This window comes from Fringilla coelebs (genome assembly GCF_963513975.1).
Source record: "Fringilla coelebs genome assembly, chromosome: 6".
NCBI lineage: Eukaryota > Metazoa > Chordata > Aves > Passeriformes > Fringillidae > Fringilla > Fringilla coelebs.
This window is the reverse complement of record NC_140034.1, coordinates 61,256,523-61,544,001: the sequence shown is the minus strand read 5'-3', so window position 1 is coordinate 61,544,001 and position 287,479 is coordinate 61,256,523. Positions and strand designations below refer to the sequence as shown.

Genomic DNA, 287,479 nt, shown 5'->3' with positions numbered 1-287,479 from the left:
TGAAATACTGAGGGCACTTTGGAACATATGGTTTGGACTTCCTCTGTTCCAAGAGGATCACGGGAATTCCATAGGAATCAAACCTAAATTAAATCAGATTCAAAAACTTCATTTCTGGAAATCTAGAGATGTCTATTTTATACGTGCAGGGTTTGATTCCTAATTACTTTCTCTCTTCTAATTATCAACTTTGACACAAATTCTGCTGCTGCTTGAGGCACTAAGAAGCAGATAACGTGAATCTTGCCTTGCTAGGTTATCTACACCCTGTTCTTCAAAAATCACCTGTATGAATGGTGGGGGGGGAGAAACAGCAGGGAGAGGAAGAGCAGTGGTCACTAGGTCCATGAACAGCTAGTGGCAGAGCAGACAAAAAAATCTAGCACAAAAGGTAGAGCACAAGAACAGACTAAGCTCTTTTAACATTCACTGCTAGTGCAGCTAAGATAATATTTTCAGGCACTTTACACTATTTTTGAAGTTCATTAATTGACTAGTATTTTGCTCTTCATTCTGGCTCACGTTATTTAGTTTAAAATGCCAACAAGTCTTACTACAAAGGACAGAACAAACCTTTTCATGTTTGGGAGACTCATAACGCTGAAATTTAAGGCCATACAGTGTTGTTCATCCCAGGGAAATTTGCATATTAATCCAAAATGTTCCACCTCTTCTCCCTTAGCTTCAAGGATACTGATTTCCCTGCAGCACCTGTATGGAGCTGCTGTGGTCAGTCAGGTGCCTGCTCCTGATTAAGGACTTTTGTCTCCTAGTCTGATAGGCACCAACCCAAAGCCAAGAGAAGAAAAGAAAGGAAAACATTATCCATAAAGAAAAGATGGATTTGAGCCTGCATGCAGGTGTTATTGCTCATCTGGTAGCTCTTCACCAATACTTTGTTTGTTAAAAAAACCCCATAACCAACCCCAAAACAAGCAGCCATATCTAAGAGCCAGGTTTCAAACTCTGACCAAACCAAAGGCTGATTTATTAAGCATCTTGGCCAGTTGTCACAATTTTATAGAAAAAAAGCAGAACTGTGATCTGTTGATGAACATCTAAGGGGGTGCATGACATGGCTGGTTTTATTTGTAGTTGACTCAAGGCTCTTAAATGATGTATCAAGGGATCATTTTTTTAACCATGCCCCATTTGTTTCACTGCTCTGTCAAGGATTCTACAAGGAAAACGAGTGCTCTGCAGTATCTCTGCAATTCTTTTTTGGTTGTTTGTTTCCAAAGCTTGCTTGTCTAATTAGTAAGGCCAGTGACGTGCAGAATAAAAGAGGAGTGTCACATTAGTTCTTTGAACAGTTAAAGATCTTCCTGTCTCAGTGATTTTTTTCTCTATTTTTCTTTTAATTTTAATTTTTTTAGCAATAATTTCCTAATTTACACTGCTGCCATGTGACCTATTGGGAAAAAAGCTCCTTCATTCCCACTTGACCAAGATCAAAACCCAATTACAATCTGATTCTTTGATCCATTTAAGCACATAAATCAGGAATAATTCGTAATTGCCCAATTTCAGTATCTCTCTGAATTGTCACACTCATGTTTTTTAAACCTAAAAAGAGGTTTTAGGTGTCTATCAATATGGCAGTGGTGGAAGATGAAAAGACTGTCTTGCCAACTAAAGTCCAGCTCCATAGAACAAGAGAAGCTGTATTGCTCAAGACAAAGCCACAATTAAAGAATATATCTGCTGTAGCATGTCACAATTATAATACCATGGTGACTGCCAACAGCTGTGAAATACCTTTCAAGGTGGTTTTGTTTTTGTTTTTTTTTCAACCTGCCATTCATCCTTCCATTAGGAATTAAATAGAACCTGTTAAAAGTATTGAGGTAGCATAAATGAACATACCTACCTATACATTGTAACTCTTGATTTCACTGATAGGATAAAGACCAAACAGTGGTTGTAAGGTAAATTGCATGAATAATTTACAGGAGTACAAACAGCATGTTGTCTGCTACAGAATAACAGTTCATCAAGAGCATTACCAGAGATCAGCAGCTCAGCTAGGAAAGATTTTCATCTTTTCTAGAAGGAAAACTTACAAGCAAGTTGAATACAGGGCACAGCTGTGGGTCAATAAACCTTAGTCTCAAATCATGAAAGGTTTGAGATCTAAAAGCACCCCAATAAAATTTTTATTTTTCTTTAATAAATACTCATTTTTCACCTGAAAAAAAAAATGGGGAAAACTCGATTTTACCTTAAAAAAATTTTGCAAATTCTCCAGCCCATGCATGAAGGATAGCATGAGCTGGAAGCTCTTAATTGATGGTTCTGAGCTGTAATTAGTCAGTGGCACATGCCAAAATCTGAGCTGTAATTAGTCAAATGCCAAATGTGCCTGTGATGTCATACTGGGTTTGCAGATGCTCTGTCTTGAAACGTGGCATGTCCTTGATGCAACACCACTCCAGCATTCTGGGGCTTTGTTTATTTTCATTGCAGCACTTTTCAGCTGGGGTCAGGCTCAGTTGGTGTCTGCCCTGTCAGGTGCTTTTCCTCCTCAGCCCCTGGCTGGAGCAGCCCAGCCTCCCCTCCCAACATGTGCCTCAAACAGCTGCCAAGAGAAGGTGCCTTCAGGAGAGCAGGAGCACACCCCCGGCATTCCCCTCGTTTTAACTCCATGATTTTCCCAGTAACTACAGTCCTTGTGGAGCTGCAGTGACTTTCTCACAGAGAGCAGATGACAGGTTTCCTTCAGAGCAGAGATTGTAAGAGCTGGCACTGCCTTCAGCACAAAGCAGAGCAAGGAGCTGTCAGCACCCAACCATCTGCTGAGAGACAAGACAATTCAAAAGAAGCAGCCAAGAAAAGCAGGTGCCACACAAGCTACTGCCTGGCCATTTAGCCTCATAAAGCCAACTTTTAAGGACCCTGACTCTTCAGATTTGGCAGTGGAATCTGCCCGTTTGGCAGTGATGCTGGTGCACAGAGCACGAGTGCTGCCCTTGATTCTGTTTGCTGGTGAGATCCAGCACGGAGTGTTCCTGGGATTGATAACAGGAAATGTTATTTTGGCCTAGCTCCGTGGTAAACAACCAGGACTTTGCTGCTAAACTATTCATTTTATGGACTACAATGGCCAAGAAGGCAGGGTTTATTCCTCTAAGGATCAGTAAAGTCTGAATCTCTGCTTTTGAGGAGTTTTTGTGAGTGAGTCAGCAGCAGGATTGTCTCTCAGGGCTGAAAACTTCTTTCCCAAACACTTGGATTACAATAAGGGATCATACAAATAATAAACCTGCGTCACCAAGACCTGTTTTCCTCTCTTGAGTCTACACACTCATCTGGAGACCTGATGAAGGAAGCTGTGGGAACAAGATTTGAGATGTGAACTGTGCAGCTTCTCCTTTCCTGTGCTAGGAATGATTCTTGCTATTCATCTGCTGTTGCTTTCATAACCTGTGAGCTGGAGGGAGCTGTACTAACAGGTTGTGCTTCTGAATGTTTCCTCCTGTACATCCAAGAGACCCCCATTTCTCTGTGCGCCTCCATTCATTTAGAAATGAGGAGGAAGCAAAAAAACGTCTGTGTGTGTGCCAGTGTCTAAGAAACTTCACATCTAAAGGGTTTTCAGGTGCCTACCTTCAGCCTAAGAAATTAAGTTCCTCTTTCCATCTTCCACATCCAAATCTCCTCCACCCTCATCACAGACCTTGGGTGTTAATCTGCTCTACACTGCCTAGGATGATTTAATTTTTCACAGCCAGCATATCAGCAAGGGATTCTTAGTTACCAAATCCTGATGCACAACCTTAGAAAGGCACGACCCAAGTTGCAGAAATTATATCATAGTCCTGCCTCCCAAGGCAGCCTGGAACTCACTTCTCCTCCAAACATGCCCAGCTCATTGTGCTTGATTTGAAAATGCTTCGCTCAGGGTGGAGTTTATGCCTGACACAGACCAGATAAACTCCCGTCAGCGCCTCACAATACTTTTTTTTTTTTAAATTTAATCTTTAAAAGGACAGGCTGCTGGTTAACTGAGAGTCCCCTGTTTGATTGACAGTATCTGTCAGAGGCAATGAACTCCACTTGAACATTGCCTTTATGTTCCTGTGTAAAGTTGTTCAACTGTGACCCTTCCATCTGTTCCAGCTAATCTGAAAGTCATTTAGGCCCGCTTCTCCATTCATCCCAAACACAGCACATTCTCCTGTTAACACACATATGCAAAGTTGTCAGGCTGTCAGCTACGTAGGGGCTTTTTTTCCCCTCTTTTTTTTTTTTTCCAGACTCCCACAACATCTGTGTATACATTTCCTTGTCATGATTATAATTACCAAAAAAAAAAAAAAATCAGAAACTGGCTGAAATCTTGCTAATTACTTTAATGAACATAACAGTAAATCTCCCAGCAGCACTTCAGAAAATATTCAGAGGGGTTCTTTAAGGAAAGGTCATCAGGTAGCTGACTCCAGTGCTCCAATGTGCATGTACAAACTTCCATATTTTAAACATCAAAACAGGTTATTGTCTTGAAGGTGTAAGATCTTTACCAAATATGTGTTTTAAGATTTTCAGACTGCTACTCATAAACAGCTGTTCAAACCTACTTCAAATACCTAAGTTTGTCATATCCTATTCAATATGCAGTTTTAAAATGCATATGAACTTACGAAAAAATGTCTGGAAATTCTTAACAACGTGGTACTCTCAGTTAATTTACTCTTTAAAATTCATCTTACGCCAGTACGAAACTATTCCGCTAACAATGTCAGCACAGTTAGTATTTATCTTGAGAACAACTAATACATCACCTGTTCCTTGCACATAAAGTTAATGCTGACACTATAGTTGGCTTTAAATTCAGGAGAGTAAGTATTCATTATGGTCCTGCTCAGATATTGCTGCAAAACTATGAAATACATCCAACAGAACTAAGAAAAACCCAAGAGGCAATTTCTGATGTGTCCAAGGAAATACAAAAGGAAGGTTCTCACCCAATCAATTTGTTATTGCCACAGAAGAAAATATTGTTATGGATTTCATCATTCATTATTCATTTCTGGTACATGTACACACCAAAGTCTTTACAAAAGATCAGTGTTTTTACAGAAAAAGAAGAAAAAAAAGCATAACACCAGCTATCGTAAACTACTTCCAGAATAAGGAGGAGAAAAGCGCTACAATTTATGGAATAAAAACAAAATAACAATCAGAGGGGGAAAAAACAATATAGGAATTATTATGGGGTTTGTTGTGCCTCTCAAAAGGACCATGACTGGGTGCTGTACACACCCACACTACGCCTGGAGTATTTATTATATGGAATGTAGCTGCTTGACTTCTTGGTAAATGTTAGCACAAAATGAGCGACACTGGAAGCAAACCTTTGTTCTCGTGGCTGATTTCTCTGACAGAAGTTATAGAGAAGAATAGAATCAGGAAAAAGAAGAAAAAAAAACCAACAGAAAAAAAAGCCCCAAATCTCCCCAGCCTACTGTTCAGCTCTGTCATAGAGAAGTAAAGAAACTAGACCTCCTATTCATGTATTACCCACTCTGGTTGTCATGCAAGCTTTTGGGCCATTCTCATTGTACTTGAATGGTGGTAAAGTAATAAAGGCAATGGGATGAACTACTCTCTTTTTTTTTCCTTTCTTTTTTTTTTTGTTTTTTTTTTTTTTTCACTCTCCAGAAAAAAGTGTTCCGGGTTCCTGTTATGATGTGATGGAGGCTCAGCAGTGACAGTGAAAGTCTGCCAGCCTCACATTAAAGACTCAATAGTACAAGGGTGCCATTGGTGCTGTGATTTACTTTAATTCTTTTAAATAGTGTGCATTGAGCTTACATGAATTATCAACAATAAACTGAAGTAATCCTTATGTGCCCACATGCTTTCCTGCTGTATTTCTAGGAATACTGCTTGTAAAACCTGATCTAACAAAGTCCATCAAAGTTGCAGGGTTAATTGCAAAATGCTCAGAGATTACTCAAAAAGGCTTGTGTGTCTTTTCATGCATATTGTCTGCTTAAAATATAGAACATCTTTACCTATCTTCATCAGCAAAGACTTTAGGATGAAATTCACCTGCTGTCTTTTGAGGTTTGCAGAACAGCCAGAAAATCTGAACTGGTCTGGTCTGCAGAAAAATGTCTCCTCCTGAAGTGTTGAAATGGCAGCTTGTGCTGATGAGTCACACCTTTGAGATGTGTTTATTTCTCTTACTATGAAGTCCTTGAGGCAGCCAGCCTGGACACCTGCTCTGGTGGGGCTTTGACTGCAGAGTGCAGTCTTTATTTGCCACAAGTACCATCAATGGAGAAGCTTTGCCTTTATTCACCATCAATACCATAAATGAGGAAGCTGTGACAGTGCTCCCCAACACTTCTGGCCCTAAAAACTTGCTGTAGAGACCAACCTGGTGTAGAGACACTCCTGCTTGCTGTGGCACTGCTCTTCAGAGCTTCTTGCATTGCTGATGGTCAAATTAATGTCTTAAGGGTCTAACAATGAAGGTTTTCTAATTAACTCAGGAAAGTGTCATTAAAAATTAATAGTAAATAGCTGCCTGGTATCTACCTCCCTTGCTTCACATGAAAATCATGCTGGACTTCAGGGATGGGTTCTGAGTACTGCCTGATATGTAGTGAGCTTTTACCACCTGGGGATCACTGGTTTGCTTTCCTTTCATTTAGGAAAAGGGAAAAGTAAAATGAGTTTGCCAAAACACACGGCATTAATTTCAAGAGAGATGATGTCACACAAAGGAATTAAATTTCCTTAGAGATGGAATTGAAGGTGGATTTTCATGAGTAAGGGATCGATGCATATAAAAAAGTCCTCTAGGGAGAATCAGGTCTTTGTGTGTTTTCCCAAAATCTCAGAACAGTAAAAAACTACTACAGCACAGTGAGAGAGAGGTTATAACAAAAGTGATACTGGAAGTCCAAAAGGCTGCAAAGAACAAGAAGTATCTAAGATTCACTGAAATCTATGGCTCATGCCAAGTTTGAATTTTTTGAGTACTCATACTGGTTGTTTTTCCAAACATCAACACTTTGTAGGAATATGTTATAAATTGTTACTATGTTGAGTCTGAAAGAAAAATTCATGGATTTACAGTCCCAAGGAAGAGGCCCTGAAGGGGAGTTCATGGGGAAAGAAAAAAGAGAAAAGGTAGAGGTTCCAGCTGATAATAAATCTCATTTGTAGACAGACATATGTTTTGCTCTGACAGCAGCACTCCTGGCTTTTCTAGGATCTGGTTATTTCTCTGTATCAGAAGATGAGTACTGAACATGCAAGGGGCAAATTACCCTGTGGCTCTTTACCCTGTCTAGTTTGTATCAAATCTTTGCCCAGTCCTCACTGTGGAAAAAAAAGATGATTTTATTTAACCCTTTAGTTTATAATACTACATTTATCTGAACACACATGATAAAATTATAAGAAAATCTGTTTGTAAACATTACTATGTTATCTACTCTGTACACTCGATGAAAATTAGAAACTCCCTTCAAAAATAGACCTTTTTTTAAAAAAAATAGAAGTTCTTATTATTTGCCTTTTGATCTTTGCACCTAGAAAAACACCTTCAATAAATCTTTCAAGATTTATTTCACAATCCAAAGACCCAAAAGCATACTTTTAAATGAAAAAAGAAAGAAGGCAGCAACTTCTTTGTAACTCGATGACTCCAAGAGCTGGGAACTAGAAAAAGAATAATAAAAAAATACAGAATAATAAAAAAATTTCTGAGCTGAGACTGGGGAGCTTGAAAGCCAATTAGTCCATTCCCTTCCCTCAATACAGCCACTAATGGGAGGGGATAAAATCATATAGCTCTTTGTATGAGCCTGTCATACCCACAACAGGAAAGATTTTTCAGTGGACCAATGTCTGTCTTTAAAAACCAACTCTACATGACAGAAGTTTTAGAAATAGAAACCTGATATGGTCATCAACTGAAAAGGAGAAACCAGAAAGTGAATTCTTCAACTTTCATAGGTAGTTCTTGCAATTTTTGAAAGTGTAGTGACATTGCAGAAGTATTACCTGTGGCCCACAGAAAATGATGAAAACCTGCTGACATTTTCCCATGCCCAGATTTAGGTGTTTAATCTTTGCACTCTGAATTGCCACTGACACTCATTTTTGAGCTGATCATCTCAGGAATTTCTTGCATCTCATCTGAATATAACAAACACATCCTTAGTAAGGAACAGTTCTGTATCTCTGTTTGTCTGCTCTGGTGCTTAATTTTTAATTTTTTTTTTTTTTTAAGAAATTGGTTTGATCCAAAAGAGAACTGGAAATAAAGAAGGTACATATATTGCCCAGGTTTGCCTGCATATTTACAAAAATCAACATTTTCAACTACAATGCTATTTTTGCATTGTATAAACTGAGCTCCAGGAGACTCCCTGAATCTTTAAACAGCAAGGTGAAGTAGTTTTTCTTATTATTCATTATCAGCTCAAAATTAGAAAACATGGAAAACAAAATTTGTTACAGTTTCAATGTGATCACTTCACAATAAGAACTACAATGTACATCTGACAGACATTTTAAGGCACAAAGAAAACTCTTTAGTAAAGACAGTGGAAATAATTATCCTATTAAAAAAAGTTTAATCTAAAATCCCAAATTCAGTTTGGTTAAAACCCTGTATGTGTCACTTGAGGATGGCTGAGCTGCAAAAGAAATGTGGATGGGAGGGAATAATCTGTAGTGCAAGCAGACCCAATTGAAGGATGTTAAAACAGTACTAAAAGCCAAGGAAGATGAAATAATGACAGAAATGGGATGTAGGAATATCAGTCATGTTAACTCCACCATGGCCAGTCAATACCATCATCAATGTCCTTCCTGTTTCAACACTTATTATTGTTCTGGCATGTGACAAGTTACTTGCAATGACTTTAAGGTATTTGAGAACTTGGCAAAACAGATGCTAGGTGAAGTCCAAGCAGGAATTAATTACTGCAAAACTTCAAATATCACACAGCAATCCCTTTACTTTACATCTTCTTTAAACCTACAGTGGATATTTTATTTTACTTTCAAAATAAATGCTTTCTAGTATATTTAAGCCATTTTTAATATTTTCTCTTGACTTCCAGTGATTTGTTTTTTTTTAATGAAAGCTGATATCCTTACACAGTGATTTGACTCCAGGAGCTGTGGCTCTGACAAAAAGCACCACTTTGAAGAAATTATCCAATCCATGAGAACAGTTGGTTACACTGGGTAATAACTAGTAACATGATCTGTCTTGCTGAATACCTTTGAACACAAGTATTTTTTAGCTCTAAAGGATGGTTTTAAAACCTAAATATAAGTTACAGAGACAGAAGTCGGTTTAATACATAAAATTTAATAGAGGAAATAGGAAAAACACTAAAGACATGAGGCAAATAGCCATAGTGCTTTACTCACTCTTGAGCTTTACTCACAGGAGTATTTGCTGCAGCTCCTGTGAGAACCATTCACTCATTGCCTGTCTGTTCATCAACCCCACTCCCTTTCTCCCAGCACAGTGCACAATCCCTCTGGGAAGCACACCCTGTTAATTTAAATGTCCCTTATCCACACCAAACCACAGCAGCCAGACTCATTTCTGGAGCTGGAACAGGCTGAAGGGCAGAACTGGCAGAGCAGCAAAAGTGCTCTGGAGGGAAATTTGGTAGAAAACCCAGGTTTCAATAAAGGAAGATCTTAATGAAAATATGTCCAGACATTTCTTCCTCAGAAGCATCCCCACTGGAGCCATCAAATGGGTCTGGGGAGCCTGTTCAATGGGTCTCAGCCCTCTTCTGAAGAGAAGCCTCTGCACTTGTCAGACCTCAGTTTTCCAGGGATTTACCTGGACATGCTCTGTTCTTTCACACATGTCAAATAATGAATTCTCCCACTAATCTTTTGACATTGTTACATAGTTTTGTTGCTATCCTTTCACCAGTCAAGCTGCCAGAGTGTCTCAGAGCCTTTGCTGAAGTCACAGCATGAGCCAGAGGCACTGGGAGGGAGCATCCTGGTGCTGCAGCAGGGCCAGCATCCAGCACAAGTCACAGCAAGAGTCACAGCTGGGCCCATCAGACTGAACAGTGAACACAAGCACAGCCTCATCCCACCCAACTGAAATAGCCCAGCCTCCTAAACATACACAGAAAATCATTTTAGAACAATGTAGCATAAAAAAATAAACTCATGTCCAGGAACACACAGTTCCAACTCAATTTTAGCACAGCCCTTCCTCCAACACGCAGGAAAACAAAACCTCAGAAATTTTGGTTTCATATTACCAAAAATTGTTAGGTCTTTGAATCTGTTTTCCTGAGCTAACCAGAGATGGAGTGAGTTCTCCAAACCCTTCACCCAGAGGCAGAGCAGATTTGTATCTCCATGGAGTCCCTCTGCCCCACAGATATGTTGTGGTCACTCGAAGATTCTGCTTTGCCTGCCCTGTCTGCAGTTCCCTGCAATCATTCCTCCTCTGCTGTCTGAAGTTACATGCTGTGGTAGAACATCTGAGCAAGTGACTAAATCCTTCTGGTACTTCTTTTTGTAAGTTGATGAATTGATTTGGGGAGCACTTTTGCCCAAGAAACTCAACAAGGTTCATTTTGCCAAATATTACAACCAGTTTAGAGCTGCTCAGTATCTGGTGCTATTCAGAAACTGCAGAGTTGGTGATTTTTATATTATTTATCCAATTACTGCAATGAGATGAGGTCTAACAATCTCACATAAATGACTGCTCAACATAAAAAAGCCTAAATTCAAAGGAAAATGCAACAGAGGACTATTTGGGGGGGAAAAACCTCAACCAACCACAAGTTTTGTTTGCATCCCTCACTTTAGATTCATCATGCCACATCCAGAAGTAGCAGGTATCTGTAGTACACAGGCACAGCAGCAGCAGGGCTGTCTCTGAATCACAGCCCAGCCCCAGAATTTATGTTTTGAGCTAAGCTTTCTCCTCTAAGAATTTTTCATTTAAAAAAAAAAGGTGCAGATTGCCCAGCCCACCCCCCTCCTCCCCCACCTAGTTTGCAAAGCTCCATTTAATATATTTCCTTAAAGCTGTGTAGGGGTTTCAAGGGCTTCTGCAGGGGGAAGCAGCCAGGCAGGTTCTGTGACAGCGGTGCTGGGTGGCAGCAGCACAGGCAGGCACCGGGGTGGGAAACATTGAACTTCATCCTCAACAAGTATCAAAAGGAGACTTCATTAAAGCCAAAGATTTTTTGCAGTGAGGTAACAGCTTATAGTGTATTGCAAAGAGATATGAGAAAGGGCAGATTTTTCTTATCTTTTGTTATTGGAATTGACCCTCAGGGTCCTTAGGCCTTGGTGAGAGCTTAAGCAAGCTTAGATCAAGGAAGGATTTTGAAATTGAATTTATTCAGATTAGCAAAACCTTCCATGAGAGGATTTACTCTCAACAAGCTGTTGCCAACTCAGAGCTTAGAAAGCCCAGCACATTTTACTGATTTACAATCAACTTCTTTTTTTTTAAAACCCAAGGCTAGCCTCATTAAAATGTTTGCCATCAACATTCACACAGTAGCAAGGACTCCCTGCCAAATGTTTATTTATGGGTATTTTCCTTGCCTGTTCAGATAATTTTCATTCAGATGACGTTTCGAGGTTTTAGGAAAAAGATATTGTAAATAATGATGCAGGGGGAGGTATGAGGGGAGGAATGCAGTAATGAAAAAGTGCTCTATTCAAATGAAAGCCACTTCTCAGTCGCTGCTTCATTTCACAATAAAAACATATCCAGACTGCACATAAAAAACTCCGCTCTTGCACTTGATGTATTGATTTCAATGTTTCTCGCTCTAAAAAAGTGAATTATGTGTTCCCATTCCTGCCCTGTGACATGCATGGAGCTCTCTCTCAGTCCCAGCTGGTTTATTTCAGCAGGGAGCAGTCTCAGGAGCTCCAAGAGAAACCCAAGCTGAGCTCAAACCACTCAGCATTTCCCCATCCACTTTGCAGGGACAGGATTTTATCTCACAGCTCCCAAGCCAAATTTGCACGGTTGGAATTCATTATGTGCTTGCCCTGGGAAATCTCTCCCTGCCTTCAGGCAGGGGAAGGAGGTGCAGCAGGACTCTCCTGGATGGCTTTGCCAGGTACCAGACCTGTGTTCTGCAGGAATGCCAGCTGTGGCAGAGGTTTGTGCCCTGTGAGCTCCTGGAGTGTCAGGGACCTGCTCCAGGGCTCTGAGTGCCACAGGTACTTTATACAAACCCCACCTTGCCCAGCCTGCTGGGAAATGAACAACCCTGGCAGCTGCCACCAGGAGGAAAGGGGGAGGGCTTGAGGACACCAATGCAGGAACTCACCTGTTGGTTCAGCATTGTTTTAGTGCCTCAGACAACAGCTGAACTGCAACAGCCCAGCTCAGCCAATTTCTGTCCTACACAGTCTAAACAGCACTTCTCTTTTTCAATTAAAAAGTTAAAGCCAGAGCAATGCTGAACTGTTTGTTGCAGCTCCTCAGTCCTATGACTTCTTTCTTGGTTGAACCCCAGAAATGTATTTTGCATTTCAATGCCAGCTGTGAAAATCTATCAGGGAAAAAATAACAGTATATTAATACTCAAATTGTGTATTTATATATAAGGTGAAATGGTGCAAGGAGCCAAACACTGCAGCACTTGCTGAGAGTTCTTACACTGTCAATGCAGGAATATTTTCCACAGCTTTCAGTTCCTCAGCAAATTTCTTTGCATGTATCAGTGCTTATTTAATTTCTCCAGCTAAACCTGTTTTCCTTGACTTACAGCTTTATAGTTTTTTTAGCACAAAAAGAAAAATAAACTCTACGCACCTTATAGTGGAAGATTTTTCATTGTATTTATGCCAAATGATATCTGTTTAGAGAAACAAACAAGCACAATTTTATAAAGCCTCCTCAGAAAAATCTTCCATTATCACTCCATAAAATGTTTTCACACCTCTAATGTGTTTTGGGGTTTTTTAACCCGAAAAATGTGAGAAAAGTATATTTAACAAGGAACACTTCTACATAAACAAAGCTCAAAACTTGTAGATTATTTAGTAACTACCGGGTTTTATTTAATAATCCATTTTTTTCATGTATTTCTGATTCTGATTGAATTTTGTTCCTTGGAAATGAAAGAATTAAATTTTATCAAATAAAGACCCAGAAAGCCTTTTTTAAAAAAAATGGAAGCTTTTAAGAGAAACTACTACAAATGACTTTGAAGTAAAATCTTACATACAGCTCCCTTAAAGATGGACTGGTAAAGGCACTTGTGAACTAGAACAATTAAGGAGATCTCAGCCTTTGCACCTCTGGTGTCTGCAACAGTCCTCTTGCCAAAGAGCTTTATTTCTTCTTGTGATTAAAAAGCAAGTAAATGTTCCATGAAAAATGCACATACATTTCTTTTGCATTACTGAAAAACTGTAAATTTTTAATTAACAGAATTTAATTTTTCCTGCAGACAAATGGGATTTTCTTTTTCAGTGTGCATATATTTTGGGCTAACAGCAATTTCTGAAAAATCATCTTCCCTGTTGCACGGTGTGTGCTGAGAATATGCTTGAGGTACATGGGATTCCCCTTTGCCCTCTGCCAAAGTGTGCACATGCATATGTTATGGGAGCCAGGTTTGGTAACTCCTGCAAATTCTAATTTTGTGTACTTGCCTAGCCCTGAGCCCATTGTGCACAGCATTAGGCCCGTTTCTTGTCAGAAAGATTACTGTTGTATGTATACTATCTTAAATGGTCTTTTTGTGACCTTGCTCTGTGCCCTGAAACAAATGAAGCAGGTTTCTGGTGGAGGTTTTTGGTTTTTCTTCCCTCCTGATGGGCACACTAGGAGCGGGGGGAGAAGGGAAAAAAAAAAATCATCATTACACATGCGGTGCACCAAGGCACACAGACTTCCTTGTGAGCCCACTGAGAGAAGCAGGCACAAAGAAATAGTCATTGCAGCTACAATGGGCGAGATCTAGTATGCATTTCCAAGGAATCACTTTTTGGGGAGAATTACAGAATAATTACACATATGCTTAGATCATGAGCATTCAATGAAGCGGACAATATTTTGAGGATTTAAGATGTTGGTGTTGTGGTCGTCTCTAAGAAACCAGGATAATTCAGACATTCAAATGCAAAAATGCACCATTTGGAGAGTGTAATGCGCTCTGTTCTGCTCAGTGTTACAAATTCGGAAAGGATTCCCCGGCTGCAGACATCAGCCACTTAATACTTAAATCTGTTTCCAAATGTAAAGCGTACAACAAAAGTCTTTTGCATTAATGAAACGGATCCTAACACCAGTGGAGTGACACATTTCATTAACGTGTCGCATTACAGATGTAAAATATAATTACAGCAGATATGCCTGTCCTACAGCTTGATAAAACCCGTGGATGAAATATTGTTTAACTGATTATGCAATAAACCTCCTCCTCTGTCCCGTCATTTTCTGGCTGTAGACTGAGCTAATTTCATGCCAACATACTGAATTTCTCAGCCTTGCAGCTACACTTAGGGGTGGCTTGGCCACACCAATTTGATTTCTGCTGGTACAACAGAAATATTATGCTATAATTGTCCTAATATTTCAAAATTAATTGTCAACTGCTAATTAATTGTCAGGAAGTGCCAGCAAATGAGGGCAAATATATTTTGGGTTTCCCTACCAGCATCACAACACAAGCCATTGCCACTTAGGCTGGTTGTGCTTTTAAATATAGAGAAATGCTACTACATGGAAGTTTCAAAAACTTCACATTGTTTTCTCTCGTACTTCATAAAAGCAGAGCCACTGAGACACTGAGCACAGCAGAGAACCAGCATCTAACTCTGTTTCTTTTCATCTTCTACCTTCTTCAAGTCTATTTCAATACTCTTTAAAACATGGGACAGGTTTTGATCTTCTACTTCCTTCAAGCATATTTCAATACTGCTTCAAATATGGAGCAGGTTTTGCTACTCTGCATCTGGTCTCATTATAACTGAGAGCAAAAGAGCAGCATAATCAGTATGCAAACAAGTATTATAGCATCACTCATGTGAGCCAGGGTGTTCTGCAGTCACCAAAGGAAGAATAAATGTATTGTTATTATTGTTATTGCTATTACTATATCTAAGATATGCTACAGCCTTTGCAAACCAGTACAACCATGGCTGTAGTCTGAAATCTTGTCCTTGGATGAGCACGCTGCAGAATTTATGGGGCTGTTGGTGTGATGAGAGCCTGTTTTGAAACGACGAAGTCTGGGAGACCATATGTACTTGTGGCTTCTGCTAACATTTACTCTGGGAAATGCTGATATAGGGCTAGTTATGGCAAGAACAGCCTGCAGACTGAGGCACAGGAGGGCTGGAAACCCAAGAGGTGATTTTCCACATGGATCCCCCGCTCTGGGGTTACCCTCACAGAGACAGCACAAAGTCGAGTCAGTGTTTGAAGGCTGAGCCACCCCAAAATGCAGCCTGAGCAGAATAGTGACACCCCTTCAGAGCTTCTGTCCTGGCAATACAATGAATCTGAGACAATTCCTCTAGTGCTTCTCCCAAATCCCACCACCAATGTAAAACAATAAGGGCTTTTCCAAGAAATTAGGATAGATTTCCTTTCATTTATACTGTGGCTCAATTAGCCTCTCTGATCCCCTTTGATTGTGGGCCTTAGCACTTCTCTCATTGCATTAGCATTGAGGCTTAAAACTTTTGCTTCAAGTTAATCTAATCAAATTAATGAAAGCAAATTAAATTCAACTTACTAAATGTACTAAACAAAAATTATCCACTGAACTGTCTTGCAAGTCACAGGATTTTAGAACCTGAAGAACCTGCTAAAAATCCCCTGTTTGGATCATTCTAGCCTTGAGGGGTTTTAATACTTTTCAGTGGACTTTTTATATCCTTGCGTTTCTTGGCAGAAGGAATTAACAGACCTCATAAAACTCTTTAAAAAACAACAAAGAACCAAACACACAAACAAAACAACAAAAAAGAGAACCCAAAGCCACGCTTGATGTTTCTCTGACACTGCTGATGTAATTCTGCCTATCATAGGAGATAAAGTCACTTGGCAGCAGTGCAGCATCTTTTTTGAAAGTTTGGATTTTTTATGAAGCACAGGCATTATGTGTACATGAAGTACTCAAAAAGAAAGGAAAAGATGGCGAAGCTGGTAATCAGCAACAGGTCTCTACTGTGTGCAAGAGTATGGAACTGTCAACATGTAAAGTTTTTTTAAAACCCTGTTTTTGTTTCAAACTGCCAAAATAAGTAAACAATAATTAGAATCAGGAATAATAAAATAATAATTTTAAAATTCAGGAGACCCTTAGAACCATCAGGTTCATATGAGCTATGAAATTCAAATGAAGGTCACAAAATACAAGTGTGTGAGTAATATACAGAAAGGTTAGCAATTCCCTTGATGGTTTAGCTGCAAAAATTGTAAACGCCCTTGACAAAATAAACAATTATCTTTCTATAACAGAACATAGAGAAAAACGTGGTCTAGTATACATTCAGTCCTTGCTACAACAAAAAGGAAATAAAAAGAGAGGAATATACTAAATAAAATAAAAAAAATGAACTTCATAACTAAAAGAAATTTATAAACATAAGGTTACATCTGTAGCATTCTGTTACACAAGGATATAAAGCAGGCAGAATTCACTTGACAGAAATGTTTGGATTGAAAAAGCTGAGGCTTTGAACATAGGAAGTGGAACAGGCGTTCGCAGCAGCAAAGAGCAACTTGTCAGCGCTGTGATTCCCCACTGATCAGATTGTGCCAAGACCTGAGTGATGCACCCTCCTAATGGATGGACTCATTTGCCGCAAGAATCCTCAAGTTGCTCTCCAAAATGTAAAACCCAAGGGCTTTTCTCAATACATACGTGTTTCATTTGGTTATCTTTGCTGGCAGCACCCCTTCACATGCGTGTTGATTTAGACTACAACCGTGCTGCTTAAGTCTCTTTATGTTTCTGTTTATTATTAACCACAAGTCATGAAAGAATTATGAGTTAATTACTTTTAAAAGAATATTTGTATTTCCTTGTAGTCATATCACGCTTTCATCCACCATAGTTTAATTGCATACTTTTTATGTACTTTACTGTGTTACAGTGACTTTGAAGCAGCACCGTGCATACTTCCTTAGATGTTACCAGAGCTGAGAAAGATCAATAAAAATCTTCATTACTGGGACCTTAGTCTGGGGAGACCTCGTGAGAGTCTCTCTGAAATTTCCCTCATCTGCCTCACAATTGTCATTGGGGGACCATTGAAGGAAAGACCCCCCGTCTAAAATCTCTGTCTCTGTAGGAGAAGAGTTACATGCTGAAGGCCCTGAGACCTGAGAGCTCTTGTTTTCACAGGTGTGTTTACTGCATGCTACAATGAGCTCAATGAGAAGAAAGAAGGACATTCTGAACTTTTTGTAAAAATAGCTCTGGGATTTTTCCCCACTTCTTGGCCTGGCTGGACTTCTCCTGAGTTTTGGGGCTGGTCCCCCAAAGAAGACCCCTCTCGCTCGTTTGCACCCACCGTGACAGACAAACTGAGATGTAGGAAGCCTCTTCACCAGAGAAAAGCCAAGACATGAAATCCCTATATGAGAAGGTCCCTCTCACACTTTCCAAGGACTGGGACTGAAGCCCCCAGCCCGGGGGAGGTGTGCAGGGGGAGGTGAGCTGACCAAAGCAGACAGATGCTGCAGGTGTGAGCAGTGGGCCAAGAAGACAATGGCTCTCACCCACCACTGAGGACATAGACTGTGTGCACCCATTCTTTCCCCCAAAGATACAATAGAGTACCTTTGATTTGGTTTCAAAATCATTCCCCTTCCCCCATCAAAAAACAGCATAATTACAGTCCCTGTGAACTGCATCCCTGAGATCTCCCCAGACATGAACTGGTGAATTCTATCAGCTGGACGCCAAAGGACTTTGCCATTCTGTGTTTGGCAGCTATATACCCTTTTGGTTTTCCTTCCTCTCTTCCTTATTTTTCCCCTTTTCCCCAATTCCTCCCTGTCATCTTAGCACGACTTCTAGGGTCATTATAGCACAAGGGATTTTATATCTCCAGGGCCTCATACCTCCTTGAAGTTATCTCACAACACAGCTCCTCTATGTGCTGTCTGTGCCTGGTCCTTGCAGCAGTCATCTGACTCCTCTTCCTCACAGCCAACATGACCGTCTCACTTCACAGTGCAGCCAACAAATTGCAGCTCTCCTCAAAGCTAGCCAACCTGCTCTTTTATAGCACTTGCCCTTATTGGATACAGGTATGGCTTGTTAAGAGCTGGGCCTGTTTCTAATCTTTAGTAATTGGCTCTGCAGCAACTCCTCAGGTGTGAGACTACCTGCTGCACTATTTTCTTACATTCCATCTCTCCACACCTCCCCAAAACATTTTTGCTGTGGTTATTTCAATAAAAGTGCATTTGTTTTGATTATCACTGCAAACCCCTTGTACCGTGTCGGTTCTTTTTGCACTCTGAGATCACGAACCATCACAAAACCCATTGGTAAGGACAGCTCATGACAGACCTGAGGCAAGTTTTTTAAGCCATCTATTATCAATTCAAGCTCCCCTGTTTCAGCAATGACTGAACAGACTTCTCACCTCCTTTGTGTTTGTGGAGTCACATCTCAGCCACTGTCCTTCCAGCCCAAAATGCAGCAGGGGGTGAATCCCCACCTTACTGCTCTCAGTGTGGTGGAAGGATGAGAAAGATGATGGGGGGCAAGGGAAAGGTGGAGGGTCATCCTCCATTCCCACCGTGCAGTGCCTGGAGCTCTTTGTGCCAGCACATTCCATTCCCAAAGGGCAGAGCCATGCCATTCCCAAGCAGCCAGTGTTCCTGGTGCTCATACCAGACGTGGTACGTAACAAACAGTCATGGGTTTATAGGGAGCATTTACAAAACACTCCTAGGAGTGTTCCCCCCTCTTGGGCCTAGACATCTTTGCCCCCACTAGGTCCAACAAGAATCAATTCCAAGGAAATGTACAAGACAGAGGTAAATCTGATCATAAATGAAATAGCAGCCACTTATTCTGATGAGATAGTATTAAATCCTTCCTGTGGTAACTATAGACTTTGAAGCAAAAGCTCCACAAGTAGTGGAGATCTGTACAGTCATCTGTAAAACCTCACTCTTCCTGCTGTCCCTAACAATATTTTGGTAGTATTATCCTTAGCACAGCACTGGAGTAGATGTCTGAGCAGTTTATGTTTGCCATTAGCATTGTTTTTTGCACTGTGCTGAAAGACTATGGAAAGGGAAGAAACAGGACATCAATCAAGGCTCAGCTGTCAGGCAAGAGGAATGAATGTGGGAGTCTGATTTAATTTCATTTTCACAGAGAGTAAAACTGCTATGCAGTTTTGTAGCTCAAGTCTTCCCACAGGAGTTATTTGTTAGGCCCTGCAATGCTTTTGCTTAGTCCAGCTTTATGTTTTAGGAGCTGCTGACCTGAGTAAGGTTTCCCCTCATGCCCACCAGCACAGCAGCATAGGCAGCCAAGTCCAACCCTTCCAGTCTCAACTGGAAGGGCTCCATGGAAAGAGATGCACAGCTATCTACAGCAAAGAGAGCAGTGGTCTCTGTCTCACACTTGCTGGGTCTCTGCTGTTGCCTCAGAAAAGCCAGATCCAGTTTTTCCTCTTACTCAGACATTCCTTCTGATTAACAGCTAAAAGAATTTCCCTGTTCAATCATGAACTGATTAACTAAATAAAACTTCTGCTAGAAATGCAGAAGAACACCAGAAACTCAACATCCTCAGAGTTAGCAAACAAGAAGTGTAACATACTCTAAAAAGGATTTATTGAGGTCTTAATGTGTCTTGGCTGTTCTTTGACACAAAAATGTCTGGTGGCTTGGGAAAGCATATTTGCATTATCACATCCCCACTGGCAAACAAGACTCCATAGGCTCTACTGTGGCTTCCCCATTCTCCATAAAAATAGCCAGGAAAGCTCTCCCAGCATGGCTCAGTTCACTCTGTGTGTCAGCCAGTCAGGATACATATTCCACCAAGCACAAAAGCAATGTTGTGTACTCCCTCCATGGAGTCACAGGAAAATGCAAGGGCAACTCTGACAGAATCATTGTCACCTCTGTGTCAGAGATCAGCAAAGAAGAAATCATGAAACTCGGGCTCCAAGAAGTCTGAATTTTTCTAAGGTCACTCAGAAACATCCTGTTCATTGTTACAGGTCCTGTTCATTATTATGGGTTCAGGCAAAGGCCAGATCTGCCTGGCACACACAAGATCCACATGGTAAAGTACAGAATGTGACATCCATCCAAACCCACCTGCCTGTTTGTTAGGATGCTCTTTGCAGATGGTCCCTGTAATGTACTGGACAAATCTGTGACCTAGAAATATTTGGAGTTACGTCTCTGCCTAGCACTAACCAACACTAACACGTGTTTATTCAGATTGCCTGAGGGTAGAATCATGGAATGGTTTGGGTTGGAAAGCACATTTAAACATCCTCTAGTCCTACCTCCAAAATGAGCAAGATCTAGCCTTGCAAATATTTGTGTGCCTTCCAAAGCCCTAAACACTGCATTCATGTTAAATCTGCGACGTTTAATCACGTTTACTCTGAGATCTAATAAACCACCCCTCAGATGCAAACCAGCAAACAGTTGAAGTAGAAAAGCTCTGTGTGACTTCTGGTGTGTTCTGAATGTGTAACTGATGACCAACCCAAAACATACAATACAAATTTCTCCACAACACCATCTTGCTGTGGAACAAAGGACACTGCAGCGCTCTGCAATTTGGCTGGCTTTTCACGCTCTCCCTATTCTTCCAGGGAAATCTTAAGCCATGAAATTTCTTTTTTGTTAACGCAAAGACATGGTAATGTCAAGCATTCATGACCATAAGCATGGAAAATTGATGAAATTACAGTGTGTTCAGGAAAATAATGCAGTGATGACAGAAAGAATCTCCGCTTGTATCTGTGTCCTGGTGGCAGCTTTTTGAACAGGTGAACATTTTTTCCTCCCTCTGTGCAAAACATCTCTTTGCATGAATACATCAAATAGATGCCCAGGGAGAAAGGTCAAAGGGAAATACTCACACAAATAATTAAGATATGAAGAGAGAGTGTATAAGATTCAATAATGCTTTCCACTGTCTTACTCAGCTGAGGTGCACCTTTCAACATGACACAGGAGACTGCCTGCAAGGCTCTATAAAAATGGGAAACAACCGAGCTGGGCTTCTTGCTGCCACAAAACCAGGACAGGCAGAGTGAGGATAAACAGGGTATCCCTCTTCCAGAGGTCCTCACAACCTAGCAAGGGCCATCTGGTACTCCTGGTTTGGTCCTGCAGCTGCAGTGGGATCTTCACACGCCTTGCTCCCACAGAGTGGCCAGGTGAATGAATAAATGAATGAACACATCAGGCCCACAGTCACACATGACACTATCCTGGGCAGTTCTTGAAGGAGTCAAGAACTGGTTGAAACATTAATTACCTTAAGAATTCCATCAGTGCCATTAAAGGCTAAATTTAAAACCAGAAGGCTGGGGGAAAAAAAAGAGTTAAATGAAACATTAAGGAAAACTAGAGAGAATGAATACAGGTGAACACTTTCCTGTAAGAGCCTGCCAGGATCCCCTGAGACTGGGGAGAGCACTTGGCTATGTCCCCAGTCCAGCCCTCCCATCAATGGGAGCTCCTCCCCACAAAGAGTGCTCCCCTAATTTGTATGTCAGTGTGCTCTGCTTGGGGCCAGAGTCTTCTCTGCTGAAGAGCAAAGCTCACAAGCCCTTCTGACCAGCACCAAGCTTTCATCATAGAGGAGCCATGTGGAGAACTTGGCCATAAATAGGAATACCACTCCCTCAAGGATGGGACTGCTTTGCTGGGAAGATATCCAACACAGTAACTTCAGACACTCACACAGACAGGATCTCCTCCTTTCAGGGTACCTCAGGAAAATGCTTTCTCTCCTGTTTTCTTTCCTTTATTATTCTTTCCCTTGAGGCCACACCCTGATTTTGAAAGAATGGTTGCAAAGAATCACAATGACCACGCTGAAAGCATAAAATTAATCTAATATTAACACAGTTTCTTCTAACTCAAATTTATCAGGGCAGGAAATACTTCCAGGTATTTCTTTGAAATCCTAGCAGTAAGATGGAGTTTCTTACAATTTTTCAGTCTTACATGAATATCTAGATTTCAGATTTCCCACAAAGGTTCCTTTTCCCCAGGCAGACAGGACACACTCCTGTTTATGTGCCTTTTCTGTCCAGCAGGTGCACAAGTACTTAGGAAGGGGTCACACAGTCACAGACTCTCTCTCTGCCCTGGACAGCTCAGCCTCAGCTACTGAAACGCAGTCTGAGGCAAACCTGCCACCATTTGCCTCCTCTTCGGGTTCAAACAGGAGACTTCATGTCTCAGAAGCTCATGCCCATATTCATTAAGGGCAAAATAAATGCATGGCCAAACTTCCCCATGGTTCAGTAGCTGCAGGCTGACACAAACCTAAGCTTTGGCTTTAAGGCAGCTCTTCATTTGCCACAAATTTGCTTCTCCTTCAGTCTCTGGGCAGGGACCCTACAGTAAAATCAGTAAAATCAGGGCAACCCCGACGAGGGGGAGAGAAAGTGATGCAGCTGACTCCAAGGATATCAGAATGCTAATTGATTACTTTGTTATACTCTGTTATCCTGTATTATATTACACTACAGAGTCTGCACAAGCAGCCAACTGCACACACTGCCCAGAATCTCGTGACTGTCACCAGACAGCCCCACACACACACACACACAGAGCTGGCCCTGGCAGGCCAAGGACACCAAACCCCATCACTGTGGGTACACAATCTCCACACTGCATTCCACTGGGGCACAAACACAGGCACAGCAAGTGAGATAAGAATTGCCTTGACCGTTCTTTTCTCTGCTTCTCTCAGGTTCAGAGAATGGGAATCCCACAGGAGGACGCTGCAACAAAAGCTGCATTTCCCTGGCCCAGGTTCCATCTGCTCTCCGGAACCAGCCACCCAAGTCTGATGCATCCCAAGGTTTCCCTGCTAAGGATATTTTCCTGAGCTTCTTAACCAAGCCAACATAGGGCTGATTTTCAGGCAGTTGCCATCATACTACTACTCTTTTAAAATCATAAATCCTTCTTGTTGTCTTTTTAGTTGAAATCACCTCTAAATGATTTTCTGCACATGTCTGAGGAGCAGGACTATTTTCTTAAACTCTGAAATTCATTTATAATCAGAAGGCTCCAGAGGTGTATCTCACACCTAAAGCTCTGCTATAAATGGGAGAGAAGCAGCCCCACAGCTCCAGATCCCAAAGCTTACACAATATTTGGAGAAACAGGAGTGACACACTGCCATGTTACACAGCCGTGCTTTACCTCCTTTAAGCAGCTTCCCGAAGCACAGGGCAAATGCCAAGAGGGAGAAGTCCTGTCCTTAGCCCAGCTCAGGAGCTAAGGGCAAGGCAGGCTGCACAGGTGCTGCTGCACAGGTGCTGCAGAGCGGCAGGCTGTGCTTTGCATCCCCATTCCTCCCTGACCATCCCTCTCTGTTGTGCTCATGCTCGTGTTGCCCTCTCGTGGCTGCTGGCACGAAGAAGCGAGCCCTACCTCAACCTCCTTAGCACTGAGCTGAGATTAGAGATGTATTTTTGGGAGTTTAAGACCAGCTTTTTATCCCTAAGAGAAATCCATGATAGCAAGAATTTGTTATGCTGGGGATTCTGCAAACATCCTCACGTGTTTCATAAGACCACAGAAGGTTCTGTGGGGTTGGAAGGGACCTTAAAGCACACGTACCTCCCCTGCCAAACTACACCACTTAGTCCAGAGCACCAGCCAGCCTGGCCTTGGATCCTTCCAGGGATGGGGCAGCTTCTCTGGGCAGCCTGTGCCAGGACCTCACCACCCTCACAGGGAATATCTCCAAATATCTCATTTTTTCTGAATATCTCATCTAAATCCACCCTCCTTCCCCTTAAAGCCACTTCCCCCATCCTGTCACTCCACGTCCTTGTCCAAAGCCCCTCTTCCTCTGCCCATCCCAGCCCCCATCTGCTCCCACACACACCCACACACAGCACCATCACCTTTGTGTTACACAGCACATCGAGCACATTGATTTTGATTTATCATGATTTATCCCAGCACGAAAATTCAAAGGCTTCTTCTGTCCCTGACACAAATGAGTTCCTTAGATCAAGTGCAAGCAAGGGAAGGCCCACAAGTTCTCAGCTGAGGTTCCTCTGTCTGTGCAAGGGAAGCCACTGTCACACCCTGCAGGAGTAAGAGCTGGTCTGTAAGGGCACCACCAGCGAGCAGCACCCAGGGCCCCAGGATTTTCTGCCACTCTCCCTTCTCCCAGAAGCCATTCAAGCTCTCCAAGCCCTACAGCTTCCTCTACTCCCCACTGATTTCACCCACAATTAGCTGGCTTACCAAATACTCTAGAGATGAGCCTTAATCTCCTGGTGGGTCAGTGATTGAGGAAGAAAGTGTGAATAAGCCCTTATAACCAGAAAGTGTTGTGAAAGAGGACACAATATACATGAGGCATAGATACTGTATGCAAAATAAACTTTGTCTCAGCAACAAAAAGAGCATCAGGATGTGGCGCTCAGGCGAGAAAAGAGAAGCAGTTTCATTTCTGAGAGGTTTTAGTCCTTACTAAAAGCATTCTAAGTTAATTCAGGAAGACAGATAATTGCTATAGATGGACAGAGTACCAGAAGAAACTTGATCCAAAAAATGACAAAACTGTCAGAATAGACAAGACCCAGTATTCATCAATTTTGAGGCCTGAGAATACACTGAAATTATTTTCCCCAAAATATTTCTATAGCAGATGCTGTTGCATCTCTCTCTGTAAACACAAAGAAAATAAATAAATAAATAATGTTTACAAATAAGCACAAACCTTTAATAAAAACAGGGCTGTGTGACACTGACCAAGGAAAAAAAATGCACATAAAACACAAGTATGAAAGCACATTAATTTATATCCCCACAAAAAACTAATAGTGGAGAGAACTTTCATATATTTGCTAAGACAATATTAAGACAATATAAAGACAATAAAGCCACTAAGTAGGCATCGTTTACAATTTGATTCTACCACTACTTAAAAGACTCAAGAAGTTAACTTGAAGAGTTTCCACTTCAAAATTGCTTTTTAAGTATTTCTCCCTGTAAGGTTTGACATTTCTTACAGCTCTTGCTTCTGCAAATGTATGGGACAGCCCAGAGCAGACACCTGGGACAGTAAATGGAATGAAGTCTCTTTGGTCTAGAAGGATGGAAGAGGAGTTAGAAAATGGCTCAATTCTTCCCAGTTTGTTTCAAAACAGCTGACAAATTTTTGTGGGGGAGAAAATTAATCTTGTTATTTGGCAAGGCATGACATATTCAAATGTTCAGAATTACAAGTTTTTATCCAAACTCACTGTGACATAAAAGAGAACCTGTAACCAATCCCAAGCCTTCCTTTTGGATACTGGGCTGATACTCTGTGAACCCACAGATGTTTTTCTTCATAGATTACTAATTAAAACTTGAACTAAATCTGCTCCAAGAGTGACAGTTTGGGGGAGGAGTGTATTACAGAACCAAGGGCCACCAGCTGCAAGAAAGCCCCCACAAACATGGAGTGCCTTGGTGAGCTCTTGGGTCACCACAGGCTGATAACTCTACCCTAATAAACCACTCCAAGTAGAGTCCTCTTCCCTTTTCTTAAGCATGAGGAGAAAATTGGTGAGTTTAGAGTGAGCAGGCGGTTGCCCTTTAATATTTCATGGCACAGTCGTCATCATTATGATAGCATTATTTTCTCCCCCCCTGCCAAAACATATGAAATTTGATCTCAGTCTGAAACAGTCAGTGGTGGATGAAACACTGGAGTGCTCATAAAGTACACAGGCCAGCTCTCAAACAATGCATTTCATTGATAGAAGTGGACGTGAGGTTTTGTTTCAGAAGCCAAATCCTCCCCCACAAGAGGAAACATTCCTTTCTTACATGTTCTGGCAAAAATTACTGCGCAGAACTGCTGAGAAGCTGGGCAGTCTGTAGATTCATGAGGACTGGGAACCACCTTGAGACTTTTTGTCCCTCTGCATTAAGTTGTCTGGGGTTGACACAACTTTGCAGCACTCGCTTTGATTTTGATTTAAAGCTGTCCTCAAAAAACCATTTAAAGTTAGTTATGAGCAAACCTCTGCAGCACTTCAGCTGAACTATAGCAGAAACAATTCGTCACAGCAACAGCTGGAACAAGATGTGTCAGCAAGATGAATGTCTTGTTCATGCACACTGCAATGCTGATAAGCACCAGAGGGAAAAAACCAGTCTGGTTCCAGCATGTTTTAGGCAAGAAGAAATAGTAGTGAAACATTTTATTTCAGTAAAGATGGATAAATGTCTGTATCTTATTAGATTTCTTAAAATAATCCCAGGCTAAGTAGAGCAGAAAGCTCCTGAACCAAGTCAAGTCTATTCATTTGTGTTCTCAAGACCATCAAATGATGATCAGGCAGATGTTACCCAAACATCCAAACATCTCCCCTGGGGGGCTACCTCTTTCTGACAGAAGTAAGTAGAGGAATTGGACTTCTCAAAGTGCTCACTCTGAGTTCATTTTTTAGATTTTGTATTTATTTTCTGGCAGTTATTTAGCGCCTATTTTAATTGCCAACTACTATCCCTACATAGTCTTAAAATTTGCCCGGGTCTTTATTGCCAGATGAGATTGTTCTCAGCCTGTGTGGCAGGCTTTAGAACTGAAATTTCACACACCATGCTAAAGTAACTATGGCTCTACAGAAGCAGAGCACAGAGCATATCTTTGACTTTCTGGAAGTTAACATACACCTCTATCTGTCTCCAGGCATTAGGTAAGTCCAGTCCCTGCAGCTTTTGGCTCTGTGCACTCAAAATGCACTCCCTGAATTCCAGAAAAAGAAGAAAAACCCCAACATTTTTGGACCTGTGCCAAACATCTTGTGGCCAAATGTGATTGAAAGCAAATTTTGCCTGGCTTTAAGTTTTGTTTTGAAACATTTTGTCTGGTTCTGAAATCCCTAAATTTTCTGTTTATTCCCAGCAATTACCACCCTTTGCTAGCAGCATTGTTACTGTTTTTTTCTTCTCCTAACTTACTTACCCTTTACTAATTAAACTTACTATTTATGTATATTCACCTTTCTTACCTCACTCCTCCCCTGAGTGCATCTCTGTTCCTGTCCAGCACAAACCCAAGGCTGGCCCAGGGCATTATTTTCAGATGAGTTTCAAATCACGTAAAATTTGAACTTGACTGATACGGGAAGTGGATAAGAAATATTTCTGTTTGGGAAATAACAGAGAAGGCAGAGATGTCCCATTTGACTTTTGCCATGACTGGAAGATGAAACCATTGCAACTTCTTGCCCTTGGCTCTGATGTGCAGGACAAGCAGAGGAAGAGAGGAAGACACCTCCTTTTACATTTAGATTTGTTATTACTTCTAGATTAATTTATTCAAGTAGGATCCTCTTCATCTCCTTCATGTTCCTTCTGCCTTTCTCTCCATTCCTTTGCAACTCTCAAATACCCCAAACATTAAAAAGCCAATATTACCATGAACAAGTCACTCAAGTTTGATCAATAATTCTTAGACCTAAGAGATATAGATAGAGATATGCAGATTTCTCTATCCCATATAAATGTCTGAAAAGAGTCGTGTATTGTGAAGCTACAATTCTATTTTTTTAGCAGCATACAAAATCAATATTAAATGCCTTTCTGCTAGCTTTCCTGACTCACAGGTATCACAGCTCAAGATTTTTTTCCCCTAGAATTTTAATGCTCCATCCTGCACCATGGATTTAGAAGGAGACAAGATAACCAGGGCAGCTGCCTTCACACTTCACGTGCTTCAGCGTGGTACCATCACCAAAACTGTAAAATCAGTGCAAACACACACAGGCAGGCTTGCTCACTTTTTGCCTTCTAAAACTTCATGAGGAAGTTTTGCAAGGTTTCTGCAGAATGTAAATTATCCCACATTCAGTCCACCCTTCCTGCTCTGCTGCTGCTCCTCTAATCAGCTTTGCATCCATGCAGGAAGAATCCTCATTCCCTGCAGCTCACCACCCCCAGTGCCCCAAGCTGGAAATGACAGGGTGGGAGTGTGCCACCTCAGATTGTCTCAGTGGTAAAGATTTGTGGGAAGTAATCGGGATCAAAAGGCATTTGCTTAAATTAGCTGCATTATTATGACATAGAGCCCCAGAAACCTTCACAAGGCAGAAAGTTTTCCTTGAAACTTTCAGCTTTAGGGTATTCAGGCCCTAAAAATTTCCAAAATTCTCCTCGTAACTGGTTTCAATGTACATATGTCATTAAAAATCCTCCCCAGTGTACTTGTCCAAAATTTAAAAAAAAAAAAAAATTAGAAAATTCCAACTTTTTGCCCTTCCTAACAGAAATCATTCCATTTTGACCACCTGATGGGCCCTTGGGGTTAATTAGAAAATCCCCATCAAGAGCTCAGAGGCCAATATCAGCTGTCAAAATCCCACATTCCCCTCTTTCACCTCTTTCAAGTGCAAAACAACCTGTGTCTGAAGATGTGCCAGAGAATAAAAGGGCACACCACAACCACTGTGGGCTCTGACTTAGACCTATTCATGGCCCCACTACTATGAATACAGCAAAATCTCAAATGAAAGTTTTAATCTCCCCACTGCATTCAATCCAAAGAGAAAAGGGCTTCCCTTTTAACAATTTCCCCCTTAAATCTTTTGTGTTGCCGTGCTCCTGAAAAAGCTGAGATTTTGCTCAGCCCCAGCGAGGGCTTTTGCCACAGAAAGCACTGCACCTAACCCCTTTGTGCTGACATAAGAGTAAAGGTCTGCTTAGACCAAAAGTAACTCATGCAAAAGGCCTTCAGAGGGTCTAAATACAAACTGAACAAGATCAGAGTTAAAAGTGCAGGCATCTGATCTCACCCAGTTTGCCTTCCATGCTCCTTTCCCTTGTTTCCAAAGGTGTGTGGTAAATACAAAGATGAGTGGGGAAAAACAAATATTGGCAAAAAAAAAAAAAAAAAAATTCAGATGTTCTAATGTTGGAGGGTGAAAAGTCCTGTTATTCTGTGTCCTCTGCATCTGTGTCCAGATGAGATGAGATCTCTCTCAGATGTTCAGGTGAGCACACCACAGCAGAAAAGTGCCGGCTTGTCGTTATCCCAGCCATCCCCAGCTGCTTTCCTCTCCCTGCAAGCAGACCCCACTTACAGGAAAGTCAGCAATAACTTCATTTTGCACTCAATTTTATGAGTGAAGGAAAACAGCAAAGGCTATGATTTCATTAATGTCTCAGCCACATTAATGGCCTGAATTGAAAACCAGAACAAGCCCTGAGGATCTTCAGATGCGCTATTCCATCTTTTGGGGTTTGGGGAGCTTTTCTGCCATTTTACCACAAGACACACTTTTCATCCCATTCCACTCAGAGCAGAACACTCTTCCTCAGTGCCCCCTGGCTCAGAGAGCAGCACCAGCCTCGCTGGTTGTGCCCAGCCCCTCTCACCCACGGAGGCGAGGAGCTTTTCTGTCCCTGCTCGCCCCCCTGCCCAGGACTCCTTCTCCCCCCTTCAAGGGATTCTTGTTTTGTGTTTTTCTCCTCATGAGCAGCAACACCTACATTGTATGGGCAGAGGCAGGGAGCATTCATAGCCCTCAGAAAGCCATTCACTGCAGGGCAGCTGGAGAGGCTCAGGGCTCGCCTTGCCCTCTTCACTCTTGGATGAGTTTTGTGCAAAGCTCGGGCTCGGGGTCCTTTCCATCCCAGAGCCAAGCAATTAGTGAGAGCTGGAAAAAGGAGAGAAAATGTCTTTCTGCACAGTTTGTTCTTTTTATGTTTGTTTGTGGCTAAATTATGTTATCTGGTTGCAAGGATATAAAAGCATACTTGGGGAAGGAAAAGGAAATGATGCTTGATTAATAACTATGTCCTTGGGCTTTTGGCTTTTATACTAAAGGCTTGGAAATAGCACTTCCTATTCATGGAGCAGTGAGTGGAACTGATGCTAGAAGAGAGACCATTGGCCAAGCAAGATCAGGGGTGTTTTAATTTAGCATTGCCCTACTTCAGATAGTGGCTCACCTCTTTTCAGAGAATGTTTTTGCAGATCAGAGTTCTAAAGATCCTAACAGGCTGCTAACAACTTTTGTCCCCTGAGATTTGTGCTGTACTGACCAGGATCACATTCTAAAGCAGCACTAGGGACCTTTACACAATAAAACCTATGAAAAAAACTGAGAAAAAAAGTTTCAAAAATATCCCCTCCTCACAGCTTTGCCCACCATCCCATCTCCTCTCTACTTTATTTGCTGTTGATGCAAAACCCTTGGATTTCCAATTGCACGTTATCATCATGCTTTATTTCTATTATAGATGCAGCACACACCTCCCACCCCCTCAAAATTACATGGGCCACCCTTCACTAGGAAGTTTAAATTTTTGTGTTCTGTTAAGTGAACAAGATCCTACAAAAATGGAATAAACAGTGTGGTTTGTTTCTGATGAGCCAAGCACTAAGATCAATGAATTGGTTTTGTTAGTTTGTTAGTGATATAATTTATCATTTGTTTTTAGGAAAATACTAAAGTAATGTAAAAATATCCATCATTGGTGCAAAATGAAACGTACACCAGGCATGAATTGCATTCTTGGGTTTTCCTCTGGAGAAGCTGACTGTGTAAAGTCACTGAAATAGCACAGAGCAATCACATTGTGATGAATCCACTGAGGGAGGATCATTTAATGTGCCACGGTGCAGCCACTTCCTCCTGGTGGCCAAGGCAATGTGCCTCACACCCAAATACAATCACTGCAAAATAATTTTTCTAGAAAACTGATCAATAGAAAATGCTGTTGCGTTCCATATGACAGCAACATTTTTTTGTCTTCCAGTTGCCTTTACTAACACTAAAATAATGAAATATAATTAAATAATTATATCTTTAAGACTAAATAAATAATGTCATTACCACAGAAAACAATTTTGTCCTGTTGCTTTCCATAATAACCCAGTATTTTGCCATTCAAACCTAAAAATAAAAGTAAGTAATGGCAGATGTTTCTGGATGATTTAGAAGGCTGTGCAGCCTTGTCCTGGTTGACGCTGGACAGGAATCAGGAACACCCCTGTCAATCCAGAGTAAGACTCCAACAGTCAGTAAAATACAAAACTCCAGAGAGTTAAACGCTCCCTTCATTCCCATTGCACAGACAAATGGGGGAAAGAAGGAAGGAGGGGCCTGGAGGCCTCACTCAGATGATGGTTCACTGTTGGCAGGTGCCAATAAATACAGAGCACATGGGAGTCTTTCTTCATAGCTGTGTAAACAAACAGAAAGTCTCTCAGTTCAGTTTGAAGGCATGAGTTCAGCTTTTTCCATCCTCTCTCCTTCCTAGATCCTGAATTTATCAGACACCATTAAAAATCAACAATTACAGCTGGTATAAGCAGGCTTTAAGGGGGATAGATATAAATAAGCTGCTGAGTTGTTTTTTGTGATCCTGTTTGTGACATGATGGTAAAGGACAGCAAATGGAAGCAGAGACTCATTGACCTGGATATACAGAAACACCTTCAGTGTTTATTCTCAAGGAGTGTTTCAGGTGTTCCTTGCACAATTAAGCTGACAATTAATTGACACAGGCAGTCTCTTGGTGATCCTCCAGCTAGCCCTTGTCAGAACCCAGGCCATCCCTCTGGCTGCCCTGGAGGACTTGAGACCCTGGCACAGAGTCACAGACACCTGAGCCTTTGATTTTAGCCCATGGAAACAATTCCCAACTTTGTGTGAGGATTTACAAGCCACAAGAGTTTGAGTAGAATGACAGTGAGTTTATCACAGGGTGAAAAAGTAGAATTTGGGGGATTTAGAGTGGGGATTTAGGAGGCAAGAGGGAGGAATCTGGGTGTGTCCTGTCCTTCTCCTTCTTCTTGTCCTCCATCTTCTGCTGTGATGGTGACACTGCTGGATTGGTTTAGAGCAGAGACAGACTAACACAGGTGATGGGTATTGGGAAATTACTGTAAATAAAGTACAGGTAGTTCTTAGTATAAAAAGCCAACACCACCCCAAGGGCAGGGACTGTGCCACAACCCGACCTGCTGGACAGAGCTCAGCAGCTCAGAGAAGGAATGGAATAGATAAGGGAAAATAAACAACCTTGAGAACCAGAGCCAAGGATTCTTGACTTCTTCTTCAGTCATGAGGCTGGGAAAAAAGACTCTTTAATAATTTGGGAGCCATTTCAGCAACACAAAACCTGAGAGGCGCTCACCTCCTGGCCCCTGCCAAGCGTGGCTGCCCCCATCCGCCCCTCGGGCCAGTCTGGGTGGCAGCAGAGTGTGGCATTTCCTTTGAGCAGACCATTTAAATGAAATGTAACACCACAGTGAGCAGGAATGCCCAACTCCCCATGGCAGCAAAGATGGGAATCCTGATTTGAGGAAGCCAGAACCAAGGAGATGAGAGGAGCCACCTGTGAAAGTTCTCAAGAGGGTTTAACCTCCAGGACGAATGACAGCTCCAACAGGGTAACAGCAACTTAAAAACAGCGGAGGGTACTGGGGGAGGATTTGAATCTTAACCAAGAGTGGAACAGCGGGGGAGGAACAGAGGCGGGGATCAGGTTCTAGGTAACCAATAGGGTTATCTAGAACATGGGAGGGGATCAGGCTTGGCACACCAATGGAACTTCGAGGGAAGGGTGATGGACAGGGAAGGTTCTAGAGAAAGGGGTGGGGTTACATCTGATGGACAGGGGAAGCAGGCAGTACTTTCAGGATTGGCAGGGAAGGGTCTGGAAATAAGGGAGGTGCAGGGGAGATTGACATGAGGGCTGACATAAGATTAGGTGGGAAATAGTAGTGAACGACTCCAGAGCAAAACCATTGGGGGAAACCGAACGGGGTATATGGAACAAACCACTATAAACTCACAATAAGGAGCACCTTAAGATTACAACTGAAAAACAATCTACCATAGTTAATGATTTGGGAGATATGACAGAAACAGAGTTGTGATCAGCCTCTGGTCACTACAGCAAAGTCAAAATCTAGACTTGCATTCAGGTCTTGGGAGCCCTGGGAGGAAAGGCATAGTATCAGCAGAGTGGGATTTGTTGGGATATGCCCTAGCAAAGGAATTGCTGTGGCCAAAGTTACAACTCACTTGGCCCTACAGTAGGATTTTAACAGATACTGTACCTTAAAAATAACCCTTTCATCCTGTTCAAAAAAAAAGCTCTATTTTACCTGATTTCAATAAATAATTGAGATCTCAGTGAAAGGCACAAAACCATAAAATTTTATTGCAGATTTTATCCAATTACTTTTGGCCTCTAAAAAACTTGAATTACTCTTCTAGTATGACACAAAGATTAAATTTGGCAGTAATATTCTTAATATTACTCCTGTAAGTCCTTTTTCCTAAAACTTTTTGAGAATCTGTCATCTCAAAAAAAAAAAAAAAAGGTGGATCTTCTCTCAGAATTGAGTTTGATGAGCTCTGACTATTGTGCTGAAGGGAGATAGATAATCAAGAGTACCTTTGGCTTGGATCCTTTACTGGACCTGTAACCAAGTCAATAATCTGCTGCCCTGACTTTGGCCTTCCATTTAGGCACCATTTGAATATCACTGCCAAAACTTCCTCTCTGGATGTGATCAGAGCAACCCTTCCACTCTGCTGTAGTTTCTACAACCTTGAAGTGGTGAATGGCACTTGGTGGTTTTGTGCATGCAAAATGTTTTAGGTAAGCTAGTGCCACAGATGTGGCACAAACTGCACTCCCTCCAAGAGAGATTCTCTGTCAAATAAAGACAATTTAGTGAAAAGTCTAAACTCTCTGTATCAGTCACAGTATAAAAACAGTAGATAAAGATAAACTGAGCAATGTGGCAGAGAATTGCCAGGGGATCTGCCTGTTTGCAAAAGGTCTCCTGTGTGCATGTGAGCCCTGCTGAGAAGCCAGAGCCCTTGCTTAGGACTGGTTTAATTTATACGCCCTCAGAATGAGGTCATATCCATATCATGCATGATCTCTATTAGCTTTACAGATGCCTTAACCTGAGAAGGTTCAAGCTCTTCAAGAGCTATTCACACTTGGCAGATTGATATAGTAACTGACAATTCACTGCCATCCAAGTGTATCTGGGAACACAAAGCTCACATAAATATTGTCGAGCATATCCCATTGTCAGTCATTCACTTCTGCCCTTCAGCTTCCTGCAGCCCTGAGAGGAAGATCATTTCTCTCCGTGTCATATGTCTGACTGACCCAGCAGACACAAAGTGGTTTCCTTTTAACCAGCAATGGACTGTGTTCAGAATGTCAGACACAGGTTTGTTTGACCAATAAACAACGTGAGACATCTGAGTCAGGGTGGACAGAGACTGGTGAGAAAGCCTGCAACAACTCCTAGTGGTGTTCCAACGCTGGAAAACCTCCAGGAGGAAGCATGAAGGACCAATTGATGTTTTTTCTTCTGCAGTTTCATAGCTGACCTGCTTACTCAGCCTAAGCCCTTACCAAAAACAACTATGAGCAGACAACAGGGTTTTCATGCTGCACTCGTGGCTTTCCAGCCCAGAATTCCCACTTGGTCCTTTGCTCTGGATTTACCACTCCCACCTGAGCCCCCCTCTCTCTGTCACAGCTCTCAGATAAGAAGGCATGAAAATAATAATAAAGGATGAGAAAAAAAGGAGAAATAAGTGTGCAGAACTCATGGCTTTTAAGCTTAGCCTGGACCAAAGTTTTTGACTGATAAGTCTGGTTGAAGAAAGTCAGATGTGCTCCATTCCAAATTTGATGAGTAGTCTTTCTTTTAATTGCCTGACATGCATCTCTCTCACACAGTAATTTAGCCTGAAAAGAGTAATCAAATTAAATTGATATATGCTCTTAGCTGCACTAATTCCTTTTATTCAGTCATAAGCCCCTGTTTTTAAAAAATTGCTTTCTTTTTCCCTTGATGAACTTCCAGTTGCGTTAATGAATGAAACTTGTTCACAAAGAAGGCAAATAAGTGGCAGAACTGCCACAAGTGAAACCACGGACTCACGTGGTCCAAACAGGAGTGTAATTCCACCTTCCAGCACTGCAAGCTGCTGGCAAAGCTCAGCCTCTTTATCTAAGCATCACCTTCATCTTCTGCTGGGCAGCCTGGACAGACTGGTTTATTGGAAGCACACGAAACAAGCTGGGCACGTCAGCAGTGCCCATGCAACATTTTATCTTTTCCTCCTAATTATTGTCACATGTACTGTTATTTGACAATTTTGACACGGAAGACACAAAAAAAAAAAAAAAAAAGCCTCTTTTCTGCTGCTCCCCTCTAATGCAATGGGAGTTACTGGAAGTAAAATCAGCTAATATCTAAACTGCAAAAATTGTATTCTGAGTACCAAATGCACTAGGGAGAAACAAGAAATCCCAAACTGAAGCTTTCTTTAAAGGTGTAAACACAAGTAATTTAATGTCTGTTTCCTTCACTGTCAAAAAACCTTCTTGATTTAAGTCCTATGAGCACTATAGCCAAACCTGACCAATGGTGTTTCAGGAGGGTAAGGGATCCAATTTGATCTGATTTGATCTGCTTTCAAAAAAAATTTTTCTCCCTAATTTTTGTGTTTCTCATTATGAACATGAAGATAACATCAAAGCAAAACAATATGTAACGTAACAATAAACTTACACTAAGTAAAAATATATCAGATAATAGATACAATGAGTAGCATGTGAAAAATAGAATGATGATTTAAAACACTGCTTTATCAATTTCTTTAATAATGTACTATTACTTAGAGTCTGTAGTAATTGGCAAGCTTTATTTTTTAAAGTGAGGGCTTGGAAAATCATTCTCAGGTAAGATTTCTAGGTTCACTTTAAAAGGAGGTTTAGCTATTATAGGTCCAAATTTGATAAGTCAGAATTACTTGAGTATTATTTTGGTGCAGAAAATTTTCTCTACTAGTTAAGGCCAGGACTTAGCCAGCATCTAGGCTTTTAACTGGAAGAGTCTTTTTAATATATTTTAGAAACTTCTTAGTAATAGTAGTTAGAAAAATAATATATGTCTTATAAATAGCTATATAGCAATAAGTGAAGGTTTGTAAAGTACCTGGCTTTCTCATTTATCGTTAGTTAGTCAATGGTACCATAGACAGATAGCAAATGAATCCGGTAATGCTTGTTATAAAAAGTGAATTTACATCATTAAATTAACAGCATAATCAGGGTTACTTAATATATCAGTATAAATTGTCTTAAGAAATTGAGACATATATGATATTAAAGGAAATTATATGACATATATGATATTAGACATATATGATATTAAAGGAAAAAAGTAAAGTATTAAATAACTCATAACTAATTACAGTCATAACATGGAGACTCATTCTTCAATACTACTTATAAAAAATAAAATAGCAACAACTGTTCTTATTTCTATAGCGAAATAGCATTATCTTGTAATTTAAATGAGCAAATTTTGACAAAAATTCATTCCGACTTTATGTCATTCACTTGTATAACAAAGGAATTATATCTTTTAACTCAAAGTGGTATACTTCAACAAAACTTAAAATCAACTTCAGTAAAACTTTAGTAAAGTATCTCTAAAAGGATTTAACATCACTGAGACTAAACAAAAATCAATCTTAACAAGAATTAACTTATTTAAAACTCTGTTGTTACAAAAGTTACTGAAAATTTGTCATATAACAGTTAAACATCAGAGTAAACAACATGCAAGTAAACAACTGTACTGAAATCTTTACAATAAAATTACCTTGTTAGAACTATGGAGTAAAAAGCAAGTACTTAATAAAGCTGACAGTGGAGTTAGGTCTCAAAAAATCAGTACAGATAAAGTTTCAAGGTTTGTCGTGAATGTGAGCTAAAGAATCTTGAAATTCAAACTTATCTAATTCCTCTTAGTGAACTATGTGTTTTTGCTATGTTACTAATACGTAAAAAGACACTACTTCTATACTAATACCTTTGAATTTTTTAGTAACAATCTTCTCACAAATCACAAATTGGAAGGTGAATCTCAACACTGGCTGGTGTCAGGCAGGCGGGGCTGCACTTCCTGCAGCAGCTTTAAAGAGTACTTGTAGGATAGATTTAAGTTTGGCTTAGTAAGAGTAATGGCATATAAACATTGAAGGCTAAACTAAAAAGAGATGTAGTTATATAGTACTAAATAGCTGTACCAAAAAAATTACAACAAATGGAAATACAACAAAATAGACAGTTTAAAAAAAATGCAAGTAGCTGGAAATTTGACTAGGGCTAGGTGTCCCTCAGGGCTTTAGATCTGTATGAACTGTGGCTTTTGATAGCAGGGCTGCTTCCTCTAATGCTTCAAAGTGCCTGGGTCACTTCAGCTAGGGACTATTGTGGGGGTGTCGAGTGTCCCAAATGATTCTTTTGGAAAATCTGAATGCATAAAAATTCTTCACTGTGTCAACAAATTCCTCTCTCACAAAACTAGGGGGGACAGAGAGCACAAAAAGTTTAACTGCAGTGATTTGCTTATTAGGCCCTGTTATTTGCACTGAGTGTTGGCTTTGCAGGCTTTCCCTCCTTCCACCCATGCAGGAGAGTCCCTGGGTTGTCAATGGCCACTCCTTGAGCTGTTGGCTCCTTAAGTCAGGTAGGCTCCTGTGTCAGCGAGTCCTGTTAGGAGTGTCTCTGTCCTTCAGAGTCACTTTGCATTGGCATGTTGGACACTCAGATGTAATATGTTGTGTCTATAAAATCTGTGGGATCTCTGTGGAACCGAAAATCCTCCTCCCTCTGTTCAGTTATTGGAGGTGCAGATAGGGGTGCTGCTAGACAAAGTATGAGTTAGGATCTATGGCTCATGGCCGGGACTACACAGGGGAGTCCAAGCCATGATCTTTATTTTCCCAAGGGAATCAGACAGAGTCTGTAGCCCCAGGGAGAACAAACCAACAAAGTATGCATAGGCTGTCCAGGTGGTCTGAAAATTCCTGTGGGAATCAGATGAACAGATGAATGAAGCAAGGTCATTGCGTTGGAGGTTGCCAGCTCCATCCCTGCGCGGGAGTGCAGGGGTCGGTGAGGTCGGTGACCAGCCAGGGCTGCTGTGGTCGGGTGAAGGCTGCTTGGGGAGCCTGGGCTGAGGCTTGCAGCAGTCCCTCTTGTTATGAATAACAAGCTTGACTAGGCCAATATTCAAGCAACAATCAATTTATTAATTAATTATGGCAAAGTATGAGCAAAACAGCGCTGGGTACAGTGGAGGCAGTTTTCCCTCCGACTGCACACCGATATTTGGGCTTACAGGTATTTATAGGGGTACTCAGAAGCTCTCTCAGCAGTTTCTATTTCTCCTTGTTTACATCACAATTCTGTACACTGTTGTGATTTAGTTTTTCTCAGGATGTGTCCCAAAAAGGAGGATCCCCAGATGGTGGTGGCAGCCTCCGAGACGTTGGTCCAGTTTCCACAAGGACAATGAGGAATCCCATCTGGTGAAGTCCAGCTCCCCAGATGTGGGTCCCCCTTGTTATCACAAGGACTATCAGTGATGTCCAGCTCCCCAGATGTGGGTCCCCCTTGTTATCACAAGGACTATCAGTGATGTCCAGCTCCCCAGATGTGGGTCCCCCTTGTTATCACAAGGACTATCAGTGATGTCCAGCTCCCCAGATGTGGGTCCCCCTTGTTATCACAAGGACTGTCAGTGATGTCCAGCTTCCCTTGGTGGAGTTGTAAATCCTTGAGAGGATGTCCATCTTCCTTTCTCAAGCTGTTTTTCTCAGTTTTGTTAAGGAGTGAGATAAGCATATTTCCTTTCTATATATTCCAAAGCTACAATTTCAAGGCTACAAGCAATATTTTAAAATTATACTTTAAAAGGTTATTATTGCCCATGGGCCCTCACGGCAGAGAGGGCCCATGGGCTTATGCAGAAACCAGAAACAAGGCCCAAGATGGGGATGAGGCAAGAAGAACCCCATTTTCCATCTTTGCACACACTTCCAAGTGATCTACAAATTATAATATTCCTGCCTAGAATCCAAACTCTTCTTACAGTGTCATTTGCCTTAGCATAATTATAATCTGTAACATCAACTTGATTCCCTCAAGTATCTGGATTCAGAGGTTTCATCAGGAATAGCCCCTGTGAGCTTCCTCAACTCCTAGCTGAAGGAGGTAGGTGACACATCTCCTATCCTCACTGTCTGTGATGGAAATCTTTATATTTTAGCAGGAGCAACTGAACTCAGAGTGAAAACCTTGGTATTCTGCAGTGGGGGCAGGTTCACCACAAAACCCTGACATCTTTAATCTCGGTGGATGCTTTAAAACTCAAGTGAATTCAAGTAACAGCCCAGCTTTCCTGCAAACACTCAACTGACTCTGGCAAATGTGCACCTGGAGGTTTCCTTTCACTCTTCCTGCGGACTCTGCTCCGCTGTAACTCCATCCTGACATCCTCACTGGAAGTTTTATATCTTGCTTGATTGGGGCATGTGTTTTTCTTGTCTGTAGACAAAATGTCTACAGACTTCAATAAGAGCAAGGTTTGGAGTATTTTTTGAAGCTTCTCCCTACGGTGTCTTGTGAATTTTACACGCTTCTGTCCTCAGAGGTCACGAGTCACAACCAGTCTCGGTATCTGTGCACAAACATAACATTCTTTGCCAGTCAAGCACTACAGGTGTGTGGATAGTAAAAGAAAAAAATAATCAAAACCAAACCTTACACTGCATTTTATACATGCAGTGGAGATGCACAGTATTTAGGGAAAGATGGAAGAACATTGATGTGACCACGCATGTGTGGGTGCACCTGCCCATATACTGTCCTCTACAGGGGTGTGCCTCAGGTGTCATCTCTAAAAGTGGAATGGAGAGGCTTGGTGGGAGGGGAAGCAAATAAAAAAAAGCTTTTTTCCTCTTTGAGCTTCTGCTTGTTGCCAGCACTGATGTCAGCACAGTGAAGTGCATGTGGCCAGCAGGACTGGGATCTTTCATTCCCATGTGTCTCACAGGATAACCAGGCTTTCACACGAACAGCACTTACATTTCAAGGGCATTTGTCTCTCCTAGTTCTTTATCTCTCCACAGAGCTCCACTGCAGTCCAACATTTACTCCACCTACACATGCTGCAGTTTTGTTTGGGCTTCATTTTTATTAAATATCAAAAACTATAAAGGATGCCATTGTTATAATTACAATGAGAGCAACATCAAACACAACAATGTAAGTGGAGCTAGACATCAGAACGCAGGTTTTTTTCAGGAGGGTGTCAGACTCCCCAGTGAACAAGTTTAGCTTTCAGTTTTGCACATCAGGGTTGGGGGGAAAATGGCTTCAGGAGCCCTATAGAGGTGCTTTTGCTTCCCTGACTTCTCACACAATATTCTTTCAAATGAATTTAAGGCTTTTCTTGTCCAAATCCCCGCAAAAGTAACCACACTGCAGTTTTTCTACTATTATGCAAATAGATTAATCAGCCAACGCTCCAGTGAGAATTAATTTATATTTGAATCAAATGAGGCCTTAGATTCTTTATAACCCAACCCCCAGGCCGAGGCCTGGGCTAGGTAGCAACCTCATATTATTCATTTGACGAAATGTGAACTGACATAAATACCATGGCTAACTTTCAATCCGATTACCCCGTTACCTCACATCAATGCTCTCCCAGCCATCAGCCTCCAGCGTCCCTCCTTTCAGCAGCGCAGCCAACAACTGACAACTCCTCCCTGATAAACAAGCACCCACGCTGCCACCTCAGACCCCCACTCTTAACCCATCATTCCTGCTCAATGGCCCTTATTCAACAAGGTACTTTATTTTGTTTGTAGGCATCAGGGCACTAAACAACACAAAAATACTGTTTTGCTGGGGCTGTGATTCAAAGCTGCCCTTTCAGAGCTGCTGAGCACTTGAGGCACGAACAATAAACATCCAAAAAAAAAAATATGGGAGCATCGTGTCCAGCCATAAGTAGATATTTATAACAGTCATGCACACAATTTAATACAGTCACTGACATCTGTTATCTTTCATACTCTCCTTAACCCTTAAAAAAAAATTAAAACAATGTTTGGGGCTACTATGTCCAAAGGTCAATGTAAAGTGAACCCACATTTTAGACAGCACCCTTATACTAAACTCATGTTGACAACCACTAAATTCTTTCTATTGCCTTGCACAGGAACTTGTTTTTTAAAAAGGCTTCCCTCCCCCCCACTTTAAAACTGTAAGCATTTAAAAAGCTTGGCTAAACAATCCACCAGGTGTGAGAAAAGCCTTTTCTCTGCAAGCAGCTCTGTGTCAGAAACCTACACTTTGTAATTAGATTAGCAAGCAAGGACTGAATAGCTCTGATCAAAACATCCCCCCTCTGCATATTGTTTATAGTGCATAACTGATAACTAAGCTTCTCTAGTCATGGTTAAAATCTACTTAAAATCAGGAGTCCTGTGCACTCTGGAATTTAAATGAAGAGGAAAAGAAAACAAAGTGCACATTCTTAAAAAGCTATATGTAATTACTTGCCTTTCTTGCTTAAATGCAGCTTGATTTGAAAATATGTCATAAAACAAACCCCATGATTTAACAGCAGTTCCTCATGAAAACATTACTTAAAACACAGCTAAGAAAGTTAGAGATGTGGGTTTTTACCTTAGAAACATTTTTCATTTGGGAAGAGAAGGAAGAAAAACCTCTTGGCCACATGGCCCCAGCACTGAGGGACATCCCAGATCCCTGTCAGCAGAGCCAAAAATCTCCTCAGCCCAGGAGGATGACTTGACTTCTCTGTCTTTGTGGATTTTTTCCATGTGGACAGACAATCTACTTGTGGACTGGAGTCAGTTTCCCAACGTAAAGAGCAAGTTTGAATGTGCTGATGTCTGGAACACACTAAAAGTGGGATGAAAAACAGTTGCAGTAGGTTAGAGCACAGCATCCCTCCTGTTCCTTCAGAGCAGATGCCTACACTCACCTGGATATGATGCTAAATGGAAAATAAGGCCCTCCCTAAACCTTTCATACAAAGTTTATATATTTTTCTTGGAAATAGTGGGACTGTTTCACAGTCCTATTTCATCTGTCCAGAGTGCAAATATCCCAGTTATGAATTTTGAGCTCAGCCAGTCCAGTCTGACATCAGTCCCCTTTGGCACTGTGGGGCCTGGGGCCAGGTGCAAGTCCTTGTGTGCACCAGTCTCTCCAAAGAGAGACCTCTGATTACTGGTGCTTCCTGCTAAGGTCAGTACACCTCATACATCCCATGGTTACTCCATTCTTCCTAAAGCAATCTTTTAAATATTAGGGCTGGACAACCACAACTGAGACCAAAAAGCTGCCTTTTCTTTGGCTGGCAGATGCTGTGGAAATAGCAGGTGAGAACAAGAAGACCTTCTCTGTTTTTCCTCTCACAGATCTGGAGAGAGTTACAGTATACATAGCAGTGGATGGAAAATTTTCCATGCTGCTCCTGCTGCTCCTGCTTCTGCTTTAAGTGCAGAAGCAGGGAAAAGGCCCCCACATTAATTGTCCTGGCACAGAAGTCCAGCCTCATTGCTTGAATTCTCCTGAGAGAGAGGACCTGATCACAGTCAGCAGTGTAGTCCTGTCTCTACACATTCCCCCCTGCTGATTTATTTATCTGTAAGAGCAGGAGATTTTTTGTATAGTACCATTAGGGAAAGGTAGGGAAACGTTTATAGGTGAGGGACTAAATTTCAATTTAAGACCTAAGGCAGAACAATTTAAAAGACACCAGAGAAATTCCCCTTATCTCAGGACATTCATGAATCAGGAGGCTGCAAATGTAGCTTAAAGCTACAGTTATTTCTTCTCTCCTGATTGTTCTAGGTTTGACAAGTCACAGCCAGAAACGGGTCCTCAAAAAGAGCCCTGTCCTGTGCCAGGACAACACGGCCTTACCAGATTTCATCAAGTCAAACTTTAAATCTTCTAAATCTCACCTGATGTCCCTAAAGATCTTACTAGAGACATATAATTTTATGTTCTCCACCCTCTTACATTTTTAATGGACAAGGAAAAACAGAGGGAAAAAAAGATAAAAATCTTGACATGATGGGAGCCAAAAATGTGAATGCAACCATTGAAACATTGTTTTTTGTAAAGTAATCTCATTGCTACAGGTATGACAAGAAACCTGAGAAAAGCTGTTTTATCTTATGAAAATCCTCTTCAAACATCCTGGCTGTCTCATTCTAAACTTCAGTTGTCTTTGATATTTCCCCCTGCAGTACCAAAACACTCCTGACAAAGTCCTGAAAGGAGACAAGTACATTCAAATTCTTCTAGGGCTTAACCCCACCGCATTGAAATTACCATGAGTTTTGCCCCTGACTTCAGCCCTGACAGAACAAGCAACATTCCCAGGCCAAAGGCATGGGGAAAAGCTTTTCTACAACTCTGTTTGCATGCTCACACTCTCCTTAGTCCCAGAGGTTTCTGTTTGCTTTCAGAGAGCTGAAGGCACAAGTGAGCAACACACTTCAGTGTGTATCTGTCCGATCTCAGGGCTGCTGCCAGAAAGAAATATGATTCTCTGAGAGGGGATGCACTTTCTGCAGGTTGGGAAAACTCCCAGGAGAGAGGCCTTGACTATTTCAAGAAAGATTCTCAAGGACCTCATCAGCTTTTCTGGGTGATGAAATGGAAGAGTCCTTCATCTCTGGACATCGGGAAGCTGCACTGCCTGCAAAGCCAAACCCAGAAGAAGGGTGGTCCTGTTCTAGTCTCCAGGATGAGCCAAGTGTTTTCTGAAGAGAACAACTCTTTCTCACAAGATCCAGTGGAAAATCTCCCGGCTCTGCAGGAATCCAGTCATCCTGAATTTAGATACCTACCCTTAAGAATCCTGAAGAGATGTCCATGATGCCTGAAACTATGAAGCTGTTAACTCCTTGGGCATTGATGCTTCTTGGTTTTCTCTACCTGAAGCAGCTTACTTGGTAAAGCAGCCCCAAGGGACAACAGAAATACAGCAATTTTCATTCATCTCACTTCCCATTTTACACAAAGGAACTGGGAGCAGAGCACACGGACCCCATGGACCAGGGCTCGCTAATTGGCTGTGCATCTGTGAAGGTGAAATATGAGGGGTAGTTTGTCATTCTTCTGTCAAGCTGCAGAGGTCAAACACACTCCACATCTACAAGAGCAGCTTAGTATTTCTGGAAACCAAGTGTTCTGTCTTTATTAAAGAGGCCCACACAGTTGCTCTCATCATCTATGGATGCAGCTCCTTGTAGACATGGACATGGCTGTGGTCAGGGCTGGGTCTGTAACTGAACCATTTAACTGCAAACCCAGCACCTTAATGGACAAGGTCACAAATGCAATGGCAATTAGTGTTTTCTACTTACAAGAAGAAAGCACCAATTTCCCAGGATATATGATGATCAAAAAACCTTGGAAATCACTTTTTTTTTTTAAGATATTCCCCCATTCTGTTGTGAGAGCATTAGAGTATCCCAACGTCCCCCTAAACCAACAAGGAAATTTTGCACTTGTGTTTACTAAAGAACTATTACACAGTGTTTGAGTTTCCTTTCCTTCCTTATTACACAGCTTTGGGTCCCACCACGGGTTAATCCCTGTTAAAGGACCTCTCAGCACCTTCACATAGGACTCAGAAAGAAAAACACTCACACCACAACAGCTGTTTTCCCCACTAAATCATGATGTCTGAAGGTATTTTCACCTAGAAGGAGCAAAGTGAGCCTCCCAGCCTATCACCATCCTCTGGCTACCTGCACACAGCTTGGGGAGGGCTTTCCATTGGGAAAAGGGCTTACAGGTACCGGGGCTCTCATCAGCATCTCTCTTCTGAGTGTCCCGCTCAAACCTTCCCAGAGAGACTTAAGCCCAAAGGAAGTGAAGCATCAGCTGGCTGGCATGGAAGAATTCAAGGGGCTGAGGGTTGATGCCCTTTTAAGAAAAGGTGTACAAGCAAGAGAAGGTTCTGGTTTTATCCTACAGGTAGTCAAATAGTAAATCTGTTCTTTCTCTGAGAGACAGAGCTCCTTGTGTGATGTTCCATCAGACAAAGGGGTAGAGAGCAGCCTTTAAATCCATTGTTGTGGCAGGCATCAAGGGAGTGTGTGGGCTCAAGGATGCTCAGTTCAAGGTGAGAGCAAACTCTCAGATTTTGTAAAATCCACCCCAGGACATACTCATTCTCCTGCTGAATTGTTCTGGGAGTCCTGTCCTCCAAAGAAAGTTGTCCTTCCTGTCGTAACCTGGACAGTGAGGAACAGAGCTGGGTCTTAGAGGAAAAGTTTCAAGTCACAGTACTTAAAAGTGACCACTGCAAAGGGATTTCAGTGGATCATTCAGCAGAGAAATTTGCCGCTGCCATAAGCAAAGGATCGCAATTCAGTTTGCAGTGAGGAGACAGAACTACTCTTAAGAAATTATTTGAAAGACAAAAGGATTTTTTAGTCTTCTGACCTTCTTGAGCAACATGAGAGAAACAGGTTTTTGAGAAAATAAATGGGCAAGTTTTGTGTTCTGTCATCCTCCTCCACATTTCATCTGTACAATCTAATTTGGAAATCCTTGGGGCAGAAACTGCAACTGAAACGAGCAGGACCCTGTCCACCAACATCTGAAATCCAAACTGTCTCTGGCCAATTCCCAGAAAGGTTCTACTGGGCCAAGAAATCGTGAAATTGAGGCAGCAAATAACCCCTCATGTTGTGTTTTGTAAATCTTAGCTCTCCAAAATGGGCCAATCTTAACTGGTGAAAGGAGTTGTTTTTAAGGAAGTTGTGTGGCTGTTTATTAGACAGATCAATGGAGAAGAAAGAAGAGGGATTGTTCAACCCCAGATTATATTTTTAAAACAAAGGTGGAGGTCGGGGAAAGGATAAAAGGGCACAGTGGACAAAAATAATCAAATTTGGAAGAAAGGAAGCAAATTAAACGGGCTTGGAAGGAGTTAGTAAAGCGCGAGCAAGACGCAGAGACTAAACTAAAGTTAATTACTTTTGACACGATCAGATCATCTGGTTGCATTTCAGGCTGTGTGCGCTCTGGGCTAGCCAGCATGAATGGCGAGGGAAAAGAAAGTAACTCTCCCCTCGAGGTCCCTTTGCCAAGTCTGGGCTGTGCGCTCTGTCCGAGATCCCTCTTTCTTTGCGCAGAGAGAGAGAGGGGGAGAGGAGAGAGAAACACAGTTAACCACCTGTCAGGGCTGAGGACACAATAAGGCAGCCCCCAAAAGAGCTTTTCATGCATGCGTAATATATTTGTTCAGCTATTCACTTAATGAAGCTGATAAATGTGATGCAAAACAATAGTCAAGTTAATCTATTTAGTAAAATGTTTTGAGACTCTCAGGCGATGTTAAGGAGGGTAGTGTGCTCGGGGACATTTTCATTTCAATACGCTCATCTCTCCCCTCTTAGGGGGGTTTCAAGCAACCTATGTGAATATAATTTCTTATAAATGTGTCTTTAATGGGTTTAATTCATCCTTGCCAGCTGTTTTTTTAGCTATTTTGTAAGAGCAAAACAAACGTGCCAGGCTTGGAAAGCTAGTTAAAATTAGTTTCGGTCACTGGGGCCAAGCTATATTTCCTGCAAACCATCTGCTTGATTGGCACAATAGAAGGATTTTCAAGAAAAGGGGGGATCTAGAAGAGCTTTGAACGAACCAACAGTTACTGTTCCTTGTGCTTGAATTCTAAAGGTGAAGACTTAGGTGTCTTAATACAGCCTCGCCCCCGCAGCCTCCATTCAAGCTGCCGGCGTGGTCGATGAGCATCGTTAGGGGGCTGAGACGCAGCAGGGAAGGAGCATCCCTCCCCCTCTCCGGCGGAAAAAAAGAGAAAAAAGGAGAAAAAGGGAAAAAAAAAAAAAAAAGGGGGGGGGGTAAGAAAACAAAAAGGCGCGCCCCCACGTTTGCACGGCAGCTTTCGGGAGGAAGGAGCGGCACCGTGGGCCCGGGCAGCCCTGGGGGTGCGCGGAGCGGCTCCCGGCCTGGGGAGGGAGCGCCGAGAAGTTCGGCTCCCACCTGGCTGCGGGAAGCGGCCCGACAGGGACAGGGACAGACACAGGGACAGACACAGGGACAGGGGCAGGGGCTGTCCCGCCGAGGGTGTCCCGCGTGGGGCCGCGCCGTGGCCGTGATTGAGACGTCCGTCCCCGGGGCCGGGGATGCGGGAGAGCCGCGGGGCTCCGAGCGCGGCTCCAGCCGCAGGGGGGGCGCCGGCCGGCCCTGCCCAGCCCTTTGGTCTCCGGATTTGAAGTGCTGGCTCTCCCAATTTCATGCGGATTACCGGCCTCGGACCGGGACACACGCAGCTTCAGCCCTTAGCTCCCCCTCCCTACCCCACCCGCCGGCAGTTTTGAGTTTGGGCTCTTTTCCTATTTTTTTTTTTTTTTCCGTGACAAAGAAAATGAGTGACTTTTAAGAAATAAATTTGAAGATAACGACATTAAAATGAATGGCAGGAAACACAAAACTGCCCGAGCATAGGTCAAACGGCATTAGTCACAGGTTTTATCCTGAGACATTAGAATTCCCTTTCTCTTAAATGATCACTGCCTTTGAAAAGAAACTTCCAAAGGAGATCTCTTAAAATAAGATCCTTTCGTCTGATTTCTTGGTTTCTTATGGCCTATCTTCCCTTTCAATAGATGTCTAGTCCCTTTTGCCGTGGTGCTTAAGGAATTCTTTATGAGTGTGCTCAGACGCATCACAAGGAACCGGGTCCACGCGTGCCCCAGCATGCGTTTGACCCAACCTTCCAGAAAATGTCAGCCCCTCTTTTTTAAAACCAGAGAAATTAGCAGCAGTTGGTCTATAGTGAGACAAAATGCCCCCAATGTATATGTAAAGAAAGGAGTAAATCATCTCAAAAGAAACGTATAATGACTGTAAAAAACGAAGTGTTCTCGGAACAGCCCGGGCGGAGCTCATTTGAGAAACGGAGGGATCGGGGGGCGGCTGCGAGAGGGACAGGGAGCAGGGGACAGCGATGGGGCCGGGAGCTGGCGGGGTGCCAGGGAATTATTTTATTGGGAAAACCCCGTTTGCATTTTCCTTTCGCTACCGTCCCGCTCGCTCGCTAAGAAGCACCCCGAGATCAGCGCTGAGCAGAACCGGGGTTCGAGATAAGCCCGGAGCCCTGGCCGGGGCGCGGGCGAGCTGAGCCCGGGCAGGGCGGGGCGGCTCCCCCGGCTCCCCCGGCACGGCGGAGCCGCAACGGGGCCAGGGGCAGGTGCCGCGGCTCGTCCAAGCCCCCTGCGCTCTGCCCACGCCTTCCTGCCCCTTTTTCTGTACCTGCTAAGCATCAAGACCGACAAAACTGGGGAGCGGGGGGAAATCTCCGGCGAGGTTTTATTTCAAAGTGATGCTTTCAGACGGCGGACCTTCCAAGTCAGGTCTGCAGGTGCTCGTCTGCTGGGGGCCGGCGAACAGCACCGGGAAAGCTTGTCAGGATCATAAGAGTTTCCAGGGCTGATTCCGTCCTCTCCAATAAATAACTTTTTGATTTGAATCAAGGGAGAGGTTTAACAGACTTTCTTTCTTCCCTAATGTGATATAAATCGCAGATGCACTTTTATTGAATGGTTAAAGCATCGACATGGAGATCATCAACACAAAACGTCCGGACAAAAACCATCGAGAGAAATAAAGCTGGTTAATAAGATTTTTGAGACAGCTTTGTGTTAAAAAGTAAAAAGGGAAAACAGCTGAAGGTGACAGTTAGTTCATGGTTAATAGGATAAAGGCTGCATGGTTGAGCTGCACACTTCTGCTTGCAAAGGTTCAGGCACACCAAAGGGCTGAATAGGGTGCTTTTAAAACATAGGACATTTAACACATCTGTTATCGTCTTTAACAGAGAAATCAGGTAAAACCACTCTCAATAGTCGCTTTCATCACGCACCTCCAAAGGAAACTAACTACACTTGCGCCTATTTCCGTATTTGCCACCACAAACAAAACCTCTCTGCCAGAAAAATCCCTATTTACTACTTTCCCGTTAGACGATGCCGTTTGTCCCTCGCACCAAAGTCAGGGGACTCGGGGCTCTGTCGCAGAGACACCTTCCTTCTGAGCTATACACCTCCCGAAATCCCGCACACACGCGCCGATAAAAAGCGGTGTCGGGGGAATTTGGCTGCTCGAGCCATGGACACCAACACAGCCCTGAGTAGCTTGGACAACTTCAGCCAAAAGGATCCAAATGCTCCAGGGTTGTCTTCAGTTTCACAGCTGGAGGGCAGCGATTCCCGCTGTTTTGAACGCAGAGAAGCTACAGAGGAGCAGCAGACTGCGAACCCCGGAGGAGTTGTTCTGGTCCCACAAAGGTGCCCAGAGCTCTCCTGTGTGCAATACTCAGATTTTGTGGGAGCAGAGTTCTCACCGACCACACCAAGGCTCACATTTCTGCCTGAGCACAATGACAGGAGACTTTTACGAAGCTCGGATCTTGAAAGGAGAGGCTGACACCGCGAATATGCCTTATTCCGGACCTTTGATGTGCAGATAGAAAACCAACCCCATCTACACGCACTAATTCTGCCTCGTACTCATAGCAGGAGCAGAATATGTTCAAACTACGGTGGGACGCACTCTCCAAATGTGTTTCTCCCTCAACAGAGCTTAGTTCCACGTTTTCTAATTTGTACTTTCAAATCCACAAAACCCGTGCTTTTCTGAGAGTCCGCAGATAAGTTTCTATGAATATTTATTGATTTATTTCCTAAACTCAGCAGGGGAGCGGCAAATAAATTTAGTGCTTTCTTTAAATAATTCCCTTTCTACGAGGCAAGATGTCATTTGAAACTTTTAAATAGGCATTTAATTAGCCTGTGTGTGTTGCCTCTGAACAAAACCCTGCTGGGAGCCTTTGGAGCGCTGTATTCCAAAGAGGCGGTCAATATGCAAAATTGATGACTACACTTTCTTTGTGGCGGGGCCATTGTGCCCCGGTTGCTTATGAAGTCTAATCCAATCATAAATTGCAGCCCCGGACCAATGGAGAAGCCGGGAGCTCGCCCTGAATGAAGCTCAAGTGGAGAACTTTGTTGAACCCCATTGTTGGGGCTGTCACTTTTGAAAGAGCCTCAGCGGGGCTGACCACTATAAAACCCATGGTCCATGAGGAAGGGGCAGAGAGAACTCCGCCGGACTCGCTGGCTGGATCTTTACCAACCCAGGTTCGCAAAGCAGAAAACAAAAGCAAACAAACAAACAAGCAGGCGAGCGGCCCCAGCCCGGCTCCGCGGACGGCCCCTGCGATGATGTTCCCCAGCCTCATCGCCCCTCCAGCCGTCTACCCCAGCCTCCTGCGGCCGACCCCCACCCTCACCTTGCCTCAGTCGCTGCAGTCGGCTTTTTCCAGCCATTCCAGCTTCCTGGTGGAAGATTTGATCCGGATCAGCAGGCCCACCGGCTACCTGCCCAGGACTGCCCCCCCGCCCAGCATGTCCCCCCCGACCTCGGCGGCCAGGACGGACTCGGGGACGCCGGAGCTCCCCAGCTCCACCACCGCCGCCTCCAGGAGGATCTGTTCGCCGCAGACTTCCAGCAGCGACTCCACTTTCCTGAAGTTTGGAGTCAACGCCATCCTGTCCTCCACGCCCCGAGCCGGTAAGCGGGGGCAGCCCGAGCGCCGCCGCCGCGGCTCCGGGGACACAGATCCGCAGGAGGGGGTGGCGGCCGAGGGGAGCGCAGGGACCCGCTTTGGGACAGGGCGGCAGGAGCCGGTGCCGAGCTGCAGAGCCCTCCGGCATCGCTCGGGTTGCACGGGCGAGGGGCAGCGCTGCCGGCGGCCGGGACGGACGGGAGGAGCAGGCGGAGGGAGGGGTCCCAGAGACGAGGGGTCCCCCGGCCGTGTCTTCTGGCCGACCCTGTCCTCACTTTGTGTTGGTGCCGCTTTGCTGGCAAAACCAGCAAAAGCGCCTCTTTCCCTCGGCCCTTCCAAGTTCGGTCTGACACCTTTATTTTTTCTAAAAGTACCACAGCGTTGGTCTCAGACCGAGGACAGAACACCGCCTCGCCGTCGGTCGAATCCAACTGGCGGTTATCCTCCGATTAATTTGATTTTATTTATTTACTAGAAACCTCCCCTGCGTTGCTTCAGAGCGTCCCGCCAAAGACTTTCTCCTTTCCGTACTTTGAAGGATCCTTCCAGCCCTTTCTCAGATCTTCCTATTTCCCAGGTGGGTGTTGGAAATGTCCCTGTGTGCGGGCACAGCCCGCTGATTTCCCCCCGTCCCTGCGTTCCCCCCGGCGGGGTTATGCTGCAGTTCAGAGGTTGGAGGGAGTACAACATTCAAGCATCAGTCGCGCCAATTTGCTGCCCGATTTAGCACAGGCAGTGACTGCCTGACATTCCCTGCCCGCTCCCCCCGCTGATCCGCAAATTAGCCGGGATTGTCACGGTCCCGAGGCGAGGCGGGTCCCCGCTCCCTCTCTCCCTCCCTCTCTCCCTCCCTTCCTCGCTCGCTCCCGCCCGGCCCGGGGATGTTTCAGCACCACGAGTTGCGGTCAGCTCCGCCGCCCGCGCAGGGAGGGAGAGAGGGAGAGAGGGATGGAGGGAGAGAGAGGGAGAGAGAGAGGGAGAGAGGGAGAGAGGGAGAGAGAGAAGGAGGGAGAGAGGGAGGGAGCCTCTCGGCGTCCCCCAAACCTCTCCGCGTTCCTGCGGGCGCGGTGTGACTGCCCTGCTCCACCTCCGCCCCGTCCTCACCCTCTGCTCCATCACCTCCGCCGCCCACGAACCCTTCCGTTCTCCGCCTTCCCGGTTACACCGTCAGACAACGCGGGGAAGGAGAGAAGGCAGGCCACGGGGCTGTGATTGCTACAGCACCGAAATATTATGATGCTGAGAGAACAATTAAAAAAAAAAAAAACACCACTGAAATATAATTACACAAACAAGCTATGAATTTAAAAAGAAAACAGGGAAAGGGAGAGAGCAAAAAAAAAAAAAAAAAAAAAAACCAAGCTCTTCTATTCATTCTCTGGATAATGGAATTTGCTTCCTTTCTCCAGCATGTGAATAGCCTAACAAAAACAACTTGAGCTTTATAAATAGCTTTTCATGTCCATTTAATGAAAATGATTTGGGGAAAGAGACGATTGTGCCATCAGTATTCTCCCGAGGAGCCTGGCATGCCGTTGTGTTTAGTTTGAAAGTGTAAATCTCTTTTGTTCCAATAATATATGGCGTTAGCTGCTTGTCCTCAGTCTTTTTCTGTTAGTTCATTACTACACAATTACCATTCACGCTTCATTAGCATCTCTGTCTCTCTTGGGGAGGTTCCCCCCTCCTTTTTTTTAAGGCGAAACTCTGCCCTTTTTTATCATACTAATGCCATTGGGAACCAGGCAGTGTGCTAATTAGCTGCAACTTTTCATGTCTTCGAATTGAATTCTCCAACTTTGGAGCAGGGGGGAGGGAGAGAGAAGAGATTATTATAAAAAGATGAATACTGATTGATCAAAACTGCATCTGAAGAGGAGCGGTTTTGTTCGGAATCAGAAAAGTCCTCATTTTCATCTCCGGCATAATAAAGCATCTGGAATGATAAAAGCATCTGAAAAAAAAAAAAAAAATCAAATGCTTCTGAGTGGGAGGGAGAGCTTTTTTATTTTACCTCTATCTCAGCCGGTACGCCTCGCTTTGCCTTTTCAGGCCGGGGACCTTTGAATCTCCCAACAAAACCGGCCACCACTGACCCATTTTCTCCATGTGAGTTGGTAGATCTAATCCCGGCGATCACTGCCTGAAAGGGGACGCTCGGTTAAGCCCAAAGCTCCTTTTCGCGGCCCCAGGTCGATGAGCGCCCGCCCCAAGGGCAGGGAGCGGTGGCGGGGGGCCGGTCCCGCTCGCTCAGCGCCCCGTGTCCGTGTGTCCCTCCCACAGCTGCCTCCGCCGTGGTGCCCATCCCTGGCACCTTCTCCTGGCCGCTGGCTGCCCGCGGCAAGCCCCGCCGGGGGATGCTGCGCCGCGCCGTCTTCTCGGACGTGCAGCGCAAGGCGCTGGAGAAGATGTTCCAGAAGCAGAAGTACATCAGCAAACCCGACAGAAAGAAGCTGGCGGCCAAGCTGGGCCTCAAGGACTCACAGGTGAGAGGGGCCCCAGGTGGGGGAGGGCAGGGGGTGTCTGGGGAGCCAAGATCCCGGGGCCGGCTTGAGAGAAGCAGGGGGGAAGGGGAAGGGAGCAGGGAGAACACCCAAAGCGAGTCAGAGCCAAAAATGTCACGATTCCCAGCCTGATTGCCCCTGAGCTTTCTCCTAGGCTCCTCCAAAGATCAGATTCTGTGGCTCCTGTTAGCATGTGCAGGGTTTTGAGAGTGCAGCCAAAAGCACCTTTTCTGGTCCTCGTTTCACTGAACCATTTCACTTCTTTGTTGCTTTGTCCCCTAGGTGAAGATCTGGTTCCAGAACAGGAGGATGAAGTGGAGGAACTCCAAAGAAAGAGAGCTCCTCTCCTCTGGTGGCTGCAGAGAACAGACCCTACCCACCAAGTTCAACCCTCACCCAGACCTCAGTGATGTAGGCAAGAAATGCTCAGGAGAGGAGGAGGAGGAGGAGGAGGAAGTTCCCCCTGTGTGCCCGCCCAGCCCCCAGCATCCCCTCACCTACCACCAGTCCCCAGAACATCTGCACCTGAGGGACAGACTGGACTCCCAGATGTCTCCTTCTCCATCCCATTCTAGCAGCCCCAGCAAACCTTCAGACTTCTCAGACTCAGAGGAAGAGGATGATGAAGGGGAAGAAGAAGAGGAGGAGATAACAGTATCTTAGATTACTTGCCTGCCCCTACCATCACACGAGGACACTGCAAAGATGTAAATAAACCAGAGTGCTATAAATTGAAGAGGTGCTGTCCCACCCCAATGTCCACATGCTTCTTCAGTTCAGGTTCTTTGTCACAATAGCTGCGAGACTTCCTTCTCACTGGTATTCCTCACTTGTAGAGGTTTTCATGCTCATAATATCTGCCCAGCTTTTCATAACTCCCTCTGCTTCAGCAATCAATAGTTGCTCAGTTAGCTACCTTCCAAAAAACAGACAACAGGCAGCTCCTGGCTGTACAGTAGGGAGGAAAGGGAAATTTCCATGTAGGAAAGGAAACTTCTTCCCCCAGATAAAAAAAAAATCAAAAATACAATATAGACGGCATGACAATTTCTATTAGCTTTCAAGTGAATTTCCAGCTACTATATTACTTCAGCTGCTGCTGAAGACTTGTCTGATCTAGCAACACTTTCTTCCAAAATAAATAACCTTGAGGGACCCAGAGCAAGCTCTGCCTCCCTCCTCACCCCAAAAAAGGCACCATGCTTGTGCAACAAATCCATCCAAATCCCTGGAATGACTTTAAAGGTATAATGCAAGCATGCCCTGTGTCATGGAGATCTTATATATTTATGGTTTTTTTTCTTAATTTATTCATCAATATTGTGTTCAAAGCAGTGTCTAACCCACCTTCTTGCCTATGTTTGTGCTTATTTTCCACTTTGCTTCTCCTATCCATGGTGTGGACAGAGGAAAGTGGATACATCTCTTTGATTTTTAACTGAACTTTGCTGTCTTTGCACAGCTTATATGAACTGTACACTATTTTGTACACTTACTCTGTATGGGTGTTTTATACCAAGGTTATTGTCAATGATTATAACAGTGGCTCAACAATGCTTCTCTCTTTTTTTAATTAAATGACAGCTAAACTACAGGGGAATGCAGCTGTGTAATTGTGTAACTTATAAAGAAACAGTTTTATTTTGTATTTTACCATGTACAGACTCTAAATATGTATATATATTAAAGTGGATGATTGTCAAATAAAAAAAAAGTAGATTTCCAAATTTGATCATTTAGTAGTATGTGGTTCTAGATAACAGGTTTTAGTTTGTGTCTGGGAGAGGAATCTACCTTATTAGTGATTCAATAAGAATTTATCAGTTTCTAATTAAGTGACTTTACAGGAATATCTACCTGCCTTTTAGCTAGGGAGCAACTCTTCACACACCACTAGGATACTACAGTTTATAGACTGCGAGCAGGTAATTAATGAATTAATTCTTACAGGGTAGAGAAACAGAATGGAAGAGATAAACTTAACTCTTCAGCCTCAAGTCTAGCCAAGGATCATTCCAATAACACCAGGCAACTCCATACCCACCCAGCTGCTCTGTGTTTTCACATTTCTGTGACACACTACAGAAATGTCAGTGGGTTTTGCCTTGCATACAGGTAGCAGAGGTTTTCTGAAACAGAGATTTCACTACAAAATTGCATTTATTTTCTCCTCTTAATGCCCACCATTCATGACACACCAAAACAAAAGAAATAAATGCATCAGATGTCCCCTGGATCCAGATCTCCCTCTGTGAGAGGAGAGCTGTTTCTCTCTCCACTGCCACAGCCACAAGGGAAGGTGTGAAAAGGAGAAGAGACCTACAAAAATCACCTAGTGCAGCTTCAAGCTGGCCAAAAATTAGAAGTGTTCTTAAAGGGCTTTGTCCAAAAGCCTCCTGAACACTGCCAGGCACAGGGCATGGCTACCCCTTGCCAGAAAGGCTGTTCCAGGTCTTTAACCTCTTTCCAAATGGCCACATCTGAGCTGGGACACATTGTCACATTTCTCACCTTCTACCTCTCTGGCACCTTGAAGCCATTAGGAATTGATAACACACACCTGATACAGGTGGAATGGAAAAAGAGATGGAAATACCCAAACCAGCACATCCAGTAAGCACAAGGCCATAGTTAAGCCACTTATAAAGACAGAACTACTTCAAAACACAGTTTGGTTTTAAATCCAGTGGCTACCCCAGAGAACACAGGTGCCATCACTCATACTACAATATTCTAGGAAGGAACAAGTCCAAAGTAAGAACAGGTCAAAGCCCTCCCAATTTATTGCTCAACAGAAGCTGCTGATCTTCTTATACCCTCTGCTCTTTGGATTTCCTCTGCACTAGAAATGCTATCAAAAAGAACTTTTTAAGACTGCTTCTTTCAGCATGAGGGCTGTTACATCTTACACTGCTAGACAAATAGCCTTACTAAAGGAAAAATATCATGGAAATGCCATTTATCAGGGAAAAATCCGTACCCAAAATGTGACATTTATTTATCCTGTGGGAATCAGAAAAATAGAAACTCCCACAGACACAGAAGAGTTTAACTTGCAGTCTTAGGAGAAGCTTAGATTGATATAAAAATACAATACACAGACATTAGGTAGAAAAATCATAAACTTATGTTTCTATAGTTGTAAGAAAGAATATACCTTAAGTAAGAAACTGTTTAAGTAAGATGATGAAAAGTTTATAGTGAAGTAATGTAATAATATGAAATAGGTTAGGAATTTAGAGGTTATAAAAAAAGCATGAGTGTACATGAGACAGAATGCTATTAGGCAAAAGTATCCAGAGTGCAGTAAAACTAAGAAAAAGTAGCAGGTTAGAAAAGGAAAATAAACCCTGTAGCAACTATATTAATTTAGAAAGTTATATATTGTCTTATAACAAAGAATTTGTAACTACTCTTGAACTATAGGTGACAGATTGTCCCTTTAAAATCTCCCAGCCTCTGAGACTGATGTTTATCTGAACAATAAATTGTTCTTTGCCCAAAAATAGTCCCATCCCTTCATTAAAAGCAGTGACAATAATAAATTCTACACTTTATTCTTTTCTCCTTTCAGAGTCTTTCTTTTTAATAGCAAAAAACCCACTGTGTGACTACTAAGCACAAACATTTGAGGTTCAGGGATACCTTAATATGAAATTGAAGTGCTTGTTTTTATTTACCAGCAGCTGTCAGACTGCATCTCTGTCTGCAGGAAGGGGACCTCCCTCTCCAGCACTTCCCTTGAACGCTCTGAATGAAGAATCCAGAGCTCACAGCTGCCCTGGGATGGCTCCTGTGGCACAGCTGCACCAAGGGAAGCACTGCAGAACTAGCCACCCTGTTTGGAGATCTAATGTCAGAGGCATAAACTCATGCTCTTTCCTCAAATGTGGAGAGGCACTAGTGACATTGGGAGGATCTAGTGGCAGCTGGGTTGTCCTGGTGCGCATTGGGAGTTCAGCTGGGGTGTATTTCTGAGAGCAAAATGTTCCATCATTTGCTGATAACAACCAGAATGTTGGAGGCAACCTCCCTCACTCTCTGTCTCTCTATTTTTAGCACAGCCATCTGTGTGCTTTGGGAAAGGAGGGAAGGTGATAAGAAAGGTGATAAGAAGCCTTTCCTGCCTTCATGGAGATGGAATGGTTTCCATAATGACTAGCAGCATCCAGAGTTTTGGAAACTCTGGTCATCCCATGTGCAACACACTCCCATAACAACCTCTGCTTTAGGATCTCAAAGAGCTCTTTTTAGTGACCCAGCAGCCCAGAGATCCTGTGTGTATTTTCTTCCTTCTCAGAGACAGGAGGGACATCTCCCAGACTGGGGAATGGGTAAGGCAGAGAGGATTGTGAGCTCAGGGCAGCAAATTCTCAACTATTTTATCCCTTCAGAAACCAGCTTGTTCTACATCTGTGCCTGCCAGCGTGGGAGAGCGGCTTTTGGACTGGGGAGAAAAGGAAATAAATCACTTTCTTGAGTCTGTGCTGTTGCTGCCTGCAGAGCTGTTGGTGACAGACCTGGAGTGTGTCCCTCTGGTCCTACTCCCTGGTCCAATGGCTTCTCCAGCAGTGTCCTGCACAAATGGGGAAGCTGGAAGTGTTTTCACCCAGCCACAGCCAGGCAGACAAGGCTCCTGCATAGCTCTTTACTGGGAGCAGGCTGAGTAAAAAAAAATAAAATAAAAAAAGAAAAAAAATAAAATAAAATAAAATAAAATAAAATAAAATAAAATAAAATAAAATAAAATAAAATAAAATAAAATAAAATAAAATAAAATAAAATTAAATCCTCTTTTGAAGAACACCTGCCATCCAGGAAAGTTTGAACATTACAATAACCTTAAAGAGGTTAAGTGGAGCACATGATGCAAGACCCTAGTTTCCAGAAGCAACCAGCAAAGGCTGAGGGTGATGACAGGATAATAACCCCAACCAGTCCTAAACCCCCATCCTACAGGAAACTAGCTTGGTTTGAAGAGACCCAAGTCCAGTCCTGGAAAACACTGATGGCATTAAACCCCTCTGCTGGGAAGTTCAAGGTGGGGTTTGACAAGAAGCCGTGGGCTTTGTTATTGTGAGGAGCAGCAAGGCAGTCTCACTGCTGGCTGTGCTCCCTCCCCAGCCCAGCCACGTGCCAGTGCTGGGAGCAGAAGTGATCAGACTTCAGAGCAGACATGGATCTGTTCCCTGGATTTGCTTTTCTAGCAGCTGGAGCTGCCCCACTGCTGTGTCTGAGGAGCACCTGGCTCAGCAAGGATGGCAGAGGTCATCCCTTCTGCTGGCCCTTAGCAAGGACACCTTCAGGGCTTCTGTGCTTTTGAACCAAGAGTGAATTGATACAAGGAAATAATGTCCTTCAAGCTCCAAAACCCCCACCAGCACCACTTTCCCAACCCACATGCCAGGGATTTAAGGCCTGGGAAGCCCAGCAGAGTGGGGCCTCACAGGAGTGCCTTTACTTGACATGCACAAGTGCCAGGTGTGCTGCTTTACCTGATTTTCCCTCCCATGCAACCAGCAAAGGGCTGAAATACTTCATAAAATCAATACAACAGCACGGGTTGGAAGACATCTGGAAAGATCCTCTGGTCCAGCCTTTTCTGGGAAAGGGAATCTAGGTGAGGACTATTACCCTGATCAACCATATTTTGGAAAACCTCTATCAGTAGGACTCTATCATATCCTTGAGGAGATGGTTCCACAGAATGATTATTCTTTCTGTAAAACATATCATTGTGATAACAAGATAAAAAAACATCTCCTGGTACAACTTGTACCCAATTTTCCTTGTCTTCTCCATGTGGCTCCTTGTGAGAAGAGAGTATCCATCCCCTTTCTGGCTGCCCTTTAGGTACTGCAGTCCTGCCATGAGGTCCTCGACAAGTTTTCTTCAGGAGGAGACTCAACTGCTTCAGTCTTTCTTCACAGGACAGGTTCTCATACCCCTCCTAGGTTTAGCCAAGCTTGGCCTTGCTAATACAACTTTGTATACCCCACCAAGGTTCTTGTACTCCTTGAAGGCATGTGGCCACCTTCCCTTGGTCAGTATTTATCTTTTTTTTGGTCTTTAAGCACATCCCAAAGCTCCCTGCTAAGCCAGGGTGGTCTCTTGCTCTGCTTTCTCCTTCTCCCTTTGTTCCTGAGTAACTCCCAGCCCTTATAAGCTGCTTGTGGAGGCTTCCCACAGACCCTCACAGCTGGGCTCTGAGAAGTTTCTAGGGAAGTTTCAGGAGTGGAAGTTTCCATGCTTCTGAAATCCAGGGGTTTTGTCCTACCAGCTGTCTTCAGTGTTCTTGGCAGGATCTGAAATTTCACAATGCCGTTGTCATGATATCCGAGGCCACTGCTGATAGTTATGCAGTAAATATTATCAGGTAGGTTGTGAGCACTAAATCCAGCCAGCAATGGGCTGTTCTGTTCTGGGTCAGCATGTCCAGCATCTGCAGCAGGAAGCATTTCTCAGAGCTTTCCAGCATCCTCTGGGATGACTTGGGCACTCCTGTGCAGAAATAGATTGTTTCACTGTCAGGACTGATTTGGGACTGGAGGCTGGTGGTCTGGCAGAAAATGTGAAGCTGAAAATTGTGCAGTGACATTGTCAGAAATCCTGTTGTGGGTGAGGCTTGGTGGCTCACACAGATCTGAGCTCATGAGCTTGTTCCTTCCCTGCTGGGCTGGGGCTTTGTGTCCTAGCTCCTCTTTTGCACTGGGTGGTGCTGGTTCATCACAATCCCGATAGAAAGGCACTCGGGCCTGGCGAGGGAGGCATCAGATGCTATTTGTTAGGGAGAACACTGCAAGATGGGAACAGCAGAGACAATCTTCTGTCCCTTAGACACTGAGGATCCCCAGGGGAGCAGCATCCACGCACAGCATCCTGGCCACAGCCCACCCACGGGTGCGGGCATTCAAGGAGGGGTTTTCTCACCCAAAGGACTCTATTAACCCTTTCTGCTGTCAGACAGAAATGATGCACCCATGAGACCTTCTTGCTGCACGGTTGGACAAGGCCAAGGACACACAGATGGCTCAGCCCCATGCCCAGCAGGAGCTGCAGGTCTCTCTGTGAGCTGGACAAGGGCTCTGTGTGTCACAGCCCAGGTCTGGAGGCCAGCCTGTCCTCATGGAGCAGGGCAGAGCAGCACAGCACAGTCCTGGCTGCACTCAGCCTCCCTGGCAGGCAGAGCACCAGATCCTTCATCTCCAAGGGGCTTCCAGTCAGCATGACCTCTTCCCATCTGCCTGTGGATCCCATTTCTTGTAAGATCCTTCAGACTTCCCAATTGGCTAGCCCCACATGGGGAGGAGAAATTACCCATATTTAGCCAGAGCATGGTCTCCACTCCCTGTAACATCTCTCAAGCCTCTTGAGCAAATCAGAAATACCTGTGACTGAGCAACCTGCTCTCACAAAAAATGTCCCAGCTCATTGCAGGGGGTTGGACTAGATGACCTCTAAAGGTCCTTCCCAGCCCAAACCATCCTATGATTGAGGAAGGGGAGAGGAACATGGATTTCTGTGTGTGGCTAAACCAACCAAGATGATGATGGGGATCTGCATACAGTCAGCCCCACTGCCAGGGGCAGAGATGGAAGCTGTCCTCAGCTGCTGTGCTCTGCTCTAACCCCCAAAAGCCCAGGTTAAACATCCACATTAGAAACCACAGATAACCCTTGGCCACCACAGGGCTCAATGTCAAAATCCTGGGCATCAGTTAAGTGGTGAAATGGACAGAAAGTGAGGAATGGAAGATGGCAGTCTGCAGGGTATCAGGGGGAGTTTCCTCTCTGGTACTTGAGGGGTCTACTCCAAAGTACCAGTGGAAAAAAAGGGCAGAGGAATGAGAAAGGTGTAAATACATGTCACATGCTGAAGACTGAGTTTATAGAATGACTCCAGACAATTTCCCATTTCCACAGCAGAAAGGAAGTCAGCACTGATCCTATGGCACTGAGAAATGATGAGATGGATCCAGGAAGGGCAGAAAATGAAACAGGATATTGTAAACAAAAAAATAGGAAAATAAAGGTTAAAGAGAAGATGAGGTACAGAAAATGTCAAGTAGATAAGATAAGTCAATAAAGTGTGCACAGAGCAGAGAAAAGAATAATGCAGGAAAGGGACAGGGCAGCCAAAAAAGGAAAGGAAAGGAAGAATTCCTGAGAGATAATAAGTATGTTGGCAGTCCAGTATGGATTCAAAAATTGTCCAAGATCATGGCTGAAGCATTTTCCAGGACCAAGTCTAGGACATGCAATTCTGTGAATCAAAGGAAGTTTGAGAAGACAGAAAAATGTGCTTGAGCACATCCAAAGCAATTCTGCCTCTGGAAAACTGCTGTGGAGGACAGACAATGCCCACATTACAGACCAGCTCTGAGCTGCCATTTACACTGCTGTGTCATTAAGAGTATTTTTGGATTGAACAAACGATTATCAGTTTTCAGCAGAGCTTCTCTTTCTATTTTCTTTGAAATCTTCTACACGTGAATCTGTCCTACCAACATTAATCGTTCAAACAGGTGATAAGCGGACAAGGAACTGTCAAAAAAGAAATATGAAGAAGTAAGTCTCCAGAAAAAAAACCCACAAACCCCCTAGATTTTAAGTGCAGAGGTCTTTGCATTTATCCTTTTTGAATAGAGAACTTTTACTTTTTTTTTTAGTCAGAGTATTTGTTTGTCATGAAGGATAATAGCTTCCTACATGTTTTTACTGACAGCGCATTTATAACCATAATGTCTCTATCAAATGGGTGGAGAGAAAATTGGAATACTGTGTGGAACGTGAAGGTTGTCCAGAGGGGTGGGAGATGCCCCTGGAAACATTCCAGGCTACTTTGGATGGACAGGTGAGGGCTGTTGGTACACCCCCCCAACAAAATCAAAGGAGTGAACCCCGTGATCTGCAAATGAAAAATTATAAAATGGTGATTAGGAAGGGATAAAAAGTTCTGGGAAGCCACAAATCTGAATAAATAAGCATCAATTTTATTGAATCATGAATAATTTAAGACTGGTACAATCATCAGCTTTATTCTCCATGACACGGGGTGGGGAAGGGGTAGAAACGGGGAGAGTGAGAAAGGGGAGGCATGATCTCAAACAGACCATTCACAAATTCCAATCCTAAATGAGAACTGAAAATTAAATAGGGAGAGGAGCAAATGGAAAACATCATAAACGTACACAAAATACTCAATTCCTAGTTTTCTCTTTAAAAATGGCTAGAAAAAATTCATCAAAATGCAGCACTTTTAATCAAATATTTACATTTCTATGTTACAATGAAAAAATGTACATCTTATAGAACATATTTCATAAACTGTTCCACTGGAAACGACTAGATCAAAACAGCAACCTTCCATTTAATATCAACAAAGATTTTTTTGCTTTGTTTTTGTATATTATTTTTTTCTGGAAAGAAAATTGCCACATTTAGACAGGATTTCATACACATAATATCGAAGTTAAGCATCAACAATGAAATATCAAGTTTGCTTCTTTCAAAATGTACAAAAAGGCTAACCAACCCCCCCCTCCCTCCCCTTCCCCAAATAAACCACATCTCATTTATGGCCTGTATCATTCTTGGCAGTTCTGAAGGAAAGAAAATGGTTTATTCTCTCAATTTATAACTCAACACGAATGTTGCATAGAATCTTGCATTTCTTGCTGATATTTTTTCTAAACAAGCCAACTTTGTAAGGAGGAGAAAAAAGGGAAAAAAAAAAACCCAAAAGGAAGTGTTTTGAAAAAGCCTTAAATGAGAAGAAAGTCACCTAAAGAAAAACTTAATCTATGAAAAGTCTTGATAAGAACTAAGACGTGTGCACAACAGGTAACCCTGCTTCCCGAAGTTTCAGAAAAGACACGGAATATTGTGATGCTCAGAATGACTAGCCTATTCAAAATTGCCTCTCTCACTTTAAGCCAAGTTAGTGTCAATTAAAAAAAAAAGAGATAACAGAAATTTCTTCCTGAGCTTAAGCACAGGATTAAACATGAGGAAAAAAAAAAAATACCCCGTTTCCCCACAAGTAAAACACTACTTTAAACATGTCTTTTAGCACTCAGTTAAAGGTCAACTGAGACATTTTCTAGGATATCAAGTCCATTTAAAGCCCTAGCCCTGCAACTGGAGTTTTTTTACAGGCACATGCTCTGTCTGCATGGATTCAGTTGGGGGATTAGGTACCAAAATTCACAGTAGTAGCAGGTAAAGTCAGTGCTGGGAAGCAGAATTGTCAAGACTACTGGAAAAATTAACTTCTCTCAAACTCATCATCAGCATGCTATGGATTTGATTCCATACAGATCTAACCCATTTTTTACAGTACCAAGAACTGGATTAGGAAAATTGGCTGAGTAGCCTTTGTTATTTCATTCAGTGAAATAATGAAATCAGAGTTCCTAAGGTTAAAACAGTAACAACACCAAGCTCTTCCCCCATCATTAAAATATTTAAATTTTTCTTTCTACAATATTTTTCTTTTTTTAAAAAAAAAAGTCATCAGCACTTAAAAGTTGTAACAGGAGCAGATTCAAGACCAGCTTAGTAAGACAAAGTACAGTTATATTACAGAAAGTCATGAGGTATAATAAAACCATCCTCTCAAGCTGAGCCACAGAAGCCTGAACTTGTTTGTTATGTTCCTTTAAACCCACAAGCTCTTGAAAATGTGTTTGTAGTAAGATTTCTTTCTGTACATTGAAAAACCAGCATATTCCTGTAATTTATTAGAGTTGAAAAGCTTCTTTTGTCCCTCCTGCACGGATAAAACAGCTAAACAGCTCTTCAGTGATTTGTTAGGTGGGGATTGATATGAACCTGAAACGTTATCTCATTTCCCTCCTTTTTTTTTGTCACATTTAAACAAATTCTAGTATCTCATACAAACAATATTCACAGCAACTTATGATATTCCAAGAGATGACTTTAGCCCTGTTTCTTTAAATAAAATCCCATAATATACAGCACTAATTTAATCAAACACAATTAGTACAAAATAAGGCATCGCTTTTAAAAGTCAGCACCAGAGGAGAGCTGGAAAGGCTCGCACGAATCCCTCCTGAGGAGCGAGGTGTTGGCTGAGGTACAGCTGATGTGCTGGGGGGGAAGGTGTCACCAGGAAAGTGCAACTCTTTGGGAGGTGTTCTTGGTCCCCAACACAAGTGCAAGCCTGAACACTGATCGTGTAGGTGTGTGCGTTCACAGAGGAGGAGAAACCAAAGCAGGCTCGCAGCTCTGCCACAACTCAAAAGCAGCATGGCACAGCTAAACTCAAAAGACACAGTACTCAGTACCTTATCTTTTTCTTTCCAGACCTGAATACTGCTGAATGCTATTTTTTTTCTTTTTTTCAAATTTGCAATTAAAAAGAAAATTCATGGAAGTACTGTCACCAGAGTAGCACCGGAACTGCCACAGAGCTGAATTTTAATTAACCCCCTTATGGTTGTGCTGATTGGAATGAAACCTCTGAACAAAACCCAAAGTTTTCTAAAAACAGCGGTCACGTTTCATGGCAAGAACTAAAAACTGAAAGTCTGACTCACCCCTTTGCAGGGGTGTAGCTCACCTCTGTGTACAGAGCTCACCATGCCTGTGCAGCGCCAAGGGTCCTCCGGAGCTCTAGGACTCCGGGGGCACAGCCCTGCCACTGACTTCTGTGAAGGAGGGAAGCCCCCTCTCCTCAGGGTGGATTAGTGGGGTGTAAACACCACAGAAGTCAGCCCAGCTGGTGGTGTGGATCTAAGTGGGAAGAGAATTGGGCCCTGACTAGCAAAAGGCTACCTGATTTTTCATTTGTAGCAGGACTGATTGCTACACAGTGTTTGAAAAAAACCTGATTTGTTCAGACTGTATACATATTTTTATATATTCCTATTTATATATATAATCTTTATAAACACACAATGAAAGAAAACCAAGGTCTCAGACTGTCAAGGAGAGCAGCGCTTTTTGTTTTAGTTTCTTTTTTTCCTTTCCTCTTTTTTTAATATTTATTCAAACTTCCCTGTTTTGCAGCTTTGCCTTCGTTGAGTATTATTAGGAGGCAAGCAATATTGTTATAGCACCAGAACTATATGAAGCTGGGTTTAACCCACAAAGCTGATTGGTAAAAGTCCAGCCCTCACGTAAATGTGTTTGGTCAGAAGCAGCATAGGCAAATATTCCCTCTCCCCTCTCTTTCCAGACAGTACATGGCACAAAGCTGCTTGCTTCACAGCTGTGAAACTGCCCCCCACCCCAGTCCCTTCAACTTGGTAATGATGATTATTTTTAACATCTTCAGGATCTTAGGCATGAGAGCTTACAGCAACTAAAAAGAAGGAAACAAAGGAGTAGTGCAGTTCTCATCATCGTCAAAAGAAAAACAATAAAAAGGTCACTTGGGTTGCCCGCACCCAGGTTCAAGATTGCTCCAAGTGTCTTGTTCTTGCAGCTCTTAATACTGAGATCCCAGCCCAGGAACGTGTTCTTTTCATCAGTCTGCGATCAGGGCTCTCGCCAGGCGGAAACACCTTCTGTCTGAGGGAGATCACAACGTCGACTCCAGAGAGGAATCCAGGATGTCATCGTGATGGCTGTTGCTGTTGGAGTCGCTGTCATAGCTCTGGGGACTGGAGTAGTTGGCTGCCTCCTGGAGTCTCATTAGCATGTTCATCTGCAGAGCCAAGGAAGTTCATGATTATTTGTATTTTGAGGTAGGAACAACATTAACTCCACATGACAGCTACAGAGACGTTTGCTTTGCCAGTGTGTAAGGAAGGAAAGGGAGAAACGAGCAGGGGCAATAACACCGAGACTCAGAACAGAGGAACTGACTGCAAATCACAGCAGCACCCAAATTACTGGCAAAACACAGCTTGTCCAGTGAAGGAGGAAAGGAGACAACTGAAGGGATCAGTCTACAGCCACAGACCAGTTCCTGCTTCCAATCCCTAGAAACAAGGCAAATGAAAGAGTTCTGCTGCTCAGGGATGAGAGCTTACCAGAGGATCTCCTTCAGCATCGCTCACTGGAACTTGTTTGCTGGTGGAGCCTTCCCGGGACACGGAGTAGCCGTCGAAGCCCACGTCCTCGGGCCGCAGCTGGAGCAGAGGGGGCCACTCGTGGTGCTGGGGGCTGGCTGCCCAGGGATAGGTGTCCATGACCCACTTGGCAGGATCCTCCCAGGGCGCTCTCCTCCCATACAACTGGAAGGGCACAAAGCCGCGTCAAACATTCCAACCATCTCGTCCACTGCCTACCTAACCAAAATGAATGTGCCACGGTTCTTGTGCTGCAGGAAACACTTTGCAAGCAGGGCTGAACGTGAGAGTTTCCATACCCTAAACACACACAAAGCCCTTTTGTCATGGCACTGATTTGGAAGGAGCTGACCACCTTCTCCAAGACTGCAGTGCCCTTCTCTTGGCACCAGCTGAAGGAAGAAATGCCTGAAATAAACATCATCTAATCAAGTCAACTTAAACAAGGTCAGCACACAAAAGAAGCCATCAGTGCTGACATCTGGATTGCACTGGCAGCTGCCTTACAAACTCCATGGAATGCGGAGGAGGAAACGTGAGATCTGTCATCAGGCAAGAATGATGGATGTCAAGGCATAAAGTTTTCAAGTCAGATTTTTCTTGTGTTCAACCAAGAAAAAGCACCAGCAGCATTTGTCCATGCTAAGGTTCCTAAGCAGGCAACTCTGCTTCAAAAATGTTTTCCTGGACGGAACAGACTGCACTACTGAATCCCAGTGTATTCTCCCTGTTCTATTCTATTTGTCTTAGCTAGACAACACATTCATTTGAATGCTTCATGACTTCCAAAAGCATAACTACAAGTGGATTTAAAACATTGATTTCTACTTTATAAATGTCACCATCAACATCCTTCAGCAACTAGTGTTTGTCTCTGACATTTTGTCACTGTCCCCTTCCTTTATCCCCCTGCACAAGGGTAGAAGCAATGGCTGAGCAAAGAAATTCAGCAGTTCTCTGATGGATCTAGGACTATCTCACTTTCCTCAATACTATTTCTCCACGGTATGTTTTTTGTGGGTTTAGATTTTGCATGCACAAAGTACTGAAGTGCTGTGCAGCAGGAGGGAGCAGAGGAGCCAGCAGATGGTGCTAGGCAATCTGAAATAGAGCCTCCTCCACAGCCCAGACCCTTCATCCTTCAGCCCTGCTGCTTTATCTTCCCAGCCTCCAGATGGGGCCAACCAGATTTCCTATTTTAACCTTGTTCTCAAATTTACAATGATACATGTCATTTGGCAAGTGGTGAGGATTTTGTAGTTTTCACATCTTTTCTCCTGCAAAACTCTGAGTGGATCTGAGCTCAGGAGAGATTAAATGACTCAGCAACCATGGCAACCAGGTCTGTCCACCCCTCCCACTGGCACATTTTCCAGGGAGCAAGTCATGGGACAAGGATGGAACAGGTTGTTCTGGAAAGCATGAAAGAAAAATCACTGGAGTATGAGTGACAGTGGCAGGAAGCCACAGGGACTCTGGGTCCTCTTTTTGCTGGTGCTGCATTCTGTACTGACAGACCAAGCAGGAAGAACTCGGGTTTTATACAACCTTCTAATTTTCACATCCCTGTTTTGAAGAACAAAACAAGTCAGCTCCCATGGGAGCAATTATTGTAAGGATTCGTTTGGTTTGTTTGTATTTGACCCAAAATTATTCTCTAAATGAGAAACAGAAATATAAAAATAGCTGAGAGCAGATCCACAGAGATCAGAGCAAAATTAGGAGTCCACCTTTCCTTTCTGGAAGGCAATTTCAGGAAAGAAGATGTGCTCTCAGAGGAGCCTTTGTGGGCGTCAGGAAGAGAAAACAGCCCCAGATGAAACCCACCTTTCTAGCATTAGCTTGTTCATTAGCACCACTCTGGCTACTCTTCAAGCACTAAAGTGCATCTTCTTTTCCATCAACCAAACAAAAGAGAAAATATTTGAATAGGGATGAATAAGTGCAATTTGGAGAAATGGGCCTGAAGGGGATAAAGAATCTAAAGCACAGTGAGAAACTAAGTCCTTACACCCAGAACACAAGCCACTCAAATACCCTAAGGAAAGATGGAGATACTGGAGAGAACAAGGAGCAAATGGATGGTTTTATCAATTACTCTCTCTCCACTTCCATGACTAATTTTTCAATGCTTTCCACACGTACTGATCAATGATATGAGAGCTCTAAAACCCAGTACAAGGAGCCCATCATTACTGTGAGTATCAGTTTTCTCCATTTCAAGAGCAAGCAAAGTCACCTGCTCTCCTTTCTCTTGTTTTAGGTTGGAAAGATTCCTGGCTCCCATTACCTTCCTTTGAAACAAGTTTCTGTAGAATGGTTCTCCTGTTCTATTTCTAGCAAAGATCCTGAGTGTGTTTTGTACTCCAGGACCTGTTGTTTTCCTTATGGCAAAGAGTCTGCCACAATTGTCCCAGAAAGAACGAGGTCTCCAAGTACTGGCAAATTTCAAATGGCAGCTGCCTAAATTGTATCAAAAACTTGGAGAATTAATGTATTTCACAATTTTTTAAGGAGCCATTAGTAAAAGATTAGTTCTAAGCCATATTTTAAAGTAGGTGTTGCTGGGCTTATTCAGTGAACAAAGAGCTGGTTACTAAAAAACCTCCTTTTTTCCCCTACCTAAATGGCAAGTCCATAGCAGTTCTCTGCTGACCCCTCCTCCTGATTCCAACAAGCTTCATAGTCATATGGACACCAAAAACTATTCCAAACTGCCAGATTGTGAATCAGTTACTAAACACAGACAATCAATGATGATTTCACTTCATCCTCTGAAAGAATTATGAAGGAATCCACTAAAAAAATCATCCTTAATACTGAGAAGTAATCAAAATGTCACTGATACTGCTCCTGTCACTCATGTATACATTCTCTCCACGCAAAGCTTTGTTCCTATGCTGAAAGATTTGATTTCCAAAGGAAAATCCTGCGTAACACAGTTAATGATGACAAGCCTATTTCTCTGATGCACAGGATAATTTTAAGGTGTGCTTCTGGAATTCAGTATTGAAAGGTATTCATACATCTAACTCCCCCCACTGCAAACATCAGCAGTTTGGCATCTAATAACTTCTTCCACTCTCTACTTCAAAAGTGCTTGAAGAGACTAAATCTGCCTGAAATCACTGACAACTCTGGTTACATTTGCATAGACATGCAGATATTCAACATGCAAGGTTGTATGTACAGAAAATGTTGCCACTACTGAGTTTTGTTGCCTTTGAACAGATGCCATTCTACTATACCTATGATTTTTCCTTTTGACTGCTCACCTGTAGCCCTTCTCTCACTGCCTCCAGAAGATATGGAATGATGGAGTAGTTCCACAAGTCAGTGAACCAAACTCTAGAGCCATCTACATCTATTGGACAGGAAAGGAAGAGCCGTGGACCTGGAGAGGGAAATTCAGATATTACACTCAAATCACCAGCACAATAAGCATCAAAAATAGGGGGATGACACCTAAAAGTAGGGTTTTAAAGAAAACCATTCTATGTGACACAGCAAAGGAAGCATACAAAGATACACATGATATACAAGGAAATAAAATACATATATTTACATATGCCTGGGCAGAGTACTTACCAATAGTAACATCAGAGGAGCTGTGAGCCTCCAAGAATTTGTTCAGATGTTGCCAGACCTTGGGAATCCAATCAATAATCTTAACCAGCTCTGCATTCCTCATCCTGCCACTGATCTCAGTTTCAATCAGTTTTCTTCTCAGGAAACGGCCCAGAAAGCCTTTGACTGGCTCAGTGTGGTTTGCACATAGCACCCATCTATGGCACAACACCAGAAATGGATATTATTTCTCTTCCCTGCTACTGAGTGTAACTATTCCTGACTACATTTCTCTTCTTATTTCCAGATTATCAGGATCCAAATGGGCTATTCCAGTCATACGTGTTTTTCAGCAAAAGTTACTTTGGAATATTTCACTAGATGAGCCAATTTTTATTGTGCATTGTTTCAGCTCATTTCTCAATAATCTGCTTTGCCTAAATACTGTCTTACTGAAAATCTGGTAGAGAATCAAATATCTTAACAAGCCTCTATAAAATAAAAGTTTTATGAACCCAGTTTCTTTAATGACAGCACCAAGCTGAACATGTCAGGGCAGCAACCAGGAGCAAATGGCATTTCTCTCTCGCTTTGCTCTTTCAGCTGATAAGAACAATTTCAAATGACTCAGTAGCCATTACTCCTCTGCCAGCCCACAAACAGAAATGAGAAACATGAATAAACAGTACCTGAAATTATGGTGAAGCTGAAGATTAGGTGTGGAGGAGGTGGCTTGGTTCATTGTTCCAATAATATAAGGACTATGGGGAGAAAAAAAAATCAAGCAAATAACTTGTGAACTTTGAAAAACAAGTTTTAAGTAAAACCTGAACATTAAAAAAGGTCATTCAAAACTCTTTTGTCAAACAAGGTTTTTTAGTTACTTATCACCAAATTCTCTACTGAGATTCTGTGAACATCAAATTCTGGAAGCAAACCAGAAGTCCCAAAACAGGGCCTTCCACTACAAATGGGCTTTTACTACTAATGATCTACATCATGAAGCAAATACAACTACCTTTAAATTACTTAGTTCAGAAAAATAGATAATTTTATGAAGGATCCCTCTGAAGCAATGTCCACAATATGGACAACCTGGTCATCTTCCTCTATGTTACTAAATTAATGTAGACTTTGTTTTTGTGTGATTGGATTTTGCAGGAGCAGTGCTTTGAGTACAGGATTAACATTTGCAATGTGTTCTGATACTATTTCTTTACCATTTGTGGTACTTGCAGTTTAGGAGTCCATTAAAGATCTCTCCTAGGGAGCTAACGTGGTGCAAATTATCCAAAATGATGACAAGAGGCATATCCACAGCATTATTTTCACTGTTGCACTGGTCTGCCAGGTTGGACAGGTACTGGCGGAGCTCCTGCAAAGCAGATATAAAGAAAAGAAGCAAAAAAAAAAAATATTTTCTTCACATTTCTTAAAAAATCAATTAAGATAAGCTTGGTAACAAAATCTCAAGCAAAAGAGTCTGACACCTAACAAACCACATTTCTCATTAACAATTTCTCTTTTCAATGAGAAAACACAAGATATGGTTTTCTTTCTCTTTTGTAGGTTATGCTGAAGACCCAGAGACTGTGCCAGAAATCCTGCGTGAGCTAAGGGCTTAAAGAGGGGCAATACTTTGTAATTTAGTTTGTGTTTTTTATTCATCAATGTCAGACCTAAGAGGTCTGAAACATTTGTTTCTTTTCAGGAACTTGATCAACTCTCCCCATACCAAACCGAACCAAACCAAACTCTGCATTCCAGCTAGATTTGTTGTATCATCTTGCAACTGTTTCCATCAAAATCAAACTGGAACAAACCATCCCTCATCACAACCCAAATCTGGATGCCTTCAGCAATGCTGGAAAGAAGGATGAGCTTTTGGTGCTGCTGATGAGTGGTTGAAATGCTCTCAGCAGCTTTAAAGCATGTCTGAAATCATATCAGTGGCTTACAACCACAATTTCAACCATCCCTTTCCTCCAGAGGAAAATATGCCTAAGGCCATCAAATACACAGAGTTTAACTTTTTTTCTTTTCTTTAATCCAGATGATCACTGGAAGTACATTCAGCAAAACCAGCAGCACATAAAAAAGCAAAGACACGCCTTACCTGCCCAGGAATGTGTCTGCACAACAGCCCCTCCAAACCCAGCACACGATTACAACTGCTGATACCTGCAGCTGCAGAAGCTCCTGACAGCCTGGAGATGCATGTGAGGGTTTTGGGAAAAGTGCCCACATGCAATAGGGATTGCTTAAGTCTCCGGGAATTTTATGCAGGTGTTTAAACTTCCTGGGCAATTCTTAGGCTCCTAAACACTTGAAAATCACGACACCTTGAGGTGTTTAAACACACACCTGGAAGCCTGCTGGTTCCAGACCCATAATCAAGCGAATCTGAAAACCCTGAAGTATTGTTTCCTTCAGGATAAACAGCATGCTTTGAAAACAACGCTGAGTTCAAAATGACGGGTCAGGAAAGGTCTCTCGGTCGGGACGCGCGGCCGTGCGCGAGCGTTTGCGCGTGCTCACCTTGCTGGATTTGTGGTCCACGTTGAAGGTGGCGATGATGCCCTCGGCCAGCTCCCTGCCCTCCCTGAGCACCATGTACTCAGACAGCCGGTTGGCCAGGTAGGTTTTGCCCGTGCCACTGGGGCCAGACAGGATGATCCTCCTGTGCTCCATCAGCAGGGACACGTAGCGCTGCAGGATGGCCTTGGGGATCAGCGACTCGAACACCAGCCCGTCCAGGCTGTTCTCACAGACACCTGCAGCAGGGAAACGGGCTTTTAGGGGCATGAAACGTTTCCAGCTCTCATCCAAATGGACCTGAGCAAGCTGCTCTTCACTTCAGAGCTAAAGCCCTTCCCCACCCCAGCATCTCTCAGGGTTGAGAGAGGCACACATAAAGCTGAACACAAGTGTAGGGGTGACCCATGGGCTTAGCCTGGATCCTCCTTCAGCCTGTTTAAGTCTTCAGTTGCATTCCTGAGGCCCTTTGGAAGCTGCCACACCAAAGGATTCCAGGCTACACTTTTCAAGCATGAGCCATCCATTTTACAGCATTTCACCAGCATTCACCCTGAATGTACCTGTTTACTTTTGTATCACTAGACAAAAAAAAAACCCAGCTATCATCACCTCCCCCTACTTTCCCAAATGCTTGTAATTAAACTCCCCCTCTGTATGCTGATAGTTATCTCCTCTAACAGAAAACTCGTACTGATAAGCATTTATGCCATGTCAGCAGTCACTTCAGGCAGAATTGGCTTAGGGAAAATACACACTGCTTCAAAATAAACAGCAGGAAGGGAAGTTGGCAGATCACCCAGAGAAATGTTTGCACCTCAGTAGTTACTTGGAATATTAAGTATTTATATAGGCAGCTTTATATCTCAAAGGTATATGCAAGTGATTTTCCATAAATTGATTAAATACATTTCTATTTTATTGAAAACTGTTATCACTTATGAACCTTCCAGGCACATGTCGAGTCAGTGCAAGTTAAATATAAACTCAAACTGCTGCTTTACAGACACAGTTAGACCTTATGCAGTATTTCAGTTAGCATTTAGGACTGGACAATTTTATGTAAGTAGAATATCCTGGGTTCATGTCAGTAAGTTGATGTATTTCACAGTTTATTTTGTCTTCCGGCCCACTGCTTTGCTATACAAGGTAACCTGGTTTTTACACCAATATTCAAAAATCTGCTTTCAGTCAAATTTCAAAGTTGATCTGAAGAATGTTTGGCACTGCTCTCAAATACCATCTGTCTGCAGATTTCACGGCTCTAACTTTGAGCAAACTGATATATGTCCAAACTGCAGCACTTGAGGGTTTTACCCCTGAACTTAAGTTTCATAGCATAGTTTTCATAAAAAAGTTTTTCCCTGAGAAACCAAACGAGAAACACAACTAAATTTTTATCAGTCTTACAGAATATAATCAATGGGAATTCTGAAAACCATACATTTTGAGAAATCCAGATTTTAAGGAGTTGCATAAAATTTGGGCTACCTCCTTCCTGAGGACTTAAGGAGGGACCCTTCAGTAAGACCAACCAAGCAAATGAGTCAAGATCTATTTTTTTTTTTAACCCTGCATGACGGAAAGGACAACTATAGCTGTGATAAAGAGCCAATGAAATTTTGAGGCTTGACTCATTTGGAAAGTACTTTGCTGCTCAAACAGCTCCACTGCATCCTTTGTGATGCGAGGTCTCCTCCAGGACAACTGAAGATCTGTGGAGTGTATAATTTTCCCTAGAGTTACAGGTTGAAAACTTGCTGAAATTACAGACTCAGCATACCCCAAGTGCTGACTTTATCAAAGGAAAACGGCAGGAAGTAAATAAACGGTAGGAACAGGAAAAAGCAGGGCAATAGGAAGTCTCTACTCTGAGTTTCTTGACACAATTCTGATAAAACTCAGTGGTGAGGTGAGCTTACCTTTGATGGTGACTGCGATGGTGTTGTTCTCTCCCACCAGGTAGCCACAGGGCAGCAGCTCCGGGGTCTCGGCGCTGCTGGTGCGCCTGATCTCCCCGATGCTGTAGCCCAGGACGCTGTCTGAGTTCAGCCCCAGCTGGCTCACGGGATCCACGTGGATGATGTACTCCTGGGTGGGAAAGGGACAGGGAAGGTCAGGCCTGCTCTCTGCTGTGCCAGTGCTCAGTGCACAAAGTGCAACACAGCCTGGCACCATCAGAACCCCCCAGGAGAACTCGAGCTCACAGCGTTTTGTGCTGACCTTAAACAGGCGCCTCACAACCCCATCCAGAACGTCCCACTTGGTCTTCCCACTGACTCCAATGCAGCCTATGAGGAAGGAGCGAGGCCTGGAATCCTAAAGGCACAAGGACAAGTGTGGTTAATGGAATTAAAATGCTGCCTTCCCTGCACCCTCCCCTTTTGCTTCGAAATGATGGTGCATCCTCACTGCTCTATATGGTGAGTTCTGAATGGCATATGGAATTCCTTTCACATGATAAACATTTTCTACAGTGTGGGAGTCACAAATCTAAACAATGCTCAGGGGGCTGTGATGTTAAGTTAAAGGTATTTATTAATCAATTCACGAGCAACTAAAAAATCTCTGAGAGGATTACAGTTTATGCAAGAGACAGAAAGTTTTTTAGGAATATTCTAGACATAAAAGTAGATGTCAAGTTCATTGTTCCATGACTTCACAATCAAAGATGCTACATTTGCTAGGTTTATCCTATTTATTTTCAGAACTTCTGCTGTGGGCACAGAAACCTATATATATAGATAAATTATACATGGCTCCAATGTACACATGGCTCTAGCAATATAGAAAGAGACTTTACATTTATATACTATATTTGATCTATCATGGCATTTTGCAAGTGATTTTTAAGGCAGATATAAGAAATCAGAATGAATATATTTTTTCTGTTTTTCTACAGGTACACTCACTGTGAAGCATTAATTGAAGAGAAAACTAATTTCTATCATAAGATTAGAAGTGTTACTAAAACTTTCTGTGATTGCAGCCAATCAGCAGCAGTTTTACTGTTTATCCAGGGTTGTAATAATAAATACAAAATAGGTATTTAATGGAAAGAGCTGCTGAGTCCATTTTATTTCTGATCATTCAGATTTTTGTCCACCCCTCAGGAAGACACGAAGTTACTTCTCAAGCACACTTTTACAGGTATTCAAAAATGTGAGATAGCAAGGCCATTGCGTGTCAAGGACTGTGTAGTACATTCATGCACGTTAAACACACAAGACAGGATGTGACTTTACAGTATTTGCAATTCATTTGGGTATTTAGGATTCTTTCACATACTTGTGGATGGAAAACATCTGAAAGATGTCATGGTACTTGTGCCAGAGAGGACAACTTAAACTAGAATGATATGGTATAGGTCTGCCAGTTTGGATTTGTCAGATTCTTCCATAAGATTGGTGCTTCTGGCATTTCAGTCCCTCTCAGCAGCTCCAAGGAAGCTGGAGGTAGCCAAGTGCCCTCTCTATCACTATCAACACACCAATGAACCGTTTTCCTGAGAAAATCCTTGGAAGTCCTTTGCAGACTTGAGTTCCCTCACACATTCCAAAGTCACCTACATTTCAAAGCTGGGGATGAAACACAACTCACCTCCTTCCATTTCATCTCGTCCTGGAAGCTGACGACTATTTTGACGTGCCTGCCTCCTTCTTTCCGGGCAGAGCCATCTCCAGTATCATCCAAGAGCATGTCTGCGGACAGGAAACATCAACAGCCTCACAGCTGGAGCTCAATTACAATGGAGACCATTCTGGTTTATTGTAGTCAAGCATAACATGTCTGGGCTTCACATGCCCCGAGGTAAAACACAAGAACCAGGCTGACTGACTTCCCCGCCACATATCCCTCTCAAAAAGGGAAGGTCATTGAAAATGATTAGCCAGTTACTCTGTATTTTCCTTCCTAAGATATATCCCCTGGCAAATGTGCACCATTAAATGGCTTTAAACAGGACTTTTCAGAGCTGAGGTCATAATTGGACACCTCTGACCGAGGGTGTAGCAGACCTACGATGATATTTAAAAGAGGGCTCTGTGCCAGCTCGTGACATATTTCCACACCTCAGCTGTTAATAATCCTCACGCTTTCATTTTTCCATGGCTAACCGAGCCGAGCCTTCCAAGTGCAGGATAAAACCTGCCCCAGCACCCTTCTCATTAAGCTCACCGAGACTGGTTGACTCCGTGAGGTTCAGGCTGTGTTGAGAGAGACCCACGGAGTGTCTGGGAGAGGAGGAGATGGAAACCTGAGACTGAGCCCTGCTGCAGCTGCCGTGGTTTTCAGACTTCAGCCGATCATTCTCTGCTTTTAACTTTTCAATCTCACTCTTGAAGAGACAAGTCAGACATTAGCAGGCACAGTGAAAACACGATTATAAGACAGCAACATAAAGTTCAGAATAAATGGTAGTTTAGCAGAAATGCTGTTTCCATCACATCTTTAATTATTAAAATGTCTGTTCTGTGAAACTTTTCAAAGCATCCTAAAGTTCCTAAATATGTGGGAATTCACTAATACCAAAATGCAACTACCTTAAGGCAGAGAGCATGGAAACATTTTGACAGCCAACGAAATGCTGTCCCCCAAAATCCTGTCTCGGGGTTGAAACAGCTGCAGCCGAGAGCAGCGATGTCAGCTGCTCAAGCTGACTTTTAATGCAGGTTTAACACTGGCACAGGTGGCAGGATGGGAGGGGGCTGCTCCTCACCTGCATCCTGTTCATGGCCTCGCGCAGCTGGTCCAGCTGGTGGGCAGAGCTGAGGGCCTCCAGGCGGATGTCGGTCAGCTTCATCTCCTTGTCCCGCAGCTCGTTCCGCAGCTGCAGCACCGTCTCAGCCTCGCTGTCCGTGCACTCCGAAATGCTGCGGGACACCAACAAACACACACTCCTTCCTCTCCTCCTGATGCTTCTCCAGGATTTATCAGCAGAAGAGGAGTTATTCTTTTTATTCTGCTCAAAGCGGGTAGCAGTTTTGGTTTATTGAATTAGTGATGCCATAAGTCAGATATTAAACGGGCCGTGGAAATTTGGAAATTTTGTTTCATCTTTGTCTGATGAAACAAATGTCTGATTAATTTTTTTAATCAGCATCTGAAACAGAATTCTCTGAAATCACCTACTATTGGATAGTCTTCATTTTTCTTTACAGTAGTTCCTATAAAGGAAAACTTCTAAAGCCAAAAGCTAAATAAATTAAGGGGGTGCAGGCATTTAACAGCAGCTGGCTGGAGATTGATGAGTTCACAGACAGATTTAAAGCTCACCAGGTGTGCACAGCTGGGTTTCCCTGAACTGCTCTGGAGGGCTTTAGAACTCTACACCTATTCAAGCATGATAAATTCCTGCTTGCTTTAAAGAACTTAAGCTTAAAAAATTTTTGGTGGTATTTTTCCTCCCTCCGCCCACAAAAAAAAAAAAAAATCTGAGTAAGTAACAACATTTCAGCACATTTGTAACTGTATCTGTCTAAAGATCAACCACACAGCTGCATACTTTAAGGGAGATTTTAACTAACATTTCTTTCCCTAAATCAGTCTCATGAGAGATGTTTTCCCCAGCAAAAAGCCAATGAGCCAAGACACACCAGTTTGACTTGTGCTCTATCTTTTCCCCAGTTCACATATTTACTCTTTGTTCATGTTTATCCTTTTGGCTTCCATAGCAAGGTGAGATGTACCCACACAGCATTTTGGCTGATGACAGATGGAATCATCATTTGACAATTTTCTAGCCTGAGAGGTGTAAAGCACAACTTGCTGTAGTCACCAGAAACACACTGAGTTAGGCTCAAGAGACAGAACAAGCTTTGAAACAAAAAAATCATGGGGGCTTATCTTCTGCTACTAACATTTCATCACTGTAATACAGCTGGAAACTATTGCTATTGTTTTCACTTCTTCATGTGAAAACAAGTGGAGGGGAACTACTCCAATCCACTTGTTCTGAAATCAGGCTGGAAGCTCTGCACCACCTCCCAAGGTCAGGAGGCTGTCTGCTAATTACAGGCTTCACAATACTGCCTGTTACAGCTTTCTGTATTTATTTATTTATTTATCCTGCTCAAGTGACCAAGCTACTGATGAAATTAACATAAAAGCTGTTTTACTAAATTTCCCACATGCATTCTAAAATGTGAGTTCAGACTGAAAACAGCATGGCAAGGGAACTGTTAAACTTTATTTCACAGGTGGCCAGGGAAAGGACCAGGCACAGGTGGCTGGGAAGCTACAGAAGGAAAGAGGAGTGGATCATCTCCATCCACCAGGCACAAGCAGTTGGATGAGTTTATCTGTATCACTAAACCACAGTGTTTGATTTCCTTTCCCTTATCTGGATTTGTCAATAGAATTGGGAACTTCTCATGGCAGAGGAATACAGTAGGTGCTGTGTTTTGACAAGAGAAACAAAATCCCAGACTTGACCTGGTTTGTCTAATTAACACCAAGAGATCCAATTAATTTGGCACCTCAAGGTCACCCTGGTTCTAAATATTCTTGATACTCAGTACATTCTGTTGAGAGAGCAACCCAATGAAATATTTACACTTCAGTACTGATGCAATGATTTTTGGCTTCCTGGACACTAATGGAAAGGTACTGGGTTGGGAGTCAGCTCATGCACCTTTAAATCTCTGAATACATGAATTCAGCATTTCTGTCCTCTGCCACTCCTCTACCAATGCAGCAAGAAGCCTTTCATGCCATTTTCTGTCTAAAAATGACAAAAATCACTTACAGGGAATTGGAATGGGAAGCTCTCAGCAGTGGTGTTGAAACAGTGGTGTTGTGGTGTGGTAGCTTTGGTGAGGAAGGTAAGGAAGAATCAGTCATCTCCTCAATGTCTGAATGAGAAGATGCTGACTTGGGAGATTTCTTTTTCCCAAAAGCTTGCTTGAAGGAGCTGCGTAACTGGAAAAAAAAAAAGACCACAGGTCCATCATTAAGAGTGAAACCAGGCAAAAAAAAGCCACAGAGTAAAAACTCTCAACATGCAAATACTCCAGATGCTACAGCCATACTCACATACACAGTAACATGGGTGAAAAATACAAAAGCTTTTTTTTCCTTAACTATTTTATCAGATTAATAAGGTCAATAGGAGTGGCTATGGATGCTTCCTATTTTTTAAGAGCTATATGACAGCAAACTCTGTTCAGTGCAACAAGCTTTACAGCAGCGTGGTGACAGCTTGCAGCTGTGCTGGCACAGGGCCCAGCCCAGGTTAATGGTGCTGGAAGGGTTAGTGGTGTCAATGGGGGGTTAGCTTTGTAGCTCCGAGTTTAAAGTAGCTCCTCCTTACCTCATTGACCTGCCGGAAGAAGTGCAAGCAAAAGGAAGTGGGGGAAGGAAAAAAGACATGTTTTAACAGATAAAGCCACTGATAAGGGAAGTTTTGGATTTCTGAGACAAACACGACCAATGATTAACAAAGACAAACAGTTACTTTAAAACCAGAACCCTGCATTTCCCAAAACCAGGTGTCTCAAACCACATACAGCCATTGTTTCGCATTACCTGAGGAAGACACCAGATCCAAACTCTTTAACTATTTCAATTACATTTTCTCCTTAGCTCAGGCTAAGAGCCAAGTTAATAATATATTTTTCCTTGCAGGAACAGATATTCCATCATGTGAAAAGACTGCAACTTCCCTACCTACCTGCAACTGAAATACCCTTTAGGAATGTGACTGCCATTTTCCAAACAAGAATGAATATTCAAGTCACTAAACTGCTGTGAGCCCAAAGTTACAATTTGACAGGTAGTGCTCAAGAAGCATTTGGACAATGTTCTTAGATACACAGTTTCACTTTCTGGGAGCCCTAGAAGTTAAATCCCCATGGACTCAAGGTCTGGACTTGATGATCCTCATGGCTTCCCTCCCACTCAGGATACTCCATGTACACCTTTTAATGCCACTGCAAAAATTGCATACATCCACAGGCTGGCTTAATATGAGCTGAAAACAGGTTTTTATGCTAGACAAAGACTCCCACAATGAGAAATGTTAAAACTGATGTTTAAGCTCTGAATGGACATCTACATTGCTTCTACACAGAACACAGAGACCTTGGCTGAGAACTTCTTCAGCACTGGTGGAATAAACAATGTGTGGATCAGATTCAACTCACATATTCTTCATTGCAGTGTTTTAATTTCCAATCTTCATTTCACAGCAATGATGCACTCATTTTTAATAACAACATAAAAATACTGCCCTGTTTCTTCTACTTCATGAAAACTTTATTTAACTTTATAATAAAAAATGTTCCCTTAACCTTCTTCAAAAATAGTCACCTGATGAGTGAGAAATGTGGGCTGATGTAAGACCATTTCCACTAGGTTACAGTAACAAAAATTAAAAGCTAAACAAGAATTTTAAAAAGTGTTTATCTTAACCAAGGCTTAATGACTACAAAAGTTTTGTGTCACAAACTAAGGGTTGCTAGAAATTTAAAAGTTACAGCAATTTAATTGGTCTAATGTACAGTACAAGGATTTGGACAAGATGTTTCCATTCTACCAAGTATTTAAGGGGCAGACTGGAAATGCTTCTTTTGTGAAGCAGCTAGCAATACCAAGAGATACCACAATGAAACCTCTGAGATAAGAGAGAAATAAAAACAAGAACTCGTTCAGGAAGCTCTTTCTTACAGTTCAGGAGTTTCATTCATCAACATTTCTGAGAGAATACTGAGCAAATAGAGCTTTTACCAGCTCTAACCACATTTTGCATCTCTACAGATTTATCTGTACACCCAAGAGACCCAGGGAGATTTAAATTCAGTGGGAAGAAAGGGGTGGATTGTTTTACTGACTACAGTAAAGGATCTAGGGACTTCAGTCCAAACTACAATCAGACTAGGTCACTAAGGCAGTTATGGTCTAATTGAAAATGGAGTGGAAGATAATGTACCTTTCCTCCAGTACAGGGTACCTTGTACATAGTACATGATGAGCAAAGAGGGAAAAACGGGAAAGGACAGGTAAGTAAGCAAAAACTTCCAAAAGAGATGTCCATCACAAAAAATTTTTAAAGATCAGTACTTTTTAATATTGTTCTTAGCAGTCCAAGCTAATTCTGGACAAAGAGTTCTTAAACTGTTTAATATGCTCACTTATAAGAAAGCCCTACGAGATAAAAACAAAAGAAAACCCACAAGAATGATCTTCTCTTGTGAGTTTGTTTTACTTTAATGACAGATGCCACATTTTCCTTAAGGGACTGGACACCCTATTAAGCAGAACTGATCTTTGACAGCTATTTCTAATTTAAGACTGGCCTTTTAGCTGGCAAGCTAAAATTCAATCCTATGCAGAGTTAACACATGGATGTACATCACTTACAACTCAGTTAAGCCTCCACAGGAGAGTTTACCCAGGATTTAAGCAGGGCACAGTCCTTGTGCTAACCTGCTGCACGAGGCAGGAAGGGGCTGGATTTCCCCGGGCACGTCCTGACAATTTCCCAACAACCTCCCCCAGTCTCCTACAACACACTCACCCAGTTCTTCCTCTTCTTTTTCTTGGAGTCGCTGTCGATGTTGCTGCCCACGCTGGAGTGGCTGGTGGCACTGTTAATGCTGGACACGCTGTCCGAGGAGTGCTGCCTCCGGATCCGCAGGTCCGCCGGCTGAGCAGCTCCAGGGCCTGGGTAGCAATGCAGGCAGAGTCAAAATCAGCCAGGAAATTTGATGAATGGCATTAATAATGCAATCCTGAAGCTACATTTTGGGAAACCAGCACTCTGACAATCCCGTACCCAATGGATGGATTGCGTATTTCAAATCCTTGTTTCTTGTGACAAGATTAAAATCCGAGATGCTTCAAACTTTTCCTTCAGCAATTTATCACAGTGTAAATTAGTGGGTTACTCTGGTATTACCCAGAGGACTGAGGTCTCACTGGAGAGCCCTGGAGTCTCTGTGTGTGGTGCTTGTCTCTCACCTTTGCAGTTGAGCTCAGGTGTGTTGATGACTCCATTGATGGCAGCCTGAGCTGCAGCATTTTGTTTCTTCAGGAGTTCAATTGTCTTCCTTAACTCGTTCAGTTCTGAGTCCTTGAATAAGGGAAAAAAACATATGATAGTACATGGGAGAAGAACACCAAAGAAGCTGCTTTTCCATCTAAATGTTGATAGTTCATAGTGAATTTATGGAATATATATGTACAAGGAGGTGAAAATGAAGTTTGGGATACCTGGGGAGGCACACCCTCAACAGGGTGCAAAACAGCTTAGGTATTATGATACCAAAAAAATGCATGTATTCTGTAATGCAGAAATAATGTCTATTCAAGCATACTGTCCAAAACCACAATGCTTCCAGTCTTGTAAGGATTCTTCTTGGTGTTTCTTTCAAACATGACCATGTATGGATGCATTGGGATGAAATATATCACAGAAATATGCAATACTGAAGACCTGTGTCCAAAGCAACAATTGATAGGAATAACCTGATCAGTTGCCACAAAATCCCAGTGCAGAAAATTAGTGGTTTATACAAATTATTTTTTACATTCTACTCTGTCATCACAAATGAGGGAGCTAAGTCAAACTGACTTATGTTTGTGACTTTTCCCCCCACACAACTACAGAAGGAGCATGGACAAAAAGCTGGAAACAGAAATGAAGACTTCCAAATCCTTTTGAAGCTTGCCTTTTGCTCTGCTGTCATGGTCAGGCTCTGCAGTCGGATGGTCATGTTCCCCAGGCTCTGCTCAAACGCTGCCACCAGGTGAGCCTGAAATCAAACCCCACAGGAGGAGTCAGTTCTCTTCCCCCAAAAAGGAGTATTTCTGCAGGTATTTAATCAGTCCGCCCAGTACATGGCATTGTTTGTTGTGTAAATGGTGCAGAGAAAACAAAACTGCTTAGAAAAGGTCAAATGAGTAGAACACACATTATGGAAATGCTTGCCAACAATAAAACACAAATCAAGTTTCTGTGTAGAGAAGAATCAGGCAGAAATTTCCCTCTAACTAAATCACTATTTTCCCTTGTGGATGATTAAGGCAAAAAGATGTTGGCAGCCACAGGGGTGGAGGTTCTCACTGTGTTTATCCCACCAGGAGAACAGATGCTCTGCCAGATGATGCACCTGCATCTAACTCTAAGACTTCTCCCATATTCGAGTGCACCTCGCTTCCAGCCATGGCCAGCTTGCTACATACCATCCAAAATTCCTGCTGCTTGGCCAATTATCCTCTTTTCTTTTCCCAAGAAAAGAAAAAAATGTGCTTCCTGGGAAAAAGATTCTACATTCTTCTCCCAGAAAGCACAAAGAACACAGTGTCCATTACATGAAAGACATCAGCTAGGAATTGAAAAGGACTGAGAAGCAAAAGGAAGGAAAAGTAGATTGGGAAGATGGAAAAGAATGTAAGAAACTGTATTTCTAGAGCCATGACATGGCACTGTTTTGTGGGTGTTCATATGTATACATAACTGATCACGGGTTATATATATTTCAATATATATTGGTCTCATTAGCCATAATAATCTACACTAACCATTATAAAAATAGCTTCACTTATCCATTGAAAAGAATTCTATATGCACAATGACAGGTAAAACAGTGAAATCTACTGAAAATAATTCTATATGCACAATGACAGGTAAAAAGGTGAAATCCTTCCAAGCAGAAAAAGATATTTTCTCACCTAAAAAATACAGAATAGCAAAACCTTTCACAGAGCTATTCCAGACTCATTCAGCAGCAGCACACAGTTGAGTTATCCTAAATAACTGTTCTCACATTCCCAATGAAAACAAACATGAGCACTACAATAACATGGGGATGTGCAGCTCTCATTCCCATCAGCTCCTATGAAAATAAGCAGAGCTGAGACTGTGAGAAAATGGCAAAAAGTAAATCAAAACCTAACACTACACAAGTAGGAAAATCTAAATATTTATTTTAAAAACACAGAGTGCACAGCTTCTGTTGGGGAGGATGAACAGGGAACAACAAGGGATCCTCAGCAATACTTTTCAAAAGCAAAAAATAAATGGGCAAGCAGGAGTGCATGGATTAGTAAGAGATACAAATCCTTAATGCTTTGACCTGAGCCATAAAAACCAGCTGCTCTTTCAAAACCGGATCTTGCAATTATTCCTATCTTGAAATCATTCAGTGAGCTATAGAAAAAAATGTATCTTCATTTTCTATAGCTGGAGCAAAATGTTTTCAAATTCATGCCCTTGATGGCTTGAGAACCATCAACAACTGCAGTGTCTATGCAAGGAAATTCAGGAAAAAAACCTGTAACTTGAAGAGATTAATTTGACTTGTCTAAGTTTTAATTGCCTTTTTTAAAAGGAATCATGTCTAAAGGAAATGTCCAAGTGTCTTAACTAACAGCATTTATTAGTCTCAGTCTTTTTTGGGAACAGACTTTGCCTTTTACATGGAAAAAGGACATTTTCTGGAAAAAGGTGGCTAAAGACTGAAATTTAATACTGGGACAGTTATAGCAACATCTCTGTTGCCAATTTATGGACAGATCAGGGGCGGGCTCAAGTCTAAGAAGTTTAAATAGCATGAATAAAACACTGTAAAATTTTAGCAAAGTGAACAAAGCAAAAATGGAATATTATCAAAATAAGAAATTATCTGCTTTGATAGTTTTAGTTGGTTGGTTTTTTTTTGAGAAAAGCCCACAAGAAAAACCCACAAAACCCCAAATGACCCCAATCTAAACAAAAACATACAGGAGTATACACTAAAAACTGTTCTCCACAAAGAGAGTAGTAACCACACAGAAATTCCTGGGCAGATGAAGAGCAGCTGGGCCAGGCAGTGGGCAGCCTGTGCTGAGCACCAGCCCAGTGACCCTGAACTGTGGGAAGGAGAATGCAATAAAGCCAAGGCACAGCCAAATGAGCTGCTCAGCTGACAAGTTCTTTGTTTGAAGGACACAAGCTGGGTTATTTAACAACATCATTAAAAACCTATGCAAGAAAATCTGGTCCTGCTTTCCCACAAGTGAAAGAATCTTCTGGGGGAAAACCAATTTCTATATCCATGCCCTTTGTATTTGAAAGGCAAATATAAGATTTAACTTTTGAAAGATGTTTAAACTGTTTTCTTTTCCTCTTGGGACAGTAACTAAGTGGTTTCATTGTGTTTGACTTCTCTGTACTAACTGTGTTCTTAGATTTCTGGCCCCATTTTCAAGCTGGATGAAGCACTGTGATGCCAAGAGAGGACAGTACAGATTTCCCCTTGAATCTTTCCTGTGATACTGCTGAGGTGAAACCTGTCCTTTCCTGTCCCAAGCTTTGCACTCCCCCAGTTCTGAGAGCTGATGGACAGGGAAGTCCCCTTCCAGCAGCACATGTTCTGATGTTTATTCATTCCTATAAACCAGGATGTCAGTATGATCTGATCTGCTGGCTATTCATCTCCAGCTTATTTACTCTAGAATTGCTTATTTTCCTTGCAAGCTTCTGTGCTGCAGATTCCTGCTATCTGTGACTGCAGCACAGAACACACAAATAAACTTGCTCAGGGTCATACAGTATTGCCTCAACACCTCCTGGATTCCAAGTTTTTTTTTTCCTGAGTGTCTTAAATTACTTATCCCTCAAACCCCTCAAAAAAGGAACAAGCAGAAGTATTGTCTACACTGACAAAAAGTCAAGTATCTCAGTTCTTCAGGCTTAACTTTAAATCAGTTTCCAGAGCCCCTTATGCCAGTATTATTTATCATGCCATTAAGCCACATCTTTATGCAACAGAAAAACACAATGCATTTCAGTCCAAGTTTCTATGAACTTTCATTCCTACCAATTATAATCTTTATCTGCATCTCATCCCACACAAATGTCAAAGCAAGACACTGTTTTTAAAATAAGACCCTGTCCTCAATGACCTCCTCAGGACCTTAAGATGGCTTACACAGGTACAAAGCCAAATTATACGTCAGTTTTTAAAGAAGATAATTTAGATAATTTAGTAGGTCAGAGGATGCTATTTTTGGACATGTCCCACACATGCATGCAGTTATTTCTTTAAACACATCACTAATACAAACTGAATGTTACACACATGAAATAGTTTTGCCACTTCAAAAACCTGGCAACTGTGGCATTAAATGCGTTCCAGGTTAATGTTTGCTCTCAGAGTTGTACTCACGTTAGCAGTCAGCTGAGTTGTCAGAGCTGACACTTTTTCTTGGGATGCATCCAATTCTCTCCGCAGCTTGCGAATCTGAGGGTTGTAAGAGAGCACTTCAGTGCATCACAGCAAGGAGAAATAAAACAGCAGGACATCCAATGCACAGTGGCATTTATGCTTGTCAAAGAGGATGTGCTCTTACCTCTGACTGGCACTTCTCCTCAGGCTGTAAAATAAAAGGAAGTATGTGAGGATATTACAACATAACCGGCCTGACAAATTCATGCAAATTATCTTTTTGTATTTCAAGAATGCTAATATGAATTCCCTGTTTTGGATTCCCTCATCCATATTCAGTCTAATTTAATTTCCTAATTTATTTACTCTCAATGAAAAAGCAAATAGGCTGCTGGAGGTACTTCCTTCTGCAGGAAGGGATTTGGGCTCCACCTCAGCCTGCTGACCAGTGCACCTCTGATCTCGGTCATGGAAGTGTGAAGAAGTCCTGGCTCTGTCCATAAGGGACTGCACGAGGCTCTCAAGAACCAGGACTTCCACAGAACTTGGCTGATCCTGGGCAATTCCCTTCATCCCACACTCAGCTCTCCATGGGAAGGAGGTCACATTTTTGCCTTCTAAAATGATGTGGAAAAAAAAAAAAAAAATTAAAAATTCCTCCCGCTTGGGTGCTGCCTAGGCACTGTGGCAATGAAAAAGTGAGGACACACAGCCAAATTGTGAGGATGCCAAGTGGATGTACTGACCATGATAGAATGGTGGCTGCTATGGCCTGGTTCTAACCACAGTTATCAGCTAAGGACAAGTATGGGGTAGGAAGGCACACACTCCACTGTTTCTAGGCAAACATGCCCACTACCAGCCACCAGGAAAATGACACCCATCCAAAGACACTATTGGGGCCACTTGTGCAGCAAGCACAGGAACCTGAAGCTCTGAGTGCTCCCCTGCTGTTTTCAAACTCCAGCAAGCCTTATTTTAGGATCAGATAACCAAAATGAATACATACTTGTGGAGAAAATGTTACTGGCACAGTGACTAAATTACTTTCTTTGAGAACTACTAATATTTGTGCATTGAAAAGTGAACTTCTTTAGTAGTAAATCACTCAGATAAGAACGGGATGACTTTATTCAGCGAATTTTGAGATGCTACAAGTAATGAAGTTCAAATCTCCTCATATCTACTGAGGTGCTTTGTAGTAAAAACCTACTTAGCACAGCATAAAATAGAGACTCAAAAAATCAATGGCTGCTTTTAGGTCATTGAAGTCTGTGTTTAATGTGCTAAATATCCACAGGCATCTTCAAGAACATAAACATTCCTTTCCTAGCTAGCATTCAGAAGACAGTCAAATGAAAACTGCTTTTTTCCTGCTCCTTGAAAGGCAAAACTAGCACAGCAAGACCAGCCAATTCAATAATTTTGATGAATAAAGGTACACTTAATTTCATTACACTCACCGTGGAATAAATAGATGATGTACTGGACACCAAAGAGAGAGAAGAACCATGCACTAAAGGAAAGAAAATAAACACAATGAATATAAGTGCAGTAACCACAGGGTGGAATCATCATAAATCATCCACTGTAAACCACCAATCTGATGTAGAAATACTTTCACGAATTTCATCACCCATCATAAACTTAATTCTATTATTGGACCAATAATGTACGGTTTGATGCATGCATCGCCAGCTGATACAATCCATAACCTTAGATTTGGCAAAGCTGTTTTAAAATTCTCACAATAGTTGGTTTTTATGGGAAAATTAGGTGTGGCCAAGAAAGTTTACAAAAGTTTTGATGAAGGTCTGTTCAGAGAGAAATATTTCTCTAGATAGTTTATATTAAAATGCTTGCAAAAGGGCTTACTCAAGATTTAAAAAAACCCAAGAAATGCAGAAGGGATTACAAAACTAAATCTAAGTATTTAATCTTCAGTTTAAGGTGAGACTGAGGTTTGGTTTTTTTTTTTTAAGCAACAGATCAAGATGGGAATGTCCTGAAAAAACCACAACACCCAGCTCCAGTGTGTAACCAGATGCTCCAGGAGAATATGCGGAGGACCCAAGATAAAAAAACATTGTCTAATTTTGGGGCTGTGAATTCTCCTCTAAATGCAGCTGTATCTTCCTTCTGCTGACTTAAGGGAGGTGCATCAGTGCATCAATGAGCCCAGTGTTCCTTTTCCCTGCAGGGTTCCTTGGTCTTTCTTTAAAGCAAGGACATTTTTTTAACAAGGCAAAGTTTGTTCTCTCATAAAAAAATAACAGTGAAAACATTGCTACAAAACTTCCTGGAAAAGGATTAGTTTCAAGGAATTTTTGCATTTTAATTCAATGAAGGACATAAACATACACTGATGACCTAGATGATCTTCAGAGGTTCCTTCCAACCCGAACTATTCTGTGATTCTCAAGGTTGTTACCATCCTGATGCCTGTTACTCAGGCATCAGGATTTACATATAAATATAGCACAATTTCATTCTTTATTACACGATTGAAAAAAGTACCTGAAGCTATTCTTTCTGCTACTGAAACATGCAAAATTACTTTTCCCTCATTTTTATTTTTAGAAACAAATAGTACTGAACTGAAACTTTCATTCAAAATTCAGGCAACTGAACACAAATCATATAAAATAGCAAAAAATCACTTTTTCTTTCTTCTAAGTCCTCCAGCAAAACAAAAAAGTTTAGAAAAGCTGCCATTTTGCTTTAATTACCTAGTGCAATTCTACATTCGTAATAAATGGGTTCTGCTTTCCCACTGACATTATATCCTAAGGCAATACTGGAAAGAGAGTAAACAAGGTCTAAGTTGGCTTCTGAAGGAATTTAAGAGAATTTAGAAAACCCACAAGAAAGTTAAAAAAAAAACCCTCACACCCATTTGCTTTCTCTGGGTAATCATATTTTCAATTAAAATGATCTTTCTAGTTACACATTAAGGACTATCCTGCACTAAGAACATAAAATAAGTGGTGTGAGTCAGAGCCAGGCTCTGTCTAATGGTGTGCTCCAGCCCTGGCTGCAACCACAGCCCATGTTCACTGAAAAGAATGAAAAGAGGAGACAGGTACACAGTGATCATTCCCCAGGTACATCTTTGCACCTCCTGGGAATCAGCAGAGATGCAAATTCCAGGGTGGAAACTGCAGTCAGACCATTATTTTGGCTGCTGTGACCTGTCTACCATTAACTCCCTCAACTGCTACTGAATCCACTGGCACATTTTGTCTGTAACGAAAAATTCTCTTGTGCTCAGAAATGTAATTCTTTGCAGTTGTTTCAGACCTGCTGCTGAATCAGTAAGTTCCTTGAGTGCCTCCATGCCACTGTGCTAAGAGAAGGAATGGATGACCAATCTCTTCATAACAAAGAAAAATTCAATACACATCCCTTCAGCCCTCACTTTCCATGCTGAAGACTTCTGTTTCAACTTTATATCACAGATGTTGTGTGCTCAAGATCTCCTTCTCACTTTTCTTTACTTGCATTTGCCCCTTAAGATTTTCAAGATGGAAAGTTCAAAGTGAAGCAATATTGCACAAGGCCACAAATGGACCCACACAGGGAATATAATATTACTTTCTGGTCTGCCTCCCTATGTTCTTCCTTGCTGAATTTTTTTCCTAATAGAGATGTAACCAAAAAAGAGCCCTACCAACTGGTCAGGGAGGAAACAGAAACTTTATCAAGGACTTGGTCAGACACAACAGGCAGTTAGGATCAGCTGGAATTTTTAGGATCACATTGGGACTTTAATACAGGAGAGAAGATGCAAAATAAGAAAAAAAAAGGGAAAGAACATACAACTCTGGGAATCCTACTCCTGCCTTGTGAAACACCACCATCACATAGATTCATTTAGGTTGGAAAAGACCTCTAAGATCATCCAGTCCAGCCATTAACCCAGCACTGCCAAGGCCATCAGCAAACCATGTCCCTGAGCAGCACATACACACAGCTCTTCAATTCCCCCAGGAATGGTGACTCATGCATCATCTGAACACGGACATGATTTCAGATTTCTCATTTCAAGGACAACTAAGGAGTTAATAAACTTGTGCAATTTCTTTTTAAAGGATCTGCAGATGGCTACTTGAAGGCTATTTAATTAGGAGCCTGAAGGCAGTTATGCTCTTGATGCAAGTCCTGTTTCTTGCAGCCAGCATGCATCTGCATGCAGCCCTACAAACCCAAACTGGTCTGGAGCTATTATTTTAAAGCACTGTAAATGCACAGGCAAGCATGTATCATTTTTAATGCTAGAAAAGAAAGGCTCTAGCTGTGACCATCTGCCCAGAGAGTAGAAAGAAAAACTGGTATTGCAGTCAGCAGCACAAAAAGGAATAACAGTTTATATTCCAACAATAAAGAATTTAACTTTTTTCTCTTGGAGGCTGAAAGAGTGGGGAAACTGGAGAGCCAAGAGACCACTCAATTTTGATGCTGTGTTTTTCCCCCATGAAGTCCTGGCGAGTTTGGAGGCTGTTCCTGCTGGCACCTGCACAGCCCTGGGCCCTGTCTGTCACAAGAGTTACTGCAAGGCTGACCAACCTCCCCACCTACATGCTGTGCTGTGAGAGAGCAGGACTGTACTTCATACCCAGAGACAAGAGAAGAAAAGGCTTTAAAGAATAAATCCTGGCCCTGCTTTGAAGTTAATGAGAAACAAATGCCTTGTAATACTATGTGCTAGGAAATAATTAAGAAGTAGGTTGGTAAGCTTTATTTAAGACCTGGATTTATGCTTCATTGACACTGGATGATTGCATAAAATCAATTTGTTCATTAACCACAAATTTAAATTTCTTTAATACTTTCAAATCTATTCTCTCAAGGTGAAGGCAAACCTCTGCTATATTCAGAAACACTTAACCACTTGGACCTTGTGACTTCATAAGAAATAAGCAGGAGCTAGTAAGCAGGTTAGCTTAGCAGTAAGCCTTCTCTACAGCCAGGGAAGTGATGCAAGATCTTTCTCCTGAAGACAGAAATACAGAGACTATACCTAAACATTCAATCCATACTGTAAAATATTCTTATCCTTTTAGGTGTGAAAATTTCAAGAAAAACTGAAAGGGATCTTCAGCATGTTCCCTGTAGGGTCAAATTCCTTCTTCAGATACAAAAGTGGTATTTTTCAACCACTTTCAAGTCCATAACTGAGTGGATATTTCTTGGACTTCATTTTCATTACTTTTTTCAAATGAATAAAAAGCACTTAACAGAATATTTCACCTTAGTCTTTTCAGATTTTCATTTTCTTCTTCTTTTTTAATGGTTTATCTTCAAACATGCAATACTTATTAAATGTTTATCCAAATCAGGCTCGCTGCTGGACAAGAATTCCTGAACTACAAGGGAGAGTTTAACCTCCAATGTGCCAAAATGGACTTGCTGCAGTCTTGAGCACGGTTAAAAGACTAAGGCTACAATTTTTTAGAGGATGTCTTCAATAAAACCCAAGTAAATTTTGCTGCAGTAGCTCTTCTGGTAAATCACTGAGCTGTAACACAGATACAGTGACTCAAATTCCTTCCCAGATTATACTGACTGACTGAGCATCTGGCAGTCTTTGACTGTTTCTGATCATTCAGCTTTCTGAGAGCAAACAAAGGGTAATTCCTGCAATGACCCAGCTTTTAGCCCTACAGCATTATTCCAGTAATTTTCAACCCCTAATAAAAGTCCTTAGCCACAGACCTCTGAAATACAATAAAATGTACCAAAGTTAGACAGACTAAATTCAATAAACAATTAATTAATTATTTTTTCCAGAGACATATCCAATACATATTTTCTACTTTCTCCAATGGTAAAAAGCCATGATGGGATAACCAGAATCCCCAGGAAGGCACTCTGCAGCTCTCAAAGGTTTCTGCAAGCACTGATATGAACAGTGCTGAGTAAGTGCAGGTCTTCAGAAGCAGCGGAAAGAGCCATCAAAGGCTTGTGTGGCCTGTGAAATACAATCAAGCTCCTCCCAACCCTTGCCAGAAAGGAGATTTAAGACTCAAAGAGTTAACATGGAAAATGTTTCCTATGAACCACTCCATGCCTGACTTTTCAAAGTGCAGTGCTTGAGGATTTTAATGTGTGTTCACAGCCGCTCCTACAACTACAAGGATGCCTGATCAGGAGCAACCAACCCAAATATTCATTTATAGGTAAATGCTTTTTCTTATTTACCTGGGTTCTTTTTATCAGGTGTGGTTACATATTTGAAAAGATGATGAAGCACTAAAAAGACAAGCCTAGATGTTTCAAAGAACTGCTCAATTCCCTTTGGAATATCTGTTGTATCAAGCCAAGACAGTCAGCAGAAATGAAAGGCAAAGACTATTTGAGTACAGTTTAAATACTGGAAAAATTACTGGGATGGAAACAGTCCAACTGATATCCTGATATCACTGATCTGTACTATAAGCAGAAATATTGAAGTGCAAGTTCAGAATACCCTTACTGAAGAAACACTGATGTGCCAACTCTAAGCATGAATTAGTCATTTCTGAGAGCACTAAAAATGAAGCACAGGATATGTTTAAGCCATTTCTTGAACAGTCAAGGTCTAGGTACAACACTTATTCCCTGTGTCTGAGCAACACAATCACTGAATAAACATCATCATTCAGTGAGGGAATGGCCTGAAGCTGTGTCAGAGGAGGTTCAGGTTGGATATCAGGAAAAGGCTCTTCACCCAGAGGGTGACTGGGCACTGCAACAGGCTCCCCAGGGAAGCAGTCACAGCAGCAAGGCTGGCAGAGTTTGGGGTGATTGTTGGGGCGCCCTGGGCAGGGCCAGGAGTTGGATTTGATGATCCTTGTGAGTCTCTTCCAACACTCTGATTCTACAATCAGAACAACCACAAACAGGACTACGGTTTTAGCTAACACTGAGAAAGCTGTGTTTGAACAGAGAAGTGCCCAGGCCACCCTTTGTGTTGGGAGTTCTGCACACTGAGAATTTTAAGACTTTCTTTGCTGACAGACTCTGACTTCCAGGAGAGCACTGCATGTGACCTGAGGCTGTGGAGAAGGCTTCCAAAATTGATCGCTAGCACTGTGATTAAAGGCGTGTAGTTGATTAGAAGTGTGTAATATCACAGGGTGGGAAAACTTGGAGTTTGGGGTTTTGGAATCTAGTTATATATATATATATAAAGTAAGATGGAAGGGCGGAGGCTGGTCTTTCTTTTTTGCCTTCTTATTTCTTCCTCTTCCTGGGTTTGGGTGGTATTTTATAATTGGACAGAAAAGTCCGCATAGTGGACTTCGAGTGATTAATTACTGGGTTAAAAGTGAAAATAATTTAGGTGTCATTTCTTAATTAGATAGTTTAGCCTTAAAAGACCTAGTACAGAAAGACAGTAAGCCATTTTGTAGCTTGTTAGTAGAACGCTGTAGAACTGATGACTTTGGGGTTTCTGTGGCTGAGGTGACCCCCGAGGTATTAGAAAGTCTTTTTTTTCTTAGCCTTGTGACTGAAGAAGTCGAGATTCATTTGTTTTCAAGGTTGTTTGTTTTCTTTTATCTCTTGCATTCCTTTTCTGACCTGCTGAGATCTGTCCAGCAGGTCGGGTTGTGGCACAGTCCCTGCCCTTGGGGTGGTGTTGGCTTTTTATACTAAGAACTATGTGTACTTTATTTACAATAATTTTCCAATAGTTATCACCTATGTTAGACAGTCTGTCTCTGCTCTAAACCAACCCAGAAGTGTCACCATCACAGCAGAAGATGGAGGACAAGAAGAAGAAAAAGGACAGGACACACCCAGATTCCTCCCTCCTGCTTTTTGAACACCCATTCTAAACCCCCAAAATTCTACTTTCTCACCCTGTGACAAATTCACTATCATCCTACTCAAACTCTTGTGGCTTGTAAAACTTCACACAAAGTTGGTAATTCTTTTCATGGTCTAAAATCGAAGGCACAGGTGTTTTTGACCCTGTGCCAAGGTTTTTGAGCTCTTTGCCAGGGTCTCGAATCACCTAGGCCAGCCAGAGGAATGCCCTGGGTCTGACAATGACTTGTAACGCAGACAAGAAATAATAAACACAAAACACTGCTGCTAGCGCCTCAACCCCGACCTCGGCAGAGGCAGAAAAAGAAGCCCAACCCCGCCCCTGTGAGCCCCCCAGTACTGACCCTCCTCGAAGCCGTCGCGGAAGGAGCCGGAGCGGCTCATGGTGCGGCTCTTGTCGTCCAGGGACACGGAGCTGTTGCGGAGGCGCGCGTCGCCGTAGGGCTCGTAGGGGCCGTCGGCGTTGGACAGGCTGTGCGTGCGCAGCATGCTGGGGTTGGACAGGCTCATCTGCGCCGCGCTCGTGGGGCTCGCTGCAAAGCCAGCAACAAACACACCCGCTGTCAGCGCTTCCTGAAACACCCCTTCGCCAGGATGTCTTCTCCTGGGAAGATGAGAAGCCTCGGCTTCTCCATGTTTTGCCTGCTCTGGAATGGGGCCTGGAGATCGATTAGCCAAAGATGTGAATTGTTTTTAATTAATGGCCAATCACCATCAGCTGCGTCAGACTCTCTGAGTCAGTCACGAGTTTTTATCATTCATTCTTGTTAAACCTTCTGATGGATCCTTTCTTTTCCTTTAGTACAGTTTTAGTATAGCATAATAGAATAGAATATTCTAGTATAGTATATTATATAATTAATATTATATTATAAATATTATATATAATATATATAATTATATATCATATCATATGATGTATCCTTTCTCTTTCTTATAGCTTTCGTATAGTTTTAGTATAGCATTCTATAATATAATAAATATAATATAATAAATATAATATAATATCAAAATATCATATCATATATCATATAATAAATCACTCTTCTGAGAACATGGAGTCAGATTCTCATCTCTTCCCTCGTCCTGGGGACCCTCACAAACACCACACACGCCCTTAGTGCCGCCAACACGGCTTCTCCTGCTCTCTTTTTGTCACCCCCCCCCCACCACACTCCACTTTAAGACAAAAATTTTTGATATTGTCTTCTCCAGGCTTCGTTGGTTTTCAAGTAAGGGGTATGCAAACTAGGCTAGAGGATGTGAAAACTCGAGTCAAATAAGGTCATTTTAAACGCTGTGCGTCCATAATATCCATGCGTCCGTAATTCCACAAACAAGCTGAATCACCTCACTAGCACCTCCCAGGCATGGGAGAATGAAATAAAATGATCTTGTCATTAACTAATTCATTAATTAGTTAATGAACGAATTCACCTGTTAATTAATTAATTAATTAATAATTTAATTTTGAACTGTTCTTCCGCAAAAATTGTAGTATTTTGTCTATATAGAGCAGGACTTACCTTCTTCAAAGCCTTCAAGTTCTAAGAAAATGACATTTTTCTATGTATTTTAGTCACAAATAAAAAGAGCTTTAGTTTCCTAATAGCTGTACAGTTCAGAACTTTCAGTTATGATGTCCTGAGAACTGTAAAATACCAATTTTGCCTTAAAAGCCAATATTCTTCCAGCCAGTGTTTAGAGTACAAAAGTCCTGCAATCTCACATTTCTCGAAAAAACTTTTGTGCTAAAATTATGCCTGCTATTTACTAAGAATTAGTTCATTTGTGGGGAAAAAAAGAGAACAAAATCATTGTTCAGCTGGCTCCTCTTGGTGTGCTGTCATTGACTGTTTCTATACAGACCACCAACTGACACAGACTATTGTAGAAGACAGGATAATTCAGTTCACAGGTGCTTGACTTTCATGTCATCATTTGCTCTTAAATTAAATCCAATGACCTTTCTTAACTCCAATATCTCTAAGCCTTAAGAACATAGGAAAACATACTTTCTTTCTTTTTTTTTTTTTTTTTTGGTGTTCATTGCAGCTTGTGGCCGAAGAGCTTTTGAAGCTAATACAAATAATCTCCAACACTGTACACTGCATAAAGAGTTAAGTTTCTGGGCTTATGACAACACTTTTGGTTTGTTTTTTTTTAAATTTCATGAACTTTCCTGACAGTTTGCTAGCTGTTGGAAATGTAGCCACGTTGTGTGTATATTCAGCTGAAATTTTGCTAAGTGTCAGTTTATTTAAAGCCACTTATTGAATGTGTTTCTTTCCAGAACACTCAAGGAAAGGCTCTAGAATGTCATTACTGCAACTCAAAACTGTACTAGAAATAAGTGACTGTGCAATCTGCTCCAAATTCCCACAAGAAGTTCACAAGTGCAAGCTTAACTATTTTGCACCTAATTATTATCTATAAATTAGTTATTATAAACAATCTATTTATTTAAAACAATAATATTAATTATTATGGAGGGACTTTTGAAAGTCATAAACAAAAAGGCATTTTCTTTCCAAATGTTACTTCAAGATGAAATTTACTAACCTGAAGAAACTGCAAAGCAACTAAGTCATATTTAACCAGCCCAACAGAGATGAGCACCACTAGCACTTTAAATCAGGTTATATTAACTGCTGATGCAGGTTTTGGTTGACTGTAATGCTTAATGGATCCTGCCAATCAGCATTTATAGTTTCCTCAATTTAAAATGTGTTTATCAAAGAAATTAAGTGAAGGAATGGCAGTTTTTCTCACTTGAAACTCCCCTGACTTTTATATATTGCTTGATTGAGCTTTCTGCAATTTTCCAAGGAGCCATTTGAAAAAGACAATGATAAAATACCAAAGTGATGAGATTGGCACACACAGGAAGTAAAATGCTTGGACTTTAGAGAATTATAGATGTTGTAACATCTGCAGGCAACATCCTATGTCCTCTAAGCAGCCCAATGTGTGATACCAAGCGACAGCTCTACTGAATGTTTTACAAAGCTCACAATTTATATTACGGAATCTGATTAGTCCCAGGGAATCAAAGTTACTGCAAGAATGGCACCTTTGGGCATACGAGATAATAATGCTAATTAGTCACACTCATTTCAGTGAGAGTGCTTCCTCAGGTTCAATGTGGGCCTTGGAGCTGCAGAAAGAAAATTATCTGGTGCAACATGCTGCTTTCAGGACACACAATGCATTGCTGTGATTATCCAAACAGATAATTATTCACCGAGCTGCGAGAAGTTAAATCTAGTTCCAGAGGGTGATGTTATGCTGGATCCAGATGAAAATGGAGAATTGGCAGCAGTATCCTGCAGTCCTCCTGCTGAATGGGACCGGAGCCATTCCTTTGCATCCTCTTGACTACGGAGCTGGGAGGATGGAGTATACCTGCAAAAACAAACAGGTTTTTCACCATGAACTTTGACATTTATTTGACTTTTTTGTTTAAAAAAAACCAAAAGAAACCAACCATGAAATATCACAAGGCTTGGGGTGGGAGAGAGAGAGAGAAAAAGAAAAAAGGAAGAATCCTCACATGAAATTAAAGGATAATCTAAACCAAATAGAATTCTGAATTAAGGAGCTGCTCCAAGCTCTTCCAACATGCTCCTAATTCATTTCGCCTCTGTTTGGGGGGGAAAAGACTGCAAAACCAAACCACAAACTTCTTTCCTATGGCTTCAGGTGTAACCAAACCAGAGTGAACCAAAAGTTACAGGTAGAAGTTGTGCTGTGTAGCACTGCAGGATAAAATGTAGTGTGCGCTACATCATATTTTTTAAAAATAAAACTGTAACTTGGAAAACCTTTCCCTAAGTTATGCCAAAATTCTAAAACTATTTTAATACTTTGGTACATCAATAACCTTAGCTGACTTTTTGTGATATTATAACCAAATTCAAGTCAACAAAGCCATTATCAAGATTTTTTTTTAACAAGCTGTGACCCAGTATTTCATATTCCAGGGACATCCATATAAGGCCTGTGGAGGGGTATCCCATTTAGTTCAAAACCAACAGCATTGAAACATCATAAAGGAGACTATGCTTTGCCTTATCTGAAGGCAAAGAAAACAGCAGAAACGTGGTCTATGCCAACATCAGTGGCAAAAAAACCCCTGGCTTCAGCTTAGGTTTCATTGATTGTGTCTGTGTGTGAAAAATAGGTGTGCCAGGACAGGTGTTATGTGAGCTACGTGAGAGGGCACAGGTACCAACAGAGCTTCATGGAAACACTCATCTGCTGATGGAATTCAGCTTCTGTCTTGGGCTATGCCATCGCCTTTGGACAAATATTTATGAGTTACTAGCTCTCCTTCCAAAAGCTTAGAGCCTATTATTTGCTGATATTATCTATTTAATTAATTTGATTCCCTTCAAGTAAATGCCCTGCAGTAAGATATCACTTACTAAGACTATTTTAGATCAGAGGGAACACTGCAATAATTTAAAAAGTCAATCTGCTTTCAAAAAATACATTCATTCTTCTGATTATGCCTCAACACTTCAGCAGCAATCCCTGACAATCTGCACCTCTTAAACTTTGCATGTAAATCAGTGTATTTAGAAAGTGTATTAAACAGTCATGTTACCTTAACACACTACAGATGTATTTTATTGTCAGCATTAATACCTACCTCTCCAGCACTCAAATGTTTTGATCTTAGAAGAGAATATTTATTAGAAACATAGTTGAGGACCATAGAAACATTAAAAAAATTTGCCATTTTAAGAAAGGCTTTTAGTACTCAGCTTCATGGGACAAGGCTGCTCTGAAGAACAAGATGCACAGCACAGAAAAAAATCACAGCTGCAGTTTCAAGGCAGTGATCCCAGATGCTGCATTAAGCAATTCAGAAGCTGAATTTCCTAAACTGTCAGAGATACCTTCTGTAAATTCTCTAACACGTAAAGCATTTAATTAACATAGCTAATAGTAATTCTGGCTAGAATTGCTTGTATCTATGGAAAAAAAGAGTATGCTATAAAAATCACTACCTCACAGATGTACAAAATATGTGAGAAGACAGCAGCTGAAAGTTTATTTGATGATTTTTTTTATTCTTTTCTACGAGACTAGAGAATAAGGTATAGATTAAATAGATTATAGATCATAAGATATAGATTAAGGTATTATGAAGCAATTAAAAAAAAATTAATATGTCCAATTTCATCCTGAAAGGCTTGGCAAGATCTTCTAAATCTTTTCTATTTATATAACAACACCAAGGTTCCCAAGGTTAAAACACTATTTCAGGTCATTCCAAGCAATAGGCACAGAAACAACAACATTATTGTTTTTAAACCAAGCCCAGGGATGGTTCGAGATGCTTTTCAGCAATTAAGCCAGCAAAAGCCACAGTTCTTGCTCAAGCAGTGAGGCCACAGGATGAAAAAAGCTCAGTTGTCAATGGCCTTCTTTGAGGATTGAAGCAAAGCAAGCAAGAAAGAAAGAAAGAAGGAAGAAAATAAGGAAGAAAAAAAGGAAGAAAAAAAGGAAGAAAAAAAGGAAGAAAAAAGGAAGAAAAAAAGGAAGAAAAAAAGGAAGAAAAAAGGAAGAAAAAAGGAAGGAAAAAAAGGGAAGGAAAAAAGGGAAGGAAAAAAAGGGAAGGAAAAAAAGGGAAGGAAAAAAAGGGAAGGAAAAAAAGGGAAGGAAAAAAAGGGAAGAAAAAAAAGGGAAGAAAAAAAAGGGAAGAAAAAAGGAAGGAAAAAGGAAGAGTATTGTTGCCACCTCTTGCAAACTGCGACCATCACCACCAGCCACAACAGAAACACAAAGCAAACTCCAAAGCCACCACAGAAGATGTTAAACCATGTGGAAACACCAATACCTGAGTCCCTTCTTAGGCAAAGTGTTCCTATCAAGATGTGGGTCGCTGCAGAAAAGTTAAAAGAAAAGAACTTCAGAGAAGAACAAAAGGGAAGGAATAAGATCAGGACGAAGGACGCACAAACATCTGCATCACCTTTTCAGAGGAAAAGGTGCTGGGGCCTCCCTACAGAAACATGCACAGACCTCCTCACCCAGGTGGGGTTTGCACAAACATGCAGCTGCTACCATGCCAATGAACCACAACTCTTCACAACCTCACTTCACCGTTTCTCCTACCCACAATGAACAAAAATGGGTCTTTAAACATCAAATGGGTGCTTAAAAATACACTTTTCAGCAGGCTATTGGTAAAACTTGCTGAGAATATTCAAGTCCAAACCACCTTCCCATCATTTCTTTCAGCAGACACCCTTTAAGGGAATGCACCCAATTACTGTAAAGAGGTACTGAGCCCAGACTGTTTAAATTTCCAAATCTTAGCCTAAGTTCCATTAGCAGAGTAAAATGGACCAATCAGTTGCCCAAAACTCAACTATTTCAGTTTATGTTTTTACAACTGATGAGCAGAGCCTGTTAAATTTGTTTTTAAAGAAAATACTCCTGTGGTTAAGTAAATTAATTAAATGACAACCCTTATAGCTAAGTTACAGTATGGGACTGGGATAAAAATTACATCAGTGAGAAAAAGTGAGCTGGAATGCTTACATTTTTGTCATCTTTTCCTAAATTTAACATTCATTTGCACAAGGATGACTGTAAAGTACCTAAGTACTTGGAAAACACTCATGAGCCAAGCTGCAGTAAGAGACTGACGACACTGAATGACACAGGGACTTCACGACAAAAGGGACAGGCCAGAAAGGCAGTGGGAAAAGCAGCATGCCAGAGGGATGCTGAAATGCTAGTGAGAGTTTAGATTTGTAGGGAAAAAAAAAAAGGGCATGACTTTCAAATTGCCTTTGGCAAAGAAATGAAGGGTGAGTTAAAAACAGCCCCCCAAACCAAAGGACGTTCAGAAATGAGAGCAACACCAAAAACATGCCAACTGTGCTGTATGCCACTCTCCAGATTGATTTGGGTGGGTAGCTGGGTGTTTGCAGGGACTCTCACTGGCATGTCTTTGTGTCAGTTCACACCTGGATGACGAACACAACAGAGCACTCAACTGAGCACAGTCTGGCACAAAACAATTTGCTTCACTGAGATGGGCAACAAAACCTGCAGCCTTGAGCATACTCCTGTCCTGAGACAGCATTACCTGTCCTGTCTCCTGGGCAAAGTATTTCGGCAGAATTTGGGGCTAGCAGCAGGGGAAGAAAGAGGGCTAGAAAGAGCAGTCCAACAAGACAGAAAACAAGAGAAGGAGTATTAGAATGAAAAGATGAGGGACCAAAAAGGAATTATAATAAAACACAAACAGAACCCCAAACTGTCAGAACATTACATTCAGGTGCAATTTTCTCCACTGAGACGCAGCTACAAAAATCTTGCTACCTGAACTCATCACCACGCATCAGGACATAGCTGATTTCCAGAGCTTGGAAAGGTTCTGCTTTCATCTACAAGAGGTCCCACAGAGATCACTGCAGAGTTCACCCCAGTGTCAGCTCAGTGTGCCACCAGTCCAGCTCTGATACTGGAAAAGCCCTGTTCCCTCCTTCCTGCTCAGCCTCCTCCCCACAGGTACCAGTGAATCTCATCTATACAGAGCTGGGGAACTGATCAGTCTGAAATACAATTCAGCTGATTGTTTTTCACTTGGATCCAGCTTGCAATAGTATTCACTAAGCATTCCCATGAATGCTTGTACTGAAATATTGTGGTGAACAACTGGAGATAGGTCAAGACAGCAGGGAGGGGATGAGAAGGGATCAAGGGATCGCTACGGAGATGGGGACTTGTCTTTTCAGCATCACTTCCTGTTTGAAAGTGATCAAATTCTACAATCAAGAAGTTTAACAGGAAACTGTTGACTTTTCAAATCAAAATTGGAGCGTTTTTAAAAATACCAGTATCGCCTCAATTAACAGTAGATCTTTGGAAGGATAACCTACAATGCAAAATTCAAGTATTAGGTACCATCTGGTAGCAAAAAGAAGTTGTCACATTGGCTGTGACAGCAAAATAAAAACCTCTTCTGAACCCATCCTCCTGCTCTGAACTGGGCTCATTTCTGGGGATAACTCATCTGTATGTTCTAGTCCTAGACTTATCTGCACTGTCTGCTAAGAGGCATTACTTGATTTGTACCTGCAGCATTGGCTACTGCTGCCAGGACTTCATTCCCACTCCAGAGACAAACACATGGAAAGGAGAGAAAAAGCCACTGACCTTTCAGACAACGTGGTCTTCACACTGTTGGTTCGGACGAAGGGAGTCAGAGAATCATCCTTGGAGGCTGGAATCAAGCCACTGGAGGAGTTGTGGCTCAGCCCACCTCCACTGCTCAGGGAGATGTCTATGGACTCGCAGCTGGTGTGAAGGCTGCTGACAGACTGGTATCCAATGCCATCCTTGCTAACTGCAGAAGAACTACTGGCGTTGGTACCCCACGTCAAACTGTTGGAAGGAGCCGAGTGTGCAGAACTGGGGCTGGAAGCCAGTGGAGACTGGTTGAGATCTGTGTTTTTACCATAGAGGGGACTGCTGCCCCCACTGCTCAGCACACCACTGCCAGATGGGGAGTCAAGGTTACCCTGCTGGCTCATGGTGGCGTGAGGGTTGGAGATGACTACTGAGTTTTTCATATTTTCAGCTGTTGTGATGGGAACTTGTTTACTAGGCTTGCCACCAAAAAGTCTGTAAAAAAGAAGACAGCATGAAAAATACATAAAAATATAACGGTAAACACAAGGATATCTTATATTTCATCTTAGCTTCAGAAAACCAGCACTGAGTACATGAGCCTAGATTGTACATATACAACTTTACAATCTCCTTGTGTTCACTGTCCCTTTCAATAAAGCCCAGAGGCATTTACAACAGCTCCAAATCTATCTCAGGTTTGTCACCTTTGAATCATCAACCAATACTTCCACAAAGCTAAAATACAGCTTCACAGAATTAAGATACAACCACATCCTCTTCTGTTCCTTAAGAAAAAAGGACACCAGAGAAAAAATCTGATGTGTGAAATACTAGAGACTGGAAGCTTGCTGACCAGGTAAATTCTGCACAAATCGCCAGATGCTCTGTACAGAAGCAGCTTTTGCTGGGATGCAACAATATACTCATACCAAAGGTAGGCTTGTTTAATTCCATGAGCCAAGCTGGCTGGAAACAGTATTTTTTACTGGAGAATGTGATGTTACCTGCTTTTTGGCACCTGGAATTAGCTAGTAAAAAACTAGGTGAGTTCCAGAAGTCGGGGAGGGAGGGGATGGAGGAGGCTGACCACAGCACCACTGCTGCCTGTGATGCAGCTCACTGCCAAGGAAGCAAAGACTCCAGTTCCCTCATAAACAGTCAATGGGAAACTTCTCAGAAGTGCCCAAGTGCCTCAGTAGTCGACGTGCTTCAGACTAAATTATCAATCATTCCAAAAATGATCTTCAAAATTAGGAAGGAAGTGTATCTTCCACTCCAGCTTCAAACATCCACCCCAAAGCACTGCTTTTGTTTCTGCCTCTTGACTCCTGTAACTACCCTTGGAACCTTAGTTTTCCTCACACATACCTGTACAGATCTGGTTTTTTATCATTCCCTGTGGAGTACTATGGGTGAAACCTTTCAGAAGAGAGGACTACAGCGCTTACATACAAGTGTCCCTGAAGACTTTGGGGTGGGAATGCACCAGGCAGAACTTTCCCTGCTTTGGAGCATGCCCAGGTTGTTGGACACATGGACACCAAGTCACTTTGTCCATCACTTCCCAGAAACACAGGCTGTGTTAGAGCTGGGCACCTGCAGCACCTGGAGCAAGCCCAGTGCTGCCCAGCAGCAGTGTCCAGGTTGCACAGGTGCTTCCTGCAGCTCCAGTGCATGAAACACACCTGAGCTGGGCAGCTGCTGCTACATACTTGCCACAAGGCACCTGGACAACACTTCCAACTGAGAGGGCAGGTTTAGATCAGACATAAGGGAGAAATTCTACCCTGTGAGGGTGCTGAGGCGCTGGCACACACTGCCCAGGGAAGTTGTGGCTGCCCCATCCCTGGAATGTTCAAGGCCAGGCTGGGTGGGGCTATGAACGAGCTGGGATAGTGGAAGGTCTCTCTGCCCACGGCAGGGGAATCAGAATAAAACGATTTTCAGGGTCCCTTCTGACCCAAACCAGTCCATGATTCCACGGCACTCAGCAGCTATACCAGCTTAGTGCATTCCCCAAGGTATTCCTGTGCCAGAGCATACAACCTCTTCAGCTGCACTGGGGAAACCACTCTTAAAGAAAACATCCCAGAGCTTCAAAAACCCCAAACACCCACACAACAGTTTTATAAGCTGTTTTTAACCTCCCCCCCGTTTATGACAACATGGAGGTCACATATATTCACAAACTAATAGGTAAGTCTGTACCATTACAAAGGTATGGATTCTAATTCATTGGGTAACACAAAAAAAACCCTACAGGGCCAAGAGGAAATATGCAAGAAACAATGTCTGCAACTCAACTACGAAAATTAAGCTCAAAATCTTCTTTACTGTCATCCTAGAAATCAGTAATAAGGAGATGAGGCCCAATTCAACTCTGATGCATTTCAACACATGACAACTTTGACAAGCTGGTGAAAATTCAAGTGTGAAACTGTAAATCAAAGGAGGGAATAGTTAAATTGAGCCTCAGTGTCTGCTCTTTGAAGTTTCGTGTATTTCTAATGTAGAATTTCAACTACGCAGTCAGCAATGCAGCTTTTTAGTAATAAAAAATTCCCAATCACATTTCTACCAGTGTGCCTGAGGCCCACTGAAATCACTGAAAACACTGAAAATCTGCATTTCTCCTTGTGTATCCTACAGAAGTGAAAGGTCTGCTGGAGTTTTTAAGTAGCCATTGATGAAAATCACATGTTCCAAAGTACATGGCTTATCTATTGTTAACCAGGCACAAAATAAAGTATCTTCAATTATCCTCACACAGACTCTTCAAATAAAACCACCCATCTAAAAACAGTTTACAGCATCAGCCTAAGCTGCCATCACAGCCATTATGCTTGCACTGGTGCTTCAGATGGAATGTGGCTTTCTCACATCACTGGAAGCAGGATGATGGAGCATAACTGTATGGGTATTATGGGCGTCACGACAAAATGAAATGCAAAACACTGCAACTTGAAACACACAAGCTACTCAAATTCAGTTGAAAAATAGTATTAACCAAACTTTTCACCAATAGCAAGGCTTTGATATACACTGCATCAGCAAATTAGCTCCTCACCAACTATTTGTTAATGTTAGTATGTGGGGTACTCTTGGAGAAATAGAAGACAGATGGGGTTTTTGTCCAAAAAGTAGTATTAAATAAGAAAATTTAACCCAGCTTAGACAGTAACTTTATTCAGGGTTCTTCTTCACAGACTAAAATATTGAGTCTTGCACCATACAGGGCTAATCCACACAAGTTATAATAGTTTGCTTTGGGTGAATCTAAGCCTGGTAGGTCAATGTCACTGCCATCATGAAAATCTGAGATAACCCTCCAGTTGTTAGTTTATTTGATCAATGACTGGAATATTTCCAGGTTTGTTACATATACATCTGTGCAAGAACTCTTCAGTAACCTTCAGGTAAGAAAATCCTTATATCTGTGATATCTGCACAGATGAAAGCATCCAGGTATGATTTCTGCAACAAGGTGACTCAAATTGTAATTGCCAAAGCTGCCAGACAGGTTTGTTTTCCTTTCCTGAATGTTAGACTTCTGCTGCTGTCGCGTGACGTCCTAAGTATCCACAACACTGGCCAAGCTGTTTATGTGAAATTAAACGTAAATACCAAGACCTTGAAGTAGGACACTAAATAGAAAGTGCTGCACCAAAGCCAGCCAGGCCTGGCTGGCAGAGTCCTGCTCATTCAGCTCGCACTAACACCACTGCAGAACCGAGGAATTTGTTGCCTACCTGCGCAGAGTGGGAGAGGCCACATCGGGGTACTTGACTCCTTGCTGGTGGGTACTCTGAGCTCCGCTAGCAGCAGGCTGTGATGCAGGGTTCACTTTAACAGAATTACATGAAGCCACGCTTTCGTTGTCAGACGAAATCCCTTTCTCTTTATCAGTCTGATTGACTAATCCTGGCAGAGAGCTTCCAAGGATTACCTTGGCGGGCTCTCTGATTTTAGGGACAGGCAACCCAGCTGACTTGCTGCTTATGTTGGAGTCTATGCTACTCGTGCTAGACCTATTCCCAGCTCCACTTCTGCTACTGGATTTACTGGGCCGGGGTAAGCTACGGTACTGAAGATTAGTTCGTGCACTAAGTGCTAAGTAGCCATCATCCTGGTTCTGGGAGCCATCAACACTAGTCTTCCGACCAGTGGTCCTACCCATGAGTCCAGATGACTTGGGGATCTTTCCCAAGGTAGCCGATCTACTGGTGAGAGTTGCCCCACTGGCAGTGATTATGGTCATGCCTACGGCCGACCCGCTCTGTTTCTTAAATCCAAATGTATTAGCATTAGCAGCAGCTGTCCTAGAGTTACTTGTGGGAAGCTTTTTGGATTCATCACCACTGCTGCGTCCTGCATCTGATGGGGAACGTTTAACATGTCCAGCTTTAGGAGATAGTCTACCCTTTTCTGATACCTTGGCGTCATCAGTTTTCCCTACAAAAATAGAAAAAGAATTCTAATATTTAATGACTTGAAAACATCAAGCAAATGATGAAACTCAAAGCAGCATGAAAAGCAAAAGCGCGTTAGCCACTGGAGCGCGGTTCAAAGTTAGGATCTAGTCCGCACTGAAGTTACATGCCACTCTAGTGAGTTACACATGCAGACTTGCCAAAGAAAGTATGTGGTGCCTTTGCCTTTGAGAATATGAAAAGCAGAACAGCCTCACATCATAGTGACAGATAAGTAAAAAAAGTTCCCCTCTGTAGCTACCACAGATCAATCATTTCTGTCGTTATGCACTAGTAGTGTTAGGCTGATAGTATAATTTCCCTAAAAGGCATTGTTAAAGCATTTGTATTGCTCAAAACAGTATAGAACTAACTTTTTCATATACAATTGACCTAATAAAAAGAGAGGTATTAAATTATATTGCTTGATTATGCATATTCAATCAATTTTCATTCACACATCTGCAAGTGCTAAAATCATTAATACACTTACAAGAAAAGCCAGAAATCATGTTTAGTATAAACAAACATCCTTGTTTAGTAAGGTGGGAAAAAAAAATCTCCTCAACCATATATACTGTATGCTCTTGGTTAACAGTGATTTCAAAAACTAAAATTATATTATTCATTCTTCACACAGCAATACTGTGCCAAATAAATAGTTTGGCTTAAGACCAGAGTTTTTCATGAAAACAACTGGCAGGTCGTACTAATTCGAAATAAACATTTTCAGACAGAAATAGAAATGTGGATATACAAGATGCTGCTTAGGTAAAAGCAATGCCTAAAAATACAGACAGGATTACCCTGAAGTTCAGGTTCTGCCTTTGCAAAGTATTGAAACTGTTTTCACACCGAACGCATTTTTGGCTTGTTTACATCTTACGCCTTTTCTCACCTGTTCCAGGTGTCTTTAACGTGCCTGAGGTGGTTGAAGGTTTAGGCCTTGGTGTGGTAATGCCAACCTGAGCTGACATGCCCCGCCGCCAGGAGCCCGTCTGGGCAATAACAGTGTTCTTCCTACCAGAAGTGCTTTTATCAGACTCATCCGACACATCCGAGGGGTTCCGCCTCCATTTGGATCCCGGCTCCATTTTTATGCCGCTATCAGATCCCCCATCGGATTTCTTGACTTCATCACCGGACCATAAGGAATTCCGCTCCACCTGGGAATGCTTCTCTGCATCGGTCTAGGACAGATAAGGAATTGCAAGGCAACTTTCAGAGCAAGTCTTTCTTTTAAGAAGCTTTGTAAGTAGGAACCATCACCCTGATTAATCAGCTCAGCAGTCATCTCTGAGTACCAACATGACATGCCTTTGATGAAGAGATGTCACAGCAAGAAATTAACCCCAGCAATGACATATTTTTTTAAGATGCTTTATAAGAAAAATACAAAAAACCACAACGGCCATGCTCCTTGGAATAAATAAAGGGGAAAAACCCCCTACTTGATGTATAAAGGACATATTCAGCTCCATGACATTCATAATCCTCCATCTCAAATTTCTGACAAACCTTTTTACTGCAATGCCAAAAGAGCATTTCAAACCTGTGCAGCCAGCCTTCCTTTGTTCCTGCTGCTTTCTTATCTCTTGTCTGGCAATCTGATCTCCAGAGCATGAGCAGGCAGCTTTTGGAACAGATCCGAATATGTGGAATGCTCTTAATTCTAACCTAACATAGTAGAAGCAACCCAGGGACTGCAGAAAAACTTTCTAACAATATTCGAGACTGACTTCAATACTTATATTACTTCTGTTTCTCCTGCAGATTGATTGTGTTACCAGTCTCTCATGGAGAATCTTGCTAAGCTCAATATTAAATAGAAAAATTTCTCATTAGCAAACCTTTGCCAAAATCTCGGAAATGCTTACATCAAATATATCACCCTGTATATATGTGTATACTTTATACATTCCCCATGCATTAATATTTCCCACTGCCAATGATTACTCTTCCAGAATTCGACTCCTGTCAAATGCTGTTGATTAAATTTGATGAATGTGGTAACACCACAACCAAACATTTTGTGATCAGGCACAAATGACAAATATCCACACATTTGACTCTGATCGGGATAAAAAATTCATAGCTGAAGTGTTCTCCAACCACCACAGCACCATGAAAGAGACTGACAATTCAGGACCTGACTGCAGTTCCAAAGTACAGGCTGATGGGTTTTGGTGAGGTTTGATGCCACCTTTCTGCCCTGCAGCCTCAGCAGAAGATGAATGTGCTCAGAACTGTGTGGTAGGCAAAAGGAATAATTTATTTAAAAGGAAATTATTTTAAATATCCCAAAGCATTATAAAGCTCACAGTCTTTATTCCTTTTGGAAAATCAGAAAAACACAGCACAGGAGAAGCTGTAAGATTATTTACAACGCTTTTCAGCTTTTAAGTTCCTAAAGACTGTTCTAAGTTTATGACTTTTCTTTACCTACCAGATCACACCATTAATATTAAAGAATTCAGGGGAACTGTGGTTGAATTTCCTCTGCTTTTTACTGTAACTGCTTTTTGTTTAAAGCCTGAAAAACTAGTTAAGCGATCAGCGTGTGAAAGCTGACACCACATATCACAGTGGTCTTTCTTCAGTCAGGAAACAGGGCTTGGGTTATTTATCTACATATTGAGTCATTAGACTAACCTGCATTTTGAATTATGGATTTAGGTAATATTATATTCTTGCACTTTCCTTGTGCTTGTTTCCCTACCTCTCCATTCAAAGAGAGCAACCCAGTGTAGGCTTGAATGGATCTCTGCTTTCTAACTCCCTTCTCTTCCTGTGCCTGCCAGATTTGGGGCTGGTGGGACATCTTTCTATTTCTGACCATCAGTAGGTGTGTAATAAATTCACAGTGTCACTGTTCCTATGTCCTGTGCCTCTCCAAAATCATTATTTCATGCAAACAGCTCCTACGTTCACAAATCCTGGAAGAGAGCACAGGCAAAAAGTACCAAACAATCGACCAACAAAGCCACCTCAAACACACCATTCCTCACATGGTCACTTCAGTATCTTGTTCCAAGCTCCTTGTCTGGAATTGTGTGTATGCACTGTGAGTGTTCAAGAACAAGAAATACACCTACATGCCAGCAAAGGCCTTATTCTAGTTTTGGCTGACTAGGAAATATTCCTGTACCTTCTATTTCCCCTCCCCTAATCTGTAAGGGTAGTACAGTCAGTCTCCACAGAGAAAACAGCACTGCAAGAAGTCCCCTACCTTTGCTCTCCTGCCTTTTATTCTACTACTACACCCACGGCCAAAGCCTTCCTGCAGCCTTTGAAATGCTGCACCTCCACCTTTGAAACCCCCTGGCCAGAGATGTTTCTGTTTAATGGTAAACACTGAGAACAGCACAGAAACATGACTAAGGAAGCAAAACCAAAACACAGTGAAACCTGGCTTGGGCATTGCAGCTGAAACTCCACCCACCCAGAAGGGTAAAAGTGGAAATGCTCTTGGCTGGAGGTCATGGCAAGACACAGCGAGCACAAGCTGAGAGCAAACCCACCAGGATTTCTCAGCTCACTCATAAACTTTTTGCAAATCTGAAGCTGCGAAGGGATCAAACCCATCCTTCCTGAGAAGATGTCTTATCCAACTGCTCAGGGATGCTGCAGTTTTCTATTTGAAGGAACCTTTCTATCTTCCCATCTTTTTACCATGACGTGATTGAATTTGTTACTTGGTCTCTTTCTCCCATCTTATTTCAGTTAAATAAGTACAAATGCCCACCAGGTCTTAATTTCTCTTAAAAGTATGCATATTCTGTGACTTTAAAAACACACTATATGTAGTACTGTGATAAAGGTAACTTATCTAATCCTGTGCAATAAAAAGGAAAAATACTAGGGTGCCAAAACTCCTGTAACTACATTAAGTGGTTTGGTACTTGGCATAATCGCAGCAGGACATGGGAATGTGGCAAGGCAAATTCTGATTCCCATCACCAGCTTGTTCAGAAACAAGTTACAAACATCTTCACTGCATCGCTATAAAAAGAGGATACAGCTATGAATGTCTCTGAAGACAGAGCTAATATCATATTTAAGTCCTGTTACTCAAAGATGGGGAAGGGGAAACTGCAGTTTCTGGAGCATGGGGTACTCATCAGCTCTGAAAAGCAGAGAGAAATCTCAACAGAGATTTTTTCCTACTGCAACCATGCCTTCCTTCGCAGAGATGATTCTGCCTGAGTTACTGATTTTATCAGCAGACTCTGACATGTTCAGACTCTCTCCCTTTGATGTTGCTGCATTATTTGCTTGGACTCCCAGCTGCACATGTAATGGCTTCAAGCTCCCTCCTTAATTATCTGAAATCCAACTTCTGTAACCTCTGAAAGAGATGTGACAGAATCACAGCAGCTCAAAAGCACCTACTGTTTAGGGGAAGCAAAGCAAGGGACACCCTCAGAAGAAAAGTCCACATCCCTCTGCAAATGTGTGCTAGTCCTGGGGAAGGCAAACCTGGGCACTGGCCACCACAGAGTCCTTCAGCAAAGACAGAAAAGGTGTCTCTGCAGCATCCACTGCATCATGAGCTCTGAGGTCTACAACTGGCAGCAAAAAATAAACCCCGCAAGCCACGCATTTCAGCACTCCAAGCTCTTTTCATCCCCTTGGCTGACAAGATTCAGGTAGTTTGTTCCATTGAAAATGAATTATTTTATGGGCAATAATTTGCAGAAAACAGAATACCTGGAATAAGGATTGTCATTCATGAAAACTGAGGAGAGAAGCAGGTCAGAGGCACACTTCACACCAAAAAACTGCAAACACCACTTGTACATTCTTGGCTCCCAGCTTCCTCTGCCAATAACTATGCTCTACTGCCTGAACAAGCTCCAGGTGCTTTTCTTCTGGTGTCTGTCTGCACCCTCTTGGATACCGTAATAGTTGTGGAGGAGGAAGAGGAGTTTTAACAGAGATTTTGATCTCTCAGAGGTGTTTCCAAGAATCTGATCCATCAGAAGATAGAAGTCACATGAGTTTCTATTTTTTTTTTCCTCAGGTTAATGTTTAAGTCACATCTCCCTCAGTCTTCCTTTTTTTTTCCGCCCCAACAGCATTACAATGTTGAGACAGTAACAATTGTCAAAAAATACTTCTAGTTGTCCATCTTACTCTCTGTCAGGTACTGAAAAACATGCTTGATAGATCTAAACTCCTCTCAGCTTATATGGGACTTGCATTAGCAGTTCCAAGTGCCTGTGCAGTCGCTGATAGGCAAACAGAGGCTACCTGGAAATCCTTTGTGTAGGCTCAAATATGCACTGCATGGCAGGGGAACAAAGACTACTCTGTGCTTGCACCACAGCTCTGGAGACAGAGCAATACTTCACAGCAACCACAGGCCTCCATCAAAACTGATGTCAAAAACAGATTTAGGACCCACTGATGAAAAGGACCGGAGAAGATTAAAAGAGGGAAGAAACAGAGGAGCAGGTCATACCGACATCCCTCTCCTCTACCTGCAGCACTGCCAGGTCACCACATCCCAGTGCCTGCAGCACACAGCACCCAAATCCCTCGAGCAGGACCAGAACAAAGCTGGACCTTTTAGTCCTGCACTTTCCCAAACAACAATCTATGGAAATGGTAAAAAAAATGCAGTTTGTATTAGTGCAAATCTCTGTGTCATGCAATTTGTTTGATCAATGAAAAATTGTCAGATGCCTTCACTTGTTCCACCCTTTGGATGTGTGGTGTCTGAGCACAAAGTGTACCTGTATCCTGCTGATGGAGGCAAAGTTTATCCTCCTACGAAATGCTGGCAAACACAGAAAGCCTTCAAATTTAATAAAATCAATTTCATTTGCATAACATGCTTACATTTCTGATGAACGTGTAAACAACCTTTGAACTTTGACGTTTACTTTATTGTATTCTATTATTTAAAAGAAAAACAGAATAGCATTTCAGATCTAAAAAAAAAATCTATATAAAATCCCATTTACATCTGTTTTCTGTGCAGCAGTGCCTCTAGGAAGGCAAGACCCAATTGTTGTGACATCACCACGGCAGAGATGCCTTGGGTTCCACCCACAGAGGAAATATTTGCAAATGCCATGGATGACAAGGTGGTTGTTATTGATACTGTCTATACTGAAGGCTGGCTGTGTGTTCAAGTTCAGCAATGTAAAACAATTACCCCTCCTGCACAGAGGAAATAACAAATATCAATGTTAGCTGAATAAAGCAAAGCTCTTACCTGTGCATCTAAGTTCTTGCGGGAGGAGGCAGGTGTGTTGGCATAGGAGCTGATGGAGGAGCTGGTGTTAATGTCATCAGTGCTGAGATTGTCTATGGTGTCACTGATCCCACTGCTGACAGAGCTGCTGTCATCCCAGCTGGAGGAAAAGCACAACAGAGGGAGAAAACAAGGGTCAAAAGACAAGACATGATTCAAAAGGAAAATTGCATTATTTCTACAACCCCTAGCCCACTTGTGGCTGCCAGAAATGCCAGTGCATGCCATCACAGAGGCAAGGCACCAGTGACACAGCTCCTCCTGACTCAGCTGAAATGTGTGCCTGCAGCCCCAGAGCGGGGGGAAAGTAGAGCCATGAAGGGATTTTAGTGGGGAAGTTTTTTCCTGGGGGATGGTGAGGCCCTGGCACAGGCTGCCCAGAGAAGCTGTGGCCACCCCATCCCTGGAAAGTGTCCGAGGCCAGGCTGGATGGGGCTCTGAGTGACCTGGGATAGTGGAAGGGGGATGGAACAAGATGATCTTTTAGGTCTCTTTCACACCAAATCATTCCATGATTTGTGATCTCCAAGTAGGCACAGCACTGACTTGCTAAGCTGTAACACGGAGGTGGAACTTAAAATGCAAGGAAAAAGAATTCACCCTGAAGCAACCTTTTGTACCTGGGTGTTCCACAGACCTGGGCAACAACCTGGATCTACCATCAACAGTATCACCAGCCTCAAAGAACTTAAGCAACTAAAAGTTCAGTCCTTCAGATGGCAAATAACCCTCCTGAGCTGCAGCACCCTTTCCAAGAAGAGCAACTACTCAGGACTACCTTCTTCCAGCATGTGATAGCTTCAACATTTTCCAGTAAATGAGAAATGCGTCACTGGAAGTTTAGGACAAACAAAACAAAACCAAAATTAACAAACAAAAAAAAACCAAACAAAAAAAGAGACCTTGCCTGAATCACTGATTGTTAGAACAGAAAGAATCAAAATGATCTAAAAATGGAGCCAGATGCTCCAGCTTGTAAAATGCCTGTAAAAGTAAGCTGCTCAAGGAAGAGATTTATATATTGGCTTACAAGTGCTCCATCTCCAAGAACAATGAAGCTGGGACTGAAATATTATCCTGGAAGGAGCTCTGTGAAGGCATTTCAGACCATTGGATAACTATTGCTGGAAATCTGGAAATGTAAATATATATATATATATATATATATATATATATATATATATATATATATATATATATATATATATACACACACACATATCAGGTCATTTGCAAAAGGTTAAGAGCTCATCACCTGGCAGCTCTCTAGCTATTCATAACCTCAGCTTCAGATTTTGGGATCTCCAGACTGTCCTCACTGTTGCATTTCTGTTTGCTTTACAGGCTTGTAACAACGAGATTGCACAGAGGTTTCTGGCTGGGCAGTATGTGTAAGCTATATTCACAAATCAATATACTGAGCAGTTAACATTTGCATTTAAACCTGAACTGTCTTAATCTGTGCTAAGAGAACTGTGTAAAGAAAGGCAAACTACCTCTGTTTGCTTGAACTTTATTCAGAGCTTCACACTGATTTACTATAGCCTTTCAACATAAACTTTGTCAGCTTTGAAATGGAAAGCATTTCATTTTTTCCCACTTAGCACTACAAAACACCTTCCTGAGTGACTTTTAATGCTGCTTTAATAATTTTAATTGCTTTTTCTTACTTGGGAGCGCTATGTTCACCCACACCTATACAAGGGAACTGAGCACAGCTCGAAGAACAGCACAATTTGTTGAACCACAAATGAGTGTGGCCACAGGGACATCCTCCTCTGCATGTCACAGGAAGGGTTACAGCTGGCAGTGCTCCTTGCTGACTGCTCTGCTCCCAGGGAAGGTCCTCATCAATGTGTCAGCACAGTCAGCTGTGCCCCTTCTCCCATATCCCTGCAGATGAGCCAGCTGGGAGGCTCAGATCAACAGCTCCAGCAAGCCAGGAAAGGAAATTTGGGGTGCTCAGCCACATTGCTCTGCTGGAACAGGGATGGGGAGGGAAACCAGAACACACTGCTGGCCCCTGCCACAGGCCCTTTTAGATGGAGCCCTGGGGTCACATCTTCATCACCCTTCACATCTTCATCTTTTCTCCAGCTCGTGAGAATTCACTGCAGCCAGCCCTGACTGACTCCCAGGACTGTCCCAGTTACAGGATTTCCAGGATTTTCCAAAGGTTATTTGATAAACCTGCAGACACTCCAGCTCTTGTCACTGTAAAGGAACACTGCAGTCTACAGTGTTGCTGATGCTACAATTCAAAGGAAAGAGAGAATTTTTTCCCAGATTTGCGTTCAGCTGGATAAAACGTGTAATACAAAATAGAAATCCATGTTAAAATAAAATTCACATTGTGAGACCTCCTGAATCTGAGAAAGCCAGGCAGGCAAATTTGACACACCAGTTTTATTTGCTGTTTTGAAAAATCTTTTCCAGCATAACTGAATGAAAGATGTGCTGCCCATGCCAAGAAATGTTAGGGGGGGGAATTGAAAATCTGGAAAAGGACTGAAAGACTTCTTTGAAGCACTTTCTTATTTAGAGTAGGCAATTAAATATCACAAGGCAAAATATTGAAAGCCATATTACTTCTAAATTTCAGTTCTGAAAACAGGTCCTATAACTGATATTTATTTCTCTTTCCAAATCTACCACATAAAGAATTTACAATTCCTAGGTAAGTCTACAAATAAGGTACTAAAATTGTTAATAAAATCACTGAATAAAAAAAATATGCTTCTTGTTTTCCAAAGTTTTGTGTAGCAACAAACTTATTTTCTATTTCCGAACCTATAAAAATTAACAATCATAACAGGAATAATATCATCAATGCCAAGGCCTTCTGTGTTTGACAGTTTCATTTCCTTCTTATGGAGATATGGCAGTGGGCAGGAAAAAGAAATTAAATACAATCATTTTTCTCTGCCTGCCTCCTAGTCCCATCTTCAGTGTATAGGAACCGAAACATTTCATTTTTGAGCACTCACAATTCTTAAGCTACCCCAGTTAATCAGCACCTAAAGAATGTGTTTCATGTTAATCATAAGCAGTTTTTCTGCCATCAGCCAGTCCTGTTGGCTTCAGGTGTGCAATCTGGACTGGGACATGTGCCTGAGGACAAAGGTAGAAACATGCACCTGAATACATTGGTGGTTGTGCTTTCCCCCCCTGGGTATCCTGGGCTTTAGGTCCTTTATGTTCTGGTGGAAATTATGAACTATTCCAACTCTGTATTTTCAATCTGTTACTAAATTAAAAAAGATAGCTGTTCTGAGGCCTGAAGATAGATATCTGGATAGATTCTGGGTGCCACAAGCTAAGCAGCACAGCTCTCGTGGGCACGCTGGTGACTCTGGTGCCCAAGCTATTCTGCCAAGGTAGGATGTGTAAACACACATACCTGTCTAAACCCAGATAGCTTTACTTAATAAATATCACTTCAGCTCAGTCTCTAGCTAGAAGAAACAACAGCATGTAAGAAAACATGAAAACACCTTAAGAAACTGAAAATAATTTTGTAAACCTACAGAAACAATTCCTGATGCTGCCCTTTGAAACAGCACTAGAGAGGGCTGGTAGAATTCACTGAACTCTCCAAACTAAATGTCAGTGCAAGGCACTTTGTGAGCACCCAACATAGACAAAGTAATGCAATGAAGCCACAGGTTCTGGTTAAGGCTGTGGCTCCTCCAGGGGACAGGTCCAGTCACACACTGAGGCATTTGTTTCAGCTGCTCTTGAAACCACCCCAAGCCCTCCACGTAAATTAGTTCATTTTTACCTGGATCCAGTGCCTTGATGGTTAAAGTCAAAAGTGAGGAGGCAGAATGGGGCATCTAACAGCTCTAATTATGGTGTTCTTGGCTCCCAGAGCCCAGATAGCATCTTTGTAATTTAGCTGGTGCAATTAAAAATTTCTGATGTCAGCAGAAGTCTACTCAACCATAACCTGAAGTTGAAATGTTTGGGTTTTCCTTTCTTTATTTGATCAATCACCTGAAACGTTACTTTGATAACTGAAAATTGCAAATTAAAAAAAAAATTAAATTCTTAAAAGTTTATTATATACAAAAATTATACAGCCACCCACTTGCAACCCACCCCTGCCACCACTTAAAAACTGCCACGCTGCTGCCTCCTGCTCTCCATGAAAGCCAGCAGCCCAAGCAGCTTCCTGTGCCTCCCCACCTCACTCTGCTCACCCCAACACAGCACTGCTGCTACACATCCATCCCCCACGGGCAGCCCCAGATCAACTGCTCCAAGCTGCTTTTTCAAACAGCTCTGCAAAGCTCTTAGGCTCAGACTTGTATTTTTCCACAGTCTATCAGCACTTTTCCATCTTGCATAATCATCATCCACACAACTGGCTCTCCTTTGTCAACTTGGACAGCACGAGAAGTCATTCTGTGATCCTCAGGACAGCCCCTCTCACTGCAGAAACCTTCCCCCTTTGCAAAGGAGTCATTAAAATCCTTCTAAATAAAGCTATTGTTGAAGGCTGAAAATGCACCTTTCTCTACGGATGGGTGTGGAGTTTAATTTTGTTGGATCTTCACTCAAAACCAAAATTACAATGAGCTGCTGAAATATACATTTGTCCAAGAAAGGGCCTTGGGGCTCTACAATATTTCAAGTGGAAACATGGCAATTATCCTCTTCTATTTAAAAATTTAACTATTTATGGGTTGACGGGTCAACAACAACAACAACGAAAAAGATCAAGGTACAAAATGACTGAAACTTCACAGCACCTTCAAATTTAAGAGGAAAACTTAAATGTGCTATAACATGAGACAGTAAATACCACAGCTTCCACTGTTTTCTCCTGGGATTTCCTACAGTAGCGAGAGCTGGGCCAGAAACCCAGAAAGCACACACAGACCCTTGCACAGTTTTCCTTTCTGGATAGAAATCTACCTCAAGAGAAGTGAATTTAATTAATGTGTTCTATACTACTATTAATCACCCACCTCCCCCATGTCTCCAGTTACTCTCTTCTTACATCTCACTAAAGGTATTTTAACATAAACCACTTTGTTTCTTACCAAAAGAGGAGCCCAGGGACAGGACTGTTACCTTGAAACACTAAGTAAAGTCAGACCAAGAAAAGCAAACCAGGAAAAAAGAATACAGAGCCGTTCCAGTTGTTCCTTCTGGAGCAGAATCTAATCCTTTAAAAGACATTTTTTTGGTGCAGAGTTGAATTGCTGGAAGTGTGCTGTGAGCTACTCAGACGTTTTCATGTTTAGTGACTATTGGAGTTACTGCCAGCAAGCTGAACTGCAGCTCTCTGTCAAGCTCTGTTTAGAATTCATCCAAGATAAGATTTCAGGATTTACATTTAAAATACCTATTTGTAAAGGGAATAACTCACAGAACAAAATTATTCAGCGTTGAAAAATTTGGGTAAGAAAAGATTTGGAGAAGCTAAAAAACTGCAAATGCTTTTTTCATTTAACCTTCTTAGATCAGTGCTAATAACCTTATAAAAATAACACTGGATTTTATTTTGTCCCTTAAAATCTAACCAGGAATTTGACCAAGCCATTGAGGAACACAGCTGAGCGCGCACACACACACAAACACACACACACGACCTCCTAAAAATCCACCTGATCTCAAGGAGTTAGAAAACCCTAAATTTTCATGAACTGATTTGACTTGCCAGCAAAACTCATCACATCCTGCTCTGAAGCTGAAATTCCAAAGGTCCCTTCTTCACCCACCCCTTTGCTGCATGGCTGTCTGGGGTCACCAGCCAGCACGACTGCATTCAGTTGCAAAATGCCTGACTGGTGGAACTTGTTTTTTTGGCCATTGCTCACAACCAGGGTTCCTCTGGTACCTCCACAGCCTCGGGGAAGAGAAGACAAGCAAGGCACTGCATGTGACCCAGGTGCTGGAGGAACTCCCAGCTAAGCCTGCAAAATTTAGCGTACAAAACTCCAAGCAGCTGCCAGCCCCTTTTTTTGCATTCACAACCTATAAACCATATTTTCCCAGCTACTATTCTGTCTAAGGACTTACTGTGCTTATACAGCTGTTTACAGAGCAGCTCTACACTGGGTGCACAGAGCACCCCTTGGCCAGCTGCACCCTCACCTCCCTGCTTTGGAAGCCACGGGAGTGATGCTCATCCCTGCTCATGTCTGTGTCACTACACTGACTCCAGAGAAAGCTGGAAACGAAATCAAGGTCTTCATATCACAATAGGTCAGTGTTAGATCTCAGTCATCGCCTTAGAAAAATGTGCTTTGTTTGTTCTGCCTTTGTTTCCATGACAGTGAGAAGTGCTGAGAAAAATCTTCTAATCAGAGTCAGAAAACCTTGTTTACATACAAAGCCTCGGGTGCCTTCCAGGAAAGAAAATCCCTGTAAAGATTCCACATGACAGCAACGGACTGAACAAACCCAGACCAGTGTGGATTCAGGGATGGACTGGCCCAGCTCCCTGCAGTCCCCCCAGGACGAGGGGATGAGGGAATGGGGAGGAGGCCCTGGCAAAGCTCTGGGTGTAGGTCATCACTGCAATGTGCCTCCAGCTCCCTCTCAGCAAGGTCCCAGCCCAAACACCTCCCCACTCCAGGCAGGCAGAGAAGGTGGCCTGCCCAGGGGATAGAGAGCTGTGAAAAGCAACAACTTGACTGTGCAGGTTTCTCACCCTGCCTTCCTTACCAGTACTTTTTCTTACTGCTTCCTTACTTCTCCCCCAAAAGCAGATACTCTGGATCACATCACCTCCTCGTACAAAGACACAATTTAAGACTTAAAGAAGGGGGAAGCATTCACTGAACAGGGACAGTTTCTGACACCCACCTCAAGCTCCCCCAACACTGGGCTGAGCTGGTGAGAGCTCAGCAGCTCACCAGCAGTTTCTGGGACCTGGCAGAGGCTCCAAAACATAACAAAAAGAGGGTTAAACACTGAGAAGAAAAAAGAATAGATTAGCTAAATTCTTACAGGAATGGTGTAACAAAAACATGGAGGGAAAGGAATGAGGGGCAGTGTGGAAACAAAGCTATGCAAGATGCATTTACATTCCCTGCTGCTGAGTGTGCTTTTGAAAGACTCAGGGGGCTGGGCGCACCTGCCCGTGGCCATCTGCCTCCTGATCAGGGTCACTCAGCCACCCACAGCCCCAGAACAAGTCGCCAGGTGGGACCACTGGACAGCCTGAGCCAGGAAGAGGTGAGTACTGAACATCCCAGAGCCAAAGCAGCAGCTGGCAGGTAGAATACGGCTCCTTTTCCTTCCATCACCTAATCCATCCTAACACTGTAACTCCACCACTGACACCAAACCTTCAGGTCTGCAAGAAACACACAGGCACAAACTGAAGACAAGACATAAATGCACAAAAACTCGAAGCAATTCTGCTTTTACCTACTCAGAAGGCACTGCAAAGCTTCTACATAAATCGATCAAGGCCAAAACCTTGTGCAGAGCACAAGTGATTTCACAGTGAGGACTGCTCCTGTCTCACAGCAGCATCAGCTGCAGCTGAGCACATGGAGACAAAGATAATGCACACGGTTTGTCCCGTCAGGAAAAAAGGAGAAAACCAACAGAAATTGTCTTTCTGAATGCATGACAGCCTGCTGAAATGTGCCTTAAAATAAACGCTGATCTTGGCAATAAAAATGTGTTAATTTGATCACAGGGCACAGCACAATCACTCAGGAAGCCAAACCATTGAAAACCAACAGTTGTTATCCCAGCAGTGATTTACAGAACAAACAGGCACATAATCAAGTACAACGTTTTATTCTTTGCTGCCTGGAAGATGCCAGCTACTACCAACCCCAAAAGCAGTTTTTGTCCTAGCAGAACTACAACATTCTAGACAGTAACTCCTGGTTCATGTGAGCCTTTAAAATTAGGCTTATTTGGAAGGAACTACAAAAAGGAAAGAGATCTTACAACCTTACTCAGACAAATCAGGAAGCCACCAGAAATTTGCACAGGAGTGAGAATAAGAACTGGATATTATGTACTAAAAAGCAAGTGCACTCTGGGCTGGGATCTGGCCTGAAACAGACTCACACTCGCCTTTGTTTCCTTGCAGGGTGAGCTCATTCCCACAGAGGCTCCTCCTTTGCACAGAAACCAGACTTAGAGTGCTAAAATATAACAAAGCCCCATAGTTTTCTGAGGCTAAAAGCCTGCAACACTAGTGGAAAGATAGCCAGCTAGATTGCAGCCTTTGAGTATCAATAAACCTCACAGAATCACAAAATTCAGGCAGAAAAAGCAAACACAGCGATAGCTGTCAGTCCTCACATAGGAAATTTTCTACCCTGTTATTCAAATATTTGCAATCTGTTCAAAATGTATTGATTTCATGCAGCATACAGAGATTGAAAAGAAACAGTGCAGGGAGAAAGCTGCTCAGATTTATCCAGCAGCTCATGTGTTTCCACTGCTAGCAGTATTTGCAAAGCTAAACCTCCTTACTCAAAGGTGTAACACAACACACTCCCGTGTTTTCAAAAGTGCAGAAAATCTCTTACCTTGCAATATTCCCCAGCCAAAGCACTTCTCCACCTTGTTGCCCATGAAGAATTCCAGGAAAGGGGCTCAGATTTATTTTGCAGGTTGATACCTTCATTAGGCTACCATCCAATGCCCCCCCTTAAATAAACCAGCCTGTAACTTGACTATCTAGGAAGAGGCTTGGAAAAAAAAGTTGGAGCAAGGTTGTTTTCCAGTAGAGACCTTCACACAGAGTCAGCAGCTCTGAGAGACACTGGAAAGTAAAACCCAGCTAGAAGGTGATCATCAGAAACTTCCCCTGGAAAGAAATCTGATCCCTCAACAAAATTAACCTCTGAAGTGCTGAAAAAGCGAGAGGTCAAGGCTCTGTGCTGGGACTAGGTCATCTCTGAGAGCTGAGAGCTGATGGCAGTGACCAGGCAGGCTGGTGCCTCCGGGTCAGGAACCACATCCCACCAAGTCAAAGCTCCTGCCAGCAGCCCTGCACTTGGAGGTACCAAATGGCACTGCTTGATCCCAGCTGAGAGACTACAACCTCTAAAAGCATTTTCCCCACTCTGCTTCTATAGAGGGGTTCAACAACGTGACTGCTGAAGCAAGTATTGTTTTATGTGAACACCAAAAATACAAAAAAAAATACAAAATATTTGGAATACTGGTCATTTAAATTTTTTTTTTTCTTAATGCGGGGGGGAGTGGTGGTATAGAAAAACATTTTCAATAGGAATGGTAAAGAAAACAGCAAATTATCCACTGGTATCTCCAGCTAAGAACTTAAGAAACTGAGAGAAGATATGTGATATTAATCTGACTCTTCTTTATTTAGCACTGTAGAGCAAGGGGGCGCTTATTACTTCCCCTTATTTCAAATAGAATAGAGATGGATATTTAGAAATATGAGGTTGATAAAAAAAATCTGGTGGTTAACATTCAAAATTCTTATTTTAGTCTAATATAAATATTTTCTGACAGGATTCTACCAAAATCTCTGCTTTCTGATGAAAATGTGAGATTTTTTTTCTAGTATGGGAATCACACCAGCTGAGTAGTGCCAGGATTTCTGTTGCCAGTAAGATCACCAGCAAGGGATCCTGTTCTGGAAAGGAGGTGGGAAGCCTTTAGGATGGAGAAAATGGAGAGGACACTGTCCATTTTCTGCCAGTACTTTAGCCTCACCTCACCTGAATGGATCATTCAGCCCAAAACCAAAAAGAAAAGTAGGAAGTGAGCAGTCAACTACAGCATTATATATTTATTAACTCAGCTTGAATACCCTTGTCTTAAATATAACATACCTTTCAGCACAACACTGCAACGTTAGTTGAAAGAGTTAAAATGCAAGAATTCAAAGGTTATAAAACAAAGACTTTGTGGAGATACTCTGCTGCCAAAACCTTCAAATAAATGAGTCTCAGCCTGAGCTTGCCTTTTTACACTGGAGCCTGTATTTTAGTGGCTACTGTGTAACTATGGCAACACAGAGCACGGGTAATTTAGAGGCTGGTGGATGTGACAACTTGCAATTTTGAACAATGCTAATAATAAAGGCGACTTGGGAAAAGCATAATTTAACACAAATGTTTGTGGTTCAAAATGAAAAAGGCCTGTTCACTTAATTTTAAAAATGTTTAGATTTTTTTTTTCCAGCTTGATTACCTATATTATGTTAGTCTGATGATTAAAAAAGGTAGAAACATGACTCTTGTTTGTGCTTTTTGGTTCATCTGCACCTTAGAGTGCAGCCAACCCACCCCCCTTTGTGATGCACAAGTGCAAAGCTGCTGATGTCACTATCTTTGCTGAAGATTAGACAAGAATCACATGGCTTTTTAAAAAGAAAGCTATGCATTATCCATAAAGAGGGAAAAGATCCTCTTTATGGACAGAGGAGACTGTTATCTCCTTTTTTGCCTCTGGTGCATTTTAACTGCTACCCTTTATCAAAGAATCCTGCAAACTGCTTCTCATTTTTTATTTTAATTGCTGAATAGTGAGCAGACATAACTCTCAGATATGACAGGTACTTTAAGGAATCACAACTGCAACAGCAAAGCCTTCTTTTTATCCCTAACACCCTTCCTGTCCTCCTTTGACAAGTGATGTTTCTCAATTATCTGCCCATGCAGTTGTATAGGAAATTAGTGTCTGACCCACTGCTAATGGCAAGTAAGAACAGCCAGAAACACTCAAATTTAAAAAAAAAAAAAATTTGAAATTGTAATCTAGGAAAAAAAAATAAAAATCAGGACACTGCATCTGTTGAATCACCAGCTCCAAATAAAGGCAAATTCACAATATTAAGGTACAGCACATACTAACATCCATCTACAGCCCCATTGTCCTTCCCTTCCCTGGCAGTCCTTCCCCGGTAAAGGAGGGATTTTGCAATGTAATACCCACAAGGCTAGATACAGAGGGATACTTCCAGATGAATTTTCCATGTAGCAATAATCACAGTTTTATGGGTCAGGAAGTTCAGAAGATTAGTGTGTTATGGCTGCAGTGTACAAAAGCGTTTGTGTTAGAAGTTTCACATAGCAATGGGGTGAGATAAGCTGTGAACAGCTTTACATTAAGTTCTTTTATGGTAGTTAAAGTTGGGGAGAAGTAAAGAGACCCCACAGTATTGATTTACCTAAAGAACAGCTGCTTAGAAAAGGCTGCAAAGTGTCCTAATACTCGGTGTCATAAAATCACTGCACCTCCAACCCCTTGTTCCTTCCCCCACAGCCCTGTGCTGTTCCCATTAACCTCAGGCACAGCTGGGATCCTGGTCAGAAGTGAATTAAATCTGCTTGCAGCAAAATAAAAACTTATCAAAGAAATGCCTCGTTCCATTTTATCTGCAAAGGCCTAAATCCACAATTACAGGTTTGCATTCTAGGTTAAGGCAGCTCAAGTCTTGCTGCACTTCAAATATTCCCTTGGAGAACACAAAAATGCCTGAAAATTGTGGGTTTATTGCAATCCATCAAATCCTTTTAATTTCTGTTCCTCGGTAGCTGAGATTTGTCAGTTAGAACCTTATAAAATGTCTGCATTTGATAACTGGAATGGTTATAAAAACAACACAAGCAGCCCAGGCTTTAAAGACATCCCACTTCACAGTCTTTGGAACCTGCTAGATAATGTGTGGCATGAGGCATCCACTACCACTGCGTAAACCAATGTCTTAAAATAATCTCAACAGCAATTTTTAAAGATTTGTTTTTAATTTCTTTCCTCCTAAAGGACATTTTGATTATTTAAATAAAAACCCCCAACAATTGTAACACCAAAACATATTCTGAACAGACTCAAACATGCTTTTGAACACACTTCTATCCTTTGAAGTAGGGCACATGGAACAAAACCACTCCTTTTTAGAGTACTTTCATTGATTGATTATCTTCATGAGAAAATAAAAGCAGGACTACAGCAGCACTGGTGCACCATTACAACTCTTATACATGATGCTACAGGGCTAAAACTCTGTGTAGCAACCCAAACAAATGACCTTTGCAATAAAATAAGTTTAAAAAAAATCAAACAAAAACAACAAAGAAGCCCCAACTTACTGAACTCATGTGTAATTGTTAATCCTAGGAAGGTATTTCTACATAAAATCAGAGGAACACTGGCAGCAACATAAACTCTCAGGAGAAGGTATAGTAGAAAATAAACCCTAGCTGCTACAGCCATGTGGGTTTTAAGTGAGGTTCCAAAGGGAGCTTGGAAAACAGGAAAAGTAGGACTGGAAAATGAAGCTTCATTTTTAATTCCTCTTATTCTTCAGAGGCACTGAGTTTGCAGACTGACCAGGGGATATGGGCTCTGAAACACTCCTCACATCCTTAAATCTCAGTGGGAAGAACCCTCTGTTGCCTCAGGCTTTCCTGAGAGCAGATAATTATATTATGGTGGTGCTGTGTGCATTTATTTACTTTTATAAGTGAACACACAAAGTGTAGTATACTTTGGGCTTTTGTTTGAATCACTCAGATGGTATCACACAGAAGAAAGTAAAAAGGAACCATCAGTGAGCGCTGCTGCATGGGCATGTATTGCAATGCACAGGAACCGGGGAAAGGGGATTCTGAGCCCCAGGAGACTGAATTTCACCAGAAAACTCAAATACAGGGTATATTAATAATTATTGCACAGTATGAGACACACTTAGCATCCCCCTCCAAGGAGCTGCTTTTCACTGAGCAACCACTAAGGAATGCCCCAGCTTCCTTCAACAAGGTGAGATGCATGCCTGGTGGAGAAGGAAAGACTATTTGTGTGTGTGTGATGTATGATTAAAAATGGCTTTCTAACATTTTAACATGTACTTCAAAGATTGTTTAAAAATGCCAGTAGCCTCCACAGAGCACTTGTGTTGACACAGTTGTGAGGCAAACTTTTCACTATGCCCACTTCAAATGAATAAACACATCAGAGTGAAAAACACAAATGGCCACTTTCTAAAACAAACAAAAAAGGGAGCTGGAAAAAATCCAATAAATTTGGGGGATGCTGAACAGCAATTTAGCTTGCATATTCTTATCTGAGAGGAATTCCAAATGAATGCTGAATCCAGGGCTTATACCTGGATGATCCAAAATGTTTCTAAACATGTCACCAAATCTCAAACTCCTTGAGTGAGAAATATTATCAAACATATTAACTGTATACACATTTATTTGTGTATATAGTTTATAAACTATATTTTTTGGTACTTGCTTTTGCATCTGTGATTTCTATGCTAATATTTCCAGACATAACAAATAAACCCAACTAAAATTATATAAGACAAATAGCCCACTAATAAGGACAGTCAATATAAATGGACAAAAATCTGATCCTAAAGTGCAGTTAATGTGGTGAAACACAAGAATGACGTATCATGACCATTGTTTTACAGGCAGTTTTCTTCACCTCCTTCTCCAAAACTATAAAAATCAGTGCTCTTTCCAAAGAACATACTGCTGAGCATGATTTTAACACACATGCCACTCACTAAGGAAAAAAATGTCATTCTTCTAATCTAAACTGCTGAACAGAGTTACAGGAACTGCTACAGTGTTCTAGGACTTAACTGTCTCCTGCAACCATTAAGATTTTAAGTTTGATCCCTACCAAATGGAATTAAGAACACTGTGCAGCTGGCATGAATTCTTTTTCTCAGAACTCTGAAAAAAAATGCTTTGGGGTGAATCTGTGACAGATGTCCATATTTCATTTACAGTTTGTCTTCTGAGCTTTCTGACATCACGTCTGTGTCAACAAGCAATAGAGTGGAGAACAGCAACAGATATGAAAGAAGCTCTACAAATCATCATCTAGGAGCTGTGAGGCAGAGAACAGCTCAGAAAGAGAGAAAATTTGAATTGCAGGATCTGTTTTGGCCAGCAGGTACAGGGCTCTGTGTCAGAGGATGCATTCAGGCCCAAGAAGGATATGCCAACTGTGATAGCTACAGAATCAGATATTTCTGATTGAACAAGGAGCTCTCCAAGTGGTTGTATTATGATTTTAAAACTTGATTTAACCTTCCTACCCACACTCCCCCAATAAAATACTAAAGTCATTACTGCTAAATCAATAGCAGTCATTAACCATGCCAGGGCACCCACTGTAAAACCACTCCTGTCATCTGTATGTATCTTGCTCACTTATGATCAATTGAGTTTACCCATCTTAATTACTTCAGCCTTCCCCTAATTAGAGTTGTCTCTGAATTTACAGTTGTTTATTGTTGCTCTGGATGTTTTTAAGCTTGCACATCCCACCAGAAAAGTAAGCTCATTTATTCTCATGAAAATACCACTACTACATCAAGCTAGCATGACTGTAGTGCTTGTAAATCCTCTGTCTCACTGAGTCCATAAACATTCAAACCATATAAACACTTCAACTGCATAATCTGCAAAGAACAAAGACACAAACTCTCACCTTCAACAAAAAATTATTTCCCTCTAGTTTTGAGAGTTCATTTGTGTTTTTTCTTATAAAACAAAAGGATCTACTCCACCCATCCAACACTAGGATGTTCCAAAGACTGTATCTGAGCCAAAAGGCATCACTCCTTCTCAGGTTACCCTGCAAAGTATTTCCACTCTTTTGGATGTGCTTTTTCATGTGAATTGTTTGGTTTTTTTTCATTTTTACTGTTTCCGTCCATCAAATAGACTAACTTGCCACTTCCAAATTCACAGTAGACTCTTAATGAAATACAGAATTTTGGACATTTCCCCTCCCTGCCACTGTTATCTATGCCTGGTTATGTAAATAAGGTTTTTTAGGTTTATAATATCCCTAACACAAAATTAACTGACTCAAACCACTCACCTACTAGACAGCAGCTCTAAGCAGTGCATACTTTTAAACAAAAGTTTCTCCTAGCTCTCGGGTATTCTTTAAAATGCTGACAACTCTTATGGACCCAGAAACAAAATAGAAATTCTTAATTAAGCAGCAAAAAAGCCCAAGCATAAACGATAAGGCACTAAATTTAAACAAATATTTAAAAATTGCAGCTGATTAGAGGTGTGTCCTCTGAAACTCCTTATCTTATAAACAACTATGGTAATCACAACTGCTCAGGTGAACTTCTGGCCTGAGCTAAGCCCTAACAAAATCGTAGCTGAAAATCACCTGAGAATGGTCCTTCAGATCAGCTGCATTTCAGAGAGCTACCCAGCTTCACAGACTCTTTCTTGACTGGAGAAAAATTCAGCTGGCAGACTTGCTTTTAGCAGAAGGTCAACTTATTAACTACTCCACAGTTCCATTGCTCAAAGATGACTTACATATAGAGAAAACACTCCTCTAGCAAACATAAACACAACAATGAAACCTCTTGCCCTTACTGACCAGAAGATACACGAGTTTGGATTGCAGCAGGATAGGGGAAAACTGATGGCAATAACAACTGAATATTGACATGGCGAGTTACTGCCTGTAACAGAAAACAGAGCTGTTTCCTTTGGAAACAGAACTAATTCCAAATTCCTGATGCCTGACATCGTTATCTGATACCTGAAAAATTAATAAATTAACCGGGCAATGAACTATTATATTATATTATATTATATTATATTATATTATATTATATTATATTATATTATATTATATAATACTATATCATAGTATAGTATAGTATAGTATAGTATAGTATAGTATAGTATAGTATAGTATAGTATAGTATAGTATATCATATCATATTGTTACAGTTTCCTAACAGGTAAATATTTCTTTCACATACCTTATGAACTATGTTAAATATTTAGTCTGGAATGCCATATAACTCGATAAGCATTTTTTCCAGGGAGTAACTCTGCCCACATTATCCCATCTCTCCAAAGAGCCAGGTCACACCTCTTTGGCCCCCCCACACCCCCAACTCAGAATAAAACTACTAAATTCTGTGCTCTAGCAAAAGGTGCAGCAATGTTCACAAGCATGCACCTAGTAATTAACCAACAAGGGGTTAATTATTATCATGCCTCATGGCATTACCAGGCAACCTTTTGTTTCATTTAATTTTCTTTACAATCAGGTGCAAGGACAGATGTTGTCAGAGCCAGCAGCGACACTAATCCTGGGCTTCTCCCACAATTGCTCGGTATTCCTGCTTATCTCAGACCTGTCTGCCTCTTTACTCTATCAGCTATTGATTTGCAGGTGAAAACGCTGCAATATTCATTTCCATGATGCATCATTTTACACACGGAAATGCTGAAGACAAGACCTCAGACGTGCATTACTGGCTGTGTGCAGGGCCTAATTAACATGCATACGATCTGTATGCAAATCGTGTCATTGGAAATAGTGTCTATTAGCATAACAAGCACTTATTATTTATTGAGATGCAACTCGAGTGGGCATCCTGCTGGGGTCTGACTTCCTCCACCCCAAAGGCACCATCTTTTCTTTCTTGGTTTACAAACAACTTTAAAGCAGCACCTTCCTAAAGCTTCTTTCTCTCTCTTTTTTTTTTTTAAGGAATAAAGTGTGACAAAACAAAAGCTCAACTGTGCAAAGTCATAAACCTTTCCCAATATCGTGCCTACTCCTCCTATCCCACTTGAGAAGAATTTAACGTTTTAATTGTCCCAGCCATGAAACGGAACAGGAAAACACAATTTTACTATTTTCCAGCAGGTGAGCAAGGCTTGCTTGCTCGATCATTTCATCAGCGCTGTCTGCTGAGAGCTCTAGGTCACTGCTGCCAGCCCTGCTTCCCTGCTCCACTCCCTACCCCACTGAAGTCCCTGCAGGACTCCTTAACCTTTCCTAGCATTTCTCTGAGAGCAAAAAAACTGTTCCTGGCCCAGTAATCCCTTCCCCAGCCCTGCTGGGCTTCACTGCGTAGGTTTGTTCTCTCAGAGGCTACACCCAATGCTTCAGAGATGGCTGTGTTACAGAAATGAACTAATTAGCAGGGGGAATGAGTTCAATTATTTATCACTTTGCCAAAACTGAGATGTTTGGCCTGAAATTTTCCAAGCTGCATGCCAACCTAAGGACTGACTTTGGTCTTGGTTAAAAACAGAACAATTCCTGAGAATCATTAGAAAATAAGACACGATTTTTGTATTGAGTTGTACTGATCTTCCCTGAGAAACCCTGTCCTGCAATGCAAAATACTTATTTGGCTCTGGAGGGCCCTGGAGAACAGAGAGGCTAAGACATTAAGGGAAGCCAAGAATGTGAAGAGTAACTGGAAAAAAGAAAAGGAAAGTGGAAACCAGTTTAGATGGAAAGCTGGAGGTGGTGGTTCACTGCTCTACAGTGATAAATGGCTGTAACCCAGGGAAGCAGCACAGAATCATCCAGCACTTTGGGTTCAAAGGGCCCTTAAAGATCATCTTGTTCAACCCCCCTGCCATGGGCAGGGCCACCTTCCAGCAGACCAGGTTGCTTAGGACCCCATCCAGCCTGGCCCTGAAGACTTCCAGGGATGAACATTCACAGCCTGTGCTCATCACCCTCACAGCAAAGGATTTCTACCAAATATCCCTTCCAAACCCACCCTGTCAGTGTGCAGTCATTCCCCCTTGTTCAAAGTCCCTCTCCTGGAGCCCCTTTAGGCACTGAAGGGACTCTCAGTTCTCCCAGGAGCCTTCTCTTCTCCAGGCTGAACAATCACAACTCTCTGTCTGTCTTGATCAGACACACCTTTACACCACAGTGGCGGCACAAACGCAGCTGAGAAGTGACCAGAAATGTCCAGAAGTGACTGGAATCTCGTCAGAAATTTATTTTCTCAAGAAGAGGCTTTAAGGCACTGTCACACTATCTCTAATTTGTAAAGCTTTTAGCTAAAACTCTCCAACTGCCAGCTCTGCTACTGCTAGAGCAAACATCTCTGCTTTAGAGAAATTTGGAATTTTTAAATTAAATATCCTGTTGGTTTATGAAAAAATCTGACTTCACAACACTAAGACTATTCCCTTGGACCCCTGTTAATTTTCATAGTTAAATTAGCTGGGGGAGATGTGGGAGTTCAAGGACTTCAACCTAAATTCTTTCCATCCCACTTCCTGTTCTGATAGCTCCACAACAGTCGCAATAGTCAAGAGTCCAATCAACACCTTTCAGTATCTTATGTTGATATTGTTTCCAGCAAATAATTTGGCAGGAGAGACTGCGAGAAATATTCTTACAGAAACAACCCTAATACAGGAAGCCAAAACAGAGATCCTTGCTCCAGTCAGGCACAGAAGCGACCTCAACTAAACTTTGTACATTGTGACCTTAATCACTTCATCACTACTCTGTAAGGAAAAAAACAAGAACAAGACCCAAGCCCTTATTTTCTGTTTCATCCATGTACAATAATGAAATAATTCTAAACCAGCCCCTTGTTTCTCTGTCCTGTTTCAACATTGGCAGAGTGTGGCCATCTGGTTAAGGCTGAGCTGTGAAATGGTGGCTCACTTTGCTATCAGAGACCTAAACTAGGACTGATAAACACAGCTCTGTTTCAGTGAATTCCTCTAGAATTAAGGAGTGGTCATTGGATATATTTGTTTAGAGACTTCAATGAGCTGAACCGCACGAGGGAAGACAGGATGAAATGACAAAAGTCAGGAGGTGTATCCTGCCCTCCCCCCCAGTTAAAAAACCAGATTATTAGATTATTAGATTATTGCACACACTCATATTTAGCATTTTAACAGGCACACCTAAGAAACTGAAGAAACTCCTTGCCTTTGAGATTAATAAAGAAATAAACAAAGATTCATCTGGAAAACCCCTTCTTGGTTATTCCCTCCACTTTCCCTCTAACGTGTGACTGTGCTTAGGTTCAAATAGGTTTTTAAAGAAACAAGGAGCAGAGTTCTCAGAGATTAGTTTATAAGATAGTAAGTCCACAGAGGCTTATCTTCTAATCACCCTGCTCTTCTTGTCTGCTGTGAATCCATTCTACTTAAGTTATAGCTACAGTTCACTACTGTTCCTGAAAATGTCCAAAGAAAGTTTCATTCTCCTCCCACGATCTCACCCTGTCTTGCTTAGTCAAGTCAAAAGTTACCTTTGGCTCTCATTTTTTAATTAACAGAACAATCCCTTGTTTTTAAGTGATTTGATAACGTGCACATTGCCATAATAAATTCAACCACATCACGATATATTGCAAACCCCTCATTTTAAGGGTGTTAAAATCTGGAGGTGAAATCAGATCCCGAAAACAATAAATAAGAGAAGAATGTACCCAAAGTGGGGAGCAACTTAAAGATTCAAACACATTCCAAAGGCAAAGCTGGGCTGCAGTCATTTGCTGAGGATACAGGTAGATGTTATGAAAGCCCACCCGACAGCACAGGCATTGTTTGGAAAGAGATGGATGGCTGCAAGGGAAAGCAAACTGGTGGCATAGAGGGGATGATGCAGGAAAGGTAAAATAACTCACAGAAAAGAATGACCAGAATTGTGCTGGTGGAGAGAGGGAAACACATGGTATGACTCACAGAAAAGTGATTATTTTATCAATCACATGTTTTGCTCACTACAGCTGATGTAAAGTTAGCCCATGCAAACAGGGGTGAGAAATGAGAATGTGACTAAAATCAAGAATTGGTCAAAAGTAACAGCAGAAAGGGACCAAAACTTGTAAGCCACAGCGTGGAAGACACCTCTGATTTTGCCCTCTGGGTGTTGGTGGTCAAGCCAACAGCACACTGAGACCTAAAGGAATAACAAACAACTTCTTATTGCCATACGGCATTTTGGCTTTTAACCTCTATTAACAAAGAAATGACTCCGTGGTTATAATCAGAAGCCAACAAAGAAATTTCAACAGAAATAAGAGCATGAAACTCACAGACTGACTTCAGTTAGAAATCAGTCTTTTGATTTCAGAAAACTTCTGTCTTTCCTTTGCATGCAAATTTAAGACATTAGAAATGTGCAAATGCAGATTTCTTTCTACCACCTGATCCCTCTCACAAGTCCTTTGCTTCAGAAATGCTCTCAAAGCAGAAATGAATACATTCTCTCCCTAGGAGTAGACAGAGGATACACACAGTCCCAAAACACAGGCTAAGTGGAATTTAAGGCTTTCCTGGGTGAATGTAACCTCTGTGAACTTGACCTGGCACAATATACTCGTATTTCTTTCCCGTAGGCTTATGTTGGTGATTCTTCCTTCTCCATTTCCATCTCATTTTTTTACACAGAGATACACAGCTGCCTCTAAATACATCTCCAGCCATTTCCTGATAATAGTCTGTTCATCCCTTTTGCATTCAAAACAGTTTCAGTTCTGCAAATGCAATGTTTCAGATATCCCTGAAAAAAAAATTAAGTCCGTGCATAAAAATGCAAATGAAACATGAAACTATGCATGTGCATATCAGATGGTATCAAATAACATGAATGGTTTCAAAGAAATGTTTAAGGCATTAAGTCAGGTTGTGAAGAGTATTTCTAGCTGCAAGTTTCATAACAAGAATAAATCAACCTTGACAACGAACATGAAAGAGGGAATGAAACCTTTTTGAACGCTCAAGGTGGTTTGCTCATTTCCCCCAAACCAAAACGAATGAATTAGTTGATATATCTGAAAATTAACTTAAACTAACAAAATAATCAGGAAAAATAAACTTTAAAGTTAAAATTAGATTAAAAAGATTAAAATATTACTTGGTGCTGATGAGAGCACATGGTAACTCCACAGTAGCTGCTGAGCTGATCCTTTGTACGTTAAGGAACAACAAAAAAATAACATATTGTTAAAAAGAGCTGACCTCAGCTCTTGGACTTTGCTCAGGCACTAATCAGACTTCCAATGTTTAGCATTTATCCCCTAGCTACTCATTGACCATCTATACCTGGACACACATAAACACAGCCTCTAGCAAAGGGGTGGTTACTGGGGCTCCCTGTGCTAACCCTGCACACAGGTTTCACACATTCCAGTGCCACTTACGTCCAATTAATTAGCCTCAAATTGCAGCAATCAGTCTTAATAAAATTAGATGTTTTATTTATAGTGAGAATATATTTAAAAAAAAATTGACTAATAAAACCAAATTACACACCCTCTCATAATACTGCTGCAGCAGCACAATGCCACTCCAAGTGGTGCCACTGTGGAGTATGCAATCATTTATCCTGGCCAAATGTATATTTAACTGCATCTACTTAAGCAACATAAGAACATCATGTGGAAGCCTTAATGCCTGTTTATACAATAGCAGAGTGTTTTTAAGCCCCATGGAGCTGTGTAATACTGAGCAGTTTAAGCCTCAGGATGTTGGAGCTCAGTGCAGAAAGATCAGGAGCAAAGTGACTGTTTGTTCTGTGGAGTCTCAACATCACTGTGAATCTTATTAGCTGTCATAAAAAGGTCAAAAAGTCACCTTACCATACTGCTGAAAAATCCCTATGTCCTGAGGAAGCTAAGCAATTGAGAGAAACAGGATAGGATCTACAGATAAGAAGCATATGGACCCCCAATATGGAATATCTAGTTGGACACCAAGGAAATTATCATGACACCAAGGAATGACATGACATAAGCAGCAGCTCCAAGAATGCTGGGGCAGCAAATAAATACTTTGTCCCTGTCCCTCCACTCCCCAACAGGTAAAATGCAGCACAGCTGCTCCACAGAGGGGGAATTTCCTTCCATTGGGCACAGACATTCATTCCACATGGTCCATACACTCTGTCCTCTGCACTCCTGTCTGTGCACATACATGGGAAATGAGACATTCCCTGCTCTTTGAAAACCCAGTTATAAGTGATATACAAGGCCTGTGGCAGAAGGGGAAAAAGAGTGCACCTATTTGTGAATGCCATGGAAACATGGAAGGAACCTTCATTTTATCTGAAGACACCTTCTGCCTCCACAAGTGCCAGGTCAGGGATGCTTTTACTTTCTTTGGTATCAATAAGCCCAAAAGCACCCCCTGCTTCCTTCATTAGCTTCTAAAAACATAGGAGCTGCCATTCAGGACAGCTGAAGGAAGTAACTGCAAAATATAGAGAATTTCAAATATGAGCTTAAAGTTGTAAATACCTTAGATCTTCTGCTATGCTGCAGATGTGGATATTTATTGGATATACCATAGTAGTAGTACCATCCAGCTTCAGACATTTAAGCTAACTGTCCAATTTAGGAGTCTCATTACCATGTATATGCAATGGATCAGAGCATCCAGATATCCTAAATTCCTTGGAGTTTAGATGGAGACCCTTCACCCCACCTGCAGTGTTTGAAATCTCTTCACTGGAGGGGACAAAAATGGGAATAAATGATGGATGGATGGATGGATGGATGGATGGATGGATGGATGGATGGATGGATGGATGGAAGGAAGGAAGGAAGGAAGGAAGGAAGGAAGGAAGGAAGGAAGGAAGGAAGGAAGGAAGGAAGGAAGGAAGGAAGGAAGGAAGGAAGGAAGGAAGGAAGGAAGGAAGGAAGGAAGGAAGGAAGGAAGGAAGGAAGGAAGGAAGGAAGGAAGGAAGCTCAGAAGAGCTTGCATAAAGGAAAACACATGCGTCTTACATTTGGACTCAGAATTCTGATATAATTTTGTAAACAATGCCATCACAAGAAATATTCATCTGCTAAAAAGAAAGCTGAGATCCTGGCTATTAACATTAATATTTCTATTACCGTGGAAGCAAATACTAATAAACTACTGTTATAATCAAAAGACAATACATAGCTGTATAGCAGGAGGAAAAACAAATAAATATTGAAATTTACAACTATGGACAACAAAGATAGACAAGCTAAGATCAAAAGGCGAATGTTCAGGTTTTCCAGTAATGCAATATTTAGTAATAAACACAATATTTGAAAAAAATCACCAGTCTAGAAATTTGCTTCACAGCCACAATGAGCTTCCACGCTCTTCAAACAGCCCCAAACTGGGATTCTGCTTTGGGAGGCTGACAGCTGTCTGCTATTAGTTTTATCTATTCAATCTCCAAATCCCAAACTCAGAGGTTACTGGTGTAGGTCAGTTGTGAGACTGTGTTGACTCTCTTGCCATTTGACATGGAAAACCAAACAACAAAGTCTGCTCTGTGTCAGCAAGCATTTCACATTCTTCGGTTTGTCATGCAAAGCACAAAGACCCTGATACAGTTCAAAATGCTCTTTGTATCTACAATCTTGTTTACCCTTGGAATACAAGCTTAATTTCCCACATGTCTAAAGTGTTCTGAAAGCCACTTCATACAACAGAAAAGACAGAGCTAATCTCTGGCAGTGGAACCAGGAATAGAGGGTTTCAGAAGAGCCTCCAAATCAGCACTGAGATCAACTTTATACTTTGAGTGCGGGTGTGTGAAAGGAAGCATCTCTTCAGGAAAATCTAGTTCCAGTGGTGTAGGATCGTGGGTTTGCCTTCCCTAGATGTAAATTATTCAGCTGCTTAAATCAGACAGTTTTCCCTGTTTACACAGAATCAGCACCAACAATTCTGATCCCTTCACCTGTCCACACGCCCAGTGCAGCCTTCCAGGAAAGCACAAACAGTTTGCATGGGCAAAAAGAAAGGCCTGGCTTAGTCACCATGAGTTGCTCCCTTGAGGGCACCTCCCACCTTCCTTTAGCTTTGTCGTGAACAGCAGCTGCTGGCCTAAATATTTTACTGAGATGCTACAGGAGAGATGTGAATATGCCCTAAACATAAAGGAATGCAGAATGAGAACCACAGCTACAAAAGCAAGGGGCATGACACCAGGGGAAAGGTTTCAACAAGAAATGCAGCTCCTAAAGCCTAGCTCCAGACTATCTCTTACATATGTTTACATCTCATCAAAACAAGCAATCCTGAAGAGGATTAGAACTTGAGTGATAACCAAGCATGTGAAGATTGTCCAATCAAATTACTTTGGAGGGAAGAGCTTGCAGTTGTAGGGTGTTTTGTTTGGTTGGTTTTAGTACTGAGTGGTAGAATTCTGAGAAGTGGCACCTTCTTATATGAAGAATTCCTGAAAAAGGCAAAGAACTGCTCTCAGTGCCTTGTCAGCCTGTGGAGTTACTAAAGCAGGTATTAGAGAACGCCTGAATACCTGAGTAAGAGAAGAATAGGATAATTCTTGGCTCCTTGAATGCACACAGGTGCATACTGCAGTAAAATCTGCTCTTTTTTCGTGGCCATGAATACACAAAGAAGGAACTGTCCCCAGAGAAAACCAATTCTAATTTAACAAAGAGACAGTTAACTTATAAGCATAAAACTGCTTCAGCAGCTAGCCCCCACAGTCAATCATACATCTGCTATTTCTACATCACATGGTATTTTGGAGCCTGGATAGAATTTTCTACACAAACACAATCTCAGCTGAAAAATTATCTACTTCCTTAAGTCATCCCCTCCTCAAAACTCTCTCTAGCCTTCCAACAGCTTCCAACCTCACTAAGTTGGTTGTTGGAATCACACTCTTAGCTGCCATCATGCAATGAGTAAAATTAGACCAAGCCTAAGAAACAAACAAAACTTTCAAGCCTATTTACATTCCATTATGCCTCTCTGAACAGAATTAACACCACCAAATCCTACAGAAGTACTGCCCAGAATACTTTGTCCAGTGTACAACATGTACACCCCCCCACCCCCCAAAACAATGTGCCAAAAGAAAAAGGAAAGACTTTGTTACTGGGTCTACTGAACAAATTCACACAAAGCTTGTGTGACGTAGTGAAAATATTTGCTGCTAGACCTGAAGAAAAACTTTACAAGAAGTCTGTCATCTTTTAGAGCACTAAGACAGATGATCTGTCAAAGACACTGCTTCCCTTGACTAACCTTGGCATGTTTGTATGTAGAGTGTCCTTTTCTTCCTTTTGGTAATGCTCATTTCAGGCCCCTGGTACAGCTACTGCACCTTGTTTTGAACTGCTATTTGTTGCTTAACTTTGCAATTACTTTATGGAATCTAAAACCACTTTGGATTGCAGCTTTCGAAAAGATTCCTTGGAAAATGAAAGTATATGGTATTGTGATTCTAATCAGCAGATCCCAGGGCCATAAACTTCAAAGAATCTTTGCAATGTGAATTTCCCCTGCTTCTGAGAGTCAGTTTTTAAGATAAATATGGGATCTTTCAAAGACAGAGAGATGGATATCTACAGGTACCGAGGTACAATTTGCATATTTAGGAGCAATAGCACTTTCTTCTAATTTAGTGATAAAATCCAAACAGATGGTCAAACAGGGCAGGTGATTTGCAGGGCATGACTCATTTCACCAGTCCTGTGACTTTGCTGTTAAGCACTCTAGATGGGCATATATGCACTAACTGCAGTGACTAACAGCAGAGACAGAGCGAGCAAGGAACGCTCAAAACCACTTTTTATCTATATTATCCTAAAACAACGTAGAGAGTTTAAGTTATTTTTAGAAAATTACGCTTATTTAGTATACAGGATCCTTATACAGGGGTGCTTCACTGTCCCAGTAAGGAAAAGAAATGGGAAAAGTGGAGCTTGTAAGTTATCTTAATTGTGGCAACTTAATGCAAGTGCAACTGCCAGGATGCTCTGGAAGTGAAGGAACTGTGAACTGATGGCCTGCAATCTTCCAGGCAGAGTGGAAATAGTGTGGCAGCAACTTCCTCAGCTGAGACCTCCTGAGGTCTGTAGGTGACTTCAGTGGATGTAGTTACTCCTTCTCCTGACAGAAGGGACATCCTCCCTCTGCAAACCCATTCCCACAGAACACCAGAGAATCTCCCTGCAATTCCTTTACAGGGAAACTCCACACACACTTCAGCACTCCTGAGAGAGCACTGCAGGGCAGGGAGCTGCAGCAGGGGATGGGAATTCCACTGCCTTTACAAGGCAACAATACCTATTTCTACATATTAATATAGCAATTGGGTCCACCTGAAGCTTAAGATATAACCTAGTCATGTTCTAACAATTTAAGATGAAGACTATCCAGTCTATATATCTATAGTTATCTATTCCAGAACCATTTTCTCTGGTTTGCCCCTTTTCTTATTTATTGTGGTACCACTTCTAGAGCAGTAAACTCCAGCAATGATGGGATGGGGAGTGATGGAGTAGTTCTGCTGCACCTTCATTAAACTTCAGTGTCTCAATTATGAAGAAAAACTGAAACTACAGTCAGGACTTTGAGCTGTCTTATCCTACCACAAAACTACATAAAGGATATCTTAACAAAAATTTCCTTTTTCTTCTCCTTATATTATAAAATTTCCATTGTCTACAATAAATCAGAACCACAAAAAAAAAAAAAAAGGAAATTTGATGCAACTTCTTAAGCAAAATCCATCAGCACCATGCCTGTAATTCTGCTTTCAGTGGAATCTGCCTCCTCCCAAAAGCAGTGACATCTTCTCTCCCCACTTTTCAAAACAGGCCAATATCTCCCCCGACTTGATGACTTGCTTCAGCTTGCTTTTCAGCCCTTCTGAAGTGTGATCCAAATCCCCTTGGTTATGAAGGCAATCCAACAATCTCCCTCCACCACTGAGAACTAGCCCATCTTTCAGTAATCTCATCTCATAGCAGGATTCAAGAAATTAAATTGCAATTAGTGAATTTAAACATCCGCCAGACAAAGGGGTTTACTCCACAAATGTGAAATACCGTCTACTACCTGAGCCAAGACATATAAATAACTTTAATCTGTTTTTATAAAATGCAAAATAGCAGCAAAATACTACTCTTTAGCTATTTTTGAAAGCCATCATTTTCACCATTTGTACTGTGCTCAATGACATTCTTATTAATAGCAAAGTATGTGTGCTCTGCATGGAATGTCCTCTGGCTTTCTGTTTGGTTTCTGCTTCGCTTCCAATTCTTCTTTCCTGTCCATCTCCTGTCCAGGGTCCACAGTCTCCCCTGGGATCATTCAAAGATCTTTCCAAAAGCAGGAAATACCTCTAAAATGCTGACTGCCAGGAAGCAGCTTCAGTCACAAATCTGCCTAAGAGTTGATCTCAATGTGGACTTGTTTTTAATCAAGCTGTATTCATCAGATGTGATCAGGATACAGACACACTCTTGAAGAGCAAGCTCAGCACTGTTTTTACTGTTTTACCTACAGTCCATCAATGCTGTAGCTGCTGGAAGCACCAAGACAACACAATCCACTCTTGACAAGTCATTACAATCAGGAGCTGGGAAGAGCTTTCTATGCCTTTATGCAAAGCCAGGTAATGCATGCAACCTCAAATAGAAGTGTAAAAGGGAAAGAGACAAAGTTAATCATGCTCAGCAGTAGGTTTTTAAGCACTTCATCACTGATGATTTTTAAAAGGTCATAGAGACACTTCCCTAATAGCATTAAAGTTACCCTTGACAAGCTCACATTCAGAGTCTCCTGTCCCAGCCACAAGTTTGTGATAAATCAGGTCTGAACTACCTCCTCTAAATAACAGCTTACACAGATAAGCAACTACAGAAAGATTAATTCAGATCTAATTTACCTACACAGATTACAAATTCAAGTTATATATATGAAGGCAAGGGCCAGATTCAGTCTCAGATGGAGCAGCTGGGTCTGACAACGTGAAATCAACTTAAATAACCAGATGGCAACTTAAATAACCAGGACACCATGTCCATATATACAGAACAGACAAAACAATAGGATATTTATTTCCAACCTTGAAAAAAAAGAATCCCAAACTGAATTTAAAACCTAAATAAATCACAAACTAAAAAAACCTAAATTAATCACAAACTAAATAAAAAGGTATTTTAATCCCTTTTTTGATTTAAAAAGCCTTTGTTGGAGGCAAACTGAAATTATCTTGAAGTCAGAAAGTAAGCTCAGCTGTGTTGTGCAACGATTCCATTAACCTTGCAATCAAGCAGTAAATTCAATGCCCTTGTTTGGATTTCCCTGCTGCAGGGGAAAATGTAAGGTCTGTGCTTTACCTTACCAGAGCCAATGAGTAAAAGCCTCACAACTAAACTTCTACAACTAATAGCATAAGAAACTAAAGTAGCTAGCCTATTGCAAAAATTCCTCTGATAACTTTTTAATGATTAACCTCATGCTCACAGGTTCAGTCTTTCACACTTGCTCTCCCACGCATTCAATTAACATCTGCTTTGAACAAGTTAAATAGAATCTTAATATGTTTTCTGCATGCACCAATAAAGCAACTCAGCACCCCTGCCCACTGCCTCACAGAATGAAGAAAACAATTAGACACTGCACAGTTTTATTCAACTCCTTTTCCTTATGCCCATTTTCACCCCAGCAAACACCTCAAACGGAGATTAATTTTTTGTTTAAGCTGCACATCATGGTCACCCAGCAAGCAAAGAGGAACTATTTTTAAATCAGTGCTCATCTCCTGCATAAGGCATTATATTCTGAATAGAAAAGACTAAATCAAAGCAACACATGATAGTATCACCAGCCCTGGGACCAGGGTCATTCTTCTGCCATGCAGTCTTTATTGTGTGTTAAGTCTGTCCCCCTGCAAGTGAACTGAAAGGATGATTTTCGAAGCTGAAACAAATGACAACCTAGGGATTGCACTTCAGTGGGTCACAGCCCCATTCTAGGTGTAATACATTTAAACACACAAATAATCCCTCTTGTCAAATGTTCCTAATTGGTGCCTGATGCGTGGTGTCTTCAGAAAGTTCAGCAAACAAGAAGCATTGCAAGCACAGAAAATATCGGATGGGGCAAGGAACCAATGACAGGAATGTATCACTGGCTCTCCAGAAAAGATAGTACTTAAACAACAATATACTTTATCTTAGACAAATGCTGGATTTTGAACAGAGGCTTTTGCTACTGTGGCAACATCGGTTCAGAAGCCACAGCAGCAGAAGAGGATGACACTTGATTCATCTCCAGCTGCAACACCCTCACCCATAGGACCAGCAGTGAGTGCTGGTTGGGTTTCAAGCTGCAAATTTCAGAAACAGATATGAGCTCCTTGAAAAATCCAGGCATATTTTACAACAAGCATATGTTGACCTGTAATTCAAACTGAGCTGGGATTCTCTGAGAGGTTTTAGTTCTTTTTGTTTACTTTTGACATCCTGCTCTTTGCTAATACCACAAGGACGCCAAAGCAGACTTAGTTCTAAATCTTGGCAGATTTAGATTTAGTTTGCTTAGAAAACAAGGCTAGATTCTCCATCACTTGTATTTCCTTAGTAATATATGCATCACAATGAATAAAGTATCAGTAATATCAAGCTCAGTCATGTCCTGGGAATGACTTCAGGATAGCAAAAAGAAAAAAAAACTTTAATTCAAAAATTGGTTTGAACGTGCACCTCAAATTAAATTTTTATACTTAGAGGCCCCTCATGGAAGTAAAAGGATGTGGGTCATTTACTGCATCAGCAGTAACAGTGATTAGGCTTTGGAAGGGAAAGAAGCACCCATGTGCTGTCCTCGTTAAAAGCAACAGTACTTAACCCATTTATATCAACATTAATAGAATATTTCACTGGGTTCCTTTGTGACTGCACTCCCATGATTTATGGATTTCCAGTTCTAATTCGTGACATTTGGCCTTGACTGTTCACATTGAATCACTGGAACTGGAGGAGAATCAATGGACATGAGAAGGGAACTTGGTCCTTTCTATTTCAAACACTACTAAAACAGGAGTTCAACACTTTCTTGTGCTGCCTCCCATCCAAAAAACACTGGGGAGATTTCAGCAAAGCACTCAGGAGACACAAAACCAGCATTTCTCCCGACACCTCCATGAACACAAAACCTGAAATACTCTGGTATAAGAGCCTGAGACGAGAGATGCAGGACTCCAGGCAGCTCTTCAAAATGCTGTTTATTGTATACAGCAGTCCAGGGCTGTGGGTGACACCTACAGCTGTCAGCTCCAGCTATAGGCAAGCCTGAAGGTTACAGTGCATTATACATTTTTCTTTGCTGAGCATCTTAATACATAACAACCAATCAGCATCATATATAACACCTTTGCTATTACCTATAGCCTATCACAACCACCTTCATTACCATATTATGGTCAATACTATGCAATCACATGAGTCAGTATGTTACAGTTTAAGCTTAAAGTAGTTATTTTGTTTTCTTGCAGTGGAAAGTTCTTAAACCTTTTTTCTGCTTGCCACATTGGCATGTCTGTTTGCCTATGGTATCTTTCTGCTTTTCCTAAGACCTATTTCTGCTTGGTAAAAACACCTTTTTTGTTTGTGGCCAACATATCCCTTGCTCTAGTCATAAAACCTCCTTCCAACTCTACTTAGCCTTTGCTTTCTTAGTTGTCCAGTGTGGTGTTACATGTCAGTTAAATGGGATGCTCTGTCTCACCCCCCGAAAATGCACGGTTTGTTCCAAGCCTGTGATCCTCCCCTCAAGTATCAGGTATCTGTAGTGCCATTGGCCCAAATCTTATTCTGCGCCCACTTTGAATCTCCCTCTCAAGCTGTAGGGGGAGACCACAGACTCTTTCTTGGCCCCTTCTCTCCCTAGGCTTTTCCTCTCTCCCCCTCCTTCCCCTTCCCCTCTTCTCCCTCAGAAACCATGCTGCTCCCGGGGCTGGGACCCCCAATAAACCCCCAGAAGCTGCAGGGAGTCACCTTGCCTGCCTGCTGCTACCAGTGAACACACAGCTTAGGGGGGCCCTGGGTACTCCCTGGCCTTGTGAAATACAAAGCTGTGTTTGGTGTCTGGCACAGAAATGCAATGTGTGTATTTGTGATTGCGATGTGTGTGCACACCGACCATGGGACAGCTGCAAATTCTAATAATAACTGAGGAAAGTAAAGCATGGAAGAGGCCTCTGAACCCAGCCTGTGTTTGCAATTAACCTGCATTGATTTAGGAGCACTTGAATTACAGCATTCAGGATGTTGCTCTTTGCTTGTAGTCAGGCCTTAAAGAGTACTGCAATAATAACCTTTTAAGGTATAATTTGGGAATATTGTTTGCATCCTTGAAACTATAGCTTTGGAATGTATAGAAAGGAAATGTGCTTATCTCACTCCTTAACAAAACTGAGAAAAACAGCTTGAGAAAGGAAGATGGACATCCACTCAAGGATTTACAACTCCACCAAGGGAAGCTGGACATCACTGATAGTCCTTGTGATAACAAGGGGGACCCACATCTGGGGAGCTGAACATCACTGATAGCCCTTGTGATAACAAGGGGGACCCACATCTGGGGAGCTGGACTTCACCAGAGGGGATTCCTCATTGTTCTTGTGGAAACTGGATCAACATCTCGGAGGCTGCCACCACCATCTGGGGATCCTCCTTTTTGGGACACATCCTGAGAAAAACTAAATCACAGTAGTGTATAGAATTGTGATGTAAACAAGTAGAAATAGAAACTGCTGAGAGAGCTTCTGAGTGCCCCTATAAATACCTGTAAGCCCAAATATCGGTGTGCAGTTGGAGGGAAAACTGCCTCCGCTGTACCCAGCGCTGTTTTGCTCATACTTTGCCATAATTAATTAATAAGTTGATTGTTGCTTGAATATTGGCCTAGTCAAGCTTCTAATTTATAACAGCCTCCCCCTAAATGAACTGCATCAGTGCAGCAATTATCAATTTAGACATCTATTGTTCTTCTATATCAAAATGTGCTTCCACCTCTATTCCGTTCTGGGGTTCTACATTCAGAGAGCTTTCTACCAAGCACACATATCTGCCAAACATTCTTGTCAAGCTTTCATTGTTCCCAGCACTCCAGAGCCAGGTGCTGAGTGCCTGGACTGCCAGGGTGTGCTGGCCCTACCTGTCGGCGTCGCCGAGCCTCAGGGCGGTGCCGCGCTGCAGCGTCTCGCGCACCGTGGCCATGCCGTCGGGCAGCCGGTTCAGCCGCCGCGTGTACAGCCCCAGCCCGCCGTCCGTCAGGTACCTGCCAACAAAAGGCCGTGCTCAGTATCACAGTGACAGTTCACATAGCAGAACAGCACCCAGGTTGGGATTCCTCCATTTTTAATTAAGGATATTACATGGAATTGGAAGCAGGCAAAACGTCGTTGTTGATTACATCGGAGGTATGCTCCACTTGTATTCTCTGTTACACCTTGCACGTTCTCTCATCACCAAGACTTGAGTTTCAACATAAATGTGATAAAGGATACTTAAAGAAAACCTAACTTTCATTAAGGATACCTATATGGAAGTAATTAAATATTTTTGAGTGCTATCATTAATGATCCCTTCTTGCCCAAAATATACATGGTTAGTACCCCCCTGAATTTTTCTGCATGGGCTAAAACACAATCAAAATTTCAAAACTTTTACAAGTTATGCACAAAAATCACATTGACTTGATCCCTAGATTTTGTCAATGAACAATAAACCTTAAATATTCCACAACTTACAGAAATCATCATGGATGAAAAGTTTTTTGCAGCCTTCTTAGGCATTAATTCTGAGGTGTACATATGGCACCTCAGAAATTGCTAAGATAGCACATTTCTTACCTTCTGGTTTAGGCAAATGAAAAATTAATGTTCAATTGAACAGAGATGGTGGGAATGGCGTGGAGCGAGCCCTGTGTTACCAGCATCAGTTCATCAGCTCCTGTAGGTGTAGGTGAGCAGAACTGGCAGCTGAGTGAACATACCACGAGGATTTTCACACACCTGAGAGTGAAACAGCCCCAACAACCCCGGCACTACGGTCGCCGTTTCCAGCAGACTGCTGGACAAGCACCACAGAGACAGGAGCTGACAGGACTGTATCTCCTCAATTCCTCAGCCACTCTTAGCAAATCGACAGCAGGCCACAGAATAACATCCAGATACTCAGGACACCTTCCTCTGGCTTAAGAAAGCACACAGCTTTCTCTCTGATAGTGAGACAACCTTCACCCACTGCAGGAAAGAAGAGATGCTCCAAGCTGCAGGCAGCAGTGTCTCTGCTGGCAAGATCTCACTGTGTACTTTACCCAACCCAAATTTGATTCCTACATTTATAAAAATGGGATGGTGAGCAGCTGGGAAGCCTTGTCCAATCTGCTGATTAGCAATGCAGTTCAGTGTATAAATCTGTACAGAGCCATCCCAGCAGCAACCCAGGAGTCTCTGCAGAGTCTAACAAAGAGGTTGCCAAGCCCATCAAGTCAGACACAGGACTATTCCCCATCCAGCAAATCTGTGGGGATTCTCCCAACTCATAAACAAAGACTGTAAAAAGCACGAGGAGCAGTTGCACCATAGCAGGTAGAATTTGCCTTAGGTTTGGCATTCTAACTTGTGTTTTACAAGTTTATAAATATTTTATCATGGAAGAATACGTTTTTTCCTTAAGCTACTAAAAAAAGGGGAAGAAGAGAAAAATGGCTTCAGACCATAGTGTTATACAAACATGCAAAGAGTTTTTGCAAAAACATCTAATGTACACGCACTAATTGGTTTACTGCAGCTACTTGTCTGCACACGAAACGAGTTTCTGTATGAATACTCTTTGCACGTGTGCTGCAAAATGCAGCTTCTGGCTTTGCTGTCAGATTCCTGGCATATTGGTCCTCTGATAAAAAAGATCTGTTACAGCTGAAATAGATTGATTTTCATACCTATCACTCAGAGCATGTGGAAACTAATGTAGTACTCTTAAGAGTTAGCCATGCTGAAATCAATGCCTTTTCACCAGAATCAGCGTAATTTCATCTTCTACACAGAAGCCCAGCAAGCTAAAAGATTAGAGTAACACTGCAGTAGCTCAAATTGAAACTGGTTTCAAGCACTGATAAATCTCACATGAGCCAATGGAAGCAGGATGGCTTCAGCACCTCTGACAACGAGATCAAGACATTTATCTAAACAAGCCCATGTGAAAAAGCACAGCCATAAACAATGACTTTTACCCCCATACCAATAAGACAAGTTTCTTACATGCCAGAACAACACAGGATAGACTTCTGTATTTTGAAACAGGCTTGTGTAATCACAGTTTGAAAGCTTTATATCTTATTTTTATTTCACACAATATCCTCTACCCAGGAATGTTTAATTCGGAAAAGATGCCAAAACCAATGATGACTGAAGTCTTGCATGCAACAGCAAGGTGAAGGAAGAATGAAAGGCACTAGCCTCTCAAGTCTGTGGAGAAAAACATATTTAAAATAAATACACTTTAAAACAAATGAAAAAAAAAACCTCGTAATTATCCATTGGTTAGCACAGAGAAGATTCAAAGCTCCTGATGCCACAAACCTCCAGCCATTGCTCTGATTTCCTTCCTCTCCATCCCTTCAAACTTCACCTCTCTTGAATTTAAGAAACTATCTTGCCTTATGAATACATTATTATTGCTGCAGATTTTTGCTTTATGGGAAAGAAGAATATAATAAAGGCACATTTTCCTAAAACAATCTTCCCGTGTTTTACTCAGTGGGAAACAAGACCAAGGAAATATTATCCTGTATATAACTATAACAGTACTCAGAGTTATTGGAATTTATTGACCTATCACATCCACACAGTGTGGAACCCAAGAATATTGGCCTCTCCGCTACAATGACACATTGCAGTTCAAACAACTGTACTAGGCCTAAGTGCAATTTATCTAACTTTTCATATTAAAAATCATTACAAAATTTACACTAAAAGCCTTGCTAGCTTCATGACTGCTAAGAATTCTGGAAGCACATTCAGTGAAAAACAAACAGGACTTTGAGGTATTCTTTTACCTGTCCCAAAAAAAGAAGAAGTTTAAATATATTATCTAGGGAAAAGCATAGTATCCAGACTGACTTTTATAGAGATAGGTAATTTGTACAAGAAATTTAATCTCACAGATGCTTTATGAATGGTACCAACAGCCAGGGAGGAATGACTGCCTTTAATGAAGCTCAGTATAATATTTAATAAACAGGCAGTGAAACAGTGATGAGTTTGGTTAAAAGGAGTGTCTGATCTTTCCAGGAATTAATGTACAAATACTCATCACTATAGCTTCGCTCTTCATCAGCAAGGGAAAAAAACCCAACCAAATTTCTGTCAATATGAAAAGACTCAGGTTAAACAAGAGCAGTATTATGCATTTCTAACATATAGTAAGGACTTCTAACCCACTTTCTAGGTGACATTTTTTCCTGTTAGAAAGTGGCTCCCTGCCCTGCATTACAGGCATAAAGTAATTTACTCTGGACAACCTGGACCTTTAAGCTTCTCTTTTCTTTAGCCAAATACACCCTTTCTGTGCCTCTCAAATTTTGAGTGCTGTAACAAGCCCTTCCAAGTGTAATATTTTTAGGGTATTTCTGATGCTGAAGTGATTTATTCCCCTTTCCTGAAAGGCACACTGAGGAAACAGGAATGGGTCATGCCAAGGATCAGCAAAATCCAGTGGTCTGAATCACTTGACTCCTGTCTGCACTCCCTACTTACTGACAGATGCAGCCAGCCAACAGCACACTTACTTTTATGGTCAGACAACTCTACCACTTCATATATATTTATTTCACTCCTTAATGCATGAATATGAATTTTCCAAGTTTGAAAATAAATAGCCAAGGGAAAAGCATTCCTTATTTAAGGACTAGGAAGAGAAGGAGCAGCGGGTAAATCAGCAACACCTAACAGACCAGGCAAGCCTACCCTGACCTGCTCTGGATGTTGCAGCTCCATAATCCTCATTCCACAAGCAGGAGAACAGCCTCAAATGGGACCTGACTCTGGCAGCTCAGGTGCTCCTGCCTTCATCTGGGTGCTTTGGATTACAGGCTGGTGTGGAAAAAGCTGCCCAGGTGTCTCCTGGGCAAAGGACTTGCCCAGCAACCCCAGAGCTTGAAACTTAAAGAAACAAAAAGCTTGAGGGAATTATTTCATATATCAACATCGGCTTTGACACCAGGAAATGTTCTCTTATTGAGTAGCAGTAACACTGTTTCCCTTAATGCTTTCCTTTAAATCTCCATTTTCACTAGGCTTCATCTGTCTCGTCATTACAGTCAGTTAAACGAGATCAAGAGGCTTAACGAGCTTTGAGTATCAAAGAACAACTCTGACTTTGCCAGTGCTAAAAATCCACAGCAGAGAATTCCCCGGTGCTGTTTCTGAAACACGCTGAACGGGATCAAAACCATCCTGTTATTGCAACTACGAATGTGTCCTAAATCTGACTTGAAAAGAAATGCTACCCTAACAGCTGGATGATGACAACTGCAAATGTCTCAGTTTAGTATCAATCTGATCTGCATTTTTCATTGTAACTGGCATTAGACCATATGGGCTTTTCCCATGTTTATATCCCCCAAAGTCTTTCCAGTCACTATTCTTGCCTGAGGTTGAATCAGTACTTGGTAAGCACTTGATCTCTCTGGCCAAAGGGTTAGACACAGACACTGTCTACAAGCCTGTGGTTGGTTTAAATTCCATTATTGATCCCTGTGAATTTCAACAAGAACATTCAAGAACAGGATTAGGTCCTGAGCTTGCAGGTAGGGACTCCAATACAATGCCTAAATCCCTAATATGAGACCAAATATTACATAGAAAGGCAAAGCTATTGCTCATTTAATAAAATTGAATTTATATTTAAGGTAGCCTGTAATTTATAAATTAATCGACTTTTACCTATAATCAGTAACTATTTATAATTAACAAACTAATGAATGAACTGTGAATTTTGCAGATGCTTAACCCAAACAGGGAGTAAGACCTGAACAAATTACTTGCAGACTCAAAAATCCTAATCACTGCTGGAAAGGAGGAGATACCTGTTCCACCAACAGGTAAGACTGGAAAAATGAGAATATGCAAAACTTAATAAGTATATATTAGTTTCATAGTTTATTTAGAGAAACCTCTCACGTGTAAATCACTAATAGCATAAATGGTGCTGCTTATTCAGTCTAGAAGCAAAACAAGTTCATCTCATTAACTACTTAATGCTCAGCCTTTTTCCATGAGAAAAAAACTAAAGAGAAATCTGCAGAAATAAGTGGCTTCTGGGAAATCAATACCCTTCTGTCTGGAGATGTATTAAAGCTGCCTGCCACATAAGTCCTTCAGCAGCCATCAAATAACAATTTTTGGGCACTACTGTCCAAGGTTAATTTTTTTTCTGTGCATTCTTAGCTTCACACAGTCTGCAGGCAAGGAATTCCAAGGACAGTGCAGCCTGTAAGGGGGTTGGGTGGCTGCTGCTCCTCCACTGCACCCAGAACAACAGCTTCTGACAGAGCTTTTGAAGGAACCAGTTTCCTGTGGAATGAGCAGTCTTGGATACACACAGTCAAAGAGAAGCTGTCAATACCTAAAAGAATATTGGACTGGAATATGGACTCTGGACTGGAATGGCTGCAGCCATTCATGTTCCAGAGGAGACTCTCCAGTGCATGATCCTCTTTCCAACACGCTCCATCTGTCAGCCAAGGGCACCTCCACCACAAATTCACCTTCATCTCAAGGAGGAGGCCTGCTCCACCTCGGCTTTTAAAACTCCTTTTGAAATCTAGTCAGCCCAGACAGACTGGGCTGGAGTAAGACAAGAGGTCAAATCCTGTCAGGTGTGCAAATGCCACTCTGGCCCCCAGGAAAACACGGGTGGAAACTCACACCCACCAAGCACCACCAGGCTGCAAGCCCACCAGAATCAGGCAGTTGTTCAATGGGGCTTTGCACGTGCCAATTTTGATTTCAATGCCTAAATTCTTCCTCAGAGTCCATTTCAATGAAAATCATAGAACTAAGCTATAGAATAAGTGATCCATTTTTCACCACCCTCTTCAATTCTGTTCAGGAGAGGAATGACCTGTGACCAAACAGGATTGAGGAGGGGGTGCAGCTTCTCTAGAGGTTCTCAGCAGCGTCAACTGCAGAGAAAGAGTAACTCCACATCGACTTTGGATTATTCCCTCCTGCCCACTCTTCCCCTGCAGATGATCCACATCACCACAGTGTGAATGACTGCATCCCCCTCTACTGGCTGGCCCCGGACTGGGACCCTGTTTTGTCCCTTAGAAGCTGTCCCTTCACTCGAATTACAACCACCTGTTGGCACCAATGCAGCAGTTCAAGCACTGCTGAGGTGTTTCTTACAGAAAAAAGCCCACAATGGGATAACTGCTATTAAATGATATTTTGGTAATTGTTAACAGTAGGTCAGTGTGTAGAAGTACACAAAAATACAAAACACCACAACTATTGCATTCATTTTATTGATTAACACTACGTGGATCTAACATGGGTATTTTACCATTATACTAAAAAAAAAAGCTGATGTATAAGGTTATAGGCCTACGTTGTCTTCCTATGCTGAATCACGCTGCAAGAAAGGTTCTGAGAGTGTGTGATCTGAAATATCACTTGAGATAAATGATAAACATTGTCTTATTGATGAAGCTGACACAAGAACTACTCCTGAAGTGAGTGCAATATTTAAGAATACTTAAAACACTATACAGAATTAATAATATTGAATATGCTTGTGCAATATCATACTCATGTGTCCTGCAAAGAACTGCAATTACAGTTCTTGGAATAAGAATACTATCCTTATTTAAACATCTGCCATAATTTTTTCTTTTCATTTTTACAGCACCAAGTCATCTCTGACTTTAAATGCAAACTCAGTTGTAACCTTGTTTGCTATAAAGTCAGAAGTTAATGTTTCCTTATTCCTTTTCATGAAAGTCAAACTTTTGAGTTTGCTTGCCTGACCCCTTCATTATTGGTGCTAATTATCCATTTACCATATATAGATATTAGTCTGCAATGTTGAAAAGATCACAGTGTAGAAATAGTCAGCTCTAGCAAGACGAAAGGCAGTTCAAATAAACACTCTGCTCAAACACAGAAGAAAAATAACATAAACCTCCTAATTAGTCTTAGTCATGTTGAAGTGCTAGAGCCATAAAAGGAATGCAGTTTCACTCATCCACTGCGTTTAGATGAAAACTTATCACTAAAACCATATCATTTAAAGAGCAGTGTCCAGTAAATGACTAATTCACTGTAACCCAAAGCGTACAGAAAAAATACAGTGGTAATAACTATGGAAAGAAATAGGTCAGAAAAGCCTAGAGAAAGAGCATTGAACCAATGCACAGGGCACCCAAATTCTTACTCAGACCAAGATTAGGTCAGGCACCCCTGATTTCCAGCCAGCCACGAGTTACCTGGAGCAGGAACCACTCCTGCTGCAGACAGCTTAGAAGGAAAGGCTTTTTCTCACTTGCTGTTACCAACAACAAATTCTCATTAGCAGCAAACTGCAGAGTCCTCCTCCTCCTGTGAAACCTCAGCCCCAGGGGAGGTCTGTTATACCACCTGTGACCCTGACATCTAAAGAAAATGCGTCACTGCCTGACTTTTAAATACAACAAAACCACGGAACAGCTGCGAGAATCGTACAAATACCAACTACACTTCAACATTCAGTGAAATCAATCCTCAACTTCAGCTCTTTTTTGCCTCCCAACAGATGTAACCCCTAAATGTAAGCCTACTTCAGAACTCTACTTCAATGATGACTGTGGTCTGTGAAGGGCACAATGCTTCTGGGTGAGTTTGAGACCTGAGCAGAAGCAGGGGCAAGGTCTGAGTGCCCAGCCCAAAGTGCTCTGTTCTCCCTTTTAGCATCCTGCATGCATGTTCCAGTGCTTCTAAAACAATCCAACTGCTTCCAGTGCTTGTACAACAATCCCCAGGGAGCATCAAGGTTTGAATAAACAAGAAGCAGTCATAACCCTATGAGGATTGTGCATGCAAACACATTAAAAGGTTATGGAAACAGAGATGTGGAGTGGGAATATATCACCACCAAATCATCAAATATGGGAAGATTAATAAAATAGTAAAATGTATCCCCTCAACAATAACCACTGCACCCACAGGAGGTGGCTGCAAGGAGAATTTTAGCACAGTGCCCAGACCATTGTTAGAACACAGCAGGAACAGCCATGCTTCTGCAAAAAATGATTTTGACAAAGGTGTGTTTGCAGACCCAAAGCAATTTCCTGTGAAATCTTGTGACCAGCACTAATCTGTATATCCACACTGTTAATTCTGCATAGAAAGCTGCACACTTCAGGTAATGAAAACAGGGACAGAGGATTAATCAAATGAAAAGAAAATAATTATAAAAGATATTTTTTTTTGGATCAACAGCCCTGTTGCTGCATTCCAATAAGAGATACAAAGGAAATTAACTCTACATCTCATCAGAGAATACTGGAGCTAAGGAGGCAAAAAAAAGGCAGGAATATGCATGTTAGTAGCCAGAGGGGGACTGAAGTGGACAAAAACCTTCTGAACAAATGCAAAAAGTCCATGAGAATTAACAACCCCACCTGGAACAATCTTTGGGGTAGAGAGGGGAGGCAATTCTGGGCTTTGAGGTGCCACCTTCCAATGAGGCTCTGAGCCTCCAGATCAGCCAGCCACCAAAAGGAGTGGCTTGGGGGCTCACTCCCCAGCTCACACAAATCCTGCTCCAGTTGCTTCATCACTGGGTTACGTTTTAGACTCTGCAAAAAGGCAACTTCTTACCTTTGATCCACCCCCTGGAGACTTGCTTAGTTTAAGAGCTGTTCTCTGTCCCTTTGGCAAAGATTCTCTTCCTTAACCCTAAGGAAGCAATCCTGGTGTCTGCCAGAGCTCTGCTTGAGCAGACTCATTAAGGGAGGCCAAATGAAGCTTCCCATGACCCAGTACATTTCAGAGAAAGCACCAGGATCACAGGGCTAAACTAGTTTTTCTTGGCTATTGGATTTATTTTGGCTGTAACAAATATTTTGGCTTCCTTCCCTATCAGTTTGCCAATGAAAACACAGATCCAAGGTTTTCAGACTCCGGGATTGTAGCAATTCTGAAAAATGACAAAGTGAAACACATACCAGCTAATAAAGAGCTATTCATGCTCTAAATACCCTCTTGTGCTGCTCTGCACAGAGTGTAGCTCGGCTTCTGGAAATGTTGAGCCTGTTTGCCCTAGCACTGATCTTGGTGATTTGTTCTGCAGCAAGTCACACGGATGCTTTCTTTACAAGCAACCTCTCTGATTTCTAGGCACTTTCTTATTCCTCTCCCACAAAAACACAATGCCATGCTATTTTTTCTTACAATTTGAATTAAACAGACATTGGGGAACCCAACTTACCGAAAAGGCTACCAAACCATCTGCTCATGCTGCAGATAGCAACCCAGTGTCATTAGGGGTCACCAAAGGTAACAACCTTATTTTTTTTATCCTTCTCCATTAATATTAGAATGCTGTTATTGCAATTTAATACTGCAATATTCCCTTCTCAAGGAATCTACTCACATGATTACCCTCCATAGACTGCAACCCCAGGCTTGTGGGGCTGCTTGCAGCAAAACTCCCTCCAAATGCCCATGAATGCAGCCAGCAGAGGAACCCCAAACTGCCCATCTCCAAACCCCGTCCACAACCTGGAAATGGAGCTGCATCTTTCCAACAATGGATTTACCGACAATACCAACTGGAAATAAGTCAATGACTCCAACAGTGCTATATGAACTGACAAATCAACTCAAACTATTTAGCAAAACAGACTCCTGTAGCTAAAGGCAAAAGATGTGGAAAAGAAAAACTTACTTGTATGCACTTCTTGTCCTAAGAACCTTAAATTGAGGTCTCATTTATCAGTATGTGGCTACTACATGAGTAAAAAGTGAAAAGTATCTCACTCCTTTAAAAACTAGTGGGGAAAAAAAGAGTCAGATATTCAATTAAAGATATCCCAGCACTCAAGGCCAGGAGTGAGGTAAGGCAGAGTATATGGCCTTTGCCCACTGGCAAAACCATTTTCTTGCCCAGAATCTAAACACCACTCCTGTACTTTGAGACTATGGAGACTCACAATTTTTACCCTGTAGGATGACCAGACACAGAAAAGGAAATTATACACAGAGATGAGCAAATGTACAGATTTCCCTGGCTAAATCATTTATAAATTTGACAGCTTTTCATTCTTTCCTTTTCCTCAACCTGGAATCTGAATTTTATACACTAAGTAGAGGTCTGCAAAGACTGGGGCTCCTCTCTGAGCAGCAGAAGCCTGAGCTCACACAGTCCTGCCAGGGGTAATTCTCAACTACCACTCAAGGTGTTTTATGGAAACCACAGTGCTACTTAGAATTTACTTTCCTCACTTCCAGACCAAAATTACAGCGACAAATTTAAATAGAATTCCTAGTCCAGAGGAAAAGCAGTAACTGTTCCTACAAAAAACATTACAAAATCCAGGTGGAAGTTGATGTATATGAGGAAAACACAAGGTGCTTTAGAGATTTGATGCATTATTAATGCAGCAACAGCTACTGGTGTTTTATCTGAAACAGAAGTTCACAGTAATTTTTGCATCAGCTACTTTGCTATATGCTTCCCTAACGAAGCATATAAAGAAGGTGTCCGACTTCTCAAAAAGTGTGAAAATATCCAAATATTCATAACGGGCAGAATTAATGGAGGCTTCCAGATGGTGTAAGTGAACTGCTTAAGTTAATGACAAAGTAGCAGCTGGATTCCAGTAAGAGCCATTAGGTCTCTCAAAAAAGCCAACAGCACTAGAAATGTCACTAATAAAAAAAATTACAGAAAAAAGCAAAAGATTCAAGATGGTCAGACAGGACTGCCACAAAAAACCCCTAAACCAAAGCAACAAACAAATAAAAAAACAAACCCACAGAAACAAAAAACAAACAAAAAACTATCACCAAACCAAACATGAAAAAACAAACAAAACATCAAACCATTTAAATCTCAAAGATCCTTTTAAACATCAATCCAATGCTAAGGTGCTTGAGCTAAGAAAAAAATTACTTTTATAGTAGGAACTGAAAGTAGACAAATTGAAAACTGACGTTGGAGCAAAGAACAAATGCTATTTCCACTCAAGGCAGAGATAAAATGCTGCTGTAAAACCCTGTTAATAATTGTCTATCACTTCATATTTCTTCAGACTGACTTGTTCTTTAAACGTTTTCTTGCACCTACTACTATTTCACCTAACACAGAGGTGCAAGCTCATTCCCTTCCAACAAACTAGCCTGTCAAAGCTGAGGCAGCAAAAGAGTTCAGCTAAGTATAAACCGTGCCTCACTCCCTCCATCTCGTGGGCATGAATGAATGTTGCAACCACTGTGAGTCTTGACTCTGGAAAACGTTTCATCACATGCCTGAATATCTTCACATCTAGGGATGGTTTCTTAGCGTGCGCTTAAAAACTTGAATTTTGTTTAAATCCCTCTGTGATAACAGGCTGTCTCTCCAAAGGCCTATTAAAATTAGTAGAATACCTTTGGTGTTGGCTTTTATTTCTCGAAATAATCATGGAAATACAGGGCTATAAACAGAATGGAAGAGTTGTTAAGCATGCTGGGGTCCCCAGGACAAGGTGAGAGATGAGAATCTGACTCCCTGTTCTCAGAAGGCTGATTTATTATTCTATGTACTTATAATAAAGAATGCTATACTAAAACTATACTGAAGAAAGAGAAAAAGATACAGACAGAAGGCTGGACGAGAATGATAATAAAAACTCGTGACTGACTCCTCAGACTCTGACACAGCTGATGGTGATTGGTCATTGAGTAAAACCAATTCACATGAAACCAATCAAACGTGCACCTGTTGGTAAACGATCTCCAAAGCAGCAAACACAGGAGAAGCAAATGAGACAATATTGTTATATAATATTAAGCAAATCTTATAGATAATATTATTCTATAATAGAGATGGATATATCTAGAGATATAATAGATAATATTATTATATAATATTAAGCAAATTTTAATATTATATAATATTAAGCAAGTGAGATAATATTATATATTATGAGATAATATTTTCTCTGAGGCTTCCCATCTTCCCAGGAGAAGAAACCCTGGCGAAGGGATTTTTCAGAAAACACGACAGCGACAAAGAGTCGCCCCAAGCAAGGCATGAACTCACCCGCTGGTGATGTCATCAGCCCTGATGTTCTTGCCCAGCACGTCGCCGTCGCTCATGTAGCCGGTGGCGTCCATGGCGATGCCCTCGAGGTCGATGTCGTCGCCGGCCTTGTCGGCGATGTCCACGTGGCAGACGCCGCTGCCGCGCGTGGCCAGCTGCCGCCGCAGCGGCGCCGGGTACAGGTAGCGCGCGGCGCCCGGCTCGGCGCTGCCGAAGCGGCCGGCGCTGCCCCGCGGCGCGTAGCTGCCGCCCGTGGATGGCGCGTAGCCGCTGCCCGAGGACGGAGCGTCTCCCGCCTGCAGCCGCGGGCTGGACTGGCCCAGCCGCCAGGACAGCGGCGTCGGTCGCCCCGTCAGGCTGAGGATGCTGCGGCCGCTGATCTCGGTGGTGACGTTGGTGTCAAACGTGGTCTCCAAGGTGCTTGAAGGGAGAGATAAAATCCCTTAGGGTTTTAGCTCTTACATGTTTCAAATCCTGTACTGCTTTAGTGTATGACTCTAAACTCCATATAAAGTGTTAGTTGACTGTCTTCGCATTTTGGTCAGACAAAACGATCCCTCTGGACCTGAAATTCAAAGACACCTCACTGCCCCAGGCCCCAAAAAGTATTAACAAAAGTGAATTGAGGGGGAACAAACTAGGGGTATAGGACTTCATTACCTGAAGCTGTAATTGGAGAATTAACCGCCAATATGTAAATGGACCAAACCTTTAACTGTCTGAAAAACTCATGGCCATCGATCATCCTAGGTGTAGCCTCTGGAAGGCTTCTGACTGCCCAAGGGGTGCCTGTTTGAAGGCCTCTAATAAACACCCACTTTATTCCCTTAATCTTGTCTGGCCTTCGTTCCAGGTAGCCACCCAAGGCATCAGATGCACCAGATCAAATGTGGCTCTTAGATGGAATGCTGTGTGAGATTTCAGGTGCTCCAAGGCCCTGAGCACTCACCAAGTGACTGACTGTATGTAACAGCACTAAAAACTGACTGCTGCAGCACTTGGGGAGATCGCTTCTTTTCACTGTCCAGTCCTTCCCTAATGTTCCTAAAGAGACTCTTGCACCCAGGCAACCAGATGCTCTACACACATGTGAAAACACTTAAACAGGACTTTTTAATAGATTATCCATGGAATCAAAGAGTAACTTTCTCATCTTCAAGCACACATAACTCCATTACACTATGGTTTTGCCAGTCTAGGCAAGAGAGTGGGATAATAAGCTGACCAAGGGAAAACCTGCTGAAGTTCCATTTTTCTGATATATTTCCTTTTATTATCCGCATTCATGATAATTTTAACTCTGGAGATGTGTCCAGCACCAAATGGAAGCTACTTCTCCAAGAAGAAAAGTAAATGAAAAAACTAAGAAGGCCATCCCTTTTTCTTCAGGATACATTTTGTACATTAACAAATCAATAGTGAACTATGAACTGCTTTGAAGATGTTCAAACCAAAACCAGAAAAAACAAGAAATCACTCACATAGTCATGAGTTACATATATTTTAAAAAATATTGGTAATATTTATATATGAAACCCTAAAAATGGGACTACACCATGACTTTTCATGTAATGTGTACAGATTGCAAGACTACACCCTAAATACTCATAGCTGAATTGTAGTGAATTTATTTGAGGCTAAACCATAGCTGCAACTTCTCTTACCCACGTGAGCTCATCTTTTCCTTTCCTGCTCAACTAAGTGCCACTTTCTTTTACTTTTTGCAGATATTAGTAAAAATAAACAGCATTGTAGCACTCCCAATGCTACATATAAGCACAAACCTCTGTATTCTCTGGTTAAAAGTAATTAAACCAGGAAGAGCAGTCACATTAATTGAAATTTGCAAAGAAAACCAGCTTTGGGAGCTCATCTTTGCAAGCTCTGCTTCAGTTTCAGATACAAAGCCAAAACACAAAGCGTTCCCCCACTAAACTCATGTAGGGCTGAGGTACATAAGGCACCAAGCATTAGGTAGGAACCCAACCTCACTATGGGCCAAACAGCTTATTCTCCAAAACTTCCTGTTCAACACTGCAAAGATCTAACTCACATAATGTTTAAATGTAATAGTAATCTTTGTTTATTTACAGCATATTTTAAATTTTGCCGAAGATTTCCAAATGCTGCTTTACAAAAAAAAAAAAGCAGTTACATTGAGGGGATGACTAACAACATTAGAAGATCTTGTTTGTCCAAAGTTTGGTCAGGAATTTAAGTTATGCACTTGATAATATGGGTCAAGCACAGTTCACCTCTTGTTTAAACAAAATATTACACAAAGGGGCAGAGAGGTGTAATGCACTGAAGTTACTCAACAGTAAAAAGAAACATTTTAAACTGTAACTTATATTCAAACATCACCTCACACATTTAACAAGAAGTGATTATTCTTGACCTTTGAGTCAATACACACCCCATCTCATCACATCAATTCCCCTTCATACATCTCAATAACCAGCAAACACTATTCAAATTCTGTGCATTAATGACAACAATTACAAGATCAGTATCTCCCACTGTCAGTGTTAATAACTTTTCTAAGGATGCAGCCCAGGTGTAAGAGATGTAAAGTAGGCACAGAATTCATAGAATCACTAGGCTGGAAGAAACCTCCAAGATCATCGAGTCCAACCCATGCCCTAACACCTCAACTAAGCCCTGGCACCCAGTGTCACATCCAGTCTCTTTTTAAACACATCCAGGGATGGCGACTCCACCACCTCCCCAGGCAGGCCATTCCAGAACTTTATCTCTCTTTGCATAAAAAACTTTTTCCTAATATCCAACCTATATTTCCCTTGATGCAGCTTGAGGCTGTGTCCTCCTGTTCTGTCAGCGCTGCCTGGTGAAAGAGACCGACTCCATCTGAGCACAGCCACCTTTCAGGGAGTTGTAGAGAGTGGTTTCCATTTCGTTGGGAGCCCAGAGGTGCCCTTACCTGTGGGTGATCTGGGTTCCCCGCAAACTGGACATGGTTTCCTCCAGGTTCTGCCGAAGGTCAGCGATGTTCTTCACAGTTCGCAGCCGCCGCGTCTCTGGATCCTCTCCTGCAGGGAAAGGAAGCCATGAGTAAGCAGCAGGCAGGGAACAGCACAGAACTGAGCTGCTGCCCATGCCTGACTCAAATACAATTTTCTCTGACTTCCTAAGCTGGTTAGGATTGAGATTCCATTTCCCTTGGCAGGCACCTGCCATCATCACATCCTGAGCTCTGCATACCCTCATTGCACAGGCTGCCTTTGAGATGTTGCTGACCCAGTTTAAATTCTGGTTAACTTTCAACCTCATTGGAATATACACTCCATCAATACCACCCTTTCCATCTCACATATTGACACAATTAACAATAACCTGTGTCCTAGGGTAATGTTATGATGCTTGTATCCCCATTTGTGTGTGCTGTTTATGCTGGATATTATGTTCTGTGCCTTCAAGACTGGCTCTGAAGAATGAATGTTTTGTTTTGGTTTCTTATCAGCCTGCTCCCCCACGGCTGGTGGGACACAGAGAAGGGGCAGTGCATAGTGCAGCTTTTGCTTTTTGCCTGGCTTTTCGCTTTGCTCTTGCTTCTGCTTTGCTCCCGCTTTGCTCTTGCCTTTTGCTTTTTTCTCATTAGTTAGTTTAGCTAAACAGTCCAGATTTCTTCCTGGACTGTTTCTCCTCTCCTCTTTTGGATCTACTCGAGCCTCCTCCGGACTGGGCCCTGGGAACACTGAGAGTTTGCACCCTGTGGCTGCCCCAGCGCCGGAGGGACTGATACCAGAGTGACCACCCCCAGAGAGACTTTCTGAATTTGTCATCTTTTTCAGAGCGGTGAAACAGTGCTGTCACCTGGTATTGTTCATTTTGTGTGCTGGGGGTGCTGTGCCTGTTAATTAAACAGGTTCTTTCCACTTCTCTCTGAGGAATCCTTCCCAAACCAGTTGGGGGCAGGGGCTATGTGGCTTTGCTTTCTGGAGGGGCCCTCTTTGGAGGTTTTCTCCCAAATTTGCCCTAAACCAGGACAACCTGACACAGGCAATTTCTCCAATACCGTGTTTTCACTAGATCTTCTTTGTCCTACAATAACAGCTTTCCACAAACTAAACTGCGCTGACTGGGTGGCTGCTCCATGCTGAGTGATGTTTCAGGTAAAAGAACAAAAGGTTTTGCTTGTCAACATAACACAGTTACTATTCCTAAAATGCGCTGCATGACACAATGTTGGGGATGACTTAAGTTTTCATGGCATTTAGAAATCCTGTTCTTTAAATACTTTGTTCTAAAACACATTCATGTCCTGCTCCTTAAAAGTAGAGTTTATGTACACAAATAATAAAGTCTTCCTACTGTTTTAGCATAATTTCATTTTATCAAATTAATAATTTAATTAGTGCTTCAGCATAATTTATTTACATGCTCTCAGCTGTCAATTCAGAAATGCTTTGGTCGCTACCTCAGCTGAGCTTTATAGAGTTAAATCCTCTAAGAGGCTAAAGAGAAGTGAATTTCTAGTAGTGCCAGTCTATTCTTTGTAAGCTGAAAGCTGGAACAGTAAACCTCCAGGAAACTGTCACAAAGCTTCTGTTGGGCACAAAAGGAAATTATTTCATTCTAAAGGGTTTACAACTCATGACTAAAGAAAATACTACAGTAAATGTAAAACTTTTCACATTTTGTATCAATCTTCTCTGTGCATGTGATGCATTTTTGAGCTGCCAGCATGCTGGGCACCCACACAATTGCTAGTTTAGATGGATACCTATATATTACACACACAGAAGTGTGAAGAACAAGATAAAAAAAGCTGTTGTTGGAACTTTCTACATTCTCTGCTTTAAATTTCATGTTTCTAAAAGACACCACGTTGGTGGCATAGAAAAACCCACTCACACACTCTTGCCTGCAAAGCAGCAGTGCTACAAACTACTGACCAAAGTTCTTAGTGCCCATGTGAGCATTTTTCTTTTAATCAGTCTCTACTCGCTGGGAAATCACCTCCTTGAGTTACAATTCACTTAAGGCAGAGGGTCAGACAATGATGGTCTGGCTGGACTGAAAACATCCACCTAACAAGACTGATTACTTTAGCCAGTGGGTCTCTGGGACAGAAAACATTTTCTATACTCATGGATCTACAAATTTTTGTAGTAAAAAACATAAAATATTTATAGGCCTTTAGCTTAACAAATGTCACAGGGCTCTTTTACAGATCACTTCTCTCACATATGGGAAGGCAAATGGTAGGTAACTTCTTAGGAAAACACACAGGAGACAAACTAAAGCAATTTCTACTGAGACCACTCTTATGCCTAAATTGATACCAAATTTTCACTTAAATGACATTCCAGTACTTAAATTGAAAGTACACTTTAGAGACAGGGATTGGACAGTTGGCCCCTAGAGTTTAATTCTGAAATCACTTAGCTCCTCATGAGCAGGCAGCATCCTTAAACAATTCTGCTTCCATTTTTTTCCACCTATGCTCCCTTTTGTTTTATATGTGCTTTTAAATAAACAGCATCAATAGCTGCTATGCAGGGATAGAAGATATCTGTGCCTTATTTCTTCTAATTCATTTGACCTGAGGGACTATTTTGTTTAGTTTGCTCTGTTTTCCCCAAGGCCCATCCATGGATGCTGCTATCTGGTCTGGCTGTGCACAGCTAGGGTTTGCATCTCCCTTGTTTGAGTTTTTCAGCTGTCTTCTGCCTCTGGATCCCAAAACTTACATATTCTAGTTGAGTAATAGTTTGTACTTCCAAAACATCTGTCATTAAAGACTGAGTATCTTTTGTGATCTAGAAACACTTCTCAGTTTGCAGGCTGAAATGCATCCAGCCCAGCCAATACGACAATTAAGAGGTAATGCTAAAATAGTTGAAGCAGCTGGACATTGTGTTTCTTACTTGCAACCCTCATATTTAAATATGAACAGGATTTTATCCCTCATGCCTTTTATCTGCCTTTAAGTACTATGTGTAAATTCTACACACAGATGTTCACTTAGGCATTCCTGCAGCCCTTTTCCTCACCAGTGACTCTGCCTCTCACCTTTGCCATCAGCACACAGGTAGTATTGATAGAATATGCAATGCAGTATGAAATGAATCTCATTGTGAAACTTTTAGCCATATCAGTTTTCCAAGGAGGGCATTTGGTTTCAAACCCCACATGAAACTGGGGGACACCAAGACTGAGTAGAAGAAAAAACCTGAGATTCTCCAGATGAGATATCCTGCAATAGCACACAGTAGGCAAAGTCAGACATATTGCTGAAATGGGGACCAGAAGAGATCAGACCGCGACTTTAAAAACACATGTTAGATCACATTAGTAGAATCTAGTATATTCTAACCAAATATGGTTGCTGAAAATCACTTTGTTATATTGGTAAGCTTAATTTATTTTTCTAACTAGCATATACTTCTTACAGGAGCAGGAATTCTAGATAAATATACCAATTACTTTCTAATTTAGACTACTCATATTCTAGCCACAACCAGTTTCAGCTTCTGTATGCTGGACACAATAGAGTGCAGTTGGATTTTGGTGCCCTATTGCTGCAAAGGCTGTTTCTCAAATTGATCAGATTGATATGACAGTAAGATTCCTCCAAACCAAAACATCAAGGAAATGAACACAGTCTGTTCTGTAAGCTCCGAAAAGAAGGTTTTAAAACTAAACAATGCATATGAAATGCTTGAGAATGCCTAGGATCCTTATAGTAGTGTAAGCCTAATAAAATGCTGCACATCTCATCAAGCAGGAAGAATTCCTGGTGATTTCAAGAAATTTGGGGAGCACACTTGTGCATCTAGAGTTCAAATCATTGACAGCCGGTTCACTGCTGAAGAGCTGACAGAAATAGAGTTATTAAGAACGAAAGCAGTAGGAATAAAATCAACTTGCTCTAGCCCATTCTTGTTTAACCAGACCACAGTTAGTAATGGGTCATGCTTCAAGACTTACCTGAGAGGTCCTCGAAGGCAGGCTGGGCAGTTTTGACATAAAGAGCAGAATCCATGCTGACCCCTCCTGTGCTGGCCTCGGCTGTCACGTTCCCTTCATTGTCTGTCTGAGATCTGGAAAGCAAAACAAAACTGGGATGTGCAGCCACTCTCCATCCAAAGTATCTCAAGGATAACAAGGAGACGAGTGCACCTGCCATCAACCACTCTGTCCCACTCTCCAGAACACACCAGCAGACTGGTTTTACATAATTCATTAGTCCCATGTTGAATTATGTCCTAGAAATGGAAACAAGCACTCAGCTGTAAAAAATAAAAAATTCATAGTCAAAGATAGGCTTCACAGCTCATCAGATGGGGTCTTAAAACACTTGGATTTCCAGATATATCTTAATTATCAATAACATCAGTTGTTGTGGCTAATCTGCTCCTCTCCAATAAAGTCTGTATTGCATGAAGATAAAGCAGGGAGCATGTGATGTCATGTTACACTCCTGCTAGGTTCTCTTCATCATCATTTCCATTTTAAGAGAAATGACTGGGCAAAACAGACTTCAAACCCTAATTTATTGTCTGATATTATAGCTGCCAGGTAATGAAGATAATGTAAGGATCTACTGTCAGATTTGAGTAAGATATTGTGGCTCATTTCACTTTACTAATTGTGCTGTGTTTTGCTCATAGAGCCACACCAACAGGCAGCTGGAAGTTCTCCTGCCCCAAGGGTAAGTGCTGCTGTAAAAAAGTAAAGACACAGTGAGGAATAACTATTGCAATGCTCTTAATTTCACCTGACTCTTGTAGCAGGATGCTGTGCCAGGAGTGGGGGTAAAACAACTGGAACAATGCCCTATTTACAGATTCTGTGGCAGAAGGAGAAGGGGCCTCTTGCTGCTTTTGGTGTTGAATAACACTGAAACCAGCCTGACTCATCAACCCCAGAGTTCAACCTCCCCATAGGGAGGTGAAGATGTGGCACACCTGGCAAAGCACCTGAGAAAGGACCCAACAATGACAGCCCTGGTAACTGCAGATGCTGGGCTGACACAGCTGGCCAGGACACACAACTGCTGGTCATTTTGTACTATAAAAGCCCCATCCCACTCTTTGATGACAAGGTCTTCTAACACACCCCTCCTTGGAGTGTGTGCAGAGTCCTCCTTGAGTGGGGATATCCTGCAGGGTGAGCAAAAGAGACGTGCCCACATTGCTATGGCTGAATAACATCAACCTCTGCTGAATAACTGCTTTTAATATAACTTCAACATCATTCCTTTGATACTGTTTCAAAAATAGTGAATCACACTATACTAGTAATCATGGCTGCCTGTACTGTGTAGTAAATAATTCTGATTGAGAACTATTAGTCTAATCATTATCAAAATAAATCATTTATTCTCATATAAATATATCTGGTTTGCCATCCTTAATCCTACAGGACAGTTGAGTTATATGAAGTTCAATGACATCTATATAATCCTTCAGACATGAACAAAGTTGACAAAAATCTGGTGCTAAGCCTGGATACAACTGCATCAAGAACTCCCCTCTGAGAAGGAGTTTAGAAGCAAGGGAGTCCTTTCTGCACCTCCTGACTCAATGGCAGAGATTCTCTAATAAACTTAGTCTGAAGCTCCCTTTCTGCCAGTGACAACCCTCTACAAAATGCAGGGCAATTTCTTTCTTAACTGCATCAAACCCAAACAAAAACTCTGCAGGCAGCTGAAAAGTACAGATTAAAGTAACCTAACTGATGTCAGAAAACACCTGAGCTTTCTACTGCAATGCATTAACAAGTGCATTTTGCAGACTGAAATAATGTCTGGATAGTAAATATAATAATGTGTAATGTTTGCCTTGCAAACCAAAATGATCTGGCTTTTCTCTTTCCTTTTAAAGCTAACATGATCACAGTGTTTGGCCTTTTTTCCTCCAGTGCTGAAAAGTAAACAGTGTTTTTCAATTTTCCAGCTGCCAAACAGGTAGCTTCATTCCTGGTTTTTGTGTAAGGTCAAATAAATACTGTGTGGAGTTTATCAGTATGTTTAGATTATAGAAAATGTATGGACTGTGTCTGCTTTTTACATGTTAGATGATGGTATCTAAGATCAATACCAACAATGACGGGACACTGTGGTGATAAACTTAACAACCCATCTCCATAAACTTCTGCTTCCCAGGTCCCCTGGCATTTAATTCCATACACAAGGAGAATTCTCAAAGGAGCCAGAAGATTCAAGGGTTGCTCTTCCTGTTCTGGATTCCTACACACACCTTTGCATCCCTCTCCTTCAGATTCATTCCACTGACACTCACTCTTATTCAAAAAATGTGACTGACCATTTTTTATGTACATCAGCCAGGAGATCCAAGGCAAAAATGTGCACAGTAGAACTGAAAAAAGCAGGGTACAGGGCAACAAAAACTACCGAAGATCATGAACAGAATCTCTACAAGTGAGAATAAAAGAGGCTAGGACACCTAGGACAGCCTAGAAAGGACACATCTTAAGGAAGGGAAGGAGGTGAGAAAGCTCTTTCAGATCATGAGCAGCAAGCAGATAAAGACAGAGCAAACACCTGCATCCTCTTCCTATGAAAGAGCTAAGCAGTATCATAAAATCCCCATGGCATGACTGTGCAAACCAAAAATCCCATCCTCTGACTGAGAAACTTCTTGTGTCCCAGTCACGCTGTGTCCTTAAGAATCCCTGCTACTGATTTCCCTCTTGTTTCTTCCCTACTATCCCTAGGATACTTCCCTACTTCCCTACTTCCCTATCCTCTACTGCCACTCTCACACAGAAGGTGATTCAAACAGAAAATGCACTAGACAGAGCTTAGCTGTGACTTCCTTTGGCTGCTCTTTTCCTTATCTCAGGGTTAACACATACGACAGTACAGATTTCTTGACTGGCCTTACTTAAATGAAAGTATTTTTATTTTAATTTTTTTTTGTTTCATTTCCAATTCCTGCTTATAGTGAGGCAGCTTCACCACCATCAGCCACAACGAAGACCCCGAGAGTGTCTTGGCATTGTAACAACTTTCAAAGTGCACAAAACAAACTGATACGTGTTCTTGTACCCTTCAGAAGAGCAGCACCTGGCCAAGGAGGTGTTCAGATTGCCATCTTTCCTGCTACTAAGGTTGGACACAACCATTGTTCCCCCTCCTGTCTAGCCCAACTTCTCATACAGCCTTTGCCATCAGTTTTTGTGAAAATGCATAAACTGCCTACACTCTTGAAGCAAGACACTTGTCCATGATGCAGCATTTACCTTGCTGCTTCATTCACCCCCCTGGCAGTGCCCAGAATGGCCCTCCCGGGCACCCCAGCCCTGCAGACCCCAGGGCATGTCCTGCATCGCTGTGCTGTGGCCCCGACGAAGGAGGAATGATGAGGAGGACTCAGCAGGCTAATTATTTACTTTATATTATCAGAAGGCTAATTAATTACTTTATTTTATTATTCTATACTATATTACAACACATCTAATCTGAATCTGCCAAGCACTCAACTCTGCACACAACCGCACTGCACTGAAGTCCAATTAATCACTTTATCAGAAGGCTAATTAATTACTTTATTATATCATTATTCTATACTATATTCCACTATATTACATTACATCTAAGCTGAATCTACCCATCAGAAGGCTAATTAATGACTTTATTATATTATTTTATACTATATTACATCACATCTAATCTGAATCTGCCAAGCACTCAACTCTGCACACAACTGCACTGCACCGCACTGAAGGCCAATTAACCAATTTATCAAAAGGCTAATTAATTACTTTATTATCATTATTCTATACTATATTCCACTATATTACATTACATCTAAGCTGAATCTGCCAAGCACTCAACTCTGCACACAACTGCACTGCAGGCTAATTAATCACTTTATCAGAAGGCTAATTAATTACTTTATTATACCATATTATTCTATACGATATTCCACTATATTACATTACATCTAAGCTGAATCTGCCAAGCACTTAACTCTGCACACAACTGCACTGCAGGCTAATAAATCACTTTATCAGAGGGCTAATTAATTACTTTATTATACCATATTATTCTATATGATATTCCACTATATTACATTACATCTAAGCTGAATCTGCCAAGCACTCAACCCTATACTCCACTGCACAGCATCTCGTGGCTGTCAGTCGACAGTCCCGACACACACACACTCTTGGCCCCGACAGGCCAAGGAAACAAAACCCTTTGGGTGGACAATCTCCATACTGCATCCTACTTTCTCTGAGGTTCAGAGCACGTGAATCCCAGAAATACTCTTGGGGAGAAGTGTACCTTGCTTTTCCAGGCGAGGTGCCGTACCTGTACATGAAGGGCGCGACGGTGGCGGTGTTGGGGTGGCTGTATTGCTGCTGGGGCTGAGGTAGCTGCACGCTGACGGTGTTGCTGCCCGTGGTGTGCGTGGTCACCGCGGGCCCGTTGACGGCCTGGCTGCTGCTGCTGCTGTGCAGGCCCCCGACGCCCTTCCCCTCGGAGGAGGCCAGGCTGGAGGAGGAGCTGGAATGACGGCCGTCCAGCTGGGACTTCTGATGCGAGAGCCCCGAGCCGGCTTTCCCGCCACGGCTCCTCTCGCCTTCCTTTGCAGGAACAGGGGCACTTGAGGATTTCCCTGCGGTGTTCTTCATTCCTGGTTTTGGTATTCCGCTGTGCGAAGGGGCAGAGGCCTCCTTCTTGGCACTGTTCAGCTTCCCTCCTTTAGGGATAAAGCTTGCGATCTTGGAGGACTTTTTTGGCATCTCTGTTGTTGTTGTTAGCGCTGTCTGTTCTTCTTTAGGTTCCTCCTTCGGCTCCAGCTTCTCGGTGACGGATGTTCTCTTTGTAACGTCTTTACTTTTATCCTTTTCTTTCTCTTTTTGTTTCTCCTTCTCCTTCTCATTACCCTTTGGAGAACTTTTCTTATTAGTCAGCGCGCGGCTGAAAGTCCTTTGTGCAATTCCCTTGAGTGCAATTTTGGGGCTGCTGGACATCGATCCCGGGTTGTTCACGTTCTGGTTGGTGCCATCGATTTCTTCGCCCTCCTCAAAGCTGAGAAGTGCCTCCAGCTTTTCACAGCTGTTGTCCCGGGAGCCCGGACACTCCAGCGCTGTCCCGGACGCTCCTGCTTTGGAACCCCCTTTGCTGTTGAAGAGTTTTAGTTTTTCCAGCATGGATTTCTGACCGTTGGGAGCGGCTTTGGCGAGTTCCGAGGGCGGCTTTGGAGGCTCCGGCGCCGGCTGCTTCACGGAGAGCATGGAAGACGTCGCTGTGTGCTTGGCACTGAGGGACTTGCTGCGCCAAGGTTTAATAGCAGAGCTGGGCTGAGGGATGGCTGAGGAGTTATTGCAAGGAACAGCACTGCCGCAGCTTTGAACTGAGGATGAGACATTTTCATTCATTCCTGTGGGCTGGGAGGCCGTGCTGTCTGCAGGCTCTGGAAAAAAACCACGGAAAACAACGCAATAAATCAACACGGTAGTACCTGGTGTTAGAGTTACTATGAGATTCTTTCTGTAATGAAACATCAAGAATTTCACACTGATAGCATTTAAAAGACACATCAGTATTTGCAGTATCAGTGAAACTCAGAGAAAATAAAAGCCAGCTTTCTTTTCCTACCCAGCAGAGCAGCAATGAGCTCCTACTGTATAATTTACATTTACTTGCTGTTTCAAGAAAAAGAGGGAAGAAAAAGAATCTCTTCCAATTCAAACCAAAATGCGTTCTGCAATGTGCTCTCCCTTATTAAGTCCACAATACTTTTACATTAGCAAAAACACAGCGCTATTTTGTAACTAAGGGTTCCCTCTGTTTCTGGCAAAATACTCGCTGTCCAAGTTCAATTCTTAGAAAAACCTCAAACATAAAAAAACGCAGGAGTAAGGAAAAAAGTAAAACTAAAGTACTTTCAGATATTAGGGGTGGGGGTAGTAATATCTTCACAATGCAAAGGTAGAAGAAAACTCCACGTACAAAAATAAAAGCAATTGTACCCTCTGGTAAAGAACCTAAATTAAGTACTACCACATATGCTAATACAGCTGTAAGAGAAACTTGTGGCAGTAACTGTACAGCCCTCCCCCACAGAGAAAACATCTATTATTTAGACGTTTCTAGAGAAAAAATCTATTATTTAGTTAGTTCCTCCTAATGTTATTTGTTCTTATTGAGAAATTAGTTCCGAGCCTAAAGAGAGCTTGAAAAATCACTCACCTACCAGTGGCCACTTCTCCTCTGAATCAGTTCCTCTTTGCAGAGTTTCCCTTTTGGAGATGTTACTCTCTCAATTATCACAAATATGCTTTCTGTTAAACTGCTCATGTTTCCAATTAAACTTTGTCATCTGTGTCTGTTCGCCTGCCCAGCAGCCTGCTGGGGATTAACGGCTCTTACCTATATTTCCCTGCCCTCTAGCACGAAAGTAAACTGTGTACAGAGCTGCATTTTTTTAATTCAAAAATCAACAGCAGCGGAGAGCGTGCGTTCTCGGCAGCAGGGGCAGCCCTGTGAATCCAGCCCTGTAAATCATGAGCTGCTGCAGCCACACAGGGACTGTTTTACTTCACTTGCAGTTGCTCAGTGAAGATACGGCTCTGTTAACCTCCCTCCTCTGATCCAAACCAGATCTACCGAAGATTTAAGTCACATACATCTTCCTGACTTAGCACAGAATTGAGTTTCTAAGACTATTAGAAACTCCTTAATAATAAACTCAGCCATTTCACAAAGCGGGATAGCAAGAACTAATGATACTTTTAAAACTATTACTGAACTCTGAAGGTTTCCAGGACTTCTAACCAGTAACTAACTATTATACTGGCTGGTTTTGCTAGTCCAAGTACCCACATGGAGCTGGACTGAATCAGGAGCTGGATTACAGACCGACAGAATCACGCTGCTTTTAAACTCGTGCCAGCCAGCCTGCTGGCTTCCAGGGTATTGCTCCTGTTTGACACAGAAGGAAAATCAAGCCACCAAATATCTCAAACAGTGATACCATCTGGCCTCTTGCTGCTCTGCTCAAGCCTGCTGAATTCAACCCCATGTGTTAAGGAGGACCAAAAAGATAATGGCACTGGAATCAGAGAATCATTTAAGTTGGAAAAGACAACCAAAATCGAGTCCAACCATTAACACCAGACTGCCAAGCCCACCACTTAACCACATCCCTAAGCACCACACCTACACCTTTCTTTGAGCTCTTCCAGGGATTTCACCACCGTGGGAGGAGTCCCAGTGACCTCCAGTGTGAGCAGCAGCAGTGACCTGACACAGTGCCCTGACACAGACACAGAGAGGAAGGAAGGTGACAACCTCTTCACAAGCTGCCAGCAAAGTTCCTCACTCTGCTTTCAGAAGCTGCACCACTGCTCTTTCCTTCATGCCGCTTACCACACACTGCTTCTTTGTTTTTGTTTTCATTTCCTGAAGTCCTCCTGCTCATCACAGTCTACTTCCCATCCCCACACCACACCAGGCTCCTTTTCCATACTCAGAACAAGCAAGCCTTTGTCTCAGCCTGCCTTCCACAGAAGACATCCAGCAATGAAGTGAAAGCTTCAAGAAAATCCCAATTGTGCATATTGTACAGTTAATTTGTATAGATTATTTTTTTAAAATGGTAACAGTCCGTCTCAATATTGAGATATTGCTGTAGGAACTGGACACTGACAGTACTTTCAACACTAAGTTCCTAATCCACATCTTCTGGCCTCATCATGCTAAACAGAGCTCAGCACAAAGAACAGCCATGCCCAGAAATCATCACAGCTGTCTGGGATTCAGGAACATGCCTAGGATGGATTTACAACCAGGTCCTGGGAGGGACCCAATGTACTGATCAATATGGGCAGGGAAGCCTTCACTTGCTCAGAGAAACAGGACTGGGGCAATAAAAATGACCAGTAAGGGCTGTGTCTACAAAGTAGAAGAGCTGTTTGTACACCGTGTTACTATAACATATGCAGGCACAAAAACTCAGCAGACAATGAGCAGATTCTGCCTTCTCAAACAGGTACTTGGCAACAGTTTGAGAACAACAGGGGAAACATGTTTGATGGACAAAGCCAGCCTGCATTCCCCAGCACTCAGAGCCTACACCAAGTCACTCACCTGAGACAAGAGGGACCTGAGAACCAGGCCCATAACCTGGCTGAGAAGTCTGACCCTCTCTCAGACACTCAGCTGGCTGTAAGATCACTGCACAGCAGCAGAGGCCACCACATCAAAACAGGGTTCTGACCAGCTCCACAACTTTCTTCTGGAAGTGAATGCAAGGGGTTGCTTGACTTGGGACCTCAGCTACATCCTAACAGCACAGATCAATGCTCCAGTTCACAGACCTCTGGGAAAAGATGCTTGGCTTGGATCAAGTGAAATGGCTTGTTTTCCAAATCCCAAAGCCTCGCTCAAAATTTATCTCCAGGCAAAATCCAGACCTTTTCAATTTCTCCTTTTATTTTTTTAATGTTTTCAGGAAATCTATTTATTTATTTATTTATGTTTGGTCGCTGACTAAAATATGTTTTCCCCAGTTTATTTGTTTATAAACACAACGCTCTCTTTGTCCCAACGCCCGCACATACACCCTCCTGTCTGGAAGTGAATTTTGCTTCTGTTGCCAATGGCGTAGGAGGAGCACAGTGCAGCTCCATTTACAGACACGTCAGAGAAACTAGGACAATACTATGACTGTAACATTAAAAAAATAGAATATATTGCAATGTAATGTAATTTTCAGAGCGTCTACTTAACGTTTTCCACAAAGTGAATTCTGTGAATATTGGATGCTATGCACCTGAAATTAATAAAAAATATTCACAAAGTCTACAGTTAAGCAGCAAATCTTTGGGAAAGGAAACAAGGTACTTTCTTACACAGCTGCAGTGGTACTTGGGTCAAATACAGTGAAACTAGAAATTGAACATCCTCAAGCGATTTATTATATTGCACCACGCACAATTACTGCAAGAAATTAAAGGTTCACCCTAAAACACATGAAAAATTGCTCCTGCTTAAGAAAACTCCAGTTTTTCAGACTCTCTGTTTCTTCCTTACGAACAAGTGCTGGCTCTTTTGCTCCTCTGGCCAAGTTTGGTCAGCAAAAGGAGTTCTGCTGCCAGAATGCAGCTTCAAATGCTGGGTTTCCTAATGAAGCAGCAACATCAATTCGTGGAGCACACATCAGCATGCAAAGGGGAAAGTTTTATTCAGCATAGCATAGACCCTTCTTTCATGAAAAGGGGAGCAGGTTTCATGCATTCAGTTAATAAGCTTATTATTTCCCATGTGTTCCTTTGTGAGGGGGGTATTTTCTTTCTTCAGCAACCTGCATTAACTAAAACTGACTATAAAAGAAATGTTTTCAAACTCAAGCTACAGTCCACAATAAATAATGATCACTTTCCCCTTTTCAAAGTCAAATCTTGGCCTGAAATCTATTTTGTTCCTAGTGTTCCTGTTAAAAAAGATGTTGGTGGTCCAGTTCCAATGCCAATACACACTGTAGCATGGGTAAATCTGATTTCAGCTGCTCCTGCAAAGACTGAACTGCATCTGCAAACCCACCCGTGTGTGAAGAAGAAAAAAAAGAATCTGAAAGCTTATGATTTAATTCTTCCACAGAAGTCTTTGAGAGCTTATGTTATAATAAGGTCAGGAGAAAATATATGCAATTTCCCATCATTTGTCATGTTCACCCTAAGTAAGTGGACTTTGATTTGCTATAACTGAAAACTTTCAAAATCCATCATTATAAGCATGAAAGGCAACACACAGACAAAGGGTGTTCTCATAGTTACTCTCCTTAGGAGGGTCAAGAACTTGAAAGAATTTTTACTCATTTTTGAATGAACCAACTTTTATTTTTTATTTCACAGCTATGGGAAAAGTTCTTATGAAGAGAAATATCTTTTAGTCCAGCCTATAGATTAGATAACAGATGTGAAAGCAAATCCATAACCAGATTCTAATTTAGGACATAAAAGCAGCTCTGCTCTATGACATTACAGTGTCAGAACTGCAGAAACCACTGTGGCAGTTTCAACATTTCCCATCTAGGAGAATAAATGGTGAATCTTGACCCTTTCCATCCACCCACCAGAAGACTTTCCTTTAAAGCACTTTACATAAAGTCCTACAGAGAAGAACTTTTTAGCTGAGTTGTTCTCTTCTCCAATGATCATTTATCAAACCCTGTAAGTATGGAAACGTCTGCATTCCTGCCAGGAGCCAACTATAAAAATCCCAATCTTTCCATAACTCAAACCACAACCAGGTAGAGCAGAACATTCCCAACAAGAGCAACCTGGCACTCAGTCCCTCCTCAAAATAAGCACAACTCTTGTGGCCCACAGAAATTTCCATTTCAATTTCCATTGTAACACGGGGAGAACTGCAGCTGGCAGGAAGGCACTGGCTGAGCTACCACTGAGGGGTGGGCATGGCCTCCACCCACAGGATGGCTGAAGCTTTCTGTTCTCTCTTCTATTCTGGACCTCAAAAAAACCCAACAGAAATTACTTTTTTAAAGCAGAGATTGCTAGATAGGGAAATTCTTAGAAAAGCCTGAATAGGGAATATTTTTGCTTTGCTGAAGATGAAACCTTCAAATCATAACTGGAACTATATTAGAAGATACCTTAAACATCTTCTCCCCACCATGGGCAGGAGCACCCTCCACTAGACCAGTTTGCTCAGGACCCTTTCTAACTGAGCAGAATTGTTTCCTTCAACTTCTCCCCACTGATTTTCCCTTTAACGGTGATTAAATTCACTGTAACACAACAGAAAAATTACCTTTACTCCATGACATTTTTCTTCCCTTCCATCATATCTACTTCTTCAATCCCAGTGCTGTAAACTGTGACTTTAACAGCAGTTCCACACATTCACAGAAACGTGCTCTATCTCTGAAAGCCCTCACCAAAGCCCAGGGATGTGTCAGAAACTCAACTTCCACGTTTCTGTCCAGCTGCCTCCATTCCCACAGAGCTCCAGCACATGGAACAACGGTTCTGCTGTTGGCTAGCTCACTTAGCCAAGACTCAGCATTTTTGCTGAGGTGAGGGGAAATAAAACTGGAGCACAGGCAGCCCCTTTTCTCATTGTCTCGCCATAACCAACTAAGACATTTGAATTCCTTGTTGTTTTTGTTTAGCTACTGTAAAATTCAAAATGCTGTTGACATGAATGCCTAAGAAAGGTTGGAGGGACCTCTATTGACCACATACCAGTTACATGACCATAAAAATAATGAAGCCAAGTTTACTGTGCCATTCAAAACAAGTTGCACTCTCCATTTTATACTAGACAAATACCATTCCTGTTCATTCTTCTCTATTTCCTTCTATTTGTACAATTTAACCCCCCAAGACATCTCATAACAGACTTATTCAAAAGCATGAAGGAATTCCAGGCAGGAAGCTGTTATGGAGTCTTTCATTAGACTTTATACTTCAAGTGGATTATATGTACAGTTAGCAGCCTTGCTCTGACACATCTCTTCTGGAGGTTGTATGGAATAGGCACTATGAAAATCAGTGGTCTGAGAATTGCAGTCAGGAAATATTGCCCATTTGTATCAGAACCAAATGACAGACACATACTGCAATTTATGGTGGGGTCTTCTTCCTATCAGTTCTCTGCTGCCAGTCACAGATTCTTCAGGAATATTTGGTTATGGATGAGGAACAGGCAAAAGGCTCAGCAGAGAAGCCACAAATGGAAGGGCCCAAGGAGGCTGAAGGTGCCCCTACCCAAGGAGAAGGGGCTTCTACAGAGGTGGCAGAAACATGCTGGCATTTGGGGAAGTCTGGGATGCAGCACCCCTGCTCTTTCCTTTCTCATGATTTAATAGTGAACCTTTGTTTCCATGGCTGTTTTTCTGGCACACTGCACCCAACAATAAATTTATGAAAAATTGTAAATATTTATTTTACAAGGAAACATGTAGACACTGCAAAGGCCATGTAATGCTGGACCAGCTCTTCAGCTGGTATAAATATAAATCACTGGTAGTGGTTCCCACTACCTCCAACACAGATGTACACTGGGCAAGAAGCTGCTTCTCAAGGTTAAATTTCACTTCAAAGCTCAGGATCTTAATCCTCATGAACTGTATGGTAAAGAACATGTTACTGGCTAATATTTTTAGGGTATTTTTTTCCCTGAAACTTTGTTTAAGTACATTTTGCCTCATTTTATGTATTTCTAAAGCTTATACCAACTATGTTCAAAGTCCTGGGGTCTTGTAAAGCTCCACTTCAGCCATGGCTTTGTCTAGGTAGAAGAGCACATACTTTTAAATGCCAGATTCAGCCAGCTGAACAGTTATAAAATTAAGCACAAATATGATTCACTGCAGACTCATATCTTGCCCTATAAACATGCCATGCTGCTTGCTATTTCCTGACTGTCTTTAAGCTGTTTGATGGGCACACACCCAACATCAATATGTCACTGAGGATTTACGAAGATGAGCCAATCTTTCAAAAGCATATTTGATTAGAAAAGTGAAAGGGTGCAAACAATACCCCAGGATACACATATATCTCAGCTGGCCAAAGATGAGTATTTTGTTTGACACTAATGACTCTTACAGGGGGTCACCTTCTGACCCAAGGCAGGAGCCTTGTGTCTGGGGAATTTCTCAGCATTAATACATTTGGTAAATTGGAGAAATAAACTCGAGTCAGTAAGACTTCATTCACTGAGGTTGACTGAAGAGGTGTGTGCTGAGAAAGAAGAAACTGAATGCCTAAATTTAAAAAGGTCAAGCCATCAGCTGTGCAACTTCACTGCAGCAAAAGGAGTCCCAGCAGAATGCAGCTGCACACTTCATAATGTGGCACTAAAGGAATACAAATGTCACTCAGAAATGCTTTAGGAGTATCACACATGGAATCAGAGGCTTGGAGAATCATAGGATAGAAGACAAAGAACTTAACTACTCCATGCTGTTCAGCAGCAAAATAAGGCATCAGGTGGAGGGCTGTGTCCAGCTCCAGCACCCCTCTAAAAGAGACTAACAGACTGGAAAGGGGCCAGTAGAGACCATCAAGACATAAAAGAGATTTATCACATTAAAGGGATTTATCACAAGGAACCTATAAGAAAAAGGATGGAGGAGTAAAAATTGCTTAGTCTAGAAGAGAAAAGGCTGAAGGAGACATTTGAAGCCTTCAAATACATGAAGACTCTTATAAACAGGACAGAGATCAAGGAAAAGCAAAAATAGGCCTTATTTTTAGCCCCACAGAATGGTTTTATATGTATATTTTTAATAGCTACTTTTAAGACCAAATGGACACTGGAAGGGATACAGTTTAAGAGATGGTCACATCCCTGTCATGAGACATTTCAGAACACACTTGTGAACACCTCTCAGCTGGCTGAATCTGGCATTTAAAAATATGTCCTCTTCTACCTAAACAAAGCCTGGCTGAAGGCTTAATCATGGCTGAAGTGGAGATTCATAAGACCACAGGACTTTGAACATAATTGGTATAAGCTTTAGAAATTCATAAAACAATGTAGAATTTTTTTCTACATGGATACAGTTGATTTTCCTTCAGAGCTGGAGCACAGACTCCCCATGTTCTTTACAGGTGCAATTCTACAAATATTTAGTGTAAGCTGCAAACTTGTGAAAATTTTAAGTAGAGTTCTTTAAACAGAGTTAAAGCCAGGAGCCATATCTGTACTTCAAAGTTATGACTCAACAAAAGAAAGGACCAGGTTCCTCAGCATGCAGTTCAGATAAACCTCACAGTCCTTCCTTCCTCTCTGTGTTTTTGTTTTTACTCTTGCTTCATCAAATTCATGATCACTGTACTATATTCAAGGCAAAAAAAAACCACCCTGAGCATTTGGTGAATATCTTCAGTGTATATTGTATTTATAAAACTGGATAGGGTTACTGCAGCATCTGCTTTTGGTAATGCACACAGCAGAACAACAGAAACCACCCATTACTCTGGCAATGGATTTATTGAGACAAATCCTGTAAATTTATTTTACATGTCAGACTGACAGGGAAAACCCTTGGTCAATAAAACCAGAGCATCTCTTGAATGCCAGCACAGAGGCAGCAACCTAAACACTAAGCAGAATACAATGTTTGCTTCATGTCTGACCTAAATGAAGCACTGGAACATTTTTACAGGGTGGGATGACTGAAATTTAAGTAATTCTCACATTTTCAGAGTGTTGAGACAATCACATTTATTTCCCAGTGAAAATTTGAAAGTGTGGGCAACCTGATTTCATATTTTATGGACTTATGCCTCTTTAAAATATAAAATCTTTTCTACCTTTGCAATCCTTTTAATCTCAGTGAATTTTGCACAGTCTTATCAAGTCATCATTACAAAAGCAAATTTAAGATTCATTCAACATTAGATTAATTTCTTAATAAATTATTACATTTATTTCTAAAGAAAGAGAAACAAAGAAATAATACTACCCCCAAGATGGATATAGAACACAAGAGTGAAAGTAACTCTTTCAAAAAGTCAGAGAAAGGGAATTTTTTCTAAGCCTATAAGAACATCATTTTCAGTCATGAAGAAAGTTACAGCTACCCAAAACTACAAATAAATAAATAAATAAGAAAAATTTCACTTACTGTTATACGTTGCACAAGCCAACTGCTTCATTCTGTAAAATGACTTCCCATCTTTCTGACATCCATATACTGTTCATTCATAAGCACAGGGATCTTTCAATCTCAGAAACTCTACCTATTTTTGCTAGTCTCAAGTGAATTGTTTAGATCTTTCTGCTGCTCCTGGTTTCCAAAGCTTTCCTCACTCCCCCTGTCCCCAAGACTTCTGGGCCCAGCACCAACCCACTGGCACAGTTAAAAACAGGCTCAGTGATGAGCTGGCAGCTGGTACCAAAAGGGTGAATGTCTTTTCAGAATTAACTTCAGTGCAAGAGAGTCCTCAGCTGGAAATCCTCAGCCTAGAGAGGGCATGGCTGGAGACACCTGGCTTAAAATTTCCCATTTATACCCAATCTGTGTGCCACTGGATCCTGCAGCGCCTCACTCAGCAGGGAGCACTGGAAAAACTAACTTTGGGGGTGTGTATGGACCCTCCCTTCTACAAGACACCAAGCACCTGAACACTTCAGGACTAGCCAGTCTTTGATCAGTGAAAGATGGAATTCAAAATATTAGACTTGTTGTAACAATGGTCATGTAGTAACAGAATCACAGGGCAGTGGCTGGGTTGGAAGGGAGCTGTAAGACCATTCAGTGTCACCTCCTGCCATGGCCAGGGACACCTTCCACTCTCCCCACTTTGCTCCAGGCCCCATTCAGCCTGGCCTTGAACACTTCCAGGGATGGGGCAGCCACAGCAAAACCCATGCCAGTGCCTCACCACCTCACAGTAAAACATTTCTTCCTACTATCTAATCTGAACCCACCCTCTGTCAGTTCCAAGTCATTCCCCCTGCCCTGGCACACAGCCCACTGTAAAAAGAGTCTGTTCAGCCATCCCAGTGACCTCTTGCCAGCACCAGGTCAGCTGGCTCCATGCCACAGGAATTGCATCCAACACCCCAGCTTCCTGCAGCAGCTATCCTGATAACTATCCCTGCACCTGAAGCCATAAAAAGCCTTCTCTTTCCCATTCAGGCTGAATGCTTCTATAAATGGGTAGAAAAAAAATTTAAATGCCCTAAGACAAATTTCTGTCATGCTCAGAGCTCTTTTTTCACCACTTCTGGGTTTTGTAGTTCTTAGACTATTACTGGGCACAAAGGGAAAAGCCTGAGTTTTGTCTCTCTTTATAATTAATAATTTTTTTGGAGTGGAAAAACTGCACGAGGTTAAACAATGTTTCCAGCAAGGAAGTTTGTGCACTGATTATCCTTTACTTGGTACAGAAGCCAAATCCAATCATTCAGGACTTCAAATATTTCATCTCATTTCACATAAAGCTACAAAAGAAGACATGTCCTCCATTTTAATGTGCTTGAATGGAAGATTTTTCTTTCAGGTAAATTTTCCAGATCATTTATGTTGATCTTAAAGACAAAAGGGCTCAGTAATTTCTGAGCCAAAATTGGAACCTCTGTCTGAACACCAGCCCTGGGCAAATATTAAATTTTGACTCATTATGTCTGATTTAATCTCTTCCAATGGCTAAACACCCTCATTCTTAAAATTTCTATCCAATTTGTGGTCTTAATTGGGCTAATATCAAATTCCTGAGAAATGGATACCCACACACTACCTGTTGAGAGAAAGAAGAATTGTTATTACTATAAATGTCTTGTAGGTAATAAGGAAACTGTGTAACCTTTCTTTTAGACAAAGAACATAAATTAACCCTTTAAGTACCAAACAGCAAAAGAGATCTTCCAAAGCTCTACTTATGCAGAGCTTTATCAGCATCCCTCTGTTTCAAAGCCCATCTGAATGCTACTGAATATCTCAGCCTTCAAGACATTACCCACAAGAACTCTGAGTTTTGATCTCCTTACACACATTTCTTGCCTTGCTTTACATGAAGATGAGAGTTTTTCCTCTCAATTGCTAAAGAAGCCTTTCTCAATTGAATCTGAGGGTTTGACATAATCCCAATCTGCCATTTTAAATGACCCTAAGCAATGCTGAGCTCAAGACAAGCTCAGTATCAGACAGAACCAAGTCATGGGAGTGTACGGTCATGCATTTTTGTATCAGTACAGGATTGAATATGAACCATTTTTGTCATCAGGAGCAGAAATTCCAATAGCTCATTTCCAGATTTAGGATTTTCTACTCTTTCACAAGAGGGTATTTAGAGAAATCAATATGGATTTCCTAGTACAGCTGACATGAAGATGCTGATTTAACTCTGAAGAGCCTTTCCTGCTAAAGCTCTGACAAGATCTGCCACGGCCTCTTGAGCTGTGCCCTTGAACCAGCTGCCCTGCCCTCTTGAACCTGATCACTGTGACTGCCTACACACACATTTTTAGCACATGTGTGGCATGTGTAACCATGCACCAGTTTGCTCACTGCAGGGGGGTGACATTTCCTTGCTAACATTTAACTGATGGCAGTCAGTCCTTCAATAGTAACACGAAGTTAAAAAGAGAAAAGAAATTCCTTAACTGTCCTTCAAAATGCCTTAGTAACTCTTCCTATGGTTTAGTGACTTTCCTGTGGTTTACACTCAGGAAAAAATTTAGAAGGAAATTGTATTTCTAGGTATCAAAATGTGGTGAGCAGTCTAGGTCACAAGAACCCTCTGGTGATATTCCTTCCAAGCTTCACCTGAAAGCTGGAGAAGGGGATAGCCTGGGAAACCTGAGATGAGGTTATCCAGGGCCCTGTCAAGGCAAGTCCTAAATACTTCCAAGCAAGTGAAACCCAACCCCTTCTCTGGACAAACTTCTCCAGTGTTTATTTTTTTCTCATAGTGAAGAATTTTATTCCTATTTTCAGACTTTGTGATTTCCCCTAAAGGAATGTGTGACCCTTGAACTGTCATCACACATCCTTGTGAACATAGTGACTACCCTTTACATATTAAAAGACAGTTATTAAATACACACAGTGTTCCAAGTTAAAAAAAAGGTTTACCCAAAATTTGAAAGAAAGAAATAAAATAAAAATTAAAAAAAAAAAATATAAATATAAAAATAAAATAAAATAAAATAAATAAAATAAAATAAAATAAAATAAAATAAAATAAAATAAAATAAAATAAAAAGAGGAACACACACTTTTCTTATCTCTTGCCCATATGGACACTGCTATGAAAACAGTTATTTACTTCACCTCACTGTCAGAATCTGTAGGCATGTATTCTTGGGTTTTTTCCTTTTTCTGATACTATCTAAGAGAAACCTGACATCAACCTACCTTTTTTATAAACCTGAGTAACAAACATTTCCTTTGATCACAAGCAGAAATGGGCAAAGTCTGGTAATATGTTTTTTTGTCTGCTGACATTTTACTTAACATTCAATCCACATGAATACTGTAATTTTTCCCACAGATGTCTACTGCCCTCTGTAGGATTATTTTAAATAAAATATTAGGGACCAAGTAGAAGAAAAAAATAAAAAGAAAGCACGTAAGCCTGTCACAGTACTGTATCACATCATCAACATGGTGGAGGTGGCTTATTAAGTTGATGTCTCTTACAGCCTCATAATTTCACTGATTTTACAGATTTGACACAAGTAATAAGCAGAATATTCCCAGCCAACACCACCAGACTTTTGAGACTGCAAAATCAAAACTGAGTGCCTGAAGAACAGTGAAGACAGTGGGTACATGAGGGTGTTCAGAGCTAGTCAGAAATCCCCAGCATTTTGCAGAACTGCAGGCTGCTTTCAGAGCATGTCTCAAGAGACTCTCTCCTGCGTGCAAGCAAAACACTGACATAAACTCATGAGAAAACCTACTGTATCAAAGTCTTTACTGAAGTTGTAGGCTTCAATATATTTAAGTTTCCTTCTTGATACTTCTAGGACACAGTTCTGGTCCTCACTGCCATGGATAAAAAGTAGATTCATGTATGTTAAATTGCACATGCAAATCAAATTTTGGCTGTATTTTACCTAGTGATCCTGTCAGACAGACGTGGTAATGTGGAGCCTCAAAGTAACTACTAGGCATAGAAATGCAATGTTCATTTGCTTCTCTACATTCATTAGAAAAGTTCATGATAACTTAGATAAATTCAGTAGTGACATGGGAAGTGTCTGATGCCTTCCTGTGGCGTTCAAGGACATTAAAGGACAAGGAAGTAAACCAAAACTATTCTTACATAAGCATGGGCTAAGTGATTCTGACAATTCAGAAAAGAATTGCCTCCAGTGTATGAAGGGATAAGGATGACATAAAAAAAACCCCAAAACCCAGAAGCCTAAGTGCTCAATTCCCCACAAAACAAAAATGCAATTAAGACTTCAATGGCATTTTTCTTTTTAAAAAAAGCCTGCAATACCAATTACACATATAAAAATACCCTGTCTGGAATGTAACTGCATCTAGAAATGGCTAATCACTGTGACAATAAATAAAAAACCATACTACAGCACATTATCATTTTAGGATGTGAGGAATGAGGGTCCTGAAATTCCTGTGAGTTCAGGTAAATTCCCTATAAAAGAGGAATTTTGCATATAAACTGAGGCTCTTCACTCCAAAAAGCTATCAGGCCCTAATCTCAAAGAAGGTTGACATAGGACTGAACTAGGTGTCTGAGTGATCCTTACTAGAGCTCACTCACCTCTTCTCTATATATTGAAAGTGGTGTCAGACAGCATGTAGAGACTGAGGAAAAAAAAATCCTGAGGACACCAGGTCAGCTGTGGGGAAGATATCTGCATCTGTTTCCACGTTCCCTTGCTAATAGCACGAGTGCACCTTGCATCAAACACGTGCATCCATCCAAGAACCTCATCTTTTTCTGCAGTGGGGCAATAATTTTTGATATTCCTCAAATCCTTTCCCCAAGTTTTCTAGAAAATCTGTGGTCTCATCAGTAGCTGATTGACAGAATCTTTTGAAAAAATCTAGGTTATTTATTTCCCAATAGTTGGCTGTTCTTCCATGTTCCATTTGCTGTCCTTCTCCTTTCTGATGCATTCTGATTCAATGAATGCCCTTTCATCACCACAAGACACAGACCATTGACTAACAAGACAATTTGCATTCAGAGGGAAAGGCCACAGATCAATAAAAGCTAAAAATTACAACCTACTTTTTGTAAGAAATGATTCAAACATTCAAACACTGAAGGCCACCTTCTATCACAAAGTGACCAATCATGCCAAAAGAGGCTGATTTTTATTTTTCCCATTTCCTTCCTAAAAAACACAATGGAGCAGGTACTGGGTAAAGAGATGAAAACTTACCAAGCCTGGCACACAGCACAGTCATGTAAGTCTCATTTTCTTAGGCAAAACACAGGATATGGGTCAGAAAACCTGAATTGTCTTAGCACTTTGACAATAAACTTTGCCTGGCAATGTTACAATTAACTTCAAAATAAGCCAAAAATTTGTCAAACCGATTGCTTTTGTTTCTCATGGATGCAGACCAACTTTGTGTCATGATTATACTTTTAAGAAAAGTTCAAGTTCAACTTTACATGAGCCTTTTTAAAAAAAAAAAAAGACCATAATTTATGACTGGAAATTTTGACCAGAGCAAAATTCTGAGTAGTTAATGCAACTTATGTAGATTGTCAGCCTAAGAGCCAGCCTTGTTTCCTTTAGACATTTGTAATATTTGTAGGAAGCAGTTCATCTCATGTGCTTCTTCAGCAACCAGTTTATCTTTCTCAGGAGATGAATTATAGTGAGGAATGAGGGTTCCCAGAACTGTCTAAAAGCAGTTGGTATTTAAGTTAGTTGACAAATTATTGTTATTTCCCTGTATGCATAAGGAGTTCTTTCTTTCTTTTTCTTTTCTGAAGACTAAAACCAGTACTTTACCTTCCTTATTTAGTAATTTTGGTTAACTGAGAAAACAATTAAAATAGATGGAAGTCCTCTCCTTCATGCAGCACAACATCACACATCCCATATGGAGTAGGGATCATCTAGCCAACCAACCCATGCTGCAGGACAAAACAAATCCCACTCCACCTCTCCCCAGTCCAGTGCTTATGGGACATGAGCAGAAGAATATTCACAAGAAGGACAAAGAAAGGAACTGGGAAGATTCACACAGGAAAACAAGGTTTCTACTGCTCACACTAAACCCTGTTAGCTTGTTCTTCAAACTGAAGGCCAGACCTAATTCAGATTTAGAGACAACTATTACATGCTGATGTTACAGTTAAATCATTACTGTTCACAAACTGCACCATTCTAAAAGAGTACACATTGATTTACTGAGGTAGAATATTGCTAAATTATTAGCTTACTATGATAATACATTAATCTCTAATGTAATTAGAGATGAATTTTATTTTTCTGTTACGCAAAATACGATCAGGGTGTTTCAGAATGTCCCTGGAGAATGCTGAGGGTCCTCTGTTGCCACCATAATTTTTTGGGGTAACATTCCAAACCCTACTGACACGCAGCCCTCGGATAACAATTTCCAGAGAAGGAAGAGCAGAGTTTCCTGGAAAGAACCAAGCATGAGAACTGCAGAGAAGCTGACCTAGCCCAGTGCTTTTCCCTGGAGCAAAATGCTCATTACAGTTATCAGAACCTCTGCACAGCCAGTGAGGAGACTTGAGCCTGAAGGCTGCCACTGTCAAGTGAGTGCAAGGAGCCTGTGCTGATGCCCAGTGCTGGCCCCTCTTTGTCAGCAGAATGACTTTGGGAATGTGGGATTTGCTGCCAGCCCACACCGACAATCTGACCGTGCAGGGCTGGAGAGATGCGCTCAGTTCTCACCAGCCACAGCCCCCAGCCCCACTCTGAGCTACAAACTGAGGCTAATGAATGCTGGCACATCACTACATTAGTGAATGGACACAAAGTCAGTAAATGTCATTCAAAAAAGCTCTGCTCCACACACAGCATGGCTCTGAGTGTTCCTGATGCGCGGTCACAGACATCACTTCACTGCAACATTTGTAAAACATATTATGTTCCCGCCTTAACACACAACACTAGATGATTCCTGAAATTAGACTGGAATTGTGTCATTTTGTCTCTTACAGGATAGCCCACCACAGTGATGGAAACGAGAGCAAATTGTACTATTTATCATATACAAACTTTGCTGAAATCTTTACTGGTCATTTTTCATTCTTGTCAAACTACTCATCAAAATGCCTTGTTTTATGATTAATTCATTCCCCCTTATCTGTGCTTGAAGCAAAATGAAAAAACATGGTTCACCAGTGCCAGGACATTTTAAAGTTATTTTTTGGATGTACCTTCAGGCCAGCAAGTCACAACTTCAGATATATTAAAGGAGGACTACACTTTTCTCAAGAAGAGACAGCTGGCTTTTGGATTCCAGATGTCATGTTTACAACACACAACTTCAAGACAGCCTTACAACTTCTGGAGATTAACAGAAAATCCCATTTCCTCTGAACTGAAGCCATTAATAAGAAAAATCCAAATGATTAATTGCTTACCTTTGTCATTGCTGCTTGTTGGGGTTGGAGGGAGAAGGCCAGGCTTAGATTTGTCATAGTTGTTAAAGCTCTGGCTGCGTCGGTTGTTGGCACTGATGGAACCACGAGCTTTGGCCTCGCTGCCTGCAGCGGACACCCTCATGGTGGGACCTGGAAGTCTGGTGGAAGAATTTACAGCATGTTTAAACAGAGGTAAAAACCACTCTGGGCCAAACTATGGGACACCATGCACAAGCTGAAAATAAAAGCATCAACAGCACCAATGAGGGTCTTTCTACTTCCGTAAGAACAAATCAAAGGATCGTCTTAGATGAAAATTGTATGACAAACAAGCTGCAGTCTGAATTGTTTTACACCAGAAAAAAATTAATAGTCACCTGCCATAAATCTGGTGAATCAGAAATAGTTGCAGGTAAGTTCAGGGGAGCAATACCACTGGCAAAAGACTAAGTGAGGCATTACTGTTCTTAAACCGGGTTGCTGGACACTTCATCACGTGCTGGCCACATAAAGGCTATCCTTATTTCAGAAATAACAGTGAGATGGAACTTGGCAGCCTTTTCCCTTCTAGAGAAGCACATCACATCTCTGCCCTGACAGGTACAAAGCTCAGCAGCCAAGCCCAGCAAGACTTGAACCTGATTTAATTATTTGAGCCTATATAAATCACACAAAGCATCAGTACCCTCTCCTAGAGTAACCACATCATCAGTGAGCTGGTATTAGCCTCTGCTTTAAACTCAGCATCGGCCTCTTCCAGCATTTTCTTACCACAGCCTCTACTTACCAGATTAAGCTGATTAACTTGGAAAAAAAAATATAGTTATTCTGGAGTAAATAAACAAACTTTTTATGCTTTTCAGGCAGAAAAGGAAGGTGGAAGACTTCTCTAAAAAGCCCAATAGAATCAGGAAAGCCGCTGGCATCACATCTCAGAACACTTCAAAGCCAACACTGACACACAGAGAATCTTTTTAAAGCTTCTTCATGTAAAATACAAAAATCTATTAAAATAACTTGTGTCAATAATAAAGTAAAAGGAAGAACTCCCAGTTGTCAGAGAGAGTGGGGATGCAACTGGCCCAATCACCATTGTACCTCTGAGAGAAGGAAGAGAAGCCAGGAAGGAACCTGGCAGGGCTTCCTAAATAAACTTACTGAACCAGGACCAGTGAAGAAATAGAAAATATGAAAAGAAACATGGAGAAAAAGCCAAAATGTCAGCAGCTGCATGCACATGCTTTCAAAGCTCAAAAGAGTCTAAGACATGAGGGAATCATTCAAATACAAACCCAAAAATTAATTTACAAGCTCAAACCACCACAGATTCAGCACAGCACATCATGGTTCTGAGGTTGACTTTTAGACCAGTATCTCAAATTATCCAGCTTTTTCCAGCACTGGAAGGGTGCTAAAAAAGTTGTCCATACTCATCATTGCAGCAAAGGGTCCATGAAAAAACCCCAGGAGGGGCTTCATCCACTGCAGAGAAGACTGCAGGGGAAGAAGCTGAGGGGAACCACTGACAAATAAAACTTTTTGAGAAAGCCACCAAGACAAGAAAGTTCATGAAAAGTTCATTTTGTTTGACAGGAAACTAGCTAGGTTTTCTACAAGGTACCTCAACCCAGTTTTGAAACATTGAGTATGGGGCACCCACCCCAGGATGGCTGCAAGGGCACCAGAATGGGAAGGGAGTTTTCCAGCAGCAGGGAAGGGACAATCTTCCTGTAGTGATGGACAAGAAAAGGCTCCCCACACATATCCACACAGGTTTTGCAAAGCTGTCACATTTTAAAGCAAACAAAGCTCCTCAAACCATGTGACCACTTAAGAAGTGACAAGTTTTCCATCTGAGTCAGTACTGTCACTGCCAATAAAAACACACCAAGAATAAAAAGCCTACGTGCCAGAAGCACTCTGGAAGGTATCTTTTCTCTTAGACTTTTTTCCCCCCACTGTAGTTTAACTAAGTGATTTTAAGCCCCTGCTTTTGGTATTAGGTCAATATACTTCACAGCAGTGTCTGTGAAATCTAAGGAAAAAATCAGGTTCAGGGAGACACTTCTGAGAGAAGGTACTGAGCTTGGAGAACACACTCTTTTACTGCTCTTCAGCACCTCTGTTAAGCAAATATGAGTTGTCAAGCCATAATTAAGATCAAGGAAGAACATGAAAAGGAAATGCAGACCTTTTTAACAGGGATTATTCTGCAAAGATTCACTGTTAGCATGTAAGAAATAAGATGTGGGAAATAAATCTAAATTATCCAGAAGAAAAGCAAACTGAATAAAGATCATAAGCTATAGCTCACAAGTTTATCAAAAATGGTATGGTATAATTTACCAATGTAAAACTATATTCTAGTCAAACATTTACATATAATAGTACAGTAACAAGATTATTGCCCAGATTAATAACCCCAGCAACCCTTAGGATGACTGAGATGAGATGGACTGGCATGCAAACCATGCTGGGATCCAGGGAGAAAAGGGACTGAGGTGCCTCTGATTCCCTTCCAGGGAGGTCACAGGTGCTGAGTGTGAGAGCACTGGGGACAGCAGGGGCTCTGACCAGCAAGAGCCACACAGTGCTCTTGGGGCTCACAGCACCCAAGTGACACTCTCCTCACTAGCTGAGCCACTGGCCTGATGCAGCTCAGATGGGGGATGGAACTGGATGAGCTTTAAGGTCATTTCCAATCCAAAACATTCGATGATTTCAATAATGCAGGTCAAAATATAATTAATACAGCGGGGTGAGAACTCCCAGAACCATGTTTTGTTCTCAAAAGCAAAAGCTCCTAAGAACAAAAAGTCAAATTGTTTCTTTGAGGGCCAAAATGCATTTCACACTTTAAAAAAAAAACAAACCAAAAACCAAAAAACAAAACAATATAAAACCTTCCCATTTCAGCTGTCTGTAAAGGCCTAGTTACAAACTGTTTTTGACAGGAACCCTAAACATGCACCCAGAAATATTGCAAAAGGTTATTCATGCTTTGCAGAAGATGAAGAAATGCTAACCTAGAAGACCTTTTCTGACCAAGAGTGAATCGGATGATTTTGCTTTGAGATGAGTCCCTGGGAGATGCACTGTGAGAGGAAAGAAAAAGCGGAAGAGAACATTGAACAAAGAAACTTTCTGTTTGTTGTTGTTTTTTTTTTTAAGCCACTGAACTTAGTAACTGGTTTTAGGGAAAAAATGGTTTTTTTATGAATTTCACAGCAATATAAAGCTTCTTGCCCAAGTATGGCTTCAGGTCAAAACCACTACAGTCTGAAATTAATTTTTACGGAGTAATGAACATGCAAATCTGCATGCAACCCCCAACTCTATTCCTCTTTTCCTTCTCACTCCTTTATTATATTCCATAGAGTCTGAGCAATTTGACTTTAGTACACATGAAGAAAACATGACATTGAAGATCTTCAGGATATACATATTTGTCAATTATTTGAAACCCAGCCCAATCTACACAATGGACTGAAACCAGCAAAACTGTTCAGCATCTCTGCATGTCTGACAGAAAACTTGCAGAAATCTCTTCAAACACATCTTTATTTTACAGTAATTATTTCCTGTTTATACATGCTGTAGGAACAGTATACAAAATTTCAACTATACAAAATGATTGTTTATACCCAAATGAGCATAATTTGTGAAGAAAGACATAAAAGCCAAACCCAAATAACCTCTGAGTGGTCCCACTTGGAAGGCTTCAGTGAAACTGTTTATATCCCTCATAAGGGCAGCACTTCAGCCAGCATTCACCTCAAGGTGTGTTAACACAAGCAAGCCTCAATGTGAGATTTGGAAGAACAAGAAGCCTTCATACTTAAGTAATTGTGTAAAGATGATTTCTTCTTTTAATTCTCTTTCTTACCCCCCCTATATCCTCCCTGTTTTAGCTGTGCAAGAGTCAGACCAGTAGAAGGCTGCACATGCATTCACTCTGGTACTGCCTCAGAAGACTGCTTTTATTCCAACCTGGCCAGAGCACTCCTAGTATTAAAGACATTCAAGGAACAAAACCCCTTTCTATTCATCTGGACTCTGATCCAGGAGTGCCAACAAACACCAGTGATGAAAATTATTTTTCATGTAAAGCCAGCTGCATATTATTTTTTGACCAAAAAGTCTAGATTTGATTTTGACTGCCACCACGCGTTGCGAGCTCTATTTCTTTTACCACTGTCAGAGTAACCCTTCCCCACAGTGGAAGGTAACCCTTCCATTTCTTAGTGGGGACTGAAACTCTTGTAATCTGAGAACTGGTTTTCATATGCCTAAAATGTACGTTTTCTAAGGGAAAAAAAAGTGCCTGCTTTGTGAGTAGAAAGAAGCAAAAGGAATAGAGAGAAAAACATCCTTTTACAATCCTGTGGTTACTTGGTCCAGCAGGGATGTTACACCCATTGGGCTGCAGATTTCCAGCACTGAGAACATATTTAAACACACGTGTTTCCATTTCCAAAGGCTTTTGGAAACTGGAAGTCAATTGCTACCCAGCATTCCATTCCCATCACACTTTATTCTAGAGCAGAATTAAAGGAGTTTCTTTAGCTTTTTAAGACCTGCAATAAGAAGGAAAAAAAAAAGAAAAAAGAAAAAAAAATGGAAGATTTCCCCACCTGGACTGCATTTCTGGTTGTGCTTTTAAATGATGCTGCACAGCTTGTGGGGGCTGTTGGCACGGAGTGTGGAGCGGAGCTGGCACCTGCTGCTGAGGGACCCCCACCTGGCACTGGGGGGGAGGCCCTGCTTGCTGGGATGGATGGTGCTGGGGCTGCTGCTGCTGCTGCTTGTACCGAGACAGGCTGAAGAACAAGCCCAGGATGGCCTTTAGATTCCCATTCCTGATTTCTGTAAGGCAAAGGGGAGAAGTCACTCGTCAGCCATCAGCGGGTGTTTTCTCTCCGACAGCACAGCGGGTCAGCCTCTGCATGCCCAGAATACTGTCTGAACTGAGCTCCTTTGGGATAGCCTTGAGGATAAGTTTCTTTCTGAACATCTACTTGGCATTACAGTTGATTGCCAGTGAGCAGCAATGACAAATAAATAACTAATCTCTCCCCTGCGGTGACCGAGCAATATCTCACATTTCCGCTGCAGTCTGTGTTAATGCCAGTGTGCTCAAAAAGCAAGTCCCTTTAAATCTTTCCTTTAAACTAACAGAACCCAAACCAGAACCCCCACAACCAGAATTGTATTAAGGACAGCATTCTGTAAACGATTTCTCAGTCCTAAATTTGCACAAGGAGGAAACTATCCGTTCTCACATGTGTTTCTGGAATATCAGAATAATCATTTCCACTAAGAAAATTTGATGCAAGTTTGCACTAGAAAATATTGGGTGACATGGCTGTATTCAAACATAATTACCAGCTTTGATACTATCACAAGCTGATAAGGGATGGGCACCCAATGTACCCAAAGATAGCCTGACAGTCAAGGTATAAACTTTTCAATTCCTGAATGTCATCCTGCTGTTTCATGCAACATCAAATGCAAAAATGTAAAAGCAAACAGAAATACAAAGATGAAGAGGTGTATCAGACCATGCATTTAACCTCTGTATCATAATTAATATGCCAGAGGGCAAATTCTTCCTTGCAGACCACCTTAATGTGCTGTGACTTACTTATTTAGCATGTTTAATTTCCTAAATTAAATAAGTGAATTTTAAAAGCTACATCAAACAGCTGAACTTCTGCCTGTGTTGTACAGATCACTTGAACTAAAACCTGACAGTTGCCCTGTGAGAAAGTAAGAAGGACAGGTGTGAAGACAGTGGCCAAGCACAAAGGCAAGAACCAGAATTTTAATTTGTTCCCAGTTCCAGCTGAAAGGTTGCTCTGAGTTTTTGTTGGGCCCCACTCCATCCTTTACTCCCTCTCCCAGCCACATTTCTGCTCACATTGCTCATCTCTGCTATATAAACAAGCTTCTGCTCCTAATCACAATCACTTTACCCAGCAGATCTGAGGCTCCAGGTTTAAAACTGTTCTTTACCCATTCTGTACCAGCTTCCAGCTTTGGTCTCCTTGTCTACCTGCACCTCAGTCTACTTTCCCTTCCCAGCCACTAAGATAATTTATTTTCTTTCTGAAATTTATCTCAACCCATGCCCACGTCTTCAGAGAATATTAGCCCTTCTCTAAGTGGCCCTGGTCACCACCCAGACCCAGGATATTCCTTTCCTCTCGTACTTCTTGACTCAGTTTCCCTAGCCATTTTTTCTTCCCTGCAGCTAGGTCCTTCCATCAGTGCTCTCTCCCACCACTAACCCCCCAGGCCCTTGTTTCAAGGATTATCATTCCCAGGGCCCTTCAGCAGCCATTTTCAATCTTCCTTCATTTTCTTGGCTAATTTTAGCCTCTTCCTGAACACTGGGGTCCCAAATAATCCTGCCTGTTTCCCCTTTTCCCAGCTCACTCCTGCTCCCATGCAGTGCCATGCACAAACCCAGCCTTCTCTCACTGCACCAGGCAGGTTCCTTCTCTAATCTGCATGTTCTCTTCAATAATCTGTGTTTAGTTTAGGAGGACAGGGATGGAAGCAGAACAGACACAAAATACAGCAGAACACAGTAAAAAGGATTTCCTTATCTCCAGCAAAGAACTCAAATTACTCATGGGAGCTGTAAGGAAAGCAGCATCCAATCACAGGTCAAAGCATAACTAAACAGATCCAGAGGCACTGGGAAGCTTAACTGCACAAATACAGGTCAGATATAGAAGAAATTACCATGGACCTACTTGTTTAAATTTAGCAAGCTATATGCAACTGGAAACTGATTTCTATGTGAAATAAAAGGCAATTATAACAATAACCCACCTAGGATGTGTTGCTGCCTGTTTTCTGCTGCATTTATCAGAAGGGCAACCTGCTTTTGACCAAATAATCAAAAGAAGAACATTTCTAGTGAGTTAAAGCAGTTTCTTCCACTCTGGATTTGAAAGAAACATTTTAAATCGGACTTTCAGTGGTACCTCTCTTTCTTTTATCTTAAAAACTGAGGCAATTCTGGCAGTTCTACCTTGCATTTCATACAAAAGGAGCATTTCAAAGACTACCTCAGCCTCACTGCACTCTTCACATCAGCAGAGGCTCAAAATCTTCCTGCTTCAAGTCCTCTCCAGCCATGGTCAGCTCCAGTATCATATTGACTTAGATAAGGACAAGGATGTCACCCAGCCATTCTAAAAGTGGAGCCAAAAACTACCGGAAACAAACACTCCAGACACTTGAAACTGGAATTTGGTTTTCATAGGAAACCCCACAAATCCACTCTTCAGAGATTTCCATCCTGGCACATCCCTGCTGGTGCTTGTTTCCCCTACATCCCTGCTCCAGGATGTGTTCAGCTGATCATTATCCAGCTCATCTGTTATCCAAAAGATGTGCAGCTGCTTATCTGTGATAGCTGCAATTCCAGGAGTCTAAAACAGGTCTAAGGGCAGGGGTATAGAAATACAGTTCAAAAAATGAACAATAAAAATTCACAGCAAGAAGTGAAAAGAGATCTCCAGCTCCCAATAGCTTTCTTCAGTAACTAGAAATGGAGATTTTAGATTTTTAAGAATCTTTGATAAGGAGATGCCTTTTTGCCTTCACATTTCTAGGGAAGGGGAGCCTCTAGCACAGCACAGTCATCATCAGAGATTGCAGATCCTCAGCATCTCCACTGCATAAATCCATCAAAATAGACTCTGTGTCAGTGGCATGCACATATCAAAGCAGGATTTTTCAACACTGAAAGGATATACACGTGCAGTCCCAAATTATTTCAACATTTAGGAGTCATCCAAATTCCAGTTTTGAGTCATTAACTTCCCTCCACACTGAAGCTGCACTGTTGAAAAATACGTGCTCTTAACAAACCCGGGAGACTTCAGTGATTATTCCCGTTTGGAAGCAATCACAACCTTTTCCTTCCTCCTAAATGAGGATCTGCCAGTGAAGTAAATAAAGTTATTTGCAGTTGACCTGGCAGGTCTTGGCAACTTGCACAGAAACGCTGGCTTGTTTGGTAACAACATTCCTCACTTTAAATGGTTCTGTGCTCCTCTACACAGGGCCGGAGCAACTAGAGAGAGAAATTCACTTTACTGTTGCATTCAAGTCTTTTAACTTATTTCATTAAAATGTATTCATTCCCTTCCCTTCTCTAGGTGTCACTTTCTTCCTTCAATGTTAGTGGTGGAGCCAGTAAATTTACATGCTGGCAGCAAACATTCCTGGTCCCTCCTTAGCTTCCATGTGATTTAATACACTAATTCCTAGACAGTGTAAAAGAAAGGCAGAAATCCTGAATCAGGGAAGCCATGGGATAACGTGTCCTGCTGGGCCTGACTTGTGACTTGGCAGGAGAGCCATGAGCATTAATCATGCTGTCCCTTCCCCAGCGTGAGCAACACCACGCTGCCAGCTCTGTACAGCCAGGCAGTTTTCTCATCACTGACTTCAATTTTACCTTCTAGCGAGACAGGTAAATAAATGTGAATGTATTTTTACAATACTGCCATGCTAAGGTCAAAATTGGCCTTTACAACCGACTCAGCCGCATTTTCTTTTTAATCATTTCCTGGCAAACAAATTTTCTGCTGTTTGAAGTTTTAGCTCATGCTTTCTTTTCTTGACATGACAATCCTTCTGATTATAACCGAGCAATTGAGGCATGTAATGCTGGCAGCACTCAGGTGGACCATAGTAAAGCTTCTCTTTGGAGGAAAATTTTTGTTATTGCTGTTCTAATCCAGCCTAAGAACACACCTAACATTCAGCCTCCTCTTCTGCTAGCTGTAGTGCTCTCAGGTCAGAACACTAAATATCTGCTATTTTGCTGCAGCCTCCTCCTCCAAACTAAGTTTTTGAAGAGACTCAGTCATCAAATGTAACTTTGAAGTCTCACCTGATGCCGCTCATTCAATTATGTGTCCTGCAAAGCACTGATGGAGATGTCATATGATATATTCAGCTACTGAACCCAACTGCTTTTCCAGCATATTTAAATGAAAATACAAGTGAAAGCTGGTGCTGAGGATGACAGAAATCTGTTTGATCTCTTAATAAGATAATAGCTAAACAGCTTCTGAGCCAACAGGTACCACACATCCTGGCATAAAGGAAGAGAGTTAACCTACTTTGGTTCAAGAAAATTCTGATGCTCTTCAAAAGCATCAGAGTGATTAATTAGAGGTCAAATTATCTTGTTTTGTTTTGGCTCAAAACATTTGGATTTGATTGTTTTGTGCACTCGGAAACAGGAAGCAGGATGGTTGTTCAGGTAAGAGAAAAATTGAAGAATAAGGAAATAAATTTTTTCTCTGAAAAGGCAAAGAACTGACAGCAGTTCACTTACACCTGTAAAATATACACTGATCAATGTGCAAATTATAGAACTGAGATAAGAAATTTCTGGTTTTAAACAGAAAGTAGTAAAGAAGTGACTGAATTCTAATTTGGTCTCAATGATTACTTTTACAAGTCAGCTGTGTAGAAATTAGATACATATTTTATCTACCTTTTACACTCAGATGGGGAAAAAAAGCAATGAAGACTGTCAGAAGTTTAAATTGATCTTATTAATCTTCCATTGCACTCCATGTTCTAGTTGCAAGCACAGGTAGCAATTCGGGTTCCTCATTTAACACAAAATCTCAAACAAACAATGGACTCACCTTCTGCTGACAGCCCCTGGATGTTAATCCCCTTAGCAGCCAAGAAGCTCAGGCATGCATCTATGTTTTCAATCTGTTCAAGAACAAACGAAACAAACAGAAAAAAAGGAGACACAAAAAGAAAATGCATTGTAATAATTATTTACTTCCATCTACCGCCACCCTTGAGTGCGCTCAGTCTTTGCATCCCATAAAAAAGTCCCTTTGCTCGTGATGTGGAAACCATAGTATGAAACCCTCTCAGTTACTGAGGTCCTAAATGGATTTTTCCATTGATTACAAACTGACTGTTCCACAGGTCAGGGCTTTCTGTTATTTGCATTTGCACAAAGCAGGTTAGCTCAAGCCCCATTTCTTATTAGAGGGTCAAGGATGCTCTGCGCCAGGATTCGTAACCTACAACATGAAACAACAAACCTACAACAAACATGAAACCGAAAATAAACATGGAGGCCATTTGTTTGAGAAGGCAGATTGCCACTTGCTCCGAAGCTGACAGCTGGCAGAAGTTTCCAGCCACACCAGGAGCTGAACACAAAAGCCGTAACTGGAAACCGCAGCCGGAATCCGGAGCGCGTTCCCCGGCGGCGTTCCCCGCGAGGCAGAAGCACCAGGCCACGCTGGGCACTCGCTGAGGGGCACGTCCTGCCTCTCACAGAGGTGGGACAATGGGAACAGCCTTCATGGCAGAAAATCAGCTTCCACCAGGGAGGGACTTGAGCACAACAGGTCTGCCTGACAGTTGCTGTACACAGCTCTGTTACTGGACTCAAACCCTACCTAAGAAAGTAAACTCCAGAGGGGCTGAACGAGTCAGGAATGTTTTCCACTCTGTCTCAACATTACAGTAAGAATCTTGCAGTAGCCTCACGCTTGATTTTCCACCGAGTTCCCACCAAAACTCTGCTGTCATAACCAGAAGATGCAGGGAGATGCCAGCCCCCACCCCAGAGCAAAGCAAGCACTTCCATGCAAAAGCCTAAGCTTGGACACCTTGAGGGGCTGCAAGGAACATTTAAGGAAATACCAGGTTTTGTGTGTGGTTACATAAAAAAAAATCTTCTTTGATGATACTGCTGAGCAATTCTTTTATTAAACTGTGGTAATCAGCAAGTGATAAAATAGAGTCTTTGTGTTTGAACATCTCTCCAACGTTACTTTATTAATTCCTGAAACATTGCAACCAAACGCTGCATCCACCATATGGATAAGGAAGGAGACAGACACCAAGCCCCACACTTGGTCTCACATAATTACCTTTATTCTGTGAAGTGTAGAGACATCAAAAGGAAGCATGGAAAATCCAGCTGCCCTGGCAGCCCCTGCCTGCCCTCAAAAAAAATACACAACTGAGGGCTAAGGCAGCAGTTTAGAGCTCCCAACACCTGACCTGAGCTCCTTGGCTTTCTCAAAGTAATAAAAAAAGTATCAGGGAAGCTGCCAGGAAACTTCCCACCTGGACTTCTCTCAGGGCACATTAATTTATTGTCTATAACTATAACAATAAAATAATTTTCTTCTATCAGGGGTGGAGGTTAAGTTATTGGCATTGCTGAACTGTGATTTCAACAATTAGAAACACTTTTATCAACCTCATTACACCTTGAGATATAATATAAAGTACACAAAGTATATAGTACACATTGAGTAAATGATAATACTCCAAAACCCAGAGAGGTACCAAAGAAAACATTTCCTGCACTGCTCAGACCTTAAGGCTTGGAGCAGGGTGCAGTTCAAAGGTTCATTTATCCACAGTCCAACGTGATCCAACAGTCAATTGACCCATTTCCTTCTTCAGTACTCAACAACCCTTTCAAGTTTCCAACACGGCTCTTTTATTGAGGTGATTGGGGACTTGGCTGGAAAACCAAAGTTCACCTTTTCAAGAATAAACACCACATAAGAGGATCAATGCATTCCTACTACCTGCACTTAGCAAGCTGCATCATTCCAGGAACACCTCCAGACCTCCACAGCTGTGGGTAGACGCCTCCTCTCCAAAAATCAGGTTAGTGACTAAAGACAAGCAGTATCTGCCCCTCACTCCAGATCTGCAGCAGCTCTCTCTGTGCTGCTCTGCTTGCTTCTCTTCCCAGGCCCCTTGCCTTTGCATAAACTCTCTTTTAGCACAGAGAGAGCACAAGATTAAGATTTACATCTGGGTACTGAGTTCCTCATCCGTGTCCTCATTCTTTGTGCTACACAGCAATCTTTGGTGACGTCCTAATCTCATCGTCTTCAGATTCAGGGAGTCCCCTTTAAAATAATTCCATTTCCCCTATGGCATAGCCCCGCAGTTTTTCTGAGCATGAATTGAAGTAAATCACTCCCATCCTCAGACTGATGGATGACTCTCCATCACAGGTCTCTATCTGAACCATAGGTTGAGCAACCTGGAACCTCACTGCCATACAGAAGCTCAGATGGACTGCCTTGGCATACAGTGGTAATGCCTGGCTAAAAGCTTTGAGAAACAAGGGTTCTTGGTGCTCTACTGGTATGGAAAACACCCTAATTTCATCAGGCATGACAAAACAAAGTGGGAGTAACAGGGATGTGCAAAGGTCCACCCTTTACATTCGGAAAATAAAGAACTAGGATAAGATCCTGTGGGGATGTACAGCACTGCACATATGAGAAATTCACTGAAAGAACAAAACTGAAAAATACAAAGGTGTCAATGACTGTCTAAGATTTACACAGTATCTGTGGTATTAACAATATTACATGGCAGCATGGCAGGAATGAGAGGAATTGGTTGATTTTGAAGGAAAAACAGAGCTCAAAAAGGAAAACAGAAGAAAATTAGAGAAAATCCAAGAAGAAAGTGGAACACTGAAAGCAGGACTCTAGCATTATTAAAATTTACTGCTGGTAAGAATTCAAGGTCCTTCCCACACAGCAATGGCTGGCCTGAGTCAAGAAACCTGACTTGGCTGAATCAGTGTAATGCATCAGAAATCATGTTGCTGTTTGAAGAGATGACTTCCCAGCAATGCAACATGTCATTAATTTCACTCATAAAACCTCCAAGGAAGAATTCCTCCCCTGGTCCCTGCTGTATTAACTACTAATAATACACAAATATTGTTTTATGGAGAAAGATGACCCCAGTGCAGACAGGGCTAGAGACAGCAAGCTATGATAATTAGACTATTTAGATGTGTATAGGATAGAAGTGAAGTTTCTGGATAAATCTCAGCTAGATGGTAGGAAAACATTCTTCCCTGTGAGGGTGGTGAGGTCCTGGCACAGAACTGTGGCTGCTCCATCCCTGGAATTGTTCTAGGCCAGACTAGGACAGGGCTTGGAGCAACCTGGGATAGTGAAAGGTGTCCCTGCCCATGACAAGGAATTGGAACAAGATGGTCTTTAAAGCCCCTTCCAACCCAAACCCTTCTATGATTCTAAGCAAAACTCCAATGACTCTGCATCCTGGTGACTTTCAAGACAAAGTACAGTTGCCTCCTTGTAAATACAGCATTCAACAGCAAATCATCACCCAGACTCTATAGGCCCCTTTTCTGCCAAGTCCACATATTGCTTAAACCCTTTAAGCAGATGTGAAAGGACTGGATTTGCCAAAGGGGAGCAGATATTTTCTGTTTCTCTATGAGCTACAATTGTTTTTTTGGCTGACAATTCTGATTTCTCATTTGCTTTGTCAGCAACGTTTAACACAGCAGAAGCAGGGCAGGAAAGATGGCAGCTGGATGTTCTCATTCCCTGCCTACCCAAAACAGGGGAAAGCTGTGCAAAAGAAGGAAAACCAAGCACAGCCACCCACAGTGATTCTCTCACTCAGAAACATTCCCGGGGTATCCAAAACTGAGCCTTATTAAACCTCCCAGACAAAATATTCAAATGAATTTGCATAGTTAGATCACCACATTTAAACTATTTCAGGTGTAATCTACTATCAACATGTGCTATCAGTCCCACATCCTTTTATGATAAGTATTTATTCTGAAATGTCCCTAAATGCCAACCAAGTACAGCTGAGCCCACACCAGAGGGGCTGGCAGCCTCTGGTGTTCCTCCTCATGCTTTCTTTTAATTAGGAGATTATGAGAAAAAAAAACCTCCAAGGCTGTAAAATTAAATTTCTGCTCAGACATAACATATCAAGTGTCATCAATTCCCATTCTCATATTCAGAGAAGGAAAAGCTACCTGAAAACTTCCTCTTACCATGAAGGAACAGGAGGCATCACGGCTGAGTGCTGCACATGGAGAACTGCCCAAGACCAGATAATCACACAAGACTTTGTGCTTGTCACATAGCAGCAATTTCAATTTCTATTCTTGCCAATGCTAGAGAGAAAACATGCCCTGGCCTGTATGAGCAGAACAGGATATGCCAGAAACAAATTTAAAAAAAAAAACCCAAGCCAAAATATCCCCATCCTGTAGCCTATAAATGGAGACCCACAGGTGGGCACTGACGTGCTTGACTATATCCTTTTACAGTGATAAATGGGGAGTTTTGATGAGCTTATCCAGAAAACCCACTTCTTATACTGAAACCAGTGCTTATGTAGCCTGTGGCTCAATTTTATGTGTAGCATATTAATTTTCAAAAGAAAAAAAAAAAGAAATCATATGAAAGTTTTTAAAGTCTCACAAACCTTTATGCAATAATATTCCAGCAGACTTCACATACAGTGCAGAAACAAGGAAATAGCCTAAGAAACACAAGCTGTTCCTTAGGACAAAATTTATTCCTTGTCTGTATTTTTGAATAAGGGGTTTACCCTCATGTTTTTATATCCTAAAGTTTAGAAAGAGCCTTAAAATCTTAAATCATTACACTGACAATCCTTAGAATTCTGGAGTTTTGGGGGAGGAAGAGCTCTCCATTCCAATATCTCATTTGCTCTATTTCCTAAACATAATTATATATAAAATATACCAAAGCAGAAACTGCAAATTCCATTTGTCCCAGAAGGATATAAATACTAACTCTTATTGCTCTGTTTAAAATAAATCTTCATTAGCAGTTATCCCATTCAAAATGTATTTTTTAAAAAGAAAACAATACATTGCTCGCAGCGTTCATCTGCTGCTTCTGACTACTTGGATAAAAATGTCTTCCAAAATTAAGTTTCAGGATTTTGACAGAACTTGCTGGGCACCTTAGAAATAAAAGATGTAATGGAAGGGCAAATGAAGCTAATCCGTATTCTGAAGCCAGGTTGTGGCAGATATACCCACAGAAACAAAAATCTGCTCAAATATACATGAGGAGTTGAGTCTTCTCTTAAAATTGCCTTCTTCTCTTCGACCCTGGTAAAACCTTTGCTATCCTGTGTTTGCAGCTCTTCCTGCAGAAATAATGGGACAAATATTCAACATTCACTCCCAACATGCTCAGTGTGAATAGAAATGAGGGCAGTAAACCCCAGAGAAGACTGTGCTTCACACTGGCCAAAATTCCTAATGACAACAAAGAGCATCCAAAGGGCACGCTTGTCTTGTGAATGGTTTCAGGCCATCCAGGGCAACTCCCAAGGTTTGCCAAAGCTGATCTGCTCAGGGAGAGGCACATGGAGGATTGCAGAAATGCTCCTGCTTTATTCAGGTTTCTTTCAGGTTTGTTTTTTCAGGTTTAATTATTTAAAACTGAAGTTTTCCCATGGGGGAAAACAAAAGTAAAGAGCATTTTCTTTGAAAAACATTCCTGGAAGTATTAATTTTTGATTAGCTCTTCAGAATCAGACCTTTGAAAAGTTAAAGTGGATAATTTGTGAATAATTTGAAATCTTGAGACGTTCCAAATTATGATTAAGCAACAAGAAGCTCAACTGTGCAAAACAAGTATCAACAAAGAATCCTGCCTCTGGAGAATCATTAATTTAGGATACAGATGAAACTCTCTTGACAGTATTTTAGCACATACCACAATGGATGGGGCTTGGAGCCACCTGGGATTGAGGAAGGTGTCCCTGCCATGGCAGGGGGGTTGGAACCAGGTGGTCTTCACAATCCCTTCCAACCCAGATAATTTCATCACTCTGTGATTCAATCTAAAATGACACCGATATCTAGCCAAGGTGGACTTCTTTCCAAAACATCCTTGGAATTTACACAAACCAATCTTTTTCAGAGTGCACAAATGCCCAAAAGGAAGGACTGACACCAACACCACTCAGTGCACCACGTGGCTGCTCTCTGTCCTCAAACACCAGCTCAGATGTTGAATGCTCTGTGCATCAGTAACTTGAACTTGCAGCAGGAATGCAGAATTTAATGAAACTTGTTCAGAAAGAACCTCCTGCAATGCAGTCACTGACAGTTGCTCATTTCTAAAAAAGGTCCCTGGGCAGGAACTGTGGCCACAGCCCGTTCCCAGGCACTGAGCTCCCTCCCCACTGGCATTCCTGTGTCTGCAGGCCTGGGGCTCTCAGCCTCACCTGTTCCCAAGGGATTTGTTCCAGTGCCACCAACACATATGTGCCCCCTCCTTCCTTGCACCTGGATAACATTTCCTACCGAAATTCCCCCGCATAACTGCTCAGAACAAGTGCAATAATACCACTTGTGCATGTAAAAATAGTTCTGCACAAAACCCTGAAGAATAAAATGCTCTAGATATGCACTACCATCAAGGAATAGCTAATTAAAATAACCATTATTACCCAGTTACGGTGTATAAGCAATGACTGCAAATGAAAGGTCTGTGACACAACATAGAGACGAAAAGTTTCTTTCTCTGCACTGTTTAATTCTTTGTAACAGCTACGATCTGTTTACAGATATTCCACAGTAAAGAGCTTATCACTGCATCTCCTGTAAAAGAAACACCCAGCAGGAGAACTAATTTCCATACAAACAACCTTAATCCTCATAGCACCAAGCTGAAGGAGAATAATAAATTAATTTTCACTTCTACCTGTCCTCAAATCAACCAAACTTTTTCCTCTTAGTTAGAAAAAGTTCTCGTCCACGACTTTACATTTTTCCCCATTAATGCCAAGCATAATAAGAAGCTGTGTATTGGCAAAGTATTGCATAAAGGGTTTATTCATGTAATAATTTTATATCAGCAATAGTCATGGCAGAAAATTATGTTAATGGTGCTTCTAGACTTTGGCGTAGGTGTAAATATAGAAGTGGAAGCTACAGACACCTCCATATACACAAGTGGAATGACCCTGGGCCTCAATCCATTTGCTGTTTCATGAATACAGGGTGGCAGAACCATGGGTATACAAAAGGCAGTAATTCCATTTAACTGCGACATAAATGATCAAATAGATTCTAATTCTGTCTTTATAGAGTATACAAACGTTATACTATATATTCTGTCTTTATATATGAAGCTCATATATTGCATTTTTTCTATAAAAATTACTTTGCTGCTCTTTATTGAACCTCACATTGTTTCAGAGAGATGATGTACAAATTCTGGCATCACTGAAAAGGGTGAAGACTTGAGAGCAGCCCCCTGGGGAGCACGAAGGTGATCCTTTATGGGACTGAAATGAGAGTGGCAGCAGCAATGCCTCCAAAGGCACCCTACACACCCATCCACTGCAGGAGGCACACACTGCCTAATCAGCCATCCCCACAAGCAGAAAGAGTTCTGGAAGCCATCCCTTCCAGAAATGAAACAAATCCTGGTGACACTGCCATGCCTCATGGCAGGGAGATGTGCATATTGGTCTTTCCTGATCTGTTCCAGCTCCATTTATCCTGTTATTTTGTATGTAGGATGATGGGGAGGCCCAGTGGGGGGCTTGTGGTTTTATTTGGACTGCAAGCTCTGCAGCACAGACACCTCTGATCCAACCATGCCTGTCTCACTGATTACCATGCACAAATGGGAGGCATGGCAGCATAACAACAGTCTGGGCATCTGGAAAAAAACACAGACAGTAAAACCAATCTTATCTTGGGGAAAGAGTCATATAAACTGAGGCTGAAGGACAGCTAAGTTCCAGCAACCTGGCAGATCTTCTCTGCAGTAAATCATTCTTGCCTACATCACGACGTGGGATCCTCCATGACCAACAGAAACCCTGAGAGCCCAAAGAAAATTCTTTTAACATTCCGGAACTTGCTGTTTGGCCATGTCCCTGCAGGGGCACACACAGCAGCTCAGCTGGTGTCTGTCACTGGCCAGGCTGGCACTGCACTGGGGGATGTCTTCCTCCTCAGATGACCTTCAGCTGTCTGGAACTGCAGCACAAGTTAGGGCCAGAAGACACCCATCTGTTACCATGGTAGCATCAAACCAAATTGAATTTCCAAACATATGCTCCTGGTAAGTTACCAGCTCCCCAGGCAAAGTGGGGGAGTGCTCAGATGATGGGAAAGTTCCCTTTGCTACATTTGCTCAGCCTTGGAGTTGGATTACTTGCAAATACACAGCTATATTTAACCCCTGGGATACATTTCCAAAAATCCTACGCTAGGAATTCACAGAGAAAAAACATGCTTGTGATGCTTTTGATCTTCCAGCAGAGCTGCTCCCCTGAATTAGCAGCACATGCCCCAGCAGCAGAGCCCTCCTTGGCTTTGGGACTCGGGGGGGCTGGAGCAACAGCCTGGCAGATTTATTGCACCTTCCTATGGCAATGCTTGGACAACACTGGCTGTATAAAACTACTCGAATCTTTTAGAGGAGCAGGTCAAAGTGGGTGCCTGCTCTTGGAGAGCAGAGACAGAATTGTTTTCCATGAGGAAACAAGCAACAAAGATTTTTTTTTTTTTTAATACAGCAGCTATTTTTAGTTATTTGTACCTAACACAGCAGCTCCCTCCCTTAGTGGATATTATACACACACACACAGAGCTGCTCGGGTCATGCAGATGGTTTCAGCTCTCATTATTCCTTCCAACCATGAATGTGTGAGCCCAGCTATTTCTGTAAGTATGAGCCACATCATGGCAGCACTCACCCCCATTACATCAATTCATTAAAGTGCTCTTGAGCAAAAGAACACAGAAATATGGATGACACATGCCATACAAACGAATTAGTCATGGAGATTTCAACATCTATGCTCTTTCAACAATAAAAAAAATAATTTATGGAGCTGGCAAGGATCACACTGAGGGGGGGAGTGGATACCTTTCTCCAACAGCTGAATTAATAATCTCAGTACTGTTCAAGTCAAAACCAAGATCCCCATCATGTTGGAAAATTTCCACACAAACTGTTCCTTAGGTGTCCCACACACAACAAAACAGCTCATTATCAGTGCACAAGAAATCAGTCAAATATTAAAATAATAGTCAAATTCCCATCACTGGAAGTAAGGTTTCATTGAAAACTAAGTGATTGTACTGAAAATACGACCTTCATCCCAACTTCCACACAGTTCTTGGGAAGAAATGCTGATCCACAGGGCAGTCAGTACAAGATCCTTTGTTTGCAAGACTAACAGCAGTAGGAAGACTGAGTGATATCAGTTTACCACTACAGCTTGGTATCTGCCTCAGAAAGAGAGGATTCCTAAAAACTTCCTAAAAATTTAAAAAAATAAATACCTCCCTTTTTCTGTTGGAGAACTCATAGACAAAAAGTGATCCTGAAAAATATTAAAGCCCAAGGACCAGCCCACAGGTGAACCACAGTAACTTCCTCCCCTATTTATAGGAGGTGCTGTGGTGTTTGTTAAGCCCACATCCCTTTGTGTGGCTCCAGATTCTTGTCCTGGGTGCCCCACAACTTCCCCAGACATGGGAAGATGGAAGTCTGGCATATCCAGTCTTCCTTTCAGCTTTGCCACATTCATACATATATAATGTAGCACAGACAACTCATACACTTTGGGTTTTGTTTATCAGTTTACAAATGTAAATGGTATGACTCCTTTTAAAAGAGGTAACATTCAGCACTTGCAAAGGCACCCACATGAATAAGAATAATCTGGAATACCTAGGAGGGCAGGTACTAACCTCCCATAATCTGCAAGATGCCACATGTTAAACTCTAAAATCATGCCCTAAACAAGAAGCAAATAAGAAAAAAAAAAGAAAGGAAAAATATCTCTGTTTTTCTATAAACAAACCATTTTAGCAGAGATAGCCCTACTCAGGTTTATTCACCTAAGTCTTCTTTTCAGAAGTGAGAAAAGACAGAGGAAACTGGCCTTGATTTATTGACCTTCACCCAGTTATCAAGGACTATGCCAACATTTTCTGGGTTTTTTTTTTAAACCCAAATGCTGCAATGCTCTCCAAATCTTCTTGGTCCCAGAGCCTGTGTTCCATACAAGCACATCCTCTCTTACCCACAGCATTTTCTGCATGCAGCTGGAACTAATCACCAGAATTACAGGCTTTTGTTTAGACAAATATCTACAGTACAAAAATATAGAGGTTTGGGGGGGAAAAAAAACCCTGAAACAGATTTTATGCGGAGGACAAACTATAGAATAGTGTATAATAGATTATATAAAAGCCAGCCAAGTCTTATCTGGAGCAAAGGAAGACAGGGATACTCCCCTCAGCAGAACAACCCAGACAGGATGATGATGGGAGGACAGGTTCTCACCTAAGTAATTTTTCACAGAGCCAGTGGGGTCCTTGTCATGTCACTTTTGGCACTGGGACAAGGCTGATAAGCACTGATGGTCCCACATGGTTCTGCAGTACTAAACTTCACTTGACAAGGCTTATTAGCACTGGCTGGGAGCCTGACAGACCCAAGCTGTCTCTAATGCTCAGTTTGGGCCAATTTGCCTGATGGTCTCCAATCCAGGGAACAAGGCAGAGAGGCCAGATCTGGCTCTGCAGAGAGCTCCCTCAGGTTTGGCACCACCAGCTTGGGACGGTGCCACATGGAAGCGAAGACGCTTCTTTTCCCCACGTCCTTTGATGGATTTGGGAAGACACAGATTTGGGCCAGCTTTCTAAGCTGATACACCTGGCTGGAAGTGAGCTGATTCTTCACAGCTCAGCTCACATGTGACTGATCATGGCACTGGGGCTCTGCAAAGGGAAAAGAGGATGGTAGAAGGCTTCCTTCCCTCTGAGATCTGCTGTATTTCCATACAATAAGCAAAGTTAAATCTCCATTTATTGATGCTAGTTTTTTTTTACATCCCCCCAAATCTCCTCATCTGTGCTGCTCACCTTTCAAGCACTCTAATATGGACATGGACACTTTGAACTGAAAGATTCATTTGAAAAAAGAGTGGATATGACCTAAGTGGATGGCCTTGCCTCTGCCACATCTGCCAGACACAAACACCAGCTTCCACATTCTGCAGGACCCTGCAAGCTGTATTAATGGAGTGCATTGAAATGCAAAGGATGAAGACTGCTGTACCTAAAACAAGCCCTGCAACATGTCTGTCCTGTCTCCCTGAACACTGCAAGTAAAAATGGCACAAACACCACCCCTACGAAGATTCCTCTGTTTTGCCTTAGGAGAATCACAGAATGATTTGGGTTGGAAGCATCCTTAAAGATCCTCTGGTTACATCTTTCAGTATCCCAGGTGGCTCCAAGCCCCCTCCAACCCAGTTTGAACATTTCCAGGGATGGGGCAGCCACAGCTTCTCTGGGAAGCAACACTATTTTTATAGTCAGACAGCAAAGAGCTCTGTAACCACATGCACCTGATAAAAGCGAACCATAAGCATAATTCTCATTTTTCTCACATGAGGAAAACTGCTCAGGATGCCCAGCTGTGACTGCAGGTCTGATAAGGGGGGGTCAGTCCCACCCACTGCAGCCTCCTGAATGAGCAAGTGGAGCAACATCAGAGGAGGCAGCACAGACCAAATGTGTCCTTCCAGCCCTGTCCAGCATTCCTGACCCATGGCCCCTGCATGCCTCTGCTTGTAACTTGATCCAGCTTTCATAAGCAATAACCATCCCACCATCCAACAGAGCAGCACTTTCTCTTCATTGAGAAGAATGACTTGAAGTGACTTTTTTAGCTGGAACTGGTTACAGACTCTGGTCCTGAATGAAACTCAGTTCTTAGGACACACTTGTGGAACATTAAATTATAGTAATTGTCAAAATTTCCTCATTATTTTTACTCCAGACAGCTGTTGTGGCTACAGCAAGAACAGCAACCACCCTCTTCAAAGCAGCAAAAAGGAGCAAGGATAAATCTTCCTGATGGCTTGCTTTTTACAGAGTGCTTGCTCCATGCTTTCAACAAGATTGATAACTTCCAAGATACAACAAAAAGCCAAGAGAGAAGAGCAGAACAGAGTGTGAGTTTTGACTTAGGATGTCAAGCTCTCCTTAAATTTTTATTTCATTTTACTACACGAGTGGCTATGCTCATGTAGAAGTCATGAAGGTATGGGCAGACAGGAACACTCATAAAAATAAAAAACATTAAAAAAGCTTCCCACAGAGAACAGATATCCAAGTGTCCCAAAGCAAGCTTTTGCAATGCCGAAGGAAGACAATAGAATTTATGTTGCAAAATGACTTTTTCTCAAGATACAGAAGGAAATATCTTGTTTGAAGTATCATAAATTTTAAAAGCTCTTCATTTTAATGCATTTTAAAAACAAGTTTTTTTATCATTTGTGTTCTTCATAAAATTCTGCTATATCTTTAGCTTCAACAATACTCACAGCAAATATACTCCTGAGGTATTATTATACTTTTAATATTCCTGGACTGCTTTTTGGTTCTCCAGGTTGGAGTATTAAATAAGAGCAAGATACAAACCAACTTCTTATCTGTCAAACAAACTGCATCTTGAATTTTATGAAATTTTTTCATTTCATTAATATTGCTCATTTACTTTGTTTCATTTCAAAAGATATAGAAACTCTTAATCATACTTTCAAATATCGAAACTCAATCATACTTTCAAATATCTGATTATTTATATATATTTTTGTTTAATTATGTGATATTTCATAAAGTAGCAATGTAAAAATAATCTCAATTGTAAATATGTTATATATTATAAGGCCTGATCCAGCTACTGTAGAGTACAATGGGGCAAGAACTGTAATATTAATGTTCTGAAGATTATACTTTTAGTCCACTACTGTGAAAAATGAATTAAAAATTGTTACTAAAAATCTCAGACATTGAAGTCTGAGACTGTCACTCAGCCACTCACACACAAACAACAGACCACTTTACTACTTACCATTTGAGACCTATTTTTTGGGCAGCCATTGATGTCTTCAATCTTTTCATTTGCTGAAAGGCAAAAAAAAAAAAGAGGCAATAAAGCAAAAAACCTAAACCAAGGGCATTTATTCCAATGATTTCTTGAGCACCTGCTGCCTGCTCAGTAAAGGGGTTTTGGATTGTAGCTGTCCAGTCCAAGTGAATGTGTGGAACACTGAGAGCCACAAAAAGAAAAAAAAGCAGCTGGAGTTCCCTCCTGGGTCGTGCCTCCAGAGACAGCTGGGGCAGAAGCCAACTGCTCTGACAACCTCTTGTGCAGTGACAGGGAATTCCTTTAAACTGCAAGAAAGATGTGAGCTCTGGAAGCTGAATCACTGCTGGGTGGAAAAGTGAGCACTACACATACAGAGATGTTAGCACGGCAGGTGGTTTGCTTGCAGAGTGAATACAGGCTTTAAATCCAAATTTATGAACAATACTAATTATTTTTCTTTCTTTCTTTCTTTCTTTTTTAAAGCACAAATCATGAAACAACTTTTCAAGATTCTTGACCATGGCTCACATGCTACCCCAACCTGCAGAAGGGCACAGTCTTCATCTTTAAGGTTGGAGGTAAAACAATGAAATTCCTGAGGTGGATGATGTTTGCCTTAGGGCCTGAGTTTGCTCTGTTTCACTTTTCAGCCTTGGATGCTGAAATGACTTTGTGTTTGAGTCTGAAGAACCACTCACAACCAAAGTTCAGTTTCCCACAGCTTTTTTTACTGTAATAAAGGCAGGCACTCACACCCCATTTGATTCATGCAGTAAAAGCTGTATTTTGTAGCAGTTCCATGTATTCTCAGGTCACCAGTCAGAACTCCATCCACTCCATGGATTCCCTCTGTTAGGAGGGCCACATTTGGCACTGTATTCCAGTAGCAGTCATAGCCATGAGAAACAAAGCAATACCACAGCTTCACTCTTGCCTGATAGCTCCCATTTTACACACCCACGACACAGCACACAATGCAATGAGAAATTGATGCTGATCTGAAAGAGACTGCAGCTGAATTCACAGTGTGCTCCCCAGAGTGGTCCATCAGCCTCTACATATGGAAAGCACACACTGCTTCCAGGAATGCCATCTCAGAAACAAAGATTCATTCATTAAATCCCATTTTCCAAGTCCCATGCCCCCACCTCGTAATATTAAATTTACAACACCTTTAAAAATTGGGAGCTGTATTCCTATAAATTGGCACCATTCATGACTACTTGAAAGCAGACTAATGAACTTGTAAAGGAGGTGTCTCTTGTTTGGGACACACCTACAGAGATACCTCCAAGAACTCAGGTCACACCCGGTGTGTCTGCATTCATGGATTTAAACACAGCTACTATGTTTATATGGCATTACTATGGCATACAGGACTTAAATATTCTTTTACAGGCTCATCAATTTTGAAGTGAAATGAACCAGAATGATGTGAATGCATTTTAATTGACTTGCAAATAGCTGCTTTTGCACATAGCACACCATAACGTTAAAAAAAACCCTCTCCTGCACTGCATATCAAAGTCTTCTTACTATGTAGTTAGGAAATAAGCTTGGATTTTGCAGGCTACAGAAAAAGCTGTTTCTACGTGTGAAAGCCCTCCTCATCTTTGTGACAATGAGATGCAGCTGCCTAAAGCCATACACAGCAGAAACAAATTACTTTTCTGCACTATTAATTTGCTGGATTAAACTCAGAATATTTAAATATGACCTTTCTTCCACATGAAAAAGGTTCTTCAAAAAATAAATCCTTCCCCTCATACTTCAACTTTTGAAACCTTGCAGACCTTATCTTAAATATTAGCCAAAAGGCAGCTATAAAAGTGACCAAAAAAAAACCACCAACCTGCAAAGGTGATCAAAGCAGTAACTGGTTATGTATTTCAGAAGGAATAATTTGAATTCCATAAGGGTTTTCAAAAGTCAATACTCAAAGAGCTACATTTAAATATTTGGTAGAAGTTACCATGACCACATTCTGATGGTGGTATTCTTGCAAACATGTTCTCATGCAGAAGTTTCCTACAACTGTGTTAAGGCAGGGTAGGCAGAGGGGCATGAAAAGAATCAACACCTAACTGCTCCTGGGTTTCCAAAACCCTTTCTTATTAAAGGAAAGGCATATAGGAAGGAGCATTGTTCAAAGTGAATACCTGTCAATGCACAGTCATCAATTAATTCATGGCCTATTTTTACACCTCTGTAACTGCAGGGGCAGGTCTACAATGCTACTGAGATATAGTGCTGCTCTACAGCAGAGGGACAAAATCTTTTTCAACACATCGCAGCAGAATCACTGGAAGTTGTTTCACAGTGTCATCCCAGAACAGGGCTTGCAGATCCCTACTTCAAACCCAGAAGCAGCTCCCTTACAGCGCCTCAAACACACACAATAAATATGCATGCACTGATGTCCTGTTCCTCCATTGCCTAATTTGCATCTCAAATCTGTCAGTTTGCTCCTAACAATGGTTGTCCTAATTCCCATTAGCAGGCTTTCCCATTCCATCCATCTCCATTGGCCCATGCATGTGTTTTGTGGCATCCCCAGCACCAGATGGATGAGCCTCTGAAGGAACTAATGAAGGATCCAGGCCCAAGGGAAGAGGGACAATATGCAGCTCTGCACGGAGAAAATTGTCCAGAACTTTCATTATCCACGAGCATTAAAACACTAATTTAAGGAACTAAAGGCTTTGGATAGAATGACTGAGCCTGCACTTGAGATTTGTCCTAATGGTAAGTGATTCCCCTCATCTGAAAACTCGTTATGAAACATTTCTTTTTCTGCCACACAAAAATTACACCCTTTCTCCTTTCCCAGCTGAATATATGGATCTCCCAAATCCAACGGGAGGCAGGAGATTCAACACAGGAGGCAGTATCACTGTGAATTATATTCAGACCAGTAAACAAGAGGTATTAGAAATAGTGAGGGCTAACAGCATCCCAGCAGAAAAAAAAAATATCTCATGAGTTGTTTTTTCTAACATTCAGCCATGTGGAGTAATGCTGCCGTGTCAGGAGATCTCATCAGCAACATCCAATATTTTTCCACTATAAGACAAGGCTTTTTCAAATTAATTACCAAAGCCTCTGAAGGAAAATGATCTACATAATTCCATGCAGTTTGATGGGTAGCCCCCCACGCACCCTGTGTTAGTGTAGAAGATAAAAACAGGGATTGTCTGACCGAGCTGGTGGATACCTGGCACAAACACAAAGTCACTCACCTACAACCTGGATTATTTCAGCTAGCAGGACTCCATCAGTCACATCTTGCTGTAGATCTTTTATCAATCTCTTGTGACCAGATTTTGCTAGATAGTGATTAGCCCAATCCGTATAAATCTGTTAGGAGACAGAGAAACAAAAACAAACTGTTACTCTACCTGAAAAAATGAGAAGTCCTTGTTTCTGCTAGTATCCAAAAGGCTGGTTTCAGACCACTGCCTTTTTCTTTCCCCTCTTCCAAACAAGTAAACAGCATTAAAATTCAAGGCTTTGTGCAGATCCAGTGTTCAGCTTACTGTAGTATGGATTTTTCTATTCATCAAAGCCCAAGTAAGACGACAGTGAGCTCCTGGACATGTTACAGCTTGAATGGACCATCAGGAGGCCAGTGGAATATTCTATAGCAGCAGTGAGTGTGCAAAAGAGATTTCAATTTCCACCCAAGTTTTTTTTGTTTTGTTTTGTTTTTGGTGGGTTTTTTTTTTTTTTTCCACTTTGGCATTTTTTCTACATAGCTGTTATAGAGAAAGTTTTAAAGGTTCTTTTCCCAAAATCGCTTCTGGTAGATATTAGCCACAGAGCAGTTTCATTGTGAGGAAACTCCTTCACTGTATTACCAAAGAAACCTTTAAAGGTCCTAAATATCCACCAATTTTAATAAATTCCATCTCACAGGTTAAACAGGCCCATTAAATCACTTTTAATTTATTATTGAAACTTCCAGCTGTTGAAATTTATTTCAAGACATATTACCTGAAAACTAACCACACCAAGCAGCCAAAATCTCTTTAATTTGCATTAAGTACTGCTCATCATATGCCAGCACAATTTATTCAAGATCTCCAGAAAACCTATAAAAACTTTTCATGCCAGGTTATCAAAAAGAAGCTGAATTACTTCATTATGAATTTCTGCTTATGAATTAAATAACACTGTTCCTTGCATTTCTGTCACCGTGATATTTTATGAAAAATCCCTTTGCCAGGATTTTGCCTCCTGAGAAGCTTCAGCTCCTCCCTGTTTTTCTGCTTTGGAATGTGATTTGGAGAATTGTTTACCCAGCATTTGAATTGTTTTTAATTAATGACCAATCACAACCCGCTGTGTCAGACTCTCTGAGTCTGTCACAGGTTTTTATTATCATTCTTGTTTTACCCTTCTGATGTATCCTTTCTCTTTCTTTAGTACAGTTTTAGTGTATAATTTTCTTTTCATATAATATATTAAAATAATAAATCAGCCTTCTGAGAGCATGGAGTCAAATTGTCATCTCTCACCTCGTCCTGGGGACCCAACACCACAACACATTTCCAGTGTGGTGATGATGTCCTCTCTCATGGGAATCAAAAACCAGCTATCAAGTCTAGGGGGCAAGTATTTGCCACAAGACAGAGCAAACCTGGATGTAATACAAGGATTGTAATTTCATACTCCTCTTGCACTTGCTGATTCAATGTTAATGTGATACAATGAAGAACAGAGGTTTTTGTTATAGTCTTCATAGACTATAGTCTAGTTTTTGTTATAAACTCCTAATTTGTGGTTTTTTTAAACCTGTAAAACACATCTGGTAGCAGCCATGAACAAATCATTTAATATCTGAAAGATATGCCCCTATTTTCCACCATTTATCCTTTACTTTCCCCTTCAGAGCAGCAGGATGTGCATTTCCTATGCCAACAGTGTCACGGCTTGAAGAGAAAAAAATGCTGGAACACCCCCATGAAAAAAAAGCCTCAGAGCTGAAAAACATCTCAATGAAATAAAGGCTGAGTACACATGAGTGATTTCTCCAGCTGAATAAGAAAAGGGGCAAAAAACCCACGCTGCACAAACCAGACATTGTGTTCCTTAGCTCCTTTTAGAAGAAAACATTTTCCATAACAGGAAAATATTTCAAAAGATTCAACGACTTCAAGGAACTGGGGGTTGACTTAACCTACTTTTCTGCCACATGGTTTTAGCTTTCTTATCTAGGAGTGAAGACATACGAGGAAACAGGTTATAAACCATTTACTTTGCAAGTGCAAGGGTCCACCCCCACCATCCCTTCAATTCAGCTGACAAGGAGCTTATCAAACACAAGAACCATGTTTCCTTTAATGGGAGGGCTGCAATCAATGTCCTAATTTATCACTGAAGGACTTTCAGAAAAGTTAAGATTATACTTCAATGCATCAGTTCCATCCTGGATCATTTCCATGCTGCAGATCATCATGCAGGCAGATAAATCCTTGGATCAGCTCTACAGTTAAAACAGGAGTAGACCCCTCCTGGCAGAGCCTAAAATCACAGCAAGACCTTGAGAGCTGGTTAGGATTGATTTTTAAGTCAAATAACAGGATGAGAATGCTTGGCTGACATTGCAAAACTGCTATCCTGTACCTGCTTCCTACTGCCCTAATTCCTGTTGCACCCAGGAACACCAGATCTTATATTCATTATATTCTTATATTCATATATTCAAACAGAACTGCATGTCAAAGAAACCCCTGAACTTCCTTAATTCCTCCTGCTAAAGGAGACATCTTGAAAAACCCCAAATACCTGCTGCCTGATTCACTGCCTATGATAACACATAAAGAAATTCCCTCTGATAGCAAATTATTCTTGTAAACCCCACTTTGGGTACTGAAGTCAGCCTGCTACAAGCAGAGCTTCTATGCTTATTATGAAATGCACACCAGTATGGAGGAACTCTTTGTTCCTGGGGTATTTTTAAGGGTGTGGAATATTATTTCATTCCACTAGTTGATTAGGAGAGTATTTCACAGGAAAATACGGATAAAATAAACCTGCGTTTCTCTTAAAAATGTTATCACACAACATTGTTCTGCAATATGTCTAACATGCAAATTATTATTTTTTAACTGCCTGGGCTAGAGATTTACAATCTCTGAAGCACTCCTAGGCACACAGTATTACCCAGGCTTATTGTAGTAGCTCCTCGTGGTCACCACTGATTTTTATGGTATATATTAAGCTAATAATTGAAACTTTCCAGGATGTTTTTGAAACCTGTTTGTTACAAATCTTTGTAATGTACTACACAAATAGATTTCTAACGTTTCTTTTCCTTTTCCATACAAACAAGTGAAAAAAATAAAAATTGCACAATGGCTGCTATTTCTAGACACATGAAATACATTTCAAAGCACACAGTGTTTTCAAATGTTCAAAACCAGGCAAATAATTGGAAAAACAATAATATAAGAAGTAAGAAAACACTGCTGAGAAACTTTCCATTTCCCTATCTCTGCACACCAATTATGAGTGTTCCTCAGGTATTTTCAGCAAACAGTTATGAAGTCACATGTTTGAATTTTCATGCGAAAATTACCTGAACACTTGTCTCATTAAAAATATACAAATCTTGTGATATGAAATAATCAACCCAGTACAACCCAGGAGATATTGCCTTATTACACACACCAGTATGGTGTGCATAACAAACCTTTTAAAACTGTCCAGTGATTTCACACAGTATGAAAATCCCTGGAGGCAGCCTCTTTGCTTTGGTTACAGAAGCCAAGTGAACGTGGTGATTTGGGCTTTATCACCACAAGCACGGTGATAATGCCTTTGTGTGCAAGGCAGGTTAATGTTTAACTCGGGTCTAAGTCCCGGCTTTTGTTGAAGGTGGACTCAGCTGTTTGGTAGCTTTTTTTCCCTCTGCAGTGTATGATCTTAGGAATCCAATTTCCTGGGAACAAATGAAAAACTTATGCGAAAGATCTTTTTCTTCTCACTTTTTCTCTGCCCCTTTGATCCACCAGATTTGAAATAAGAGCATTACAGTTAAGTATCAATTTTGGAAATATTCAGTACATAATGAGTCATAGCTAAAACACTAAAGTGTAGTGCAAAAAACCACTGAGGTTTGGGGGGAAAAAGAATCCATATTCTAAAGATTTTGAAATCTGTCTGTAAAGAAAAAGGCCTGAACACTGTCTTCCATCAACAAGACTGAAGAATTTTGAAATTTAGTGGGGTTTCTCCCTGCTGTCCTTTCCTTAGCCTCACACCTGCTTCTTTTTAAGGCACATTTCAGATGAGAGGAGAACCTTGCTTTCCAGCCAGGAGACCTCTGAATTCTCTGGCACTCCGAGGCTCCTGCAGCATTTCTGGCTGTGCTGAGGGAGCACATGCACCACAGCCCAGCACAGCTGAGCCCACCTGCCCTGTACCTGAACACTGAATCAGCACAAAAGGCACCTTCTGCAGAACTGCTCGGTTGTTCGAGCCCGCCCCCAAGCACCTGAAGAAGGCTGAGGAGCAGAACTGACCAGCAAGGCCAGGACACAAAGCATGAATAAAGTCATGGGAGCAATGAATCCAGGAAGATCCTTTAGAGACCCAGTATATCCCTGGGACTGCAATTAGGTTAAGGTGCCAGGTATTATCAGTACTCCAGGGTCTCCTTTAAATGGAAAGTACCTGATGTTTTTGCCTGTGAGTCAGTATTCTGAAATACACTCATGAAAAGCAAAGGATTCACATGAAACTGCTTGAAAAGAATGTCTCTCTTTCATGCAAGTAGAAAATATGCCTGCATCTCTTCCTTGTTTCTCATTTCCACACACACACACAAATCTAATTATAATCAATGCCCAAGCAAATTTTCACATCTTTCTCTCCTTCCCTTACCATGTCAGTTCTGAACTAATCAGACTCCGATTGTTCTCTCCCAATAATTATCAAGAATCAGGCTCTCATGAATCTGGTAACAGCTGAAGAATATCTTTTTGACATCATGCAGCATAATTAGAGCAGAGCAAGGCTTTTTTCATGATTGAATAGCAGGGTTAGTCACACCGATGAGCTCCCATTCCACCACAATGCAGTGCCTGTGCTGCTGCTAACCAAACCACACTGCCTGCTGACCTTCACAGGGAAAACAAAAACCACCCCAAAACCTAAAAATAGCCACAACACACTGAGATGACCCAAAGGGGAATGCCTGTAGTCCTTACAACACTGCGGGGTTTTGGAAAAGCCCGTGAGATACTCACTGCTGCCCAGTGTCACGGGGGTTGCACATGTGGAGTCATAAAATCCCAATTTTTGACTGGCAACACTAACTGCAGTCTCATGCTGATCCATGCATGCAGTCCAATACAGTGATCTCATTAACAGATATCACACTGCAAAGCCCAGAGCTAAACAGCTGGGGCCAAAGGTTTAGCTGAAAAACTCATCCCTCTGAAGTGTCTCTGGCTCCAAGGAAGCACAGGAAGAATAATGGAAAGTGCATAGAGATTATGACACTGACAATATTTTGCTGAGTTATTGGCAAAAGGACAACAAGGAAGCAAATGGTAAAAAAAAAATTTAAAAATGAAAGTCAAGTTTAACAGCATGTGTTAAACTTGTACACACATCTTTTTTCAAAGTTTTCTTATAATTTTTGGCCTTAGTTGTCCCTAAATGCTTCTTAAACCCTGTAGAAGTCTCTATCTGTACATCTGTACCAAGACACAAATCCCACTAAAAGGGTAATGCTGACTCCTCCAGAAGGAATTAAACTTTGCACTGCCATCCAAAAATACCAGGTCATGTTTTTTTCCCCAATATAAGTTTTTTTTTTTTGCAAAACAAAACAAAACAAAACAAAACAAAACAAATGCTTTAAAAGCAGGACACAGGATGAATAATGTGTGACCCCATTTCTCTGTGATAACTTTAAGGTGTTAGTGGGCTTTGAGCAAAGAGTTCTGTCTGCTCCTTTCCTTTTAGGATACAGCTGAGGGTACGAGGACAGCACATTGTCCAAGCCCAGAAGGAAAGGACACATGAGGCAAGGACTGAACCACTTCTCCTCCCTGGTCCAAGATGCTGGAAATATCTGGAAAGCCAGGATGGAGGGCTGGAGCTTTGTTTACTCAATCCTACCAAGCACCTTGGCATCAAAGGCAGCTAATAAAGGGAGGAAACCACGGGAAACTCCAAGTCTGAGGCAGTGATGGGTTGAATTCCTTTCAGCAGACAGGTGAGATAGCAGAATTACCTTCCTGGAATGTCACCTATGGAGAACAGGCTGGATGGGGCTTTGAGTGACCTGGTCTAGTGGCAAGTGTCCCTGCCCATAGCAGGGGGTGGAATGAGATAATCTCTAAGGTCCCTTCCAACCCAAACCACTCTCTGGTTCTATGATTTGCAATCCCCTCAACATAGCTGTCAGACACATACGCACACACACCTACTAATTAGTATCCAACATGATGCCAGTACTCTCCATTACCTGAAGTGCTGGAACTTTTGGAGTTATCATCAACTATTGAGACCTGAGCTACAACTATCTGCACTTCCCACATTTCTGAGGAAACAGAGATAACTGTTTCTTTTTTTTTTAATTTCTTAAGGCAACTCAACTAAACTACTCATTCTATTCAGATGTGCAACTGTGTTTGTTACAACTGCTTTGAATGACTGCCCAGTTGGTGGGGATATTATTCTGAATATTACATCTTACTGGACACTTGTGTACATTAATTAGCCTTTGGAAGTTAAATAGATAAATGGATAATTTAAACACCACTGAGACTACTTATTTCTCTCTCTTTAAAGCCTTATTCCCAACTGAGAAGGGCTTTTCTCATGCATATGACTACTATTCAAAAGCAATGGGCTGACTCACAGCACACAGAGCCAAGCATATGCGGCAATTTTAGTAGGCCTGCAACCTTTCCAGGAATAGAGCCTTGGACTGTCCACACTCCAGAGCAGGCACTGAGTGTGTTTAGAGCAAATCTTTGGTGGATACTTACCAAGCATCATGCTTTTAATGGCCCAGCTGGCACCTTTCCTACTCTTTCCCCACTGACTGTTTTACTACATTTAATATAAAAGAGGAGCAAAGAGAGAATTCCTTTTTTTTCATCCCAGTTGTAAAGTTTCTGAACCCTGTCACTGACAGGTGCTGCCTCCACAGAGGGCTCGATATTTCTCAGCAGAGCAGCATTTTCCTGTGGAGCAGCCTCCAAGGTGAAGCAAGGACAGTGATTGTGCTGCGCCCTCAATGCTCCATTCTCCATCCACGTTTGCCACACACAGATCCCTGTCAAGCTGGAGCCACACACACCACGCCAAGCAGGTGGCCACTTTCTGATCCCCCCTTGCAAAAAAACCCCCATGAAGTCCTGAATAAAATGAGATTGCACTCCCACCTGCAGCGAGTCCTTCAGGGATCCCACAGTGAAAGAGTTCAGTTTGCTGAGCTGATCGCAAAACCCGCCCCAAGTCACATTGAACCAACTGAACTGATCTCACACCAACAAATTATCATCTACCTCACAGAACAAAACCAGCAAATGCACCTTTTTTTTTTCAGTGTTTTCTAAAAAGTCATCTGAAGTGCACAGTGAGTTATTTTCAAATGTCACAGTTCTCATACACAAAATATACCCATTTACATCTACTATCACACACAAACAGCAACAGAAGAGGGCTTATCTGGAATGGTGATACATATCTACTCCGAAGAGAAACCACAGAAAATTCTAAGAAGCTGCAGAAGAAAAGGAAAAAAAAAAAAACCAAAATAACACTTCTAAGGCTGAAGTTAGTTACTGTTTAACAGCACCACTGCCATAATTCAGGAGCCAAGAGCTGCTTACTGTTTTATAATGGTCACAGGAAAATTTACTTCTCCCACGAACAGGGACCTGGAAGGTCATACTACTTATTGGCATATTTAACGTGAATATATCTGCTAGAGTCCAGCTTGCTCTTCCTTCTCAAGGGGTCCACAGTTAAATGATTATATATATGCTGGCATGTGAAGCTTGGGTGGCTAATTTTAGCTGAAGACACACATGCACAGTGCTCAGATTTCTGACACAGTCAAACTTTACAAATCCCACCCCTCCTGCAGCTCTTCCCTTACGGCCCCCACTGCTCCCCTCTCTCTGTGTCTAACAGTGAGTTCCAATGTTTGGCATCAATTTAAAACAGGATCAGTATATTTTATCATATCAAAGCTATTTACAGCAAGAATAAAGTTTGGCAGGTCTTTTGTGTTAGACACTGCAGGCATTAAAAGAATGAGTAAAGAAATTGTTGGGGTTTTGTTTGACTGTTTTGTTGTTGTTTTGGGTTGTTTGGGGTTTTTTACACAATCAGGAGGCTTTCTACCTACTATAGAGACAACCCCTTCCTGTAAATGCTCCTAAAATCTCTGGAAATTTATGCTCTAAAAGGAAACCCAAGATTTTGCATGACAAAAACCACCAGGTACACCTCTTTTTAGAACTTCAGAGCATATTTGAAGGTTTTATCCATCACAAATGCAAGCTAAAAAGCATCAGGCTGAACGAGACCTGGAATGGACACACACAACCCGGTGCAGCAAGGGTTGTGTGTGTCCATTCTGGCAAGACCCCACCATGTGCAAGTCAGCCCCAATTCCATGGTCTGACCACTGTTGCTGGCATTCCTTAAAAATACAGAGAATTGGCACTTTAAGATGTTTGGCTGGAATTCTGTACATTAAAAAAAATAACACAGCCAGTGGTGCCAAGGTGAGAAGCGACGGCTGCTTCGCCTCCCCTCTTGCCAAGCTGAAGGATAGATGTCTGACATTTCCACTGTTGATTTTTCAAAAGGCACACTCCTGCCAGAGTCAGATCCATGGGGCTCTTTTAACTGCTCCATGAAAAGCAAACAGCCTGGGAGCCACAGTGTCTGCACATCGGCTCTCCCCCCAGCAAAGCCCCCTCACCGTGGCAGAGGTGGGTGTTTGTTCTGGGGAGGTGGGGGACCAGAGGGGCTTTGATGGAGTTTGAGGAGAACGTGATGCACTGGGACATGAAGGAGCTGCTTTACCCAAACAGCACCGAGGGCTGAGGCTCTCATGTGCTCAGGACTGTGCCGGGAGCAACAGCTCTGGTAATGCAGACGGGCTGAGTGGGAGAAGGGGGGCAGTTTGCACGTGTTCCCCCCAAAACCCTGACCACTGAAGGATCTAACTCCAGGGTGCTACAGCCTTACAACTTCTGCTGTAAGCCCCAACACTCAATGTGATCGGCTCCCAAAACTCCATGTACTCCAGGCTTGTGACACTAAACAAGTCTTCTAAACTTTTCTAATAAAGACAGATTCATTTTCTCTCTTTGGAAAAGATACGAGAGACTGCTCCAAACAGCTGCTGTAATTTCATTGGTATTTTTCACCTGGGGTCACAAATCTGTGTGTTTGCAGTATCATCTCCTCTGGGCAGAAAGCCACGGCCGCAGGAGGGATCAGAACAGATGAACCATCACTGCTGGATTGGACTCTGGGAAACAAAGGGCAAGGAAACTATTCCAGGAGATAATAATCTGAAGAGAGCTGGAAAAGGAGCTTGATTTGCCATGTAACATTTTAAGAACTCACTCCTCTACTCCATTTTCTCTTGATTGCTTAGAGGATTAATTCGTCAAAACAACTTTCACAGATGCGAAGCCACTCCAAGTAAAAATAAAATTGGTTTCTAGGGCACGTGATACTAAACCCTTTCAACTCCTAGCAGTGTATGAAGATGAAAGTTATCTGATCCAAACACTGAGGCCAGAAAACATTGCAAAAGCTTTTCTTAATTTTTAACAAAATCGGTTTGCTGTGGGGATTAGGGAACTACAGAAACTGGCCTTGGTCTTGCAGCAAATCCTAGCCCTCTTCTAGCCAAGAAGGACCAGCCAACATTCCCTCTTGGGCTTGATGGACAAAAATGAGACTTCAAAACCAGGGCTGGGTAGGCTCAGTCCACATCAACACTGCAGTCACCAGCCAAATATCCTCCTCTCCCACAAACAGAGCGTCTAATGCCACTCGAAAAAGACTAAGTCAACCAACACATGGATGAAAAATCACCGCAGCTGAGGTAGGAAGGCAAACAACCTACTCCTCACTTTATCTGCCAAGCAAGATCAATGCAAAATCTGGAGATGGAAGAGGGGGAAACAAGACCCAAACCTGAGCAAGGACCTGACCACATGATTGCTTCAAGCATATACTCAGGTCTCAGTCACTGAGTGCACATTGAACTCCTCTGAATGCTGAAGGGCTGAACAGTACTGAAGGTGGTAGTTAAAGAATAACATATTAATTCCATTGTTTCTAAAGCTTATTGATGGCATTAGGAGGACCAAGAAGGAGCCTTCCCAAATTACCTTTCCAAAGACTTTTTTATATTCTGCCCATATTTCTAACACACCTCCAGCTTCTGGGCACTGTCAGAAATGGGACAGTTGGCTAGACAAATCCTACGTGTGACCAACTTCTGACCTACTTTAAGCTGCATTTTTAAGATAGTGAAAAATATTTTGTGACAGCTGAGCATTAATTTGCGTGGCAGAGACTCTATCCCAAAGAAACACAAGAAGACCAAGAAGAAGGATCTAGGTTTTCCCATTAAGGCCACATTATCCCAAGAGCTTATCTTCCTCCTAGCCATCAAAATAAGCAACCAATATTTTAGAAAACTTCAGGTAGTTTAAAAAAACCTAAAATCTGGTTTCACTTTTCAGTAGACAAAAATGAAATATTCATAAATATTTGTATCAACATACAGATGAGAGGATGCAGCCCACATAGATGTCTGGCCCTAAAAGTTTTTTTAATGAGATCTTGAGGTAAAATTCTTGCATTTGAATATACTAACAACCATCTATACATAGGTGGAAGCATTTTGGTTTTATGTCATTCACTATATTGCCACACAGCCCAAAAATCAGGCTACAGAAAAAAGCTTCCTGCATACCTGGGATCATGAGGGGTTTGCCATATTTTACAGGAAATGAGGTCATCTTTATAAATTGTTCCTGCTAAGCACTTACAAATTGTTTCTTTTTTCCTTCCCCAAACAAAAAAAATAAAGTGCTGAATTAATTTCCACAAACATAGCAAACCTAATCCAATGGTCTTGCAGTTGGCCATCTGTTTCACAGATAGAAATCTAACTGAATCTCCCACTGGCTGATAACTTTCTAAATTGCATTAAATTGTCAATGCTGACCCTGCTTCCAGCTTAGTTCCTCCTGCTTCCATTTAGGAGGCTGCGAGTGATTTCTGTATCATGATCTATATGCCAATTAGACAGGAGAAAATTGGCACTAGATAAAGCTACACATTTGGCACTAGATCAGATTTAAAAGGGCAGAGAAAGGCAATGTCCCCAGCTATGATGCAGACTAAGGGAATATAGGAAAAAAGCTCTAGAGTACAGATGTTATAGAGAAAAAATTCAGTTCCCCCTTCTCCATTTTAGTCTGTGTCCCAAAGACCTTTTCAATCAGATGTACTTTTTTATTTATAAATAATTAAGAAATATCCCTCCTAATGGGAAGGAGCAAACCTCTGTACCTAAGTTTAGCTTAGCACTGTATAAACAATTAATAATTTTATCCCTGAAAGTCACTTACGGGCAGTCTGGCCAAGACCCTGGTTACCAAATCACTGTTTTTGGGATGAAGAATGATTCCCAGCATGATACAAGAGGAAAATTCTGGTTTTTCATTTCCCACTGACCTTATGCCTTGTTGGGGAAGGAGGGAGGGGGGGATGCTACTTCCATCAGAGCCAGCTTGTGGGCACTGCTGCAGGCAGGATGCTCATAGACTCAGAAAACCACTGGCCTGATCTGTGATGGCAAATCCTATGCTCCTAATTAGAGAGGTTCACTAAAGTGACACCAGCCTGTACTTTCATTGATCTGGTAATTAAAATCAATGCTGTAGGGTTTTGTTAAAAATTCTGATATTGAACTTTGAACACCTCATTTTACATTAAAAAAAAAAAAAGAAAGGTTAAGTAAAACTTACAGCAGGCCAGAATTAATAATTTAAAAATATATTTTATGTTTGATCAGGAAGTGACAGTACAGGCACAATTCCCACAGGTACAGGAGATTTGGGCACCTCTGTCTGGGCTCACACAGCCATCATCCACTTAAAGGCCTCCTGTACCTTCCTGAAAAAAATCATTCAACCAAAAGGAATAATTCTTGCACTGCTCTTGAAGCTTTCTACAGAAAGATATATATATAGCACAGCCCTTTAATAGAACTGTCACAAGGCAGATCAACTGTAGGCTTCATCTATTTCCAGCAGAAAGAGTTTTAACATAAAGATATTTAATGGGAATTTCCATTAAACAGCATGACCTACACCAGACTAAGACAATTATCAGTTCCTTATGATTTTTCTTCATACATCCCTTTTTAAAATGCAGATGGTTGAAATACTTCTATTATTATTAATAGTCCTTGAAGAATGATATGGCAGCAAGGAGGCTGATCAAAAGACCTGCAAGCTCTGGAAAATTTAGAAAGCACAAGGCAATGACAGCAGCCTATCCTCACTGGGGCCTTCATCACTCAAATTCAAATGTAATTTTACACACACCTACACAGTCCCTTTCTCTGTTTGATATCGTGCATTCAGCCCTGCTTTTGCCTGAACACCTACACCAAGGAAAGTGTTACTCCAGCAAACTTATGCTGCTAAAATTAGCTGAGTAAAAGGTTTAGTGAGAAGAAAAATTATATGGAATTTACAGGTAATAAACTCCTGCAACTAATCCTTGTGGTCATTTTACTGGGATCCACAGAAATTAAACATTTGACTTTTTTTTTTAAAAAACCAACTTGGTAAATGCTCAGTTTTCCTTCGGCTGAGAACATTCATTTTGATCCATGCTACAGACCTGTCAAATGTTCCCACAGGATGTAGATGAAAGCCCACCTATGCATGAAAGTAAGCATGGTTTAAAGTAACATCAGATAAGAGTAGTGTCTTAGCTGCAGATAAAATCAGAGCAATTTACTGGCAATCATTCCAAGGGCAGATCCTACACACAAGGCTTAGGGACATTAGCTACATCAGCTATTCTCTTCTGCCTGGAGCAAGGGTTGGAGGAATGCAGAACAAAGAGCATGCTGCCAGTTTGAAAAAGAAGAAGGGAAAAAAAGTGAATTATGCACTCATATAAAATGTTGATTCAGAAATTAACCGCAGAGATACTAATACTAGGAGGGGGGAAAAAGGAAAAAGCTATCAGGACTGGCTGCCTGTTATCCTGATTGAACAACTATTATTTACAGTAATACAATTACTTACCTGCTTCTTTGTTAACTACAGTTCAAGCTCTCTAATCTTAAAACTTCAGAAATAAGTAAAAAAAAAAAAAAAGGAAAAAAAGAAGCTGCAGCAGCTGTTGTAGCACTATGTTGAGATTTTAGGTTACAGGTCACTTTTTGCAAAAGGCAGGCTAAGAGCATCATCTAAAAGCTAAATTGCAACACATTGATTAAGCTGTGGGCAAATGGTTGAGCCGTGAATGAAAATTAGGACTACTGTTAAAACAACCTGAAAGAAAAAGCAGCTCACTGCTTGGATTTGGGGTTGTTTGTTTGTTTGAGGTTTTTCTGCTTTTGTGAGTGTTTGGTTTTTTTTGTCTGGTTTTGTTGATGTTTTTTGAACAAAACAATTCTATTACTGAATTTCCTAGAGCTGTCATTTTTGCGGTGTTTGTTTTATACGTATGACAATACTTTTGTTGAAAATTTTGTTTATGCAATCCCACAATGATTATGAGGTTACAAACTCATTTTTTATCTCTGCAAATAACCTTCCCAAATACCTCCTGCAGGTTTTCTCCTGAGCTGGAACACAGGCTGTGACAGCCTGGGAACGTCGGGAGGACAGATCCAGGCAGATGACAATCAGTGGTTCTGGGCCAGCTCCATTGCTCTCAAACATGGACATCATTTTCAGGCGGTGAGTGACACTTCCAGGCACAAATCAAGGGAGTGCAAGCTTGTCCCCATCAGAGTGACTCTGACACAAAGGCCAATAAAGAGAAAACATCTTCCTGAGCTATATTGGAGCTGACAAAGGCAGCAGCTGCTCTGCTCCACAGGACAAATTTATATCTACAGGAGGTGTTGGGGAAAATGGATCCTTAGGGGAATTACTGTCAGCTCATCCTCTCTCGCCACAACGCCACCTAAGAGATCCCAAAGAAGAAACCAAGCAAATCAAAGCACAATTTCGTTTTTAAAATGTGAGAAGTTCACAGATTCACTCAGAGTTGCACAGGAGGTGCTTCTGAGGAGCACAGAGAAGCACCAGGAACTAAGATTTCCCAGCACACATTGTAAAGAATATTAGTAAGTTGGAACAGTAGTGCCTTCAAAAGATACAGATCTCTTTATTATGATTCAGAAGCTCCTAGAGGACTTGAAGGATGCATGTTTTGGCATGAGGTCTTCAAACCTCATTTTATTAGTGCATAAGGGAAAAATTTACTACTACTACTACTACTACTACTACACAGTTGGCCAAAGAAATATTTGAGTATTAACTAGCTTAAGCAGTAACTGGTAAAAATCAGGATTACTTGAAAAATGAGCAATCTTACATACTGAGATATTGAGATTGCACAAAATCAAGCAAGTGAAAAAAACCCCAAGAGTCCATGTGGTATAAAACACAGCATGGAATACTGCTGCTGTTTGGTACACTAAATCAGGCCTCTCCATGGACTAAGGGACCAAGTCTGTGCAGTTCTGTACGCTGATGTTTGTCCAGTGTTTTTCAAATCAAGAATGCAGAAAGTAAGCCCTCAGCAACACATTCTGAACTAAGCATTTACAGACAATATAAGTGTATTCAGTGCATCTGTATTTCTACACTATCCATTTTTCCTTCTTTTTAGTATAACTAGCAGTAAATAGCAAATTAAAGTATTCTGATGGTCTAAATGAGTTTTGTAGTGTTTTAAACACTTGTGTCTATTTAGTGTGGCCCTTTATGTTTACTCTTTATATCAACTAGGATGTGACAAGGCTTGGATAAGGGATAAGGGTTAGGGGAGGGCTTTGCACATTCTTAATGGACACCTGCTTTGCACTGACAACATTTTGTTCTCCCAGCTCTCTGCAGATGCTTGTATCAAAAAGCAAATAACCCAAAGACCAGATTAGCAGCCTGATATTTCCATGAGGGCAGCTAAGACTGGCAGACCTGTAAAAGTATTGAGTGGCCCTGAGACCAGCCTCCACCCCCAAGCAGGATTAAACACAATTAGCATCAGGAAAGCAGATGTCTAACAAAGTAATAAACCGTAACTTTTACATAAGGTTAAAAATTTCTCTCTCCTTTCCTCTGTTCAGCAAATGATCCATGGCTCCCAAATGTATCTCTCTGCTGCTTTACACCACCTCGAGACTCCCTTATTCTCTCATCAGTCAATTCATCGGCAATCACTTGTCAGCAAAGAAGAAAAAAAGCAAAAAACACAAAAAAGCTTGCTGAGCAAAAGTCAGAGAACATTAAATTAACCAGTCAAAGATCAGCAATGAACAGCTGACACCAAAATGAACCCAACACATGGCCCCATTCACATTATTGTTAAACACACAGAGCCAATTGCTCTGCCTTCAAAATTGCATTAAAGGATCTTTATTTTATCAAACAAAAATATTTGCTTGTGGATGAATAGGCAGCCATTAAGTGCATCATAAAAAGTAAACTATTGCTTTCATGCAGTTTGGACTAAAGGTACTGTTTTACCTCTGAGTACAAACTAAATTATTAAGCATTATTATTAAGCATTTTCTCTTTAGCTCAAAGAGACCTGAAGTATATTTCTGTGTACTTTTATTTGTGTACAAAGTGTATAATCTTACAGGAAGGCCTCCCAAGCACCCACTCAGGACTGTATGAAATTTGTTGCCTGCTTGGTGGAGTCACCTTACACCCCCAGTAGCTCAAGGGAGGATGTGATCTCCAGGGCAGGGCAGCAAAGTCTCCCAGGGCACACAGCTCATGGGGACATCACCTGGCCTCAGAAGAACAGGTCCCAAAACGACCCAACAATCAGCAGCACCTTTATGCTTGCTTCTCCCAAAACAACGATTTCAGCTTCTCCCATCAGCACCCACCACATGCCTTCCCCCAGAACACACACATCTTCTCCAGCCTTGCCGACTCCAGAATGGAAAAATCAGATACCACACAACAGAAATGCATTAAAGGAAGTGAGAAACCTGATGGCTTTCTCCCGTGGCAACAAGGGCCATTCTGTGCTGGAGCTGTCCATCAGTTAAGGACAGGTTATATGGGGACAGAGATAGAACTGGATGTAGATGTGAGGACAAGGAACCTAATTAAATACATCTATTCTTTCTCAACATAGAAAAAAGCCAACCAGGCAACACGTGCAATATTTTAAACACAGGGTGTTGAAATGACACATGAAAAAAAATCATATTTACAAGAGACTAAGGTACCCAGACTGGCAGGTGTGTTTTCTTCTATTCCTTGAAAAGGACTTTTTCAGCACTGAGTAAATCTCTCTATGCCTGTCACCCCTCCCACTCCTTGTCTTATTTAGGTAATAATTCTTATACATGTTTATACTACACACCTCCAGAACAAGAGCTGCCAATTTAAGTTTCAGCAACACCTCACACAACTTGGTTGTGATCTCAATATATCAATCTAGGCAATCTACTCAAAATTTAAATAAAGTTTTTCAAAAGGGCATAAATTTGCCTCCTAAATCTGTATTTAGTCATGAAAATGTTTCTACAGAAGGCCAGAATGGATTACTTGTTCCCCACAGGCATCTCATCCTCATCAATCCCAGTATCCTGTACTGTGGACCCTTTCCTAATGTAAATGTTCCACTGCAATGTCTTAAACCAAAATCAAACAATAAATACTTCTACCTTCTGAATACTAAGGCATGTATCACAAGAGAACAAAGTAGCATCAGAACAAAGAAGTCTCTGCCAGAACCAAGCCATGGTCAGGTAAGCCTTTGGAAGTGCTGGTCTTTTTACATGCCCTGTACTGAATCCACTGATGTAGAATTCTGATCCCAGATTATTTACCTGCGTTTTGGTCATCAAAGAAACCCCAAAAAACAAAACAAACAAACAAACAAAAAAAAAAAAAAAAGGAAAAGAAAGGAAAAAAAAACCACCAAAAAACCCTCCAAAGATTTCTTAAAAAAAGGAACCAGCCCTATGGCAAATCTCTGAATACAGAGCAGAGAGGAGAAAATCCATTGCCTTACAATGCCCAACTGTTTCACAGGTGATCATTATCACATTCCAGCGTGGGCACAAGGGTGAGATGCCAGAACACTGACACCACTTCACCACTTGAAACCGGATACTCAGGAGTGCTCTAGAAGCTCTCCAGTGCTTCACTGTAAAAGATACTGATGAAAAAAAAAAGAGGTATACAACTATTGCTTAGTGCAGAAGCCTAGTTAAACCTTTCCCCACCAAAATCACCCTCCTAAAAGTTCTGTAGGGTCGTGATTCTTAGGCAACAAGATTAGGATGGTTATAATAAAATTAGCAGCTGCACAGATAATCTATAAGGAATTTATGTTCGTCATTTTGAAATAAAAAAGCAAATCCACTCCGACAATAAACAAGTGTATTTGAAGTAAGACTTTTCAGACAGAAAGGTAACACAGAAAACACCTGAGCAGTCACAGCCTCACCATGATGGCCCTAATAATGAACTATTTGCTAATAAAAGAATGCAAGTCACATGAGAGACTTAATCCTTACTCACACGCAAAATTTCTAAATTAAAGATACATTAAACCCTGGGCCGTGTGTAATGCCATGGGAAGACTTCACCTGAAACATCTCATCTCATTCTTGCCACCTCTATTCAAGAATGAAGAATTCAGACCAAAAATGGTACAGAAAATGACCTGGGAAATTAGGAGAAAGTCTTGTGAAAGAAAACTCTTAGAGTTCTGTTTATTTGAACTTCACAGTAAGAGTTTCTTTGCCCAGAACATGGAGGAGGAGGGGGAACAGAGCAGCCAGCAGATGTGCCGGCAACATCCCCCCAAAAGCACACAAACAGGCTGTGACAGTCAGAGCAGAGGAGGCTGGAGGAGCATCAGGGGCATCTTTCCACCAAGAAGGAGCACCAAGTGGTTTCATGGAAACAGTGAAATTGTTACACGAGTCAGAACACTGTAACACTAAAGTCTGCCATCGATTAAAACAATAAAACCTCATCCTCACCTGCTATTAAATATCATCTGCATCTATCCCCGTGTGGGATAAGATGACTCCAGAGCAAGACTCTGCACAATACCATATACAACGGCGAGTAAAAGAAATAGTAAGGCTTTTAGAAAAGTGTATGGAATTTTTAATCATTCCTCAGTGTCCGACGAGGGAAATCAGTAAATAAACCAAAATCAAGCTGCAATCCCAAAATGCATCGTGTACCAGAACAGGAATGCTTTTTGAAGGATCACCCACCTCAAATTCCTTTTCAGTCTGTTTACTGCCATAATCCCAGAGCAGAATTAAATGAGGCTCAAACCTCTACACCTGAATTCTAAATTAAGTCAGACAAACATATTAATCTGGAATATTTCAGAAAGCCTAAACCAAGCAACACACAGCATCTACATATATTTTTAGATTTGCATTTCTGAAACTCCTTAGGTAAAGATTTTTTAAATGATATCTGCATTGAAATATGACATGCATAGTTTGGAACAAGGCAGCTATAATACAGCATTTAATTATCTTGAGATATAAACATCTGAATATGCACATCAAGTAATTTTCATGTGTTTGTTTTCAATGTACTTTGATTTCTGTAATGACATCAACTCCTTAAATAACTAATACAACTTAAGATATTTAGATTTTTATAATATTTAAATATCTATGTATTGTACAGAAAAATACACACTGTGCTGGGTTGTCCCTGGCACGTGTATGCACACACACAGTACTCGTATGTGGGAATTTAATTGTGTGATACAAGTGCTGTCATAAATGATCCAAGTCACTCCCAGAAGGTGTGTGGAGGCTTCCCTCTTTCAAAGAGAGCCTGTTTCAGTCCCTGCTGTGGTGATTAGAAGCACCCTTCTGTATTTTGATGTCTTTACAGAGAATACTCATATGCCCACATTGTCCTTTTTTTTTTTTTTTCTGGAGTGCCAAGAAAACAGATTTTTCTCTATCATAGTCAACCCAACAGGCCTTTCTTCCCTTGCAGTGATCTTTAGTAAATAATACCACAACTGTGTATTAGATTCTAGGTGAAGTTTCACCCTCCTCCTGATGGTTTCACTGCTCTCACACCTCCTTATCTCTACTGACACCTGTCAGGAACAGCTCTGCCTTTTGCACAGCCTTATGATGCTGCAGGTCACAGCTCTGCTGTCCTCTCCTGACTTCTTCCTGACTGATCCTTGGAAAAAGAGGTGTGTGCTCTTGCAACAACACACTGTCTGCTCACAGGCTTCTGTGTCAAAAGAACATTTCCTTAGCTGTGTGATTAAACAGAAGTGTGGGGAATGGATGATTACAGGCAACAGCCTTTTCCAGACACATCCTAACGTATGAAACACTGAATTATACTTCACTATTTATTTTAATCTCTGTATAGTGCCAGCAACTAAGCCTTCAATCTAGACATCTAACAACTGGCTGAAGTTCTACACTTCTTGGCTTGGAAAAGCTGGGTAACAGGCTGTGATCTGATTCCAACACCAAGTCAATAGTCAGCTGCAAGATAATGCTGTGATCATTCCAATAAACTGCTTATAAGCACTAAAAGAGATGGCAAAAGCTTAGGGACCTGCAGGAATTTTTTCCCTTGCTTAATGAAAAGTATTGCTAAGTCAGCTAGCAAAAATAGGCCTATCAAATCATAACTTTGCAAATCTCTTATCAGCTCAGTCAATTCTTCTCTCTCGGTTTTTAAGTTAAGCAGTAGAAAATCTCTTCCAGAATGAAGTGCTTCTTCCAAATAAGTATGTCCCCTTTGCTGTATGCTCCACAACAGCCCAGAAGGCACACAGAGATAAGAGAATTAAAGGGAAATGTTTAATAGAAGGAGAAGTCATACGTAAACCAGGACTGAAATTTTACACATAAACTTTTTAACACTCTCTTCACAGAGAAAATGTTTAACTAGCTCACTGTTTTACAAGAATAACTTCTTTTCCCCATTTTTTTTTGCATGAACATGTTTTAAAAATCCAGTGGTTTACCCAGCTTAGGGCCTGCTAACTTGTGCAAACCTCAGGTGCTGATCCAGCTGGCATCACTCACCCCAGCACATGTTCGGGGTGGTGCAGAGCAGGAGTCATTCCTTTTTCCCCAGCCCATAAGGACATGGCCCATCTCCTCCTGCACTTCCTGACTACAGCAGGAGCAATTTTCCTGTCCCTTGGATCTCAGGGTCTCCTATGGAGCAAGGGCAAGGAAAGGAACACTAAGGGGCATCCACACCCAGATGTGGAAATGAGAATTTGGTCCTGCTCAAAGGTTACAGCACAAATATAAAGTGCTCGTGCAAACACATGCACCTTTCTTTCCTCCCACGTTATTCAACATTTTAAAATCAAAGCAGGAAATAATTATGGGGAGAGAAAAGTCATGAAAGAATTATATCTGCTTAATAGTAAGTACCATTCAAATTTCTTAAACTGAAAACAGAAACAATACAGGTAACAGCAAAAGCTGAGCAGCCTTCAGTTTTCTCCAGCTCTGTATAATCCATGTCTGATCTCAAACGAGAAAAGACAGAAGCTACAAAAGTTACAAATAAACTACATTAAATAAAAACCTAAAAAGCTCAAATTTTTGTGCATCTAAAACCTGTTTTTGAAACACTATTATGGTACATTTCACAATAAAATGCTACAACCTCTGCTGACATTACTGTGGCTCTTCAGTCAAGTTTCTTTTACTCCATTCAAAGAAACAAATCTTTCAATACAGGCTTATCCTGGGGTCTTTTATTACACCATGTGGGACACAGAATGCTTCATCTTAAGAACACATACATAGGGTTTTCATCCATTAGTCTCTTACGAGCTGAAAAAACGAACAAACACAAAAAAAGACCACACAAAACAACAAAACAAAACCAAAAAACCCTAACAAACACCAAAAAACCCCCAATCTAACAAAACCAACCAAACCACAAAGGAACACCCACCCTGGAAAGGTTATCTGCTACCGGTAACATATTGACAGGTTAGTTAACATGTTTTTACTGATGCAGTAGCAGGAAAAACCTTATAAAAGGCTGCAACATTCTCATATTTGTATACGTTGTATACACACGCTGCAAGGCTGGGGGCTCGTAGGATCTGTACGGGACAATCTGAACTTGGCAGAAAGAAACAGGATCACATGCTTTTTACAACCCCTTGTGAATGCTCAAAGCCATAAAATAGTGAGTGGGAACGATCCTTGTATTGATTACATCAGAAAAAGGTGTTTGCATTAAGGTGCGAAGCTGACTCAGAACAGTCAAACAAAAAGAAGGAGCGAGTCTACCCTGAAATATTGTTAGTCTCAAATTTAAAATGGAAATAAAACCAAAATAAAACATTTGTTTTTAAAAACCCAGGAATAAGGAACTCTGAGTTAAAATTATTTTGTTTATCAGCTGTGCACAAGTCACTCAGCATAAACAGGAACAAGCTACACAATTAATTCTATTTCTCCCATGAGTTGGCAATACCTTAGCAAGTGGACATAGTCAACTCAGCAAGAAAATTCTCTTGGTTACTGTCGGGCCACTCCTCTGAATGTCCAGTAATAACAAGAATATGCTCCAGAGAGACTGGCAAGAAACCTGACATGATTGCCCAGGAAACATACCAACGATGAAAGCAACCTTGTATTTTGCAGCTAATTCAAGATGACAAGATGGCAGCTGAATGGATTGTATAGTGTGTGACAAAAATTAGGCCACCATCCCCCCAAATTATTCAAGGATAATATTATGGAAAAGGAGCTACCAACACAAAGTTTCAGCAGAGTTAAATACTTATTCCACGTTGCACCCTTATGGCAATATCACCATTTTTACGAACTTGTCTAAGTCTTGCAGGATCTGATATTTGGAGATTCTGTGATAACAGCAGGCAGATAGATTTATCTCTGCCTGCCTGAAAAGCCCTTTATTACAAATCTGAAAAAAACCCTAAGTTTCCACACTCTGAATCTTACTATTTCAACCACCAAGTGATTTCTGCCATCACCACCCAAAGCTCTCAGCAGAACGAGTCTGACTTTTGTTGGCACAGTAGCCATAATCAGCTCACCCTAAGCAATGACTGGGAAGCATTTTCTCATTCTTTTTTCCACAGAAACCTCAGTGGACCAAAGGAAGGAGGAGGAGGAGAGAAAGCAGAAAGGCAAGGTCTGAGGTATTTACTTTGACACTAATTTAGTTGAGGATTATTTATATAAATATTATATATATATATATATATAATTAAATAAATAATATATAAATAATCCTTAAATACATAATATATATAATAATCCTCAGCTAAGTGAGTCGAAGTATAATAATATCTATTATAAATATAAAAAAATAAATATTTTTGTATATATGTGTATATAATAGTAATATAAAATAAACTATATATACACACACATATATCTATATATATTTAAGCTGTCTTTTTTTGATCCAGTTTATCAAGACAGACCAACCAAGGCCTGTGGAAGAGTTCTGCACAGAGCTGAGCCAGAACCCTGGCAGGACCCCCAAGCCAGCATCCAGCAAAGCACGCCAGGCAGGAGGCAGTCCCACAAGGCAAACCTCTGTAATTCCCCAATTACAGGGGCAATAAATAAATGTCTGCTGCCTGCCAGGGAATGCGGGTGCAGCAGGGCTATGGGGTGAAGGATTTTATCTTTTCTCCTCCTGCCCATGGAGTGGGTAAACCCAGCACTTTTTCTCAACTCTGAGCATCGCTTGGATTTTGTTGGACACCACCAAGTACTTGATTTCTCACATCTCCTTTTCTCTGCTTGAATCCCCAGCTCAGTTCTCACAGGTGCCGCTGCTGCTTGTGGGTTTAAAGGCCAATGTAAACGCGAAGACTTTGCAATACACCTGTGTACATAAGCTCTTTCTGCTTCCTAAAGGGCTCTTTGCATATGAAAAGCGAGAGAAAGGGCTCACTTTAACCTCCCTCCCAAAATACTTGGCTTCAGCTGGAACCAGCCTTGGGCAACCCCCACACAAAGCCGCCAACTTCCACCGCCAGCTCGCAAATTCATTATTCCAGGGGCTACTCATGCGTGAAACATCCCAAACTATCTGATCCCACGTGAAAGGCTGCTGCTGCATCCAGAGCTGAATACTCCTTCACTAACACGTGTTTATCACCCAATTCCTTGCGAGGAAAGTGCGTAAAAACAGAGATTGTTACACTACCAGCTATAAATTTCTTTGATTGCAGAGCCTGATAGGAAGAGGTGCTGGGAACTTTTAACTCCCACATGGACTCACCAGAGTTTTCACACAAAAAGGCTAAAGGATTAGACCTGCAGCAAATCCTACGGCTTTATTATAAATTTCTCAGGAAAAATAAATCTTTCCTCTAAAAACTGCATAGAAATGTAATTTTCTTTGTTTAAATAATCTGCCAGAGAGACGGAGAAAACACATTTAAAGCTATCTTAGACAGCCACTGTCTTGAGATCCTTTACATCAAAAAGCTTAAAAAAAAAAACTGCTAATGAGAAGTCTCTCTAAGTTTTGATCAGAGTTTATATCTTGGTACGGACAGTAATTCAAGCAGACAGGCATATATATGTTTTCAGGGTTTTCTGAGCTGATTTATGCTGCAGGAATGGAGCAGCCACACACTTCATACTTACAGTGTGCAGTGGGTTTTTTTACTTTTCAGGAAAGAAGAAAGAAAAGGGGATGGGGAAGAAAGGGGAGGGGGGAATTTAAAAACAAAAACTATTGAGCAAACAAAACTCCAAATGCTCCCAGGCGACAAAATTATTCCAGCAAAACTGAAAGAGAGAAAATTACTTCCAGGAAGAAGAAAACAAGAAGAAAGACAGTAAATAAATGAAGATGAGGGGAGAGAGCTACACACACAACTGATGCTTCAGTTCTTAGCTTTAAACGAGCTTAACTACAGAGATGAAACAACAAGCAGCCCTAAACGAGCCCAAAATATGACTTAAGAAGTAACAAATCCGGCTGCCACTCCATAGCAAAACCCATCCGCTTGGCGAGCGCATCGGAGCAGCCCCAGCCCCGCCACCCTAGGCACCCCTGCTCGCTAAGAGAACCGTGCGAGGGGAATCGTCCCTCGGCCAGCGGAGTCCCGGGCGGTCCCGAGGTCCTTACCAGCTTCATGGTGCTGTTGTTGTGCTCCCAGCGCCACAGCATCCCGCTCATGGCCGGGCGCGGCAGGTGCCCGCCCGTGTCCCCGGGCGCGGCCGGCGGGGTCGGGGTCGGGCCCGGCCATGGCGGGGCCGGGCGGTCCCTCCGTGCCGGGGGAGGATCCTGGCTCCCCTCGGGGCGGGGGTGACCCGGGGCCGGGCGGTCCCTCCGTGCCGGGGGAGGATCCTGGCTCCCCTCGGGGCGGGGGTGACCCGGGGCCGGGCGGTCCCTCCGTGCCGGGGGAGGATCCTGGCTCCCCTCGGGGCGGGGGTGACCCGGGGCCGGGCGGTCCCTCCGTGCCGGGGGAGGATCCTGGCTCCCCTCGGGGCGGGGGTAACCCCCGGCCGGCCCGGCCCGGCCCGGGGAGGGGTTTAGCACAGGGGCGGGGAACTGGGGGAAGCTGAGCCCAGAAACATGCTTACGGGCACCGGGCGCGTTTTAAAGCAAAACTACGAATGACAAGGCGTTTCTTGCCATTTTGACAGCCTGGCTCTGTTAAAAGCACAGGTTCTGGAGCTGTCGTGTTGTATCCGCATTTGGCCCGAGCTGACTTCCACGCAAAACTGGGTTTATACTTTAGTGTGGGAAAGGACCAGGCTTGCCCTGAGTGAAAGGGAAGAATATTCTGCCTGAAAAATGATTCAACAGGTGGAGCATCGCAGATCGGCTTCGGGAACATAAACAAGAGAACAGGGAGAGTGTTTAGAATAATGAGTATATCAGAGTTTGCCCCATCGTATTTGAGATACAGCCCTTAAAGATCTTTGTAAATGCCAGGCTATTCCCCGGGTGCCCTGTGGAACAGCTCCCCTGTTCTCCTGGAGCGCCTTGCCCGGCAAGCAGCCCAGACAAGATACTCAGCGGTGGGTGGGAGGATTCATGCCTGCTCTTGCCCAAGGTCCTGTGAAATCACCGTGAAATCAGTGGGAACCACACTCGTCACCCTTCTGCTCTGCAGAAGCTGCTACACCTGATAAAGGCCAGGGAAATATGTGGAATTAAAACACCTTTGAAGGAATTCCCCAGGCCACCCTTTTTGCACCCTTTCTCCAAACACAAATTTTGATTTGCATAAAGAGAACTTTGCTGGCTTCAGGAGAGAAGGCAAGAAATTACCACAGGCATAACCCATAGCCAGTGGATCCAGAGTCCACGAGCATTTAAATACCATTTTCTAATTGTTAAATCATTTAATAATCCAGTAAAAAGATATTAAAACTTTTTAAAAAAAAAATTTGATGGACCGAATTGTACTCAAAGTGATCACTTTGCTATCTGAAAATTCCCCTTTTGTATGATTTTACTGGCAAGGCTGCTTCATGTATCCACTCAGTATGTTGCTGAAGAAATACAATAAATCAGTAAATTGGCATCTGAAATTCTGTAAATACCCTTTTCCATAAGGCACACATGGCGTCGTTTCCCCAACAGTTATGCTTCCACATAAAGATTTAATTCCACTTAAAGATTTAATTTTTTCAGTCTGTAATTGTTCTTTTGTTCTACTTTATTATTTTAAGTGATAGCGAAGAAGGAATAATTATTGAAACAAACACTCATATATTCCTGCACTGTAAAAATAATTGCCCCACCAACTCTGGTAGCTTGAATAGCTACGTACAGAGAAAGAGCTGCATGTTGAAAGCACTCAAAGACTTTATGCATACAGGTTACCTTTGAACTATAGAAGTAAAATCTGAATCCTCTTCTGAGAATAAAGAACTCTTGTTCTTTTCCTTCAGGCCAATGTGGACCAAAGCCCTAGCACAGCCAAATCTTCCCAGCCAGCCCTCTACGTAAGCAAGTACCCTGCTGAAAGGTCATTCCTACAACGCTCAGAGGAGGGGAAGGTCACAGCCCATTCCAGGGCTTGAACACAAGATGTATGGTCTTCAGGAGGGTCACAGGCTGAGACAAAAACCTGCTGACAGGCTCCTGAATGAGGGAATGAATGCGTGCACTGGGTGTGATGCCAGAAGGATTTTCTAAGAGCATCTCACAGCACCTTGGAGGAGCTGCCGGTGCCTGTGGCGCGCTGCTCGCTGAGCCTCAGTTTGTCCCCTCCCTGCTGCTGGCCCAGAGGGAGCATCACCAGGGCTTCCCACCGACCTGCTGGCATCTGCCTGAATATCATGACATGATGATGATCTGCTTCCAAAAAACACACCAGCTTCAGGCAAAAACCCAAGGGGGCTGAGACAAGCGGAGCTTGCAGGATAACGGCTGTACAAAGGGCCGAGACAACCCACAGCACAAGTCAGCGCTGCCTCAGACAATTCCTAAGCCTCTTAAAAGGTGGATGATGATCTGCTCTGCCAGTCTGAAGGGCCAAATACTTTCATTCAACACTCAGCCTGGTGCCAAAATCAGGAACTGTAAGAAACAAAGGAGAGGACTCAGAAAATGGCAGATTTTTGTCTACCATTACAGGGAAAAACTCAATTTCTGGGACCCAGGGCACAGAGTAGAGCCAAACTGCCCCAGCTACAAAAATCAGATTAAAAGGCCAGATATGGATGGAAGGACTCTCCAGCCAGCCAGTCTTGTTTCTTTGAACACAGTTTGCTGTCTGTTTTCACATTAACTGAAGTGTGGCTCATGCTTGAGTATTTTCTCATTTTATCCCTGTTTGAGCCAGCTGAGCACACTGAATGTGGACAGAGACACATGTAATCAGCCTGAAATACTAATAAAGCAAAGCTCCTGAGGTTAAAGCGTAAGCTCTGTGCCTCCCAATCACTTTTTAAGCTAATTAATATCCTTAAGTAAAATCTGTGTTGCTTTTAGATACTTTTATTTAATGGATTTTCCCAAGCCAGCCTTGATTTGGGATGATCTCTTGCTGATAGCACTGCCAGGTATAACGGGAATTTATTTCTTCCATTAAAAAGCAAGACTTTGGAGCTGCCTTTCATCTTCCTATCTCCCTTTCAGGCTCCCACAACACAGTGGAAGAGATAAGGTTGGGACTGCAGCTGGTAAAATCCATGCATGACCTCTTGCCCCCTGGCAGAATCACGGCAGGAGTTCCTCCCCAGTTGCAGTGCCCGGATCCAGGAGATGCCTTTCCCATACAATGCCCAATTTCAAAAGAGAACAAGAGCCAGATATTTGCTTGTATTTGCATCCTTTAAAACCATAAAGCATTCAAGCTCTCTAAGCCTTTATTATGAGCTTCAGCAACACATACATGATGACATGGCGTCAATATTAAGCTGAACCTTCAGGAAAGGACACGATTTACAGCCCTAATGGGCATCTAAACTTCCCCATTAAAGTGCTGAACAATACACTTGTTATTCACCAGCAAGCCTTCAGTGACACAGAAACACGTGTCCCTGGCAAACCCCGTGCTCTAATGAGACACGATTCCAGATTCCAATGCTTCCCAAATAAAACTGCTGGAAAAACAGGAGGAAACAGGTGTTGGAGACGTTATGAATGAACTCAGTGCACACAGTCCTTGTCCGTGCAACGTTTACTATAAAGAAAGCTTGGGGAAATCCGTTCAGTAATAATTCATTGTTTGCCTATGAAAAATATCTGTGCTAACAACTTGCTCTGCCGTCATTAAACAAAGCCACACTCCTGTACTTACCAATTACTTTTGCTTTTTAAACACATCAACATTTTGCTGGTTTTTGTTTGGTTTTTTTGGGGTTTTTTTTTGTTTTTTTAATCTGGAAAAGAAAGCATATTAGAGAGTTTTATTACTGCATTTCAATTCATTTTGGTCAAAAAGACTACAATTTTCTGTTCACTGAAAGCTGGGATTTTATTTGGTTTTTTGCTATTATATAACATTCCATTCTGTAATGCATTTCATGCATTACAGAATGGAAATATCTACAAAGTATAATCTTGAAAGCATCCTAGAAATCTTGAAGCTGTCAATAACAGTATTTTGCTAAGCATGACGTGGGAGGGAACAGGAGCCTAGCTCATGGAATCATAACAGATGCTCAAAAAAGCCCTCAAAATGGTGTGGAGCAGGAGCCTCTGAATCCAACATTTTCTAAACCAGCAGAAGAGATGCCCTGCACTGAGTAGCACCATTGGAGGATCCAATGAAGGAAGTGCCCACATGGTTACTCTTGATTTTTGGCAGTTGTTGGGAGGTTCTGCAGGACACAGAGACAGCTGGTACTGGGTACCAGATCAAAGAGAATGAGATGGCCTTGATAGACACAACCTCCCACCAGTCCCAGACAGAAGTACAAAAAGAGACAGAAACTCAATTAATCAGCAGCTGAAGCAGACAGTATTATTACTGGCAAATGAGCATCCTTTCTCTGGAAAACATGTCTTGTTAAACTGGTATTTTCTGCTGAGTTCACAGGAGCTTACGAAAGTGATATCACAGATATGATTCTGTGAGGAGGCTCTTACCTCATTTTCACCTGGCCTGGTGAAAACTAGAATAATAACAAATCAACCCAGCAAACATCTGGTGGACTGAAAAGGAGTTAACAGGTTTAAAAATACAACATGTGAGAGATTGTCCTTGCAAAAATAAGCAGCTTGACTGTGTTTCACAGGAAGAATTTTCAGCCCTACTTTTCAGAGCAAGCCCTAGAAGAGGCTACAAAATTTGTTGTTGGCACACCAGTAATGGGAGGAATACATGGTAAAAAAAAGAGAAAGATCAGAACAAGAGAAACTCATCTATAATGACCAGAACCATGAAAAGGTGTTAACACAACAAATGCAATCTTGTAAGGAGGAGAACCTAAAAATGTCACGGAGCAAATGACTCTCCACGAGTCCAGAGCACCTGGAGAGAGCATCACAGCCCTGATGTGCCATCAGGATGACGGGATTGTGCTCTGGTGTAGGGGTGATGCAATACTTGCACATAAGAACAGAGGGTTAACAAACAAGAACAGGCTTTATCACCTGCTGGGTTTAATGCTGGTTGTGTAGAACAGTTCAACAGGTTGAACCTTTGGAGAGGCTTCAGGGAGGAGCCGTGGGAATGACTTAAGGGCTGAAAAATGCGAATCACAAGATCTAAACAGCTCCTTTTCATTTGTCAGAGAAGAGTAAGGGCAAGTATTATATCATAACGAGAGCTAATTAAAAAAAAAATGAAAGCAAGTCAGCAGAAGTCATGTGGACTGTTTTATGGAGGAAGTCAGAGTGAATTATCACAGTTCTTGCTGTCTTATTTATCATCAAAGGTTATTCCTAAGTTCCTGATTAAAGTCAGCCACAGATCTATTCCGGCTGACCTCGAATCTTTACTATCACCTGACTTCTGCCAGCAAACCAATGTAACATACAGCAGCTGTCAAGGATTCCAAGAAACATACAAGTAACGTGCTCTATCCCAAATCCCAGTCTGCTGGTACTCAACAGCTCACCAGTGCACCAAGAAATAGCTGGGTGTCCTAGGGTGACTTTATGATGCTTGTATCATCTGTTCTGTTAATGCTGGATATCATATTCTCTGCCTTCAAGACTGGTTCTAAGAGCGAAGATGGGGAGAAGAAGCAGCACAGAGTTTGTTATCAGAGGCTGCACTTACTCCTTAAAAAGCAACATTCTCTGCTGCACTGTGCTGTCTGGGCACTGACGGAGCAGAACAGAGCGCTCCTTTGCTTTTTAGTTGGTTTAGCTGGCTAAGGCAGAGTTTTCCCTGGACTGTTTTTTTTCTTTCCCTTTTCTTGGAACTGTTTGAACCTGCTCTGCTCTGGGACCTGGGCAGCACCAAGAGCTTTGTGGCCTCTGGGGACCGACACTGGGCAGCAGCCTTTCCCAGTGCCGGAGGGATTGGTGACAGAGCGAGCACCCACAGGAGAGACACTCTGATCTGTCGTCTCTTCAGAGCAGCCAATGAGTTTTGTCAGCTGGTATTGTTCATTTTTTGTGCTGGGGAGTGCTTTCCCTGTTAAATACACAGATTTTTTCCACTTCTCTCCAAGGAAATTTTCCCCAAACTGGTTGGGGGGAGGGCCCCCTTTTGGAGGTTTTCTTTCAAATTTGCCCTAAACCAGATCTGGGGGATTTAAAAAAAAAAAAAAATCAAATTCTTGATTCAGAACACAATGTGTTGGGGAAAAAAGCTGCTAAATAAAGTAACAAAAATACCAGTACACTGAATATGGACTGGTTAAGCAATGCTGACAATATTAACAAGGCCACTGAGATGATGGAGAGCACTAAATTCTCACTGTGGTCTAAGGGACACAAGTGCTCAAATGGTCACTTCCAACCACCCTGGTCCCACAGTCCAAAGGTCTGAAAAGGACAGCAATCCGGGGATTATCCTTGCCAAGGAAATCTATGGGTCCTTCTCCAAAAGTCATAGGGCAGTGTTGTCTTTGGATTGGAGCATAATCCCAGCCCACACTTCCAGCTCTATGACCTGACATGCCCTTCCCCAGTTTCCCAATATGTAAAAAATAATAGTATTGATATCAAACAAAAATAGGTTGACTTACTATATTTGAGACTAATTCTTGAGTCATATTATTTTAATAGGCAGACTAAAATACAGACAGGAAAATGCTATTTGCTGTTTCTGCTGTGTCTTTGCCAACTCCTCTGAACAGCAAGAATTTAAAATTAACTAAGCAATTCTACTTAAGCAGATGCAGAATAGTACAAAAAAAGTGATTAAATTAGTCCACAGACAAAGCTGCTCAATGCTCACAAAGGATTTCCCACCATAACTTCTGAAACCTGTCCCACAAAAGAATACATACCAAGATTTAATTAAAAAATAGCTGTTACTCTTAGCCCTAATCAGCCACCTGGAACACTTGATAACAACTGGTATCCACCAGATCGGTTTGCCAAACTCTTTATACTTCACTTTTAAATGAAGTGGTTGCTAATTCAAGAGCACAAAATTTTGTGACCCAAAGAGCCTATGTGGCAGTTTGAGTTTAAATTTTTATTATGAAATTACTTATGCCTACAAATACAGAAGTACTAAAATATATAATGACTTTATTAGGGGTATGTTTATTAGGGGTAGCCTTCCAGTACCTGAAGTGAGGCTAAAAGACAGATGGAAAGAGACTTTTTGACCCAGGGAAATGAGTTCAAACTGAGAGTAGGTTTAGAATGAATATTAAAGGAGAAATTCTTTACTGTGAGGGTGGTAAGACCCTAGCAGAGGTTGCCCAGAGAAGCTGTGGCTGCCCCATCCCTGGAAGTGCCCAAGGCCAGGCTGGCTGGGGCTCTGAGCAATCTGGTCTGGTGAAAGGTGCCCCTGCCCAGGGCAGAGGGGTTGGAGGAATCTGATCTTCAAGCTCCCTTCCAACCCAGGCCATCCTATTTAGAGTTGAATCCATTGAGCAGTCTGCCTGTAAAGGCTGCAGTTATTAATCTGTTATTGGTGGAAGTGCCATAATCAGGTCTTCCCAACTAATTTGATTTCAAAGACATATTTCCAGTATCGACAGAAGGTTCTGCATGCTACTGTTCTCCTCACACTTAGGTTTCCAGCACTGCCTTCTGAACCTGCATCTTCATTTCTAAACAATAAACAAGCCCAGGCTCGTTTTGAGTTTGTTGACAATGTCATGGAACAATGCTAATGCATTAATAAGGGCCATGCCATTAGTTTTTGGTTGTTTATTAGAGCACCAGCTTTGAGAGCTTCCATGCTTTGCTCATGGCATGGCTCTGAGTCAGAGGCTGATTTCACCATGGGCAGCTCCCCTTGCTGTTCCTGCTGAACCCAGAGATGGGAGGGAGCTGCTGCCAGCCCCATAGAACCCTCTTCTGTGTGCCCCCCTGAAGGCACAGATGACTTCAGGGATGCACCATTGCCCCTTCAGTTATCAGCGAAAATCTGCTCCCTGAAGGCAGCAAGCTGGAGATATAAACATAGGTTATGAAATACAGTCTAGCATTTTCATGATAAAATGATGCTTCTTACTCTGAAAGAGCTGGTCAAACACCAACACCACTGGGGACAGCAGAGCTGGGGCAGATCTCATATCTTACCCAAAATGGCCAGTGACATGATGAAGAAAAGCTCTCAGTGCAGCCTTGTAACCAGAGCAAGGCACACTGCCAGCTGCTGCCAGAGTTGGTTTTGAAAGCCAACACATTATAAATTCATGCACACGTGGAAACAGAGGAAAATCTCTGATACGGATGCCCAAGTACTCAAGTTGGATGCCAACAAGACTCTCCTCAATAAATTCACATTTCATTCAGCAGCCCAGCCAAAATTGATTTTTAGTCCCCATAAGAGTTCTATACCCTCAGTGAACCTTCTACTTGAGCTAAGAAATTAAACTATAGTGAGAAACTGAGAAACACTTGTTTGACATCTTTTGGTGTTTTTTGTTGCTGTTTTTAATACAGGGGACACTTGTGAAAAACTCAATTACTTGATATGATCATACATAGCAAAAAGTAATTATTCTTCCTCTGCATACTCAAAGTCTGCTGAGTTGAATGCACCAATTTTTCAATTTTTCACAGAATAACACTGATTGTGCATGTCATGGGGGAATGACAGGCTGCAGCCAGAGCAGCACTAATTTGACATTACAAAACAAAGATACAAGGAATTAAATAATGAGAGCCTTAATGACAGAGTACAATACATGTCTCCTTTGATAATCTCTGGGCTTCTGAAGAGAAAAGCAGAGTGGGAAGGTGCACACAAGATGTTCAATAACTGAGCGTTTCAAAGTTGTGGTGCACCCTTCCATAGTATTCCAACCTATTAAAAGATCAGCCTTTTAGAGAAAAAAAGTCTCCAATTTTCTGGGCCCCTTGTCCTCCTCTGTACCTCCCTTCCAGCTGTTCTCCCCTCACCTCCTGTGCCAGCCTCCTCTTGGCTCACTGCACCTGTGGGTAGCCAGAACTTCTCTTGCTTTACTACTGGTTTGATAATAGCAGAAGTGACAAGAAGTAACTTCATGCTTCTCCCTACTCTTCAAGATCATTAAAAAAAATTAATATATATCATCTATTAAGTCCATTGAGTGGAAAAGAATTTTTCCTAAAATTTGCCTTTTTTTTTTTTTTTTTTTTAGTTATTATTTCAAATATTATCCTTTCTGCTTGCTTTCAACTTTTCTTTCAGTTTTCATCCTGCCACATCATCAACCTTATCAGTTTGGGCGGGAAAAAAAATCAAGATCCATTCAAGCTCAAAAGAGTTTGCAGCAGTCTGAAAGTCAACTAAAGATATTACTTAGCTACTTTTTATCTACTTTTTCTCTTTACTCTGAAATTGAGGACAGAAACAGAAATAGTAAAAACAAAAAAAAATAAATGAAGATGCTGATATTTATCATGAAAGACTGCTCTAGGCTGTATCAAATATAAATGCAAATTCTTATTCACAATGCTGGATACAGACATCCAAATCTCAACATACTTTAAAAGAGAGAGCTTCCACTAAAGGGTAAACAAATTATGAGCTGCCTAAAGTAGGGGTTCTGAAAACAAGTTTTATCTAAGGAAAGCTTTTCTAGTCCCTGGAGTTGATATCCAATTAATGCTTCTGGTATTCTAAAGGCATTATCACTTGCTTGAAAATAAACATAAAAATTCTGCTAACAAAACTTGTTTTGTGTTTTTGATGGATTAGTAAAATAGGACAGAGCTATGAATATAGGTTTTTATTTTAATATTATTTTCCCACATATTATCATCATCAAGGATTACTCCCATGGCTTACTGGCACTGTTATTCTTCTGTATCTCAAAATATGAGACAAATACAAAATATGAATAAATAAAAAGAAGCTACAGCATGCCCCACTGTAAACAACCAGAAGCATTTTGCTGACTTCACCTTATATTGCACTAATGATGAGAGCACATGCTCACCCCATAAATGTCAAAAAGAGTTTTATTACCATTCAAATCACTCTAAGAATTGGACTACATTTTCATGATGGGGCAAAGAAGTGCATGTTACTTTAATCTACTCCCCAGACTGGCCCAATCTAGACTATGACTACAGCCCAGTCTGACTTGAACTAAATAATTAGCATTTAATAAGATAACTCAGTTATCAGCCTCAATTTGAGATGCCTGCCTAAGAGCACACCATCAGCATTTTGACTGGGATTCACTTAAACTGTTAACAGGTTTTCAGTTATAAAGTTATATTAGAATACCAGGTAATTTTTCCCCCTACTTGCACCATTTCCTATCACTTGTGTGTCTAGCTTATATCTCAGCAAAAAAAAAAAAAAAAAATGCTGGCCTGTTCTCAATGTGCCTTAATATCATAACTAAAGAAAAAAAAAAAAGAAAAATCCAATTAAGATTTATGGGATTTGACTTTTCTCTGCCTTTTAGTTTTACCGTGTAATTTAGCATTTCACTTTAATATTCAACTAGTGTAACTAGCAATTACATAAGCTGCAAGGTATAAAAGAATCAGACCTGTTTGATTACATGAAATTAAATCTTTCTCATTTTTATTAAGCATTCTTTCACTGATGTCAGACCATGCCCCAAAGAGGAAATTTTAATACTGTTTTTAAGCTATTTAGAGATTTTAAAATAGTGTCAAACTATGCTCTGAATGTCCTAAAATGTAATTGTGAGCACAATGTTATTTTCAGAGGCAAGGAGCCTCTGAAAACAAGATTGGTTTCCAACCTCTAGTGTGGTTACACAGAGTTCAAATCACAGACCAAGAAAAAAAAAAAAAGACTCTGCTGCTACTGTTACAGCACTTCACTAGGGTGAATAGGAAAAATAATGAAACCTGAGAACAAGCTGTTATTAGTTTTCCTCTGCAGATAAATATTATTTATGCTGCTTGGTTTACTCTCCAAGTAAACCCAAAAGAAGCAGCATTGCACTGATATGTGCCTTGGAAACTTGGAGGTTTGGTTCATCCAAGTCCCAAGAACGGGAAAGGGAAGAGGAGGGAAGAGAGTGAGGTAAAAAGAGACATCTGCCTGAGGATGCCTTCCAAAATTGTGTGTCCTGCTCATATGGTTTGGGAATGCATTGTCCTTTCCTCATAGACACAGAGCATTCCTGAACAATAAAAATTGGAGGATTGTGGCATTCACATTCTCTGGAAAAATCCCTTTGCCCAGAATTTTTCTCCTGGGAAGCTGAGAAGCCTCAGAGAAAAATGAAAACAATAATGATCTGATTTTCTTCTCCTGTGTTTTGCTCATGTGGAATGTGTTTGGAGATTGTTCCATTGGATTCTGCTGTGAGTTGTTTTCACTCTTTGGCCAGTCAGGGCCAAGCTGTGTCGGGACTCTGAAGAGACTCACAAGTCTTCATTATTATCTTTTTAGCCTTCTGTCTGTATCCTTTCTGTATTCTTTAGTATAGTATAGTATTCTTTAATATAATATAGTATCATAAAATAATAAATTAGCCTTCTGAGCACATGGAGTCAGATCCATCATTCCTTCCTCCTTCATTGGGCATCCTGCAAATACAACAGGGGACCTCTTTGGCTGAACTGAAGAGGGCAGGTCAGACTGCCCGAGCTGGGGATGGCAGGCTTTGTTTCCACCAAAAACATCCAGTCAGATATTGTTCCCTCATGTTAAGTGGGTTTAAATCTAAAAGGCAAGCCCAACAAAAGTGTCCTTAAATAAGTTCATTTCAGTTCACTTTTACCTGTCACTAAGAGAGGTAAACCCCTCACCTTGCAGCATCCTCTGAGCACAGCCCAGGGTGACTCTTACTTGTGCCAGGGGTGCCTGCACTTTACTCACTGCCTACCTGAGAAGCCCCCACTCACCTGGGCAGCAAAACACACCTAAAACCAGCTAAACACACCTAAAACACACCTAAAACCTGAACCAGCTCCAGCAACTACCTTCATGTCACCACCTTTTACCTACTGCTTCCAGGGGGAGCAGAACCTTGGATGAAGGAGACCAAGAAGGTGTCCATCAGAGGACTGGGAAGAACAATGATCTTTAAAGACCTTCTGGTGTGCTGGCAGAACCACAGAAAAGACTATAAATGGTCAATTACAAAGTCTTTGCAAAAAAAACCTCCAAAACATACACCTCAAACTCAATATATTTCCTTTCATTCCCTTTTCACTGCACATTACAACCAGGGATCACTGTGACCAGCATTTGTGCCACTGTGATCCAATTCATTTTCCAAATACTGTGGGGATTAAGCACATATGAACTGGAAAGAAAGAAAAAAACAAACCATCACACATGAGAAATAAGATCTGGCTTCCATTTCAAGGCATATTAATAACTGAAATTGTTAACAAGTGACTGACAAAAATTGTTCTGCTTCCTGCTGGTGTAACTGCTTCTAGGCAAAATTATGATTACTGCTAATAAGCCTAGAAATCTAATAAGCCTTAATAACAATGCAGAACAGCAAATCACAAAACAACTACACTTTGCAGTCAGAATGGTTCTCCTGCAGCCAAAAATACAATGTGAATGGGGCTTGAAAGAGCCAAGCGAAATTAGCACTTGGTATTCCTGGGGGAAGGGACTTTGCACACAAGGGCACCATTTAGTTGTACTTCAGGTCCTGTTAAATTGGCTCACACTACCATATAAACTGGAAATCCAAAGATGATAACTATGAGGACAGTGTAGCTGCTTCAGAAATATTTTTTCCTCCATTAAAATTATTTTTCTTTCATTATGAAGGAGCATGGTTTGGATTGGAAGGGACCTTAATGACTGTTGAGTTCCAACACCTCTGCCATGGGCAGTGACAACTTCCACCAGGCCAGGGTGCTTAAAGCCCCATCCAACCTGGCCTTGAACACTTCCAGGGAAAACTTCCAGACCTGACAACACAATGGAGATTTTTTTCAGCCATAATTCCAAGCAAATGCTTGTGACTTTAATGGATTTACATCTTCCCCCCCAAAACAGAGAGGTTTGTGGCACAGTTCGTGGCAGCTACAACAGAGGGAAAGAGACTTTTAGGTCAGACCCCTGCCACAGATCAAATTTCCATATGTGACAAAGCTGATCTTAGCTCCAAAGGGCTGCCTGCAAGATTCACAGCAAATAACCTATGCCAGTTCTCCTCTGAAAAACACCATAAAGCTCTGAAATGCTCCAGCAGATGCATATGCTTTCTAGAGACAGAGAATCTACAGATTAAGCTACAGAATGTGGCTTTGTCACTGAACAGGAGGGGCTGAACAGTGATCTGCTTTTTTTCTTCCTAACTCCAACTTAATCTGTATTCCCCTGCTAAAAGGATTGCAATAAAACTCTTTGTAATGAAAGGACAATTAAGTCACATTATGTGCAAAAAGTCATCATTTGATAATGATCCACTAATTTCAGCAAGATAAGACGCTAATCACTTATGGTAATCAAATTTGCCCTGGTAATGCAGTGACTGGACCCTGCTGCAGCAATTCAGAGATGTTCATTAGCTCTGCACCCAGATGCCACCAGGTCTCAGATGAAGACACTCCAAGGCTGGGAGGAACATCCTGTTCTATTTTTGTACCAGAAAAGGCAGACTCTTGAATTCATCAGTCATACTTATTGTATGAGTTTCCAGCCACACAGGTACCGCTGTCTGGCAATTCAGAATATGATGATGCCCAAAGAAAGGCTCAGTTATGTATTTTTTTACAACATCATCTATTCCCGAAATAAACGACAGTCATAAAATACTGCGGATTTTTTTTCCGATATCTATAATAAAAGCATATCCATCATAAATTTAATCCATACCCAATGAACACTTAATCCCATGCAACTCATCGGGGAAAGCAAAGGAAAATTAGGCGTGCTTTGGTTCTGTCCAGCACCACCAGGTGGCATTAGCAGCCCAGCTAACCCATCCCACAGCACGCCAGCAACACCAGCTGCTTTATTCCCCTCTTCCCTTTCACTCAGCCCTATGCCAAGCTTTTTATAACTTAAACTCAGCGTCAGACTAAGCATCTATAATAAAAAGGACACCTACTCTTGCTTCATGAGCTAGTCCAAAGACTGGGTCCAACCTAAGCAGCTCCCAGGAACCCATGACTGACACTTCCAATCTGGCAAATCCTGCAGTTTTGTGCTGAAGGTGCAGCTGCCTCATTCTGATATCCTTCACATTCACTTGATTTCTGCAAACTGACACCCCTCCGATGTATTTTGGCTCAAAGAGAGAACAGCATGCAAGACTCCACTCATTCCCTATCCAAACACTGCATCTATGCCCCAAAGCACATGATAGATGGAAAAGCAGGAGAAAGAAAAACACTTTTTAACAACATGGAAATGACAGAAGTACACCAGGCTTGGATTTGAACAGAAGGATCCAAAAAGTGGTTTATATTTTTTCAAATTTCAGCAGGTTTTTAATATAAGTGAGTTAGGACTGTATGGTCTTGCTTTACCAGTCATCTTAAGTTCAAGCAAGAGGCAGAGGTGGCTTGGTGCATGGAAATTAATTGCCACTGTAAACACAAGCTGCAGACATCAGTCACACTGAATGATGATGCTGTAAATCAAAGACCAATCTGGCTTCATTCAGTATCCCAGAACTCCAGTTTCTAAACTTCTCAACAGTCTAGTAAACAGATCTGTGGGGTTTTTTAATGGAGCTGTAGGAAAAACATAATCCTAGGCAAAAATGAGTAACTGATCTACCCCTGCTTTTCAGACTTACAGTTCTAAGTGCTCAATTACCTCAGACCACCAGGAACTTCCAGCTCCAGCCCCAGAGATCAGCATTCCCTCCCTAACAGCCATACTTCTGGCCTGCAAGGATTCACCCACTGACCTAAGTCAAAAACCATTTTATATGACCCTAAAGGAGAACCTGGAATAATTTGCATTGTAACCACTGTTCTCTACTATGATTTTCTGTTAAAAGAGCTTTTTAATCAGAAGTCTCATCCCTGGAAAGGAAATGTGACTGAAGGTGGTAGAAAAAAAAAGAGGAAGGGGAATTGCATTCTCTTGGCTTCCACCCATCACTGTAGACTTCTAAAACTGAGTGTATTCATACTCAGGGTGGATTTATATTCTGGTAGTCAAAACCCACAGCATCTTCTTATCAGAGGAACACCTGCTCAAATGCAAGTTACACACTAGGACTTTTTGTCCCAAATTGTTCTGATCTTTAATTTCAGTTCCAGTATTGTCTGCATGTCTATTCATAAAGCTAAATTATGAGTTGAACTGGAACATTCATTCTAGCTCCTTCAGAATTTGAAACACTAAATCAGAATATGAAATTAGCCACTGCCTCCAGCTGCAATACATTTCTTATTTCTCATTTTCACCCACACTCATTGGAAATGTAGTTCAAATGACAACCTGAGAATTGGTATTAATCTCAGCTAGTACATGGAGGTTCCTCCTTCCCATCTTTTTGTTCCTTGCATCCATAAGCACCCAAAACAATGACAGAGGTAGAGTGGCAGGAGATGAGCCAAGGTACCAAGGTACTCCAAGGTACCACACATCTGAGCAAAAGGTGTCAAACTCTGCAAAACAAAACAAGATGCCAAAAAACCCAAAACACACTTTAATGTGATTTAATTCTTTCAAGCATTGAGCCCCAGGCCTAACTCTGCAGCTGTTCACAGCATCCACTGATACTCCTGAGCCATTCCTGAGCCAGAGGGGCAACATTTCCCTTTCAGCCTCTCCAGGGGAAGCAATGCAAGGTGGTGGAACCAGCCGGAGCCCCAGGAAGAGGGGAACAGCAGCAAGCACTGCCCTGCTGCAGAGAGCATGGCAAGAGCTTCCCGAGGGCGAGTCCTCCTCATCAAACCTGACTTGGGGTGCAAGGGGTGGCAGTGAATGGGGTGGCAGCAGACTTTCACTGAAGGGGTTCTGCAGGGCCCTGTGCTCTTCAGCATCTTCACTGATGCCTTGGAGGCAGGACTCAAAGGAATACTCAGCGAGTTTGCAGTGCTACAGAACTGGAGGGAGCCTCAGGGAGATGTGGACAGACGAGAGGACGGGGCAGTCACCGAGCACACGGAGCTCAAGGAGGGAAAGCGCCGGGTTCTGCACTCGGGGGTACAGCCATGGATGGACAGAGGGACTGGGAATGGGACACTGGAGAGCAGAGCCACAGAAAGGGACCTGGGCTGCTGGCAGTGCCAGGCTGGACGGGGTCAGCAGAGCCCTGCAGCCAGGGGGGACAGCCCTGCCTGGGGACAGCAGGCACAGAGGGACAGCCCTGTCCTGGGGACATCAGCACAGCCAGGAGGGACAGCCCTGTCCTGGGGACATCAGCACAGCCAGGGGGGACAGCCCTGTCCTGGGGACAGCAGACACAGAGGGACAGCCCTGTCCTGGGGACATCAGGCACAGAGGGACAGCCCTGCATGGGGACATCAGGCACAGCCAGGGGGGACAGCCCTGTCCTGGGGACAGCAGGCACAGAGGGACAGCCCTGCCTGGGGACATCAGCACAGCCAGGGGGGACAGCCCTGCCTGGGGACATCAGCACAGCCAGGGGGGACAGCCCTGCCTGGGGACATCAGCACAGCCAGGGGGGACAGCCCTGTCCTGGGGACATCAGGCACAGAAGGACAGCCCTGTCCTGGGGACAGCAGGCACAGAGGGACAGCCCTGTCCTGGGGACATCAGCACAGCCAGGGGGGACAGCCCTGCCTGGGGACATCAGGCACAGCCTCACCAGCCCTGTCCTGGGGACATCAGGCACAGCCAGGAGGGCCAGGACAGAGTTCAGGAAGTGTTTGGAAAACACTCTCAGGCACCTGGCGTGATTCTTGCTGTCCTGTGCAGGGCTGGGAGTTGGACTTGATGATCATTTGGGTTCCTTCCAACTCAGCATCTTCTGCTATTCTGTGGAACAGGCTGCCCAGGGAGATCAAGCAGTGTTCCCCTCTGGAAATATTCAAAATGCACCTGGACACATTCGGGTGTAACCTGCTCTCTGCCTTGGCAGAGGAGTTGGGCTCGATGATCTTCAGAGGTTCCTTCCAACCTCAACAATTCTGTGATTCTGTGATAAAAAGACCACCTAAGTCAGGCTTTGTTCTGTGTTCAAATCTGCAGAGCTAAATGCAAAGCCAACCTGCAGTAGCTCCAGATCTCTGGAAAAGAAGCTATTTTTAAACAGCAGTAGCAATGTGGACTGCATAAATTAGCATAATCTCAGCCTTCACAGATAGTTCTCAGCTATTTTACATACTACAAATCAACACTCTGCAGATTCCTCAGTTCTACTAACATGGTCAATCATGCATTTCCTGAGGCTTAAAATCTCATTTTTTCATCCTACAAAATCTCAACGGCCTTTTTTTACATTCTTCTTTTCCTTTTCAGAGCAGTAGTATCACAGGCTCAGGTTCCATTACAAATCTCCCAAGGTTTCATGTGTAACTGGTGGTTCTGTGGATGCCTAAATGCAGGACATCCTCTTATTTCCTCAGCTGATGATTTTTTCCTCATGGGCAGATGGCACAGAAGTGGAGTGCAGATGGAAACCCACAGCCCACAAATTCCTCATTATAGTTTGAAATAGTGCTAGCAGCTCCTCGATTCTCATCTTCTCTTCAAATTATTTTCAGCAATAAAGGATGAACTGCTGTTTTCAGAAGGCACAGCCAAAAGTAATGATATCTGTTTATAGCCGAGAACCTTCTAACACTGTGACTTCTATTTTCACAAGTTTTATTAAAATCTAGAAATTATTACTGAAAAGGACTTCAAATCGAGTATCTCCTGCTTTGATTCAAGTATTACCTTAAGAAGAAAGATCAATAACAAAATAACAGATCACACATGCATGAAGGGTTTAAAAGTCCCACAGTTAGCTATTTAAGGTAATCCAGGGCTCCAGGTATCAGTTTACCTGAGCTGCTTGGAATTACAATGGATTTATCTCTGCAGAACAGCTGTGAGATAAGGGAGCTGCCGGTGATAAACTGCAGCAGGCAGGAAGGAGGTGGCAGTGATGCTGATGGCCTGTGGCTCACAGTCTCAGCCTGCATCCTCCCTGTCCTTTAGGACTGAAACCCCTCCTGGCAGAAAGGCGGCTCAAAATGAGGGTGCAATAGAAACCACTCTTATCATTTCTTCAAGCTGTTTCACAGCGTGTCCTGTCTGCTGGAACTGACTTTCCTAACCTTCCGATCAGCTGGAAAAGTCCTAAAAACAGCAAAATAAAAATATCTGTGGTGGAAAATAGCAAGGAATGAAAAATAATAAGAATTAGAGGTCGAGCTTGGATCCCTGAAAAGCTTGTATTAACCAATGGAAAAGCATTAAAATAACCAAACTTATCCCTTAGCTATAAAAAGAAAACAAACAATACTTGAGACACCCAAGTGACATGGTTGGTGAGGATTTACAAACTCACAGCTCTCTCACACAGCGTAAATTAAAAGCTGGCTAATTTGTTCCTGTTCCCGAAACCTGGAGTCAGACTTGATAAACACAAATAGCCTCTTTTGTTCCAAGTTTTGACCTGGTGCCTGACAACCAATTATTAAAACACACTGCTTTACCTCAGCTAGAAAGGAACCTTCTAAACAAAATGGTTTCTGTCTAATTAAAAGATGGATACATGTTGCTTAACTGTATTTTCAGCTAGCAAGAGTAAAGGCTTTTTCTCAGATGGCTGAATTTATTTGCATACTACTTATCAAAAACATCCAGATGTTCAACCTAGTGGTGATATACATACTGTACAACATAAATAATTTGCCAATATAATGCAGGGCTATAATCTTTCATAGCATGCAGGCATGCTAATGATCTTACACAGGGACAACAGAAGATGAAAGAATTAAATATTTCATCACCAAAGACATTTCATCTTTCCTGCATTCATGGAAGATTATGGGAGGTCATCTTCTTAGAGGTTTCCCTTTCACAACAAAAAAATACAACAATCAGTTTTCATTAGGGATGACTTGTCCTACCTCCTGCACCCCTTGACTTTCCTGTCCCATCCACCAAACACAGCACTGACATCAACCAAGTAACGACAGAGTATTATCTACCCCAAAGGTTTATAAAGGATAATAGAAAGGCTCAAATTTCAGATGCAGCCATTAAGGACTTACCCGTGTCAAAAGAACCTAACACAAGTTTTATCTCCAGCTTAATGACTTGCACTTGAAACTGAGCAGGGTCTTCAAAAGTGACCATTTGAAAGTGTTGTTTCCAGAGAAAACTCAGCTCGAGATTGACGGAATAAAGAATTTCCAGAGGAAGAGAAGGCTCCATTGTAAGTGCCTCGAGGAAGCCCCAGTTCTGTGAAACCCATCAATATCCCACAGCTCATCCAAAGGCAGGGGCAGAGTCTTTGGCATAAGTGGCTGATCACCCAAGGAAAGGCAAGGAGAATTTTGGCAGAGGATGAGATACTGTGCCAGCATTTCTGATGCAGTAAAAGTGACTCTAGCACACATCTGTCTCTCTGAGAGAGGCTGAATCTGCCTGTGACAAGGTCAATTTTGAGAAAGGTTGGTATTAAAAGATTATGCTCCCTCCATCCTCTCACTGAGGTTATGCTAATTATTTCAGGAGAGCAAAGGAATTCTTTGATCCTCCAAGCCCTCCTTGCCTCACAAGTTGACTCTGGCTGCCGGCACAGCACCCAGAGGAACAGCACAGCATATCCTAATTCCATAATTGTGGAATTAGCCATTTTCAACCTTGAAATTTAACCCTAAGAAATTGAGTATGCAGTAATCCACATAATCCAGGCCTCTACACCTGTCCCTCTTCCAACTAATCTTACCACCCTTCACCATGACACATCTTAATTTAGAGTCCTGCCTGCTAAGGTCAGCGTGTAAGTGGATGCTCAGGAGTTACAAGCATTTGTCACACGGTGAGACCAATTGCTTTGTGAACTCTGATAGACACAGAAATATCAGCAGCGAGCAGAGCCCTTTGCCAGGCACACAGAGGTGATCTTTACAAAGGTTCTGGGAGGCAGAGAGGAGAAGGGATAGATAAAGAAATAAATGCGCGTAGCATAGCCCTGGATAATGCGATCTGCTGGTATTAAGTTTTCTCCTGAAGGAGTTAAGTATATACCAGCTGCTCTACATTAAACCGAGCTGGCATTTTAAATCATGCAAATGAGCTGAGCTCCCATCCATTTCAGCCCAGCATTTAGCAGCATTGCTGTAAATGATGCAAAGTGCGGGCCAAAGCAAGCCCTGCCATTTCAGCTGCTGTCAGGGAGGAGAGGAGGAGCAGGGCAGGCAATGGCACTGAGTGATGCTGCAGCTATTCACAAGATGGTTTATAAGAGCCTCCTTCCAGCACAGATATTGTCTGCGTGACCAAAACGTGCACAGAAAGCCTGGGGCTTTTATTTATTGAAAATTCATTTATATACACTACTAAGAACCCCTGAAAAATTATTTAAAATTCAACTATTTGCCAGTGAAACACTGAAATTTCAAATTCCTCTTTGCCTGATGCTGCACAATAAACACTGAGCGGATCTGACAGGTCATTGGCTCAGAAATGCTGACACAGCAGCCAAGGGTGGCATCAGTCCCCTCCATCACGTCCAACAGCAGCGGACATTTCTAAGACTGTGAAGGGAAGAGATGAAAATCTGTGTTTATCCAACACAAACCCCTCTTCTGCTGAATCTGAGAGTACTCAAGAGACAATGAAGTGGGCTAAATCCTCCTCAGTTCACACTGTTGTGGCCAAGAGATTAAGTTTCAGCACAAAGCTGAAACGGTGAAAGGAGAGTGAAGGATCTGCTATTAAGAAGTCTAGGAGCTCCACAGACTTTTTAAAAACTATTATTTCAGGTTCCTTGTCTACCTGCTCAACAAGGGAAAGGTGGAATTCATTTTTGTGTTAACAATAAGGCAAACTGCCTTGCTATCCAACCTGATAAACCAACCCACCAGTGGTAGTGACCCATGGGCATGACATCCCACTATACCATACTGCAATCCTGGTGCTTGCACCACCCATCAGTCCACATGGTCCAAACCCTCCTAGGGGAAGGCCAAAAGGCATCTTACAGGCAGGAAAGGAAAATCTACATTGCTGCAGTGTGGAAAGTTGCTATCTGACTGCTTGGAAACAGGATCCTAGGCAACCACTGCGCTTCCTCTCGAAAAGCAGAAAGAGGTTTGATTCGGTGAAATAAAGCAAATTCATTACAATTCCCCTGGAGATACTCTGTAGGGATGAACAGGATGCTGGTGCCTCCTATTTCCAGCTCCACACTAGAGGACCTGGCACCATTTTGCCAGCTTTCTTTGGCAGTGCCCATCTGGCACATTACTGTGGAGGACCAGACTCCTGTGTGCTCCAGAGCCCATCCCAGAGGAGTAAGATGCAGTGATGCCAAAAATACTCCTTCCCAAAATAATCCATCCCAGTTAAGCCTCAGACAAGTCTGGAATACATGTGGCAGTCCTGAGAAGCAGACTGACCTCTGCTTATTGAGCAAGAAAAGCTTAACTTCTAAACTATGCTCAATGCACATTTGATCGTGACACAACACGTGACATTTTTCCAGTTGTTTTGAAGACTTAAATATCCAAACGTCTCTGGCAAATGGAGAAAAATTTAAAACTGAATCAGATTTGTGTTACCAGACTGATCATTAATTATTGTCTCTACCAGTTGCAATCAAAGTTGCATGTAGATCACTGTGGATCAAAATGCCAGTACTGAAATTACCTGTAGTTTCCAGCAGTGGACACAGCTCAAGTGGAGATGGCTAAAGAAAAAGGAATCTGCTTCTCAATATCTGTTTCAAGATATGCAAGTATAACAAAGGCTTAGCACCCATATTCACCATAAAATATCACACAAGCTAGATCAGCAACATGAAATCCCACCAGGGTATTCATTTTTTTCTGCCAACAGGCAAGTATATAGAACCAATAGATGGCAGAAAAAGACAATACAATAATTTTTGGTCAGCATTTCCAGAAGATAAGCAATCCTACCAGGGAAGATCCCCTCATTGTGTGAAACAAAAAGGTATTACTACAACAGCCTTCATGACTGAGAATGTCACTCCATGAGACAAAATACATCAAATTACAATTCCAGCCTGTCACACCTCAAGAGCAAAGCATGGGTGTCCTCACACAGCTGTTCCAGAGGATGTTCTTCCTAAACAACTCTGAGAAATCTAGTTACTTTGGCTAAAAGGCTTGTCTGCCCCTACAAGGTCATTTGGGAGATGAGGGAGAACATGCCAATGATCAGGGAAGTTGGGTCAGTCCTTTTGTTTGGAGAAAGTGTAACCAAGCCAACAAGACCCCAGCACTGAGAAGAGCTACTGCTGCAGCCAGAGAGCAAGTCAGCCTGTCAAGGGCTGGTTTAGGGTTTCTATTTATTTATGGATTATATACTTCATGAGAAAGCCTGGATATACACGACTAGCTCGCTTTCTTCAGCAGGTGAGACAAACATCTCTGGGTTTCTCCAAGAAGGCTTCACAGCAAAGCCAAGGCACTTTTGGATTATACCATGGCTGTCACTACACAAAGGACAAGACAGAAGAAATGGACCAAGATTAGTGACAGGACAGGTAAAATAAAGACACTTAGGGAGACTCCTTCCCACTGTGAAGGAGAGGATATGGCAACTTACAGCCACTACTGTAGAGAAAAAAATAATCCATGCAAGGAAAAGGACTTAAGGAAGCATCCAAGACAAGGGATGAACACAAGCTAAAAAATGCAAGTAAACAAGACACTGGCAAAATATGGTGATATGACAGTCCAAAGCTCAACAGGCACAGGGGAAAAAGTCCTGGTAAAAGTGCATTTTCAAATACAGAAGTTGGATAGTTTTCCCTTTCAGGCATTGTTTTCCCACACATCGCTTCCAATTCTGAAATAACCCAAAATTAAAATGAAAAATAATCCAAGGATAACACAACTAAAAATACTTTCAATGGGCAAAAAAAAAGGTGGAATCAGAATAAAACTTCAGATCTCAGCCTGTTGTAAAATAAGAAGTGACCTGTTTTCTCCTTTATTTTAATAGGTGGTTTATTTGTTTTAAGTTTTAGCAGTTATTTCCATGCCTTTGCAAAACTGAAGAAACTGAGACTGTTTCCACAAAGTATTTCAGAAAAAACAATTTACAGATAAAATTAGAGGCATACAACTAAGTGCCAAGTGTTTGACTGAATTCCAGTTCTTGGTGAATGGAAAACCAGCAACTTCCTGTTACAAAATGTACCAACAGTTCATGTCTAATAATACACATCATAGCTAACCACTTATATACTTCAAATATAGATGTTTCTAAAAATAATATTCAAGCAGGGTATTTTTAGCCAGGTGAATTTCTCAGGAGAATGAGATTCTACAACTTGCTGCAAAGAAAAAAAAAAAAGATTATTGGGTTAAAATTTTCAGATCATTTCTTGATTTATACCAAAATAAAAAGTAGAAGATTTAGCTCCAAAGCTTCAAGAAGCAAAAGAAAAAAAAAAAAGGGAAAAAAGGTCAAAAGCAGAATACACACCTTTTCATTAAGGGCCCAGCTATTGGTTAATTCACAAATATATCTTGTTAAACAGCACTTACAATATTTATCTTGTTGCAAACTTGTAAAGTTCAAGCAAAATAATTATTGATTTAAGCACCACCTTAATTATTTGTTTATCAGACTTCTTTATAACAAGATGTTTTTTTCTTTTTGAGAACTACAGCTCCGGTTCAGCAGATTTCAAAAGCAGTATCTGTTGTTCTCCTCTACCAATATGCTTGTACCTCTTTCTGCTTGGTGCCACCATGCATCAAGCGTCACAGCAGAAGGTGATAAAAATCACTTGCTAAAGCCGGGACAAAAAAGTGGGAGTGTTCACTTAAGAAATTCAACTTAATGGAGCAAACTAACAGTTTCAAGGACAGAAGGAGAACACATGGACACCATATGCATGAGCATTTTGAGCTGTTAACAAGTAGCAGCAAAGGAGAAAGATAATCTAGTATCAAGGGACGAGCTAGTAATTTTCTATAGAGCTGCAGACTGACCTTGGCTACATTTCTTTGTGCCTTAGCCATCCACTTCACAAATGTTCTCCAAAAAATACGAACAATATCCCTACCTCTAAGGTGCTTTAGGTTAAGCATATTCAAATTCTCAAGCCAGATAGATAGATAGTCACAAGTAAGAGGGGGAAAAAAACATTTTCCAATACGATAAAAAAAACCAAATGGAACTTTGAACTAACTTATTTTATGCAAAGTATCTTTTTGCACATTCTGAATGAAAACCCAATGATTAAAGAACCTCCTGAACTTATAGTGCAACGTTACCCCTGTTGTTTAAATGCAAGGCTTCGGAAAAGGTAGCTCTATACATGAAAAGACAAATCACTGAAAAAAATCCATGTTAGTAATCACAATAAAACAACTTTGGAATCGTTATCTTGTTTTCTATCTGAGAACATTTCAGCTACAGCAAATCCTTCCCTGCCCCCCCAACAATTAAATATTTTTCAGCATGTATCTAGAAATATATCAAACACACAGCAATCATAAATAGAAGAATTTGGCTACTCAGTAACCTCAAATTGCTTACAGGGTGTAAAAAAAAAAAAAAATCCATCATAAAGATCCAGCACAGGCTTTTTTGTAAGAATGTACTTAGGTACATAACTATAATCATATCAACAAGATCATAAGCACCAATTTCAAATTTATTTTGTGCTAATGTATTTTGATAGTCTGAATCTATAGTTTTCCTTAGCTTCTCCCAACTTCAGTAAAATCTATCCTTTGTTCATATCCTAAACATGTCTCCATTTGATTTCTTCCAACTGCAAAAAGCAATCTTTTATGTGAAAGTTATCAGTATGATTTACCATACTTCTCATAATTTCATTTATAATTAGCTCAGCAGTCTTAGCGAGACCAAATTTCACACAACTGAGGCAGCTCATGCAATGGCACTGAAACCAGTTGATGTTCATCAGACTTTAAATTGGGTCCAGATAAAGATTTGCTCGATCCCTATCCCTTCTGCAAGCTGGTTTGGTATGAGAACTGTGAAACCCAGTATCACACAGAAAAATGGCTAATGCACGTGAGAAGGGAAGGCACAATTTCTCTGCAATATGCTCCATTAATCCTTCTGTCTATGAAGCTTCACATTGGCAAGATGGTGATACTGAGGTTTGACCAGCTCCAGTTAAAGTTAATTAAAATATAGAAAAATAATTACTAATATCTGAACTGTGTGGCTTCATTTGGATTGTTAATGGCATGGGCATAAGGGGAGTGAGGCAGAGAACAGAAACCGAGAGCCCACAGATCATGGCTCACATGTGGCTCATCAAACATCTGATGTGAGCCTAAATTTGAAGTGTGGAAAAATACTGGAGGAAGCTGTAAAGTTAATTAGTCTGAGAGCACTGTACAGCTGACTGAGCTCCCTGGAAGGTGCCAGCAGTGAGCCAGCAACCTGGGAATGGCTGTCCACTCCATTTGCATCAGGGAGCTGCAATGCAGCTTCCATACCCTTGTCATAACTTGGCCTACAAAATGGGCAATGAGGCAAAAAACAGAGATGTTTTTAACCTCAACAGGTTAAAATGCTTTTGGAGCACACCCCAGGTGTAGATGGTCTTGAAAAATTAGGAAAGAATCACTAGGTAAAAAATCTAGTGTAAGACTAGAAAATAGGGGCATCTAGAACATTCCAGAACTAGACCACCCCAGATCCAGACTACCAAACTCAAGATCTTCACAAACTGGGAAAGCAATATGAAAAAAAATCTAGCTGAGCGAGGTAGTTTGATTTCAGACAATATCTAACCAGTTTTAAACTGAATTATTTAAAAAAGAGGGTCTAGGGAAACTAAAAAGAGTTCTGTAGACAGCACAAGGAGTTGCAAGAGTTGTAGAAATCCTAGGCTTTGCCTAGTGTAGTGAAAGAGAAAAGCGAGGGAGAACATCACACTCTGTGAGCACCTGCTTGTCATGTCCACCAGGAGAGTTTTCAGCAAAGGAATACTGCCAAGAAGTTTACAAAGACCAATTTGGAAATACCAATTCCTAGGCCCTCCCTTCCCAGCCAAACAAAGCACAATTACAGGTAATTGCTAAACACACATACTTTAAACCCAGGTTAAACAGATGTCTCTTAACTTGGAAGGGTTTTAGTGGGAGGGTGGGACCAACCATTTAGCAAGGTCCTGGTGCCTTTAGTGCTGCTTCAGTTACTGAAGGTACAAACAGTGATTATTTTTTAGGTTCTCTGGAGAAAGAAGATCAAGAATTTGGAGAATACAACATAGCAGCAATAAACACAATAATTAAATCTGTGATCTCCTTCAGTGACATTCACAATGGCATCTTCCTTCTTGCATCTGCATGAACAGTTACACCATAACCACGGACTCCTAATTGGCAATGATTTCTTTCTTAAATAACTAATGCAAATTTAGTAGCCAAATGCATCCAACTTTCTCAGAATCACTGAGAAATACCATTCTGTAGATGAGAGATGAGAATCTTGCTATCTGCTCAACAGAAGTTTCTCTGGTAACAAAGTTAAATATTTCCAAAACAATTCTCTCTAAATATGGGTAGTACAATTTATTGGCGGTGTTTTCAAATTAGACAAAATAAGCACCAGTGCAACAGTCAGATACTGTTGTGCACAACACAGGGGATTTAATATGGAAAAACAGAGTGTGCATATCAGTAACAGTAAAATAGGAATGACACTGCCATGATTCATCAACCTGAGATTTCCGACTAGCATTTACAATGGGCTTGATGCTAAAACTCTCAGACCTTTCTTTGGAAAGTGCCCCTGAAATACTCTGAAGTGTTGATTTTTATAAATTGCACAGCATTTTAAAAAAACACACTGCCCTTATAAAGCTTTAAGGCACAAAATTTCCAGTTATATAAAATCCAGCTAACACATGTAAAATCATAACAAGGGGAACAAAATCAGCAAAACATTTAGAAGTTCTCACTGATACCACATTTGCGAGTGGGACATCTTGAATTTCAGCAGTTATTTTTAAATAATTGGTGCTTTAATGAATACCACCTGCAGTGCTCATGTTCTCTGAAGAATCAGGTTCTAGAAAGGTACCACCTGGCGCCAAAAAAAGCTCATGAAGCTTTGCAGTGGTGTGTAAGTGGCTTGAAACATGCTAACCCAGCATGAGAACATGGTATCCTCATATGCTGGCTTCTGGACTATGCTCTAGACACAGCCTCTTCTACAGAATAATCAGTCCAATAAGCTATTAAATTTTGTATTATGTAGTGCAAAAAGGACCCACTTCAATGGGACTAAGAACAACCCCCTGAAATACTCCCAGAACCAAGAGAATTAGCCCAAGTGACACAATCTCTCTCTCATTCTCCCTCCACCCACACAGGTGGATGTCCTTTCTTGTGGGCTGAAAATTCTGCAGAGGGACCAAGATCTGCAGAGGATAGGAGCCAAAACACTGGGCAATGGTCCAGCTGGTGGATCTAAACTATAAATTCCACTGTGAGAATATCACTTCCATCCCTCACATTGGGTGCCTGCCCAATAAAATGGTGAGGGTCACATTGGTGCTTCAGGTAAAGCACCCAGAGAAGAAAAGTGATCACCCTCAGATTCTCAAGCTATTCAGACCTGCTGCAGTGTTCAAGTCTAAACCTTACCAGGGTTATTATCAGAAAGCACTTCTGTACCTGATGTAGCTGAAGGTCTTCCAAGATAAAAGCTTCAGCTGCTGACCTATCAGCTGGCAGCTGTCCATCCATCCTATTCCTCCTCCCTTGGCAGGGAGAAACAGTAGGAAAAGGAATGAACAGTGCCCTTGACACAACACGTCTGGAAAAATCTCCCTCCAGATAAAGACTGTCATTCCAAATCACCACCTTGAATGGCAAAACCCCGCATGCTTTTGTGGGCAGGAGGATCAAAGCTCAAAAGACCAACAAAACTGCTGAACAATAACAACAAAAAAAGACTGTGCTTATTCAAGATAATAGATAGTGAAAAAAGCCTCACTGGTTCACACCTTAAAAGGTGCTGGTCATCTGCTCAGACTGCCAGCCAGAGGAGATTACTGAGAATGCAAAGCTTAAGATTTCTCCTGCTGCTGAAGAAATTACAAATGTAAAATTATCTGACATTTCCTTAGCCAGAATCTTCCCCTGCTCAAATATAACAAGTTAGCATCAAAATCCTTTCATCATCAGGCTACAAAAAATGGAGTTTGTTCCACATCCTAGTAAGGGTTAAAACCACCATAGTGTTGCCCTTAGTGCTGCAAACGGCTCCCACTGGCAGATAGATCTCTGTGAGCATAATCTGTTACAAGATGAGAAAGTATTTCTAAATAACAAGCACCTTTTCAGCAATATAGATTTCCATACAGAAACCATGGCACATGTGAGAGAAAGGGCAGCAGATAATGAGATTTTGCTGAGGTTGCACAAGCACAAGGACAGACTCGGGCACAAGTGAGAGAGAGCACTCGATTATCTTGTAAGGGCAAGAGGCGAAGCACAGGTTGGTCTGTCTGCTGCCACTACCCTGCATCCATGCTTGGCTGTCTCCTTTTCCTGCTCTCAGTCCCTCAGGAACTGCTCCAGTCATATCTGTCTGGCCTGAGCAGCCCAGTACGTCACCCTGTCTACCAGCAAGGAAAGTGCAGTGCATCTTGAAATCAGGGCATGCGGTCAAACGCGCCCAATCAGCAGGCACACTTGTCTGAAGGGAATAGGGTTACCAGGCCACAGATTTCAGAATCTAGGTGCTAGGGATGATCCATTATTCCTCAAAGAAGGAAAAAACAGGTGAGTCTCTGTCATAATGTCCCTCTCTCAGCATAATGGTATCACCTTCCCCCGGGCTCGGATATTGGCAGAAGCGGCGTGTAATGCATACGGCTGTCGCCAAAATACATGCCAGGGCTGCAGAGCCATCTCTGGAGCACGGCAATCAATTGTGCTTGCTGCAGCAGCCCGTCTGCTCTGCCCCCTCCGGAGCACAGCTACACACACGCTGTGCCCGTGCTGCTGCCAAGCTCACCAGGGCACGGCAGTGCAGGGCAGCCCCAGCCACACTGACAACCTCACCCTGCCCACAGAAATTAAACCAGCTGAGCAACGGGCATCTCTCCTCCCTGTACAGCAAGCAGCACATATAAAAACACATTAGAAGGCTGACACAGACTAAAGGGAAACCTAAAATGTGTATATTGATGATGTGCTGCATCTATGATGTCATGCACACATAGCATTATACAGGCAATTCCACTTAAGTGCTCATTTCCTACATAATCTGTTTAATTTAGCTGCACTGAATGACATGCATATTGTAATCTAGCATCAAGCACTGCCTCCCATTCACTCCCCACACAGCCACAAACACACAGAACGTTCACACAACTACTGCTCCGGTACAGTACATGACCGAACACAAAACACATTCGCGACAACCAGCAATCCTCCCCCAGCCCAGGCACACGAGCCAGCCCTTACACTTAGCACCTACAGAAAGCACACAAAGAACACACCCCACAAACAACATCTCTATCATCTCCCTCCTGTAAATCCCCCCGAGTTCAAGCAGAGGGGATGGAGAAGGCAGCACAGGCAAGCAGCACACGCAGCCCCATCCCTCAGCACCCCACCATCAGCTCCATCATGCTGACAGAATTACACATGCCACTGTGTGGAATATTTTTCATGTTTTCATCCCACCACTGCAGACAGATGCTGTCACACACACACACATACACATCCCTTCCCTGTAATTCCATGCTATTTACCCCAGAAAACCTGCTGCACACTCAACCCACAAATAAATTCTCACATACACCTCCCCAGCATTTGGTGCCTGCTAACCTGTGTGTCAAATCCGTTCTCTACCGAGCTACTCTTCCTTGCTGGGAGGCCATCTCCCGCGTTTTCTTGTCCGGTGGAAGATTTGAGAGGAATCTGGCTGGAATACAATGGCTTCGTCACCTCCACCTTGTTCCCAAACTTCAGGTAACAGGGCTGTGGGATGGTCCTGGCTGTTGGGACATGCAGGATTGGAGCAGCGCTGTGTACGGGTTTAGGTAGTCCCGATTTCATTTTGGAGGCTACCAGGATGGCTGGCATTTTCTCTTTCTGCTTTCCTAACACGTTTCTGTCAGCAGCAGCAACAGCAGAGACAGCAGGCAGGGAGAGAGAAAATGACACGTTGGGGAAGCTGGTCTGCCCTAAAGCAGACTGGTTACTGCAGAGATCTCCAAAATCAGCTTAGAATTTAAAATCAAGAATAAAACCGATTTAAAAAAAAACTTTAAAAAAGACAATGGAAAAAATAAAAAAATAAAAAAAAAAAATGAAGAAGAAAAAACACACCACTTTCAGTCTAAAATATCTCCCAGCTTTATGCCAGCCTTCCACCTGTTTTCTCTAATTTTATTTTCAGTTCCTTACCACTGTCCTCTTTCCTATTTCTGCTATGTAACTTGCTTCTTCCTTTCTCTATCTGACTCCTGCAATTTTCTTGCCTGGAAATGAGAGACTTTCACTCCATTATCTTGTCACTGCATCTCCAAAGTGAGGCAGCCTTTGGGGAAAAAAAAAAAAAAAAAAAAAAAAAAGGAACCTGCTGCTGCATATGCTTCCCCTTCCGTAAGCACTAGAGAGTGAGCGAGCAGGATTTCCAGCTTAAGATGTCCTTCTTCAGTCTTAGCCAAGAAGCAGATGTAGCTCAGTGTGTTAATGACTGATGCCCTTGGATACAAGCCTTAGAGAATCAAGCTTCTTAAGCCTAAATAGCTGTGAACAGGACAACGATGCCGGAGCAGAAAGAGAAACGTCCACTGACAGCGATTTTTAAACCAAAATATGTCAGTGGCCACAAAATTTCCCGGCTCCCCCAGTGCTGAGCATAAAAACCTGGGAGGGGAGGGGATGGTGGGTAAACGAGGGAAAAAAAAGAGATTAAAAATGAAAGCGGTTCAGCAGCGAGAGGGAAGGGAAAGCAGCCGAAGCAGGCGGCAGCTCACGCTCCCTCCCGCAGTGGAGCGGGCTCCCGCCCGCCGCCGCATCCCGGGGGGGCCGGGACCAGCCGGGCGGGAGGCGGCGGCTGCCCGGCACCGAGCGGGCAGGGCGGGCCCCGGATTGGCCCTGCCCGCTCCCGGCTGGAACAAAAAAAAAGAAAAAAGAAAAAAAAGAAAGCAAGAAATCGCACCCTCTCTCTCCGCAGGGGGAGGAGCGGCCTCGGCTCCCGCGGAGCGGAGGGGTCTGGAGGGATGGATGGATGGATGCTGCGGAGGGATGCTCCGGGGGCGCGGCACGGAGCGAGCCGGGGACCGGTTTCTTTTCGAAATTTGAAAAAAAAAAAAATTTAAATCAAAACACCCGGAGGTGACTTATTGTTCGTGGCTGTTCGGGAAAAACTCCCGCTGCCAGCATCAACAGGAATTTGAATAAGCACAGTGAGTAATCCGGCCCTATTATAGCAACTCTTGGCTTTGGGGAGGCTTTCAGTGTCGCAGGTTCCTCGTGGATGCCAGGATCCGTTACAAGCCCTGGATCCCGCCTTCGTGTTCATCCTGACACATTTCAGACCTGCACATATTCCCCTTGCTGCACATCTGCAGTGGGAGATTGATTATCCCTGTGCAAATCAAGGCACCAAGAGATGCCTTTCCGACTGCATGGGGGGCTCAGCACCAGGACATACAGTGCCACAGTGCCCAGTTAAAGCTTTGACTTACCCCTCACTACAAGAAAGACATTGAGGGGCTAGAGTGATTCCAGAGAAGGGAATGAAGCTGGGAATGGAGCACAAGTCTGATGAGAAGCAGCTGAGAGAGCTGGGAGGGCTCAGCCTGTAGAAAAGGATGCTCAGGTGGGACCCTCTGGCTCTCTACAACTCACTGTGAGGAGACTGTAGTCAGGTGGGAGTCAGGCTCTGCTCCCAAGCCTCAGGTGACAGGAGGAGAGGAAATGGCCTCAAGTTGTGCCAGGGTAGGTTCAGATGGGATATCAGAAAAAATGTCTTCACTGAAAGGATTGTCAGGCACTGGAACAGGCTGCTCAGGGAAGCGGTCACAAAACATGTGGATATGGCACTAGGGCACATGGTTTAGTGGTAATATGGCAGTGCTGGGTTAACAGTTGGATTTGATGATCTTGGAGGTCTTTTCCAGCCCTAACAACTCCATGATTATAGGAGGGTGTCTCAGAATAATATGCACAAAGCCAACATGTGACATGGAACCAAAAGGTGCATTTCAATCAAATCTTCATCACAGTTCCAGTAAATTGCTTTATTTCCTTAGCAGGGCTGCTTCCTTCAGCTCCTTATTCCCACCTCATCCACTCCCCAAGTACTGAACCCCAAAGCCTGGGTGGCAAGGACAAGAGTGATGCCAGCAAGAAGAGAGTGGAAGGGTTGGAAGGCATCTTAAAGATTGGAAGTCCCAACCCCCTGCCATGGGCAGGGACACCTTCCACTAGTCCAGGTTGCTCAAAGCCCATCCAACCCAGCCTCGAACACTTCCAGGGATGGGGCATGCAGAGAAGCAATGAACCTACACTTGAAATGTTTGAAATACACACTGGGTAAAGCGACTCAGCAGGACAGAGGAAGCCCAGCCACACTGCCCCTGCCCCATCCAGGCTGCGAGCAGTGTTTGGGGAAGGGAGGCTCAATCATGCTCAATCATTCATGGCAAGGGGAGCTGGGACCTACCTATTTAACACTCAGTCTTCTCAGGAAGTTTTAAATGTACAAACCTCAGGTTTTTAGATCTGGGAACCTTTCAGACAGAAAAAAGAGGCATTTCTTGGATTGTACTGTAGGTGTCTCCAGGATGAAAGACAACAATGCTGGATCATTCTGCAGATGTCATCCTCAATGATTTACCCAAGGTTACACAGTGACCAAGCGGCAGAACTAAAGACTAAAGTCAGAAATTGTGCTCCACTTCTTATCAAGTACTATTCTTTCTCAACATTGCAATGTAAAATGTAATTTAAGTTCCCACATAAAGCTCACTTGTTCAGTCTTGGCTGTTGCTGGAATTTTTCAGCACATCTGCTTTCATGTGTACCACTTCTGCATGCTGTTTTGTAGCAACTACAAAAGGGTAAATTTTATGGTAGCTGTTTTTTTAAGTAACTGCTTCCACCTCAATCTCTTCATCCACCAATTTCAAATGGGAAAGCACACATCTCTCATCATCCACCTCACTGAGATCCCACCAAGACAAATCTTCTAATGTTCTGCTATAACTGTCCTCAATGTCATCTTAAACACAGCTATATAGAACATTTCAAAACCCTACAAGTCAATAAAGAATGTAAATTTACCATCTGAGAGGACTGGTAGTCCTTGGAGCAGAAATGTGTCAAATGCTCCAACACCATTTCCATCGTTCCATGCTGAGAACTCAGCCCTGCTGGCTTAGAGAAGGTTGGGCTCCAGTAAGAACGTCTTGAAAAAGATCCAGGCCTGAAAACCAGGCTAATTTTAGATCTGTAATAAAATACAGTAAGGTTTAAAAGCTATTAGAAGACAGCTTTACATTCTGTTCTTCACTTACACGTTTTATGAGATTCGGGCCACCAATCCCTGCTGCACCCAACTTGCCAGTTTTTGTTGTTCTGTTTTTATCTTGGAAAACTGGCTGGGGTACAGGATACCAAATCAGCCCCAAAGTTAATTTGACCAAAAGAATTTGGTCAATTTCATTGCTCCCTTAACAATTATGAAATCTGATCCTTTGATGATGGTGGATTAAATACTCCACAGTTCCTTTGGACACTCAAAGGAGTTTTACTGATTTCTCAGCATGCAGTCCAACATACTGAATATGATTTCTTCTGAATACACTCAGTCTATGATCCTGACAGATATTTTGCCAAATCAGTGGACATACTCTTCATCAAAGCTTTATGTGAATTCCTGATAACATATTTGAAGAGTGACCTGGAATTACTGCTTCTCTCATGGATTCAGTTTGCATCAAATTATCCTTTGTCATTTAAAACCTGGGTGAGTTTTTATGTTATACATATTTTGCTTTACATATCTAAACATCACAGCCCAATGGCACTGAAATGCTGTATCCAGTGGCAGTGTAGTCACATGAGATCATGAATTATATCACATTACAGGCCCTATCTGCAAAGACTGGCAACATCAATTTTGGTCTCTGTTTGGAATTGACAAATTTTCGGGTTGTCTGTGGTTTTGGGTTTGGGTTGTTTTTGTTGTTGCTTAATAAATTAATTTTTATCTAGTTTTAAGGCTAGGATTTTTAAAAGAAACTACTTCTCTTAGACAGTCAAAGGGATCTGGGAACCTGTCTGTTATCTTCTTTGAAAAGCCCAACCAGTTTTCCCTTCCCTGTTTTGAATCACACAAATTTCTGTGTCTAAGGTAGGAGTAGGCAACCTTAAAAAAGGAGGGAAATTCTCTAAACAAAAAGCAAGAGCCTCATTCCTTCCCAGAAATGTAGGGTAAGCCTCTGACTAGGAGAAATTCCCTTGCAGCTTTAAGTCTGATTAGTATCTTTGCCTGAATAACCACAACATCCCCTCCTTACCTACCTGTAGTCAAGGAGCACCCACCCACTCCCCAAATGGGGAAATATGGAAGGAAAAATACTAGAAACAAGCAGTTGCCTGTTAGAAAAAAAAAAAAAAACAAAAAAACAATAAAATGAAACCACAATAAACCCTACTGATTTGGCTTACACAGCTGATTTTGAAGCTCAGAAACTATCACTGCTTTGGACTCAAGCTGTGACTGCTCAGCACCATGGAGTGTCAGCACAAGTGCCAAGACTCTGGTGTTGAGAACTGGCTTAATACTCTCAAAATTTTAGTGAGCAGGCTCATGTGAACTCAAGAACTTAACACACCAGAGGAAACTATTTGAATGGCCTGTAGTTCAAGAGCTTGTAGGCAAGTCAGCACATTGCCCAAAATAAAGCCAGGAAACAGAACAAAAGCCCAGAGTTGACTGCTCTTGAACAGATGATCTTTATGAATGAGATGAACGTTTCTGGAACAGTAAAACAACTGAAGCTGCCTCCACAGCTCACACATTCTCAATTAACAACAAAACAGGGTCTCTATACCCAAGTGGAAAGAAAACGTCTGTATGAATTGCATGTGGGTATTGCAAATAAAATTAAAAGCTTAATGAAATATTGGAAAAGATCAGAGAATCAGACCTTCCTTTCAACTTGTGGTTAATATTCGTCCTCAACAAAGCCAAATGTTACATTAGCCTAAATGGAAAAACCATGTAGAATTATGCTGTCAATTAGAACACCTCATTAGCTGGTCTGGTGATTCAGAACTGCTAATGGAACTGAACTCAAGGCTTGAAAATACCTTGATCAACTCTATCCTCAGCTTTTAGGCATTAAGGATGGATCTGCAATCTCCCAGAAAAATCATTTCAAGCTGAGGTAAATATCCCTCAAGTGTCCCTCACAGTGTCAGAGTCAGAGGGCTGAATTGTTCCCTCCAAGCCATTCCCATCAAGCTTCACTGCTGCCAGGCGGCTGTCGTACAGACTGGGGGCATGTTCAGCCTTGGCACAGCTCCATCAATTTAAGTGAAGTTAGGACAGGAATAAATATGGATCTATTTTTGGTACTGCAGGCATTTTGCACGTTCACATCCATTTTTTGTTCCTCATCAGTATCAAATGTGGAAAAGGCTGATCCCATCTGTACATTCACATTACCATTCTATGAAAGAACCCATAAGGGTGTAGAGGAGTAAAGGTGTAAACCCCATAATTTTTTGTTGTGTTCCACCATGGGGAACAGTAGAGATTAGAAGGAGGAATGTGGATAGAAGCATTAAATAATTTGGCATCCTCTCACCACAGCAATTATAATCTGTACACGTGAGTTCTTTATATAGAGCAGTGAGAAGAGGAGGAAACCTTGGTTCTGTTCCCAGTTCTTTTGACAGAAATCTTGTCCCCATTACACTAATTCTGATCTAAAATTCCACTTGTAATCCCCTGACATGCTTCTAATTCACATTGGGTTTAATTCCACTTCATTTTATAATGGTGTAAATTTTTTGTAAAACATACAAGCCAAGTTCTACCTTGTCAAGAACATCTGTTCCACTAATTTTCAGAAAATACACAGGAAATTTCACTGGCCACACAACTGATACAAGCAAATGCTCTTGCATGGTGACAGAAAATGGCACCATTTAAAATTAGCATCTTCTGAACAATGCTCACATTTAATCCCATTTCTGTACCAGAGTGCTGCATGGTTTTGTAATGTAAGCCTGGAGTAGCACTGCACTCAATAGCTTCAAACGTTTCTACTGTCACAGCAAATGCAAACTCACAGCTTTGAATTCATTATGCTCCCATTGCTTTTGGATTTGTAGCCATATCAGTTTCCCACAATCTAATAAAAACTGGGCCCTGCTGCTTGAGACATTCACTGATAGGGGTTCTGTGATGGGCTTGGGAAAGGTCCATCTCTCTGACTTTGCATGTAAAGACTTAAACTCCTCAGGAACAGGACTGAAAGGGATGAGGAATGCAAGAGCTTATTTGAATTAATGCTTTCTGTGGTGGTGTAAGATGTAGATGCTTACTGTTTGTGTGTGCCATGGCCACAGCAGTGACCACAGTGTAAAACATATACACATGAATAATCTTTATGATCCTAACAGAGGAGTTCTATCAGGCCAGCCCATAGCTCACCTTGACTTGCACATCTCTGTGTCTGTGACTGTAACAATGTACATCATCTCTCCATGCCACTAACAGCGAATGGAATAAAGACTGCAGTCCTGTTTTGGAAAGAGACTTGCAGATCACGTCTTCCCGACAGAGATGCACATCTGGGTGTTCTTAATCTATTCATGTGTCCTTTGTTTCTACAAGGTTAATGGTACTAGCTCCTATATTATTTTATGCCTGACTTGCCATTGCCTATGGCTTGGTGTGTTTGGAAAAGCAAAGAAAACATCTGTGACTAATGAGCATATCACAGAAGAAAGGTGATGATGATGATGATGATATAAATACCACAAGCTACTCTTGACTTTAAGAACCATCACATTAAGATGAAATATGAAGGAAAGGACCTAAAAAAATGCTCTCTTCCCTCTGCTGCTGTTCTCTCTTACCCTCCTGAGAAGTGGAGTGTTAAAAATAGCCACCACTTACAAGCTAACAACCTCACATCATCAGGTAGTCACCTTCTGTAACCTTGCTGGCACATTTCAAATGAACCTGCTCCATCATCTGGAAGAGTTGTCAGAGCCTAAAGGCAGAAACCATCTGAGAAGCAGATCGGAAGAAAAGGCTGCATTTCAAAGCCTTTTTACAACTGGATCTGCTTAAGCATTCCAACCCACCCTCAGCTGCCATCAGTCTCTCCCACATCAGCAGTTCTGAACAAATACAAATTGGCCAGATTATCATTAAGCAACTTCAGCTATTTTGTAAAGAGCAAAGTTTCACTACTCAAACTAAGTGGTTAGGACCAGATTTTCACTTGCCCTAAATCAATGTAGTTTCTCTACAGCCAACATCCGAATTTGCTTTCCAAATTCGAAGTATTTATCAAAATCTTCTTTAGAGAACGATCCAATCCTATCATACATTATCTCCATTCCCCTCAGTACAAATTTCCTGTCAATTTCTATTAAAAAAATCCTCTTGCCTACTGAGCCCAAGCATCCAGTTCAGCTGGTGCTGCACTGTGCAGCTCTGGAGCCATGGAACAAGTGCTTGTGGTGCTCACCTACTGACAGCTGATATCAGGGAATGATGATTATCATCCTACACTTCCAGTTTTTGCTAAGTACTCTTCACAACCCAAGCCTCTCTTCCCTAGAATCCCCCCCAAAAAAAAGGAGCATTTCCACAGGGCAACCGTTCAGCAGCAGTTCTGTGCTGGAAGTCACCTGCAATGCACCACAGAATGGCACTAATTGCAATAATACAAACACCAGCTATTTCTGAACATGTTACCAGAAAAAAATAATATACAAACCTAGATTGTTCACAGTGGTGGTATCAAAGGAAACACAGAAAGTGCCTAACACAATGCCCTGAAATGAACGCTGCCTACCTCCACAGCTCCTTTAAAGAAAGATTTGTCCCGAGTTGATGTTTATGGAAAATTAAAGCACACCCTACTCAGCTAAATTTTGGGGTAATGGTTCCACTGAAATTCTTAAATCAAAAAGTTCAGGGAAATTTCTTCAGATTTACACAGACATATGTCAACCATCAACCCAACAGCCATGATCATTCTTGAGAGTCAACATCCCCAAAACCAGCCTCCATTCCCACTGTGATGATCTAGCAAGGGAATTTGATGAGGATTACCTAACCCATAAACTGAGGAGGGGAAGCAAAAAGTACTAGTTAATTTTATTTTTGAAAACCACATGTCTGTTTGAGGGAGAGGTTTTCTTGCACCTGCCGAATATCTCGCTCAGTTTTAAACCAGAAAGCTTAAATAATCACTCTGCAAGGAAATGTACAGGAAACAGTTATTTTTTATTCTCTCTATTAACGTAGCACAAAACAATCAAATTTAAAGTGCTGCAGGGCCCCTGTGCAGCCTCATGCATGGCAGGATCAAGCTTCCCTTCTCGAATTTCCTTGTATTTCCTTTGTTCTCCCATTAACAAACTGATAACTAACCCTTCTATGCTGTTCTAACATTGATTTTTTTTCAAGCATTTTTAATATCCACCACCCAAAACTGACAAAAAAACCTAGTCATGAAAGCTGTCCTAATATTTTGTTTCCTACCAAATCAAAGGAGGTTCCCACTGTAATGATTAGTGACACGTTTGTTGCCTTAAACAGCTTGGATATTTCAATATTTAATCAGTTTTAATTTTTTTAAGGTAACAGGCTTCCTGCCACTCTGAGTTTAGCCCATGATGCTGTACTGAACTCATAGGTTTAGAAGAATGAAGACCTGACAGCCTTGCATTTATTTTACACACCCCATCAATAAGATTTTTAATAACACTGTTCTAACTGTCTGGAATATTTTGGGAAGGTATCAGTCAAAACAACCCATGGCCATATTGGAGATCTGGCTGATGTTTATCACTGGACAGAATCAGAGAATCACAGAATTTTTAGGTTGGAAGAGACCTTTAAGATCATCAAGTCCAACCCATGTTCTAACACCTCAACTAGATCATGGCACCAAGTGCCACATCCAGTCTTTTTTTAAACACATCCAGGGATGGTGAATCCACCACCTCCCTGGGCAGATGATTCCAATATTTGACCACTCTTTCTGTGAAAAACTTCCTCCTTAATTCTAGCCTGTATCTCCCTTGGCACAGCTTGAGACTGTGTCCTCTTGTTCTATCTGTTGTTAGCAAACAACACACTGAAGACATAGCACCGAGAAAGAAATTTTCTGAATTTTGCATTTCCCCTTGAAATTTTAGTAGCAAGGACACTGTAACACACAACCTTTTCCCAAATAAATGGCACACAGATGATGGAATGATTTTCTGTGTTTTGAGACATAATCACTTCCTGTATGAGAATTAACATGAGCTTTGTTTATTCCAGCGGTAGAACAACCTGCATTCAAGCTTGCCCAGCTGTCTAGAAACTCAACTGATTGCACAGTAAAAGCAGGTGTAGTCAATCATTCCTGTCACAACATTAGTACATGACTGGCTGCTGGCAAGTGGGTCAGCTCGTCACGAGCAAAGCGCTTCTCAGCTGCTGTTTCCTTCCATCCCGGTTGGCACACGAAACAACGCCACTACAGCTGCTGAATTTCAAAAGGCATCCATCTGTTTAACTTCCTAAAATGACTTAAAAGAGTGGGATATGACAAACACATCTGCTACCCTCAGCATGTTAAAAAAGATCATCTGGAAATTAACTGGGAAATTATAAATCTTTTTAGATGGGGATTCACAGTGAAGTTCCAATACACGTGTAACATCTGTTCCACCTTCAATTATAGCTCAAAGCTTTGCAGCTCTCTGGCTTGCTGAAGAATCAAGGCAAACTTTAGTTGTAACCAGCTCTGTATCTCCTTATCTGACTGCTGGAGCTTGTTCAGGGCAACTGGGCACCCATCTATTCAATTTTGTCACTCATGAAAGGCTCGACTGGATAAAGCCTTGAGCACTGTGGTCGGATCTCATAGCTGACCCTGCTCTGATTAGGTTAGACTGAAGACCTCCCGAAGGCTCTTTCAATCTGAATTAACCCAACTATTTCCAAATACAATAAAAGGGAAAAAAATTAAAATTCCATTAGTACCTACTGGAAGAACTCCAAGTAGAAACCAGCTATGAACAATAACCTGGTCCATCACGAGAAAATGCTTAGGCAGGATGACCAGCAGAAGACACCAGCAGATCAGATTTTAGCAGGAAAATGTTAGCACATGTTGAAGTGTGATCTTCCTTTCGGTTCTTCTCTCACATCTCTCACAAACACAAATGTGTAATCACTTTGAATTATGTGAACAGATACTTATATCTAGGATTTGCAATTTACATTAACCTAGCCTGCATTCACAGCGATTTTAACACCAAATGCAAACCACAGAGCGTGTTTTCACCCTAAGGTACAACATATGTGTACCCTGCAGCACCAGGACATCTCAGGAAGCTCCTTGGCTACCTGCTGCATTCTCAGCAGACTCTCCAGGCACCCCAATTTCATCTGCAGAGTGCAGGCAGAGCTGGTGGAACACCAGCCAGGAGAGACGTGCATCTTCCACAGGTCTGCAGGCACCAGGAAGGCTGGCAGAAATGCAGTGGCCATGAGAGATCCCTCACAAGGAGCTGCCATCTCCACTGGGGAGGTGAGAGGAATTTACAAGGACATTGGAGCAAAAGCAGTCCTGGGGAATATGTTACCACTAAACTGGGAACCAGGTGAGGTGTGCTGGCTAAGGGCTTGTGAACTACAGGCCAATGCAGACCTTCAGTAATAGAAATTAGTATTTGATACTCAGTATTAGAGCAAAACCTCTGAAGCGCAGCACTTAGCAGCAGTGCCAACACTGTTCTGCATGTATACAAATGAGAAACCAATTTTTCTGTGCTGTAAATAGCTTCTGCAATTAATAGCAGTTAGCTTTTCCTGTCTTTTTCCAATTACAGACTCAGGAAAAAGGGGCATATTAAGTTTCCTCATGTAATTCTGGACCACCTACTGTTAGAAGTGCAATTTGAGAATGAGTTGCTACTGCTAATTATCAAAATTAAAACCTGAAATAGCAATGTTCACTTTTAAAAGTGAGATGATTTCCTATTGCAGGCATAACTTTCCACTGCTCTCCCCTGCCAACAGTTATCACTTTTGTATGAGATTTCTGGACTGAAACTTTGAACACAGAAATGCCATCATCCAGAAAACCTTTCAAAACATTTCAGGTCACCATTTTGGGTCTTTCAAAACAAAGCCATTTATTACCATTGGCTAATTACCTTTTAGTCTCTCTGCACAGACGCAAAATATTTGTGTTTCTATTTTGTCATTTCTTTTACGTTTTCAGACATCTGCAGCCATTTCCAAAATCATCATAATATTTCCACCATGATGTTGGGAAAAAAATTTCTCCTGGACAGTACCACTGTTAGTACAACAATAAAAAAATTACAGCTGTGTATGCATATGCATGTGCACACACACACATGTAGTGTGAGCTGAATAAAAATGTGGTGATGTCTAATTTGACCTGAGAAAACCAGAACAGGATGTTGACATAAACGGGAAAAGTTCGACAATATTTGCAGCACAGCATCACCAATTCCAATCTCTCTTACCCTGTGCTGAACAAGCATTTCCAATTCAAAGGAATAATTAGCATGCCCAAAAAACCCTGAGTGCTAGCAAATACCAAAGCTTTAACTTGGCATTAGCAAAGATCAATGAGAATTCATCACTGTAAGCCCACCACGAGCACTTGCTGCCCAAACACGCTGGGACAGGCAGGACAGTGCCTACACCACCCATGCTGATCACAGGAAGTCCAAACTTCATTAGGAAATAATTAAATAGCACATACCATTCTTCTAAACATCATTATTGATTTTTAAACCCACTGAGACTCCTCACTGCAATACCTCATTCTCAGCTGCTGACCATTTTATCCAATTTTAACACTCTCTTATGAGCACACAGTGCCAGTGCCCACCCCAGGCTGAAAATTTTGGAATGCTTTAGCCAAAATGCCAGAACCAAGGTAGAACCACATGTCATCACTCATCCACGTCCAAAAAAGCACCAGTGACCTTTGCTTCAACAGCTCAGGCACTGCAGAGCTTTGAACAAGGCTGGGCAAGGTTTGTGCCAGGATAAAGTTCAACGTGTGTTTTCTGAAAACACACGCAACAGAGCTGATTTTAAAATCACTTCACTTTACACATGCTCTGTAGGAATGCCTCAATTCAGCAGTTGAGGTCTGCTGAGTCTGTGCTTCTGAGCACTACACTGCTCCCACAAGTGAGGGACCAGGCCCACAGCTGAACTGAGCACTCCCCAACCCAGGGGGACCAGAAAAAACAAAAGGAGGATTCTCAGCAGTAGGGAGCATAACAAGGCTCAAAGAGAAAACCTGTACGTGGGGCTGAGAGCATGGATTATGGACGGACATGGAGATAGAAACTAGTTCTAAAGAAGAAGGTGTGAAGAGCAGAGCCAATGATGGGAACAGGACTGGGATGAACACCCAGTTATAAAGAGAGAGAGCATTAGGACATGGAAGCTCTGAACCTGTAAAGCACTACACAGTGTATGCCCCAAAACCAGGTTCACATTTCATGAGTGAAGCTAGTAAAATACTAATTTTAACTAATTTTAACACTTTCCCAGTGTTTCAGGCCCATTTTTAATGTAACAGAGATTACAGCATCACTATAACCCACCAAACCTCATCCACAGATCAGGTGAAGGCACATTCCTGCCAGTACAGTATTTAGATATTAAACTGATCAGCACTATGCACTGGGAAGCACACACCAGGAAAAATCCATGACGGTGTCAGGAGGGAAGAAAAATAAAAATTTTGCCATTAGGGAGGAATTTAGTTAAGTAAAGTAAATAAAGCTGAGAGTCTCACATACCACATACTGTTCTTTCTTAATTAAACATACTAATAAATAAGTGGTTGCTAAGTTATTGCTCTTTAAGGCCAGCATTGGAAAAAACAGTGTATGATCATGCCCTTAAAATTGAACCATCATGACAAATAGGCTTTATGTCACAAAATGTAAAAAGCAAGTATCTGGGATTTTCTATTTGGCATTTCCTAAACCTTGGGTTCTTAACCTTCGTATTTCAGCAACCCTAATATTCTTTTAACACTTCATTTACTCAACAAGTTTGGTATTGTTTCCCAGTGTATATCGGATGGTATATCAAAGGATTTCAGACTCTTGCACAGAAGATTTACAGCGAGTATGGGCATCCTGGGAAATCAGCAGATCTGCACACAGCCCACACACCCCATCCCAGTGCTCCACACAAACACCTCTGTATCCTGTCCCAACCCTTTCAGTACAGATGGGATCACAAAATATCCTGAGCTGGAACGGACCCACAGGGACCACAGCAGTCCAGCATCCCACCGCAGGCACAGCAGCGACTGCAAGGTCATCTCTGCACAGCACTGCTGGGACGAGTCCCACACAGCTCTCTCTGCAAGGAAGGAGCAGGCACAAGGCCAGCTCTGCCTGCCACCATCTGAAGAGAGCGAGAGCACATCACCAGCCCAGCAGGACCACCCAGCCCTCAGAGCTGCGGGGGCAGCGGCTGCGCCAGGCGCGCTCCAGCACCCACAGCGCCCTTCGCACAGCTCCCGTCCCTCTGCCACTGCCTGGTGTCCCATGTCACCTGCAAGTGGGTCACCAAGCCTCTGACCCAGGCACCCCATCAGCCAGGTTTGGCTGGACAGCGAGCAGGCAGTGGGGACAAACAGCAGATGGCTTTTCCTATCTCCACAACAATTTAATCGCAGCGGCCGTGACGCCACTGGCGTGCTGCACTCCACCTCCAGTGCCCTGCTGCAAGGTGAGCAAGCTGCTCTCGCCCAAGGACAGCCCTCGTGACCGGCCAGGAAGTGTTTGAAGTGTGGTCAGGACACAAGCCATGCTCACTCAACTCCAACTTTGTAACAGGAACAGAGCATGACAGAGCTGACCAGCTCAGGCAGAAAGGAAAAGCGCTTGTACTGCAGGAGACTTGTGACCCTGGAAGTCATATGGGATATGGGATGAGCCCAGTGCCGCTGCCAAGCTCCCCTGTAAATGTAGGCGAGCTGGCCTGACAGTTTGGCAAATGCCTCAAATCAGGCTGCCCAAAATAGAAACAAGTAAAATTAGTTGCTGCTTTGAAAATGTATTTCTTCATTTTCTCTTTATGAACTGTAAAACCAGATGAAAAAACGTCTGCACACTGTCCAGGGCAATGTGACAGCTCTGTTAACAGAAGCACCTCAGATATTGAGATGTCACCAGATAGAAATTTCATTTAAGCATGGGAGCATTCTCCACCTATGTCATTAATGCTGATCTACATTTGTGTCACCCAAAGCCAGGTTCCTCTGCACTTAACGGGATGTGGGGATGCCACAGCTGATATGCAGGCAAATCCAAAAGGAAGGCAAAGGCAGCAACTATACTTCTAGTAAAGAACAAAGACTATTAAGTGTGTTGTCTTTTCCCAGCCTTAATTGAAATTAGGAAACAAACAAAAAAAGTTTAAGTTTAAATTGGTGTTTTGCTAAATTGGTCAGAGCATGGTCTTGATAACATCAAGGTTGTGGATTTAATCACTGTATGGACCATTCACTTAAGAATTGGACTCAATGATCCTTGTGAATCCCTTTCCAACTCAGAACATTCTGTGAATCTGTGTTTTCAGCTCCTTAGCAAGACAAAACTAAACACCCCAATGCACAATAGTTGATTTTATATTTCCTGAAGGGTATAGCTAACATCAGTTCTCCAGGCTAGTCTACAAACTTGGGCTCTTTGACATGTCCTGGGGACTTACACACGTGGATGCAGCAGCAGCTAAAGAAAACAGCTGCAATTATTCCCAAACCTTTATAAATCACAACAGAGGAGCAGTTGGAAGTGGAGATAGAGAGCCAAAGTTCAACAAATGGAAAAGACAAAACCATTGGAAAAACCCTTCTGGGATGTGTAAGCAAGCTAATGAAGAGCAGAAATAAATAGAGTATAATAAATAGGTTATATATAAAAATATCTGTAAAGCAATCTAAAATAACAGCTTTCCCTTTTGATGTTACTATCTGTTTTGGGTTCATGTTTATGGCACTACCAAGCCCAAAACAAATGAGACATAAATTGGGGAGGGTTATGCAGATAACATTGTTAGGGAAGGAAGAAATAAAGGAAGGTTCTGTTTATCTTTCCTTTTATTCTCGATATTTTGATTCCCTGTCCCATAAACAGGAGGGTGAGGGAACTCAAAAGCTGTTAGTGAGTTTGAAAACTTAGTTCTGTTCCCTTGATCCAAAAATTCCACAAAATGTTCCTCTTCCTCTCCATATTATGCTTTACCACCTGGAGCCAGAGCACAAAGGGCAGAGGTTCCCAACACGAGTGTGCACAGGCACAAACCTTTGTGTGGCAGAAGCGTGCTGGGAGCAGATAATTACAGCAAATAAAAGGCAGCTCTGCATATAACAATGTGGAAGCAAATCCAATTGCTAAGGACATGGGCTGAAAACAGCCCTCAGAAACAAAGAACCAGCCACATTAGAGCAATCCTTCATACTTTATAAAATAAGTAATTGAGTCACAGACAGGGTAAATCTTGGGAGCACAAAGAAAGATCACAAGTTGAAGCTGGAAACTGTCCCAACGGTGCCATATTTCAGCTCCCTCTCTGTTTGCTATTCTTCCCACTCCAGGTTTAAGCACAGCATCAAAGCTCATTATTAGTCTGTAATCAAGGCCACTAGAGCTCTCAGATTCAACCTGAAGACTCACTGGGCAAAACCTGGCAAGGCAGCAGTAATGATCCCCTCTGAGTAATCAGAGTATTGCTCCACACCATGCTGATAGAAAACGGTCCCTTTGTGCCCAGGGGCCTGCCAGAGGGCTCACTTGAGAGAAAATGTTATCTTCCACACTATAAATACGTGCAAATAAGATTAGAGGCAGCTGTTGTGGCAGCAATTTGCCCTGTCAATATACCCCTCACACTCTGCTCAGGTTTTTAGCTCACAAGACTCAGAAGCAGGAGTGACACTGCCAAACCCCATCACATCCCTGCATTTCCCATCCATTTGTATCCAAGGGCTGCCCCCACCCTCACCTGATTTCACTTTGGCTGTCAGAGATGGAGCCAAGCATCCCACAACTATTTGGGAGCGATACAGAACAGGACAGCTTCTTTATTGTCCTAGTTTGGCCCTGTGACATCACAGCAAATTTAATCAGGAGCAACGCTAACATTACAAAAGTCTCTTACAAAGGGACACATTTGAAGCATTTCCACTGAAAACTAAGTACAGTCACTTATCAATTTTAACTCCTGCCATATTATTACACATTACTAAAAATCCTCAGCATTCTTTCAGATAATTGTCTGCATTCATTATTTCCTGTAAGAAAGAAGTTACTGAGTGGGAAGAAAAAAACCCCATTTTGTTCTTACATTACTCCAGGTTGCATGCTTAATAGAGTTCTTTCCCAGAAAACCCAGTGGTTATTTCTATTTATACTGTGTGTAGCTGTCTTTGCTATAAATGAAGATCCAAAACGGGGGCAACTATCATGCAGCTGCTACAACATACAAGAGGTGCATAAGGACACACTGCAAAATGTGGCTTTAAAGCTCCTATTGATGGGCAAAGTATGGCCTAGTGATTTCCTAAAGAAAACACTGGCACATTAGCTCACCTCACTGTCAAAATCTCGCTGGGCACCCTCAAGAGCTCCGGGTATTTCCCCCGAGGATACAGTATTTTAAAATACAGGTAATGGGAAACAACATCCTTGAGTACTGAGTTCCAGATTTGAATAATGATGCACAAAAAACCTGAATCAAGGTTTTTAAGCTTTTTTTCAAGCTTTCGGTCTCTGGAAGCAACTTCCCAAGGATGACTCAGTATCTGTAAAGTAAATGCTCTTCTCTGAGATGAGATAACCTTGGGGAGACACAGCAGCACTGAGTGATGGTGTGACAGGAGGTTTACCTCCTCTGTACCTGTTATGGAAGGGTTGGCTCAGCTGCAATTCCTGAATTATGGGTCTAGAGAGGTCTGGCTGCTGCCAGCCTGAAGCAGCACCAATCAGCCAGAAGTCATGGTGGGAGGGAAGGAGGCAGCAATGCCTCAAGCAGACTGCAGTGCCTGTGTCCCTGCCACCTGTGCAGAGCAAGGGGGGAAGCCTGCAGCCTTCCAGGGCACAGCCCTGGCACCATACAGTACACTCCCACGCACACTCCCACTCCTTCACACAACCCTTCCAACAAAAATTATTTTAGGATTTTAGCAATTAAGCCCAGATTTTTGTCTTGCAGTCAGGAGTGCAACTCTCTTTTTTTAAAAAACCAGGGGAAAAACCTTGAACAGACAAACGTCCCTGCCAAACCAAAAATAATCATAATAAAATATTCCTGTCTCTACAGCAAGTCACCTAAAGCATTCAAAATACCGCCAATGAGTTTGTTCTGCTGACAGCTCTGTGTTCACACTGCTGCTTTTCCTAGTCCTGAGTCAGACAGGAAACAAAAGCAGGAATGGAAATCACCTCTGTGCAGCAAAGTAGGGGAAATCAAGGGAAACAAGAGAAGGAATAGTGCAACAAAAGGCACATGCCATGTCACCCCAATTTTATTGTTGCTTAGATGTAGAAGATGGCACTGGCACTTCAGTAATTCAGTGGAGGGGAAAAGGCAGCTACAGATCTTCAGCCCAGTTTAGTGATGAGCTCAAGAACCTATAATTCAGGACACTTTTTTTTCAATACATTGATATTAGAGCATATCACCACATCTACCCTGCAAATCTATGTATTGAGGAGCTGATTTTGCTTTAAACCTACTGAAGTGAGGTAAGAAACACAGTGAGCTGCAGGAGAGAATTCTCTCAATTTCTGGAAAGAGAAGACTGGGGTAAAAGATTGTTCAGATAAATTGAACTGTGTTAGAGACAGGGATCAGACCTTAGTTAGCCCTCAAGTAACCACTTGACTTTAAATGCCTGTAGCAGTAAGCTCCTGGCAACATAAACATTAAACAGACATTTCTGAAGCCTGGAACAGAAAGACAAGGGCTTTCATGCTTGCCTGCTTGCTTTTAATAACAGATATACAATCCTTATATTACATTATTTGCAATTTTCTCATTGAAGTACTGAAAACTGATTGAAACTTCAGTAACAATCCACATTGTCCATCCCATCCCGTGACACTGACTCAGAGACAGGACTGAAAAAGTCACCAGGACCAGCTGTGTGCTCCATTCCCAATGCACACATGACTCAGCTTCCCATCAGCCAGGCCTGGAGCTGCTGTAGTTCAGAGAGAGCCGTGCACAGGCAAAGGAAACATCTGTGTTGCCCTAAACCAAAACAGCCTCTCTGAACTGCAGTGGCCCAGCCTCTCCCCATCCACCTCAACCACCCCACCCCAAATCAGGCCTGGAGTCGTGACCCTGTGCTGTCCCAGCATCAGTCAGCCCGTGACTCACAGCTCCCTGTGAGCTGATGCATCCTCCATCTGCCCACATGTGCCCTGCTGGCTGCCAGGGCTGCTGGGTTCAGCGAGCAGCCACTGAGCAGCTGAATCACCCACTGACATTGTCCCAGCTCTGACTCTGTCCTTGCCCTGGTGTCTCACCACATTGGCTCGTGTGGAGCTGCCATGGAAGCTCCTGGAACCCATTAAGGCTGCATCTCTGAGGGAAGGCTGTGAGCAGAGCTTCATGGGCAAAGGCTTTACCAGCAAAACAAGCAGTGCACCAGAACAGCCAACAGAAAGCCAAACTTTACTGTTGGGAAGGATGAAAGTTTGACAAGAAAGTCTCACAGATATGGATGCTTAGCAGAAAGATTTTTAAGTGTGGAGTCTGATGAAGGAATAGAGTTGGAAGCAAGTTTTGATATAGAAGAAAAGAATTGCTGAGCCAGTCTGACTGGGTAACCAAGGAGGCAAAGGGTGTGTTAGTCAGAAGGGGATTTTATGGCTTAGAGCAAAGGAAAGACCCACCCCAAACAAGATGTTTTTACCAAGCAGAAAGACAGCATAGGAAAACAAGCCTGCCGATGTGGCAAGTAGAAAAAAGGCCTCAGAATTTTCCACTGCAAGAAAACTGAATAACAGCTTCTGGCTTAGACTGTAATGTACTGACTTTTAGTGATTGGAGAATAGTAACGTGAATATGGTAATGACAGTAGTTATGATGGGCTATAGATAATAGTCAAGGCATAGATTGGTTCTACTGTATTAAAATGCTCAGCAAAGAAAAGTATATAATGGAATGTAATCAAAACCAAAGGCTCTCCAGGCCTGCCTGCAGCTGGAGCTGACAGCTGTGGGCACAGGCTCTGTCACCCACCACCCTGGACTGCAGTAACCTCATGGATGGAATAAACTGCATTTTGGAGAGCTGCCTGGAGTCCCACGTCCCTCATTTATGCTCTTACACTTTACCATGAGCACAGATGCCCCTGCAAGCATGTTAAAAGCAAATCCTTTCTACTGGCTCTGTTAACTTTAATAATTAAACTCCTAGGTCAGGCTTTTGAGGAGGCAAGTCCCAGTTCTCATGCTGTCCCAGCAGTCCCATGGTACCGAGAGAAGGAGCAAAAATAAATGTGAGTGAGTGACAGATTCACATCTGAGGCTGACATCTAGCTATAACATCAGGTAAGTGCAGGATCAACATGACTGAGAGGCATCAAAGGAAAGGAGATATTGTGCAGGACCAATTTTTCTCTCCCTCAAAGGCAAAAAGTATTTTTAAAAAGGCTCAAGAACCAAAGGACAAAAAAATCCAGGTTACAACCCCTTTTCAAAAAAAGACTATGCTCTTAAACTGGATGTTATGATAAGGAATAGCCTTGTGACACTGAAAGGACTAAAAATGGCACAACTGATAACACACAGAACTCTCTTTTCTATATTCAGCTCAACCCCACAGTTCTGTATACCCGATCACTCAGGTTTGTGTTCTCCTACCTCCAGGCCCTTTGCTCTTGCTCCTTAAACTCCAGATAAATCTCTGATCCTCATGCCATGCCGTCAGGAAGAAGTGGCATGAGGCTGGGCTAACATTTCTTTTCCTTTCTGGCCTGCAATTACACAAATCACACCTTAAAGCTTTTCCATCACTGCTTGCCCACTAATTTCTCAACGAACTTTACCCAGGCTTGCCCAAAGCTTCACTTCCTGGCAGACATGAATAGTGAAGTGAATCAAATATCAGGCTGAGAATATCACAAAGAAAAGTTTCAATACCAGTAATTTTTGTGAATAGTGAAGTAAATCAAACATTAGGCTGTGAATACAGCAAGGAAATCTTTCAATACCAGTAATTTTTGCATTCTAGCTGAAAAAAACCAGGATGGAAAATGTTTATTGCCTGAGTTTTGCAAAAAAGCGTGGCTTCTTTCTACCACTCTCAATGCAAGCCATGCATTTTGGGAACAGTCAGCTATTCCCATTGCTCTCAGCTGGCATGCTCCATGTCATAACTCAGCCTCTGCTGAGAAGTTTGCTGGCCTTGCACCCTGTTTAAAGCAGTCACTCAGTTACTGTCACCAACATGGGGACAGTAAAAAACCATCACTTTGTGCAAGCCTTCTCCTTCCTCCCTGACAGCCACGAGAGCCAAGCCCAGAGCACACCCACCCCTTCCAGGGGAAGAACAACATGCTGGCTCCCGAAACTCAGCACAGGACGATTTCCCAACATTAAAAAAAAATACCATGCCATTACAAATGGCCATTTTGGGGCATAAGTTGGAGCTGGGCACATCTTATCTTAACACGAGCAGCATAGACATTCTGGAGAATATCCATAAGAAAGATGGGAGTCTGGCCAAACACAGGGAGGGCCTTTGCTAAGATGACAGGATGAGGCGCTTAAGCGTATGTATTTGAAGATGAGAAGGCTACAGGGGGGATCTTCTTGTGCTCTCTAAGTACCTTAAGGGGGATCACAAGGATCTGGTGGATGGATAAATTTGAACTAAGCAGCAACAGAACAACATGTGGACAATCCCAGGCTTTAAAATAGAAGCAATTTATATTAAACAAAACCGTGGTGGTTTAGCTAAGGTGAGCTGCTATCTAGTCATGTAGGATCGGGG

The 287,479-nt window shown here is 41.9% G+C and overlaps 2 protein-coding genes across 3 annotated transcripts; one reads left to right on the top strand and one right to left on the bottom strand.

Moving 5' to 3' along the window:
- Positions 1 to 50,373: 50,373 nt before the first annotated feature.
- DBX1 (developing brain homeobox 1) lies at positions 50,374 to 53,887 on the top strand (the record flags this gene model as incomplete). Its single annotated transcript, XM_084207519.1, has 4 exons — positions 50,374 to 50,725; positions 51,196 to 51,297; positions 53,004 to 53,206; positions 53,507 to 53,887. 4 exons carry the CDS (start codon positions 50,374 to 50,376, stop codon positions 53,885 to 53,887), a joined length of 1,038 nt encoding a protein of 345 aa, XP_084063645.1.
- An 8,905-nt stretch (positions 53,888 to 62,792) lies between these two features.
- On the bottom strand, positions 62,793 to 267,547 carry NAV2 (neuron navigator 2). Of its 2 annotated transcripts, XM_084208443.1 has the most exons (39): positions 266,020 to 267,547; positions 212,092 to 212,209; positions 208,835 to 208,887; positions 195,749 to 195,821; positions 190,697 to 190,928; positions 189,089 to 189,157; positions 186,063 to 186,220; positions 168,328 to 169,435; positions 163,974 to 164,086; positions 159,961 to 160,069; positions 157,020 to 157,439; positions 144,880 to 145,002; positions 113,174 to 113,312; positions 107,849 to 108,140; positions 106,231 to 106,933; positions 102,506 to 102,973; positions 101,433 to 101,498; positions 100,173 to 100,217; positions 97,569 to 97,729; positions 94,669 to 94,857; positions 87,976 to 88,028; positions 86,697 to 86,720; positions 86,513 to 86,587; positions 83,033 to 83,116; positions 82,323 to 82,434; positions 81,880 to 82,025; positions 79,111 to 79,283; positions 77,083 to 77,236; positions 76,542 to 76,701; positions 75,966 to 76,066; positions 74,589 to 74,684; positions 74,288 to 74,456; positions 72,369 to 72,604; positions 71,051 to 71,205; positions 70,520 to 70,591; positions 69,852 to 70,048; positions 69,539 to 69,657; positions 66,225 to 66,428; positions 62,793 to 65,896 (listed from the first exon to the last, which is right to left on the bottom strand). In XM_084208443.1, the coding sequence occupies exons 1-39, from the start codon at positions 266,275 to 266,277 to the stop codon at positions 65,771 to 65,773; spliced, it is 7,353 nt and encodes a 2,450-aa protein (XP_084064569.1). In that variant the 5' UTR covers positions 266,278 to 267,547; the 3' UTR covers positions 62,793 to 65,770. The 2 variants fall into 2 exon arrangements, with proteins under 2 accessions (XP_084064569.1, XP_084064570.1); XM_084208444.1 differs by lacking the exon at positions 189,089 to 189,157.
- Between the last annotated feature and the right edge of the window lie 19,932 nt (positions 267,548 to 287,479).

Excerpts from the sequence above, each read along its gene's own strand:
- NAV2 (XM_084208443.1), bottom strand. The coding sequence starts at position 266,277 with ATGCCAGCCATCCTGGTAGCCTCCAAAATGAAATCGGGACTACCTAAA. Across the intron at positions 86,588-86,696 it reads AGGAGAAGTGCCAGTCAGAG|ATTCGCAAGCTGCGGAGAGA; the intron begins GTAAGAGCACAT and ends TACAACCCTCAG. Across the intron at positions 82,435-83,032 it reads CCATGACAGCAGAGCAAAAG|GACTCAGAACTGAACGAGTT; the intron begins GCAAGCTTCAAA and ends CCCTTATTCAAG.